The 271,067-nt window shown below is 49.4% G+C and overlaps 10 protein-coding genes and 3 pseudogenes across 14 annotated transcripts; 7 read left to right on the top strand and 6 right to left on the bottom strand.

Moving 5' to 3' along the window:
* Nucleotides 1–1,469: 1,469 nt before the first annotated feature.
* Prr36 (proline rich 36) lies at nt 1,470–5,858 on the bottom strand. Its single transcript, XM_048342114.1, is given in 7 exon segments — nt 1,470–2,299; nt 2,470–3,022; nt 3,025–3,762; nt 3,796–4,754; nt 4,848–4,960; nt 5,168–5,267; nt 5,415–5,858. Coding segments are annotated over 7 exon segments (3,237 nt in total). The 5' UTR covers nt 5,686–5,858; the 3' UTR covers nt 1,470–1,796.
* Nucleotides 5,859–13,336: 7,478 nt separating this feature from the next.
* Lrrc8e (leucine rich repeat containing 8 VRAC subunit E) lies at nt 13,337–22,103 on the top strand. Of its 2 annotated transcripts, XM_048342111.1 has the most exons (3): nt 13,337–13,435; nt 17,898–18,041; nt 18,844–22,103. In XM_048342111.1, exons 2-3 carry the CDS (start codon nt 18,006–18,008, stop codon nt 21,091–21,093), a joined length of 2,286 nt encoding a protein of 761 aa, XP_048198068.1. In that variant the 5' UTR covers nt 13,337–13,435; nt 17,898–18,005; the 3' UTR covers nt 21,094–22,103. The 2 variants fall into 2 exon arrangements, with proteins under 2 accessions (XP_048198068.1, XP_048198069.1); XM_048342112.1 differs by lacking the exon at nt 13,337–13,435 and having other exon boundaries at nt 17,865–17,957.
* Nucleotides 22,104–25,048: 2,945 nt separating this feature from the next.
* Map2k7 (mitogen-activated protein kinase kinase 7) lies at nt 25,049–34,482 on the top strand. Of its 3 annotated transcripts, none has more exons than XM_048342106.1 (12): nt 25,049–25,351; nt 27,254–27,301; nt 29,925–30,066; nt 30,200–30,266; nt 30,380–30,493; nt 30,577–30,696; nt 30,788–30,895; nt 30,984–31,163; nt 31,323–31,403; nt 31,528–31,670; nt 32,099–32,144; nt 32,246–34,482. In XM_048342106.1, exons 1-12 carry the CDS (start codon nt 25,228–25,230, stop codon nt 32,378–32,380), a joined length of 1,308 nt encoding a protein of 435 aa, XP_048198063.1. In that variant the 5' UTR covers nt 25,049–25,227; the 3' UTR covers nt 32,381–34,482. The 3 variants fall into 3 exon arrangements, with proteins under 3 accessions (XP_048198063.1, XP_048198065.1, XP_048198064.1); XM_048342107.1 differs by having other exon boundaries at nt 25,123–25,351; nt 30,984–31,157; nt 31,240–31,403; XM_048342108.1 differs by lacking the exon at nt 27,254–27,301.
* Timm44 (translocase of inner mitochondrial membrane 44) lies at nt 25,920–61,600 on the bottom strand. Of its 2 annotated transcripts, XM_048342105.1 has the most exons (15): nt 61,526–61,600; nt 58,580–58,675; nt 55,073–55,243; nt 53,935–54,015; nt 53,344–53,493; nt 53,118–53,257; nt 52,833–52,918; nt 52,187–52,279; nt 51,970–52,094; nt 50,846–50,896; nt 48,608–48,697; nt 47,291–47,401; nt 46,989–47,115; nt 40,761–40,767; nt 25,920–25,930 (listed from the first exon to the last, which is right to left on the bottom strand). In XM_048342105.1, exons 1-13 carry the CDS (start codon nt 61,571–61,573, stop codon nt 46,996–46,998), a joined length of 1,362 nt encoding a protein of 453 aa, XP_048198062.1. In that variant the 5' UTR covers nt 61,574–61,600; the 3' UTR covers nt 25,920–25,930; nt 40,761–40,767; nt 46,989–46,995. The 2 variants fall into 2 exon arrangements, with proteins under 2 accessions (XP_048198062.1, XP_048198061.1); XM_048342104.1 differs by lacking the exons at nt 25,920–25,930; nt 40,761–40,767 and having other exon boundaries at nt 46,624–47,115.
* Nucleotides 35,615–37,240, top strand: Tgfbr3l (transforming growth factor beta receptor 3 like). Its single transcript, XM_048340646.1, is given in 7 exon segments — nt 35,615–35,753; nt 35,756–35,784; nt 35,869–36,136; nt 36,433–36,591; nt 36,692–36,796; nt 36,799–36,831; nt 37,029–37,240. Coding segments are annotated over 7 exon segments (801 nt in total). The 3' UTR covers nt 37,097–37,240.
* Snapc2 (small nuclear RNA activating complex polypeptide 2) lies at nt 39,501–42,441 on the top strand. Its single transcript, XM_048342109.1, has 5 exons — nt 39,501–39,767; nt 40,504–40,614; nt 40,732–40,800; nt 41,089–41,551; nt 41,658–42,441. Exons 1-5 carry the CDS (start codon nt 39,585–39,587, stop codon nt 41,984–41,986), a joined length of 1,155 nt encoding a protein of 384 aa, XP_048198066.1. The 5' UTR covers nt 39,501–39,584; the 3' UTR covers nt 41,987–42,441.
* On the bottom strand, nt 44,478–45,978 carry Ctxn1 (cortexin 1). Its single transcript, XM_048342110.1, has 2 exons — nt 45,881–45,978; nt 44,478–45,456 (listed from the first exon to the last, which is right to left on the bottom strand). The coding sequence occupies exon 2, from the start codon at nt 45,429–45,431 to the stop codon at nt 45,183–45,185; it is 249 nt and encodes an 82-aa protein (XP_048198067.1). The 5' UTR covers nt 45,432–45,456; nt 45,881–45,978; the 3' UTR covers nt 44,478–45,182.
* Nucleotides 61,601–70,518: 8,918 nt separating the features above from the next.
* Nucleotides 70,519–113,508, bottom strand: Elavl1 (ELAV like RNA binding protein 1). Its single transcript, XM_048342103.1, has 6 exons — nt 113,354–113,508; nt 97,667–97,854; nt 88,872–88,975; nt 83,012–83,165; nt 78,646–78,871; nt 70,519–72,850 (listed from the first exon to the last, which is right to left on the bottom strand). Exons 2-6 carry the CDS (start codon nt 97,836–97,838, stop codon nt 72,526–72,528), a joined length of 981 nt encoding a protein of 326 aa, XP_048198060.1. The 5' UTR covers nt 97,839–97,854; nt 113,354–113,508; the 3' UTR covers nt 70,519–72,525.
* A 1,386-nt stretch (nt 113,509–114,894) lies between these two features.
* On the top strand, nt 114,895–115,731 carry LOC125347661 (annotated as a pseudogene).
* A 20,267-nt stretch (nt 115,732–135,998) lies between these two features.
* Nucleotides 135,999–142,674, top strand: Ccl25 (C-C motif chemokine ligand 25). Its single transcript, XM_048340869.1, has 6 exons — nt 135,999–136,071; nt 138,832–138,949; nt 139,301–139,425; nt 140,283–140,367; nt 141,839–141,894; nt 142,619–142,674. Exons 1-6 carry the CDS (start codon nt 135,999–136,001, stop codon nt 142,651–142,653), a joined length of 492 nt encoding a protein of 163 aa, XP_048196826.1. The 3' UTR covers nt 142,654–142,674.
* Nucleotides 142,675–144,414: 1,740 nt separating this feature from the next.
* Fbn3 (fibrillin 3) lies at nt 144,415–253,272 on the bottom strand. Its single transcript, XM_048340645.1, is given in 61 exon segments — nt 144,415–144,741; nt 146,172–146,319; nt 146,960–147,202; nt 148,819–148,942; nt 149,028–149,156; nt 151,470–151,586; nt 151,731–151,857; nt 153,799–153,920; nt 155,134–155,340; nt 156,249–156,278; nt 156,281–156,373; nt 156,530–156,664; nt 158,635–158,760; nt 160,287–160,406; nt 160,888–161,016; nt 161,346–161,455; nt 161,808–161,940; nt 162,256–162,381; nt 162,676–162,801; nt 163,152–163,223; nt 167,760–167,912; nt 168,293–168,418; nt 169,236–169,363; nt 170,520–170,574; nt 170,922–170,926; nt 171,643–171,811; nt 172,236–172,358; nt 172,970–173,092; nt 173,127–173,252; nt 173,373–173,495; nt 173,675–173,797; nt 176,059–176,184; nt 185,446–185,488; nt 185,490–185,572; nt 186,046–186,102; nt 186,105–186,167; nt 186,282–186,405; nt 198,459–198,598; nt 199,507–199,616; nt 199,618–199,648; nt 206,587–206,713; nt 206,914–207,137; nt 210,242–210,367; nt 210,897–210,947; nt 211,064–211,137; nt 211,139–211,199; nt 211,309–211,428; nt 213,038–213,076; nt 213,079–213,162; nt 213,249–213,256; nt 213,258–213,369; nt 213,448–213,510; nt 213,709–213,726; nt 213,729–213,813; nt 220,389–220,582; nt 220,692–220,820; nt 220,823–220,888; nt 221,073–221,079; nt 224,576–224,664; nt 224,822–224,917; nt 253,179–253,272. Coding segments are annotated over 61 exon segments (6,642 nt in total).
* On the top strand, nt 192,271–192,884 carry LOC125347937 (annotated as a pseudogene).
* Nucleotides 253,273–257,132: 3,860 nt separating the features above from the next.
* Nucleotides 257,133–257,627, bottom strand: LOC125347936 (annotated as a pseudogene).
* Between the last annotated feature and the right edge of the window lie 13,440 nt (nt 257,628–271,067).

Genomic DNA, 271,067 nt, shown 5'->3' with positions numbered 1-271,067 from the left:
TGTGATTTGCCACAAATTAGCACTGGCGTGAATCCTGCTGCCTGTCTCCCATCTGGCTCCCCACAGTTGATGCCCCTTTGATACAGGACCCTGTTTTTCTTTGTAGCACAGAGGGAGGTGGCTGTGTTTCAGGATGGAGATGCACACAATTAGGGGAGGAGGAGGCCAAGGAGCTAGTGATGCTAAGACCATGGACCAAGGCCAAAATAACCAGCAACCAGCAAGAAAAGCAATGCTGGAGGCTTGGCTAAAGTAGAGTACCAGCTGAACAAGTATCAGACCCTGAATTCAAGCCTCAGCATTAACAACAACAATATTTTTTAAAAACTGGAAGAAGAGTAAGGGCAGGCCTTGGTGGCTCATGCCTGTAATCTAGCTGAGATCTGAGGGTCGGGGTTTGAAACCAGCTTGGGCAGACAAATCCAAGACACTCATCTCCAATCACACACACACACACACACACACACACACACACACACACACACACACAGCGCTAGAATAGGAAGGTCTAGGCTAGGACTTAAGGGACTCCAGGGTTTGGGTGACTGGGCTGGGGGCGGGATAAGGAGGCTATCAGGGATGTCAGGGAAGTGGGAGACAGAACAGTGCCCATGGGGGCGGGATGCAGGCACAGAGTCACACATCTAGGATGGGTGTTCCAACCCTGGGAGAGGCCACTCTGCATTGCTCCAGGCTCCAAGCAGGTCCATCCATCCTGCCCCCACACCAGTGGAGGACACTTCTAAGGAGCGCCTGGGGACAGGCTGCTGGCCTGTCCTCTGAATACTGCAACATCTTGGGTAAACAGATAGCCCAGGGGTGGAGAAGGAGACAGGGAAGCCAGATGAAGCTGTGGACCCCTCCACCTCTCTTACTCAGAGGTCACGTTAGGTAAGGGGGTGTGTCAGGGGAGGAGACTATGGAAAGGGATCCACCCTCAGTCCCAGTCCAGGCCAAACCCTTTCTCTATTTCCCTTGCCAGTGGGAAGAGCTTTGAGGGCTCCCCACCTTGACCATGCAGGCCCTCCCGAAGCCTCAGTTTGCATCAGAAGTGGAACCCAGCTCGGTGTTGATGACTCACACCTGTAATCTTAGCTATCCAGGAGATCTGAGGATTGTGGTTTGAAGCCAGCCAGGGCAGGAAAATCCATGAGACTCCTATCTCTAATTCACCACACAAAAAAACGAAGTTGAGCTGTAGCTCAAGTGGTAGAGCGCTGACCAAGAAGCTCATGGACAGCATCCAGGCCCAGAAATCAGGCCCTGGGACGGCCAAAAAAGAACTCAAAAAAAGCAAGCACATGATTATACACTTAACCAGAGAGTTGAGATTTGGTAGGGCCTGGACCCAGACCCACCTCACCCACCCTTTTATTTTCCATAGGAGAAAAGCTGCAAGGTTTCACCAGACTTCGACCTCAGATGGCCCCCAGGTCCCAACCCGAGGGCGACATGGAGGGCGTGCAGGCTCCAGTGTCCGGGTTTTATTGCAAACTGGGGCAGCGATGGGTGTACAATGCACTGAACTTGGGATTCTGGTAGGAGCAGGGATTCCAGCGAGAGCAAGAGTGTGTACTGACCAAAGGGCAGGGCTGGAGGGAAGGGTCCTCGAGGATCAGCTAAAGGCAGGGGTGGAACCTGGGCCCAAAGACTAGGTAGAGCTCTAAGGAATCAAAAATAAACTCAAGGAAAGGGGGAGGAGGGAGCCTAAGAGTGGGGAAGAGGATCTAAGACAAAAGCGTATCCGAGGGGCAGATCCTAAAGTGGAGGGTGGGCACGGCGGGCAGGCGGTAGGCTCAATGGAATGTCTCCACCTCCACCACAGTCCAGTCACCCTGTGGGGAGGCCACATCGTCTGGGGAGAAGCTGGTGACCGACGTGATGCTGGCACGCGACTCATCCAAGGGAGACAGCAATTCCGCCCAGCGGCCCAGTTCGGCATCGCTGAGCGGTGCCCGGGTGGCCCCGGAGACGCCACCACCCACCGGGCCATCACCGCTGCCTCCCGCCGCACCTTCGGCCGCAGCCAGCAGCAGCGTCCGGCTCAGCAGGTGCTGCACGACGCTGGCCTGCAGCGCGCCCAGCGGTAGCTCGCCCAGGCGCGAGGACTTCGGGCTCCGCGAGGACGCCCCGGGCCCCGCCCCACTCGCCCCTTTCACACCGCCCACGCAGGACCCTGGTCCCGGATTCAACGAGCCTGGGGTAGGGGTGGCCGACTCGGGTCCTTCAGCCTCGTAAATGGTGCACAAGCCATCTGCGGAGCCCGGGCCAGCAGTAGGAGGCCAAGGGGGAGGAACATCTGCAAATACAGACTCAGGGCAGAGGTGGGAAGCTCCGCCCCCGCCACAACACCACGCCCCTTGCACCTGCCTCGCCCAGAGACACCGCCCCTTCGGTCGGCCACGCCCCCCGAGGAACCCCGCCCTTCCCGTCAGCCCCGCCCTCAGCCATTCCCGAAGTTCCTCTCACCTGGAGCACTGCAGACAGCCAGCGGTGGAACCGGACGTCGGCTCCAGGAGGCCGGGTGGCAGGCCGCGAGCTCAGCGTCGGCGGGCGGGGACGCTGCAGCGCCGACCTCGGGCCCGCTGTCGTACCCACGCAGCTCCTCCGGCGTGCTCGTGGCGCTGCTGCTGTGGCCGGCCAAGTCCGGGCCGCTCAGCGTACTGGATGGACTGCGAGAAGGTGGTGGTGGCGGGGCCGGGGCCAGCGCCAGCGTCAGCCGTGGACCTGAGATGGAGGCATCTGGACCTGGGGTTGGGGGTCGGCATGGAGCCTGTAGTGGAGACGAAGCAGGGGGAGAGAGAGGGGGCTCCACAAGGGGTGAGCCCAAGCGAGGCAGGACCAGCAGAGGGGGCGTGGTCGTCGGAGAGACCTGTAGAGGAGGCAAAGCCAGAGGGGGGACCTGCTCAGGGGGCTCTGTTGTCTTCTGAGAAGGGGAAGCCTGCAGAGGGGGCAAGGCCAGCGACGGTGGGGCTTCTGGAGGGGGCGTGGCCAGAGGAGAGTGAGGGGGTGAGGGCAAAGAATGTGGGACCTCCGGAGGGGTGTGGCAAGGGGAGAATGAATGAGTGAGGCCAAGGAAAGTGGGGCCTCTTGAGGGGGTGTCCCCAAGGGACAGTGAGAGATCAAAGAAGGTGGGGCCGCTGGAGGGGGCGTGGTCAGGAGAGTGTGAGGGGGTGAGGCCAGAGAAGGCAGGGGCTCCGGAGGGGGCGTGGTCAGGGGAGAGTGAGGTGGTGAGGCCAAAGAAAGTGGGGCCTTCGGAGGGGATGTAGGTAATGGAGTCCGAATAGGTGAAGCTAAGTGAGAAAGAGGTACCTGCAGAGAGGGTGAAGCAGGAAGGGAAAAAAGAGCCTGCAGAGGAGGTGAGGCAGGTGAAGAAGGAAGGGACATAGGGTATGTGGCCGAGAGAGAAGGGATCTGTAAAGGAGACGAAGTCAGGGAAGGTTGGGCTTGCGTAGGTGTAGGCAGGAGAGAAGGCGTGGCCTGCAAGGGGGATAAGCCCAAAGGAGGTGGGGCCTGCAGTGGGGGAGAGACCAAAAGAGGCGAGACCTGCTGAGGCGATGAGGCCAGTAAATGTGGCAGGGTAGGAAGACAGGTATCCAGAGAAGGTGGGGCCTGCAGAGTAGGCGTGACCAGAGAAGAGGGAGGAGCCTGCGGAGGGGGCGAAGCTGGAAGAGGGGAAGAAACTAGTGGACCCTGTAGAGGGGAAATGGCCAGAAAAAGAGGGTCTTGGGAAGGAGATGTTGTCAGATTAGAGGGCGTGGCCTGCCGTGGGGGCTGAGCCAGGGAAGAACTGGCCTGCTGTGGGGGCGTGGTCACAGAGAAAAGAGCTGGCGGGGTGGGCGTGGCAAGGGGAGAAGACAGATTATTCAGAGAGATTGGCAGAGAGACAGAGACTGCGTCTAGAGGTAAAGGAGCAGATGAAGGTGTGAATAAGGAAGTCAGAAGGGATGGCAAAGCTGGAGAAGCCTGGGTGGGGGGCAAATTCTGTGCAGTGGATGAAACTGATGGAGAAAATGCTGCTGTAGACAGGGGAGAGACTCTCTCTACCTCCGGAAAGGGCGGGGCTTGCAAAGGGGGCGTGGCAGGTGGAGAGGGGAGGGTCTCCAGGCAGAGTGGAGTGGAAGGGGGCACTGGAAATGTAGTGGCCAATGGACACGTTAGGTCCCGGGAGTGGAGGGAGGCCTGAGGGGAAGGCGGGTCTTGAAGATGGAGGGTGGCAGGTGGAGGAGGCGTGGTTGGTGGAGAGGGAGGGAGGGTAGCCTGGAGAGGAGCCCTTGAACGGTGGGGAGATGGTGTCCCCTGGGTGGCCCCTCTAAATGGAGAGGGCTTGGCCAAAGGAGAATCTGAAAGCTGGCCTAGCACTGAAACTGCGTTCTTCCTTGGGATTGTGTTCTGCGGGGGACGCAGAGCCGACTGTCCTTTGGACTTGGGCTGTGAGGTAAGTGCAGTAGCCTGCGATGCTCCACGGGATGAGGCTCCAGAGCGGGCGGGGGATGACACAGGGGTAGCACTGGAGCCCGGGGGACGTGAGGCTGGCTTCTGGAGGCCACCACCAGTGCTGGGCCGCCTCCTGGCAGCTGGACTTGGTTCTGTGGCATTTTGGTCTCCAGTAGTCACTGATTTCCTGGGTGTCTCAGTCAAGGGCCGTGGCCGGGCACTCGGAGCTGGTCGGAGGAGTCCTGCTTCTGCAGCCGTAGTCCGGGAGCGACGGCCAATGGCTGGTGAGGGGGCCCCTGCAGTGGGCCCTGGAGAGTCTAGAGGCAAAGCAGAATCCCAAAATGGCCACGGATACCTCCAGGTTGGACCCACTGGGGGGCTAGGAAAGCCCTCACCCCAAAAGTACCTACCTCTTCGTGTCCCAGAGCTCAAAGCAGCCCTTTTGGGTATCTCTGGAGCTTTTCCTCTGGCCACAGGTTCCTCAGCTGAGAGACGGGATCCCTTCTGACCAACAGGGCCTGGCCTGGAGAAAGGCGGGACCAGCTCTTATTGGACCTTCCAAATTCACATTTTCCCATCTATGAAATGGGGCATATACCCTTCTCTACAGACCAATGACTTTCAATTTGACACAAGATCCACAAGTGTCCCCCAGCCCCTGTGTGTAATATTAAAGGGTTTCAGAAAATGACACTCATCCTTGCTTAGGAAATGAGAAGGAGCATGTTACCTGGTGGTCCCACTAACTCGTCCTGGGGTACAGACAGAACCCTGGCTGGGGGTCTTAGCAGGGGTCCTCTCCCCTCTCCCAGCAGCTGAGGGCCTGGAAGCTTCAGAGAAAAGATCAAATCAATCTTCTGAGAGAGAAAGAGACAGAGAGAGAGGGAGAGGGGGAGAGAGAGAGAAGAGAGAGATGTATCTGAAAAGGAAGGAAGGAGGTAGGGAGAAAACATGGGGTCCGAACTGACGCCGGGTACCTGGACTTCGAGGACCTGCCACAGCGCCTCGAGTTGGTCCCGCGAGGACAGCAGCAGCCTCCGGAAGAGCGGCTCCACTGACGCCTCCTGATCGTTCTGCCAGGGGCTTTCGCCCCATGACCCCCGCTGCTCCCAGAACCCGAAGGGCTGCGGCGGTTACTGGGGGAGGGGGCCGAGGAGACCCTGGGGGCCTAGGGGTGGGAAGGCCAGGGGGACGAGAAGCTGGTGTCCTCGTGGCGGGCCCTCCCTTGGCTTTATCCCTCTTGTCCATTCCGCACCTGATGGGCAAACAGGAATCAGCACCCCAGGTTCTGGACCACTACACCGCTGCTACGGGAGATCTTGGCTCCTGGTACCGTACTGGTTCTTCTCCAGGCATCGCCACCCATGGATGCCCATAATTCAGCCTTGGCTAGATCCGCTTTGCTCTTTCATCCACCCACACCCGCCCACCAGCCTGGCTGCTCAGCCCTGTCCTCAAGTCCCACCCCCATCGCCTGAGATGCCTTGCTTGTCCCCCTCCCCTCTCCTCCATCCCTTTCGGGAACAACGTCACGCCCCTACCCCTCGCCCCTCAGGGACCTTAGATGACCAGCCTCTGGCTCTCGACGCTAGGGACAGGAGCGCACACCAGGGTATCTTCGCCACTCCTGCCCAGGTTCCTGCATCAGCCTCCCCGAGGGATGCCAGCACCTGCCAGGAGGACGAGTCCGCCCCGCTGCCCGCGAACGGGTTCCGGGAGACAAAGAGCCGGGAGCCGGGCCCGGCTCCTCCCCCAGCCCGGCCTCAGACCGGGCCCCGGCCCCCGCCTCGACCCCAGCCCACCACCTCCACCTGCTCGCTCCCCGCGGCTCACCTTCGGCTCCGGCCTCCCGCCGCTCCACGCACGCACGGTCGCCTGGGGTGGGGTGCGTTCCGAGCACGGCGGCAGCGGTGGGAAGGCGAGGGGAGGGGGCTGCAGGCGGCGGCGCTGGGGGGAGCCCGGCGGGCCCCGCCCCTCCGCCGCGGGCGGGGAAGCCCGGGACGCGCGCGCGCGCTCGGCGGGGACTCGAGAGTGCGGCCCGCGGGAGCGCGCCAAAGGGTGGGGGAGCCGCGCGCGTCGGAGCGAGGGGCGGCTTCGCCGAGATCCCGAGGAGGCGTGTTTCCACGCTTCCAAAAGCCAAGGAACGGGGCTTGGAGAGGGACACCCCCCCCCCCGGGAACCCTCACACCCTCCTTAACACAAGCTCACGCACCTGCTCCGACCCCCACCCGAACTACTCAGAAACCAAGGCCCGCCTGGACTTGGATAGGCTGGGTCCTGGCAACCAGGGGGCGGGACCACAGCGCCCCTGGCCCACCGACCAATCCCGACGCTCTCTGCCCCGAAGCCAGGTCTTGGCCTTCTCCTCGATTGAGGCCAGACCACTAGCGGGGAGACCTGACTTGGGAGGAGTCCATCTCGATCAGTCATCCTGATCATCCCCAAGGAAATCTCTTACCTGGATCGGACTAGGGGCCAGAGCAGGGGAAATGCAGCCCTGGTCTGGGGACTTGGGTGATGCCAGACTGATTCGAGATTGGGGGGGGGGAGGGGGGAGAGGAAAATCAGTACATTGAAAGGAGACCCAGCCTGCAGAGCAGAGAGATCCACCGAGCTTACAGGAGGTCCTGGCAGCAAAGAGTTGGTGGGGGAACTTGGGGGGGGGGGGGAGGTAAGATTATGAGGGTTTGGGATGTCAAAACAAATGCTTACAGAGGGTAATTCGAATATCCTATCTGAAGGTATCAGCCCAGCCTGAACAAGTGAGGGCATGTCACTTTGCTGACTTCATCTGCCAGCGCTAGAAATCTCATGGGAGAACCATACAGGGAACCCTACCCTTTAGAGGATCTTACACTGAAACATCTATTAGCACCGAGACATCTATGTTGTGTTCCTTTCCTCTCACATACCCTGTTGTGGTCCTGCACAGTGAGGAACTAAGTTCTAGGTCCACAACCACTCCTTCCTTTTTTAAAAAATAATTTTAATTGTGTATATGCTCGTGTGTGTGTGTGTGTGTGTGTGTGTGTGTGTGTGTGTGTGTGTGTGTTGAACTCAGAGCCTGGGCTCTTTTCCTTAGCTTTTTCCCTCAAGGTTGGCACTTTACCACTTGAGCCATGGCTCCACTTGCAGTTTTTTTTCTTTTTCTGGGTTAATTGGAAATAAGAATCTCAGGGACTTTGCTGACTGGGTTGGTTTCAAACCTAAACTTCAATCCTCAGATTTCAGGCTCCTGAGTATCTAGGATTACAGGTGTGAGCCACTAGGACTCAGGCTCAGCTGCTCCTTTGGAGGGCACAATGCAAGTCTGAGCAAGTCTTTGAAAGCAAAAAGACCTCAACAGCCACCGGCATTCTGTGAATTGGACAAAGGCCTCAATCACTGAGAACTCCTGCAGATAATCTGATCTGATCAGCTTCGAGGTGCCCTACAAGTTTCCGGGGTTTGTTTTTCTCTTAGGCAAGAAACAATCAGCAAGCTCTGACATCGGGGACCATGGGAAGGATGACAGTACTGGTCAGAGCTATCTCCAAAGCCCTGTGGCCTATTACAAGCATGTAGCTGAGCTTGCTTGCTTGCATTCTCTCTCTCTCTCACACACACACACTCTCTCTCTCTCTCTCACACACACACACACACACACACACACACATTGGGGCTGACCCTGGGGCTGAACTCAGGACCTAAGCTGAGTGCTCAAGGCTGCACTCTACCACTAGGGCCACAGCACCACTTCCAGTTTGTTTTTGTTTGGTTTTTTTGTTTGGTTTTTTTATGATTCACTAGGGATAAGAGTCTCACAGACAGGGCTGGGATATGGCCTAGTGGCAAGAGTGCTTGCCTCCTATACATGAGGCCCTGGGTTCAATTCCCCAGCACCACATATACAGATTTAAAATGGCCAGAAGTGGCACTGTGGCTCAAGTGGCAGAGTGCTAGTCTTGAGCAAAAAGAAGCCAGGGACAGTGCTCAGGCCCTGAGTCCAAACCCCAGGACTGGCCAAAAAAAAGAGTCTTACAGACTTTCCTGCCCAAGCTGGCTTTGAAACAGTCCTCAGATCTCAGCCTCCAGAGTAGCTAGGGTTACAGGAATGAAACATAGGCACCCAGCTTGTAGCTGAGATAGATTTCTAAGGAGATCAAAAGCATCTTTATCTGGTAATACCAGTCCCTATTGGAAGCTGGCTGTGTTCAGCTGCCACTGTAAAACATTTAGAGGCCCTGGTGCCTATGCTGGCTACAATAAAACCTACAAGACAGCCTATCATGAGGATCAGGGTTCACCTTTGTAATACACCTTGTGGTATTTTAAGATTTCAAGTAATAAATAAATGGATTGAGTCATTTTAGGCGTTAGCCATGAAAAGAACCAAGTTCTGAGACAGATCTCTACAATTTTCAAGAACAAGGCTAAGCCAGGTGCCAATGGATTGTGCCTGTAATCCTAGCTACTCAACAGGCTGAGATCTGAGGATCATGACTTGAAGCCAACTGTGTAAAGAAATCTGTGAGATTTATTTCCAGTTAACCACCAAAAGACTGCAAGTAGAGGTGTGACTCAAGTGACAAAATACCAGCCTTAAGCAAGGAAATTAAAGAAAGCACAAGGTTCAGAGTCCAAGCACTAGAACCAGCATACACACACACACACACACACACACACACACACACACACACACACAGGAAAAAGCAGAAGAATTGAAGGAAGGAACGAAAGGAGGGAGGGAAGAAGGGAAGGAGGGAAGATGGGAGGGAGGGAGGGAGGGAAAAAGAAAGACAGAAAGAGAAAGAAAGAAAGGAGGGAGCAAAGGAGGGAGCGAGGGAGGGAGGGAGGAAGAAGTGGCAGATGCTAGGGGATGGGAGGAAAATGAGGAGTTAGCATTGAGTGGGAGTTAGCATTTAAAAAAATTAAAAAACAAGCATTCTGGAGATGAATGATAGTGATGGTAAAACAACACTGCATATACTACTAATGATGTAAATCAAGTGCTCAAACTAATTTTTACAGAAAAACACCAACTAAAACTGGGAGAAAATAGCTCATGCCTGTAATTCTAGCTACTTAGGAGGCTGAGATATCTGAGAATTGTGATTTGAAACCATCTGGAGCTGTGAGACTCTTATCTTCAATTAACTACCCAAAAGCCAGAAGTGGAGCTGTGGCTCAAGTAGTAAAGCTCAGGGACAGCACCCATTTCCCAGCACAAGCACACACACACACACACACACACACACACACACACACAGAGAGAGACAGAGAGAAAGAGAGAGGAGATACACTTCATTCTTCATCTCTCTTTTCCTCTGAACCATTTTTTCCTGCAAACACTTCAGAGCCATATTAGAATGCAGGAAGGAGTACATAGGACAGAGCCACAGGCCTGGTGTCAATGACGTGCACTCATGCACACACACACACACTCATATGCACAGGTACTGTCAGTACTGCAACTTGAACTCAGGGCCTGGGTACTGTCTCTAAGCTTTTTCAATCAAGACTGGTGCTCTACCAGGTCCACTTCCAGCTTTATGGAAGTTAATTGGAATAAATTGAAGTAAATTATCATGGATTTATTTTTTTGACCTTTTGACCCTTGATCCTCAGATCTCAGCCTCCTGAACAGCTAGGATGACAGACGGGAGCCACCAGCATCCAGCCTCATGTGACCAGCCTGAAACAATGGGCTGTCAGATCCCCTGCTGGCCCCCCTGACCACCTCAACAGACCTGGGGCTGGGACTTTTTAACTACACATACTCCTCTCCCTCTGCCCTCAGTTCTTTGTCTATTTAAACCTATAGCTCATGTTTGTAGCCAAAAATGGCTGAAGATGAACAGAAATGCCTCCTTCCCTAGGCTGCCAGTGCCATGTACGAAATCTCTTATCTGATGCTCACTATGTCTCTTTATTTGGCCCATAGAGATGAGTCACCAGACCTGACCTATGGGCCTGGGGCCAAAAACCACTGAGCTGCACACTTAAAAATGGTTTAAATCAGCTGGGCATCAGTGGCTCATACTTGTAACCTGAGCTACTCTGGAGGCTGAGTTATGAAGACCTAAATTCAGGCCAGTAAAGACAGAAAAGTCCAAGACTCCATCTTCAATCAACCAGCAAAAAAAAAATGAAAGAGAGAGAGCAGGCAAGGCTGGAAGCTTGACTCAGTGGTAGCTCACTAGCTGTGACAAGAACACCCAAAGTTTGCAGGACATTGACACACACACACAAAAAAGTTAAAAGGATACATTGTATATGCCATTTGTTGTTTTAGCATACTTATTTGCTTGCTGGAGGGGGTCTTGTGGTTGACAGGTAGACACTCTACCCCTTGAGGCTTGCATTGGGTTTTTTGCTGGTTGGCTTTGTTTTTGTGGGGTGTTTTTTTGTGTGTGTGCCAGTCCTGGAGCTTGAACTCAGGGCCTGGGCACTGTTGCTGAGCTCTTTTTGCACAAAGCTAGCACTCTACCACTTGAGCTGGGGCTGACTTTGAAACATGATTCTTAGAGCTCAGCCTCCTGAGTAGCTAGGATTACAGGTGTGAGCCACCAGTGTCTGGCTTCTTCTTTTTCCTCTTCTTCTTCTTATTATTATTAGGGTCTCTATACAAAAAATGTCCAGGGCTGACTTGTAACATCTATCTTCCTTATGCCTCTTCTGTATCTGGAATTATAATTTTTTTGAGATGGGGACAGTCTCCCTCACTTTTGTTTTGTCTGTCATGGAGCTTGAACTCAGGACCTGGCAACTGTCTCTGAGAGCTCTCTTGCTCAAAGCTAGCACTCTGCCACTTGAGCCACAGCTCTACTTCCTTCCAACCCACCCCCACCCCCGGTTAATTGGAGATAAACCTAAGATTCTTATCTTCAATTGCCCAGTAAAAAACTGGAAGTGGAGATGTGTCAGCCATGAGTGAGAAAAGCTGAGTGAGAGCTTGAGGCCCCAAGTTCAAGACCCAGTACCAGCACACACACACACACACACACACACACACACACACACACACACACACACACACACACGCAAATTGTGCTAAAGCTGAATGCAGTGGCTTTATTACATCTACAATCCTAGCTACTCAGGAGGTAGAAATCAAGAAGATTGCAGTTTGAAGCCATCTTGGACAAAGGATTTGAAAAGTCCTAATCTCAATCAATAAAAATTTTAAGTTTTGTGCCAGGTACCAGTGGCTCACTCCTGTAATCCTAGCTACTCAGAAGACAGAGATCTGAGGATCACAGTTTAAAGCCAGCAGGGACTGAAAAGTTCTTATGAGACTCTTATCTCCATTAACAACCAGAAAACCCTAAGTAGCCCTGTGGCTCAAAGTGGTAGAGCGCTAACCTTGAACAAGAGTTCAGGGACAGCACTCAGGCCCAGAGTTCAAGCCTCACAACAGATAAAAAATTATTATTAATAAATAACAGGGATTAATAATAATAATAGTAATAGTAGGACTGGCAATGTGGCTTAGTGGTAGAATGCTTGCCTAGCATACATGAATCCTTGACTTCAATTCTTCAGTACCACATACACAGAAAAAGCTGGAATTGGTGCTGTAGCTCAAATGGTAGAGTGCTGGCCTAGAGCAAAAGCAGCTCAGGGATAGTGCCCAGCTCCTCAGTTCAAGCTCAGGATTGGCAACAATAATAATGATAATGATAATAGAAGAAGAAGAAGAAGCAAAAAATTAAAATGCACTGGGGACTTGGCTCAAGGGGTGGGGGCGTGGCTCAAGGGGTGGGTCGCAGCTAGAGTGGTAGGGGCAGTGGCTAGCGCAATAAGGGCTGTGACTCAAGTATTAGAATTTCTTCCTACCTAGCTCTTTCAAGCTGCAGTATTTCAAGAACAAAAAAAGGAGCAGAAAAGAAAGCAAGAATAGGGAGTATTCTTCTAAGGACTATAAATTCAGAAGCTGGTGAATACCAAAGTCTCCTTAAGATCTGCTAGAGAGAAGGGAAGTAAAGGGAAGACTGTGACTTAGTTAAGTGGGTTGCAGGTGCCTCATTTGCAGAATGCTCTGAATTTGATCCACAGCACCAGGGGGGAAAAATAACTTATTCTTGGACTGCCTGCAGAACAGCCCCTAGTTTAAGGGGTTCTGGTCCTAATTCTAACGGTTTCCAGTGGCAGAATTGGGACACTTTTCCCTGTGGGGGAAAGGCTCACTCCACTATCTCTTCCAGGTGAGGAAGTTTACTGTGGGGTGGGGGGTTCAAACCCAGGTTCAACTGGGTTATATGCTAGGTTGGCTGGGCCTGTGTGGGCGGACTAGAGGTCGGAGTGTCAGAAAGAAGGCCCCTTTGTGGTTTTAGAAGTGGGGTTCCCCGGCTGAAATTCCATCCCGGATCCCAGAGCCCTCAAGGTCCTAAGTCCATGGAACAACTTGTTCTACTTCCTCTCTAGGGCAGCATTGAACCCAAGGCAGGGGCAACCAGCTAGCAGACCACCACAGGGCTGGCTTCCTCTGGCTAGAACCGACCTGGCCTGAGAAACCTCTCCCACTCCTCAGCAGGAACTGGGGTCACCTGTGCGTTGGGTGGGTTTGGATGGCCAGGTGTTGGGGTTGCCTTGCCACCGACTCCTGACACCTATCCCCAAGGCAGCCACAGGGCTGCTTGCTTGGAGATCCCAGGACCTGGGCTTCCCCAGTTTCCCCCACAGCCGGACTGATTTTTGAGGCTCCCCCTCTTACCACCACCCCCGCCCCCCGCAAATTCTGAGTGGTCCCAGTGTCCGCCTGGGGCTGAATAGGGTGAGGATCCCTCTCCAGCCAGCCATCACCTGACGCCCCGGGCGTAGAATCCACTTGGGGAGCTGGCAGAGAGGCGGGGCCCGGCGGGCCCAGGGGCGGGGAGAGCAGGGAGGAGCGGCTCCTGGGCTACTGGCGAACCAGTGTGCCCTGACTCACCCTCACCCTGTCCGGGAACTCTGCGGGAGTCCCAGCAGCTCCACTTCCAGGGACCTCAGAGCTGGGCCCAGGGTCCAGCCCGCCGCGGTGAGTTGGGTGGGGAGGCGGGGGCTCTGCTCCTTGGGGAGCAGATGAGCAGGGGAGGGTCGGGCCTTAGGTCTGGACCTGGGGGAGGAGCCCTCAGGTGAGGTTGGCACGGTGGCCTGGGCGGGCTCCACCACGAGCTGGGGGTGGGGTAGAGCCAGGAACAGGGTGCGCAGAGGCCTTGGCCCTAGGGGTGCCTGCTCTGGGAGCCAGACAGCCACCCCTCTAAACCCCCAAGTGAGGAATGAAGAACAGGTGGGACTCAACCTTATGGAAGTCTTGACTTTTATAGTCTGTCCTTGGGCAACACAGTGACACCTCAAGCACAGGTGTCCCCCCAAAGCCCTCAGAACTCTACTCCTTGGTATCCCCCCCCCCCCAACTTGTATTCTCCCTCTCCCCCGAGGTATTTGAACTTCAAGATTTCCCAAACCCACCCCCTATCCTAAGTCCCAGCAGGAAAAGCTAGTCTGACCCCAAGATCTGCTACTAAAGAGTAACCCTCCCCTACCCCAGACCTCAGTTTCCCCCTTGTGGAAGAAGCAGGAATTGTACTCCTCTACAAGAGTTAAAAACCAAAAACTGATTTGTGTTTGGTGTTTCTTCCTGGCTGACAAGATCTAGTCTGGCTAGTCCTCTAGGAGTGAGTGTATGTGTGCATGTGTGTATGTGTACATCTTGCCAGTACTGGGGCTTCAACGCGAAGCCTCCCACTCTCATTTGGCTTTTTTTGCCCAAGACTAGTGCTCCACCACTTGAGCCACAGCTCCACTTCAGGTTTTTTGCTGGTTAATTGGAGATGAGTCTCATAGACTTCTTCACCCAAGCTGGCTTTGAACCATGATCCTCAAAGCCCAGCCTCCTAAGTAGCTAGGATTACAGGTGTGAGCCACCAACACCCAGTACTTCTAGCATTCTTAAAAGAATAAAGTTTTGTTTTTGCCAATGGCTTATGTCTATAATTCTAGCTACTCTGAAGGCTAAGATCTGATGACTGTTGTTTGAAACCAGCGGCAGCAGAGAAGTCTGTAGACTTGTATCTCCAATTAGCCAGTAAAAAGCTGGAAGAGATGTGGCTAAAATGGTAGAGCACCAACCTTGAATAAATTATCTAAGGGACATCACCCAGGCCCTGAGCCAAGCCCTAGGACTGGCACAAGAAATTTCTTCATTAAAAATAAGAAGATTTTGCAACTGGGTGCAGGTGGCTCACACCTATAATCTTAGTTACCCAGGAGGCTGAGATCTGAGGATCATAGTTCAAAACCAGCCTGGGCAGGAAAGTCCGTGAGATTCTTATCTCCAATTAGCCACCAGAAGTTCGGAAGAGGAGTGGTGGCTCAAATTCTAGAGCATGGGGCCCTCCAAGTCTAGACAACAAGCCTAACATTTGTGCCCCCAAAGTTGAGAGCAGATTCAGCATGAAGAACATCAGATAGCCTAGCTTGTGCTCCCCGCTCCCAGTGTGTGAGTTCTATCTCCTGAGCCCTCCCCTCAGCTCTGTTCAAACACTAAGGGTTGGGAGGGGGGGCAGCCTTGTGTCTGGAGGAATGTAATGGCAGGTTCTGGAAGATCAAGTTTGAGTCATAGAGACAGATAATAATAATCCCTTGTACCCACCTCCAATTCTCTTTTTGTATATACACTTTGTCTCCTGGGAGCTACTGGCCCCATCCTTAAAGGTTTCTGTCTTCTAGCCTATGATTGTGTAGCATGGAGGGCAGGTAGGCAAGTGGTTGAACTTACACCATTGGAAGATAGGTCTTGAAAAGTGGCAGGACAGAGCTGGTCCCTGCCTCTGTGCACGCGCGTGCACGTGTGTGTGTGTGTGTGTGTGTGTGTGTGTGTGTGTGTGTGTCTGTCTGTCTGTCTTTCTGTCTGAGATTTGAGCTCAGAACTGCCCACCTGGAGACAGGCGCGCTACTGCTGAGCCATACCTTCAAGACCTGTTTTGTTGTTGGTTTTGTTTTGCACTGGTTATTTCTGAGATAGAATCTTGTTTCCTGCCTGTATGTACTCCTGGACCTCAATCCATCTTGATCCACCTTGATCCGGTGGGATGATAGATGGCCACTACCATGCCTGGCTCTAAATTGAGAAGAAATTTCATGAACTGTTTTGCTTGCACTTGCCTTGAACCTTGATTCTCAAAATCTCAGCCTCCCAAGTAGCTGGGGTTACAGGTGTGAGCTACCAGCACCCAGTTTCTGTGGGTTCATTTCTATAGGATTTGATGCTGATGGTGGAGCCTGGAAGATTTTTTTTTTAAACAAAAAATAGGGACACATGTGAGTGTGGAGGACAGGCCCAGGGGGGGGAGGCTGTGCTCTGAGACCCCTTGTATATACCTAGTACTGGATGAATAAGTAGTCCAAGACCTGTTCCCCACATGTAGGAATATTTGTGCCAGATCCTTGGCCAGCACATCTCACATTTGAAAATGGGAAGCCGCAGATGAAGGGGTTTGGCTTGAATCAAGTGTCAGTGGCTCCCACCTGTAATTCTAGCTTCTCAAGAGGCTGAGATGTGAGGATCACAGTTCAAAGCCAGCTCTGGCAGGAAAGTCTGTGAAGCTCTCATCTCCAATTCACCACCTAAAAGCTGGAAGTGGAGCTGTGCCTCAAGCTTTGAGTATACAAGCTGTGCACAAGCTTTGAGTGAAAAAAAAATTAAGGACAGTACCCAGGCTCTAAATTCAAGCCCCACTACCGGCACAGGAAAAAAAGGGCAGCACAGGCTGGGTACCAGTGGCTCACACTTGTAAACCTAGCTACTCATGAGGCTGAGATCTGAGGATTGCAGTTCAAAGTCAGCCAGCAGGAAAGTCTGTGAGACTCTAATCTCCAATTAACCACTAGAAAACTGGACGTAGTACTGTGGCTCGAGTGGTTGAGCTCTGGCCTTGAGCTGAAGACCTCAGGTACAGTGCCCAGGCCCAGAGTTCAAGTTCCATGACTGACCAAATAAAGGCAGGGGGTGGGAGGTTGGGGGGAGGCATGGGAGGACTTGATTGTTGTGAACTGCCTGACTCTTGCCTGGCGAGTGAGATGCAGGCAGGCCTCATGTACCTCTACCTTGCTCTCACTCAGGAATCACCCTCCAAAGATGTGACAATTGAGACCAAAAGAGACAGAAAGTATCAGAGACACTGGCTGAGGTATAAAACAGGGGACCAGGGTTTCCCTGCCCTTCCCCAGAAGATTGGTACTGCCTGGTGGCCCAGATGTTCCCTTCCTGGTCTAGCCACCCTTGATCTCCTAGGAGATAGCCAGCTGGGCACTGGCAACTCATATCTATAATCCTAGCAACTCAGGAGGCTGAGATCTGAGGATCAAGGGAGCTTGCATAGGAAAGTCCATGATACTCTCATCTCTAATTAACCAATAGAGTGGAGTTGTGGCTCAAGTGGTCAACCCAGCCTTGAGTGAAAAAAGTGAAAGCACCTAGGCCCTGAGTTCAAGCCTCAGTACTGGTGTACACACATGCGTGCACACACACACACACACACACACACACGCATGTTGTCAGAAGAAGCTTGGATCTTGAATAAACTGGACCACAGAGAGACCCTCTGTTCTTTCCACCCCCTTCTAGCCTCAGGAAGTGGCAGCCTAGTTTCAGCTTGTGCCCCACGCCCACGTGTGACTTGGGCCTGGCCCATCTTTATCTTCGATAATAATACCTTGGTTGAAAAGGAAACCAGGCATAGACAGAGTGGGACAGCAGCCCAGGAGTCTGGCAGCCCAGCCCTGTGCCAGTCATCAACAAGTCTTAGGTGTCAGCCTGAGAGTTTTCCACCAGGGCAGGGCAGTCTTTCAGACATTCCAACACTCCCCCTCCTCTCTCCAGCCCAGGTCTCCCACTAGTACCTCTAGCCCCCTTAGAAACTAGGGTGTCCTGGTTGCTCTTTCACACATGCCCCCAGGGTTTACTGGCCTTCACTTGGCCACTCCCTAACCCTTGGGGCCCAGTAACCAGAGCAGAGCCAGACTCCAGCCGGCTTTTCCGGTTGGAGGCAGTGCCCTGAGCACCCCTGGAGGGGGTGGGGACCTACACCCTCAAAGTCCTGGACCTTGAGACACTCTGGTCAGATGCAGGTGAGCATTGGACTCAGGACATACTGGAGAGGGTGCTTTGGGGTGTCTCTTCTCAAGGATAGGCAAGGCAACACCTGGCCTATGGGGAGAGAGCTGCATAGGGAGGCTGGGGACCTGTGTTCTGTCCCTCCTGAATTCTGAAAGGCCAGGCAAAGTCCCAGCATGGTTTGGGGTAGCAGGAGAAGCATTGTGGCTCTGGGAAGGAGGTGAATTTTAGGAAAGGGGTCAAACCCAGGCTAAAGGGAGAAAGGGGGCTCTGCTAGATTGCAGAGGATCTGGAGCAAGGCCTGTGTCTGGAATCCCTGACAATCCTTCCAGAAGGGACTCCTGCCTCACAATCTCTTTCCCCGTCTCTCCGCTTTCTGCAGGCAGGATGATTCCCCGTGGCAGAGTTCAAGCAGTTCACGGAACAGCAGCCGGCATTCAAGGTGCTCAAGCCCTGGTGGGATGTGTTGGCTGAGTACCTCACGGTGGCCATGCTCATGATTGGGGTCTTCGGCTGCACCCTTCAGGTGAGAGGCGTGGCCACAAAGGGGCTGGACCTCAACATGGGGATGCTTGTGATTGGTTCCTCAGCTGCACCCTTCAAGTGGGGGGCGGGACTTTACAGTGGCCTTATTCATAATTGATTCCTTGGCCTCACCCTCTAGGTGAGGGGTGGGGCTGCAAGTGGGCAGGACTTCACCCTGGATATGCTCACGATTGGTTTTGGCTGTACCTGTAGGGGAGGGAAAGGGCCACAAAGGAACTGGACCCTCACCGGCCTTCCTGTCACCCAAAAACTGAATCCAGAGTCCACTTTCAGACCAATTCTGACCCCCTTACTAAACCTGACTAAACATCCCTTTTTTATAAGGGCACAGCCCTTCTGGATTAGGTCTACCCTAGTGGACTCATCTTGATTATCTCTGCAAAGATCCTATTTACAAATGAGATTTATGCATAGGGATTTATTTTTTACTTTAATTTTCAAATACTATCTTGTGTTTTTGCTTGGGTGAGTCTGGACTAAGATCCTCCTACTTATGCTTCCTGATTATCTAGGATGATAGGCACCTGGCACCACACCCAGCAGTTGGTGGAGATGGTGGAGTCTCACTAGCATTTTGCCCCCGGTGGCCTCAAATGGCAGTCCTCCCAACCTCTGCCTCCCAAGTAGCTGGGATCACAGGCATGAACCACTACATCCAGCAACCCAAGTCTTTTCTTCAATGACTTCTTAGCAACTCCTCCAAAGTCAGCCAGGTGGCAGTAGTCCAAGATCAAGGTTTCCCTAACCTTCAGCTTCACTTTCCTCCCACATTTTATTCCCAGGTAACACAGGACAAGATCATCTGCCTGCCCAGCCACGAACCTCGGGAGAACTTATCAGAGGCCCCATGCCAACAACTGCTGCCACGGGGGGTTTCTGAGCAGATGGGGGACCTCCGGGAACTGACTGGCCTCAAGAACAACTTGGACCTTCAGCAGTACAGCTTCATTAACCAGCTGTGCTATGAGACAGCCCTCCACTGGTATGCTAAATATTTCCCCTACCTGGTTGTCATTCACACACTTATCTTCATGGTCTGTACCAGCTTTTGGTTTAAGTTTCCAGGCACCAGCTCCAAGATTGAACACTTCATCTCCATCTTGGGCAAGTGTTTTGATTCCCCATGGACAACTCGGGCTTTATCTGAAGTCTCAGGAGAGAACAATAAGGGTCCCTCTGCTGGACGGGCCACAGCGATTGTGGTAGCCTCAGCAGGGACAGGGACAGGGAAGACTAGTGAGGGTGAGAAGGAGAAGGTGCTGGCAGAACCTGAGAAGGTGGTGACTGAGCCTCCAACTGTCACTTTGCTGGACAAGAAGGAGGGTGAGCAGGCCAAAGCCTTGTTTGAGAAAGTCAAGAAGTTCCGGGTCCACGTGGAAGAAGGAGACATCTTGTACACCATGTACATCCGGCAGACAGTGCTCAAAGTGTTCAAGTTCTTTGCCATACTCGTTTACAACTTGGTGTATGTGGAAAAGATCAGCTTCCTGGTGGCCTGTAGGGTGGAGACCTCAGAAGTGACTGGGTATGCCAGCTTCTGCTGTAACCATACCAAGGCTCACCTCTTCTCCAAGCTGGCCTTCTGCTACATCTCCTTCGTGTGTGTGTATGGCATCACCTGCCTGTACACACTCTACTGGCTCTTTCACCGACCCCTCAAAGAATACTCCTTCCGGTCTGTACGGGAGGATACAGGAATGAATGACATCCCTGACGTGAAGAATGACTTCGCCTTCATGCTGCATCTCATTGATGAGTATGACTCACTCTATTCCAAGCGTTTTGCTGTTTTCCTCTCTGAGGTCAGTGAAAGCCGTCTAAAGCAACTTAACCTTAACCACGAGTGGACCCCGGAGAAGCTTCGGCAGAAGCTGCAGAGGAATGCCCGGGGTCGCCTGGAGCTGGCTCTGTGCATGCTCCCTGGGCTTCCTGACACGGTCTTTGAGCTCAGTGAGATAGAGGCACTCCGGCTAGAAGCCATCTGTGATATCTCCTTTCCCCCGGGGTTCTCCCAGCTGGTGAACCTCCAGGAACTCAGTTTGCTCCATTCACCCGCCAAGCTGCCCTTCTCCTCGCAGATCTTCCTGCGCGATCGCCTGAAAGTGATGTGCGTGAAATGTGAGGAACTCCGTGAAGTGCCCCTCTGGGTGTTTGGGTTGCGTGGCTTAGAAGAACTCCATCTGGAGGGACTCTTTGCTCCAGAGCTGGCTCGAGGAGCTACTCTTGAGAGTCTCCGGGACTTAAAGCAGCTCAAGGTGTTGTCCCTGCGTAGCAATGCTGGGAAGGTGCCAGCCAGCGTCACTGATGTAGCAGGACACCTGCAACGATTGAGTTTACATAATGATGGAGCCCGGTTACTTGCCCTCAACAGCCTCAAGAAGCTGGCAGCATTACGGGAGCTCGAACTGGTGGCCTGCGGACTGGAACGCATTCCCCATGCCATCTTCAGCTTAGGTGCCCTGCAGGAACTTGATCTCAAGGACAACCACCTGCGATCCATCGAGGAGATTCTGAGTTTCCAGCATTGTCGGAAACTGGTCACACTTAAGCTGTGGCATAACCAGATCGCTTATGTCCCTGAGCACGTGAGAAAGCTCAGGGTACTGGAACAGCTCTACCTCAGCCACAACAAACTTGAGACACTGCCCACCCAACTCGGCCTGTGTTCCAGCCTCCGTTTACTGGACGTGTCCCATAATGGCCTGCATTCCTTACCACCAGACCTGGGCCTCCTCCAGAATCTGCAACACCTAGCTCTCTCCTACAATGCCCTTGAGGCCTTGCCGGAAGAGTTGTTCTTCTGTCGAAAGCTCCGGGTATTGCTTTTGGGCTACAACCATCTGAACCAGCTCTCCCCACACGTGGCAGCCCTCAGGGCCCTCAGCCGCCTAGAACTCAAGGGCAACCGGTTGGAGGCACTGCCTGAAGAGCTTGGCAATTGCACAGGACTCAAGAAAGGGGGATTGCTGGTAGAGGACACCCTGTATGAGGGCCTGCCCCCCGAGGTACGAGAGAGGATGGAGGAGGAATGAAGCTAGCTGGGGTAGGTTCAAGTGGAGGCCTATTCAATTCCTCTGCCCCACCGATATCTTCCAAGAGAGATGGCTAATGGGCCCAGCCAGAAGATGATGGACAGATGTGTCAGCTCTGTGGAGCCCAGGCAAGATCCTAGGACTGGTTCATCTGGGGAGAGGCAGGAAGTTGTGGATTTGGGGTGGAACCTCATTTGGAAGGATTAATTCAGTCACAGGATTCTCAAGCTCAAAACCACAACCTGTGTGTCTTCTACCAGCCAGTCTGCTCTCTCTCTGGACAGCTCAGTGTCACAGATGGGAGTGGGGACACATCCCAATGGGATTTTCCAATCTTCTCCCCTCCCCCAAACACAAACAATATGGCTTACATCTGGGGTTCCCTACAAGGAGGGGACACAGACACAAAGGACAATCTCCCCCTCCCCATATCCCAACTTTGATGTCAATTTCTTATTTATGAGTACAATGGATTTCACATTTGGCCATGCGTCAAAACCAACTGAATAGCTAGGATAAAAGAAAACATCCCAAGCCCCACCCCTGAAACACTGATTCAGAAGTTTTGGGTGGTGACCAGGAAGCTGCTTGTAAATAAGCATACCAGGTAGTACTAAAGCAGGTGGTCCTGGAGCTGTATAATGGAAATGCTGATCTATGATGGAAAGAGATATCAAAGCATGGTACTGTGGCTCACACCTGTAATCCTACCTAGTTGGGAGGCTGAGATCAAGAGAATCATGGTTCAAGGACAGCTGGGGCAAAGATATTCACAATATCCCATCTCAACAAATAAAAAGTTGGGCATAGTGGTATGCCTGGCATCCTAGAAGGCAGAAAGCATAAACAGGTAGATCACAGTTCCAAGGGGCTTAAGCAAAAAGTGAAACCCTATTTGAAGAGTATATAAGTTAAAAGGCAGGGTGGGGAATGTGGCTTAGTGGTAGAATACTTGCCTAGCATGCCTGAAGCCCTGGATTCGATTCATCAGCACCACATAAACAGAAAAGACTGGAAGTGGTGTTGTGGCTCAAGTGGTAGAATGTTAGCCTTGAGCAAAAGGAAACCATGGACAGTGCTTAGGCCCTGAGTTCAAGCCCCAAGACTGGAAAAAAAAGTTAAAAAGCCTGGGGGTCGGGGAGGAGTGTGACTCCAATGTTATAGCACCTGCCTAGCAAGCAGGCCCTAAGTTCAAACCTCAGCACAGCTAAAAGAGAGGGAGAGAATAGATTTTGGTATATCTGGGTTCCGAGGCCAATTTTCAGCTCTAGACCTTTTGAGAATCTCATGACACTGAGAACTTCTTTCCTCTGGAAATGCTTAATGCAACATAAACTGCAAACAGAACTTCCAGAGGGTTTCTCATGTATTTCTTCCAAGGTAAGAACACCTGCTATGAAGGGTATACTAATCTGAGGACATGCAAGGACTCTGTCTTTGGGATGTTGCTTGTATGGAGACATAGACCAAGAAATACTAATTATGAGAGCTCTAATTCTATCTGCATTCCTAAAATCATTTAAGCCTTCTGTATCACATGGCTCAGTTTCAACACCTGCTTCTCAGAATCAAAACTGAGAGTCTTCTGAGGAGAGGCACCAAAGGCAGCCTGAAAGTGCAGCAAAGTAGACATGTCATTAAGTCTGCCTTATTACTAGAGAATCCCTTTTATTCCTGTGCTTTTTTTTTTCGGGGGGGGGGGGAGATGCCAGTTCTGGGGCTTGAACTCAGGGTCTGGGCACTGTCCCTAAGCTTTATTTTTGCACAAGGCTAGTGCTCTACCACTTGAGCCACAGCTTCACTTCCAGCTTTTTGGTTGTTAATTGGAGATAAGAGTCTCAAGGAGGGGCTGGGAATGTGGCTTAGTGGTAAAGTGCTTGCCTAGCAAGCCCTGGGTTCGATTCCTCAACACCCCATAAATAGAAAAGGCCACAAGTGGCGCTGTGGCTCAAATGATAAAGTGCTAGCCTTGAGCAAAAGAGGTTCAGGAACAGTGCCCAGGCCCTGAGTTCAAGCCCTAGGACTGGCAAAAAAATAAATAAATAAATAAATAAATCTCTCAAGGACTTTCTGCCTAGTCTGGCTTCATACTGTGATCCCTCAGCCTCATGAGCAGCTTAGGATGACAGGCATGAATCACTGGCACCTGGCCCTCTTGGTTTTGTGTGTGTGTGTGTGTGTGTGCATGGGTGTGTGCATTTGTGTGCCAGTCCAGGGGCTTGAACTCAGGACCTGGGTACATTCCCTGAGCATTTTCACTCAAGGTGAATCACAGTTACAGTTCTGGATTGATTTTTGTTGGTCATAGGACTTGAATTCAGAGCTTGAGCACTGTCCCTGAGCTTTATCACTCAAGGTCAGTGCTCTACCACTTTGAGCCACAGCACCACTTCTGGTTGTCTGGGGGCTAATCGGAGATAACAGTCTCACAGACTTTCCTGCCCAGGCTGGCTTTGAACCTTGATCCTCAGATCTCAGCTTCTGGAGTAGCTATGATTACAGGTGTGAACCACTGGCCCCTGGCTACTTTTTGGTGTTTGACTAGAGGTAAGTCTCGTGGATTCATGCCTAGGCTGGCTTCAAATATCAATCCTCAGATCCTAGCCTCCTAAATAGCTAAGATAACAGACATGAGCCTCGCTATCCTTTTAACTCCATACTGTGTCAGCTCCACCTAAGTCACTGGAGGAGTCCCCATAAGCCTTCAAAGGCCAATCCAAGGTGTTCCTATGTTGGTCCCCTGGATGGTCAGAGCACCTGGAACAGCCTGATTTTTGGGGGCTTGGCCACCTGTTGGCACCTTAGGGCAAAGACAAGCTACTCTTGAGGGACCCAGGTTCCAGATGGAGACATCTGCCCTGGCACTTTTTAGAAAAGTTGCTGTTTAGGCTGTCTGGCACCAGGTAAAAGTATTAACTCTAAGCCCCAACTTCAAGACACTGATTCAGCAGGGCACCAGTAGCTTACAACTGTAATCCAAGCTACTCAAGAGGCTGAGATCTAAGGATCATGGTTCAAAGCCAGCCTGGAGAGGAAAGTCTGTGAGACATCACCAACACCAAAAAGCCGGAAGTGGGGCCATGGCTAGAGTGGTGGAGAGCTATTCTTGGGCACAAAAGAGACAGCGCCTAGGTCCCAGAACCAACACATACACACACACACAAAGACATGGAAGGCTGGGAATGTGGCTTAGTGGTAGAGTGCTTGCTTAGCATACATGAGGCCGTGGGTTCAATTCCTCAGCACCACATAGACAGAAAAAACTGGAAGTGGAGCTGTGGCTCAAGTGGTAGAGTGCTAGCCTTTAACAAATAGAAGCCAGGGACAGTGCCCAGGCCCTGAGTTCAAGCCCCAGGCCTGGGGGAAGAAAAAAAAAAGACATGGATTCTGCATATCCAAGAGACGAGCTCACATTCTCACCGTGGAACAAGTCCACATATAGGTCTGGTCTTGACCTTGACACCGAAGTCCGGGTCAACACAGATGGACTGCTCCCCCCAGGCCTCCCCTAGGTCAGCTTGCTGGGCCCTGGCCAAAATGGAAAGGGATTCCCAGGGTTGCCTAATTATGATAAGGAGGCGCCAGCGAGAATCAGGCAGCAATTAAGCATAGCAGAGATCCTAGTGAGGCACCCTCAGAGACCAGAAAGGAAGTACCAGGCAGGGAGGACCAACAAGGAAACTTCAAAATACTCCCGCAATGGAGAGGACTCAGGCAATCTCGACACCGCACGCCCGCGGCGTGGAGAGTGCGCAGACGCAGTAAAAGCCGCGCCTTCGCACGTATGCGCGCCGTTGTCCCGACGATTCTCTAAAGACTAGTGGATTTCCACGCAGCGCCTCCTTCCTCCGTTAGGGATATTGCGCACATGCGCACCACCGTGTTCGTGGTGGGTGGAGGCGTTGCACATTGCCAGCCAAGAGCTCTAGGTGGCGTCATCTCTCAGCCTGGGACCAAGTACGCACGCGTACAGAGATCGCTCGCCGGCGGGGCGGGTGGGCGCCGCGGGCATGCGTGGTGGAGGGGGAGACGGCGGCTCGGCGGGGTCATCCGAGCGCAGGCGCAGTGCGGTGTTTGTCTGCCGACTGACGGACGGCCCGGCGGTGCGCGGCGGCGGCGGCGGCGGCGGGGAAGATGGCGGCGTCTTCCCTGGAGCAAAAGCTGTCCCGCCTAGAAGCAAAACTGAAGCAGGAGAATCGGGAGGCCCGGCGGAGGATTGACCTCAACCTGGATATCAGTCCCCAGCGGCCCAGGCCCAGTAAGCACGGCGGCGTGGGGGAGGGGCGGGCGGGGCGGGCCCCGGGAGGCCCCGCCCCCGCCTCAGGCCCCGCCCCCGCTTCCGGGGCGCTCGCACTCCTCCTCCCCGTCTCCTCTCCCGCTGTGGGTTCGCGGGAAAGAGGGTCACGGTGACCCAGGGGGCGTGGGCCCAGTGAGCCCTCGGACGAGCTTTCTGAGCCTTGGAGTCTGGGGGCCTAGTTACTAGGCTGCAAGCGAGACCTCCCCCCCCCCACCTGATCACCCGCCCCCATCGCAGCGATCCCAAGATCCTCCGCCGCCTGCACTGAACCGGGCTTTCTGGCCCTGCAAGACCGTGACCGCCACCAGCTCTTACTGGCAAACACAGGCACACATCCTCCTTGACCAAGTGATTCCACTTAAACCAGATCAGAACAGGTCAAGAATCCCCCTGGCCTAGCCTGGGTGCGTCTCATCCAGTGTAGGGGCGGGGGGAGTGGGGAGGACACCTGGGGTCACCTAACTATATGCCGTCTGCACCCATATATACAATTCCTTGAGGATTCTCCCATTTGATTCCTGTGACCATTTCTGGTGATCCCTTCTCCCCAGCCTGCAATGACCTTGTCGTTAGGCTCAGCAGGACACCCCCACCTCCCACTATGTACCAGGCCCTTGATATTCTGTGACTACCTTCAGCTCCTCGGTATGGCTAGCTCTCTAGAAACACACCCCAATATTCCCTGGCATGGGGATTTTGTCTTCTGGACTCCAGTGAATTTTCCCTCCTCTCAAACCCAACTGGCCTGGGAATCACTGAGGCCAGTGTGATGGTATCTGAGTCCAATCAGCAAACATAAACTTCTTTTCTGGTCCTATCATCTTTGTGCCTGTTTTCCTGTACACACACGTATACACACACTCCTGGCCAAGAACTTTGTGACCCATTCTATCCATGACCCTCCCACCTCCCCACCTCTCTCCCTGTCCCTCTCTCCCCTCTCCTCTCTCCTCTCTTTTTCTTCTCTCCTCTCTCCCCCTTCTCCTCTCTCTGTAGTACTGGAGCTTGAACTCAGGGCCTGGGCATTCTAAAGCTTTTGTGCTCAAGGCTGGTGCTCTGCCACTCAAGCCACAGCTCTACTTCCAGCTTTTTTTGCTGTCTAATTGAAGATAATAGTCTTTCCTGTCCAGGCTGGCTTCCAACCATGATCCTCAGATCTCAGCTTCCTGAGCAGCTAGGGTTACAAGCATGAGTCACCATGACCCTCTCTTGGCCTAGAAAAACACTGTCCAGTGTCTCCTGTGATACAGCCCTTGGAGTTTGTATAGTTTAGTGTGAAGCCATCTGAACAGAAGGAGGAAGGCAACCCCTATGCCCCTAGCCTGACTTTCACAGCTTTCCTCCCATCACTATTTGAGTTCACTCCCATACCTCCTTCTGAACTGAGTCTGCTCATATTCCTCTCTGGGAAGACCTTAGCAGAGGCAGGGGTCCCAGAGAGATTCCAGAGGTGACAGTGCTATCATTTGAATATTGGTTGGAATAGAAGCCTGGAGAAAACTTGGAGAGTCCTTGCTGGGCTCTGCAGGGCTCCTCTTTCCTGTCCCGCATGGATGGTTCAGGGAGTGGGATCTGGGTGTCTTAGCGGGCAGCAGTCCCCAGTGCAGAGCAAGGCCTGGTGAGGCCCAAGGTGGGCAGGTCCTAGGAGCCCCCCTCCAGGCATCTGTGTCTGTCAGCTCCATTCCATCCTCCCGCCCTCCCATTTCTGCCAGTTTCCTACCCATCTCTGCCGTTTGGAGCCTTGCATATCCCCCCTCCTCCTCATTATGATTTGATTTCTTTTCTTTTGGACAAATCAGTCGTTTCTGTTGTGATTTATCGTGCTGTTGTTGTTGTTTTTTTTTCTTCCTTTTCCCCATCCAGTTATTGTGATCACTCTAAGCCCTGCTCCTGCCCCGTCCCAGCGAGCAGGTACCAGCCTTTTTATCATCGCCCGCTTGGACATGACATCTGCACTGTTGACCTAACCGCTGCCCGGCCGGCCGCAGAATGCCATCCCCACCCCATGCTCTGTGTGTGTGCTGTCTTCCTCCTCCCTTCCTGTCACTCCTTCCCGTAGCCAGTGGCAGAGGCCAGCCCTCTTGTTCCCCCTTTCCTCTCTGGCTCACTTTGGACACCCAAGAGGAGAAAATGGGCTCCTCCAGTGAGTGGGAGTCTGGTGTGTGTCTCACTGGTATGTGCCTGTGTGTGTGATGAGAGGGAGGGAGGTTGGGGGAGGAAGTAAGGCCAGACAGGTGTACCGGGCCTGCCACCAATTTCAGCCATGGGGTGAATGAGCATCACCCCCACGTTGCATGGCAGGGGCGCAGTGAGGTCACACTGAGCTCCATCCTGTGGGACTGAGGCTGCACTGGGAGTACCCAGCACATCTTACCAGCAGGGGGAGGGGCTCCTAAGGGGCTCACTTCAGGAAGTCTGGAAGAGCTGGGATTTGAGCATAGTGACCTGGATGTGGAGGAAAGGACTGCCCCTGTGCTGAGGGGGTGTGAGAGCAGACAGGTTGGGCAGTGAGGCCATGCAGCTTCCAGGTGGACAGTGCACTAGGCATGTGGGACAGAGGGGATGTTTTGGCAGAGCTGAGGTTGACCCAGTGGGTGGTTGTGTGTGTGTGGCTAGGTAGGGCTGTTGTGTGTTTCCATGCTGTGTGAGAGAGAGAAGTGCTGGTTTTGTGTGTGTACATATGCATGCATGCGCATGGGTGTGCCAGAGAGATTGGTGAACAGCAGAGAGATGGTGCTGCCTCTGCCCATATGTGTGTCTGCATGTTTGCACAAGTGAGTGTGCATGTGTGTTGGGCTGGCAGCCTGTACATCCATGACTCCTGTCACTGGGCCCATGCCCACCCACCCCTGCCCTCTCATTCATTGTCACCCCTTTCTCTCTTGCTATCACTTGCCCTGTGATGCACCTCCTCTGTGGCTCCTGTTCTCAGGGACTTCCCTGCTCCAGTATTCCTGAGATCACTGTGCTCCTGGGTCTGGCCCCAGCAGCCTTTTCCCAGAAGGATCTGGTGGACTGTGCAGGGAAGGGGACTCATGGGGCACCTCAAGATGGAGAGGATGGGAGTGTGGTCCTCAGCCCCGAGAGCAGAGTGTGCTGAGTTCAGTAATCTTGTGGCAGGACCCAAGCATTTCCTAGAGACAGACAGGCCAGGTATTTGGGGGGAGGAGGGGCACAGAGTCCCTCAGAAACCAGTGAGTGGTCAGGACTGTAGCTGGGGAGATGGCCAGAGCAGACAGAGATACAACTTGTCCAGGAACAGCAGGGGAGGATGTGGTTGGTGAAGCCAACAAGTTCTCTGCTGAGCACTGGGCCCTGAGCCTCTGCCAGACTCCAGCTTCCCCCCAATTTCAGACTTCAGGTCAGCCCTTTGCCTTCCTCCCCTCCCCTTCTGAGGTCGGGGTCCCAGCCAGCAGCTGCCATCAGCTTGCTTGCTACTCACCTTCACAAGGCCCAAGTCGCCATGAGTTGGCAGGCCTGTGGGAAGAGTAGGACATGGGAAGAGGGAATAGCCTCATGTGGGCTGTGGGACTGGACCAGCCCCAGCCCCCTGGGAAGGTGGTCCTTGGAGGGGGCTTGTCATCACTCTTTTGACAGGCAGAATCCCAGGCAGGAGGACCTCCTGGAAGGCAGGAACCACACTAGACTCCCGAGCCCCCGCTTCTTCACCCCTTTGAGCCAGACCAGGAAACCCCCTAGAGCCTTGGGGCACCTGTTTTGCTCTCTCATCTTCTCTCTGGCCTGTCTGAAGTGCTTCTTCTGGGCAGCTGGCCCCCAAAGTCTTGGCTTCTGTCTGTCTTCTGCCCCTTCCCCTTTCTAACACTGCCTACTGTCCCGGGGTGCCCGCTGCCTGCCCGCCTGCCTACCCACCTGCCTGCCTGTAGCATGCCCGAGCTGTCTGCATGCAGGCTGCTGGGAAGTACCACCCCCCTCCTGGCCCAGTGCCCACCCCCTGCCCAGGCCCACCAGCCCCTGGAAGAACTGTACCCCTCCAGTCCTTTCACCCCGAGGATGCAGGCACAGATCAGTTTGCTTGGCCCTCCCTGATGCTGGAGCAGAATAGGTCAGGAGGTGGGGGACATGGCTGCTAGAAGCCAGGGTCCAGGACCCATCTGCTCTTGCTTAGACATCAGGTTTGCTGCTGGTGGCAAGATGAGGGCCCAGGCTGACCCTGGTGGGCATTCGAAGCCCAAATGGTCCAGTGTGGCCCTGGGCTTGCCTTCTGGCACAGAGGTGGAAAGAAAAGGGACATGCCAGAGAGGCCACCCACCTTGTGTCCCTGCAGGCATAGGTTAGGGGATAGCCTTGTCCCAGTGAGGCCCCTCATCTTTCAATCAGAGGGTCAAGAGAAGGCACTGAGGATAGCCCAGGATGGGGGGGGGGGGAAGCCTGAGCCAGTGGGAGAGGGGCCATGCCTGCTCAGCTGAGAGACACCAGGGAATAGAGGCTGAGGGCCCTGACCCAGAATGCCCAGTCCGGGGCTTGGAGCAGCTGAGTCTAATGCTTTCCCTGTCCCTGGTTCTCAACTCCCCAGCCCTTCAGCTCCCGCTTGCCAATGATGGGGGCAGCCGCTCACCGTCCTCAGAGAGCTCCCCACAGCACCCCACACCCCCCGCCCGGCCCCGCCACATGCTGGGGCTCCCGTCAACCTTGTTCACACCCCGAAGCATGGAGAGGTGAGCCTGTCAAGAGGGATCCAGTGCCTGAAGGGAGGGAGGATGGTGAAGTCTGGGGACCCCTGGTGTATGGGGTTGGGGACCCTTCATGTTGGTCAGGATCCCCTCCACCAGCCCCTGCTCTGTCTCCTAGCATCGAGATTGACCAGAAGCTACAGGAGATCATGAAGCAGACCGGCTACTTGACCATCGGGGGCCAGGTACCTCCCTTCAACCTGCTGGGCAAGGGCTGGAAATGGATGGGTTGTGGGAGCAGAGGGGAATGGGAGCCCAGAGGATGCTCCAGCCCCTCACATCCTGCTGTCCACCCCAGCGCTACCAGGCAGAAATCAATGACCTGGAGAACCTGGGTGAAATGGGCAGTGGCACCTGTGGCCAGGTGTGGAAGATGCGCTTCCGGAAGACAGGCCATGTCATTGCTGTCAAGGTGAGCCCTGGGCCCCCCCTTCTAGGCTGGTCCCCACCTCTGCAGCCCAGCACTGAGGCCTTCCTGGCTATCCCTCCTCACAGCAAATGCGGCGCTCGGGGAACAAAGAGGAAAACAAGCGCATCCTCATGGACCTGGATGTGGTGCTCAAGAGCCACGACTGCCCCTATATTGTGCAGTGCTTTGGCACTTTCATCACCAATGTAAGCTGTCCGTGCCCCTGGGACCCAGTGGGACAGGGTGGGTGAAGGGCACTGCTGCCCCAGCCCCACCTGTGCTACCCCCCCTCTGCAGACAGATGTCTTCATTGCCATGGAGCTCATGGGCACCTGTGCAGAGAAGCTGAAGAAGCGGATGCAGGGCCCCATTCCTGAGCGCATCCTGGGCAAGATGACTGTCGCGGTGAGCAGCCAATCTGGATCCTCAGGGCGTAGTAGGCAGCCCCAGGGCCTGCCCTGACAGGCGTCTCCCCATTGTGTGGGCACTGTAGATTGTAAAGGCGCTGTACTATCTGAAGGAGAAGCATGGTGTCATCCACCGGGACGTGAAGCCCTCCAACATCCTGCTGGACGAGCGGGGCCAGATCAAGCTGTGTGACTTCGGCATCAGTGGCCGCCTTGTGGACTCCAAGGCCAAGACCAGGAGCGCGGGCTGTGCTGCCTACATGGCAGTGAGTAGACCCTGTGGGCCTGCCTGGGGGTGGGGTCTGGCTGGGGTGGGGCCTGCCTGGGGGCTTCACCTTCTACATGGCAGTGAGTAGGCCCCACAAGGCCTGGCTGGGGGCTGGTCTTTCTCTCGGGGTACATCCATCTCTTGTCCCGCCCTGCAGCCCGAGCGCATTGACCCCCCAGACCCTACCAAGCCTGACTATGACATACGAGCCGACGTGTGGAGCCTGGGCATCTCGTTGGTGAGCTGGGGTCCTGCCTCTGCCCTTGGCCTTCTGGGGGTGCAAAGAGGGAATGAGGAGGCAGGGCGGAACTCCTCTTCTGCCACTACAGCCCTGCCTGTCTCCTCACTCTACTCCCCCCCAGGTGGAGCTTGCCACGGGACAGTTTCCCTATAAGAACTGCAAGACGGACTTTGAGGTCCTCACCAAAGTCCTCCAGGAAGAGCCCCCACTCCTGCCCGGCCACATGGGCTTTTCAGGGGACTTCCAGTCCTTCGTCAAAGACTGGTAAGCACTGGCCTCTCCACTGTGGGAGGCCCTGTGAGTTTGTGGGGTTGCCGGGCAGGAGAGGGATGGCACTGCTCTGGGATGGAGTGCGGGCAGCTGTGGTCAGACCCATGGCCAGGAGTGATTGCTGGAACTGGTATGCTGGGAGCCATGATCGGGTTTGGAACTGGCCCTGTGGGTATCTGCTCCCCTGGGGAGGGGGGTGTAGTGCACCCACATGCACTCATGTCTTTGGAGGAGCCCCATTTACCCCAGTTCCAGCTCCCTAGGCCGTCCTCACTGCTCTGGGCCAGGCATCCTTGGGACACACACGTGACAGGGCCCAGCATGCAGGGGACCGAGGGTGTCGGCGGTCACCTCCACACATGGGGAAGATGCTGGGGGCCATGCTCTCACTTCTCCCCTCTGCTCTCCTTCCTCTCCCTCAGCCTTACTAAAGATCACAGGAAGAGACCAAAGTATAATAAGCTACTTGTGAGTACTTGCCCCTCTCTCCAGCCCTCGGGAAGCTTCTGGGCCTGAGCACGAGGCTGGGAGGGAAGACCTTTTGTCCTGAGCCCCCTTTTGGCCTGCAGGAACACAGCTTCATCAAACGCTATGAGATGCTCGAGGTAGACGTGGCGTCCTGGTTCAAGGATGCCATGGCGAAGACTGAGTCGCCGCGGACTAGTAGCGTCCTGAGCCAGCACCACCTGCCTTTGTTCAGGTAGCCATGTGGTGTTGGCCAGCCCTGCAAGGGCCCAGGGGCATGGCCACAGGCCCCCTTCCCCACCTGGCCATCCAGCTGCCCACCAGGGCAGACCTAGGACCTGGACAGCTGCTGAGGGCCAAGGACAGAAAGTAGGGGGCACCCACCTACCCCTGACTCCCTGCCCACCAGCTGTGGACAGAAGCGCCTGCTGGGCCCCAGCCCTTCCCACCCCAGGGTCAGCCAGCCTTGTGCATCCCCCTGACAGACACTGTGAACGGAAGATGGCAGGCCGAGAGCAGACTCACTATTTATTCATTATAACCTCTGGGCTGGGGTGGCCGCAGGGGCATGGAGAGAGCCCCCTTGCCCACCCCACGCTCCTGGCATCTGTCCATGCACACGCTTGCTCTCCATCCCCCTCTGTCCTCTCTCTGTCTCTGTCTGGTGTTCCCCATCTCCCTCCCTGGGCGCTGACACCCATGGCCCGGTCCACCAAGACCTCCTGCAGTCCTTGCCCTGGGAAGGCCATGGGGGCATTGTGACTGCATCTGGGGCTAGGATGGTCTCTCTCTCTCTCTCTCTCTCTCTCTCTCTCTCTCTCTCTCTCTCTCTCTCTCTCTCTCTCTCTCTCTCCCCCCCTCTCTCTCTCTCTTTGATCTCAGGGGGTCCTTTTTGGAGTTTATTGTATTTTATTGTACTTGGTGGGGTATTGGGGGGAGGGGGGAGGAGAGCTTGTCCTCATGGGGTGTCGGTACCTTCAGAAACTTTTACCAAAGTCATGTTTAGCTGCTTGTGGTGAGGCCCCCTGCCTTGGCTGCTGGGGTCTTAAGGCAGGGCAAGCTGGAGGGTTCCCGGGGCTCCTCTCCAGAGGCTGGCCACTGGCCACAGCTGGGAGGTGAGTTGAAAGAGCTCAGGCGGCCCAGTGGGAGCCCAGAGGCTGTGGCCACACAGGATGGCCTTCAGGGAAGCTGATGAGGGGCACAGCACAGAGCAGCAAGCGGCAGGGACGCAGTTGGAGAGAGCTTATGACAGGAGGGGGCCCTCGAGAGGGGGGTCCGGAGGGAATCAGGGACTGGGGGTGAGGAGAGTGGGTGCGAAGGTTGGAGGATGTGTGAGAGGGATGAGGGGAGACAGGCTTGAGTGCAGGGGGAGGCCGTGGGGGAGGGAGAGTGGGTGACCATACCATGCCCCTGAACAGACTTCAGCTCGCCTGGAGCTGGCCAAACCTCAGCCCACCTTGAGGCCTGGGATGGGGAAGAGCCAGGCGCCCATCCTGGAACCCCAGTGCCCACCATGGGACCCCAGCACCCACCACAGTGTTCAAGGGCAAGATGGGGAGTGTTTCCTTTTTGTTGGTGATGCATGCAAATCAAAGTGAACAAGAGTACACAATAATAAATCATATATATACATATATGTATGTATATACATACATATATACATATATATATATATATATCCACAAAATGCAACGCCAAAGGTGAGGAAGCTGGCTGGCTAGTGATGTGGAGCTGGCTCAGCCAGTGCTGCGGCCTGTGCCTCTCCATCAACTTATATTCACACCACGGAATGCCGCATGTTTAAACGGGAGATGTCTCCCCCCTCTTCCCAGGGGGGACAGCCACCTTCTTATGCCCCTTGCCCCCTTTGTGGGGGTGGAGGGGGGGCTAGTAGGCCTGGGCCCTACACCCTCTCACCTAGGCTAGCCCCAGGGCCTTTGTAGGCAGCTTGGAAGGTCATTTGGCTGGTCCCAGGGGCCAGCACAGGTCTGAGACTAAGCTGCCTGTTTTTGTTTTTTTTTAATTTTTATTTAACTTTATTTTCTGTTTTGTGAGCGTGTGTCTACCCCACCTCTCCCTTCAGTGTTACGTGGGAGCCCTAGGGGAGTCTCCTACCTCCTCCTCCTCTCCCAAGATGGCCCCTCCGTCACCAGCCTCCCCTCTGGACCAGTCAGAGGGGTGGACAGGGCGGGCCAAGGCCTGGGATGGCCTGTCTGGTCCAGCCTGCTGGCCCAAGGACTCCTCAGGCCACTAGGGTTGCCCTGTCCCTTTTTAAAATAAAATGCCCTGTTTGTAAACCCTTAGATGCTTGAGAATAAAGCCCCCCTCCCTTTTCTTCTGAGTCTGCTTTGTCCCTCGCCCACCACAACCTGCTGTGCAGAGGGGAGGGGCTGGGCCACCACAACCTGCTGTGCAGAGGGGAGGGGCTGGGCCACCATTCTGGTGAGTGAGAATTCTGCATTGAGGGGAAACTGAAGCAGAGCTGGGTAGGTAAGTGGTGCGCAGTGATTTCCCTGACATCTGGCTGCTTGTGTGAGGGACCCCTTGTCCCCAGTCATCTCAGGCACAGCAGGAGAGGAGCCCTTAATCCCTGCAGGCCTTGGGCTCCACCTCCAATGTCATCCCCTTGGTCTTACACACACACCCCACTTCCCAGGGCTACCTGCCTGCCAAGGCCAGGGCTCTTGCCCACCTTCAGGGCTTGTGTGAGCCCAGTGGGGTGCCTCCACCATCCAGTGTGCTTGACACCATGCTTCTGTTGCTGGCCCTGCTCCCAGCAGCCATCTCCTTGCCTACTGGGCCACTTGGTAGGTAGAGGCTGGAGGTCCCTGGGCTGCAGCTGCCTCCCCTGGCGATGGGAGGGGGTGGGGGTGCCTCTGCTGCCAGGTTGCCCTTATCCCAGCTCCCTTAGGGTCTCCCAAGTGAGGACAATGGTTATGGGACTGGGGCCTGCACATGCTCAGATCCTTTGTGACTAGTCTCCCATTGGAGTTCTATTGGGAGGCCTGGCTAATGAGTGCTGTGTGTGCATCTGGGAGAGGGGGAGACACTCAGAAGGGAAGACCTTGGCCCTGTCCTGCTGCCACCTGCTTTGGTCTGCAATTATGAGATGTCTACAAATGGAAAGCCCAGACCCTCGAGGTCTGGCTGGACTGGCAGCTATGGCTAGACAAGTGTCTGGGGCGGGCACTTTCCTGCCCCGAGTTTGCTGATGACAGCCCAGCCTCCCCTCCTCCATCCAACGCCCTGGGGGAAGGGAGGGAGGGTCTTAAGCCCACAGCCTGGGCCTGGGCTGCTAGGTTATGGTGTCATGGGGTCACCAGGGGCCCAGAGCATTCACTACCACTGCCCAGACTAGTGTGGGCGAGGTGGCCACCAGAAGCCCATACTTGTCCAAAAGACGTGGCGGGGGGGGGGGGGGGGCGGGGAGGGCTCTGCTGCAGGACCTGGAGGGAGGGTCGGGGTCCCCATCCATGGTACTTCCCCCGCCCTCCGCCAGCGCCCCCGATCCAGGGGCCACTGGGCCCTATCTGCGCGGCCCCCTGTTCAGTCTGGAACTGTTGGACGCAGAGGATGCCATCCCGTACGAACCGCGCCGCGCAGGGCCACTCGAGGTCCCGCCGGCAGCCGCGTGTTCTTGCAGGTGCGGGGCGCTGGGAGTACCAGGGGCAGCCAGGGGGCCGGTGGGGACATAGAGGCAACTCTTATGGCACCTCCATCACCCCAGGCGGCCCTGGCCCGGCCTTCGCGGCGTTGGGGCCTGGCCCTGCACAGCTGCTCCGTGACCCTGTCCTTCCACCCGGACCCGGGGCCCGCCCTGCTGCTACTGAGTGGGGGCTGCGCGGCCGACCCCTCGGTCGCCTTCCCGCCACGGCCGTCCCCCGACGCCCCCCAACCCCCGGCTCGCTTCAGCTTCCGCCTGCACCCGGTCTTCAACGCCTCCGTCCAGTTCCTGCACTGCCAGCTGAGCCGCTGCCGCCGCCTCCGGAACACCCGCCAGACACTGAGGCTGCTAACCCCGCAGCCGCCGCCGCCATAGCCAGTGCGCGAGCCCGGGCACCGGGGAGCCGGGGCCCTGGGGACCCCGCCGGCCGGACTCCGGTGGCTCCAGGGCACCTTGCACACTGGGTCCCTCCTTGGGCACCGAGACCCCCAGAGCGGCACTTGGGGCTCTGTGCCCCAAGTTCGGTTCTTTAATGAACCGAAAGCAGACGCTAGGTTCCCTAGTGATTGGGGGCTCAGGGACCACCAGGAGTCCTAGGGTGGTCTCCTGCCTGGACGTCGGTCTGAGGCCGGTGTCTCTTGCCCACCCCCCCCCCACCCCCGTCTCCCCCGCAGTGTCTGCCTCCCGACGAGGCGTGCGCGGGCGGCGGGAACTTCAGCACGGACAATCCGCAACTGCACACGCTCACGCAGCCCATTGTGGTCACCGTGCCGCGGCCGCCTCTTAGTAAGCTCGCAGCCCCACCCCACCCCCACCCCCAAAGGAGAAGAGGACAAATATATCCTGGGCCCAATCTCAGCGGTGCACTCCTTACAGGGCCGCCAAGATCCTCCCCGGCCCAGCTGTGCGCCCGAGCCGCCCGCTCCCGCCCCGGTGGCCCTGGAGCCCGCGCCGGTTGTGGTGCTGGTGGTGGCAGCCTTTGTGCTGGGCGCAGCGCTGGCCTTGGCCTTGTCTGCGCGCACTCAGGTATCGCCTTCTCCCCGGTGCCCCCAACCCGTTCCCACGCGTGCAGACCCCAAAGGTCGCCGGAATCCCCGCGCCCGCCTATGTTATGACGCCGCTTAGACCCGCCGTGGCTATGCTGGCCGCAGCCCCCAGGGGGCGCGCTGACCTTGGCTTGGCGGACCACCCCCTCCCCCAGTACAGCCAACCTCTCCTTCTAGCACCCCTGGCCCCCAGCCAGCCAGCAACAGCCTCGAACTCCTGCCCCCAGACCGCCAGGCTCCAGTGAGGTAGGTAAGTAAGGCTGGTTGGGGGAAGGTCTGAAGCCAGAGCTGAAGAAGGGAAGGGGAGGGACTTATTCTTGCTAAGCAAGCTTCCAAAGTGTTTTACCCATATTAATTTAATTCTCCTAACAGCCATATAGACACTATTATAATCCACATGAGAGACAAGAAAAATGAGACACACTCTGAGGTTAAGTGACTTAATTTGGGGTGGAATTCGAATTCAGGAATGCGGTGTGTGTGTGTGTGTGTGTGTGTGTGTGTGTGTGTGTGTGTGTAGTCACCCGTGGCAGACTGCTGATTCTGGACAGAAAAGTCCCCAAGCTGGGCAACAGCTTTTCATGCCTCTAATCTTAGCTATTCAAGAAGATGAGATCTGGGCTGGGGATATAGCCTAGTGGCAAGAGTGCCTGCCTCGGATACACGAGGCCCTAGGTTCGATTCCCCAGCACCACATATACAGAAAACGGCCAGAAGCAGCGCTGTGGCTCAAGTGGCAGAGTGCTAGCCTTGAGCGGGAAGAAGCCAGGGACGGTGCTCGGGCCCTGAGTCCAAGGCCCAGGACTGGCCAAAAAAAAAAAAAAGAAGATGAGATCTGCGAATCAGGGTTCAAAGCCAGCCTGGGCAGGTAAGTCTGTGAGACTCTTTTCTCCAAAGAACCACCAAAAAGCCAGAAGTTGAGGTGTGGCTCAAGTGGTAGAGTGCTAGCCTTGAGCAAAAGAAGCGCAGGGACAGTATCCAGGCTCAATAAGTTCAAGCCCCAGGACTGGAAAAAAAAAAAAGCCAAGTGAGGGCGTGAGGTCCTGAGTTCAGGTCCCAGTACCAGCACAAAGAAAAACAAAAGTACTCAAACACTGGTCAGATGGAGAGAGAGGAGTTGCCCAGTGGAAGAAGCCAATGTCTGCGGGAGAGGGGTTGGGCTAGGTTGTGTTCCCACCCTCATTAACTCTGCCAACCTTCCCAAGGTTGCCAAGGTCCCCTGCCTGACCCAGCAGGGGACCAGAGATGCAACCAACTGTGGCTTTTGGACTCTAGATCTGAAAGAATCAGACCCACCCCTCTGGACACCACCCTTGAGGATCACTCCCCCCAGCATCTCCTTCCCCCACTCTTGTCCTCCCACCTCAAAATAAATTCTGTTCTGACTTGCTTAATTCTAGTGGAGTCAGGCTGTGGGCAAAAAGCCAGGCACAGAAAGGATAGGCTGGGGCAGGTTGTCCCTGGGATCATAATCTGGGGGGGGGGGGAGATTCTGGACTGTGTAAGGATTAGAGGGGCAGGGCTCCTTTGCCCACACGTGCCAAGGGAAATTTAAGGGCGTTTTGTTCCAAAGAGACACCCAATCCTTCCAGTTTAAGTTTAGAGTAAGCTCTACCTTCTGCCTCCTCTCCTTTTCCCATCCTTCCGCTGGTGTGGTCTCCTCTTCTAGACTCCTCTTAAGAGTGTTCATTTCTGCCAGGTGCTGGTGGTTCAAGCCTATAATCCTAGCTTCCCAGGAGGCTAAGATCTGAGGATTGTGGTTCAAAGCCAGCCCAGGCAGAGAAGTCCCTAAGACTCATCTCTAACCACTGGAAAACCAGAAGTGGCGCTGTGGCTCGAAGTAGTAGAACACTAGCCTTGAGTGACAACCTTGCGTTCAAGCCTCACGGCTGATTTTGTTTGTTTTTTTGTTTTGTTTTGTTTTGTTTTTTGGCCAGTCCTGGGCCTTGGACTCAGGGCCTGAGTACTGTTCCTGGCTTCTTTTTGCTCAAGGCTAGCACTCTGCCACTTGAGCCACAGTGCCCCTTCTGGCCGTTTTCTATATATGTGGTGCTGGGGAATCGAACCCAGGACTTCAAGTATACGAGCATATTCCCAGCCCACACACGACTGATTTTTTTTTTAAGTATTCATTTAGTCAGGAGTTCCTTAAATCCCTGCTACCCAAGCTCCTCCCTCCACATAAACAAGGCTGCTATTAGGCAAGCTTAAATCACTTGCCCAAAGTCCCCAAGCCTGTCTGAACGCATAGACCAGCCTCTCATCTCCTGTTTAAAAAAAAAAAAAATCGACCTAGGATATTGCTACGAAATCCAGCCTGGCCTGTAACTCGCGATCCTTTCAGCCTTGGCAGCCCACGAGCTAGATTACGGGTGTGCACCAGCATGCCGGACACGCGGCCTACAGTCTTGGCCACGCCTCTGCAAGATGCAAAGCAGTCTTAAGAGTTAGCTCAGAATAGAGGGAGGGCATGTGAACCGAAGTGTGGGCTCCAGGCACGCGAGTGAGGGCTACAAAGGGCGGATCGAGCGTCTGCTTTCTGATTCCACCCAATTCTTGTTCCGGAGACCCCCGTGAGTGCCGAGGCGGAGCCCTCCAGTCAGCTAATGCGAGCCACGCCTCCGCCACAACGCCTCCGCGCGAAGTTTTCTGGCCTCCGTGGCCCCCGTAGCCCCGCCTTGGACGTGGAGCGTTTAAAGACGGCCGGAGAGCGCCGGCTCCGCTCGCAGCAGCATGAAGCCACCGCAGCGGCGGCGGGCGGCCCCCGCGCGATATCGGGGAGAGCTCACCGGCCCTACGCCCTGGAACCCTCGCGAAAAGCGGCAGCTGCTGCGACTACTACAGGCCCGACGGGCTCAGCCGGAGCCCGACGCCGCCGAGCTAGCCCGGGAGCTGCCGGGCCGGACCGAGGCTGAGGTGAGGCGCTGGCCACTGGATGCAGTGAGCCCAAGAGTGGGGTGTCACCGGGGAAAGAGGTGGGGTGCGGGCCGAGCTCAGGACCGGGGCCGCAGGGGGACGCCACGGAAAGCTGCAGGTCCCCCGCTGTGTGACCGCGCTGCGGACGTGAATGCTTTAGCCGGGGATGGGGTAGGGCAATCCCAGGAGCAGGGATGATTGGATGATCCTCGTGGGCGGGGTATTAAGGGCGGGGCGAGAGTGAGTGAGTCTGAGGGTGGTGCGTCGGGGACGGGGCTATCCCAAGAGTAGAACGTGATTGGGTGATCATGAGGGGCGGGGCCCTGCGTAGGGACATGGGCGTAGCACTCTTTTCTAACGCTTTGGAGAGGTGAAAGGCTGAAGGAGGACGGGGCGGAGTAAGCTGGGTCTTGACCGAAGGCGATTTAGGATGGGAAAGGAATGAACGAGCATGAGGTGAGAGTAGAATGGAGTGGAATGGTAAATAGGTTAATTCCCAGCATAGAGACGGGCCCTGGCTGCAGGGAAGAGGCGAAATGGACTGGAAATCCTGTCTTCATTAGATAGCTGGTCACACTCTGAGGCCCTGGTTCGAGTCCCGGCAGTGTCTCAGATTTGTGACAGGCTAGCACAGACAGGCTGAGGGAACAAGCAAGGCCACGAGCATTGGCATCTCTCCTGCATTCTTGTACTCATAGAAGGCCCCATCCGACCTCTTCCCCTCTCTATTCCCCAGATACGCGACTTCCTCCAGCAGCTCAAAGGCAGAGTGATCCGAGAGGCGTTCCGTAGGGAGTGTCCACAGAAGCCAAGGCATCGAGAGGCACAGCCCCCAGCTCCCATAGAGGTGAGGCAGGTTTCCAGGGCTGGCCCCTCGGGAATGTGGGGGCTCCAAAGAGGGCTCTCCTAAGCCCGGCCGGGGGATGATCTCTGGGCTGACCACATGGGTACTGGCTTCACTCAGGTATGGATGGATCTCGCTGAGAAGATCACAGGCCCACTGGAAGAAGCCCTGACAGCAGCTTTCTCCCAGGTACAGCCACCCCAGGCAGGGGATAGTCCAAGGGACAAGCACTTGCCTAACATGCCCAGGGTCCTGCAGTCCATCCTAGTCTTGGGCTTTTTCTCTTGCCAGCTCAATAACCCCAATACTTTAAGCCTCAGTGTCCCAGCTGTGAGGTCATCTCCTGTCCATGACACTTGCTTCAGCGTGGCAGGGAGGATTTGGTGAGTGGGTGTAGGCAGAGGGACTCAGCTTAGGTCCTGAGCTGTGGAAGATGGAAGACTTATCCAGTTCCTTTCTGGATGGTTCTGCTTCTAGGTGCTGACTATCGCAGCCACAGAACCCCTCAGCCTCCTGCACTCCAAACCCCCAAAGCCTACAAAAACTCGTGGAAAGCTGCTGTTCTTGAGCTCCACCAGAGGGCAGGAGGACCCTAAACCTAGGGATCCTGGCGGCGCCCCTGAAGCCTGTGGCCCCACCCCTGGAGCTCCTGGAACTCCTGGTCCCGCCCTTGAAGCGTGTGGTCCCACCCCTGGAACTCATGGGGCCGCCCCTGAGGCCTCTGGTCCCACCCCTGGAGCTTCTGGAACTCCTGTCCCCACCCCTGAGACCTCTGGTCCCACCCCTGGAGCTCCTGGAACTCCTTGCCCCGCCCCTGAAGCTTCTGACCCAGACCCTGTGGCTTCCACTGAGGGAGACTTCACTGTGGACTTTGAAAAAATCTACAAGTACCTATCATTCTCCTGCCGAAGTGCCCGAAGCCCTGAGCTGTCAGCAGCAGGTGAGAGGGCTGGGGAAAGGTGGGGGTTGGGAGGGAAGATGAAGGGTCCCAGACTCAGACTCAGCTCCTGCCTTCCCCTTACATGATCCCTTTTTCTCCATCACAGAGTCAGCTGTGGTCCTTGACCTGCTCTTGTCACTTCCTGAGGAGCTGTCCTGTCTGCCCTGCACAGCCCTGATGAAGCACATGGAGGAAACATATGCTCGGCTGACAGCCCCAGCCCCACAACCCAATCCCAATGGTGGGACCCCTGGGCCTGGGGCTCAAGATTCTGGAACTGGTCCTAGCAGGCCAGAGGAACCTGGCCAAGTCACCTCACAAGTTCCCGAACCTAGAGAACTGAGATCAGCCTGGCAAGCAGCTGGGATGTGCCCTCTGAACCCATTCCTGGTGCCCCTGGAGCTCCTGGGCCAGGTGGCCACTCCTGCAGAGTAAGGGACACGGAAGATGGCAGGTAGCCCTGACCTCCTGGAGGCTGGCATTGGATGATCATGAGGATTGTGCGGAAGGCTGCTGAGATGGGGCTGGGACCTGGGCCAAGCCTTCAGATGCTTCATCCATCAGGGAACTCAACACAACCTGATTGTACAGGGGTTCCCTGGAGGTTGCCAGGCAGCTGTGTTTATGGCACAAAGTTGCAGCACACACACACACACACACACACACACACAGTCTGAATTCCTGCATGGATGATGCAGTTGACTTCATTCTGTTTGGAGGGCCATAGCTGGTACTCACCATAGCTCCTCATGTGCTCTCCCTTGTCTAAGCTTCCATTATACCCCCCCAGGCACCAGCCAATTACTATCTCACGCTCCCCACCACTGGCTCTTTACCTCTTCCTGCTGTGTCCTGTGACCTTGAATAAAACTTTTGGCCACCTGTTTGGCTCTCTTCTTTGTCAAAAGATGGGACCCAGCACCTGTGACTCACACCTGTAATCCTAGCTAACCAGGAAGTTGAAATCTGAGGGTCCAAGTGGGAAGCCAGTCAGGATAAGAAAGTCTACGAGGGGGGCTGGGGATATAGCCTAGTGGCAAGAGTGCCTGCCTTGGATACACGAGGCCCTAGGTTCGATTCCCCAGCACCACATATACAGAAAACGGCCAGAAGCGGCGCTGTGGCTCAAGTGGCAGAGTGCTAGCCTTGAGCGGGAAGAAGCCAGGGACAGTGCTCAGGCCCTGAGTCCAAGGCCCAGGACTGGCAAAAAAAAAAAAAAAAAAAAAGAAAGTCTACGAGACTCTTATCCCCAATGAACCAGCAAAAAGCCAGAATGGAGGTGTGGCTCAAGTGGTAGAGCACCAGCCTTGAGTGAAAAAGCCAAGGAAGAGCACCTGGGCCCTGAGTTCAAATTCCAAGCCAGGCACACACTCAAGACATACAAAAAGGGAATGGGGAGCCTGGAATACCACAGGCTGAGGCTCAGGATTATGCAGAAATGCTAGGGAGGAGGGGCAGTACTGGCCTGGAGTGACCTTGGTCTGACCAAGTAGCTCTTTGACAAGTGTGGATGGGAAGAGGGAAGCCAGGCAGGGCTCGAGGGATAGGTGACAGGGACAGGTTTGCAGAGTGGGGCAAAGTCATATACAGATGGAAGGTAGAAGCTAGCAGACAGCCACCAGATGGAAGAAGCAAGACTCAGGCTCCAAGGAGGATGAGGGGTGTGCTCCTGCAAGCAGCAGGAGGCTGCGGGGGGGGGGGGGGCTCTGTCCCTGTAGTCTTGGTGTCTCAACAACCCTAGAAATACAGGGAGGAGGAGGGAAAGGTGGAGGGGGCCAGGGCATTGCATGAGGTGTTAGTGTCCCACACCTTGATCCCAGCTAACCAGGAGGCTGAGATGTGAGGGTCATCATTTGAAAGTCCATGAGACTCTTCTCCCCAGTGAACCAGCAAAAAGCCAGAAATCGGGCTGGGATGTAGCTCTGTGGCAGAGCCCTTGCCTAGCAAGTGCAACATCCTGAGTTCGATCCCCAGTAACAAAAAATACCAAAAAAAAAAAAAAAAAGCCAGAAGTGGACGTGTGGTTCAAGTGGTAGAGCACCAGCCTTTAGCAAAAAAATTCAGGGGCAAAGCGCTCAGGACCGAGGTTCAAGCTCCAAGATTGGCACAAAGAAATGGCATTGGAAGTAGAGTTGGGAGGAAAGGGGCCAGAATTCTGGCTGATCCCCTCCTCTGTTGTGGGGGTGGGGCAGAGGGTAGGGGGATAGTTCCTGGCAGTGGCTCCATTGCTCTATGGACATGGAGGGAGGGGGGGTGGTGATTCCACCGTTCTTGGAAAATGAGGTGTCCTCCCCCAAGCCTAACTAGTTGTCTGAGTGGTGAAATTTCTGCTCACAGAGCTGTACCTCCTCATAGCTTTTTATGGAAACGCTAGTTTCTCCTCTCCCCCCCACCCCCCACGCTGCACACGGCTCCCCCGGGGCGCACAACACGCCTCCCAGGCAGGCTGTGGAAAGGGGCCAGCTCACTCACGGTCACAGCCCCGCAGGACCGGCTTCCAAGGAGCTCCTTGCTGATGGAGGCAGGATGGGGCTCAGGAATTTGGGGCTGCAGATACCATTCTTGGTACCTCCAGTACCTCCTTGGATCAAGGGGAAGAGTATGTGTGTGGGGGTGGGTGGAGGTTTCTGCTGTAGGGAGAATGGATTACAAGGTTATACATGGAAGTCAGTTAAAGTTGAGGGCAGACAGAGTGTCTTTCGCAGGCCTGCAAAAGCCAGACCCGAGTTGCATTTGGGGCTGAACACGACTTATGGCGAAGGGCAAGCGGCTGCAGCTGCATCACTTTACTTCCCTGGCAGGTAGAGTGGGGGTACTGACACTCACCCTGAAGAGTAAACAGGCTGAAACAGGAGGCGCTAACTCAGCACACTGCTTGCCACGCAGTAAGCGCGCAAGAACAGCTTTTATTATCATCTTAGTCGCTCAGAGGCAGGGAGAGGTGAAAAGACATGGGAAAGGGGAGCGTGGGGTGTGGCACCGAAGGGCAGGGAGAGGTGGCAGAAAGACAGCTGGGGTTGGGTGTAGAGGTGGGCAAGAGAGCGGGGTGCTGATCTGTGCTGGGGTCTGGGGTGAGGTGGGGGTGGGAGTGAGTCCAACCCACGCTCTTCCTCTATGCAAGGTGCCACACATCCAGGACTCAGCAACCATGGTGGACGTTCAGGTCTGTCTTCGGGGGGGGTCAGTATGTGCTGGGCATTACTGGTAGGCGGTGTTCACCCCACAAGGTTGGAGTGAGCCTGCCCGCAGGGCCGTAGCTCAAGGAGGGGCCTCAATACTCAATCTTCTTGAAGATAGGGTGGGCGCGGGATAGGGAGGGAGGGAATAAGAGGGTTCTCACTCTCATGATAGGACATTTCTGGTGGATTTCAGGGGACCAGCTGGTTGGTCAGGATGCTGGGAGGAAGGGAGAGGGCAGATAAAAGGCATCAGGTGGGGGGCATCTGCCCTTGCCCTTGCCAGGAGGGGGGATATGGGCGGGGCCAGGGGGTGGAGCTAGGCCTGTCCTGCGCCCCCCCCCCCCAGCCCGGGGCTAGGGGCTCTGAGCGGGATCCTGAGCACACTCCAGGCTGGCGGCGACCCCGCCAGGCCGACCCTCCTCGGGGTCTCCGGGGAGGGGCCGCGGCGACCCTCACACCAACGCGTAGTCGAACTGCCCGCGCTCGAGCGCCTCCTTGTGGTCAGTCCAGGACGAGGCGGGCATACGGCTGTAGGGGTCGAGCAGGATGCGCACGCAGCGCACCATCAGCAGCACCAGCACCACGAGCAGGCACAGCACGAAGGCGAACACTGTGCGCTGCTCGGCGTCCAGGCCCGCGCCCACCGGGGGCCCCGTCGAAGACGGCAGCGGCTCCGGGGACAGCGTCCACGTCGCGCTCATGGCTCACATCGCCGCGTGCCCTGACCTGAGGAGCGGCGGGCCCGCCCGGGGCGCAGGGGTGAGGCTGCGCCCTCCTGCACCTCCGCATCGCCCCCTCCACCCCGGTCGTTATTGTGTCCTACTACGTGCCTCCCTTCCCCACCCTCCCTGCCCGCTCGCCCAGCTGCCTCCCCGGCTACGCCCAAGCCCAGTCCCAGGGCTTCACCACCTCCGCCACGCGGGGACCCAACTCCAGCCGTGCGCGCAGGTGGGCGCTGAGCGCAGACGGGGAGCCTGATCGCCGGATTGCCCCAGCTCGCGCACAACAGGTGCGAGCGCGCGGCCGGAGACCCGGACGGCGTGGCACGATGAGGCCCGCTCCCTCCGCCCCGCTCGCTCCCTTTGTTCTTGGCGGCCCGGGACCCCCTCCCCCACTGCTGCCCTTGCCCCCGCCTCGGCGCGCCCCTCACCCTGGCCTCCACCGGACGGGAGCAGGTGACCCGGCGACAGGACTCCCTCCTGAGACCCGCGCAGGTTTGTCTCGTCTCTCTCCCGCGGTGGTGGCAGCGGCAGCCCCAGATCAGCCCAACCCACCCGTCTGCCCGCCCGCCCCTAGAGCGACGGAGACCGAGGCCGCCAAGCAGCGCGCCGGGCCGCCGCGGCTGTTCCCATGGAGACAGGGGCGGGGCCGCTGCGGGGGCTGGACTAAGGGGCGGAGGCTGTGCTGGGAGCGGCCAGGACCTGCGCGTGGACCCAAGAACCATGGACCCGAGACCCGGTCGTGTCACAGGGGGCTCAGAGCTCGGGCTGATGGGGCCACGAAGACACCTCTGGGGCCAGGAGCCCCACGAGCATTCAGGGTCTCCCTTGGGGCGTGGGCAGCTTCCAGCCCCACCCACAGGACCCTCGGGCACCCCAGGTCTCACCCTAGACTCTGTGTAGGGGCTCCTCATGGACCCCCACATCACTCAAGGATATTTTAAGCCGCCTTAAGAGCCCTGGGGACCCAACCCAGCAAAGACCCCAGTCAGATTCCGTGTGTGCGTTAATTCTCCCTAGTGTTTATGTCCCTGAAACCAGAGGTCCTGGCCAGGCCAGGTGACCCTGCGGACTGCAAGCTCCTTCACTGATCTTGACCGCCTCCAAAGGCCAGCTGGCTGCTCTGTCCCAGGCCCCCTATCCAGTGACACACACTTCACACCACACAAGCTGCTCTTCTGCACTTTGGTGTTTTATTACTTCCAAATCTCAGGCTTATGTACAGGAAGTAAAAGCACTGATAAAATAAAAAAATGGACCTAAAAGGGCCTGGCTGGCGTAGCCAGTGGCCACTCGGAGTTGCTGATGGAGATCCACCACCTGGAGTCCCTGGGTTGGAGGTCTCTTGGCACTGTGGCTGGTGTGGCCCTGGTGACAAGCCACTAGCAGCCATGTGGCATGGTGGAGAGCGTCTTCCCCTTAGGCTTCCTCAGAAGCCTGCTGCCCCTTCGTCATCCAGCTGGTTTTGCAGCTGCCCTGGCAGAGCCCACAGTCTCATCTGTCCCCAAAGGTCTATAGCTGTGTGTTGCTCCGCCACACAGTGCGCTCAGAGGATCTGCTCCGTGCTGGAGGCTGAGATATCCAGAAGGCGCCAGGCAGCATAGGGGTTGAGCTCTTCCTGGTCCCGGCAGAGCGCCCACACATAGAGCATGCGCAGCACCTTGTCCTGTGGAAACAGGCAGGGTGAGCAGCCAGGGCCCAAGAAGAGGGGTTACTGAGGGATGTATGGGGGACCAGGAAGGTTTCCTGGGCACAGACTGGAGGGGCCTCTGACCCCAGGCCACAGACAGGGTCTTAGGTGAGAGGGGTTATCCCCACTCCAGCCCAGCTTCATCACTCACCGGGTCCCCCTCAACCACCTCGCCTTTGGGATTCTTGATCACCATCACCAACTGGGCCTGGAAAGTGATGATCAGCACGGGGCCCTGCTCCATTATCTTGCCCATGGCCAGCTGTGGGAGGGGAAGGGAAGAGGGCCCGTGAGTCTCTGACTGGCACAGCAACCCCTATACACCCCTAAAGGTGAGACCTTGGTGCCTTCCCTCTCACTGGGAGACCTGGGCACTTGGTCCTGCTGAGGACACCTGTGCCCGTCCCTCTAGGCTCTGCATCTCACACTAAAGCCAGCCCACTTCCAACTCAGTGGACTTCTCTGAACTCAGACTGGAGACTGAGCTGCATAAAGATCACAGGGTGAAAGGGGCAAGAGCCTCCAGCTCTCCATGGGAAGACGAGAGGGGTTCAAGGCACAGCTGTCCGTGGGGTGTCCACAAGGTCATGACAAGGGCCGTGCCCTTTGGATGCAGGGCTATTACCATCCATGGGGTCCACAGCAGCCTGAGATTTGGGGAATGTCCACCTCCTGCCCAAGACTGTGTGTTCCTGGGCCTCTGATGGAACTATATCCAATAAACCCATTCAAAGTGTCTCTACAAAGCATCCAATAACTCCAGCCTACTAAGTGCAGAGCTACACTGACTTCACGTGTGTTCAGAACATGTACACAAGAGTATCTAACACAAAGGCTGTTTTTTTACTTTAAGATAGGGGTTTTTACTTGGTAGCCCAAACTGGCCTCTACCTCTCCAGCCATCCCAGTGTTGGGATTATAGGTGTGTACCACCACACCCAGCTTATACATAAAATTTTGAATCAAAACTCAACTTGATGTCCTGAGTGTGTATTGCATTTGTGCCACTATGAAGTTATACACACACACACACACACACACACACACACACACACACAATGTCATGTCAAATAACTATTAACCTGCAGATGGCCCAAATAACAACCACAGGGCTATGTCAGTACTGAGCGCAAGAAAATGCTGCTGAGCTGGGTGTTGGTGGCTCACTCCTGTAATCCTAGCTACTCAGGGGGCTGAGATCTGAGGATTGCAGCTTGAAGCCAGTACAGGCAGGAAAATCCATGAGACTCATCTCCAGTTAATTAACCACCAGAAAACTGGAAGTGGCCCTGTGGCTCAAGGAGTTAAGAGTGTTAGCCTTGAGCGAAAAGAATCTCAGAAACAACAGTGCCCAGGCCCAGTTAGCCCCATGATCGACCAAAAGGAAAGAAAGGAGAGAAGATGCTGCTGGAGGAGCACTGGTGAGCAGTGCGCTGGCCTCACCCCGGGGTCACCCAGAAGCACTCACGTCCACATTGTCGATGTCCAGGATGTGAGAGTGGAACTGGAGGCCCATGGCCTTGGCCTGTTGGATCGGGTGGGCCAGCTGGCTGTAGGTCTGCAACAAGAGGCCCAGGTCCCTGTAGATGGCCACCAAGGGCAGGTCCCTGCCCCAACCCGACCTAAGGCCCAGCACCCAGTGTGTGTACCAACTGATGCCAGGAGTGGCTGTGCCAGGAGCACAGGTCCCAGTGGGAGGCAGGTGCTGCCCCCACTGGCCAGCAGCACAGCTTGTCTCCCATTATGGAAAGATCAAGACTCCTAAGTGAAAGCATTATCAGCCAAGTGGGGAATTCTGAACAGGAGCCAAAATACACGCCTGGGGTGTGTGTGTGTGTGTGGAGATCCTTCACACCCCACTTCCACTTCATTTGGCTGATGCTTAAGCTGGCTGGGATGAAGTGGTTTTTGTTATTTTTCTAGGATTTGTCCTAAATCTGTGGGATGCTCAGGGGCAGTTGTGCAGCCCAGCCCCAAGAGCAGCCTATCCTGCTCCACGATCTAGAAGATGCTCTCCAATGCCAACGCTGTTTGAGTCGGTCTCTTATTAAATTTAGATGCCTTTATAAAACACCTCAGCAGCTGTGCTTCAGGGATATCAGCAACTCTGACAAAGACATCAGCCCAGGCTTCATGGTAGCAAAGTAAAAAAACAACAACAACAAAAACAAAAAACAACACCACCACAACAAAACAATACAAAAAACCCCACCCTCATAAGTGCCTAATGCCTGCGGGATTAGTCATCATGCAGAGGAGTATTTAAAAAAGAAAATCTGACAGAATCTTCTCCTCTGCTTTTTGCAAGTTGTTTGTGAGCTGGGTGCAGAATAGAATGAGCCAAAAAAGTGTCTGGATGGCTTCCTAGGGAAGCATGGGGAGGAGAGGAAGACAGCGCCTGAGAGGCCAGTGAGGGAGGTGGCAGGGTGAGCTGAGGTGGCTGGAGCAGACAGGAGGCTGACAGGAGCCGGGCGGGTGCAGACAGCGTGTGCTTCTGGGGACATCGGCAGGCCTCCCTTGCATCGTGGATCTGGTGATGACCCTGGACCCTGAGCCCTGACTCTGGGAAGCCGCTGGGCCCAGTCAGGAAATACGGCTCCTCCCCAGGCGGGAAGTCTACCCACACTGTTTTGATCTGGGTTTCGGGATCTGGTGCTAATGGATTTGCTGGGCATGTCTCACTCCTGACTTCAGTTTGCCCTCATGACCCACTCAGGATGAGCCAGAGGATGGGGGTTGGGGGGGGGGGGATGGCACGGGGAGAGGGTAGAACTAGCAGAGTGCCTATAATCACCATGCACAGGCAAGACTCGGGGCCAAGGCAACAGCGTGCATTCACTGGCCTTTCTGTCCTCTCTCTGCCTCAGACCCAGCCTGCATGCCCAGTATGCCACCCTGGAACCCCATCTTACCCTATGGCTTGGGTGGCCCTTCTGTGACTCTCCTTACCCAAAATCAGTTTAACCTGAGGTACAAGGGAAGGCCTGGGAAAACGGGCACATCTGTGTCTATCAAATGGAAAAGGGATCCCTCCCTCCCTTCCTTCCTTGTCCTGGGGCTTGAACTCAGGGCCTGAGCACTGTCCCTCGCTTCTTTTTTGCTCAAGGCAAACTTGAGCGACAACACTACTTCTGGCCTTTTCTATATATGTAGTGTTGAGGAATCGAACCCAGGGCTTCATGTATACAAGGCAAGCACTCTACCACTAGGCCATATTCCCAGCCCCAATCATTTCTTTTTTTAAGGTACTAAGATTTAACTCAGGGCTCTCCACTTGCTAAGCAGGCCATCTACCACATTAGCCACAGCTTGGCCTTTCTGTTTTAGTTATTTTTCCAATAGGGTCTCATCCTGTTGTCTGAGCTGAGCTGGACCACAGTGCTCCTATTTATACTTCCAACACAGCTGGCTGACAGGCATGTGCCCTGCTGGCATGGGATTTCTGACAGGCTGGAAGCAGGGGTGTCAGTACTGAGGAAGGGTCAGGCTGGTTTAGGGCCTCCCCCATCAGAAACCATGACTCCTCTTTCTGCCAGAGACAAGCCCTTGTCCAGCTCCTGGTTCTGACACTGAGGTAGACAGAACCCGGGCCCTATGCTTACCAGACAAGTGCACTATGCTGAGCCGAGCGGAGCCACACCCCCAAGCCCTTCTGTGATTTTTTTTTTTTTTGCAGTGAAAGAGATAGGAAAAAGCCAAGACTCACAGCTTCATAGCACCAGTCTTTGAGAATATCAAGTTCTCCAGAAATCATTGCCTAAAAAGGGAAAGGGAAAAAATAAGCACAAGAAGGCGAGTGGGCTTCTGAGGCAAAACTCTTGAAAACGTTCTGAGGAAAGCTTTCTAGAGAACCCTGGGCCCCAGGTCTGCAGGCAAGGCTCCACTCAGGCATCACAAGTGATCAGCCAGCCCTCCCCAGGGTCCCTGTGGGTGTGTGCATGGGGTTCTGGCTGGATACAGACAGGAAAGGAGGGGACACTGCACGGGAGACCCACAATGGGTCCCCAAGGCCTGTGGAAAGAAGGTGGCTTTGCGTCCAGCCTCAGACTGCAATGAGGCTGGCAAGCCAGGCCCACCTCTGGGACAGGAAGTCTCCTAAAAAGGAGAGATGGCTGGAAAGCAGGCTGCAGAGGTGGCTCCTGGGTGGGGGGACACTCCCAGGGAACCTACAGTCCAGGCTGGATCTGTAGAGCATGAGAGAGTTGCCAGAGAGAAGGGCAGGAGGAAGCCAGGAGCATGTGGGGAGAAGCATGGCCAGTGGTGTGGGGAACAACACACCATGAGGAGCCGCCCCCGCTCCAGATGCTGCCTGTTTCTCCCCACCCTACTTCCTCCCAGCCCTGCTCCAGGTGACAAGCATTGGAGACATTGGGGGACGAGACCATGTGGACATGGCAGGTATAGGCAATAGGAGGAAGGCAAGGGGGAGGGTGGCTACACAGAATCATGCCACATGCTGGGGGGTTCGGAGAGGCAGAGACGAGGGAGTAGCCTCGAGGTGGAAAGGCCATCACACCTCATGGGTAGAGCAAGAAACCACCACCATCTCTGAAGCTAATACAGACAGTCCTAAGGCAAGGACCAATGCCCCTTTCTGAGACCCCTACTGTCATGGGTGGGGCATAGTCAGGCTTCTAAAGCCTGGGAAAGGCAAGGAACATAACCTATGGGACAGCTGAAGCCAGGTAGGAGCCCAGAGTTGTTTATCAGCTCAGAAAACAGCCCCAGCAGCCAAAGTCCCTGGGGTAACCACAGGCTTGAACCCAGGGAAGCCTGTGGGAAAGGGAGCAGGTGGTACAGGTTGGGGTCCCATTGGGTTTCTCCACGAACCTCCAGGATGTTGGGGATGATGTCATTCTCACACTGGCGCAAAAACCGGTCCTTGTCAAAGGACGGGTCCACCCGCAGGATCTCAGTGAGCACCTCCGACATTTCCGTCTTTGAGAACAGGCCCCCTGCAGGGAGCAGAGCCCTGCTAAGTCCAGGGCCTGGGGTCCCTTCCTGCTGCCAGCCGGGCAGATAGGCGGTCCTAGGGCTGTGCACTCACCCAGCACATCTGTAACCTTGTCCGTCAAGGCCCGTGATGCCCGGATGAGCACGTTGTCACTCTCATCATATTTCATCTTCATCTCAAAAAACCCTATAGGAGATGAGGGGCAGGGACTAAAGGAGGGATCCCTTTTGGAATGATGCCCCAACTCCATGGCTTTCAGGTTCCCTGGATGCCAACCAGGTCCAAGAGGTAATGTTGGAGATTATCTCCAACCTCATCTGTGTGGGGACTGCTATCTGGCCACCTACCTGGTGAGGCTGCAGATACCTTCAGCCAGGGCTTAGGGGGGCTGTGCAAATTACGGAGTGCCACCCCCACTGGCTGGTGCTTCCACTACAAAGGAAGAATAGGCCTCTAGTGGTCCTCACATGACAAGAGACAAGGGCATGTAGCTGGTAGCTTCCTGCTTAGCCCTTAACAAACCAATTCCATGCCCTGAGCCCAGCAGGACACACCTGCCATGGGGTCCTAGGCTGGCCATGGCTTCCAGTGCCCTGATGGTCCATGAGGGAGCTCTTCCTTAGCATCTCAGAGACAGAATCCAAATGGCTGGCCCTGAGCGGGGAACGGCCCTGTTGGGGCTGCTCTGTACAGGGTCTGCCACCACCCCCAACCCGGGAGCCACAGCAGAGCCACTCACGGTTGAACACCACATTGTTGTCTTTGAAGTCCTTCCACTGCTGGTACCACTTGGAGTCCTTGTGCAGCACGACCCCCAGGGCCTCCCTGAGGGTGCAGGAGGCAGCTGCCTGAGCCTGGCACCTCCCGTCACCATGCAGACAGTAGAGGAGCCACCCCAGCCAGACCCAGGGCCTGTGACAACCTGGTCCTCCCCACCTTGCTCTTGAATCAAGGGAGTCCTAGGCAAGGAAACAGACGCTGGGAGGGTGGGGAGGAGGGTGGCATGGGGCAGTGGAAGACTTACTCATTGGGCTCGAACACTTTCTCCTCCTTGAACTTCTCTCCTGCAAACTCAGTCCTCTTCCTGAGGCGCTCTGGCCTGCGGTAGGGCCCCGACTGTCCCAGCACAGTCTCATCGATCTCCTTCTTCACAGATTCTACCCCCTGCCAGGAAAGCAATTTGCAGAGTGGATGCCAACCCAGGCGAGCCCTGCATCTGCCCCCTCACCACTGGACTGGGCTCCACTCACCTGGGAGAGGGCTTTGAAGGCGGCACTCCTGCCCAGCTTCTCCCCACCCCTGGACATGGACTCAGCTGACTGCTTAGCTGTCTTGGCGGCCTCCTCCATGCCCTCCTTGATCTTCCGGCCCAGGTCGCTCTTAGTCACTTCATCAAGACTCTACTAAGACAGACACAGAGGGAGTGCTCGCACAGAACCCCTCACGGTCACCACATTCAGTTTCTGGGGTGCTGCACCACAGGACTTGGATCACCAGACTTTGGGTCCAGTGGCCTCCCCTGTCAGGGCAAGGGGGACTCAGAACCACCCAGTGACCAGGAGTCCAAGGGAGCAGCAATGAAGGACAAGACTATGGAGAGGCGCACAACATTGGGCCTGCCTGAAGGCCTGCCCCAAGTCCTGCCGTCTCCTGCCACTGCTGCCACTCCCCAATCCCTGTCCTGCAAGTGGCCATAGTGTGACCTCTTGAGGCTCCCTGGAGGCGCCAGGGCCACCACCCATAAGCCTTGTTCCCCCCCTCAGCCTAGGCTCCCCATTGCTTGTAGCCTGGTCCCCTGTGGATGGCAATCCCAGAGGACTGCAAGCCAGATCCTCCATTACCTCCTTCACCGTCCCGGTCAGTTCCCCCAGCTTCTTCCGTATCGCCTCACTGGTGCGCACTGTCTCAGACTCAATGGTTTTCTAGGGTAAAGAACATTGCTTCTTCATTCCCACATAGCAGTAACAATCATCTAACCACCAAAGGTCCTGAAGCCCAAGCTCCTCACAGAGCTCCTACCCCATAACCACCCACCCCCTAGGGCCTCCTGGGCCCAAGCAAGATCTGGGCTTTGGCTTCAGCAGAAGGACTGACTGCCCAGCAGCCACTTCCCAAGTACTGGTCTAGCCTAGGCCTTTCTCCCACTGGTCCTAGCATCAATCATCTGCTGTGTTTGTCTTAGAAGAGGTATTTTCCACATGATCCTGCCCTCACTTTGCCTGACTCTTGGCCTCCTGCTGCTCTACCTTGAGTCCCTTCCTTACTCTGCTCTCAAACAGCCCCTTCCTGAATGGCAGAGTGAGACACTCATTCAGCAGATGGAACCTACACAAGGCGTGCCACCCAAGTGAGCAATTTGGATCCTCAGAGGGAAAGGCCTTGCTCAGGGTCTGCTTGAAGCCAATGGACCAAAGCACTGAGGGCTTGGAGCAGGTGTGCACCGAGGTTCACCTGCCTGTTGGCAAACAGGAGACTATACCTCCCTGCCGGCACTTCTGTGGAGTAAAAAGGCTTGGCAGATGCTCAAGAAGAGACGACAGTAGTAATTAATGCTGACACTGGCCACATGACCCAGTTTCTACCACCATAACCAGGAGTGGTATGGCTCAAAGTCTATGTGCCATCGGTCACCTGATGCAGATGCTCCCCCTGCAGGTCACAAAGATGATTGGGGATGTCTCGTAGCTTCCAGAGAAGTGACCCTGCTGGTCTGTGGCCACACCTTTTTCTTTCTTTCATTGGAAGTGCTGAGAATGGAACCCAGTCTCTCTTGCATCCTATGCACATACTCTACCACTGAGCTTCACCACCAGCTCTGCCTTTTCTGAGCAGCAGAGGGGACTGGGTGGCCCCTCCCATGCCCTGGCTCCTTCCCCTCATCTATGCCATGACCCCACATCCTCACACAGGCTGCTGGCTTAGCCTGGGCAGCTCAGCTCAGGGAACAAATGTGTGGTGGGAAGGGTGAGCAAGACTCACGTATTTCCTTCTGGCCTCCTGCAGTGCATCAGACTCTTCTAGCTTCTTGGCCTCATCTCGGAACTTTTTTATACTTTCTTTCATCTCTTTGTTTTTAGCTAACTCTTGTTTGATGTTATCTAGTAAGCCGGACAAAAATCCTTTCCTGTTTCCAGAGGAATACGATTTGGACTAGAAAGAATGTAAAAGAAAAAGTGTTAAAGAAGAGACTAGAAGAACACATGTCTGGTGACTACAAAGGACCTAGGAAGGACTCTAAGGTTTTCTCCTTTCTGTAGGTTTCACAATCAACTATTTATTTTATTAGCTAGATGTGGTGATTCACACTTGTAATCCTAGCTATTCAGAGGCTGAGATCTGAAGATTGTGGTGCAAAGACAGCCTGGGCAGGAAAATCTATGAGGACTCTTTTCTCCAATTAACCACCAAGCCTGAAGTGGAGCTGTGGTTCAAGTGGTAGAGTGCCAGCATTGATTGAAAAGCTATGGGATCAAAAAGCTAAGCCTTGGGTTCAAGACCCAGACCCAGTACATGCACACACACATGCACATACATGTGCATACACACAAAATACAACAACAACAATAATAACAATAGTATCAGAGCCATGGCTGAAGTGGTAGAGCGCTTGTTCAGCATGAAGAAGTTCCCGGGTTCAATGCCCAACACTATAGCTACAGCATACAGGAGGATGTGTGTCCTAGGCACATATTACTCCACTGTGTACAAGAAACATGTGTACCCAACAGAAGTCCTCGAATCAAGCACCACAAATGAGGGTTGACTTATACCTAGACTACAGAATATTTACTCAGCCATAAGCAAGAAGTGTCCTCTCAAGCCATGGCACCCTCAAGGCACAAGACTAGTGAAAGAAGTGAATGTGAAAAGGCTACATGTCACAAGAGTCCACTCTATGAAACTGTGTGACAAACAAAATGATGGCGGCAGTGAGATCCATGACTATCAGGGTGAGGGAGAAGGGAACAGAGGAGCTTCGGGCCAGTGAAGCATCTGTTTGAGTTGGGAATGCCCTTGTCTATGTCAAGGGAATCCACAGGACAGAAAGCACATACCAAACCTGAAGCTAGCGCAGATTTCAGTAACAGTGTATCAGTCCTTACTCGCCCACTGTAACAAATGTACTTCAAAATGGGAGAAGTGAACCCAGACCAAGCCTGCCCCGACAAGACAGAGGAATGGACACAGAAACTCTCTGTGCTTTGTTGGATTTTCCTTTTAACGGAAAACTGCTTGATCACACAAAGTCTATTATTAAAAGGAAAGCAAGACTGGGCATAGGTGATTCTTGTCTGTAATCCTAGCTATTCAGGAGGCTAAAATCTGGAGGATTGAGGTTCAAGGCCAGCTCATGCAGAAAAGCACATCTATAATTAGCCAGCAAAAAGCTATGCTGGAGGTATGCCTCAAGTGCTAGAGTACCAGCTAAGCAAATAAGAGTTCTTGAGTTCAGACCCCAGTACTAGGCGGGGGAGAGGCAGAAGTAAAACAAGACATAACTCCTCCAAGAAGGAATGAAGAGGACAAGTAATGGGCTGAATGCTGCATTCTCAGTTATGTTTCTGGGAATCCAAGGTAAAGGTCAGCAAGGACCCTCACGGCAGAGCTAGACTCAGCACAGTGTGGTTCTCACTGGGCTCCAGAAACTGGGCTCACCACCTTTTGGCCCTTCTCTTTTTCTTTTCTTTTTTCTTTTCCAGTCCTGGGGCTTGAACTCAGGGCTGGAGCACTGTCCCTCCCTGGCTTCTTTTTGCTCAAGGTTAACACTCTACCACTTGAATCACAGCACTACTTCCAGCCTTTTCTGTTAATGCGGTGCTGAGCCTTGAGAAAAAGAGCTCAGAGACAGGCCCTGAGTTCAAGCCCTAGCACCAGGACCAAATAAAAAAAAAAGAAAGGAAAAATATCATTTGAGGTGAGGGATATGCCAATGACATTGATCTGACCTTTAAACATTGTGTATACATTGTACACTGTACCCCATAAACATGTACAATTATGTCTCAACTAAAAATAATACATTAGCTGAGTATAGTTATACACAATTATAATCCCAACATTTGGAAGGCTAAGGTAGGAAGAAAAGTTCAAGCCTAGGCTACAAAAAAACCTCAATGGCTAGGGTATAGTGCAGTGGTAGAATGCTTGCCTAACATGTACAAGGCACTGTACTGATCCCATCCCCAGCCCAGGAACAATACAGGCTTCAGAGTGAGATTGAGCTGGATTTAAATCCCTATTTTGACCTGAATGTAGCTGTGAGTAGTGGGCTGAAAAGAAAATAAAGACAGAGCTTAGGGAACAACCAAGAGTCACCTCACAGGAAGAGGCCATGCATGACCAATGCGTGACATGTGCTGGGTGCAGATCTCAGGAGAGCCGGCCAGGCCTCCTGCCAGATCCTAACCCTTCCCTAGGAGAAGGTCCATCAAAGATTCTGCCACCTTCCACCAGTGCTCACACACTTGGGCTGCAAACCATGGGGGCTGCGGGGCTGGACAACTAAGGAGAAGAATCCATAGGGTCTGTCTCACACCTAGGACCAATCCAGGACAGGAATGGAGGTAATTAGGTGCTTTCAAGGAAGGAGCTGAAGTTGGGCACCAGGGGCTCACATCTGTCATCCTAACTACTTAGGAAGCTGAGATCTGAGGATTACAGTTTGAAGCCACCCCAGGCAGAAACTCCTATCTCCAGTTAACCACTCAACTGGAAGTGGTGTTCAAGTGATAGAGTGCCAGCCTTGAGCATAAAGAGGCTCAGGGACAGTGTACAGGGCCTGAGTTCAAGCCCCACAATCAACAACAACAACAAAAGGAAGGAGCTGAGTGGAGAAGCACAAAGTGCAGGAAGAGAAGCTGCAGGTAGTCCCAGAGCACAGGTTTGGGGCTTCCCACATCACTCAGCCATAAGATATCATCAGAAACATGGCTGGACAGAACAGAGAATGATGGAATGACTCTCTCCCAATACCTAAAGGGCTTTCTCCCAGAAAGGGGGTAGCCATGTTTGTCAGGGTCCATAGACGAAGCCAGAGGAAGAAGGAGGCTCAGTACAGGGCTGCTACTTGCAGCCATCAGAGCCCACTAGATGTGCTGCCCTGTAAGCTAAGAGCACCTCATTACATCAAGCTGACCTGGACAGTGGCCAGAGGCAGCTCAAGCCACTTTCACAGCGACTCCCCATCCCCCTGCCAATAACGGTGGGCTTTTCTTTTCTTTTTTTTTTTGGCCAGTCCTGGGCCTTGGACTCAGGGCCTGAGCACTGTCCCTGGCTTCTTCCCGCTCAAGGCTAGCACTCTGCCACTTGAGCCACAGCGCCGCTTCTGGCCGTTTTCTGTATATGTGGTGCTGGGGAATCGAACCTAGGGCCTCGTGTATCCGAGGCAGGCACTCTTGCCACTAGGCTATATCCCCAGCCCCAACGGTGGGCTTTTCAAACAGTCCCCCTCCCCATGCTCATTGTCTGGCATCCCAGGTCACTCACCAATGGCAGTTGTCCACCTGGCCGACGTATCTGGTAGGTTGAACCATGGGGCAAGCTGTGGCTGGAAAGAAATGAGATTCCGCTGCCCAGGCATCTCTAATTGGTGGGGAAAAGAGAAAGATCCACTGAAACAATGGTGACTGGGAAGGACATGGACTGCTCAAAGAAGGCAGGAGCCACTTGCCACACATTTGCTGACTTCAATTACAGGTCTGCTGTGTGCCAGACAATCTAATCTTTGCAAAGCCTGAAAGCCACTGGAACATGTGGAAAGGGAATATGTAGCATCTGCACTTCCAAGAGCTATTCTGAAACCAGGGGAATCAGATGGATCCCAGGAAATGCCAGCCTGCAGGGGAAGAAGGCTAAATGTAATCTGCATAACAAAATGCTTCGTTTAGAGAGGGCAAACTAAGTTTCCAAGCTGGTGGCAAGCAGTCTTCTATCCCAGACTCCAAAGACCAGAGACCTAGTTGTATGTGCATGTACGTGTGTGCGTGCACACAGGTGTGCTAGTACTAGAACTTGAACTCAGAGCCCGGGTGCTGTCCTTTTCCTTTTTTGTTGTTGTTGTTGTTGGTGGTCTTGGGGCTTGAACTTGGGGTCTGGGTATTATCCCTGAGCTCTTTTCATTCAAGGCTAGCATACTACCACTTTGAGCTACAGTGCCACTTCAGGCTTTCTGGTGGTTAATTGGAGATAAGAGTCTCACAGACTTTCCTACCTGTGCTAGCTTTGAACCATAATGCTCTGATCTCAGCCTCCTGAGTATCTATCCCTTAGCTTTTTCACCCTAGGCTGGTGTTCTACCACTTGAGCCATGGCTCCAATTCTGGCTTTTTGCTGGTTAATTACAGATTATAGCCTCACCGTATTTCCTATCCAGGCTGGCTCTGAACTGGGATCCTCAGATTTCAGATTCCTGACTAGGTAGGATTACAGGCATAAGACACCAGTGCCCAGCCTAGAGGCCTGCCTCTTTGAGGCAAACCACCAAAACTGTCCCAATGACAACCCTGGAATAAACTTATAATGTCCTGATCAAGGCAAGGGTTGGGCTTAAAGCAAAGGACTTTACTAGAGTCCCTCTGGGCAAAGATCCAGCTAGGACTGGTAACATGGCTGGAGTATAAAACGTTTGCCTAGCAAGCATGAGGTCCTAAGTCAATTTCCAGTACCATGTAAAGACACAGGTAGCCTCAAGTGAAAAGCTCTTTCTTCCTTCTTCTTCTTTTTTTTTTTTGATGCTGGTACTGGAATTTGTGCTCTTGCTTGGCTTTTGCTGTTCAAAATGATGTTTAATCACTTAAGCCAGTTCTCTAATTCCAGCTTTGTGCTAGTGAAATGGAGATAATCTCTCAGATCGGCCTGTCTGCCCAGGATGGCTCTGAACCTTGATCCTCAAATCTTAGTCACCTAAGTTGAGTAGGACTATAGGAATGAGCCTGGTCTTAAAAGGCCCTTTCTTCCTTATTAAATGGTGACCTTTAAGCACCCAGCATGGAAGCTTGGAATGTTGATGCTGATATACTAGAACCACTCATTTTTCTGGGCATTTTCTCTCTCCCAGTCCCCATTCTCCCAGCTCTAAAACCACATCAACACCCTAAACTTATACACAGGCATAACCACCACCTATAGTTACAGGTTGTTACAGGGGAGTGTAAACAACTACTTTTTCTTCTCTCTATGCTGACACCCACTGATGCCAGAAACACAGACCCATCTGAAGTAGGCATCTGTCTAGTCTGGGAGACAGGATGAAAGCTGAATGAAGCTGGTTCTGTCTCAGTCTCCAATCCAAATCCAAATCTAAACCTGAGTGTATTCAGCCCCTATACCAGGACTCAAAAGGCAAGGAAGAAAAACAAAAACAAAAACATCAGTCCTAATTCAAAAAGCCAAATCTCTCTCCATATTTAGACTCTGTGGCATATTGTCCATCTTCTTAACAGTTGGGTTCCAGAATCAGACTTATAGTGTTTTGGACCAGATAGGGGACTGTGGGCAGGTTGCTTAACCTTTGTTCCTTAATTTGAAGAAATAAGAGTCACTGGGAGCCAGTGGCTCAAACCTGTAATCTTAGCTTCTGAGGACATTCGAAGAACTCAGTTTGAAGCCAGTCAAGGCAGGAAGGGAGAGAAGGAGGGAGGGAAGGAGAAAGAAAAAAGGGAGAGAGGAAGGGTCTAGCCGCAATATGAAATACTGTATTTCTTTTCTTTTTTTTTTTTTTCCCAGTCCTGGGGCTTGAACTCAGGGACTGGGCACAATCTCTGAGCTTCTTTTGTTCAAGAGCTAGCATCCTATCACTTGAGCCACAGCACCACTTCCGGACTTTTCTGTTTATGTGGTACTGAGGAATCGAATCTAGGGCTTCATGAATGCTAGGAAAGCACTCTACCACTAGGCCATATTCCCAGGCGAAATATTATTTTCTCAATGCGCATTACAGGCTCTGCCTCCACTCCTCCTACTCAATCAACCAAGAGTTCTTGATGCTTAGCGGGTTCGAGATTGACCTTCCTGTCTTCCAGGCTGATGCAGGAAATGCCCTCGACTGAGCACTTACATTTAAATGCGTGAATGTCAAGGTGTTGGGGTGGAGGTGGGGAGTGAGGCTCCCCCCCCCCACACTACATTCGGGCACCACCTCCTCAACCACCACTCACTCCTTCCTTTACGTGGGGCCTGATGTGAAGGGTAAAGTGTCGAAAGTCCCTGCCAAGTTCGGTGCAGGGCTGCCGCAGGCCCCGACGATGGCCTCGGCCTCGGGCCTCCCAACGTGCTGCGGGTCCCGGCCTCAACTGACCCAATGACCCCGCCCCCAAGCCTCTCGTGGGGCCCACAGGAAGGGCTAGAGCCAAGGGACCGAGGAGAAGGGGACCCAGGAGGCTGCTCTTTTAAAGCGCAGCAAACCCGCCCCTCTCGCCCCGAACGTCCGCTCACCCGCGGGCAGCGGCACCAGCCGGCCCGCAGCGCCGCCGCCGCCGCCATGTTAGAGAAGCCCGTGCGACCTTCTGGCGTCGCGCGCCGAGTGCGTCATCCTCCGCGCCAGCCTGGGAAAGGCCAGGAAGAGGTGTCGCCTTGTGAGTGGGCGGGCAACTCAGAAGAGTTCAGCTTTTGATAGGTCCTGGGTTTTGGCACAATGGGATTTATGATTGGATGCGGTACTTCTGTGAAGTTTGTGGTTGGGTGAGATTACGAAGAGGCGGGCCTGAGTCGGAATTCGGTAGCTCTGGTGATTCCGCGGAAGAGAGCGTTGTGTCCCGGTAGCTAGTGGGGTGTGCGCGTGGTTTGACTCACTTCAAGAATAGAGTCAGTTGGATTCTGACCAGCTGGACTAAACCAAAGCGGGATTGACTTTGCTCTACTGACACTGACATTGATGATTGACAAGTCGATTTGCTCCAAGAAGCAAGACTGCCTAGCGCTTTCGGAAGAAGCTTGTTTCTATCCCAGGACGATAGGGGAAAGCTGAGACCACGCTAATTTGGGTCCAGTTCTCCCTCGGTTCAGTGTGTGGATATGTCTGGCTCCTAAGCCCGCCCCACGCCTTTATTTTTCAGCTGTTTCGTAGTTGGAGGATGCCGCCATCTAGTGGCAGTACTTTGACGTGGCCGTGCAATCTGGGGCTAGGAGGGGGAGGTGGGCTGGTCCCGTGGGTGCTTGTGTGTTACCCTTTGCCCTGTTGAATCTGTGGCCTGAGCTTATGGGACTTCATTCCTTGAAACGCAAGGAGGTTGCACTATAGAGTATTGAAGACAGGAACAGCAGCCCACCCGTGAGGACGGTCAGTCCCAGCGATGCTAAGGCTTCAGTCAACATGTTGGCCATGTGTTATCTAAGAGACCATTGTTCTCAACAGAGCCAAGGGATGTATCTGAAAAATCACTGGGGAGTGTGTTCAGAGTTCTAGTCTGACTTCTAGTCTGATAAGATCTTCCCCCTACCGGGCGCTGGTGGCTCATGCCTGTAATCCTAGCTACTCAGGAGGCTGAGATTTGAGAATCAGCGTTCAAAGCTAGCACCTGCAGGAAAGTCCGTGAGACTCTTTAAGTAACCACCAGAAGACCTGAAGTGGAGCTGTGATTCAAAGTGCTAGCGTGCTAGCTTTGAACAAAATAGCCCAAAGACAAGGCCTAGGTCCCAAGTTCAAGGCCCATGACTGCTGCCCCCCCCCAAAAAAAAAAGAGGTTGAAAGGCTGGGAATATGGCCTAGTGGCAAGAGTGCTTGACTCGTATACATGAAACCCTGGGTTCGATTCCCCAGCACCACATATATAGAAAAGGCCAGAAGTGGTGCTGTGGCTCAAGTGGCAGAGTGCTGGCCTCGAGCAAAGAGAAGCCAGGGACAGTGCTCAGGCCCTGAGTCCAAGGCCCAAGACTGGCAAAATAAATAAATAAATAAATAAATTTTTTTAAAAAGAGGTTGAAATCCAAAGAATCCTTCCTCTCCCCCACCCCCATCCCCCAGTCCTAGAGACTAAACTCAGGGCCTGGACACTGTTCCTGAATTTCTTGTGCTCAAGGCTAAGAATCTACCACTTGAGCCACAGAGCTACTTCTGGCTTTTTTCTGTTTATATGGTACTTAGGCATTGAACCCAGGGCTTCATGCTGGGCAAACATTCAACCACTAAGCCTCATTCTCAGCCTCTCCTCCCCATTTATTTATTTGTTTATTGTACCAATCCTATGGCTTGAACTCAGGCCTTGGGCACTGTCCCTGAGTTTTTTGCTCAAGGTTAGTGCTGTACTGCTTGAGCCAAAGTTTCACTTTTGGCTTTTTGGTGATTAATTAGAGATAAGAGTCTCACTGACTTTCCAACTTGGGCTGGCTCAAACATCAATCCTCTGATCTCAGCTTCCTGCATAACTAGGATTACAGTTGTGAGCCACAGAGGCCAGCTAAGTGTATACCATTCTGAGACCAGCCTGGACAGAAAAGTCTGTGAGACTCCATCTCCAAAATAATCTGGGCTGGGAATATGGCCTAGTGGCAAGAGTGCTTGCCTCCTATACATGAAGCCCTGGGTTCAATTCCTTAGCACCACATATATAGAAAATGGCCAGAAGTGGTGCCGTGGCTCAAGTGGCAGACTGTTAGCCTTGAGCAAAAAGAAGCCATGGACAGTGCTCAGGCCCTGAGTTCAAGGCCCAGGACTGGCAAAAAAAAAAAAAAGCAACCCCAAAACAAACAAAATAACCAACAAAAGCAGGGCTGGAAAGATGGCTGAAGTGGTGGAGCATCTATCAAGTGAGTAAGCTAAGCAAGCACAAGGCCTTGAGTTCAAACCCCAGTACCAGAAAAACAAAGAAAGGAAAGTCTCTGTGGAGATAAGCCCGCAGTGGTTTTTTGTTTGTTTTGTTTGTTGGTGGTAGGGCTTGAACTCTGGACCTGGGTACTGTCCCTTAGCTCTTCAGCTCAAGGCTAGTGCTCTACCACTTAAGCCACAATTCTACTTCCAGTGTTCTGGTGGTTCATTGGAGATAAGAGTCTCACAAACTTTCTTGCTGGGGCCACTGGCATCGTTTTATTTATTTATTTATTTTGCCAGTCCTGGGGCTTGAACTCAGGGCCTGAGCACTGTCCCTGGCTTCTTTTTGCTCAAGGCTAGCACTCTACCACTTGAGCCATAGCACCCTTTCTGTATGTGTGGTGCTGAGGAATGGAACCCAAAGCTTCATGTATACAGGGCAAGCACTCTACCACTAGGCCATATTCCCAGCCCCCCAACTTGACTTTTATACAGCATCTTCTCAGGCTTGCTTCCCATAGGCCTGGGCTATCTGTCTGTCCTGTCTTGTCTTTCAGTTTGATACCATTCTCTTTTGTCACCAACTCAGCTTGTCAGCAATTGCAAGCTACACTTACTTGTGAAGTGCCAGACTTTGAAGTCAGGTCCCACTTTACCACGTGAACCCCACTTTACCATGTGAACCTGAGATAAGCAGGCCCTGTGAGCAGACCCAGGACAAGCCCATTAGGGCCCAGTTGGTCTAGAACTCTAACTGCTGGGAATGCTTAACTCTGACCACCCCTAGAATGCCTCGAACCCTGAGCCAATCAGATTTGTACCTGTGTCCTAATCTTGCTTGCTTCAACACCTGATTGTTGTAACTTTGTTTTTTGCCTTTATAAGCCCTGTGTAATCGTAGCTCGAGGCTCCCTCCTAACCTCCGCTGTGTCGGTGGGTAGGATGAGGCCCGAGTTGCAGCTCACTTGAATAAAGCCTTGGGCCTTGCTTTTGCATTTCGGAATGTCTGAATCTCGGTGGCCTTCTTGGTGGTCGTCTTGCGACTTGGCACAACACTTGCAGAGTGTGTGTTTGGCTTGGCCCTGGGAGGCTTGATCCTTTTGTAGGCTTGGCTTCCCCAGCCTGGTAAATTAAATCAATAGTCTCCCACAAGGTGACTGATGTAAGGCTCATACTATCCCAACACCAGGCTAGGCAGCTCTTGCTGCTCCATGGGGCGGGGCCTTGCTCCAAGGATGGGCAGGATTGGACAGGGTTGGCTGGAGGATCCTCAGTTGGGAGTTCCTGCTCTCCATGCTGTGTAGCAGCTGGACGATCAGTAGGCTCAGGAAGATGAAGCTGGGATGGGACTGGCTCCACTCAGAGTTTGTGTGAGCCAGGCACTGATGGACAAGCCTGTGTCAGCTCAAGCATTGGTCTTTCTTTACCCCTGGAGTCACACTGGCAAATGAGGGCTCCCATCTTCCTCAACCCATGAACTTTCACACCCCACTATGCCCTCAAAGCTGGTGTTCCCTACTTTCAGAGCATCTGCCCCTGAGATGTTAGTGGTTTTGGAGACAAGGTCTTGCTGTATAGTCCAGGCTGGCATTGAACAGTTTCCCCAATGTGCTGGGATTATAGATGTATGCTACTACATTTACCTACAACTTTTGTTCAGGACTTCTTTTTTTGGTAGTATTGTGGTTTGAACTCAGGCTCTCACACTTAGTAGGTTGGCCCTCTGCCACACAGCCACACTTCCCAGCCTAGTTTTCACTGGTTATTTTTAGGATAAAGTCTAGCTTTCCTCCCGGGTGGCAAGCCACCTTTTAGGTTTCCTGTTTCTGGGATATCAGACACATCCCACCTCCTCCAGCTTCCCTCCTTAGAGACAATCCAGATGTGAGCCCCTGCTGGCCTGGCACCACATATCCTCCATTCCCAACCTTCCAGACAGCTAGGATTATAGGCATGTGCCTCCAGTGTCTAGCTTCAAGGCTCTGTTTTTAAAAATCACTCTGTGTACACAGGGTCCATGGGTTTAGGGTTAGCACTCCTCCCTACCTCACTCCCTAGGCAGGACTGAGGGGCCCTGATGTGATTTTTTTTTGAGCCACAACTCCACTTCCAGTTTTTTGGTGTTTTTTTTTTTTTGTATTTTATTGAAGAGTCTCATGGACTTTCTTGCTGGGCTGATGTTGAACCACAATCCTCAAATCTCTGCCTCCTAAATAGGATTACAGGGAATGAGCCACCAGCACCTAGTATCTTTTGTGTGCGTGCAAGTCCTGGGGCTTGAACTCAGGGCCTGGGTACTGTCCCTGAACATTTTGCTCAAGGATAGCAATACCACATAAACAAGAGCTCCATTTCTGGCTTTTTTGATGGTTAACTAGAGATGAGTTTCAGGGACTTTCCTGCCTGGACTGGCTTCAAACCTCAATCTTCAGATCTCAGCCTCCTGAGTAGCTAAGATTACAAGCACAAACCACTATCACCTGGCTCTGATGTGAATTTCTTGACTGTAATAACCAGACTGTCAACCTATCATGCATCCATATTTGGCAAGGAGCCATTGAGCTGTCTTCTTGGATATAGAAATATCATCTTTGTGGGTACAGGAGAAAACATGATCATCTGTAGGTAAAAGCAGCCATCATTACTGGGCACTGGTGGCTCAAGTTTATAATCTTAGCTACTCAGGAGGCTGAGGTCTGAAAATCTTGGTTCAGAGATGGCATGGGCTAATAAGTCCGTGAGACTCTTATCTCCACTTAACTAGCAAAAAAATCGGAAATAGAGGTATGGCTCAAGTGATAGAGCACCAGCCTTGGACAGAAAAAAAACCAAGTGAGGACTGGGAATGTGGCTTAGTGGTAGAGTAATTGCTTAGCATGCATGAAATCCTCAGTTCGATTCCTCAGTACCACATAAACACAAAAGCCAGAAGTGGTGCTGTGGCTCAAATGGCAGAGTGCTAGCCTTGAACAAAAGCTCAGGGACAGTGCTCAGGCCCTGAGTTCAAGCCCCAAGACTGGCAAAAAGAAAAAGGAAAAAAACCCCACCAGGCATGCTTCCCACCTGGTTCTCACACTCCTGAGGTCCCTCAGCCCTTGGTGGTGTGGTGGTTCTGGCATTTTCTGTAGGTACTCCAGGGCACTCATAGATTATTTCTGGGCCTCACCCTCCCCAGCCCTTGTGCATTCCCCTGTGGCTGCCCCTTGGGTTCATGCTGGGTGTAGCTTACACTGCTAACCCACAAGGTCTTTGCAGGAGCCCTGACACCCGTGTGTGCTCCACCAAACTAGCTGCTCCTGTCCTCTCTCCACTCCAATGCCCACCAGCTCAACTCGATTGGGGAGGGAGGGCCTGTGAGCACCCAGTCCTAAAGCCTGGTCTACCTCCCTCTCTCCTTCTCCTCCCACCACACAGTGCCCCTGTGGCTTGTAATTCTTCTGCAGACTCAGGCTCTCATTCCTAGAAGCCTTTCTCCCTTTTCACTTCCTCTCAGGGGCCTACAACAAAACCCTCCAGCTTGAGAAAACCTATTTGACATGGACTGGATGGGATGAGGGGTAAAAGACAGATTTTGTAAAGACAACCTGAAAACCCCTGGGGAGATGAGGGTGCATGTCTCAGGGGAGGCCACCAACAGCTGTGGGAGGGACCTTGTGGGAAAGAAGCTGGCAGGAGGTCCAAGGAAACAGGCTGGTGTCCCCAGGCCTAGGGCTCTGCCATCGAGACCACTGGCCATCCTGCCTCTGGGGAGAGGAGAGGGATGATTACACTCTTTTCCTGTCACCAGAGGAGGTGAGTGCCAGTCCCTCTGTCTGGCCTCAGGTTTTGGACTGGCCCTATTATGGCCCAACCTGGGGTAAGAAAGAGGTAGATCCCCATGAGGGGAAGGGAAGTCCAACTATGGGGAACAGAACTAAGGGGAAACAGTTGGCTAGTGAGCTCCTCCCATGTAGAGGAAACTTCCAGGCAGGAGCAGGAGGGCCAGAAAAGAGGCCACGACAGCATGTGCCCAGTTGTCCAAAGCCAAGGCTGGGGCCTAGCCCAGGCTGTCACGTGATGCTTCACTGGGCGGTAGGCTACTCCCAAGTCACAGAGGATCGATCACCCTACACCGACGCATCTGTTATCCCACTTCATTTATTACCAAAATAGCACAGATTTCCAGTCATAGGTAACATACAGCAGTTGACACAAAGCCAGTACCTGAAGAAAGGGACTGAGTACTCAGACAGGTGACTCAGGTGGAGCCATCAGTAACACCCAAACCATACCACTCTACTTCAAAAATACGCTTTTGAGAGCTTTGGAAACTGAATTAAAATGTCTACACAGCTAGGAACAATTGTTTAATAAAACTTTTTTTCATGTTTCCATTACATGTAAATATATCAATTTGGCATCTCTATAAAAACTCTGAAAATGGTGCAAAAGTTTCATTCTCTTTGAGAAAGCCATTGACAAAAAAATATCCACTTCACTAAAATTTTGAAAAATGGTCTTCTTTCAAAGCTTCTTTTATTAATCTGAAATCTTCTGAATTATCAAAATCTAGGTTTGCTGTTTTTTTCCTTCTAAAACACTCAAGAACATTTATTCACAAGGATTCTACGAGAGAGGGAAAAAAGGCAATGGGGAGATGGAAAACTGATAAGGGCTCCCCCTCCCACTTTTTTCTGGAAAATTAATACTGATTTTTTAAAAACTAGTTACATCAACATCTTCCAAAGAACACAATGGCATTCATTTTATTGTTGACTTTTGGACAGCAGTGTCAGACTTTATTGAAAACAAACCCATGTAAAAACAAAGTTAAAATGAAAAAAATGGTACCTGAAAAATAAATTATTTCATATAAAACAAATCAATAACTTAAAAGCACACTAATATACAAAAGGTCTAGCCATCTACTGTACAACATGGGGATCAGCTGGTTATCTGCACCCCTCCCCCCAAAGCAAATCACTGACAAGGGAACAGCATGTGGGAAAAGGGGGCCCCCAGCCAGCGGACCTGCCACGTCTCATCTGGGGAGGAAAACAGTCTGCTCAGAGTCTCCTGCAGTATAACTGAAGATGCTTATGGCTGGTGACTTATAAGAAATAAATCAAATTATTTCCTTCTTTGAATAACCAAGAAAAAAATCCTCAACCCTATCACCAAAGATTCTTGGGAATATAATACAATCATTAGAAGTAATGGGGGGAAAAGAATCTCCCTGTTAGAGATCAAGATTCAAATTCTGCTCTAAGAATGTGTCAATCATCAATGCCACTTAACAGAAAGCACTTGTGACTTCACTGTGGCTCAGAAAGCTTGGGGGACAAGACCTCCCACCTCCCATCAGTGAAGTGAACCCTGGAGGTCTCTCCTGGGGAGATGGAGGAAGGGTAAAGATCTTTCAGGGGCCCTTGTCAGCTCTCTCTCTCGTCCAGTGCTGAAAAAGCTGGCTGCACAAAGCATGCAGAAATAAAATCAGCTGAATCTAACCTGAGACTGAACAGATGAGTGATGGAATCTGCATTTACAAATCTTGACACTACACAGGGAGAAGTCCTGTCTTTTTAACACCTTATAGTCTACCCACTGTCACCTGGAAGCAAACTGGAGACGGTAATTAACTGCCACTATCTTGGGGCTCATCTGCGGCTTGTACATGATTCAGCCCCTGAAACTCCTGGGATTTTCCTGAACTAATGCCAAGTACAGACTTTCAGAGGTTAAGGCAAGCTGCCTTGGCCAAGGAGACTCACTCGCCAGGAGGAAGCAGATCCCACCCAGCACCATTCTTCACAGAGCCTCAAAGAAGCCTGACTTCCAGGCAAGTCAGAAAATGTGGCTGTGGCTGCGGGGGAAACTAGTCAGTGAGCAGCCCCCCTCCCCGCCCCAGAATCCCACAATTTGGCACATTACACAGAAAAGCTGAATCAGCAAATAGCAAAATGAGAACAGATTCATGAGTTTAGAGCTGCCTAAGCAAGGCAGAATAAGTACCAAGGGGAAATGACATGGGCCAAAAAAAGAATTCAACCAAAATCTCTTTGGTGTTTGCCAAACCACATTTTTTTTTTTTTTTATCAACCACCATTATCTACTCTTTATTCCTTTCCTTCAAATTCCCAAATGACTTTTTCCCCCTCAATACAAGTCTGATAAATTTATGCCTGAAGTTTTTAAGAAAGTTTCTTTTGGGTTGTGACTTTCTTTCTGATCCTTTCCCTCACTTCCAGTGCTGGGGATGGAATCCAGGGCCTTGCATGTGAAAGGAAGCAAATGCTCACCCTCTAAGCCATGCTTCCAACCTGGGTTTTGAGGATGGTCCCTCTGCCCAGAAATACATACTGAACTCGATGCCCAGGATCAAGCCTAGTCTTTGATGGAGTGGAGACTGCTCAGAAGTGCCATTTCAAAAGCCAAGTCCTTCCATTCATTGTCAAATTCAAGGTCCCATAAAATGCACTGGAATTTGTAGCTAGAAAGCTGTTGGAGTGGTGGACCACCACATAAAGTGGAAGTTTGAGGGATGTGAAAAACTTCTGGAGGGCTCCCACATCAATGGCATCTAACAGGAGGAAGGAAAGGCACAGCTGAGGCACTGGCCATCAGACAGAACCCCCTTGTGGGAGGGACTGAGCTACGGCTGCAGGAAGGTACAGGAGCTAGGGGAGCTCTGGACTGGGAATCCCACATCCACTCAGATGTCAGTCCGAGGAACCAGAAAAACATTCTGGCTTGGGGTGAGGAGCCCTTTGGGGCATCAGAAGGACCCTTTGGTGTGAGAACTGGGGCATATGGGCCTTGATTTCGGTTCCAAAGGAGGCCTCATGGGCTGGCTGAGTGATGACCTGGAATTTCTGGGGAGGAGTCTGCACAGCACTTGGTCCACTTTTCTAAGACAAAACCTGGGGACTTGTGGCTACCTCTTTTGGGTCAGGGCTGGGGGGAAGGGGAGAAGGCAGCCTCAAACTGTCCAAGGGCTTCTCAATATGCTGACCTGCTCTGGAGGCTCTGTGCTTATCTTACCGCCCAGGTTTCCACATAAATAAATATATAAATAGAGCTAGATAAATAAATAGAGCTAGATAAATAAATAGATAAATAACTGCTATCATCCTATGATATGAAGAACTATGAAACAGCCTGCCTTTACACCTTTTAGTCTTGTGTTAAGGCTAAGAGCTGCTGGTACTGAGTTTTCCTGGTTTGGATTTTTTCTGTGCAGTAGTTATTTTTCCAAAAGAGCTGTTGGGGCGCAGGCCCCCACTCCTGCACAGGCTTCCCCTCTGAGCCTGCCTACAGCTCCCAGATGAAGAACCACCAATCAATCCATGAGGGAGTGTTTCTATGCCATGGATTAACAAATGGTTTCTCTTCCAGGCAAGTGTTTGCTTCTTACTGTCTTATGACTCCTCCCTGAACACTGGGCTTTTCTGTGTCTTCCCTAGCCAAAAAGAAAGAAAAGAATAAAACAAAAAACAAAACAAAACTCGAGCAAAACAAAATCAAATTTAATGGTATTAAATGCAAAAGTAAAAACAAACAAAAAACACAAAAAAGCAAAAGAAAATTAACAGAACAGAACAACCCCAAATGTCAAGGCAGTTATGAAGAGAACTTTTGAGGGTTAATCTTTAAAACTACAAATCAAAGGTTTTTTTTGTTAATAGATAACTGGCAAGAAGTACTTTTCTGCTGAGTGTCCATACGAAAGCAAAATTCCAAAACAAAATCCGAGATAGAAAAAAGTCTAGCGCTCACAAGGAGGGATGCGAAAAATACAATGCTCAAATGTTCACATGTTGTTAACAATCAGTTATCTTGCGCATTCGAGCTGTGTTAAATGCTCTTGGAAACAGGAGAAATGGTGAACAACAGTATCCAATGTGTGGGGCACTTGTGCATGCAATGTGGGGACAGAAAGTGGGGATGTCAGAGGAGCGACACATCTTCAGGTGTGCCTGGAGCTCAGGTCTGACTCTGGAATATACTGGAGTTTCCTTGAAACTCTTTGGTCCATTCCCATTGGTGCTCAGGCCTGGGGAACACCTTTGTGTCCTCAGGAGGGGCTGGCCTGGCCCAGTGGGGGCACCCTCTGTGGCGATGGCCCACCCAGAACAGGTCTATTACCACCTCTAGGACCTTGGCAGAGCCCAGAACTGAGTGAGCAGGAGGTGGCAGTGGGACCCCTTGAGTAATCAATTTCCTGTCAACCAAAGCATAAATCATTAAAAAAAGAGAAAAAGAAAAAAAATTAAAAAAAGAAAAAAACAAAACAAAACAAAACCGCATACTTGGAATCTGTCTACATCTTTAGATGAAAAACTAAAACTAAAGGATCGTTGGTTAAAATCCAGTTTGTGGAGACAGCGAGTGACGAGTGTTAAAACATGCTTAAGTTCCACCACCATCCAGAGGGACTGGTTAGTCAATGCAGTCTACTTAGGTTTTGTTTAATATAGATTTTAAAGGAAATAACTTAAGAAACTTAAAATTGGTCTAACATTGTGGGATTTCAAACATTTGAACATGTCAGTTGCATCCCAGAGTATAAAAACCTTTTCACGTTTCATTTAGGCTAAGACAAACACTTGTGAAAATTGGCGCAAAATGAGTTGTACACTAACAAAAAAGTTTCAACTTCTTCACTCTTAATTATCTATTCCGTACAAAAAAAAAAAAAAGCATGAACGAGTTATTTGTGGGACTTGTTGGTTTTGAAGGAAACCTGTAAGATTTTGTCCCCCAGGCGGTAGCCATTCAGACTTGCTATGGCCATTGCAGCTTCTTCATAGTTTGTCATGGTCACAAAACCAAACCCTTTGCACTTGTTGGTGTTGAAATCACGAATCACTTTCACATTGGTGACAGCGCCAAAGGGGCCAAACATCTGCCAGAGGATGCCCTCATCCGCGTCTTGCCCCAGGTTGTAGATGAAGATGCACCAGCCCGAAGACGCGTTTCCGGGGACATTGACACCAGAAATCCCGCTCATGTGATCTACACCCATAGGGGAGAACCTAGCAAACAGAAAGCACACATTTAGTGATGTTGGGCGCAGGAAGGATGGGACCTTCCCTGTCTCTGCTGCAGGCTCTGCCTCGCTGGAGCCACTCAAGACTGGGGTACCACACACAGGTCAAGAAGGACTTGAAAAACAAAAGCTATACTAGCTGTACAAAGGACATACATTTGTCATCTTTTTGCCATCTTCACTCCCCATTACCTTCTAATTTCCCCTCGCTATGGTCCTCCTCCTACTTTTATGTCTTAAAAAAAGTACAAAACTTAGGTTCTACAGATGAGAACACACTGAGTCAGAAATGATTGGAGAGGAAATGAACACAGCAGTGAAAGCGTGGGCTCCCTGCTGTGTGGGCAACAGACTGGGGACCCAGTCAGAGCCACCTGACAGAGCCACCTCCACTCCTCCAGTTGTGTGTTTGTGGCAGAGGGAAAGAATTGTTTCTGTATTTCCCCCCATTTTAATTTTTTTGTGGTGCTGGGCCTGGAACCCCAGGCCTTATATATGCAAGGAAAGCACACCACCATCAAGCTACATACCCAGCCCCACTTTCCACGTTTTAAATGATAAGGGCTTCTTCTACATCTTCCTATGTAGCTAAAAGCATCCTGGCCAGGCACTGATGGCTCATGCCTATAACCCCAGCTACCCAAGAGGCTTGGATTTAAGAGGATTGTGGCTCAAAGGCAGCCTGGGCAGAAAAATCCATGGAATCCTATCTCCAATTAATTGACAAAAAGTTGGACTAGAGTTGTGGACCACATGGTAGAGCACCAGCTATGAATGAAAAAAGCTGAGTAAGAACACAAGGCCTGGGGCTGGGGGATATGGCCTAGTGGCATGAGACCTTACCTCGTATACATGAGGCCCTGGGTTCGATTCCCCAGCACCACATATACAGAAAACGGCCAGAAGTGGTGCTGTGGCTCAAGTGGCAGAGTGCTAGCCTTGAGCAAAAAGGAAGCCAGGGACAGTGCTCAGGCCCTGAGTCCAAGGCCCAGGACTGGCCAAAAAAAAAAAAAAAAAAAAAAGAACACAAGGCCTGAATTCAAGCTCCAGTTTCAGCATGCACACAAAGTTACTCTAAGTGTCTTATGTTGTCAGCCTCCCTGGGGGGAACTTTTCACACTCTGTGTGTGTGCACAAACATGTGCATGTTTTTCTAAGCCTAGTTACTCCTCCTTGTGATCCTTTCTCAGAGGGATCCAGTCAGTCTGGGGATCTAGTAGAACACAGCTTTGCACAGGACCAAAGGACACAAGGGAATCTCTTCCCACAGCTCTGGGCTGGCTCAAACCACCCACCAGAACCAGGGCCCAAGCCAGTAATCCTAGATACTCAAGAGGCTGAGATCTGAGGATCACAGTCTGAAACCAGCCCAGGCAGGAAAGTCCATGAGACTCTCATCTATAATGAACCACCAGAAAACCAGAAGTAGAGCTGTGGCTCAAGATGGTAGAGAATTAGCTTTGAGCCCAAAAGCTCAGGGACAGTGCCCCAGGCTCTGAGTTCAAGCCCCATGACAAGACCCCCCCCCCAAAAAAAAAAGACCAGGGCCAAACCACTGATGATCCTTTCATTTACATAAACAAAAAACCCAGGGGGGCCAGGAATATGGCTTAGCGGTAGAGTGCTTGCCTTGTATGCATGAAGCCCTGGATTCAATTCCTCAGTACCACATAAATGGAAAAGGTTGGAAGTATCACCGTGGCTCAAAGTGGTAGAGCACTAGCCTTCAGCAAAGAGCTCAAGGACAGTGTCCAGGCTCTGAGTTCAAGCTCCGTGACTGACGGGGATCGGGGGAGGAATTCTGGAGGAAGAATATTCAGGACAGAACATCTGGAGCTGCAAGATGTAGCTGGGGAAGTATTACCTTCTCCAACATGATACTGGGCTTCAGCCAACAGACCCTGCAGGCCCCCTGGGGTAAGGGGGTACCTTCAGATGCCATTAAACACACACCCCCTCTGGACAGACAGGCAAGAGCACCTGGCCCCAAAGTGTGGCTCACTGTTGAGTTCTTTTTAACAGAATGAAAAGGAAACCAAGATATAATATTGGCAATTGTTTTAAAATCACACAAAAAAATGTAAGTTTAAGTAGCCCCACTAAGGATGTGCAAGCTGGTTAAAATTCTCAGCCCACAGTTAGCACTGACACAGATGGGAAAAGATACCCCAGTGTCTGTGGTAACTAAGCCAATGGTTTTCCTAAAAGATTAGAAGGAAAGCTGGGCACTGGTAATTCATGCCTATAATTGTAGCTGAGATCTGAGGATTGGGGTTCAAAGCCAGCCCAGGCAGGAAAGGTTGTGAGATTCTGATCTCCAATTGACTACCAGAAAACCAGAAGTAGAGCTGGGGCTCAAAGAGCTAGACTGCTAGGGGCTGGGGATATGGCCTAGTGGCAAGAGTGCCTGCCTCGTATACATGAGGCCCTGGGTTCAATTTCCCAGCACCACATATACAGAAAATGGCCAGAAGGGGCGCTGTGGCTCAAGTGGCAGAGTGCTAGCCTTGAGCAAAGAGAAGCCAGGGACAGTGCTCAGGCCCTGAGTCCAAGCCCCAGGACTGGCAAAAAAAAAAAAAAAAAAAAAAAAAAGGGGTAGACTGCTAGCCTTGAGCAAAAGAGTTCAGGAATAGTGCCCAGGCCTTGACTTCAAGCCCCACAACTGACAAAATAAATAAATGACTAGAGTGAGGTGCCAATACTGAAGTCCTAATCAGTCATTCTAATTTTCACATAGATATTGCAGTCAGCCTGTCCCATCCACCTGCTCCAAATCTGCAGTTCAACAGACTTCAGATCTAAGAAGATACATGCAAAACATAAAGCGTGTCGTGCCTGTCCTGAATGTGTTCAAACTTTTCTCCTTAAGCAATACAGAGTACTAACCATCTCTGTGGCACCTATGTGGTATCAAGAACTATAAGCCATCTAGGGATGATGGAAAGTCTATAGGAGGACGTGTGCAGGTTCTAAGCAAACACTACATTCTACATTTGGTACTTGAGCACTCGTGGATTTGGTACCTAAGGGAGCCCTGGATCCCAAGGGTCAATGGATAGTGAAAATAATCTGGGATATTGATTTGCCATCTTCCTCCCCATGTGCTGGACTTACAGGTGTGAACTACCATACCCCAATCCCTGAAAATGGCTCTCATTAAGGAATCTTGCCAGCAGGTTAATCTGCTGTTGACAGTTGATTTCTTGGACCACACCAGCAATGATTCTTTTTTTTTTTGCCAGTCCTGGGCCTTGGACTCAGGGCCTGAGCACTGTCCCTGGCTTCTTCCCGCTCAAGGCTAGCACTCTGCCACCTGAGCCACAGTGCCCCTTCTGGCCGTTTTCCATATATGTGGTGCTGGGGAATTGAACCGAGAACTTCATGTGTAGGAGGCAAGCACTCTTGCCACTAGGCCATATTCCCAGCCCCCACACCAGCAATGAATGCCAACCTCTCATTTTCATTTCTTTTTTTTTTTTTTTGCCAGTCCTGGGCCTTGGGCTCAGGGCCTGAGCACTGTCCCTGGCTTCTTCCCGCTCAAGGCTAGCACTCTGCCACTTGAGCCACAGCACCGCTTCTGGCCGTTTTCTGTATATGTGGTGCTGGGGAATTGAACCTAGGGCCTCGTGTATCCGAGGCAGGCACTCTTGCCGCTAGGCTATATCCCCAGCCCTCATTTTCATTTCTGATGGAACAGAAAGAATCCTGTCTTGTTTCTAATTTTTTCTGGATGTGACTGGAGCTTCCTGCTCTTCTGGGCCTTTCTTATCTCTGTCTGTCTCAGAGAGGCCTTCCCCCTTTCCCAGCTGACTCCCCCCTGCTCATCCCCTCTTCCTTCCTTATCACTGTGTCCTCTGGCTACTGTCCCTCTCCTGAAGGAAGAAATGCCACCTCCTTGGTTTTCTTCATTTTCACTTCTGTGACTATGACTCAAGTTCCCCCCACCCCCACCTCCATTATTCTCCCCTGGTTCTCCAGCTCCTGGGTAGCTGGAGAATGCTGCCATTCACCCTTCCCCCACCCCAGAAAGGTGCCAGTCACACTACCTGACTCTGCCAGCTGGATTTTAAAATCCAGCTCAATTCTGTCCCAACACCTTCCCCAGCCTCTGTCCTTAAAGCAGGCGGCTATAGCAGGCCAGCTTTGGAACTGGAGCCAGCCTGAGACTCTACAGGACTCCATAGCAAAATTAACATTGTCCAAGACAGCACCAGTGGAAGTGAGCAGGATCTACCCAACCCACTGCCTAGCACCAAGATGGGAAATCTTCATTCACCAGAAACCAGCCCTTGCCACTGCTTGGTGTTCTGACAAAACCAGTCTAAACCAGGCTAAAACAGCTCTTCAGTAGTGATCTCCACGACTCCCAAGGCTACAAGACCCCAGATCCTGGCATCCAAGTTTTGACTCTATTGTCTCTACAGCAGCCTAGCAACTAGGGCTACTTACAGTATGAAAAGACAAAGAAAGCTACTCCCCTCTGAACGGGGCCTTCAAGCAACAGGCAGGTAACATTCAGGTATAAAATGGAAGATGTGACAAGAAAACCAGCTATGTAGAAAGAGCTGGTGTGGGGCACTGGCTTGCAGCTTTAAGAGGCGGTTCTAGCTGGCCCCGCCTATTTTCCCAGCCCTGGAGCCTGGGGCTGTTAGCCCTGCCTGCCTTCTGGGTCAGGCTCTCACCAGCCCCGCCTCCCAGCCTCGGGACCACGTGTAAGCCAAGATGGCCGCTGGTGGCGAACCCGGAGGCGTAGATTTACGCCCCCCCCCTTAGGGAGGTCCCTCGGCTCCACCCTTGACGGACATCCCAGGCAGCCAATCATAGCGCCTAGCTAGGTACGCCACACCCCTCCTCTTCCTGCCGCCATTTGGCCTTTATAAATGTGGTTCCCCCTAAAAAAAAAACAGAGACTGCGTGACATCCCCCGGATCCTATGAGTGTCCTTCCTTTTTACGTAAGGGGGCTGGGAGCGGGCGGTTCGCGACTCTTACCTCATCTTGGCTCGCCCCACGGGGTACGCTCCCCGGCTCTCCCACTGGCCAAGAGAGCGCTGGGGGCGAAGGACCCCGGCAAGCTGGTGCTACAAACCACTGATGAAATGTCCAAAACTTGTTTAAAAACTCTAGACAAGGAACAGCTCTCACCTAATCACAAGTCAGGGAACAGCTTTTCCTGCAGACATGAGGAACCTTTAACTTCGCAGCTTCATTGCCCTTACTAGGAACGAATGCTGCAGTGCAGTGCAGTGCACTCCCGTCCCTGGAGTCCGTGGGAGCTGGTGGCACCTTCTCAACTCCAATGGAGATTGGACCTCTGTATTCATGGGTTCTGTGTCCAGATTCAACCAACCACAGATCGAAATGTTTGGGGGAAAAATTGTGCCTGTACTGTCCTGCCTGTATTGGATGGGTACACCTTTTTTTCCTTGACGTTGTTGAAACAACTGTTCTGGTAGCAAGTCCCCTGTACTCGGTATTAAGTCATCCTGAGATGATTCTGAGCCTGCAGGAGGATATGTGTGGGCCACAGGACAGCACGATGTACTGGATCTGTAGGGGTGCTGGCACCAGTCTCCCAGGGATACCAAGGGACAAATGTAAATGGTGAGGGCATAGATTTTTCTGTGATGGTGGGGGCAGAGCAGGGGAACAATCCTGAGGTACATCAGGACTAGCCTAGCACCCCCAGGGTTTTCCAGCATGGGTAGCCACTGCCCAACAGGCCTCCATGTAGTGTGGCTGGCCAGGAACAGACCGGCAACATGCCAACCTTTGGACCCACCTGAATCTCTGTGCCTGGTGGTGCACGGGGCCTCCAAACCGCCTTGCAGGCGAGTGGTACAGCTGGGAGAGGAGCGCCATGTTTTTGTTCTGGTTGGGATTGGCTGCAAACTTCACTGTGATGGGCTCGGAGGAACCTGGGGGTTTATGACCATTGAAACTGGTAATTGCCTCTTCCGCTTCCGACCGTTTGTCAAACCGGATAAACGCAACCCCTCTGGACAAACCTTTTTAACAAACCAACAAAAATGGAATTAGGGGGAAAAAAAACCCAAAAGGACTCATAAAAACTGAAAAGCAAAAGTCAAGTCAGTCTACTGTGGTTCAAACTGAACACCTGGTTAATGAAATTAAGAGGGAAAAAAATCAAACCTAAAAATGAAAACAAATAAGCAGGTTAAAGAAAACCAATTGACTAGCTTCAGACTCTTTCAAGCTGAAGGAAGGATTCCAGTGTCTCACTACCAGAAGACACTTTGGTGACAGTCATGCCCTGAACTGGTTTCTAACAAGAAAGCCACCCCAGGACTGTGTCCTGCCACTAGTTAGCTCTCAGGAGCATGGCTCAGCATAGGAGCACAGATGAGCTAGTGTGGACCCAATTCAGGGACTTTGGGCCTCTGTCCCAGCTGCCTTCAAGCACCCACAGTGATGGAGTGAGGGGCAGGTGGAGGGCACCACAGACCTTCAGTGTCACCCTTATCCTGTACCTCTTCCTTTACCCCAACCCTCTCCTGAGCTTTTTCCTACCCCATTATGTCATCTGTCTCTGGAACCTCCTTACTGAGGCCTCAGGACCCCAGTCAGTGCCCCCTAGCATCCTTAGAAACTAATTAGGCCACTTGCCTTCTCTGCAGACAACTGCCCAGGTGTGGACGACAGAGCAGGAACCCAGGCTGAGTCAGGAGCCCTGAGTTTTGGCCCCTGTGTGGGAAGGGTCAGTACACCTCAAGGGGTTGGGTGTTCCTTCTGCACACTGAAGGCAAGCTCTGGTCCCTCACGAACCCATTCCCTTAACAGAGCAGCCTGACACCTGAGGCTGGACCACTGAAGGCAGCATCTGGTCAGCCCAGGGGAAGAGCCCAGCCATTCTTCATCCACTGCCCATCCATATTCTAGACCCCTGGAGGGGGGTTATTTTATCCTTTGAAGAACTTGAAGAATGGGGCAAAAGTGTATATACTGACAGTGGCAGGGGCTGACTTGTTCTTCTGGGAAGAAAGCTGTTGGGAGTCAGGGGAAGAGGTGACAGTGAGGGGGACCCATTTGAGTGACATCTCCGGGCTGGACTCATGTGTGTGACCTGGCAGTAGAGGCTGCCCTAACTTCAGTTAAACACCTTCTTTTTCAAGACCAGGCCAAGGCTTTGTGTGTCTGGTGAATGACAACAAGCAAAGCAGGACGGGGCCTAGACGGGGCCTCAGGGATCCACTTTATAAAGATGGCTCTGGGTAGCTGTTCTCAAGTCTCTTCCTCATTACTTCTCATGCCCCATGAACTGAGACACAGTGCACCTCACATGACCACACAAACAGTAGGAGCCCTGACACTCACATTCCAACTCTCGAGCTGTGATTCTCCTGATCACAGGCTACCCCCAAAAGTCCAGTTGAAGCTGCCTCGACCTCTCCATGAGTGCTAAAATATACCTGCTTAACATGCATGAGGCGTTGGGTTTGACTTGCAGTAATGCAAAACAAAATACCTTCCTTCCTTTTTTTTTTTTACAAGTCCTGGGGCTTAAGCTAAGGGCCTGAGCACTGTCTCTGGATTCTTTTGCTCAAGGTTAGCACTCTAACTCTTGTGTCACAGAGCCACTTCTGGCTTTCTTTTTTCTTTTCTTTTTTTTTTTTTTTTTTTTGCCAGTCCTGGGGCTTGGACTCAGGGCCTGAGCACTGTCCCTGGCTGCGTTTTGCTCAAGGCTAGCACTCTACCACTTGAGCCATAGCACCACATCTGGCTTTTTCTGTATATGTGGTGCTGAGGAATCGAATCCATGGCTTCATGTGTATGAGGCAAGCACTCTTGCCACTAGGCCATATTCCCAGCCCTGGCTTTTTCTATATATATATATGTGGTGCTAAGGAATCAAACCCAGGGCTTCATGTATATGAGGCAAGCACTCTACCACTAGGCCATATTTCCAGCCCCAAACAGAACATTTCAAAGGTTTCCAACAGGGGTAACCACTGAATCAGTAAGGTCAGACCTAGGCATATGCCATGTGCAAGGAGGGTTCTCGTGCCTTGAGCTCATCTTCACATTTCAAGTCCAAAGGGAAACCTGAAATCATACACGTGGCCAGCACGTCTTATTCATTCCTATATGGCATGAATGATAGTTTAGTCAGCTATGGAAAGCTAAACCAGAACTAACATCAGATCAGTTGGGGCAAAATCTGTGCTCTTGATCTCAAAGCCGCCGTTACTCCTCAAGACCTGAGGCTGTATGCATGCACGCAGAGCGAATATGTGTGCAAATGCGGGTTGCTTGTCTGCTTTTACACAGCAATGTCCAATGAAAACTGCCTAAAGGAAATGAACAGAACCCAGGAAAGAAAAAGAGTGGGCTGGGCATCAGTGGAACATGCCTGTAATCCTTAGCTACTCAGAAGGCTGAGATCTGAGAATTCTGGTTTGAAGCCAATCTGGGCAGGCAAGTCTGTGAGACACATCTTCAGTTATTTACCAAAAAGCCCAAAGTAGAGCTGTGGCTCAAAGTGGTAGGGCATTAACTAGCCTTGAGCAAAAAAAAGCTCAGGGACAGCACCCAGGCCCAGAGTTCAAGCTGCAGGACCAGCACAAAATAAGTAAAAGGGCTAGGATGTAGCTCAGTGGCAAAGTATTCCCCTAGCAAGTGCAAAGTCCTGGGTTTACTCCCCAGTACCAAAAAAGAAAAGAAAGAAAGAAAAATTAAATGGTATTTGATGCAGTGGCTAGGAATATATTATTTGATGAACTGATACTTTTGGAAGATGGCTGTGTATTTTTAGTTTTTCTAATGCTTTCTGGATTAAGAGCAGACACCAAGAAATAGCACAATCTCCACACACACGAACAACCAAGTTCACAATGAAGGATAAAACAAAGCCAAAAAAAAAAGTGTCAAGTGCTGTTGGCTAAGGATGTAAGATTTTTAAAGACTATTCCAGTTTCTTTTACCTCAAACACACATCATCTGAGTGTAAACACATGTCTACCTGTCTCACCGCCCCCCTTCCTGTGATCCTGGGGTCTCACAGGGCAGCTGGCTTCCCACAAAGGCCTCGGTCCTGGGTCCTGGGGCAGGGTAAGTTTAGAGGGGGAGTCCTGAGATAATCTTCTCGCGAGGCAGGGAGGGGGAGAGGGAGTGAGATTTTGGATGGAGTTCCACTTAAGAGCTCTCCACACTCAACAGCACTAGGCCTTGGCTGGACGGACAGGCCATGGTGGAGCGGGCTGAGTGGGATCCGGCAAAAAAGGGGTCTACAGCCCAGCGCCCCATAGCCAATGTGGATACACAGTGTGGGAAGAATGTAAAAAAACAACTACAGAATACCCAGTGGGAGAACTGGAGTCATGACTCAAGTAGTAGAGTGCCATGAGCAAAAAAGTTGAAAAATGCCAGACTCTTGCTCTTGACCCAGTACTGGTACACACACACACACACACACACACACACACACACACACACACACACACACACACACACACACACACACACACACACACACACACACACACACACACACACACACACACACCCCGCCCCCCCCCCCCATAGGCTTCAGGGAGCCTATAAAGCAGGCTCCTTTCTGGGTTGTCACAAGTCCTATTCCTTCTGGGACAGGGCTACACAGGGTTTGGCCCAGGACATCCTGGTCCCTCCATTGCAGGGTAGACAGGGAACAGAGCCTGAGCATATGCATGGGGGTTGCTGGCTTCCTGGACAGCCCAGAGCCCAAGTCCTGTACTAGAGGGGCACAGCGACCATGAAGACTGAGTAAGGGTACATGGGACAGAGCCAACAACAGGCAGAAGCAAAATGGAGACTCAGGACCGAGAGTAGAGATAGACACATCATCCACCTGCAGCAAGAACTGTTTGGACTAGTCAGCAGCAGTCTTTCAATCCACTCGTGGGTCATGCCAGGGCATTCGAGTACCTAAGAAATAGTGCCAGGATTCCTTGATGTTCTCATTATACCATGTTGGCCTTCTTTTAATGCCACCATTTTACTTCCTTAGCCAGTATCTTCTCGTTTCTCTGCTGCCCTCATCTGAAGAACAGCTAACACTGAAAAAGCAGACAACCACGGGCCCTCTCTAGAAGGTCTGTCCCCTGGCCTGAAGGCCAGCCCTCACTGCCCATCCTGGCCGCCTGCCATACCTGTGGTCTGATCCACAAGGACCCGGGAGTTGATGATTCGCCCAAACCGAGAGAACATGTCCTCCACATCCTTCTGGGTCATGGTCCTTGGGAGCCCGCTGATGTACAAATTGGCATCTTTGATGACCTCTGAGCTTGGACGAGCATAGGACACCTTCAAAACACAAACAGTTTCCTAGGATTAGGGCAGGTAGGTGGCCAAAGCCCTAAAAATTGGAGTTAAGAAAGGCCAATGCTGTGTAGAAAGCACATGAAGGACTTTTCAGTGAAGCACAGGAACTAGACATTGGACAGTGTGTTCTCATCTGGTCCTCACCAGTCTCAACAAGGTGGACATCGCTCCTAGCTCACAAAGGGGAGACTGTGCACCCACAGTGTGAGTGGCAGAGCTAGGATCCTGGACTTTCTATTGTTCTACCCCAGTCTTACACCTTTTTTAGTGTGCAACACAGTAAGGTAGCACTGGGAAAGGCCCTCTGAGCGAACACAGTGTCCTCTGCCAGCAGGGAGCTTGCCTTAGAAGCCCAGGGGGGCTTCTCCTGGTCCTGCTCTCTAGGGGTGCCCGTGCTGGAAGCCCCAGAGGTAATGTGGTAAGGAAAGGAGTTTGGAGCTTTCCCACACTGAGGCTGTGCTCCTCACAGACCAAGAGGGATGGGACCAAGGCCACTGCGGATAAGAAAGCATGGCGGGCAAGAGGCCTTCTGCCTGCAGAGGGGTGACCTGGTAGGATGGGACTCAAAACCAAGACAGGAGGCTGGGTATAGGAAGGAGGGAGGGGTGTGCAGTAGACAGGTGGGGCTTGGAACTGCTGAGACCACACTGCAAAGAAAAACAGCCTTTCAGGTAAAACTGGACAGGAAGGATACAAAGGGGCACTGGGTCCCGCTGGGGGCCTGAACAAACACAGCTGAGCTCCCTGGACATTTTGTGGAAGCTTCCCTATTTGCTTATAGGCCTGGGATACATGGGTTTAGCCCAATGGGCAGGCACAGAGGACACTAGGTCACTTTGAGCCTTGACTAAGTTTTCTCCACAAAGGTCTCAAGATTCCTAGCCTCCCATCAGCCAGCCACTCTACTCACCCTTGTCTGAGGGCAGCACCTCCAACCATGTGCCTTACCAGAAACCATGGTGAGAGCATGGTATTTGGGACAGGATGGCTCACACCCCCCAGGGACTTTCCTTTCCCATTTCCTTTTCTTTGTCATGGAGCTTGAACTCTGGGCCTGGGTACTGTCCCTGAGCTTTTTTGCTCAAGACTAGCATTCTACCACTTTGAACCACAGCTCCATTTACAGTTCCCTGGTGATTAACTGACGTTAAGAGTCTCCATCCAGAAGTGGCTGCTGTGGCTCAAGTGGCAGAGTGCTAGCCTTGAGCAAAAAGAAACCAGGGACAGTGCTCAGGCCCTGAGTTCAAGGCCCAGGACTGGCCAAAAAAACAAAACAACAAAAAGAGTCTCATAGACTTTCCGGCCCAGGCTGGCTTCAAACCATCCTCAAATCTCAGCTTCCTGAGTAGCTAGGATTTCAGGTGTGAGCCACCAGTGCCCAGCCCCTCAGGGACTTTCTCAACTTCTAGCAGGGCTAGCAGGGGCTGCTGCCTTGGACCACACCACCCTAGGAGTTGGCTTCTGCAGATGGTCCCACTCAGGCCTACTGGAGGATCAGTCACTCCTCAATTCCCAAGCTGTGAAGCACAGGTACCAGTGCAGCAGAGATCAGGCAGGCACTGCTGGCACTTGTCACTGTGCCCCAGACAGTGCTCCAGAGGAGAAGTGTTTATTGGAGACAAATGCTGAGAACTTCTATGCCAAAGGGTAAATGATGTCTTAAGGAACAAAACTGCTTTCATCTTCTCTCCAGCCACTGTCAAGGCCAGAATTGAACCAGAACCACATTGGGCTATGCTCTAGCAGCTGGCATTAGCAGGTATGTGGGGATCCCACAGGCAACCTCACAATGCTGCTTGTTGACCCCTGAGAACTCTTTCCTAAGCTCCCAGCAACACTTGTTCCATGCCTTCAATCTGGTCCTTTCTTGTGCTTAGGAACTCTTCCTCAATCCAGATTCTGGTCACTGGGGCTGGGAATATGGCCTAGTGGCAAGAGCACTTGCCTCCTACACATGAAGCTCTGGGTTCGATTCCCCAGCACCACATATATGGAAAACGGCCAGAAGGGGCGCTGTGGCGCAGGTGGCAAAGTGCTAGCCTTGAGCGGGAAGAAGCCAGGGACAGTGCTCAGGCCCTGAGTCCAAGGCCCAGGACTGGCCAAAAAAAAAAAAAAAATCAGATTCTGGTCACTAATCCACAGTGACTGCATCCTTATAAAAAGGGGAAATTTGGTTAGGCACTTGTGGCACAGGCTTGTAATCTTAGCTACTCAGGAGGCTGCAATCGGAGGATGGCTTTATTTTGTCATTACAGTCACTGCTTTATCATAACCTAATATATCCCATGAGGACAAACTGCAGTTATCATTGCTGTATCCCTAGTACCCAGATTCAGAGGAAATGCCTCAATGCCCAAATGTAGGCATTTAGTAAATATGGTTGCTGGTGCTAATGTTACCTGACTGAGTGTGGTAGTACACATCTGTAATTCATCCTAGCAATCAGGAGACTACAGAAAGAATATGGACTATGAGGCCAGCTTAGGCTACATATTGAGACCTTGTCCCCAAACCAAAAAAAGAACGCCAGCTCTGTGCATCCCCCCCACCCTTGCTCCTTTCCATGGTAGAAGTTACAGCGTACTGGTGGCTGGTGCTTGCTCTCTCAAGCTGTGCTGGGGGCAGATGCTGGACACGTGTTGAGCATGCAGTGTCAGAGCCTGGCTTTGTGCCTCCCCCTCTGAGGCCTTGGAGAAGCCATTGGGGCACTGACTCAGTGGCTTTTGTCAGAATAGAACTGTGGGATACTGCTTGATGTCAAGACTACTACTGAATAATCTGGGCATGACAAGGACCCCCAACTCTGATGGCCTTTATTTATTTATTTATTTATTTATTTTTTTGGCCAGTCGTGGGCCTTGGACTCAGGGCCTGAGCACTGTCCCTGGCTTCTTCCCGCTCAAGGCTAGCACTCTGCCACTTGAGCCACAGCGCCGCTTCTGGCCGTTTTCTGTATATGTGGTGCTGGGGAATCGAACCTAGGGCCTCGTGTATCCGAGGCAGGCACTCTTGCCACTAGGCTATATCCCCAGCCCTCTGATGGCCTTTATTACACTGCATGAATGAGCTGCCCTTAAATAGAGGGCACTCAAGGCAGTGTGGGGCACTCTACCTGCCAGCACTGGGATTTCTGGCACTCAAGGCAGTGTCGGGCACTCTACCTGCCAGTACTGGGATTGCTGGCACTCAAGGCAGTGTCAGGCACTCTACCTGCCAGCACTGGGGTTGCTGCCAAGGATCAAGGGCAAATACCCAGAGACAGCTTGAGACAATGATGGAGGATCATCATATCCACGAGGGATTAGTATGTTTCTACAGGACCAGGACAGTTGTAGGAAACCACAGAGAGCTAGACACTGCTGGCCCAAGGCAAGGCTGCAAGCCGCACAGCAAGCTTCCACATGTACTCAGCCGGGTAACAGGGAGGCCTGCTCACCTGTGATCTCATGTGAGCTTCTAACTCTTGACTTGGGAACATCAACCCGCCAACATCAGCCCCAACCAGGTCAAAGGAAACAGGCTGACATAGTGATATGTGCTTTTTACAGTTAAGTAAACAAAAGTCCAGACTCATGAATTACTATGCTATTTTCTACCTCTCCCTGCTGCCTCAACAAACAAGAACTCAAGTGCCTCTGCAAATCAAGTGTGACAATTCCTTAGAGGTAAGAAATACAATTAGGACTAGCCAGGGCACATGGGTGCCATCACTAGCCTTCATTGTAGAAGGGGCCTTGGGGAGCCTGCACTAGAAAGGATGCATAAGCCATGTGTCTGCCAGGGGACAACTCCACACACTGCACAGGGCAGGTGGAAGGACCTGCCATGGGTTTGATCCAGGGAGGGTTGGGCCACAAGATCACAGAACAGTGTACTGGCAGGGAAAGAAGGCTACCCTCCCACCCACCCATGTCAGCAGGTTTACCTGGTGGGCTGGCAAAGACTAATGTTCCAGGGGTCACCCTACAGAGTTGCTCTAGAATCAAGTATAGACCTGGACATCTGGACTTTACATTTCCTCAGGTGGTTCTGGTATCATGGAAGCCCAGGAAGCACGGCCTAGTGCCAGTCCTAAGAGGATCCTTTACCACCTTCCCTCACAAGAAAGGATAATTTTGTACAGAACAATCTCCTTCCTCCTTCTCAGTGCTTCAGATGAAGATAAATGATCCCTGCAGGTGTACGTGTCAGGAACAAGACATGACAAGCCAGGTCTGTGGGTACCTTGTGAAGGATTGTCCCAAAGGGCACTGTGCCCAGCAAAGTGGCTAGCTGTGGCACAAAGCCAGGGAATGGAGCCACGGCACAGGGGAGGCCCATCAGACTGGTCTAAACAGACAGTGGACAAGGGGACAAAGTTTGGGAAACACAAAACTGGTTCCAGGCAGTAGGTCCTACCACAATTAGGGGAGCCAGCAGGCAGACCTTGAAGTCAGGGAGGAGGGTGGGGGGCTCTAGGCTGAAAATTGTTTTTTTTTTTGTTTGTTTTTTTGGCCAGTCCTGGGGCTTGGACTCAGGGCCTGAGCACTGTCCCTGGCTTCTTTTTGCTCAAGGCTAGCACTCTGCCACTTGAGCCACAGCGCCACTTCTGGCCATTTTCTGTATATGTGGTGCTGGGGAATCGAACCCAGGGCCTCATGTATATGAGGCAGGCACTCTTGCCACTAGGCCATATCCCCGGCCCTCTAGGCTGAAAATTGGATGACTGTCCAAAGAGAGGGAAGGCAAGGGCAGCTGGTTCAGAAGGACAGAGGCAGAGGAAACTGGTCTCTTGGAGGAGGACCATCTGACTCTATGAGGAGGCCACCAGAGCCCTGCCTGGGGCCCCACCCCCAGGGTACAGCATGGGTAGCTCTCTTCCCACCTGTCATGCTGAAGCCTCCCTCCACACTGCCTGCCTGTGTCATAGGTGGCCTTTCTATCTCTTGTTTACTGTCTGCAGCCTTTACCCCCCATCCCTGGCTCTATGAGTATGACTCTTTTTTTTTTTTTTTTTTTTTTTTGCCATTCCTGGCCTTGGACTCAGGGCTTGAGCACTGTCCCTGGCTTCTTTTTGCTCAAGGCTAGCACTCTGCCACTTGAGTCACAGCGCCACTTCTGGCCATTTTCTGTATATGTGGTGCTGGGGAATCGAACCCAGGGCTTCATGTATACGAGGCAAGCGCTCTTGCCACTAGGCTATATCCCCAGCCCCTGACTATGACTCTTGTTTTAGTCACCGTGTGGAAAGTTTATTGAGTAGGTGTTCAGAGAATACATGCTAAATGGATATTAAATGAACTGGTGAGAAAAAGCTTCTGATTGGCCTGAGGAGGCAGGAAGGGATGCTGGGAAAGGTGAGATGCTGCCACAAGCCAGGAACTCAAGGAGCAGAGCTGGTACCAGGCTTAGGGGATGGGATTCATCTTGGAATAGGAAAACGGCAATACAGGCAGGAGAAACAGGCAGAGGAGGCTTATGGAGGAATCTGCTTGTGTATCCATGTATGTGAAGACTGACCTAGTATACAATCCCTCCATGGATCTTTTATGGTAGGACCAAGAAGGTCCATGAGCCACCTGGGAAACACCTACAATTGTGCATCGAATGCAGAATGGTCCCCTAGACAGTGACAGAGAGGCCAGGTCAGAACATGGCAGGACTCCTGCTAGAGACAGGAACGGACAGGGTCTGATCTGATCTTTTTACCTTAATGGTTTTTGACTGGAGCCTCAGTCCATTCAGCGTGCTGATCGCTCTCTCCGCATCCTTCGCAGTAACGTAGTTCACAAAGCCATAGCCCAAGCTGTGTCCTGCATGGAAGAACATGAGGACATTGGTAAACTGGCTGCCAGCAAGCAGGTGGATGAGAGGAATGGGGGGAGCAACAGGTGTCTACCCTACCAGGCTCAGAGAAAGGTCAGAAAAAGAGAAAACAAAGGTAACAATGTAAAAGTCAAGAGAAGTGGCCTCTGGGGAAGCAAATCCAAGATGGTGGCAAGCTTTCTTTTTTCAGCAAACCGAGATATATTTACAATAAGCAAAGGTAGCTTTACAATTCAAAGTTATTTTACAAAGCAATAACCCAGCTCCTGGTTGCTAGCTGCCCTGTGGGGCTGGGTGGGTGAGGACCAGGAGGGTTGAAATGGGCCAGGCCAGTGGCCAGTGGCCAATGGCTATCTCACGTTCCTACTGCTTCTCTGCTACCTCATTCCCCACAGTGGGAAGGGTTGCTGGGCTCTGATATCAGCAAGCACTCATTCCACTCGCTTTCCGAACCTGATGCCAACTGGACCCAGCCAAAGGGAAGAAGGTGCTGAGAACTCAAGGAGAAGCCGGAACCGAGGGAATCCTCAGGTCTGGCCCAGCCCCAAGCTTCCAGGACCTCTCTTCACAGCAAACATTGTAACCTCACCTGCTCAAGTTCAAGGAAGTGATCAGGGCTGTAAAAAGGTGAGATCTTCACAAAGAAAGCAAGGTGTCCCCCTATCTTTTTTTTTTTTTTTTTTTTTGGCCAGTCCTGGGGCTTGGACTCAGGGCCTGAGCACTGTCCTTGACTTCTTTGCACAAGACCAGCACTCTACCCCTTGAGCCACAGCGCCACTTCCAGCTTTTTGTTTGTGTGGTGCTGAGGAATCGAACCCAGGGCTTCGTGCATGCTAGGCAAGCACTCTACCACTAAGCCACATTCTCAGCACCCCCCCACCCCACTCCACACCCCCATCATCTTTGTGAAATACTTGGGACAGAGTAACCACCTACTAGATACTGCAGGAGGAGAGCACATTAGCAAAAAACTCAGGGCTAGGTACTGTGGCTTAAGCCCATAACCCTAGCTATTCAGGAGGCTGAGATCTGAGGATCACAGTTTGAAGCCAGCCCTGACAGGAAAGTCAAAGAGATTCTTATCTCCAATTAATCACCAGAAAACTGGAAGTGAAGCTGTGGTTCAAAGTGGTAGAGAGCTAGCCTTGAGCACAAAAGCTCTGGAACAGTGCCCAGGCTGAGTTCAAGCCCTACAACTGACAAAAACAAACAATATGGAAAGAACCTCAGAAGATACCATGTCGTTTTTCTGAAGGAGAAGCAAGTGTAAGCCACATTATCCCAGCTTGTCACCCCATCGTTGGCAACCACTTTATTCTGCTCTTGGCCTCAGGCAGGACAGCTACGTGATGCTGAGGCCACACAGCAGCAGAGATCCTTGAGGCAGGTGCAAATGGAACCCAGATCCTACCCATAACAAGAGGAGGGCCTAACTTACTTTGCCATTTTCTTTTAATTTTATTTCCACTTTGTCTAATAAGTTTCTGGATAGTTTTATATTGACAGAAAAAGTAAACTAATATCCACACTTAGGTTTTCCTTTAAGCCTTTTTCTATCCCAAGACCCCACCCTACATTTAGTTCTCATGTCTCCTTAGGGCTCTGAGACTGTCTTTGACAATCTGGAGGAGGTCTCATAGGTGTCAGTTAGAGCAGGATAATGGGTGGTAGAGAGGAAGATCCTAACTGTAAAGTGCCCCTCCTTCCAACATCTGAGCAGGGGCCAAGGACATATGCTGTCAATATGATGTATTACTGACTCCAACCCCAATTACCTGGCCTGGGGAAGTGAGTTTGTTGAACTCTTCTCCACCCATTTCCACATGGACTTCCTTTCACTGTAGGAAGTCTTAAGGTACAGCTGACTCAAGATACAGCCTGGAAATTCTATTCCTCCTTTTTCAGCAACAGGTATTATTTACAATTTTGCACAGGGGGCTGGGAATATGGCCTAGTGGTAAAGTGTTCACCTCGTATATATGAAAGCCCTGGGTTCGATTCCTCAGCACCAAATATATAGAAAAAGCCGGAAGTGGTGCTGTGGCTCAAGTGGTAAAGTGCTAGCCTTGAGCAAAAAGAAGCCAGGGACAGTGCTCAGGCCCTGAGTTCAAGCCCCAGGACTGGCAACAAAAACAAAACCAAACAATTCTGCACATGCCATCTTCTTTTTAAAAGAAACAAAAACCTGGCACTCTAGATGATTTTTATTGGTGCCAGTCCTGGGGCTTGCTTGAACTCAAAGCCTAGGCACTGTCCTGAGTCTTTTTTGCCCAAAGCTTGCTTCCCACCACTTCCAGCTTTCTGTGGTTAAATGGAGATAAAGAGTTTCATGGGAGCTGGGAATGTGGCTTAGCAGTACAGTGCTTGCCTAGCACGCATGAAGCACCCCCCCCCCCCCCCCGCCTCGGGTTCAATTCCTCAGTACCACATAAACAGAAAAAGCTGGAAGTGTGCTGTGGCTCAAGTGGTAGAGTACTTGCCTTGAGTAAAAAGAAGCCAGGGACAGTGCTCAGGCCCTAAGTTCAAGCCCCAGGACTGGGGGGGGGGGGGGGGGGAAGAGTCTCATGGACTTTCCTGCCCAGGCTGGCTTTGAATCTTGATCCTCAGATCTCAGCCTCCTGAGCTAGGATTATAGGCAAGAGCCACCAGTGCCTGGCTTATATCTATACTTTTAACAAAAACTCCCCAAGGACTGAGGACTGGAGGCATGGCTTAACTGGTAGAGTACCTGCCTAATAAGCATGAGGTCCTCAATTCAAACCTTAGTACTGTTGACAAACCAGCCAATCAACCAAAATACACCGCAGCTCCACAGCCCTGAACAAAGTGAGATGCTACAACAGTGATGCAGAGCCAGAGCCCAGGTAGCCCTGTCAGTTCAGAAAACTACTAACAGCTTCTTGTCAGGAATTTCAGGGTCTTCATAAAAAGTCCAGAACACAGACCAGGTACAATGGTTCACACCTATAATCCCAACTATGCTTGGGAAATGGAAGTATGAGGATTATAGTTCAAAATGGGTTAATCAGGGCTGGGGATATATATGGCCTAGTGGCGAGAGAGTTTGCCTTGTATACATGAGGCTCTGGGTTCAATTCCCCAGCACCACATATACAGAAAACGGCCAGAAGTGGCGCTGTGGCTCAAGTGGCAGAGTGCTAGCCTTGAGCAAAAAGGAAGCCAGGGAGAGTACTCAGGCCCTGAGTCCAAGGCCCAGGACTGGCCAAAAAAAAAAAAGAGTTAATCAGACTCCTATCTCAACCAACAAGCCAGGTATGTTGCTGACAATGTGATCCCAGCCCTGTGGAAGATGTAAATAGGAGGATCAGGGTCCAGGCTAGCCCAGGCAAAAATGTAAGACCCTATCCGATGGATAACTATGCCTTCAGCCCCCCACACAGCTGCTTGGCAGCCTTGGCTAGTCCTGCCATGTTGGCCACTGCTGACATGGAAGTACTGCCCTGTGGCCTTTTGGGAAATGACTGTATGAGCTCTTGTTCCTGAGATCTCTTTCAGGATACACAAATACCACCAGGTTCTCCTCCTGCTCCTGTTCCTCCTCAGGTTCCTCCACCATCACTCCTCCTAAATACAGGCACTAGTGTGTCTGTCACCAAGGAAACCACTGCAGCTCAGCTAGCCACTGCTTCCTTCCTTGTCCCAGCTAACATGTCAGCTTAGCATTCCTTGAGTGCCAGGCCCGGGGGATGAGTGATATTCACAACAGGACAGGTGCTGCAGTAATGAAGTTGTCATGTCCCTGGGGACAACCAGTGAGGAACAATGGGCCAAGCCCGGGGAGCTAGCCTGAGGATGACTTTATGATTTAGACAGGCAACTCTGTCAGGAAAGCTGTTGGTGACAAGAGGTGACCTTGAGCCAAACTGCCTGAACAGTCCAGACAGAGGGCAAACGCCAAGTCCCGGAGTGGAGGGGCTGTGGTTTGTCTTGGGAAAGGAGGCAGCTGGCCTAGCTGAGCATGCTTGCCCAGGGAAATGTGCCAAGAGGTGGTCAGCAGTGGGGTGGAAGCTCAAGGACTGAGTGTGGCAGGAGAGGCAGTACCAGAGGCCATGAGAGGGAGCAACTCTACAGGCTGGGAGTTCCAGGGTATGCCTAAGGACAGTGGGGTTTCCTAGGTGACCAAGGGGAACCCTGGCTTAGAGAGCCAGAACTCAGGGTAGGGGCCTGGTGGGAGGCTTCAGGAAGCTGAGAAGCAGCCCCCAGCATGCCAGGCCCACAAGCTGCCAGTGCCAGGGAGGGATGTGCATCACTGCTCCTCCTGTCCACTAGAAGCAAGGTGCCCTTAGTTAAAGCTCTGCCTTTAGAAGAGATAGGCTCAACCCTAAGCTGGGGAGCATCAGGGGTGGGGGTGAGCCAGGCTGAGCAAGATGTTAGCACAGGCTACTGTGGTCTTGGGCAGCAGGGTTTTCCTAGAGTCAGGACCAACCAAGGCCTAGAAGTGAATGATATGGTAGAGATGAGGTAGGGAGAGAGGGGAAAAAAAATAGATGGAGACAGGGAGGAACTGACAAAGAATGGATAAACCCTGGGCCTGGGATAAGAGGATGTCCCAGAGGGCAGTGTGCTCCAAGTTGTCACTTCACCGAATTGTAGGGATACAATTCTGGCCACAGGGTAGGGCTGTGGGGCATCAGCATTACCCTCCAGATGATCCAACATACTACAACTGACTCTGTGTGTCTGGGTGGGGCTATAGACCTGCCTTTCCCAGAAGCTGCTGGTGATTAGATGAGATAGTCCAAGGACAGCTGCTGTCCTGGCTTCTCTGCATGAAGGCCCCTGGAGACTCTGCATTTCCAAGTGTCTCTCTTTCAACAAGGGTTAAGCACAGAGTCTCACTCTGCCACACATGATCCTTTATCCTTTGGTGTTTGGATGTAGGAGCCTCGGAGCAGCCTGGGGTGTGCAGCTGGGAGAGGACAGGCCCCCACCACGAGGGATAGGAACCGGGAGCTCTTTCTTTAAAGGCCTATGCATCTCAGGGTAGGGAGAAGAAGGGAGCGAATTAACCAGGCCAAAGAAAAGAAGTAGACAAAGGACAAAGGTATTTTCCAGAAGAAGAAACAAAGCCAGTAAACAGATGAAAACCATGATTAACTTTACTAGGAATGTGAATGGGCACCAGAATCGAATGGCATTTGTCATCTATCAGGCTGGTGGAGGAGAAATCCTACCAGGCCCAGGAACAAGCAGCAAGGCCAGGTGGAAGAGAGGGCAAGATGGCAATGGGAACCAAGAGTTCTTAAGAGGCACAATGCCATCTGCTGCTTCACTTCCAGGAAAACTCTGTATGGAAACAAACAGGGAACAAACTTATGCAGGACAGTAAGCTCATTGGGAAACAATAAATATTACATCACTGTGATACTATGACAGGGTGACACTTGGTGACAAGCAAACATGTATAGACACAGCCTGTGGGTAACAGCTCATAATGAATACACAAATCAGTCTGGAAGGACAGACACCCAAAGGCTAGAGCATGGATAACTTACACTTCTTTCCCTGCTTGTATCATGCTTACATTTTTCTGTAAGGAATAAAGATGACTCCAGTCAAGGAAAAAAGTGATCAGGCTGGACCAAAGTATGGAAGGGCATTCCTTTAGCACAGCATTTAGGAAACCCAGAACCCAAGAGCAAGGCACATCTGGGAAGTGATAAGTAGATCATCAGTCCAGCTCGATGGACAGAAGCCTGATCTCCAGCCAGGGGAAAATAGATGGCTTGGGTTTGGGTAATGAAATTCTCACAGGCTGATGATAAGAGGGAAAAACCGAGGGGACAAGTTTGTTTCAGAAAGCTCCACTGGTTGAATCCAAATCCATTAATCAATTGGCTGGTGAGATGTTGAGCTAAGTCCTCAACCCCAGCACACTATCTACTACCCAAAGGAAAGAGAAACCTTATCTACTTGAACTCTCTTCACCTGAATGGCACTTGGCCTGTGCTGCAAACCAAAAGGCAACAGACAATCAGGTAATAAGGATCAAGACTCCAAGCTAGGAATTATCTATAAGCTGAAGACTCTTCTGCCACAAGGTTTTTTAGAGGCACTGAAGAATTCATAGCCCATTGGAAAGGATTCACATTCAAAACAGCTATAGAACAGTCTACCTGCTTGGATCTATATATTATCTAAAGTTCCTCGGTAAAAAGGGTTTTTTTGTTTTGTTTTTATTGAGCTTGATAAGGGCCTGGGTTCTACCTCTGAGCTCTTTTGCTTGAGGCTATCACTCTACCACTTTGAGCCACAGCTTTACTTCCAGATTTTGAGTAGAGTCTCAAGGGGTCTTTTTTTGCCTGGGCTGGCTTCAAATTGTGATCCTTAGATCTCAACCTCCTGAGTAGCTAGGATTACAACCGTGAGCCACTAGCACCTGGCACTGTAAGAGGTATTTATTAAATCACAGGTTTTGAAAGCTTTGGACCCGACAACCTGAGGAGTTAATTTTCTGGACAGACATCAGACAGGCTGTAAGCATTTCTTATTCCTGGGCCAGGTGTCTTCAGGTTACTGGAAAAACATGAAGGGTTGATTAAGCAGGACATTGGGTACATTGGGTACACTGGGCTCTCTTTGTTCATGAGTATTTGAGATTTCCCATAATGAAAGTGGTTGTTTTTTTTTAACTTTTAAATTAGTTTCCAAGATAAGGAATCAAAGTATCCACAACCCAGTGGAGTACAGCTTGTTCTGCAGATAGTGGAGGAGAGGAAGGAGAGGGGGAAGGGTAGGAAGAGGGGGAAAAAGAAGAAGAGGAAGGCAAAGGAAGAGGATAGGGATGGCAGGAAGAAAATGGAAGCTCCTCAGAACATCTTCCTTCAGGGGAGAAAAGGAAAGAAGCAACATTTTATTTTGCTGCTGGTACTGGGGCTAAACTCACAGTCTCACATTGACGGCTTTTTTGCTCAAGGCTAATGCTCTACAACTTGAGCCACAGTGCCACTTCTGGCCTTTTCTGTTTATGTGGTACTAAGGAATTGAACCCAGGGCTTCGTGCATGCTAGGCGAGCACTCCACCATTAAGCCACATTCCTAGCCCATCTATTTCTGGGTTTTTGATGGTTAATTAGAGATAAGAGTCTCATGGACTTTCCCACCCAGGCTGGCTTTACACTTCCATCCTCAGATCTCAGTCTCTTGAATAGCTAGGATTACAGACATGAGCCAGCAGTGCCAGGCTAAGCAGCAGTGTTTTTATTTTTTGTTTGTTTGCTCCTCCTGGGTCATGTTCTGGGGTTTGAATTCAGGACCTGGGCTCTTGTGCTCAAGGCTAGTACTCACCACAGCTCCACTTCTGGCTTCTTTGTTGCTTAACTGAAGGTAACAGTCTCATGGACTTTCCTGCCCAGGCTGGCTTCAAACCGTGATCCTCAGATTTCAGCCTCCTGAGCAACTAGGATTTCTGGTGTGAGCCACCATACCCATCTTTATAAGGAGTGTTTTTTTGTGACACCTGCTTTTGCCTTTGCTCTATAGTCATATTGTCAGAATTGAGGTCATCCCACATAAGCAAGGCCTTAACAGAAGCTGGGTCTTCTGCAAACACCTATAGGACCTACGTGCTGCCATCCTACTTCATGATTGAGGACACAGAGGCCTTAGAAGTCTCACTGTAAGGAAGCTGCCCTGCTCCTGCCCCCTATTCGGGTTCAAGCTCAGTCAGGGACAGGTCTGGCTATGCCCTTCGACATGTAGGACTTGATCAATCCATACAGACTTAGCTGAGTCAGGCCAATGGTCCTGGCCCTCTTCCAGCTCACAGAGCATTCCCTCATTCTGATGGCTCCTAATTTCCTAATTTTCCTCTCCTCCCATGTCTTATTTTGTACATGATGTGCACTGTCTTAAAAAAGAACATTTCTTTCTTTCTTTTTTAATCTTATGTCTAATGTTACATTGAGGCAGTAGACAATAAGAGTTTTATATAGGGGCTGGGGATATGGCCTAGTGGCAAGAGTGCCTGCCTCATATACATGAGGCCCTGGGTTCAATTCCCCAGCACCACATATACAGAAAATGGCCAGAAGTGGCGCTGTGGCTAAAGTGGTAGAGTGCTAGCCTTGAGCAAAAGGGAGCCAGGGACACTGCTCAGGCCCTGAGTCCAAGCCCTAGGACTGGCCAAAAAAAAAAAAGAGTTTTATATAAACGAAAACAAACCTTTAGTCATGGCTTCCAGGCTGTAACTATTCTGAGTTGTTGTTGTTTTTTGTTTTTGCTTTTTTTTTTTTTTTTAAAGCATTGGTCCTGGGACTTCAACTCAGGGCCTAGGTGCTGTCTCTGGGCTTTTTTGCACTTTACCATTTGAGCCAAAACTCTAGTTCCAGCTTTTTTGGTGGTTAGTTGGAGATTAAAAGTCTACAACCTTTCCTGCCTGGGCTGGCTCAGATCTCAGCCTACTGAGTAGCTAGGATTAGAGGCATGAGCCATCAGTGCCTGGTGCTTTTTGTTGATGTTGTTATTGTAGCCCAGTCTGGAACTTGTGATCCTCTTGCCTTAAACTCAACTTGCTAGGATTACAGGCATGTATCACCATACCCAGCACAGGCTACAACTACTGTACACTGAGGAACATGATAGTCACAGGACAGGGAAGAGAGAGTTTAACACGATGATGACCTACACCCTTGCATATATCCCTTGGGGCTCTCTACCTGCTACTTTATCCCGAATGAGTTTTGCAGATTCAACTTCACCAATGCTGCTAAACAGACTCCGTAGCTCCTCCTGAGTCATGTTCTGGGGGAGGTAGTTGACAATTAGATTTGTTCTCCCAATGTCGTCCCTGCAGTCTTCGGCCATGTGGTCTTCATAACCATTAGACATTGTATTTTGTAAAAATCTGAAAAGAGAAACAGTATCCAGTAAGTTTCAAATGCTTAAACTATGGTATGTGAAAACCACACTGATGACTATGATTGTGCTTAATGATTTTCTTTTCTTTCTTCTTCTTCTTCTTCTTTTTTTTTTTTTGTCGGTTGTGTGGCTTGAACTCAGGGCCTAGGCACTGTCCCTGAGCCACTGCTTTGAGCCACAGCTCCACTTCTGGTCTTCTGGTGGTTAATTGGAGATAAGAGTCTCCTGGACTTTCTTGCCCAGGATGGTTTTGAACTGAGATTCTCAGCTCTCAGTCTCCTGAGGAGTTAGGATTACAGGTGTGAGCCACTAGTGTCCAGCTGAGATTTTCTTTTCACCACTCTGGGTATGGTCAACTATGACTACACAAAAACCTACCCCTGGGTGACCATAGCTGCTTTATTTGCAACTGCCAAAACATGAAACAACCAAATATCCTTCAGTAAGTGAATGGATAAATTCTATTTCTATAGTATAACCCATAAAAGGGAGTACTATTCAGAGCTTTAAAAAATGATAACTGTGAGACTCTTATTTCTAATAAATGAATCAGAAAAAGCCAGAAGTGGTGCTCAAGTGGTAGAGTGCTAGCATTGAGCACAAAGAGGTTCAGGAACAACATCTAGGCCCACAGTTCAAGCCCCAGGATTGGCAGGACCAGCAAAAAACAAAACAAAACAAAGCAAAAAAACAAGGAAATTAGTTATTAAATTATAAGAAAGACAAGACAGGGGCTGGGAAGGTGGCTTAGCAGTAGAGTGCTTGCCTAGCATGCATGAAACCCTGAGTTTGATTCCTCAGCACCACATACACAGAAAAAGCCAGAAGTACCACTGTGGCTCAAGTGGTAGAGTGCTAGCCTTGAGCAAAAAGAAGCTGAGGGACAGTGCCCAGGCCCTGAGTTCAAGCCCCAGGACTGGCAAAAGGAAGGGAAGAAAGGAAGAAAGGAAGAAAGGAAGGAAGGAAGGAAGGGAGGGAGGGAGGCAGGCAGGAAGGCAGGCAAAAAAAGAAACTTTTACTTTCACTTTCCTAATTAAAAAAATATTTTTGCCAGGCATTAGTATCACCCACAGGAGGAACAAGTTTGAAGCTAGCTGAGCAAAAAGCTGGGAGGCCAGAAAAGGCTGGGTATGGTGGCTCCTGTCACCCCAGCTACAGTTGGAAGAGTAAATAGGAAGCGCACAATCCAGGCCTGCCCAGGCAAAAAGCCACTCCTTATTTTAAAACTCCTCGAAGCAAAAAGGGTAGGGATGTGGCTCCAGCTGCAGAACACCTGCCTAACAAGTGCAAAGCCCTGGGTTTAAACCCCAGTACCACCAAACAAATTTTGTTTGGGATTTGTTTGCACATGCCAGGCAAATACTCTACCACTATGCTACATCCTCCTCCCCAGCCAAGCAAAGTAGAATTTTAAATGTATATTATTAAATGAAAGACAATAGTGTGAAAGGCCACATACTATATGATTCTAACTATATATAAGCTTTCAGGGAAAAAAGCAAAACTAGAGATAGTGAAAAAAAAAAGGTCAATGAAAAATAAAGTATTTTTGAAGGTAGTTATGACTCCCTGTTCTTTATAAGTAGGTTAGCATTGAAAAAGAAAAGTCTGGGGAGTTAGCCTTCATAAAATTTTAAAAGATGTATAATAAAGATGTGTGATAAAGCTGAACACCAGTGACTCATGCCTGCAATCCTAGCTACTCAGGAGGCTGAGATCTGAGGACCGTGGTTCAAAGCCAGCCTAGGCAAGAAAGTCTGTGAGACTAATCTCCAATTAACCACTAGAAAACCAAAAGTGGAGGTGTGGCTCGAAGTGGTTGAGTACTAGTCTTGACAAAAGGCTCAGAGACAGTGTCTAGGCCCTGAGTTCAAGCCCCATGACCAACAATAACAAAAAAGGTCAATGAATGTTGAGCAAGACAAGTCTAGAACACAGAAAACAAAGGGGCATGATCTCCCTGATATATGACTGTTAACAAAGGGAGATGGAGAGACAGTAGAGACCAAGTCTGTGAATACTATATATGTTCTTGATACATTGTATATTGTATATATGTCTACCTGACCTAGAGAAGGGATAGAAAAACAGGACGTAAGATATCACAAGAAATGTACACACTGCCCTACTATGTAACTGTACCCTTTTTGCACAACACCTTGTAAAAAAATTTGTGTTCAATTAATAAACAAATAAAAAAAAAAGGTCAATGGCTGCCAGGCATAGATAGGCATAGGGAAGAATAAACAAGCAGATCTCAGAGGAGTTTTACAGCTACAAAAAAGTATTGTCTAAAAAAAAAAAAAGTATTGTCTCAAAGCTCACAGAACATACCACACTAAGAATGAATCCTAATGAGAATCACAGGCTTCAATTAGTAGCACATCAATATAGGTTCATTTATTATATAACAGATGTTCCATGCTAATGCAAGATTTAAATAAGAGAGGCAGGGAATGTGACTTAGAGGTAGAGTGCTTGCTTAGCAAGCATGAAGCCCTAGGTTTGATTCCTCCAGTACCAGATAAACAGAAAAGGCCAGAAGTGGCGCTGTGGCTCAAGTGGTACAGTGCTAGCTTTGAGCAAAAAGAAGCTCAGGGAGGGACTTGAGTCCAAGTCCCAGGACACACACACACACACAAAAAAAAAGATTTAAGTAAGAGGGGAGATATATATGGGAACTCATTCCAGTTTCTTCCCCAAAGTCTCTGCAAACATATAAATACCTTTTAAGAACTAGAGGCCAATTAAAAGAAAACAATTCCAAGAGCTGGGAAGTAGCTCAGTGAAAGAGCACTTGTCTAACATGTGAGTCCTTGAGCCTATCCCCAGCATCTAGACATTCTGGCACCACAGCTCAAGCTCCTGTGATAAAAGTTTGTGCTAAGGCAGGCATCCGAGGCTCACGCCTGTAATCCTAGCTACTCAGGAGGATGAGATCTGAGGATCACAGTTTGAAACCAGCCCAGGCAGAAAGGTCCCCATGATACTCTTATCTCCAATTAACTACTCAAAAATCAGAAGTGGTGCTATGGCTCAAAGTGGTAGAGTACTAGCCTTGAGCAAAAGAGCTCAGGAACAGAGCCTAGGTCCTGAGTTCAAGCCCCATAGCAACAACAACAACAAAAAGTCCAAGCCTCACAGCAACAACAACAACAACAAAAAGTCCAAGCCTCACAGCAACAACAACAAAAAAGTCCAAGCCCCACAGCAACAACAACAAAAAAGTCTGTGCTAAGGGCTTGCCACACATTCTCCACTGCTTTTTCCCTGATTGCAGCTAGATCCTGAGTAGCCCACCCAAACACCTGCTTGTGGTTGAGCTAGCAGGCGATGCTCCTTTGTATCCTCTATTCCAAAAGACAGAGGGATGGATCTGGAAAGAGGTTAGGATGTCTCTCCCAATCACAGGGGCGTGGTCTTCATAGGTGCAGCCCATACTTTGGGAAGTATGTACAAGATACAGCTGAGGGCCTACGATGGCTCTGGAGTGCAGCCCATACCAGGAAGTGGTCTAGCCTAAGATCCCACACCTCTACCTGTAAACACATCATCTCATGAGTACCCCCCACCCCTTCCTCCAGCCTTTGTATTATGTTTGAAAACCTAAGGTCCATGGTCCTAAGTCTGTGACTTCTTTAAGTTTTTCAGGGCTCGGGAAATAGCTCAGTAGTAGGGTACTTGCCTAGCATGCATAAGGTCCTGAGTTCTATCACTAGCATCAAACAAATAAAACAAACAAAAACTGTTTTCAATAGTTACACAAAACTTTCAACAGCCCTCTTACAAAGAGATTTCTCCCCTACCCCATGAACTGATGCTGAGAGGACTTAGGCCTGATTTCTTTATTAAGGATTCCCCTATCTTCCTACTCTCAGATAAACACATAAAATTAGTATCATTTCCTAGCATTTCTGCTACTTGAAGTGTTTTGTTTGTTTGTTTTGATCAGTTGTGAGGCTTGAATTCAGGGCCTGGGCACTGTTCCTGAGCTCATTTACTAAAGGCTAGAACTCTGCCACTTTGAGCCACAGTTCCAGACTTTCCTGCCTGTGCTGGCTTTGAACCAAAATCCTCAGATATCAACCTCCTGAGTAGTTAGGATTACCATAGGTGCCCGGCTACTTGAAGGTATTTTTGAAGGTATCTATGTTCCCTGCTCTTTATAAGTAGGTTAGCATTGAAAAAGAGAAATCTGGAAAGTTAGACCATAAAATTAGAAAAGATCTATGATTAACAAGTATCATAAAGCCAGGCACTGGTGGCTCACACCTGTAATTCTAGCTATTCAGGAAGCTGAGATCCTAGGATGGCAGTTCAAAGCCAGCCCACACAAGAAAGTTCATGAGACTCTTTATCTCTGATTAAGCACCAAAAAAGCCAGAAGTGGGACTGTGTGATTCAAGAGGTAGAGCATTGGCCTTGAACAAAGAAAGCTAAGGGACTGCACCCAGACCCCAGAGGTCAAGCCCCAGGACTGGCACCAAAAAAAAGGGGAGAGGGATAAAAATTATCATAAACAAAGAGAAACAGCAAAAGACTGGGAGAAAATATTTGCTCTGTACTATATAGTGCAGTGCTTCTCATGTTGGTCAATTCTGCCCCCTAGGGGACACTAGGCAATGTCTGCAGACAGTTTTGGTTAGCACCACTGGACAGCACCCACAGCCAAACACTATGCAGCTTACAGGTCAATAGTGCAGAGGTTGGGAATACTTCATTCAGAGAATCTACTGACAAACAAAATAATATTACCAACAGAAAACAAAGGCTCTAAACTATAATTTAAAGATGCAAGCAATTCAAATGGGTACTAAAGGCCTGAAAAGAAATTCAACTTCATGAATAATGAAAAAAAAAAAAGCAGAATCAAATGTTACTTTCTGCCAGTCAAATGAAATAGAAACTGGGAAATATAAAATCTAGTGTAAGAGTAAAAGGGAGAGAGGCTCATAGACCACAAGAGCACAAGATGGTACCCCATTTCTGGAATGATACCACATTAAATATGAGTGCTACCCTGCCACTCAGAACTGCCAAAATCTCCTCTAGAAATAACCATCCCAGGTACTAGTGGCTCATGCCTGTAATACTGGCTACTCAGGAGGCTGGAATTTGAGGATCAAGGGTCAAAGCCAAACTGGGCCAAAAAGACTCCATGAGACTCTTATCTCCAATTAACAACTCAAAACTGGAAGTGGTGCTGTCAAGTAGTAGAGCACTAACTTTGAGCACCAAGAGGCTCAAGGACTGCGCCCCCAGGTCCTGAGTTCAAAACCCCATAACTGACAAAAAAAAAAAAAGGACCAGAGCTAGCCAAGCAAGAAAGTCTGGGAGACTCATCTCCAATTAACCAGCAAAAAGCTAGCAGTGGGGGCTGGGAATGTGGCTTAGGGGTAGAGTGATTGCCTAGCATGCATGAAGTTTGACTCCTCAGAACCACATAAACAGAAAAAGCCAGCACTGTGGCTCAAATGGTAGAATGCTAGCCTTGAGAAAAAAAAAAAAAAGAAGCCAGGGACAGTGTTCAGTCTGAGTTCAAGCCCCAGGGGAAAAAAAGCTAGCAGAGCATTAGTCTTGAGCAAAACAAACCCTCAGGGACAGCACCTAAGCTCTGAGTTTAAGCCTCAGTACTGATAGGCACACATATGCTCATGTACACAAAGAGTATCATTGGCTTTCCTGCTTGAGCTGGCTTTGATCCTTAGATCTCAGCCTCTTGAACAACCAACATATATGAGCCACCTGTTCCCTAAATTGTTTTGCTATAAAATCTATCCTTAATATATAGGCAGCAAAGATTTTATAGTTGTTTTGGTAGTAGTAGGACTTGTGCTCAGGGTCTTGAGCTTGCTAGGCAGGTGCAGGTGCTCTACCACCAAGCCATGCCTCCAGCCCTTCATCATTAGCTGCCAAAAAAACTGGAAATAGTACTGTTGCTCAAGTAGTAGAGCACTAGCCTTGAGCAGAAATGCTCAGGGACAGCACCCAGGCCCTGAGTTTAAGCCCCAGGAATAACACACACACACACACACACACACACACACACACACGCTTTATTGGAAAATTTATTTATGTAGTCTATGGCTTTCTTTCTTTTTATTTCTTTTTAAACCACAATGACAGAGCTGAGTAGTAACAACCTATTAATAACCGTATAGCCCACAGAGCCAAAAACATTCACCATCTGGCATTTTACAAAAAAAAAAGTTTGCCAACCTCCAAAATATAAAATTCCTTTAAAAAATCTTTGTAACTTTGGACTAAGCAAAGATTTCTTAGATTTAACACCACATGTACATTCCATTCAAAAACTTAACTGGAGCAGAGCACAAGTGGCTCACACCTATTATCTTAGCTACTTGGGAGGCTGTGATCCGAGGATCATGGTTCAAAGGCAACAAAGTTGGACATAGTTCAAGTGGTAGAGCACCTGACATAAACAAGGAAGCCAAATGAGAGTGAGAGGCCTTGAGTTCAAGTTCCAGTACTAAAAACAAAACCAAACAAAATACTCTCATACACAAATAAATACTTATAGTATATTTAGTCATGTACCAGTGGCTCACAAATGTAATCCTAGCTACTCAGGAGGCTGAGATCTGAGGTCTGAGAATCATAGTTCAAAGCCAGCATGGGCAGGAAAGTCCATGGGACTCTTATATCCAATTAACCACAAAAAGCCAGAAATGGACCTGTGGCTCAAGTAGTAGAGCACTAGCCTTGAGTACAAAAGCTGAGGGACAGTGCCCAAGCCTAGAAATCAAGCCCCTGGACCAACCAAAAACAAAATAAATCAAAGAAGACCCCTGAACAATCCAAGTAAGTTGCTTATGGATAAGCTATGATAATATACAATAAAACTATTACTCAGTAATAAAGACACTACTGACTCATACTACATGCATGAATTTCAAATATTCTGCCAAATTGGAGGAAGGGAAGGAGAGAAGGAGGGAGAGAGGGAGCAGAAAGAAAGAAAGAGACTCAAAAGTCTACTACCTTCTGTGATTCCATTGTAGGACATTCTAGAAAGGGTTAAACTACAGCTACTCCCTAACAAAGAATGATTTAAATGATTAAAACTATGATTTAATGACTTAAAACTACCTTCCTTCCTTCCTTCTCAATTTTGGGACTTGAACTCAGGTCTGGGGGCTGTCCCCGAGCTTTGTTGGCTGATGGCTAGTGCTTTATCGCTGGAGGCACCATTAACTGGAGATAAGAGTCTCTTGGATTTTCCTGTCTGGGCAGGCTTTCAACCACAACCTTCATTCAGCTCTCAGCCTCCTGAGTAGCTAGGATTACAAGTATGAGCCATCAGCGCCTGGCACAACTTTTCAACAGTGCAAAAGTGGTAACACTTTCTGTAGAAACTGTACTTTGAATTTCAATCTGATTGTTAAAAGATTTCTTTTCTTTCTTTTTTTTTTTGGCCAGTCCTGGGCCGTGAACTCAGGGTCTGAGCACTGTCCCTGGCTGCTTTTTTGCTCAAGGCTAGCACTCTGCTACTTGAGCCTCAGCGCCACTTCTGGTCATTTTCTGTATATGTGGTGCTGAGGAATCGAACCCAGGGCCTCATGTATATGAGGCCAGCACACTTGCCACTAGGCCATATTCCCAGCCCTGTGATTGTTAAAAGATTTCAAATTTCAAAAAGATTTCCATCTTTCCCTGGGGGTGGTAACATGGTACAACACTCTCCAGTGAAGCAGGATACTTTGAAGGTGAAGCACAGCATGCTGTAGGCAGGGACACCCTACTCCACACAGGCTAGGTATTGAGGTCTTACTTAATACTGTGTGGAATTTGGATGTGTTTATCAGAATGGATCCCATCGTTTAAGTAAAGGGACATCCACATGGGGACACATCTGTAGTGGCCAGAGATAGGGAGTGAGGGGATGAATTGACTACCCAGGGCAGCAAGATGGAATGATTTTAGTTTTGGATGATGGAATTTTCTGGTATCTTGATGGTAATAGTAGTCCCAAATCAAAGAACTTTACATCAAAAATTGAATTTACTTGTAATGTAAAATTTTAAATTATTTTATTTTAAAAATATTTGCCAAGCATGGTGGCTCACACCTGTAATCCTAGGTACTCAGGAGGCTGAGATCAGAGGATCATAGTATAAATAAAGCTAGCCCAGACAGAAAGTCTGTGAGACTCTTAGCTTCAGTAAACCACCAAAAAGCAGAAAATGGAGCTGTGGCTCAAGTGGTAGAGTACTAACCTTGATTTAAAAAACTCAAGAGACAGCGCCCAGGCCCTGAGTTCAAGCCCTAGGACTGGCACATGCACCCAACCCATACATGCATATACACATTCTCATTCTCCCCCCCCGCCCAAGTAAAATAAAAGAGAACTGCTTTGCCACTTTTCCCCTCAGCACAGGGTCCCTCCTGGCACCCACCCAAGGCTGGGCAGCCCCCTCTGAGCCAAGACTCTGGTCAACTGGCAACAATGGCGCCAGTTTCATGGGGCTACTCCACCCTGCTCTCCAGGGTCCTGACCTTGATCCTTTCCAAATCTCTATCAAGCCTGGGTCCATCACAGTGTGCCCACAAGCTTGAACCACAACTAGGCCCTGTCACCACCCAATTAAGGACTCCCAAGGCACAATTTCCTCCTTCCTGTGTCCCTCATTCGCCCTGTCAGCAGGGTCACCACCTAGTGTAAGGCTTGGAGGTCACACTGGTTATTTCGCTCTTGAGCAGTCATGCCGTTAATGAGAGGCAGGACTTGCCTTTAGCTGTCACTACAAAATGGTTTCCCAAGCATGGATTCCAAGGCCTTGGCAACGGGGTTCCTACTGTGTTCTCTCACCTCAGGGTCCCCCAGTTCCAGCTTCTTCCTAATATGCTACAGACCTTCATTTCTCAGGCCTTTTGTTTTGGCTGCTCCTTTTGGAAGGCACCACCTCCTCCTTCATCACCCCTCTGTTCATCTCTTAAGAAGTCCCCCAAGGATTAGAGTGCTGCAATTCTCAGTTCTCCTATGCCACAGCTCCCCTACACCACTACCAGCCTTGTCACCATCACGTGTAACTATTTGCTTTTCACAATGTCAAGGGTGAGAGCCTTGAGGGCCATGGTCACTTAAGGGTTCCCAACGTGCTTAGTAAACCCAGAATAGTGCTTAGTAAACCCAGAATAGAGTAGGAGAAAGTCACTGGTTCTTAGACACCTCTCGTTCCCTCAGTCATGTGGATCTGGAATATTTTTTTCTATTAAACAAAGGCAGCTAAACATTGTCCTGATATTCATTCTATTAACAAAGAATCTTCCTTTTTTTTTTTTTTTTTTGTCAGTCATGAGGTTTGAACTCAAGGCCTGGTGCTGTCACTGACCTTTCCCCCCCCCGCCCCACAAGGCTAGTGTTCTACCACTTTGAACCAGAGTCCCACTTCAGTTTTTTCTGTGGTTAATTGGAGATAAAGGGTCTCACTGACTTTCCTGCCTTGGCTGGCTTTAAACTTTAATCCTCAAATCTCAGGATTACAGGTGTGAGCCACCAGCACCCAGGTACTCAGTGTCTTCCTTTTTTAAGATCATCAGTAAGCACTATCTCAAAGAGTCAAAGTCAATGGCAGGGAGCAAAGAGGGACCATCTGAGTTTTCATGATTCTTGCTGATCTGGAGACATTTTGAGTTTCTCATTATTTCTCAAGTATTCCTTGGAGGTATCATGAAGAAGTTCTGTTTGGATGATTTTTTTTTTAAATTCCATCACACAATTTCAAACAATCCTGGTTGTGCCTGAGTGACACGAGTGATAGTGCTTTCATCTGTGGCTCATGCACACGCACGTGCGCGCGCACCTACACAGGACAGACATGGATGTCTTTATATATGACACAAAAAATGTGCACAGGTGGTACACCAGGAAGCCTGGTTTCCATTTGGCAGATGTGAGAATCTGTTCAACTTTATAATGATGGAGGCAAGCTTTCAAAGGCCTGAGCCAGAACAAAACCAATACAGTCAAATTTATCTTCAGGTTCAACTTTAATACTTCATCAATGGGGCTTGGCCTCTATTTTTGTATGATCCTTTCCAGATGTAAAATTTTGAGTCTTCAAGGTAAAAGTGTCAAATCACCCAGAAAATGCACTGGTGCCAGAAAACAGAGAAACAGAAAGAACCTGACCCAATGATGACTGCCACTTGGGAAGGGTTCAGGTATACACAGTTCCTTCCTGGCTGGTATCTATGGCCCACAGAGGGAGAGGCCACTGACTGGGGCAGCCCAGGTAAGTGGCAGTAATTCTGTCTCTGCCAGGCTGAGAAGCTGGAGAAGCAGGACGGGCACAGGTCCAAGTGCTCCTGGGCCTTAACCAGCTCCTGAGCCCTGCCAACAGTTTCGGCTCATTCTAGCTCTACTACAGATTTACAAAGCCACATGACACAACAGGAAAAACCTTTAGGCTCCCAAGTCTGACAAGACTGAGCCCCAAACGAACCCTGCCCTGAGCCTGTTGCCTTGCTTCGGACAGGACTCACCACCTGCTCCACAGCACCTAGCACCTGGTAAGCGTGCATTCCTTTAACTCCTTCTTGTATGTGTCCCCAAATTCCCATTTCCAGAGGCAAATGCCCTCCCCTCTCCTCTTTCTGTCCTTACCCTCTCTTCAACCCCCCAACCTGAATTACTTCCTGAGGTGGCCACCTCCATACCTGTCCTCTAAGTCACCTCTCTCCATTCCTGTACCTAACTAACCCAGAACCAAGTTTTGCCAGTTTGATATCTGTGATGTCTCTAACTCTCCCCATCTCTGCCATTGTCCCTTATCAGATCCCTGTCACCTCTCACCTAGATTGAGTCCTATGAGTATTTCTAAAGTCAATTTCATCTTTTCCCTCCACACAACTCCTCTTCCTTGTCTCCTAGCTTCTGTTCATGACAACATCAGCCTTGCCATTAAGTTCCTCTGCAGTGTCCCTCTCCTGTGACCCCTTCCTTCCTCCGGGATAAAGGTCTCTTTGGTAGAGAGCTGGATCCAAGCATGTCTGAGCTTCCTAACCCTTACTTCACAGAGTGTCGATCACATGCCAGGATTTGGCATTCTGTAGAACTTATGTGCATGAATGCCCTGGGCAAAGCATGGAGCACACAACACACAGATGCAATTCCAGTTCTGACCCTGGGAGTAGAAGTAGGCTCAGGTTGTAGAGCCCACCTGTACTGGTTGGTCCTTGCCTTTCCCTCACCAAGCAGTCTTCTAGGAACCAGCTACCACTGACACCAGCATACCTTTCTAGATTTATTTCCAAGTTCACCTTCCTGACCCTCTGTCCCTCAAGCCTCCACATCCTATGCATACCTTCTTTTTCTCATTCAGTGGAGCTATAGATGCCTTTCCATCACCTCTTTAGCACAATTGCTTGGACACAAAACTAATTCTTAACACCAGATAATCATTTCTTCCAACATATTGCCCAGTTGGGCCTGTTCATCTTTTTGTTATGAAGTCATGCATGTAGAAGTTAATTCTCCCCAACTTAGCAGGTTCTAAGTTCTTCAAGGAGGTTAATTTCTTCCTCTTCCCTTCTTCTTCATGGCAAAGATCAAGCAATCACATTTTGTAACAATCTAGGCAGTATGAGTCCTGGCTCTGTCAATTCCCATGGAGTTTCCAGTGGGCCAACAACAGCCCACTGCACATGAGTGAGTTCCCAGGCACTTGTGGATATTCTTTATCCACTTTCCCTTTCCTCACATAGGCTCCAGGGTGTATTTTCTAATCTCCAGCCCCACAATGAACTGCTCCTTTTGCCTTGTCAGTTTCTTTTATTCTTTTCATTTTTTAAAGTTGGTTGCAGGGCTTGAACTCAGGACCTAGGCACTGTCCATGAACCTCTTAGTGCTCAAGGCTAACACTCTACCTCTTGAGCCATAGCGCCATTTCCATTTTGTGTGGTTAAATGGAGATGAATCTCACAGGGGGATTGTTCTGCCTGGGCTGACTTCCAACCGGGGTCCTAGATCTCAGCCTTCTGAGTAGCTAGGATTACAGGTGTGAGCCACCAGTGCCTGGCTCTCAGTTTCTTAATGACCACCAACTTTCAGTCATGCAAGCTCTGGCAGTGTCAGTCATTGTTGTTCTTTCTGATTCCCCTCAAGCATCCAAATACCCTAGAGTCTTGTGTTTGTTTTGTTGTTGTTTTCTTTGTTGGTTGGTCGTGGGGCCTGAACTCGGGTCCTGGGTGCTACCCCTGAGTTCTTTTTTATTTTTTGGCCAGTCCTGGGCCTTGGACTCAGGGCCTGAGCACTGTCCCTGGCTTCTTCCCGCTCAAGGCTAGCACTCTGCCACTTGAGCCACAGCGCCGCTTCTGGCCGTTTTCTGTATATGTGGTGCTGGGGAATCGAACCTAGGGCCTCGTGTATCCGAGGCAGGCACTCTTGCCACTAGGCTATATCCCCAGCCCCCCTGAGTTCTTTTGCTCAATACTAACACTCTTACCATTTGAGCCACAGCTCTACTTCAAGCCTTCCGGTGGTTAAATGGAGATAAGAGTCTCACGGACTTTTCTGACCAGGCTGGCTTCAAACCACGGTCCTCAGATCTCAGTTTCCTGAGTAGTTAGGATTACAAGCGTGAGTCATCAGCACCTGTGGTTCTGACAACTATATCTCAACCATCACCCCTTGGCCTACCACTGATGTGAAGGAAAGCAATTTCCTAACTGGTTTTCTGGCTCTGCCACTCTCCTGCACTTCCTGTGCACACCTGACACTCTCTTTGTGAACTAGCACTACTCAGGAGCTGCCTCTGATAGCACCCAAGCTCTCTGCACAGCAGACACTGAGTTCTATCACTACCTACTTCTCTTTTCTTTCCCTGGAAGTACGGTGCCACACATGCCTTCCTGACCAAGCTGAGATGATTCTACCTTCATGGCTTGGCCCTTGTGATTTCTGCAGACTCCTTCTCACTGGTCTTGGCCTAGCTCCTATTCCCACCCCTCCTGCTTAGTTCCTTCAGAAGACAGTCTGGGCCCACGTAGGCTTGGCTAACTAACAGTTCTTTTCTCTGTGCTGCCACATCAGCCAGTGCAGAATAATTACTGAACTCACCAGAGGAGCTAAATAATCCACACACATAAATACCATTGCTTCCCCACAGCCCAACTCAGGGCCCAAGACACAACTTAGAGCAGGGAGAGTCCTTCAAACAAGGAAAGCTGGGCTCAGTTTCCTCCTATGGGCTGGTTTCCCTGGGTTTTCCCCTGACCCACAGAGACCAGCTCTGTTGCACTACTGCCACCTAGGGGCAAAATGCTGCTACTATGTTGCTCTCACCATTCAGCATTTAACTAGATACAATAAATTGAATGGGATGGGAACACAAATAAGGGAACAGTAGATTTGGGTGGGAATGGAGGAAGGGAGGCAGCTGGAGGCAACTTCAAGTGGAATGAGCTCTGAGCTACAGCATGCAGCATGAGAAATTGACAAATGGATCTCTGGATGGAAGAGAAGGAGTATTCTAGGCAGGGAGGGTCAGTGGGGGAAGGGGAGGATGTGCAAAATAAGTCAGAAAGGAAGTAAGTAACTGGCATCCCAGGCTGAGGGTTTCTGACTTTATCTTTCAAGCTGCTCAAACAAACCAAGATTTACTTTCACCCACTCCAAGACTTTTTGTTATTAGGGAGATAGTCATATCTGCATCTGCAAAAGTCAAAGAGGAAGATGAGAAGCCAGCACCAAGAAGACAGCACTTTCCTAATTCTCTCCCTTTCCTTTTTTTTGGCTGCCCCGTGACCTACCACTCAAGATGTGCAGACAGATTCTGCCCCCTTCAACCTGAGCTTCAACACAAACATTATTTCTCACCCCATCTGGCATATTTATCTATCCTCAGCCTCTTCGCGGATGTCAAAGTCATCACACTTTAAAACAGATTCCAGCTCTGAGTGTGGCACACACATGTTCAATGACAAGATAATGAGCTTCCTTGAAATAACTGCTTCTTGGGATGCCAGCCCTTTTACAGAAGTCCAGTGGTTCAAAGAAGGGCTTTGAATCACAGTGCCTGACTTCAAATTCTAGCTCAACCACTCAGCATGAGACTGGCCGTATCAAGTGACCAATCTAAGCCTCCCTTGCTTCATCTCTAAAACGGAATTCTAACAGCATCTACCTTAAAGGCTGGAGACAAAGGTCTGTGAAGTGTCAAGCACAGGGTCAATGGCTACCATGCACTGACCATGTATGATGCAAGGACTTTCCTACATCCTTGAATCTGCTTAAAACTTTCTTCCTTACTATATTACAGAGAAGACTACAGTTCAACACTGTGTTGGTTAAAAACCTGGAGTGCAAGTCCTAGAGAACCAGGATGAGGCCAATCTTTAGTACAGTGGCGGCTCTGGCCCGCCTGGTTTTGGGGGTTAGGGAAAGGCAGAAAAGAACATCCCCCCCCCCCCCAGGTGACATCAATCTGGAATCACTTTTGGTCTTCACAACTGGGGGCATAAGCCAGGGACACTGTAAAACTTCTTACAATGCACAAGGTGACATAACCAAAAATTATCTGATAATGCCCGCCCCTCCCCCCCCCAGCTATAACGTCCAGGTTGAGAATCTTTTTCCAGTTTGAACATCTTACCTATTTTCCTTTTCTGGGGAACTGACCATCAAGATTCACAAAACAAAACAAAACAAAACAAAACAAAACACCACTTTCCACTAATAGGGTTTCCATCGCTCCAGGGGGACACCCCGTGCAAAAAGTTCATCTCCATCCACCCCTATGTCCCCAGTAAGTACCAGAATCCACATCTGTAAACCTAACAGTCCTAGACACCGGAAAAGGAAGACCGTCAGTCCGTCCCTCCATTGTTCAAGTGCGTGCACTCTGTATTTTCCACCTCTAAACACATTTACAAATCCAAACACCCCCACGCCCCACTAACAGCTTTGTTAAGAGATGGCGATCAAAAAAAAAAAAAAAGATCTTTTTTTTCCTTCTTCTATAGGAGTCGCACACGTACCGAAGGGTCTGCACACTTCTAAAAGGCGCTCAGACCCCGCAGCGCTGCCCTGACAACCATCACAAAAGAATCTGTAGGGCTTCCCGAGGGAGCCAGCCCGTGGGCAGTGACCTCTGAGCGCTCCAGGAGCCCCCCCCCGCTCCCCCGCCCCCAGCGCTCAGTCCCCGCCCCCGGATCCCGGGCCTCCGAGGCTACCGGGGCTCCCGGACATGGAGTCCGGCCCCCAGCCGCGTGCCCACGCCGGGTCCACCTCGCCCGCCCCTCACGTCGTCAAGAGGAATCCGGCTCGGGGCCTGTCGCCATACACCCCCTCCTCCCGCGACGGGCCAGCTCCCGCCCGTCGTGGTCCGCGCGCGTCCTCTCCCGGCCAGGCAAGGCCTGGGCCTCAGCCGGTGCAGGCCCGCGGGCGCCCGCGGCCCGGCTAGGCGAGCGCAGGCCTGCCGCGGCCTACTCCGTCGGGTGCGGCCGAAGGCTCCTCGCCTCACCTGGACACGGGCGGGAGGGCCCGGGACTGCTCCGGGGCAGGCGGGCGGTGGGTAGCGGGGCAGCGATAACGGCTCCGCTCGGCCTCGGTAGCGGTGGCGGCGGCGGCGACGGCGGCGGCGGCGGCGGCGGCGGCTCCTCCTTAGCGCGCACGACCCGCTCCGGCCCGCGGCCCGGACACGCCCCCCCTTAGCGAGAGCGCCCATTGGCGGACGTTCTCTACCGCGAGCTGCCAATTGGTCGGTGTGGCTGTCGCGGTACCCTGGGGCGCGGGGGGAAGGTGGGACTTCCTTTCGGCGCTGCCTGCGAAGGGCCAGGCTGCCGGCGAAGACGCGGGTGGCCAACGATGGCCGCGGAGAGGGCGAGCTGGGGCTTGGCCTGCAGAGGCCGAGTGGAGGCAGCGGATCTCGGAGCTCTCGGTCGAACGAGTGTGTTCTACACCTGTCCATCGCGCCACTGCTCTCACCACCGCTGCTGCCCAGTAAGGTAGGGGGGGAGCGGTCAGCGAACCAACGCTAGGACAGAACCTGAGTTCGAATCCCGACCCAGACATCTGCACTCTACTTAGGGTTGGATACGGGCTGACGTCACGTACCCAGGCCTCAATTTCTTTATCTGATGCGGTAAGTAAGGAGTCTGATAACTGTTGGTGGTCAGTGCTCCCTCTGTGGTGGCTGTTAGAACCGGGGAGTTTGCAGAGGCAAACTCATTCATTCATCCCGAATTTTATTTTTTATTTTTTGGCTTGGTGCCTGCTCTAGGGCTTGAACTTGGGGACTAGGAACTCTCCCTAAAACTTTTTTATTCAAGGCTACTGCTCGGGCTGGGAATATGGCCTAGTGGCAAGAGTGCTTGCTTCGTATACATGACGCCCTGGGTTCGACTCCTCAACACCACATATATACAAAAGCCAGAAGTAGCGCTGTGGCTCAAGTGGCAGAGTGCTAGCCTTGAGCAAAAAGAAACCAGGGACAGTGCTCAGGCCCTGAGCTCAAGCCCCAGGACTGGCAAAAAAAAAAAAAAAAAAAAAGCTAGTGCTCTATCACTTGAGCTACAGCTCCACTGCTTCTAGCTTTTTAGTGCTTGGATTGGAGATAAAAATCTCATGAACTTTCACGCCGGGGCAGGATTTGAACCACAATCCTCATATCTCAGTCTCCTGAGTCTTAGGATTACAAGCATGAGCCACCAGCGCCCAGGTTATTAAGATTTTATTTTCTAAGTGCTAGTGGCTCACGCCTGTGATCCTACCTACCCACGAGGCTGAGATCTGAGGATCAGGGTTCAAAGCCAGCCCCGGTAAGAAAGTCCGTGAGACCCTTACCTCCAATGAACCACCAGGAAACCAGAAGTAGCACTGTGGTTGAAAGCCATAGAGCCCTAGATTTGAGCAAAGGAGCTCAGAGACAATGCCCAAGTCCTCAGTTCAAGCCCCACAACTGACCAAAAACAGTTTTTTTTTTTTCAATTTTTCTGTATAGTTGTGTGTTTGGGAGGGGGGGGGCGGGATGAGGGAATATGTGGGGGCGAAACAGAACTGGACATGGCAGCTACAGAAGAGGAGGATGGGGACCCTGAAGGGCCAAACCGCAAGTGGGGCGGGCAGGCGCAACCTTCGAACATATTATGTTTGGAGACCGCTCTGGAGGCTGTGGTCGGTGTGTGTGGCCACCTGTATTGTTGGCCCTGTCTTCATCAGTGGCTGGAGACATGACCAGACTGGCAATAATGCCCAGTCTGCATGTAAGGTCCATTCCCAGAGGGCTCCATGCAGATGCCCCCCACCTTGTTAAGTCTCCACCCACTTACCTGGGTAACCAGCAGACCTGGAGGCACTTACCTCCCTGAGGTCACATCCTAATCCACCTGGCCACATCCTCCTGCCCCTGCCCTAGATAAGGCAGGGCCAGGCTGGGGTGGCCCCTTCTCTCTGGCCATGCATCATCTTGGCCACTGGCCAGCAGTTCCGTAATAAACTTTTCTCTTCTGCCTGAATACCTAGTGGCATTCTCCTTTACCGGCTACCTACCTTAAAAACCTAACACTGCAAAGCTGGCATCAGCAGAGATAATGTCCCTCTTTATGGGCGAGGGAGCCAGAAGCCCCAGGATGATAGATTGAAAACTCCACCGCATCCTCAGGGCCAGAGACCAGTCCTGAGAGCAGAGGGGGATTTCAGCCATTTGGTGATACTGGGGGCTTTCACTTCTCATTTGGTGTTGGTGCTTTTCCCTTTGGCTTTTTTACCACCGTCTTCAATACCCATGAACCTTTTCACAGGGGCGCAGGTGTGGATTTGGGACAGGGTCATGCAGTCTCTGGTTGGCAGGATTCCCTCTTCCTGTTTCTTGCCATCTTCTTTTTCTGGCTGCTCATTTGAGCTGTGTCTTCATCCTGCCCACCACCAGCCAGAGGAGAATCAGTATTGGGGTTCCCTACTGACCTCTCCTTATTTCTGGATACCTCTCCTTCTTGTGTCCGCCCCTCCCCATTTCTTTTTTCTTTTTTCTTTTTTTTTTGGCCAGTCCTGGGGCTTGGACTCAGGGCCTGAGCACTGTCCCTGGCTTCTTTTTGCTCAAGGCTAGCACCCTACCACTTGAGCCACAGCGCCACTTCTGGCCATTTTCTATATATGTGGTGCTGGGGAATTGAACCCAGGGCCTCATGTATACGAGACAAGCACTCTTGCCACTAGGCCATGTCCCCAGCCCCCCCTTTTTTTTTTTTTTTTTTTTTGGCCAGTCCTGGGCCTTGGACTCAGGGCCTGAGCACTGTCCCTGGCTTCTTTTTGCTCAAGGCTAGCACCCTACCACTTGAGCCAAAGCGCCACTTCTGGCCGTTTTCTGTATATGTGGTGCTGGGGAATCGAACCCAGGGCCTCATGTATACGAGGCAAGCTCTCTTGCCCCGCCCCTCCCCATTTCTGCTGGCTAAGGCCAACTCTGGCCACTCTCCAGGAGGTCATGGAGAGGAGTCACATTTGTGCATAGGAAGGGAAAGCCAGCTGTTCTGAGCTGCTCTGAATTCTTGATGGAATTCTCTGAGTTCTTGCATGGAAACTCAAAGTCCTGGGGGAGGAGGAGAGACTGTAGGCAACATTCATTTCTCCTCTCCCCTAATCTTTTATTTCCCTCCACATTTCATGAATTGATGTTGAAAGGTGGTGGGCAAGGCTCCCTCTGACTCTCCCACTCTTCCTCATGTTCATTTAATTTTCCCTTCCCAGTGTTTAATGTGAGTTCCAACTCTTTATTGCTCACCCCCCCACTACCATCTTTATGACAAATTCAATAAAAAAGATGAAATGTAAAAAAAAAAAAAATTCTGTCTGTACCAGATGCCAGTGGCTCACACCTGTAATCCTAGCTACTCAGGAGGCTGAGATCTGAGAATTGTGGTTCTAAATTCAAACCCCAATGTCACAAAAATAAAATAAAACAAAATGCAACTGCTCTTTTTGGGCTGACATGATATGCCAGTGCTGGCCTGGAGAAATATATGCAAGCCTTATATATAATTTAAAATTAACCTTCTAAAATTTCAGCGGGCCACAAATTTCTGCTTTACATATATAACAGATTTATTAAATTATGTCCTAGTGTTGCGGCCCAGTGGTAGAGTGCTTGCCTAGCATACCCAAGGAGATTTTTAAAAAGAAGAAAAAAATAAATTTAAGTTATTAGATGTGCTTAAAAGAGAGTAAGCCAGTGCCAGTGGCTCATGCCTGCAATCCTAGCTACTCAGGAGGCTGGGATCTGAGAATGGAAGTTCAAAGCCAGCCTGGGCAGGAAAGTCAGTGAGACTCTTATCTTCAATTAACCACCAAAAACAGAAGTGGCCCTGTGGCTCAAGTGGTAGAGTGCTAGCCTTGAGCTGAAGAGCTTAGTTAGGGACAGCACCCAGGCCCATAGTTCAAGCCCTACGACCACCACCACCACCACCAAAAAAGAATCTCACAGGGACTTATCTGCCTGGGTTGGCTTCCAACCCAGTCCTCAGATCTCATCCTCCTGAGTAGCTAAGATTAAAGGTGTGAGCCACAAGTGCCTGGCTAGTAATGTTTTCTTTAACCCAATATGTCCAAAATATTTCAACATGATTAAAATTAGAAATTGAAGTGTTGCTTTTTTTCTCCTGTGTTTGAATTTTTTTTTAATTTTTTATTTTGCCAGTCCTGGGGCTTGGACTCAGGGCCTGAGCACTGTCCCTGGCTTCTTTTTGCTCAAGGCTAGCACTCTACCATTGAGCCACAGCGCCACTTCCAGCTTTTCCTGTTTATGTGGTGCTGAGGAATTGAACCCAGGGCTTCAAGCACACAAGGCAAGCACTCTACCACTAAGCCATATTCCCAGCCCCTGTGTTTGAAATGGAATGTGTATTTTACATCTCAAATTGGATTGACCACATTTCTAGGCCTCAGCAGGCACATCTTGCTACTGCATTGAATCATGCACTGCTCTATGATAGGAAGACAATAGAGAAATCAAGGGATTCTTCCTGGAGGTCTTGAAACAGCTAAGAAAAGTGAATTCTAATTTAAAGAAGCACACAAAGAGGTTGAGAGCAAACAACTAATTATATTACTAATTCATTTTGTATGCATGCTGTTACTATTACTTATTGTTTTATTATTTGTTTGTTTGCATATTTTTTGCTCCAGTTCTGGGGCTTAAGTTCAGGGCTTTGTGTTCTCACCTCTCCTATTTTGCACGTGGTTGCCATTTTATCACTTGAGACACAGCATTTTTGTGGTTAATTAGAGATAGAGTCTCCAGGATTTATCTGCTTTAAACCTCAATCTGGCTTTAAACCTCAATCTTCTGTATCTCAGCCTCCTGAGTTACACAAGTATGAGTCACCAGAATCCGACTATACTGGCTGTTTTTTAAATAGAATCTCACTTTCTGCCTAGTAATCTTCCCATTGTTTTGATTTCTACTGTACCTAGATGACAGACACACACTACTACATCTTGCTTTGAAGAACTGAATCTTCTTTTTATTGTATTTAATTTTTAAATTATCTTGTGTGTGTGTGTGTGTGTGTGTGAGATAGTGTGATATTGGGGCTTGAACTCAGGGCCTGGGTCCTGTCCTTTAGCTTTTTCAATCAAGATTACTGGCATTCTACCACTTTCCTGCCAGGGCTGGTTTTGAACTTTGATCCTCAGATCTCTGCTTTCTGAGTAGCTAAGTATGAGCAACCAGCATCTAGACATACTTTATTTTTTAGAACAGTTTTAGATTTATAGGAATATTGCCAAGATAATGCAGTTATCAAGCCGGGTGTTGGTGGCTCATGCCTGTAATCCTAGCTACTCAGGAGTCTGAGATCTGAGGATTGAGGCTCAAAGCCATTCCAAGTAAGAGAGGCTGTGAGACTCTTATCTCCAATTGGTCACCTGAAAACCAGAATTGGAGCTGTGGTAGAGTACTATCCTTGAGCAAAAAAGTTCAGGGACAATGCCCAGGCCCTGAGTTCAAGACCCACGACTCACACACAAAAAAAAGTTAAAAAAATACAATTATCATTATTCTCCATATCTGGTCTTTTATTAATGTATTTTTGCTGTGATTAATGAATCAATAGGGATCTTTTGCTGTTAACTAAAGTTAATTGCAAATAAAGTTAATAGCTTATGTAAGGCTTTGCTTTTTCTCTTCCAGAATCCCATCCAGGGTCCCCTGTGCATGCCAAGGTGCTGGGCTGATGCAGCCTCTGCCCCCGACCCCCACCCCCTTGTTGGCTGTGACCTTCACAGTTATTTTAGGATGCTGATTTTTTTTTTTTTTTTCCCAGTCCTGGGGCCGGGACTCAGGGCCTGAGCACTGTCCCTGGCTTCTTCTTGCTCAAGGCTAGCTAGCACTCTACCACTTGAGCCACAACACCACTCTGGCTTTTTCTGTATATATGGTACTGAGGGATGGAACCCAGGGCTGCTTCATGCATGTTAGTCAAGCACTCTACACTAAGCTACATTCCCAGCCTCACCCCAACCTCCTTTTTTTTTTTTTTTAAGCACTTCTGTACTTTGGCATTGTGAAATGCTACAGGCCCTGCCACAGTCCTGGAGAATCAGCCATTTCTCCAGGGAACCTTAGTTTTTTTCTGGGTTTTTGTTGTTGTTGTTGTTGTTATTTTTTATTTATTTATTTTGGCCAGTCCTGGGCCTTGGACTCAGGGCCTGAGCACCATCCCTGGCTTCTTCCCGCTCAAGGCTAGCACTCTGCCACCTGAGCCACAGCGCCCCTTCTGGCCGTTTTCCATATATGTGGTGCTGGGGAATCGAACCCGAGAGCTTCTTGTGTAGGAGGCAAGCACTCTTGCCACTAGGCCATATTCCCAGCCCTGTTGTTATTTTTTATATCAGAGTATGGTAGAAATTGAGATCTGGGCTCCAGGAACACTAGTGCTAAAGGGTATTGTTAAATCACTAATACTTTTTTTTTTTTTTTGGCTAGGGACAGAGCCCAGAGTCCAAATAATTACAATCTACAAAGGTTCAGAGTGCCAGAAAAGCATGGAATGCAAACACCCAACCTCATTTTGGAGTGAGCAAGGAAGCCTTCCCATGTGTATTCAGTGTTTCAGCTTGAGATACAAAGGAGAGCCTATTTCACGCAGAAAGAATAGCAAGTAAAAAGTTTCTGAGACGGAGCCCAGCAGAATTTGGCACTGAGAATAGCACAACTGTGGAGCCATGGGCCATAGAGGGGACTCTGGGATTGATAGGGGACATCATACAGGACCTGGTTCACTGTAATGACTTGAGAACAGGTCCTGAGAGCAGCGGAAGTGACTTATCAAAGTGCATGTGTCTAATAGGGACAATGTGGTGATTTGAACTCAGATATGATTAATCTCAGAGACTTTTTATGTTTTTTTTCTTCAGGAGTAAGGGTTAAAGGACTGTCCAGCCACATCTGTGTCTCCAAGTTCTAATCCCTTCTTTCTTTTTCTTTTTTTGGGTTGGTTGTCGGGCTTAAACTCAGGGCCTGGGTACTGTCCCTGAGCTCTTTTTCTCAAAGCTAGCACTCTACCACTTTGAACCACAGCTCCACTTCTGGTTTTCTGGTGGTTAATTGGAGATGAGTCTCACAGACTTTCCTGCTGGTGCTGGCTTCAAACCATGATCTTCAGATCTCATCCTCCTAAGTGGCTAAGATTACAGGCATGAACTTTTGGGGGATTTCAAATCCAAACCATGACACCACTGTTAAGAGGCAGAATAATGGCTCTCCAAAACATCTCCATCTTTGTCTCCTGGAATGTGACTTTCTAACCTCAAGTGGCGAAGGGGCTGTGCAGAGCAATTGGTTAAAGATGTTAAGATGGGGGAACAAGGGCTGGGAATATGACCTAGTGGTAAAGTGCTTGTCTCATATACATGAAGCCCTGGATTCGACTCCTCAGCACCGCATATATAGAAAAAGCCGGAAGTGGCGCTGTGGCTCAAGTGGCAGAGTGCTAGCTTTGAGCAAAAAGCAGCTAGGGACAGTGCTCAGACCCTGAGTTCAAGCCCCAGGACTGGCAAAAAAACAAAACCAAACAAAAAGATGGGGGAACAATCCAGCCACTGGTGACTCATGCCTGTATCCTAGTTACAGAGTTCAGTTGCAAGACAGATGCACGCGTGCGCATGCACACAAACACACACAGTGGAGGGTCATCCAGTGCCTAGTGTCACCACAGGGTTATCATAAGAAGGGGGGCAGGAGGTCAGAGGCAGAGAGAGAAAGGGAGACATTGATGCTGCTCTAAAGAGGGAGGGAAGGGGCAGAGAGCCCAGGGCTGTGGGTCTTCTCCATTTCTGTCTGTGCACAGTTCTGACCTGAAGGCTGGCCCTACAGCTTACTGAAAAGCCAGCATTCCACCAGGTACTGGTGGCTTATGACTATAATGCTAACTACTCAGGAAACTGAGATCTGAGGCTCACAGGTTAAAAGTCAGTCCAGGCAGGAAAGTCTGTCTTTGAGATTCTTATCTCCAATTAATTACCAGGAAATCGAAGTGGTATTTTGGCTCAGAGTGGTAGAGCACTAGCCTTGAGTGAAAGAGACAGCGCCCAAGCCCTGAGGTCAAGCTCCACAAGTGGCAAAAATAATAATCTCTCTCTCCAAGCCTCAGATTGTTTGTGTATAGGCAGTAGTAGATCATAGGCTACCTCCAGAGACAAACCTGCTAGCTCCAGCAGTCTTATTCTAGACAGGTAAGACAAATTTCATATTTGTGCCATATATTAATGTATTTGAGGCAATAAATACATGGTGTTTTAAGTCAGCAAGGTTGTAGTAATTGATTGTAACAGCCATGTAAAAATTACCTGAAATACAGATTATAGCATCCATAAGCTAAATAAAGTGAGCTGGTGAAGTCATCTTTTAATTGAGAGAACTTAAAAATAAAAGATTTCGGGCTGGGAATGTGGCTTAGTGGTAGAGTGCTTGCCTACCACATGAAGCACCCTTGGTTCAACTCCCCAGCACCACATAAACAGAAAAAGCCAGAAGTAGTGCTATGTCTAGACTATCACCATGCACCTAGATCAACTCAAAATGGATCAAAGACCTCAACATCAGACCTGAAACCCTGAAACTACTGACGGACAGAGTAGGAGAGACACTAGAACTTATAGGCATAGGCAAGAACTTCTTGAACAGAGTCCCAGGGGCACAACAGATAAGGGAGAAACTCGACAAAATGGGACTACTATAAAATAAAAGTTTCTGCACAGCTAAAGACATAGCTACTAAACGAGAAAGACAGCCAACTATATGACCAGCACAGCAACAAAGGCCTAATACCCGTCATCTACAGAGAACTCAAGAAACTAATCCCCTCCAAACCCAGTAAACCAATTATTAATTGGGCAAAGGAGCTAAAGAGAGACTTCACAGGAGAAGAAATAAAAATGGCAAAGAAACATGAGAAATGTTCAACATCCCTGGTAGTAAAGGTAAATGCAAATAAAAACAACCCTGAGATACCACCTCACTTCAGTTGAATGGTGTATACTCTGAACTCAGGCAACAACAAATGCTGGAGGGGATGTAGAGAAAGAGGAACCCTTCTCCACTGTTGGTGGGAGTGTAAACTAGTACAACGCTCTGGAGAACAGTATGGAGGTTCCTCAAAAAACTCATCATAGGCATACCCTATGACCCAGCCATACCACTCCTAGGCATCTATCCTGAACAATAGGATCCAGGATACCACAAAGACACCTGCACATCCATGTTTATCACTGCACAATTCACAATAGCCAAAATATGGAAACAACCCAGATGCCCCACTATAGATGAATGGATCCAAAAAAAATGTGGTACCTGTACACAATGGAATACTACATAGCGATTAGAAATGATAAAATAATGGCATTCACAGGGAAATGGTCAGATCTTGAACAAATAATGTTGAGTGAGACAAGCCTAGAACACAGAGAACAAAGGCACATGGTCTCCCTGATAAGTGGTTGTTGGGAGCATGGGGAGAACAGTAGAGATCATGTCTGTAAAATGACAAACTTCTTTTCAAATGGTATTTCCACATGTTTTGGTCAGCAACTTTACAGTATGTCTCCAAAACCAAACAATTACTAAATAAACAGAAAGAGGTCTAGGATAGACCTATCAGAGGTTCACAATAGCTCAACAACTACGTACATGATTATATAAGATGAGGCTAAGCAAAATGAACTCCAAGAGATGGAAACAGGAGGATTTTATTGTCGTTATATTTAATGTACTAGATGAATTTCCCCCTGTGGTCACTGTATATGATTTTGGTACACTGGATATTGCACATATGCCTATCTGAACTAGGGAAGGGAAAGAAAAATGAGTGGGAGGGCGTAACAATTAAGACAAGAAATGTACTCACTACCTTATTATGTAACTGCACCCTCTCTGTACATCACCTTGTCAATAAAATTTAATTTAAAAAATGCAAAAAAAGAGAAGTGGCACTGTGGATCAAGAGGTGCTAGTGTTACGGGGTCTAAGGGAGAGGAGTCCCCATCCATCCAAGAGTCCACCACTCAGAGACAGTCTCAAGCAAAAAGATGGATTTATTGGGGAAGCATAAAGTGAATTGACCGGCCAAGGACTCAGCACAGACTGGGGAGCTGAATTGCAGCAGTGAAAGGCAGGCTGACCAGCGAGGGATGCAGTACAGACTTGGGAGCTGCCACCGTGACCCCAAGCAGTTCTCAAATTGGGGTTTATAAAGGTAAAAGCATAGCACAAATGTAGGGGGTTGACACAGGGGCTACAGCAAACAAACAACCAAGCATGGCACAAATGTAGGAGTTTGACATGGGATAGAGCAAGCAACCAACAAGCCATTTACAGAAGCAGAATTTTGGGGTCAGGTTGACCTAATCTACTTCCCCCAACATTTCCTACCATGTTTCCCTCCTCAAGATGGAGTCAGCTGTACTCTCTATAACACTATCCTTGAGCAAAAAGAAGCCGGGGGCCGGGAATATGGCCTAGTGGCAAGAGTGCTTGTCTCGTATACATGAAGCCCTGGGTTCGATTCCCCAGCACCACATATATAGAAAATGGCCAGAAGTGGTGCTGTGGCTCAAGTGGCAGAGTGCTAGCCTTGAGCAAAAAGAAGCCAGGGACAGTGCTCAGGCCCTGAGTCCAAGGTCCAGGACTGGCAAAAAAAAAAAAAAGCCAGGGACAGTGCTCAGGCCCAAAGTCCAAGCTCCAGAACTGGCAAAATAAATAAATAAAATAAAAGACCTAAATGAGTACATGTTTTCTTTCTTTCTTTTTTTTCTTCTGTGTCATTACTGGGGCTTGAACTTAGGGCCTGGGTGTTATTCCTGAGATCTCTTGCTCAAGGCTAGTGCTCTACCACTTGAGCCAAAGCTCCACTTCTGGCTTATTGGTGGTTAGTTGGACATAAGAGTCTCTCAGGCTTTTTCTGCCTGGCTGGCTTCAAACCCATTCCTCAGATCTCAGCCTCCTGAATAGCTAGGATTACATGCATAAACCACTGGCCCTTAACTTAGGTCACTGAGTTATTTTCAGGTTAGCAACAGTTTGGAGTTTCCTGAATAAGGTCACTTCCAGAGAAACAAACAGCCTAACAGTCCCAACTTCTGGGCCCCTCTCCATTCTTATCCTGTACACAGTACTCACATCAAGGCTGGCCCTGGAACACCCAGAAATGCCAGCTTTCCATAGGAATTGCTATATTAACCCACTTAGCCAAGCACTGGTGGCTCACACTTGTAAATCTAGCTATTCAGGAGGCTGAGATCTGAGGACCATGGTTCAAAGCCAACCTGAGCAGGGAAGTCCATGAGACTCCAAATAAACAACCAAAAAAGCCAGAAGTAGAGGTTGGTCTCAAGTAATAGAGCACTAACCTTGAGCAAAAGAAGCTCAAGGATAGCACCCAGGCCCTGGGTTCAAGCCCCAGGCTGGCAATAAACCCACTTCTCTGATTGTCAGTTTGCTTGAGTGTGGCACATAGTCACCTCTGGAGCCCCTGTGCCACAGCTCTGGGCACAGCACATACCACACCATCCTGATGCCCATCCAGTAAACAACACTGAGGTCAATGTCCCCAAGGGCTGTCTAACAGCATGTTGTCATTGACCTGAACCAACCTGGGAACTTTTTCCCAGGACTCACTCTGGATCTGACCCTAAGGCTTCCATTCCCAGGAGTACATCACTAGGCATTTCAAACTTCTAAAGTCCCCATAGGGAAAGCCACACCACTCTGCATCCCTCAGGTCATATAGCATGTTCCAGTGGTCTCTTGTCCCAGAATAATATTGACAGTGGCCCTGTCCACTCCCAGGCACCTTTCTGAATGAACCATAAACCAATAAATCGTGTGTGTGTGTGTGTGTGTGTGTGTGTGTGTGTGTGTGTGTGTGTTGGCCTAGGGCTTGAACTCGGCCTAGGTGCTGTGGATGAGCCTTTTTGCTCAAGGCTAGTGCTCTGCCACTTGAGCCACAGCCCTGCTTCCAGCTTTTTTTCAGGTTAATGGAAGATAAGAATCTCAGACTTTCCTGCCCAGGCTGGCTTTGAACCACAATCCTCAGTTCTCAGCCTCCTGGGTAGTAAGGATTACAGGTGTGAGCCACAGGTGCACAGCCAATAAATCCATTTTTACCACCTAGTTTCTAAAAATTCAGTAGGGGCCACTATAGCTTTTGTTGTTGTTGTTTTGTTTTTTTTGCCAGTCCTGGGCCTTGGACTCAGGGCCTGAGCACTGTCCCTGGCTTCTTTTTGCTCAAGGCTAGCACTCTGCCACTTGAGTCACAGCGCCACTTCTGGCCATTTTCTGTATATGTGGTGCTGGGGAATCGAACCCAGGGCTTCAAGTATACTAGGCAATCGCTCTTACCACTAGGCCATATCCCCAGCCCCTTGTTTTTTGTTTTTTTTAAGTAAGAGTTTTGTTTTCTTATCCAGTTGTCACAACTTCTCTTTCTAGCCATGCCTTTCTTGTGTCTCTTGTGTCTGTTGCATTTTTGTTTTGTTTTTTACTATGTTTGTCTGATTTTTCAGGGAAACAATAGTGGTTTCTAATAGTCCCAAAGCTGTACAACTAGAACCACTATCTCATCCAGAACTTTCTCACTGCCATGGGAAGAAGAAACCCTGTCATTCCCTCTATCCCCTCTCCCATCCAAGTCCCTAACAGCCTCTGATCCACTTTATTCTGACTGGATTTCCTCTTCTAGATACTGTGAGGGTGGACTCACAGGTAGCCAATTTGGGGGGAGATTTTCCCTTTCTGGGGTTCACACAGACTGGAATGATCCAAGGACAATGTCACAGAAAAGCCCTGCTGTCAAGTGAATGAGCCTCTCTTTCCCCACCCACGGGGTGATTTCCAGTGTTATTTTCTGGGGATCCCTAAACTGCCTCCCAGACTATCAACTGGTCAGAGGGGATACACTGACCTTCTGGCATGTCTGTCTATCCTGCTGTGGGGATCTGTCACCTCAGTTTTCCAAAACGAGACAAAAAAAATTTTTTTTTAATCTTCAAGGGACAGTCCACTGTGCCATCTCCTCCAAAACTTTCAGACTCTGGATCTCATAGAGACCATTAAACTGAATTGACAAATCTTTTACTACAACAGTTTGGCCACAATTTAAATAGGACAATGATAGTGGTTGGTCCAAACAGGTCACTTTTGGCTCCTAAATCCTTTTTTTTTTTTTTTTTTTTTTTTGCCAGTCCTGGGGCTTGGACTCAGGGCCTGAGCACTGTCCCTGGCTTCTTTTTTGCTCAAGGCTAGCACTCCACCACATCAGCCACAGTGCCACTTCTGGCTGTTTTCTATATATGTGGTGCTGGGGTACTGAACCCAGGGCTTCATGTATACGAGGCAAGCACTCTTGCCACTAAGCCATATTCCCAGCCCTCCTAAATCCTTTTTTTCTTGTTGGTCATGGGGCTTGAACTCAGGGCCTAGGCACTGTCCCTGAGCTTTTTCACTCAAGGCGAGCACTCTACCACTTTGAGCCACAGTGCTACTTCCAGTTTTCTGGTGGTTAATTGGAGATAAAGAGTCTCACTGTTTCCTGCCTGGGCTGCCTGCAAACTGCAGTACTCAGATCTCAGCCTCCTGAGTAGCTAGGATTACAGGCAGGAGCCACCAATGCCCAACCCAAATTCTTTTTTTTTTTTTTTTTTGCCAGTCCTGGGGCTTGGACTCAGGGCCTGAGCACTGTCCCTGGCTTCTTTTTGCTCAAGGCTAGCACTCTGCCACTTGAGCCACAGTGCCACTTCTGGCCATTTTCTATATATGTGGTGCTGGGGAATTGAACCCAGGGCCTCATGTATAGGAGACAAGCACTCTTGCCACTAGGCCATATCCCCAGCCCTCGACCCAAATTCTTAAAAACTTTCTTAAAAACTTTCTCCAACACTTGGAAAATGGTCCAAAGTCCCCATATGAAGACCTAGCCTTGTCTCCACTCATGTCAGCCTCATGATTACATACAGATCCTCCTCCAAAAATTGCACCACCCCTCCTCTTACCCTGATTTTAAACTATGAAGGAGGCCTGCTCTTCCCCCAGGCCCCATCATCCGTCCTTTCACCTTCCTCCCATGATCTCATATTCCTCACCTCTCTACCTTCACCTCCTTCAGATCCAACTTCAGCTCTCCCACTCTGTGAGGTGGCCAGAGCAGAGGGCCTGATCCCTATCTATGTTCCATTTTCTCTCTGTAGCTTCTGGAGAATTGGAAAACATCATGGCTTCTTTGTGTCTGACCCCACTACCCACCACAAAGGATTCCTGTGATCTCACCTGGCAGGACATATATGTCATTCTATTCTTTGTCCCCTGAAGAGAGGGACTGTATCTGGGTGGCAGCACATGTGCATGCAGACATGCTCCATCAGCAAGTGCCACCCCATTCACAGGGATGGTGGTCCCCAGGGAAAAACCCAGTGGGAATGCCCAGACTGGATCTCAAGATGAATGATAACTCACCTCCTGGCCTTAAAGGCCTTCACCTATGAAAAGATCACAAGATTACTCAAGAGGAAGAAATTCCATCTCTCCTTTATAACCACTTAGCAGAAGCAGTGACCCAGAGCCTAATGAGGGCTGTTTTTACCTCTACCTTTATTGCCCGTCAACTCTGGATACCTGGGGGGAGGAAGGAAGAACCTCCAAAAAACTAGAGGATGGCCCAGAAACAGCTGAGCAGACCTTACCTTATAAAGGCTGCCACAAAAATCTTTAACAATACAGAAGAGGAACAACAACCCAAAAAAATAATTCAAAAGAGCCAGGCACCAGTAGCTCACACCTAGAATCCTAGCTAAGGAGGCTGAGATCTGAGGATTGTGGTTCAAAGCCAGCTCGGGCAGGGAAGTCTGTGAGACTCCAATTAACTGCCAGAAAACTGGAAGTGGTGCGGTGGCTCAGAGTGGTAAAGAACTAGCTTTGAGCAAAAGAAGCTCAGGGACAGTGCTCAAGCCTGGAGTTCAAGCTCCACAACCAAGCAAAAAATAAAGAAAGATAGAAAGAAAGAAAGATCCAGCAAATCCCTGATGTGAGCAAAGGCTATTCAAAGGGTTAAAAAAAATCCCATATAATGCACCCCATACTCACACAAATGAGGGGCAAAAGGTTCCCCAGGGGCTCTGTTCCAAACATGGCCAGCAACAGAAGATTGAAGGGACTAGGAACTGCTACCTCTTAGAACATCGTCACCCCTCGGAACCGGGGAAAGCTCTCAAAGTCAGGTGGATTTTGTTCCTTTTCCACACAGGGTTCTCCTATTAGGTCTTACCAGAATTTTCTGGACCCCTGTTCCCTTCCTCTTGCTCAGCTGAAGTTAGGAGGGAGCCATATGGAGCTCCTTTGTACAGTTTGACACCCAGTTCTCTCCTGTTCAGGTAGCCCAATGTCCCACTCCATTTAGCAGCAGCTATGTCCTCCACAAGTTCAAGGCCTCCTTATAGTCTCACACAAACATGCTTGACGTTTGCTGCCCATATGCTATACCTCCCTCTACAGACCCCCATATTCCTGCTCCCTCTTCTCAGTCCCTGAGAATAGGATGCCTCTCTTTCCACCACACTCCTAAAAAGATACCCCTAAAGACCCCAGACCTATTATACACGGACAAACTCAATATTCCTTGGAGATGTGGGATGCAAAACCCATCATCTCCACCTCAGGGGAAGGAGGGATCCTCAGCCCCTCCTAGACCCCACATGACACTCCATCTTAGACAGACACCAGTGGCCCATGCCTATAATCTTAGCTACTCAAGGAGGTTGAGATTGAAGGACCACCGTTCAAAGCCAACCCAGGCAGAAAGAAAGTCTGTGAGACTATTTATCTCCAATTAACCACCCAAAAACCCTATAGCACAAGTGGTAGAGTGTTAACCTTGAGGGGAAAAACAAAAAGCTCGGGGACAGCTCCCTGGTCTTGAGTTCAAGCCCCAGGACTGGCACACAGAGTTATTGATACAAAAGTCTCCTTGGCTTCTGACTGTTGGATCTGCACTTCATACAACCCAACACTCCAAGCATGAACCATGATACTCTAGATCACATATTCTGCATCTGTATCTCTTGTCCCCAACCCTCTCCCCTCACCTGTTTAATTCTTACCCTCTTCCCATAGCTGTGGGGCCTCTGGCACTGGTACCATCACCTGCCGCATCCTTACCCCTTTCCACACCATACGACGTCTCCATTATCCATCTCCAAACAAGATCAGCCAATACTAACCACCCCTCATGCTCAACATCCTTCTCAGCCTCCTCCCAGGAGTGGGAAAAGCAACACCCCTACTGGCCAAAACCATGTTCTCCTGGCTGGCTACTTCCACTGACAACTTCTGTCTGTCCATGCCAGGCATCTTTTTTGGGAGAGCCTAGCGGGGCTGGGAATATGGCCTAGAGGCAAGAGTGCTTGCCTCATATACATGAAGCCTCTGCACCATATATATAGAAAAAGCCAGAAGTGGTGCTGTGGCTCAAGTTGGCAGAGTGCTAGCCTTGAGCAAAAGAAGCCAGGGACAGTTCTCAGGCCCTGAGTTCAAGCCCCAGGACTGGCAAAAAAAAAAAAAAATGAGAAGAAAAAGAAAGAAACCACCTAGCTACTCAGGAGGCTGAGATCTGAGAATCACCATTTGAAGCCAGCCTGGGCAGAAACATCCATGACTCTCTTATCTCTAATTAATCATACCCAAAAGCTGGAATTAGAGCTGTGGCTCAAGTGGTAGAGCACTAACCTTGAGCAAAATTACTGAAGCACAGCACCTAGGCCCTGAGTTCAAGCCTCAGGACCAACAAAAAAATAAACCACCCAACTTTTTCTCCATTTTTTTTTGCCAGTTCTGGGGCTTGAACTTAGGGCCTGGGCACTGTCCTTGAGCTGTTTTTGCTCAAGGCTAGCACTCTACCACTTGAGCTACACCACCACTTCCAGTTTTTCCTTTGTATGTGGTACTGAGGATTCAAACCCAGGGCTTCGTGCATGCTAGGCAAGCACTCTACCACTCGGCCAAACTCCTGGCCCCCCTCCATCTTTTTTTTAAAAGTATATTGAGGATATTTCCATTCATGCATTTAATATACTTTGATTGAATTCCTCCTACTAGTGCTCTTTGTTGTCCTCTGTCCCCTTTTTAATCAATTTTGATGGCTTTCATCCCATTTGTATACATGCACATAGAATACTTTGATTATAATTCCTGTCCTACCCCCAATCTTTTCTTATAAACTTTCAGACATTGGCAGTTTACCATTTCCCATCCTCCTGCTCAAAGGTTCCATCCCTAACAGCACAGAACAACAATAACAAAAAAAATCAATTCATCCAGCCTTGTTCCTTATGCTGGGATGTGGGGGTTTGCCAGTCTACTTGCAAGGTGGTTCTAACCTGCAAAATAGTGGTAAGAGCCGAGGGGTAGGATAGGCACTGGGAATACCAAGTTTTGCCTCACCCTGGCAACTTCCACACTGGAGTATCACAGGATCCTCCCTTCACCCCTGACAAGAGATGAAAAGGTGCAGCCAACAGGGTGAGTCTGGACGCACTCCACACATGAGCCTCTAAGTGTGCACAAGAGAAAGCCAGATGTTATCAGTCTATTAAAGGTCACACAAATGGAGAGGAACTCAGGGAGCAAAGATCAGAAACAGATGACTGAGAGGTGAAGGCAATCAGCCAACCTGAGACACTGTGGTGAGTTTTCAGGGGAGGGCCATGGCAAGGGTGGCTCAGGTGTAAGGCACAGCCATGCTGGGAGGACCCCGGTGTTCACTTCCCTGAGGGGTAATGCCTACATTAGTCAGAAAGACCCTTTGGTGGACACAGCAAGGGGTCATGATCTGTCCTTGTAGCTGGACCTCTGAAGCTGATCCCAGGCTACCCATGAAGGGGTCTGCAGGCAGGTGTCTCTCACTGTCTTTAATAAGTTATCTGCAAGCTGGGTGCCAGTGGCTCACACTATAATCCTAGCTACTCAGGAGGCTAAGATAGGCAGATCATGGTTCTAAGCCAACCTGGGCAGAAAAGTCCATGAGACTCTTATCTCCAATAAACTATTCATAAAAGCCAGAAGTAGTGCTGTAGCTCAAGCAGTAAGAGTGCTAGCCTTGAGTCAAAGAAGCTCAGGAATAGTACCCTGAGTTCAAGCCCCAGGACCAGGAAAATAATTATTATTATTATCTGCAATACCAAGTGCCTATGGCTCACACCTGTAATCCCAGCTACTCAGGAGGCTGATACCTGAGGATCACTGTTCAAAACCGGTTCTCACAGGAAAGCCTTGTGAGATTTTTTATCTCCAACTAACCACCAAAAAAGTCAGAAGCAGAGCTGTAGCTCAAAGTAATGGAGCATCAGTCATGAGCAAAAAAACTAAGTACCCAGGTCCTGAGTTCAAGTCCCCTTAAATGAGAATGCCTCTTAAATGAACTAGCTCATGCCCACATCCATTCAGTGAGCAGCACAGGTTAACACAGGTTTCCAAGGATGCCTTCCTCCAGCAACCCAGAAGCCTGAGGTGCTCAGGTCCCCAGGATGGAGAGAAAAATCCTAATAGTTTTAGAGCATCTTTCCATTCCAGAGGTCTTCAACCTCCAAATGCTTTTCTTTCCCAGGACAGGCCAAGGTCACAGGAACCAGAAAATACTTTTCTCAAGAAAGACAATTGTGCCAAATGTCTTACACCTATAGTCCTAGCTACTCAGATGAATTAGAATTACAGTTCAAAAGCCAGCCCAGACAAGAAAGGTTGCGAGACTGTTATCTCTGCCACCTCTATGCCATGAGTTCATCCTGTTGACTTCCCATCTTCCACACGACCTTGACCGAGCTCAGACTCAGGCTGGACCACAGCTGCCCCTCCACCTCCAGCTGAATAAATTCCTTCAGCAGCTATCTGGTGCCTTATTGGTGAAGGTCACCTTTTCTTGGCTTGGCATGTGAGGCCTTAAATAGCCTGTCCCCTCCCACCTCATCTTCCGCTGTCCACCCCATCCCTCTCTTCCAACCCAGCTGTACTGCACTTGGCAGCTTCCCCTTAACATCCTGCTCAGCTGATCTCCAGTAAACACCTGCTAGTCCTTCAGATCCCCACATACCTGATGAGGGCACTGTGGGTATCTCCTCCCCCTTCTTCCCTCAGCATGGGACCATCTCCTCACTAGCTAGCTACAAGTGCTCTCCAGGGAGTTCTATAACTGTCATCGGTCCTCTATCCCCAATTCTCTACATAGCACTTGGCATCTGCTTATTTATTACCTTTTTCCTCCCACACAGTATTTTGTTAAGAGTGCATTACTTAGCCAGGTGCCGGTGTCTCATGCCTGTAATCTTCACTACTCAGGAGGTTGAGAATTGAAGTTCAAAGCCAGCCCAGGCAGGAAAGTCCATGAGATTCTTATCTCCAATAAACTACTCAGAAAAAGCCAGAAATGGGGCTCTGGCTTAAGTGGTAGAGTGATGTCCTTGAACAAAAGAAGCTCAGGGACAGCACCCAGGCCCTGAGTTCAAGCCCCAAGGCTGGCAAAAAAAAGAAAAAGTACATTACTTGTTCTCCCTGACCCTCAGTCTCTATCTCAGAATGGCTGGGCCCAACTGTAAGCATCTGGATGGATCCATATCTATGTGCTCACTCAAGGTGCCCTCCACTGAGTGTAGAGAGTACTTCCCAGAGTTAAGTCCAACACTTGTCCATCCCCTGCCACAGGCAGCTGGCTTATTTTGTGGAAAGAAGAGGTCCCTGCTTGCCCATCCAAACCTAGGGTGTAGTCATTCCTTGTGATCTGGCATGTAGAGCTGCCCAAAAGATCACCTCCAACCAACCCCATCAGATCTGGCGACTAGAAGCCGGATTTTGGTCCCCTACTCTTCAGCTGTGCTCATTTCACACTTGGCAAGGAGCTGAAGAAGCATGGGCTCCCCCAATTCAACCCAGGTTCCCACTCAGCCTTAATTCAGGGCCTTGCCTCCATGAAGCATTCTGTCTCCCTCCTGGGTCCTCCTAATGAAGGTTGCCTGTGAGACAAACCCTGGGCAGGAAGGATGGGGAGATGGGCTCACATGCCAAGGGCTGGGCCTCCTGCTAACTCTGGGTAGCTAGCCTCTGCCCGACAAAGGTGCAGGTGAGCCATAACGGGCAGGCTGGCCCTGACCCACCACGCCGCGTCCCCAAGCCGGCAGCCACGCGAAGCGGAGTCCCCACCCAGCCTCACCCACCCGGAATTGGAGGCAGAGAAACATAAGCCTCCAAGCAAAAAGGAAAAAGCCGGCTGTTCCGAGTCTGAGCAACCGGACTGAAAAGGCAAACCCCGTCCCGAGCTTGAGCCCCGCCCACAAGCAGCAACCAAGCAAGCCCCGCCCGCCCACGCACCCGCTTTCAGTGCAATAACCAATCCCCCATCCTCTAAGCCCCGCCCCCGCGACAAGCCACGCCCACACAGCCTCAGTGCCACCCGTCAAGCCCCGCCCTAGGCACCCCTCAAGTTCCGTCCCAGTTATAATTCCTAGCCACAGCGACTGACCAGAGCCCCTAAATAGCATTCATCAAGCCCCGCCTCCGTTCTAAGCCCCACCTACCTTCGGAATTGTGGGGAGAAGATAGGCGAGGGAGGGTGACCTCTTGCTAAGAGCCTGAGAAGTGAGAAAGGTTCAGTGTGATAAATACTCAAGAGAGGTCAGACGTAGCTGCTGACCTGGGCAATAAACAGTTAAAAGCAATCAAGCCCTGTGCTGGTGGCTCAAGCCTGAGATCTAAGGATGGTAGTTCAAAGCCAGACTAGGCAGGAGTTTCCCTAGCTACAATTAGCCACCCCAAAAAGCTGTGGTTCTCCTGGTAGAGCTCTAGTCTTGAGTGAAAAAGCTCAAGGATAGCTCCCAGGCCTTGAGTTTAAGCCCCAGGCCTAGCGCAAGCAGGCACCCACGCACACACCAAGTTCGGGAAGGGGAGACACTGTTCAAAAAGAAATGTACTCATTGCCTAACTTATGTAACTGTAACCCGTTTACACCACCTTTACAATAACAATTTTTAAAGGTTTAAAAGGTTAAAAAGCAAAGAGCACCTAGGTCCTGAGTTCAAGCCCCATGACCAACAAAAAGAAAAAAAGCAATCAGCAATCCTGAGTCCCCTCCCCTCCCCTCACTCACTGCCATTGTCATTTTGCTTTGCTTTTCGTGGATGTGGCTAGTTACCTGAAGCTCCTGTTGTTAGGTTTTTAAAGTAGGTAGCCGATAAAGGAGAACGTCATGCAGTATTCAAACAGGAGAGAAAAGTTTATTACCAAACTGCTGGCCTGTGGCAGAGATGATGCATGGCTGGAGAGAAGGGGCGACCCCTGCCCAGCCCTGCACATCTACACGGAGCCCTTTGGGGCAGACCTGACACCTGCCTTTGCTTCCAAAACCAGAACTTTTCTTGTTGTTGTGAATAATTGTTGTTTTTGTAAGGGTTTCTGACGTTTGAATTCAGGGCCTGGGCATTGCCCCTGAGCTTTTGCTCAAGGCTAGTGATCTACCACTTTGAGCTACAGCTCTCCACTTGCTGTTTTCTGATGGTTCACTGGAGATAAGAGTCTCCTGGACTTTCTGGCCTGGGCTGGCTTTGAACTGAGATGCTTAGGTCTCAACCTCCTGAGTAGCTAGAATTACAGGTGTGAGAGCCACCAGCACCCAGCTTAATACCGTGTATTTTATATTGTGGTTATTCTCAATATAGTCTTGGAGAAAATTGGTGTCTTGGGCTGGGAATATGGCCTAGTGGCAAGAGTGTTTGCCTCGTATACATGAGGCCCTGGGTTCGATTCCTCAGCACCACATATACAGAAAATGGCCAGAAGTGGCGCTGTGGCTCAAGTGGCAGAGTGCTAGCCTTGAGCAAAAAAGAAGCCAGGGACAGTGCTCAGACCCTGAGTTCACGGCCCAAGACTGGCCAAAAAAAAAAGAAAATTGGTGTCTTAACACTTGACCATTGATTGTAGACTATTCTGGGTGTTTGCTAGGCTTAGCAACTATCACCACTCTCTGATGTCAGAATGAAAAAAAAAAATACATCTCCTGTAATGCCTGTCCTTCCTGCACCCTTCCCTTTGTCTGTCCAGAGCATGGGGGTGAAGGTAGAGGGGAGGTGAAGGATCTTGGAGCAGAGATTGCAGGGGTTCTGGCCTGAGAGGCCTGGGTTGGAGTGGAGGAGACTAGACACTCATTGGACAGCTAGTCTTTGAGATCCAAGTGGAGTTCAAACCTTGTTCTATGCAGGTGCAGGAAGCCTGGAATTACACAGCACAGGTGGGGAGGAGGAAAGGGAATCAAAGGAGAGAGCAAGGAGGGAGGGAAGATTGCAGGGTGGGGCTCCATCTATAAAAGGTGAAGCCAGCCTGCTGATCCCACAGACTGTAAGGTACACCTCAACAGCACCATTTCCCAGGGCCCCACAGGAATTGGTGAGTCTTCTTTCTAACCCTAGCTCAGAAAAGCTAGATCTTCATTTTCTCTAGTGACCCCTTGTCTGGGCCACCTCAAGACCCGGATGAGCTAGGAGAGGGGTATTCCCAGTGCTGGTTGCTATCTTCATCACCTCTTTCCACCTCCCCAAGGGGGACACTCATTCTTTTCTGAGGTACCTAAAGAGGAGACCCAACCTGCATCATGCATTTATGGCTCCTGGTCTGCCTGCTAGCCAGCTTCATGGGGTCCTGGATCCCCACTATCCACGCACAAGGTATTGTTTTCAGCCATATTGACCCTATTCCCCTTGAACCCTCTCTCTACCCATCTTCCCTGCCACTCTGTCCCTCCTCGTGTCAAGAATTCTCCCCTGTCTCATCTCTACTGAATTCTACAGTGGTGACTGTCCTGGGCACCACCGGAATTCCTAGCATTTGTTCAGCCCCTGGGGTGAAAGGAAATGGAGAAAGTGCCTAATTCCTTGATCCAGAGCTCCCCCAGTCCTTGGCAGGACTCCAGAGAGTTAGGGACTGTGGAGAGCAGAGGGTGGACGGCTTCCAGCTGTGGGCAAAGCTTCCTACCCCTTGCAGTGCCTTGGCCCTGCAGAGCCTTCCTGGGTGGATTCCTCTCCAGACTCTGCACTGCCTTTCTTTCCTGTGCAGTCCCACCACTCAACCCTTGTGAGCCTCAGTTTCCTCATCTTCAAAGTGAGAATCTCCAATTCCTACTGCATGAAGCAGACATAAAAATCCAACATGGCTGAGTGCCAGTGGCTCATGCCTGTCACCCTAGCTCCTCAGGAGGCTGATATCTGAGGATTGTGACTGGAAGCCAGCCTGAGCAGAAAAGTCTGTGAGGTTCTTATCTCCAATTAATGACCAAAAAGCCAGAAGTGGAGTTCTGACTTAAGTAGTAGAATGCTAGCCTGGAGAGAAAAAGCTAAGAGACAATGCCCAGGCTCTGAATTTAAGCCATAATGCTGGCAGGCGCGCATGCGTGCACACACGTGCGTGCACACACACAACACAACACAGCAACAACCATCATTATTTACAGGGGACCCTTTGAGTGGTCCTCCCCACCCCTACCCCAGAGCAGGTGCTTGATTTCTCCCACCAAAGGCCAGTTCTAGGCATGTAGTGTCCCCCAGGAACCCTGACACCAGGCGCTAGGAGACCATACAGAGGCTGCTGGGTCCCAGAAGATGGCCAAGCAAATCACCTGGCCAGGTTGAAACCTAATGGCCCAACTTCCCTGCCCTGCCTGCCCCTGTATAGCTTCTGATGGGTCCAAGTTCCAAGCCCCCACAGAAACTACCCTTTGCCCAGGAGATCTGCGCTTTGTTCCCATTGTTGGCTATCAGAGCCTGGCCCAACCCCTGCCCTTTGATCTTGGGGTGGGGGGAAAGGGCCCCCAGCCTTGGAAACTACCTGCCAGGAACCCTGGAGCCCTAGATCCCTGTCCTCAAGGGCCAAGGTTGGGAAATGGAAAGAGGCCTGAGTCCTCTGCCTGCTCCACTATGGCTGGGCTTGGCTAGGACTTAGACCTGATCCCTGGAGGCAGCTCTACTGTCAACTGTGCACCCCTTCCCCCAGCAGCTGTGTACCCCTCCTCAGAGCTCCCCTAAGACACTAGGTCCAGTTTCTCTCTTTGCTGTCTGTACATTTGGCACCTAATGATAGCTCTTTATATGTCCTTCCCCTCCCCACCCCAGGATCAAATCCAGGGCCTCAAGCATATTTACTTGCAGTACCAGGGTTTGAACTCAAGAGACTTATATTTGTGAGGCAGGCACTCTACCATCTAAGCCACACCCTTTTAATTTTAGGTAGTATAGGGTGGGGTGGGGTGGACAGACTTGAACTCAAGTCCTGGGCACTGACTCTGAGCTTTTTGGCTCAAGGCTAGTTCTCTACCACTTTGAGTCATAGCTCCACTTCCAACTTTTTGGGTGGTTAATTGGAGATAAGAGTCTCATACAGGCTTTCCTGCCTGGGCTGACTTTGAACCATAATCCACACATCTCACTCTCCTGAGTAGCTAGGATTACAGGCATGAGCCACCAGCACCTGACTATGTATTTTTAAAGCACACTGGGATTTTGGCTTCGTGCTTCCGAGGCAGGTGTCATACAGCTTGAACTTTATCTCTAGCCCCAGCCTTGTTCTTTATAATTTATTATATATATATATATATATATATATATATATTTTGGCCAGTCCTGGGCCTTGGACTCAGGGCCTTAGCACCATCCCTGGCTTCTTCCCACTCAAGGCTAGCACTCTGCCACCTGAGCCACAGCGCCCCTTCTGGCCATTTTCCATATATGTGGTGCTGGGGAATCGAACCCAGAGCTTCATGTGTAGGAGGCAAGTGCTCTTGCCACTAGGCCATATTCCCAGCCCTATAATTTGTTTTTGAGATGAGACTCTAAGTGCCTCAGGATGTTCTGAACCTTGTGATTCTCCTACCTCAGCTTCCCAAATGCTGAGGTTACTACAGTACCACCACACTCAACCTGAAGCATCATTAAATGCTTTTGTTAGACCAAGTAAACAGAAAAGTCCATTTCTGGCTGGGTCAACTGAAGGATCCTGTGATGGGAACAGAGAAAGATTTGAGCTGGTCCTGGTCCCACGGTGGGTGTGTGGTTAGGGGGTGGGGGTGGCAGGAGGGGACACCAACCTGCAAGATGGATGAGAAGACTTTAGAATCAGCAAGTTGTTAGTTTTTAGGCAAGTGTGGCCCCACCCTCCTAGGATGTGCACCCGCCCTCCGTGGTCCTGTGCCCCAGAAAGGAGTGGGGACGACGATGACTCTGTTTTGTTCTTTGGTCATAAGCCTCTCCAGCTCCTGTCATTAAGATCAAAGAGCGAGCTAGACAGCTTCTTCATGTCCCACATGGTGAGCTGACCTCTACCCATATAGAAGCATTGTGTGTGTGTGTATGTGTATCTCCATGTGTGCACAGCTGCCCAGGGCTGTAACTAAGCATACACCAGGACTCAAGTGTGAAGGCAGTCTGTGGTTGCAGGGAGCTTCGAGGACTGCTGCCTGCGTTACCATTCTAACATCGGCTGGCGTGTTCTCCGGCACTCCAGGCATTACCTGCGCCAGGATGTGAGCGGAAGCTGCAATCTACCTGCTGTAATGTGAGTAGGGCTGTGTATGTCAGGACCCACATACAGCTTTGCTCCCCCCTTATTTATATATTTAAATGTTGGTACCCATCCTGGGGCTTAGACAGGGCCTGGGAGCTATTCCTTAGTTTTATTTATTTCCACTCAAAGCTGGCACTCTACCACTTGAATCACAACTCCACTGTGGCTCTTTGCTGGTTCATTAGAGATACATGTCTCATGGATTTTTTTTCCTTGCCTGGGCTGGTTTTGAACCAGGATCTTTAGATGTCAGCCTCTTGAGCTAGGATTACAGGTGTGAGCCACCAGTGCCTGGCTTTTTGTTCCCCATTCACATATACCCCTCCTTTCCACCCACCATAGATTCTACCTCCCCCGGAAAGGCCAGATAGTGTGTGGGAACCCACAGGACAGGGAGGTGCAGAAAGCCATGAGGATCCTGAATACTTGGGTGAAGCCTGGCCACATCTCCCAGACGGTCTTGCAAGGTGGGTGAGAACCCCAGTCTATCATCAACAGGGGGCCGGAGGTGGGGATGGGGAATCTTCTCTGTCAGCTGATATGCTGTGCTTCTTAATCTCTGGAGACCGAGTGAATGACCAGCCACCTGAAGCATCATCTGTGGTGTGATGTGTGGGTGTGCACATACTAGAGCTTGAACTCAGGGCTTAGGTGCTGTCCCTTAGCTTTTCTGCTCAAGGCTGGTGCTCTACTACTTGAGTCATACCTCCACTTCCATCTCAACACTTTTTTTTTTTTTGGCCAGTCCTGGGCCTTGGACTCAGGGCCTGAGCACTGTCCCTGGCTTCTTCCCGCTCAAGGCTAGCACTCTGCCACTTGAGCCACAGCGCCGCTTCTGGCCATTTTCTGTATATGTGGTGCTGGGGAATCGAACCTAGGGCCTCGTGTATCCGAGGAAGGCACTCTTGCCACTAGGCTATATCCCCAGCCCCCATCTCAACACTTTTAATCAAAGCACCTTCAGTTGCTTACAGATGGAAGGTTCAAACTCAGGCAAAACTCACCAGCTTAAATCATCAACCAGTGGCTGGCTTCAGGTTTGGCTGGACCCAGGGATTCAAAGTGTATGAGTGGAGATTTTTTTTTTTGTCCAGTCCTGGGGCCTGGACTCAGGGCCTGAGCACTGTCCCTGGCTTCTTTTTGCTCAAGGCTAGCACTCTGCCAACTTGCGCCACAGCGCCACTTCTGGCCATTTTCTGTATATGTGGTGCTGGGGAATTGAACCCAGGGCCTCATGTATACAAGGCAAGCACTCTTGCCACTAGGCCATATCCCCAGCCCCGAGTGGAGATTTTTATTGGTTTCTCTCTCCATATGCTGACAGGCCTTCAGGTTGGGAGGAAGAAGATGAATTCTGAAAAGTTCAAGGATTCCAGCCACAAGAGGAAAGCCTCCCCCAGCAACTCCAGGTAAGGACTCTTCCTCTATCCATCACCTTTGATGGTTGAGGACTCAGGAGGAGTCTAACTGGCTTAGAGCATTCACCTCTAAGGCTCAGGAGAGGTGGCTGTGTTCAGCCAACCTAGCAGGTCCCAGGGGGTGGCAGCTCATGGGTCAGACCTACCAGGTCTTTTGTTAGAGCTAGATATTGCCTTTTTACTTCAGTTATTTTAAGGACAGGGTCTCATTTTCTGTCAAGGCAGGCTTGAACTGTGAACCTCCTATTTGTGCTTTTCTGGGTCGTTGGAGATGACAGGTGTAAGCTACTCCATTTGGTTATTATAACTCTCCCATAGTGGGGAGGAGAGGTATACATTACAGTGATTGGCTACTAAATGAGATGGAGTCTCAAGAACTATTTCTCTAGACTGGCCTCAAACCTTGATCCCACATCACTGTCTCCCAAGTAGCTCATTACAGGCTTGAGCCTCTGTACCTAGCAGCACATTTTTGTTTTGCTTTGTGTAGGTGTGTGTTATACTGGAGATTGAACTCAAGGCCCTCTCTCTTGAGAGAAAGGTGCTATTAAGCCACACCCTGAAACTTAGGCCACACTCCTACTGCTTGAGCCAGTTTCCCTTCTGCTCAGCCATACTCCTAACACTTGATTTTGTAGTGTGGGCACACCCACATGCTTCTGACCTGGCAGGTGAAGCCAAGTCCCACACTTCTGACATCTCCCCACATACCAAGACACAGGAAGGGGGTCCTACACCACAGCTGAGTTCAGTTCCTTATCAGGAGGTCGCACCCTATCTCACAGGTTAGAGACTTAGTCCCACAATACCATGCTCATTTGTTTGATGTCTCACACTTGTAATTTCAGTTACTCAGGAGGCAGAGATGGGAAAGATCACATTCAAGGCTAATCCTAGCCAGAACAAAACAAAAAACCACAGCATGATTCCTCCACCTCAACCAATAAGCTGGGCATGCTTATTGGGCAGCCTGTCATCTCGGTTATATAGGCATAAATAGGATAGATGACCAGGAGATCTTGGGCCCCAAAACAAACAACAACAAAACGAGGCAGTATTCAAGAAACAAGAAGTCTGGGGATGTGGATCAAGCCCAGTAAGCATGAAACCCTGAGTTTGAACTCCAATAACTGCAGGAGGAAAAAAAAATGTAATCAGTCTCTCTGAGTTTGTTTCCCCATCTGTATATTATAGTAACACCTTTTTGTTGTTGGTGGTCATGGAGCTTGAGCTCAGGGACCTGGGTGCTGTCCCCGAGCTGTTTTGCTCAAGTCTAGTGCTCTACCACTTTGAGTCACAGTACCACTTCTGGTTTTCTGGTGGTTCATTAGAGATGGTTCACTGAAGATTAGTTTCATGGACCTTCCTATTTGGGCTGGCTCAGAGCTCAGCCTCCTGAGTAGCTAGGATTACAGGTGAGAGCCTCAAATGCCCACCTAGTAATATTGTCTTTATTCTACAGGGTTGTAATGGCGGCCAAAAAGACCCACAATCATAAACTACTTAGAACCATGTCTGGTATGTAGCACATGGCCAGTAGGCTGTCATACTTTGGACTGACTAGCTGTTTATGGGGACTCCTGTGACCACATTCCAACGGGAGAAATCTGTGTCTCCTATTTTGTGCGTGTGTGTGTGTGTGTGTGTGTGTGTGTGTGTGTGTGTGTGCTGTGGATTAAACTCAGGGCCTGGGCACTGTCCATGAGCTTCTTTGCTCAAGGCTAGTGCTCTACCACTTGAGCTATAGCTCCACTTCCAGCTTTTTGGTGGTTAACTGGAGACAGAGTCTTATTGACTTTCCTGCCCTATCTGCTTTGAACATTGATCCTCCTATCTCAGCCTCCTGAGTAGCTAGGATTACAGGCATGAACCTCTAGTGCCCAAGTTCCTCCAAGCTTTTTATTGCTGGAGATGGGGGTCTTGCTAAATTCTTACCTAGGCTGGCTTGGAACTATAATACTTCTGATCCTCCTGGGTAGCTAGGATTATAGGCAGGAGCCACCACTGCCCAGCTCCAACATGTACATTTCTTATTTCACAGTGCCCCATGCAAATGGAACTCGAATTCTCTGATCCTGCCTGCAAGACTCTGGGATCTCAGCCCAAGAGGCCTAGAATTTTCTCCGCCATAGCTGTTGCCCTGAAGCCTCACCTTCAGCCCAAATATCTGCTCTTACTGTCCCCAACCCTGGGGCTGCTGAAAATAAAAGTCGGTCTTATTTTAAACTCCTCGCTGCTGCAGGGGCCAGGGACAAGTTTGGTATCAAATCCTTCTAGAGAGCCTTGCCTGAGGGCTTCATCATCCACCCACTGCTTCTTATCCTTCAGCCCAGTCTACCTGCCTGCATCCCACCAGGTGCTGGGTCAATGATAAACCCCCATCTGTACTTAAAATTATTTTTTATAACTTTGAAATAAAACTTTAGAAAAGATGTCATTCCTTCCCCTGTCATGTTTTACTAGGGGGGTTCCCCATCCTTGGGGGTCAATCCCACAGTGGTTCTTCCATCCTAAGATCTGTGTTATCCAGGTGACCTTGAACCAAAGCAACCTCTTGGCTTGTGAGACTGGTAGTGTGGTTTAAGTGGCAGAGTCCCTGCCTAATAAGACTGAGGCCTTGAGTTCAAACCCCAATACCACAAAAAAAGAAAGAAAGAAAGAAAGAAAAGAGTCATTTTCTGCTGGTTTGGGAGCTGTGTGTGCATGGGGTTGGGGGAGTGCATGGGATTGGGGGAAGGGGTTCTAGCAGATGGATGGAAAAGCCAGTCAGTTCTAATTAGCTGCTCAGAAGTCACTGGTAAATCGATTGGCCAGGACCAGACCAAGGACAGCACCCTGTGGCCAGGCTCTAGGGTCAGCTCTGCAGTTGGAAATGGAGTCTTTGGCAGCTCCAATCTAAATCACAACAGAGAATGTTTTGGATGAAAACCAAACATGCTTTTCTAGAACACACCCTAGGGTCTTGGGGCAGGATGTAGGTATGAGTGGGATGTTACCAGGCAGATTCAGAACAAACTCAGGTTTCACCCTGTGGGTGACCTAGGTAGGCTTCCATATCTTGTTTCCCCTCCTGTAAAATGGGAGCAATGATACTGCTGCCTTGAAGGAGTTTGCCTGGGGACTGCAACAAGGTTGAGCATGAGCCACAGCCCATTCATTACCACATGAGTGTCATGACTGTCCTGCCTGTCCTGACCCCAGACAACTTGCCTAACCTCTCTGGGCCTCAGTTTTCCCATCTGTAAAATGGGTGGATGTTACCTCTCTATTCACACCAGGCTATGGTGGTCCCTGAAGGGGTCACTTAATTACAGAGTAAGTGGAATGGGGTCAGGAACAGGAACCACTGTTATCATGACTGGCTCTGGTTTGTATCAAATGCATAGCAGATGTGTTGGGGAAACAGAGCCTATTGGTATGCTGGGCATTGCTTGCAGGAGGAGCAGGGCAGTTTGCTCACACTTTTTCTCTCCAGAACACAAGAATGAAATCCATTTTCCCTCAGCTCTGGGCCCTGCTGGGTGGTCCTGGCTCCCATATGTGAAGGGCAAAACCAACTTCTCTGAGAACTTACTAATAAGGCAGATTAAACCCAAAATAACTTTACTGTTTTCTCCACTTTTGATAGAAAAGCATCCTTGGAACCCTAAACCTAGGTTTTCCTCCCCCCAGTGGGAGGGGTAAACATGGCAGCTAGGGCTACAGGGTTGGATGAGTCCCCCAACTGACCCCTTACTCCCAAAGGGTGAACCACAGTGCAGCACAGAAGTTTAAGCCTAAGGTTGACCAGAAACTGACCACCAGCACCCCACTGACTCTAAATGTTGGGGTTCCTCTCTCCCCAGGCTGGAAGAGAGGGGTACAGTCATGGGCTGGTCTCATCTGAGGTAAGAGTGTAGCATCCTACCCTTCCTGAGTTTGGGGGTATTGACTTGATCAGCCACTGCTGTCAGGGATTAGTATGAGTTCTTTCCGGTTCTAGAATTAACACTTGTTGGGCAGCCTCAGAGCTCTGGGGCCCACTGAGGCTCCTCCCAACTAGAGCAGCTGCAACCGCACCTTGAGCTGCAATGCCTGGCCCACTGGACCTGGCCAGGCACCCTGGGGTTCGGGCATGCTCACTACCTCCAGCTGGTACATCCCAGGCCGGGGCCTCCGGCACCCCACTCGCAGAAAGCTAAGGCTGCCCTGGTGCTGCATGCGGAAGAAACCTTGCTGGTTGCCGTGGGAGATGACATAGTGAACCCGACCTGCCAGGCCCTCCAGGGCTGGCTGCAGCCCCAGAATATGCTGGGCCTGGCCCAGTCGGGAGAGGTTCAGGCTCAAAGTCAGGTGTACTTCTGTGTCAAAGGTGGTGAGGCTGACCTGTGGGAGAAAGACCAGTTGGGTAAACGGGCAAGTAGTGAGGACCAGGGTTTGTGGCCTAAGTGGAGATCTGTAGCCCATCTCTAAGGCACAGGAAGGGTCTCTCACAAAGTCCCTTCTTAACGTCTTTTGCCTAGCACTCTATCCACAAGGCCAATATTAACTTAGGCTGATGAGATAAGGATACAAGGTTTAGGCCAGTTCTCAAGTCAGTAGGTTTGGGCCCCAGCCCCCTGCCAGCCTGCACTCAGACTCAAAGTTTTGCCCTAAGTGACCCAGATGAGAGGTCAGGGAGATAGCATGGGGCCCCAGAGCCTAGCATAGCTGGCGTTAGGACTAGAAACCTTTCTGCAAACCCTCCTTTCCCAAAGAATGCCAGCACAGACAGAAAGATTAAACAGGTCACCCAGCTGGGCCACACACCAGAAGAGCCACCCGCTCACTAGCATCCGCTGCTTTATGTGGCTTCCTGTATTTGGCTCTCTTTGAGAACCCCCTGTGTTTGGATGACAAACCCTCCTTTATCTGAACAGCCTTCATGGTCCTGGCAGCCGGACAATGCCCTTAGTAAGCCAGTGGAGGCTCAATCAATGGCAGGCTACCCTGAGTTGAGTGACATATCCCATCCTACAGAAGGTTATCTGTGTTTTCTTCTCTACTCTGTACTGTTTGTTCCCCTCATTTACATGCAGTGGAGGATTGTGCTGTTGTATTAAAGCAAAACTAGTTCTGTCTCCTGGCTCCTGGCTCTGGGAATCACACTCCTCTTCCTGAAGTGTGGCTCAGACACATATGCTCCAACTGACACCTCCTGGTTGAAATGGATATTGCAGGTAAAGGCAAAAAATAAAGGAGTTTTGTCCCAGCAAGGGGCAGGAGAGACAACTAGAGAATAAAATGCATTCACATTTATTAAACACTGAAAGTCATTTTGGGTACAGAATGCTGTTTTACTCTGACTTTATTTTTCCCTATAATACTTATCATGGATCAAATTTGTCATGTATTATAAATGTGATATTTGTGTGTCCCCCTGTCAAAATATCACCCCCAGGAAGGCAGAGACATTTTCCTTGTTTTCCTACACATCAGCCTGGCCAGCATATGCTTGAATCAGCACAGGAGTGAGATTAGATGCCAGAGTCAGTCACCAAAGGGACATACCAGGGATGAGAAGTACAAGACCAGGATAAGAACCATGACATGAGGGACCAACTGGGATGTGATTTAGTGCCTGGCTGCCCTCCCTCCTTCCTTCCCTCCTTCCCTCCTTCCCTCCCTCTCTCCCTCCCTCCCTCCTCCCTCCCTTCCTTCCTTCCTTCATTTTCCTCCCTCTCCCTTTTTTTTCTTCTTTTGAAGACCACAGCCTCTTTCCCACCCTTGTGCAGTCCCCTGGCTGCCTCCCCCTCCCTCCCCACAACCCATTGTACCTGGTAGTCATGAGGGCTATGCCGTGGCCGGTCCTGAGGGGAGAGGCTGTTGATGTTGCATTCATAGCAAGCCTCAGATGAAAATGCCTTGTTCTCATCTGAGGTGTCCTGGGGTTCATGGCTAAAGCCCAGGCTAGAGATACAATGCCTGAGCAGGAGGGTGGAGAGGGGCTCCAGGGGCAGGTTGGTTATACCTCCTCAGCTATCCCATACCAGCCCTCTCTCCTCATTCTGAGCCGAAGGCAAATGTGCCTTTATGTGCTAGCATGGCTCTGCATGCATAAGTATAGAGGGTGTGTGTGTGTGTGTGTGTGTGTGTGTGTGTGTGTGTGTGTGTGTGTGTGTGTGGTGTGTGTGTGTCCCTTGTAGATAGAGGACTGTGCCTAGGGGTGGGTGCACACCTGGAAGACTTTGTGTTGGCCTACATATGCTCTCTGGGATGTATGACAGACAGTCATGTTAACTCATGGATTCCACCTCTTACTCAGCCATCCAGGCCTTGGGAATGTGGCTAGTGTGTGCTATGTAGTTAAGACCTCCAATGGTTTCAAGTGTACTGAATACTGAACTGTTTATAAACATGTGTGTTTACCTTGGGATCTATAAGTGTCTGAATCTGGGTATGTACCAATATTAGTGCCCCATGGTTCCTGCTCACCATGCACACTTGTTAACACTTGTATGCACAATCAGAGGGAGATCATCTGGTGGATTCTCAACCCACATGTGTGCCTATCACTTGAAGGGCATGAAGTCTATGCCTGTCCCACCTCACTCAAACCTCTTACCCCTGATGAGCCCGGAAGTATCCTTGGGGTCAGCTACACAGGAAGCCACCAGGTGTGTTGACACAGCCATAGATGCAGGGGCTGTCCTGTCCAGCACACTCGTCCACATCCTGGCAGCCACATCCACATCCAAGGGCCTGATTGAAGTTGAAGCCAGAAGGGCAGACACAATAGAAGCCACCAAGTGTGTTGTGGCAGGAAGCACTGCCACAGGCCATAGGTAACAATGCACACTCATTTCATCTGTGGACAGGGAGGACAGAAAGATCATGGGGTATGGGGGGGGGGCGCGTTGTACTCCCAGTACCTTCCATCTGGCCCACACATGACTCTGCTGCACCCAGGGAAGACAATACTAATTGATAACAGCATTCTTTTGCTGTGTAAATCAGGAGCTCTCCAACTGTATAAGTCTTCCTTCATCCCCTGCCTATTATTTATTCTCCCTCACATCTCACAGCCCCTGCTCTAACACACTTCCTCCAATTGTGACTCCAAGGTATTTTGAAATGCTCACTAAAGGGCCAAATGGTCCTTAGTTGAGAATACAACATTGTCTGGCTACCATGGACACCCTCTGGGCAGGGGTATGTCTGTCAGTATCTGGTATAAGACAAGTCTTTGTCAAAGGGCTGGGAAGGAAGAAGTGAGCAAGTACGCTATGGAGAAAAGGTGAGAGTGAGGCACTGCCAGCAAAGGCTGATGACTTGTGCATCCCTGAGATCCTGGGGACAAATGCCTTCAGGATGGCATGAAGTGGCCAGACAGAGAACACAGCTGGAGATATACCACAAAAGACAGGAAGAGCGGACAAGGAAGGCAGTGTCTGGAAAAAGCAAGACTGTGGGGACATCCATGCCACAGGGGAGTGTCCAGTGCTCAAAATGGTGGGGACTGAGAGCTGAGAAGAGAAAGGTGACAAGGAGGTCTCAGCAATGGGTTACTCTAAAGGTTGAGGCTGTTAGGCTAGGGGAGGGCTGTTGGGAGGTTGTTGTTAGGGAGTCCTGGGGAAGCAAAAATATTGGAAACTTGGGGGACAGAAGACAACAGAACCCTCTGCAATAGTTACGGTAAAGATGAAGCATGCATACATTAACTGCCATTGCTGTACTCATGACAGACATCATTAATCAACCATATCATTCTTCCTTCTATACCTGAGGCAGATATCACTAATCAACCATACTGTTCTACTGCACTAGTTGTAGACATCTCTGATAAACTACACTATTCTTTCCACATTAGGAAATCAATCATAACATTCTTTTAAAAAACACCTTGGTAGACATCATCCATCAACCATGCCATTCTTTCCACTGCATCCATGGCAGACATTAGGAATCAACCACATTGTTCTACTAAATTCACAGCAGATATTCTTCATAATCAACCACATCATTCTTTCCTCTCCATCCATGGGAAATATCAGGAAACCCACCAGACCATTCTTTATGCCACAATCATAGCAGACATCACCATTCAACCACAGCACCTTTCTGCTATATCATCAGCAGACATCACTAATCACAACACTTTTGCTGCACCCATGTCAAACATCATTAATCAACTACAGCATTCTACTTATGCTGTACCCATGTGGCACTCTTACCAATAATCCTAGGTATAGGCTCAGAATCTCAATGGAGCCCTGCAGCCACCACTCCTGAGGGAATGGGTATGAACCCTAGGCTATGTAGGCTCAGCTACCCATGACTTCCCTACTGTGGGAGACCTTCTAGGCCGGTCTATATGACTTTTAGAAAATCCAACTTGTTACAACCTTTGAATGAGAGACAGTTCCTAGGTGCCTACTCTAGGAAGATTTGGGTGGTATCCCACTTCCTCTCAGCCCCTGCCACTCACCCACACACTGGGCCCACTGGGAATGCTGGGTAAAGCCCTGGGGACAGTTGCAGCAATAGCCTCCTAGCTCATTCTGACAGCCATGCCGACAGCGATGGGGCCCATCACATTCATTTATATCTGAGACACAGAGAGGGAGAGAGGCTGGGTTGGTGACCCTCATGATTGCCCCCTAGCCCTAGGTCCTACTCAAGTCCAGCACTACCTTCGAAGCTGCAGCCAGAGCTGTCCAGGGTGAAGCCTTGGTAGCACTCACAGTGATAGCTGCCTGGAGTGTTGTGGCAGCAGCCTTGGCTGCCACATGGGCCAGGCTGGGACGAGCACTCGTCATTGTCTGTAGAGAACAGATGGATAGGTTGCCTGGTGGTTAGGGGATGAGTATGGAGCTTCATGCCAGTGCTGACACCTGACCCACTACACTGCTTCAGGCAAGTCATTCACCCCTGAACTCAGCTTTCAATTCAAGATTTTCCTCCTACCTTAGCCTCCTGAGTACTAGGATTACAGGCATGAAACATCACCTTGCACTTATTCCCAGGATTGATAGTAAGACTCTACAAAAATGTTTCTATGGAGCTAGGAATATGGCCTAGTGGTAGAGTGCTTGCCTCGTATATATGAAGCCCTGGGTTCAATTCCCCAGCACCACATATATACAAAAAGGCCAGAAGTGGTGCTGTCGCTCAAGTGGCAGAGTGCTAGCCTTGTGCAAAAAGAAGTCAGGGACAGTGCTCAGGCCCTGAGTCCAAGCCTCAGGACTGGCAAAAAACAAAACAAAACAAAAATGTTCTTATGATGAACCAGAGAGTGAACTTTTTTGTGTGTGCCAGTACTGGGTTTGAACTCAGGTTAGGGGCCTGGGTGCTGTCCCTTGCTTTTCTGCTGTCCTTGGCTGATGCTCTACTACTTGGGCCACAGCTCCATTTCTGGATTTTTGCTGGTTAACTGGAGATAAGAGTCTTTTTTTTGGCCAGTCCTAGGCGGTGAACTCAGGGCCTGAGTACTGTCCCTGGCTTCTTCCCGCTCAAGGCTAGCACTCTGCCACATGAGCCACAGCGCCACTTCTGGCCATTTTCTGTATATGTGGTGCTGAGGAATCGAACCCAGGGCCTCATGTATATGAGGCAAGCACTCTTGCCATTAGGCCATATTCCCAGCCCTGAGATAAGAGTCTTATAGACTTTCTTGTTTAGACTATCTTCAGGTCTCAGGCTCCTAAGTAGCTAGGATTATAGGCATGAGCCATCTGCACTCAGGTGAGAGTAAACATCTTGGCTCTCTTGTGAGACATAGGACTCTCACTGCAGTGCAAAAGCAGCCACAGATAATAGGCAAAGTAAACAAGGCTGTGTACAAATAAAACTATGTTAACAAAATTAACCAGGGAACTTGTGGGCTGCAACTTGTCATATTTTGGTCAGAAACACTGTCTGGTACACACTAGATGCTGGGTAGGCTCTGGTGAAGTGGATTAGTGGGAGCCTGGATAATGGCGACCCCCTGCCCTGGTTTCCTTCAGGTCTTAAGACATGAAGAAGCAATGGTGGCTGTGTCTCACACGTGTAATCCTAGCTACCCAGGAGACCGATCTGAGGATCTTGGTTCAAAGCCAGTCTGGACAGTAACATCCCTTGAGACTCATCTCCAATCAATCAACTACCAAAAAGCCAGAAGTGGAGCTGTGACTCAAGTGGTACAGTACTAGCTTTGAGAAAAAAAATGAAAAGCAACATCAGCAATGGCAAGCTGAGTATGGTGACACACAGCTATAATCTCAGTACTAAGGAAGCTGAGGAAGGAGGTCTTCAGTTTGAGGTCAATACATAGTAAATTCCAGGCAAGCTTGGACTAGAGACTCTGTCTCAAAAAAAGAAAAAATGAAGGGAAGGGTAAAATGATGGGAGAGGTGACTTTGATCAAGATGCATTGTATTCAAATTGGCATATTGAATTGAGACTCTTTTATTTATTTAAGTCCTGGGGCTTGATCTCAGGGTCTGGGCACTGTCCTTGAGCTTTACTCAAGGCTAACATTCTACCACTTGAGCCACAGTGACACTTCTGGCTTTTTCTGTTTTTATGTGGTGCTGAGGAATCTAACCTAGGGCTTCAGGCATACTAGACAAGCACTCTACTGCTAAGCCACAGTCCCAGTCCCAAACTGAAACTCCTTTACACAGCTAAAGATAATAAAGTTGTGAGAATTAAAAAATAAAATTACCAGCTTAGCCATTTAAAAAAATGAAGGGAGGGAAAGATGGAGAGAGAGAGAAGGAAGAGGAAGGAAGGAAGCAGCCTTGGTGGTGGCTCTGGCTAATGAACAGGGACATGCTTGAGGGTTGGGGAGCTCTGAGGAGGCTCTAGGAGGAAAACCTAGCAGGGATTGGTCAAGGGCAAGGGGATCTAACCTGAACCCTGGCCATACTTCTGAGGTTGGGCCTCCCACTTCTCTGGAATATGGAAGGATATAGAAGGTTCTAGAAGCTACCAGATGTGAGCATTAAGAAAGCAGGCACTTTGCTCCAATCTCCCCTGAATTCCTGAAAGCTAGCACCCAAAGGGATACTTGATACTTAATTTTACAAACAAATGTGTGAAGGCTGGGGTTGGGTGCCAACCTACTCTTGTGCATGGGTTCAGGGACTCACCGAAGCAAGCCAGGTAGTGCTGGGTAAAGCCAGGAGGACAGCGACAGGAGAAGGCACGGATGGTGTTGACACAGACAAACTGGCAGTTGTGGTACCTGGAGGAGCACTCGTCCATATCTGTGACACAAAGACCCAGAAGCTCAGGGGATGGCTCAGGTGGCTTTCCTGCAGCCAGACGGGGTTGGCAGAGGTGGTGAGAAGTGCATGGGGTAGAAGGGAGCAGGGATGGAAGATTGGCATGTGGGGGAGGAAGGATGTTACCTCTGCAGGTCCTGCCATCTTCCTCCAGGCAGTAGCCACGGGGACAGGCACACAGGTAACTGACTTCTGTGTTTTTGCAGAGGAAGGGGAAGAGCTTGGGGTCCTGGCTGCATTCATCCACATCTAGGTGCAGGAGGAGTTGGTTAGATGGGTGTGAGGCAGTAAATACTGCCAGGGAGGGGGAAGGGTACTCAGGCTGGGTCCACTTCTCAGGGGACTCTGGCTATCCAAAAATCTGTGTACCCCTGAGAGCTGATGTTCCACGCCTATAATCCTAGATACTCAGGAAACTCAGACCTGAGGATTGAAGTTTGAAGCCAACCTAGGCAAAAAAGTCCATCTGTAAGACTCTTCTCTCCACTAAACTACTCAGAAAAAGCCAGAAAAGGTGCTGCAGCTCAAATGATAGAACGCAAGCCTTGAGTGCAAAGAGACTCAGGAACAGCGCCAAAGTCCAGAGTTCAAGCCCCAAGACCAGCACAAAAAAGAAAAAAAAAATCTGTGTACCTACCTACCTAGGAAATGACTTTTTTTCTATAAAATAAATACACAGAGCTGGCCTTCCCTTAATAGCTACAGACTCAACCGATGGAAAATATTTGGAAAAAAATACAGATTTTTTTTCTTCTTGTTATAATTCCCTAAGCAATATAGTGTAATAACTATGAACACTGAGTTAGTCATTATGTCATGGTAAGCTAATTTAAAGAATATAGGAGGGGGCTGGGAATATGGCCTAGAGGTAGAGTGCTTGCCTCGCATACATGAAGCCCTGGGTTTGATTCCTCAGCACCACGTAAGAAAAAGCCAGAAGTGGCGCTGTGGCTCAAGTGGTAGAATGCTAGCCTTGAACAAAAAGAAGCCAGGGACAGTGCTCAGGCCCTGAGTTCAAGCCCCAGGACTGGCAAAAATAAATTTAAAAAAAAATATATATATATGGGCCAGGTTCTGGTGGCTCATGCCTGTAAATCCTAGCTACTCAGTAAGCTGGGATCTGAGGATTGTGGTTCCAAGCCAGCCTGGGCAGGAAAGTCCCTGAGACTCTCTTCTCCAAATTAACCATGAGAAAACAGGAAGTGGCGCTGGTAGAGTACTAGTCTTGAACTAAAGAGCTCAAGGCCCAGAGTTCAAGGCCCACAACTGACAAAAAAAAAAAAGAATATAGGATGGGGAATTGGGGGTGTGGCCTAAGCAATGGAGTGGGCCTTAATTCAAGTTCCAGTAGTATCCACACACAAAAAAATATTTTTTAGGGGGAAGGGGGAGGGGGGAATGAGGGAGGAGGGAACAAACAGTACAAGAAATGTACCCAAGGCCTAATGTATGAAACTGTAACCTCTCTGTACATCACTTTGACAATAAATAAATAAATAAATAAATAATCTAAAAGATAAAAAAAAATAAAAGCAGAGCAGAAGAGAGCTCAAGGGGACAGTGCTGGAGTAGCAAGTTTGCTGAGTTCAAACTCCAGGACTGCCTAAATCAAAATATTAAAACCAAGCAAATCAAGACTACATGAAAGTATATAGGAAGAGTCTGGCATAACAAATACAGTACCATTTTTATAGAAAGGGTTTGGGCAGCCTCAGATTTCAATGAGGTAGGATGCCAAGGCAGCCTTCCTATCACAAAAGTAGCCCCTTCACCACTACTGTGAGTGAAAAATAGGTGTGTCAACAAAGTGAAACCTTTTATCAATAAAACTTTATTTTAAACAAGAGCCAACTTATGCCTGGGGTTGGATAAACCCGGTTTAAATAAACATTTGCTCCACAATGTAACTGAAAAAAAGAAATCACAGGAGCTGAAAATAATAGGGAGAAATGAGAACAGGGATATGGCTCAAGAGGGAAAAGCCAAGAAAGCTTTGCTTCTGTCCCCCTCTCCCCCACTCCAGTTTTCTGTCACCTTAGGTTTCAGGCCTACTTTGCTCACAGCTGCTGCTCTACCACTTAAGCCATGCCTCTAGCAAGAGCACCATTATATAAATGAAAACCATGGTTTGCAAACCTGGAAGGCTCCTGGGAGGAGGGGGCGAGAGCTATTTGTAGGGATCTGACTCATCCATGCAGGCAGTGGCAGCAGCACCTGGTGTGTACCCAGTTTGGCAGTGGCAGTGGAAAGAGCCAATGGTGTTAATGCACTCACCATGGAAACACAGGTAGGTAAGCACATGGCACTCATCCACATCTGGGAACAAGCAGAGCAGGACTGGTTGGCCATGCTATGTCCCCTGGCCATACCTCCTTCCTTCTGCCCTCCAGCCTTTTCCCCATCTCCCTTTTCCTTCCTGTGGCCTGTCTATGTAGACTCTCAAACTCAGGCTGCAAGTTGAGCTAACTGGAGCTCCTTCTACTGCACACACAGATGCCTTACTCACAACACCTCTGGAGCCCAGATTAATATGTATGCAACAATAGCTGGGGACACATAAACATACGCAACATGTCATATGACAACCCCATCCACCCACAGGGCTGCGGGATTGCACCCAGGATTCCTTTCTCCCCAGGCCTTGCTATGTCACTGCTGGCCACTTATGATAACCTGTCACTCTCACGGACACATTCAGTGCTACTGATGGATACATACACAGTCTCACACCTACCCTTCCATGCTGGCTAGAATCCAGAACACACTGGCCAGCTCACTTTCACATAGGCCATGGACAGGTGCTGCTAATCCAACCCACATATTCAGAATGCAATCCAGTCTGTGCTCTCTAGCACACATAAACAAGCACACACAGACAAATGCATGCCAGCTCCCAGAAGACACACACTACCTCACATGAACTCATTAACATTGCCAGTGCCTCTGGCTCATGCCTGTAATCCCAGCTACTCAAGAGGCTGAGATCTGAGGATCATGATTTGCCACCAACATAGGCGGGAAAGTCCACGAGACTTATCTCCAATGAAATTACCAAGAAAGCTGGAATTAGAGCTGTGTCTGAAGTGGTAGAGTGCTAGCTTTGAGCAAAAGAAGCTTGGGGACAGTGCCTAGGCCCTGAATTCAAGTCCCCATAAAAGCACCAAAACCCAAACAAGTGTATATAGAGGACACAAAATCACCTCTCAAACACACACCTGCACACACAGAGAATGAACACTGGCTCAGTGCTTTCATGTGCTCACAGACACACAGGTTTATGAGTTATTGTGTACAAAAGGGATACACCCCACCTCCTGTGCTCACTAGCACACACACACCCATTAACAAGTTTGCACAGAGAGAGCACAGGAACTCACACTAGCAGCCTGCACACATAAGCACACTCACTAGCTCACAGAGTTGCTCATCCCACCAGAATATGTGCATGTGTGCAGACATAGCATATTAGCACACATGTATAAGGGCAACATTGCCACATGATATCATACATGGTACCAAAGATACCCACCTCGTCCCTCGGTGGTGTAGCCTGAGCTGTGGGGACACAGTTTCCAGAAGGTGGAGGTGCCAGGCAGAGGGCAGGGCTCGCACTGAGGCCCCCAGCCCCGATCTCCACCACAGCAACATGCTGCCTGGGGCACAGTCTCATTGCTGCCGGACTCAACCTGGCACACAGCCTGCAGCACCTCAGTGAAGCAAAGCCCTTGCCGGGTGTCTGCAAGGACAGGTGAGAATGGTGGGTGGAGACCTGTGCAGACCTGGACCCTGTCCTGGAGGACTGGGCAGCTAGCATGTCTGCACAGGGTGATCTTCCAAGTCACTGTTACTGGCTGGACAGAAGCCACAGACTTACCCAGGTATCAGTAATTCCCTTGGGGCCAAAAGTCAGCATCCTTTGGCCAAAATGAGAACAGACAAATCCAAGGGGCAGAAGGGGAATGTTAGGGTGGGGGCAAGAGGTAGTGATGAGCTGGATAGAACAGCAGACAGAGCAAAAAAACGATCCAGCTAAATGCTAGTGGCTCACACCTGTGATCCTAGCTATTTAGGAGGCTGAGATCTGAGGATGAATATTCAAAGGCAGCCTGGCAGGTAAATCTGTGAGACTTTTATCTCCAACTAATGACCAAAAAGCCAGAAGTAGGGCTGTGGCTCAAGACATAAAGCACCACCCTCGAACTAAAAAGCTCAGGCTGAGTTCAAGCTGACACACACACACAAAGAACAATGACATCCAGACATGCAGACAATGTAGAGGGCCAAAAGAAGACTGAATGTTGGAGCAAGTGAGAGGAAGCTGGCTTGGGCACCCCATCACTGAGCAGGGAACTTGCTGATGGGTGAGTTACACCACGGGGCTGGGATCAGGGTGGACACTGTACTCAGGGAAGAGAGGAGAATGTGGGGCAGGGACAGACAGGTGACCAGGACAGTGGTACCTGCAGCACATTGGCAGGGCTCAGCCACCCAGAAGTGTGTGTGTCGTATTGGGACACAGGACCTCCACTGCATGCTTTCTGATGTTCCCAACCCTGGTCCTGTCCCTGCCTCATGGATCACCCAAGTGTCAGGGGCAGGCAGTGGGAGGTAGCACCTAGCTGACATGCATGTGCCCACATTTACCTTGGCACTCAGTGAGGGCAGGACTGGGTGGAAGCCTTGGTCACATTCACAGTGGATGCTGCCCATTGTGTTAATGCAGCAGCCAGAGGCACAGAGGTTGGGCTGCTCCTGGCATTCATCCTCATCTGAGGTGGGAGGGATGAAGCAGGTCAGAAGAGGAAGCAGAGCCCCTTGCCACCCTCTCTAAACCCTGAACACTCCCCTTAGGTCTGCCCATAGCATCTTTCTTTGACTTCACTCCCCTAACGGGAGCTCCCTGCCACCTCAGGAGCCCCTCATACCTGTGCAGCCATCTCTAGATCCAGACTGGGGCCGCATTCCTGGGGGACAGACACATACAAAGGTGCCAATGGCATTCTTGCACAGCATGCTTCGAGCATGGCAATCCTGCAGCCCCTCTGCACACTCATCTATATCTTTGGATGACCAGAGAAAAGTGTCAGTCGAGGCATGGTGTCCTATAACCTAATCCCAGGGGAGGAGGGCCTAGACCATTTACACCCCCCCCCCCCCCGCCACCATCTCCCTGTCACTGACACCTCAGTGGGACTACAGGGAGGTCCCTGTTGTGATGCATGGAACTGTCCCTGTGGGAAGAAGTTGCCAGTCCCTGGCTATCCTGAGGCAGTAAGGACTGCACCCCAAACCTACCTTCCCTGACCACACCAGGATCTGTGACTCTGTTAAGTCTTCCCCTTGGTCTCTAGAACAGCTCTTGGGTGTGGGGCGGGGGGGGGGGGGTACGACAAGTCCAACCCTGAGGGTCTTTTGTCCTGACACTAAGGGAAAAAGTCAGTAGTGACCTACCTTCTCTATTGTAACAGTTAAAAAAAGTCACAGATATGATCACATGTTTTCCAAGAGGTGTGTCCTGAATCTGCTGTCCTGCTGGACTCTGGGCCCAGGAGGATGTTGGGCCCATGTGCATACAATACAGTTAATAAAAGAATGTAGTCGGGCATCCATGGCTCACTCCTGTAATACTAGCTACTTGGGAGGCTGAAATCTGAGGATTGAGGTTTGAAGCCAGTCTAGGGAGGAAAGTCTATGACACTCACCGTCTCTAATTAAATACCAAAACAAAAGAGCCAGAAGGAAGCTTCAGCTCACTTGGTAGAGCAAGCTGTAGGCAAAAAATGCTCAGGGGCAGTACCCAGGCTCAGAGTTCAGGCCCCAAGACTGACCAAAAAAAAAAATCTGTCGCTCAAAAAACTCATGTGTTATAAATCAAATCCCTAGAGCTTCTGGTGGCTCATGCCTGTAATCCTAGCTACTTAGGAGGCTGAGATCTGAGGATCAAAGTTCAAAGCCAACCTCGGGCAGAAAAGTCCCATGAGACTCTTATTTCCAATATACTACCCCAAAGCTGGGGTAGCTGTTGCTCAAGTGCTAGAGCCCTAGCCTTGAGCACAAGAGGCTCAGGGACAGCACCCAGGCCCTGAGTTTAAGCCCCAGGACCAGGAGGAAAAAAAAAAATCCCCGGAGCACATGGTAATGGTGGAGGTGATTAGGACTACGTGAGGTCAAGAGTTTGGGGCCCCACTTTAGTAGTTTGTTTTGTTTTTGTGTTTTTTTTTTGTCAGTCATGGGCTTGAACTCTGGGCCTGGGCATCATCCCTGAGCTCTTCAGCTCCAAGCTAGCCCTCTACCACGTTGAGCCACAGCACCACTTCCAGTTCTGATGGTTACCTGGAAATAAGAGTCTCATGGACTTTCTTACCCAGGCTGGTTTTGAACCATGATCCTCAGATCTCAGCCTCCTGAGTAGCTAGGATTACAGGTATGAGTCCCCTTGTGCCAGGGATAATGACCCAACTCAGCCAGTTACTCTTTAATCAGAAAAGCCCCCATCTAGAAAGACAAAATAAAGCCACTGATCCCAGAGACTAGAGGACTCAGGATTTCAGACCTCAAACTTCAGGTCCACTTGGATTCTCATGAGACTGAAAGTGCTCATGGGCAGAATGGATGTGGCTTCCACAGAGCCCAGATACCCCATAAAGATGTTGGTTGAGTAGAACTGCAAGCTGTATTTTAACCCTTCTTACGCCTCGCCTGTGAGAGAAGGCTGGTTCAAGTTGGTTGAGGCTAGCCCATGCTAGCCAAGGCTAGCCCAACAGAAATGAAGCTACCCATAGGGCCTCAGCTAGCTTGGACTAGACAAAACCTGCTCAATGAGGGCAGCCATAGTTATTACAGGACAACCTAAGCCCAAGAGACCAGGCTAGCCCAAAACAAACCAAGCTAGCCCTTTGTAGAGGTGGCCTGTCTGGACAGAGCTTCAAGAAAACACAGCTGCCATTTCTGGGTGATCTGCTCCTTCCTAACAATACCCTGCTACCCCCTTCCCTAAGCCAAGCATATATATGCTGGGTGCCTGGTTCACCAAAGCAAAGGTGCCCATTGTCAGAAGGGACAAAACCAGGTGGGCAGAAGCACATGAAGCTCCCAGGACTGTTGGTACAGGTACCAAAGGGGCAGATGTTGGGCTCTTCCAAGAATTCACTGATGTCTGGAGGGGCAAGAACAGAGCTGGGACTAAGTTAGGCACAGGTGGCTCACGTCTCTAATCATAGCTACAAGGAGGCCAAGTTCCAAGGACCAAGGTTCAAAGCCAGCTTGGGCAGGAAAGTTCATAAGACTCTTATCTCCAACTCACTACCAAAAAGTCAAAAGTGGAGCTGTGGTGGGCTGGGGATATGGCCTAGTGGCAAGAGTGCTTGCCTCGTATACATGAGGCCCTGGGTTCAATTTCTCAGCCTTGAGCAAAAAAGAAGCCAGGGACAGTGCTCAGGCCCTGAGTTCACGGCCTAGGACTGGCCAAAAAAAAAAAAAAGTGGAGCTGTGGCTCAAGTGCTAGAGTACTAGCCTTGAGCAAAACAGTTCACAGATAGCACCCAAGCCATGAGTTCAAGCACCAGTACCAGCATATGTGTGTGAACTCACATGTGTGGGACAGGAGCTGGGATTGTGCAAGAGGAAGGATTGTGCAAGAGGATTGTGCTAGAGGAAGGGTCTGGCTATGGGGAGGTATAGATGGAGTGGAGGTTCAACCCTCACATACCTAGGGGCTGAAGTAGGGTAGAGTATCTGAGGATTTAACATGAGCCCAAACTCCCATTTGGGAGGGGGGGTAGTACTAGGGTTTGAACTCAGAGCCTTGTACTTGCTGGGCAGATGCTCAACCACTGGACCCACACCTCCAGCCCATCCTGCTTTGTTTTTTGAATATGGTCAAAATGGGTCAATCAGACTGCAATCCTCCTAGTTACTATTCTTACATAGCTGTGTACCACCTCCTCTCCCAGCTTTTTTATTGGTTGAGAGGGGGTTTTGTGAACTTTCTGCCTAGGCTAGCCTCAAACTTAAGTTTATCCCAATCTCAACCTCCCAATTAGCTGTAATTAGAAGATCATCTTTAGAAATTTAAAATTATGCAAGGCTAATATTACTGGGTAAATTTATCAATTACTATACAAGAGTCCATTCATGTTGTACCAGTCTATTCTAGATAGAATAAGCCAAAAAGGCACCAACCTAACTGGTCCAAACTAGTTCTACCCAAGATAGCCCATCTGTTCAAACCAGACTGATCCAGAGTAGCACAGATCAAGGCTAGCTCAAATGAAAGATTGGACTAGAGGTCATTGGTTAGATCACTCCAGGTTAGTCCAGACTGTATGAGGCTAGTCCATCTGCTTAGATCAGACTGGTCCAAGTTAGCCCATTCTGTACAAGGTTAGCCCAATGAAAGAACTAGTGAAGTTACCCCTGTGGGTGACTATACCAGTGAAGATCATGGCCAGGTACTAACTGAGAAGAGCCTGTGTCCATTTTATAGGGTCCACTGGGCCCTACAAAGTCTGTAGTCAAGAATCCCAAAGCATCCCTAACAGTTCCAGCATATGGAGCCATGCTTAGTGCTGGGTTTAGAGCATGTGTTACTACCTCACTGTCATCCCAGCTTATACATGAGGAGACAGAGGCCCAGAGGTACCTCCCTGCTCCCAAGGCTAGGATACAAAACTGGACACTCACCCACACAGTGCTCCCTCTGCATCTGGAACCCCAGAGGGCAGAGGCAGTGAAAGGAGCCCTGGAGGTTCTGGCAGGTGCCTGGCAGGCAGGATTCTGCATGGTTCATACATTCATTGGTGTCTGTTGGGGACAAGGAGGGCACCCCAGTGTGGGAGAGGAGGTGGAGAGCTCACCAGGGTCTGGGGCCAATGTCTGGCAGTCACTCCATGATGGCCAAGCATCCTGTTATAAGCCCTCCCTCCAAGTACCAGTTTTGGGTCCAGTTTGGACAGCAGGAGAGTGATTATCTAGCCCTGGTGAAATAGGATGGGATACAGGGAGCAGGGGGAGCCAGAAGCCTTTCAAGATTTCTGTGGTATCCACTTAGCAAATCTAGTCTTTGTTTCAGAAGACTTACATTTCTAAGACAGCCTGTCCCTAAACCATACACCCTATGAAACTGTGATGTGCTAGGGCTGTTTTTTTGTTTTGCTTTTTAAATTATTATACCTTAAAATGCACAGGTATCAGATAAAACCATGTCCATTCAAAAGTGCCACCTGCAGGTGACTGTGGCCTGTGGTCTGGCTGAGATGACTCAAAACACCATGGGGAGACTTACCCATACAATTCCTCCCATCAGCTGTAAGCTCAAAGCCATCCTGGCAGATACAGAGGAAAGAGCCGGCTATATTGACACATTGGCCAAACTGGCACACCTGACCCATCAAGGTGGTACACTCGTCAGTATCTGCAGTGGGGAAATGGGAAGATAGGGTCAGTCATGGAGCCTGAGAACATTGAGATTCCCATGAACTAATGGTACTGACTTTAGCAAGCACTCCTGTACGACTTATTATTTTCTAACATAAAACTATGTGGTGCTATGAATATGCCATTAAGTGCTAGAGATAAGAATCTCAAGGATTTTTCCTTCCAGAGCTGGCTTCAAACCTCAGGTCCTCAGAGCTCAGACTCCTAAGTGGCTAGGATTACAGGTGTGAGACACTAGTGCTCAGCAGATGGATCTGCTTTTCAATAGGACACACAGAGGCCTGGCCCCTACCCCTGCCAGCTCACCCACACAGTCTCCACTGTGTGAGGCTTTGAAGCCCAGGAAGCAGTGGCAGCTGTAGGAGCCAATGGTATTTTTACAGGTTCCATTCCCACATGGCAACCGGTCACATTCAAGGTCTGACAGAGCCAAATACACCAACCCACTCAATGCACTCAAGAGAAGTGCACTGAAGGCTCGGGGAGAGGGCCTGACCAACCCAACTGGTCTCCCTGGCACCATACCCCATGCAGATAGATGGCTGGGCAGTCAGTGAGTCACCTTGAGAGGGGGTGTCTGGCTCAATTTATCACTCATTTTACAGGTGGGGAAATGAGTCATGAGAAGACAAGAGTCATTTACCCAAGATTTTAGAGCCAGGATTCAAATCTGAGTCTGTCTGTGAATTAAGATAGATGAAAGGGCCATCCCAACCCAGGGGGAGTTGAAGACCCCAAGCCTGCCCTGAGAGGAGGAAGCATGAGGGCCTCTCATCCATGCACAGGGTCTGGTCCACTGAGGCCTAGAAACCACTGTGACACAGGTACATGTAGCTGCCCTCTGTGTCCATGCAGTCACCATGATCACAGACATTTGGGATCTCCTGGCATTCATTCTGTCCTGGAGTGCAGGCAGCAGGGTATATACTGTTTTCCCAATCCCTCCATGCTGCAATGGGGAAGCCCAAGCCTGCCCTAAAGCACCCATGTTTAAGATCCCACCAGGGTCCCTGGGTTGCTAGCACCATGGCCAGCACTATCTCACATCACCTCAAAACTGTGCTATCATGGGGTGCTGTGTTCCTTCAACCCCTGCAACAGTGCACACGGGGAGCCAGTCCCTACACAAGTCACCGGGAGCTACCTGGGTTCCATACGTCCCTTCCCAGCCTTGCTCTGTTAGAGTCTGGCCCATCATCCTGGACATCCCACTCACCCATGCAGGCTCCTCTGGGTGTCTGTTTGAATCCTTGGGCACACTCGCAGTAGTAGCTGCCAGGGATGTTGACACAGGATTTCTTCCTCCCACAAGGACTCTCTGTGGAGCCACGCTCGTCCACATCTGGGGCCAAGCCAGTGAACCAAGTGGGTAAGTAAAGAGAAGCCCACTTGACAGAACCAGACCTTGAGCCCAGCCCTGGAGCAGGAGATCTCTCTGGAAACATCCAGAACCAGAGCAAGAGGGGTTAGAGGGGATGGAGGACCCCAGGAAGATGCTTGCTCCATCACTCAGATGGGAAAACTGAGGTTCACAGTGTTTTGCATGGTTCTCCTCAATTGCATAATGGGTGACCCATGTAGGGGGCTAACATCCCCCCACCAAGCTCCCAGGTCTGGGTATAGAACAGGTGGGCACCTTCACAGGCCAACAAGTCGCTGTGGTACTTGAAGCCCATAGAGCACTCGCAGTGGAATTTCCCAGCCTGGTTGACACAGATGCCATGGGTACAGATGTCTGGGATCTCCCTGCATTCATCAATATCTGGGGAAGGCATAAGAGGTCAGGGAGGCCAGCCCTGGGGACCTGCTGGTCCTACAGTGTGGTAGAGAGGGCTGTGGCTGCAAGCAAGCACTTGCTCCATCCACAAAAACTACTGGGGCAGAAAACATACATTTCAGGGTAGGGATATAGCATGCATGAGGCTGTGGGGTCCACTTCCAGCATGGGAGGAAAGGAGGAAGGGTGGACTTTGGGGGTAGAATCTTGGGGCGCTAGAACAGAGGGAGGCTGGGGAGACAGGGTGGAAAGGAAGGAGGGGGTGGGATTAGGGAGGACAGCCAAGCTGGGGAACTCAGAAACAATGTGTAATGTATGTGAGGGGCAGTACTCACCACAAGGCCTCCCAGTGCGCAGGTCAGTGACAAAGCCAGGGGCTTGGCTCCCACACAGGACCTGGTAGTCAGCTGTGCCAAGGACAACAGTACTTCAGAGCAGGCCCTGCCCACTGCTAGGAGAGTCCTCACCCCTGTCACCCCATAGCCCAGCCCCAAGTAGTCTACTCTAGCCGGCTTGGCCACCCTCTCACTCCAGCCTTGCTTGAGCATCCCTGGGTTCAACGTTGCCCCAGACCTGTACAATGTGGTGGTTCCCAACACACAGAAGGGAGACCCCACCCTAAGCTTTTTGCTGCTCAGGCTACAACCAAGCATACTTGATGGCATCATCAGAGAAACACAGACTGTTCTGTTACCATCTGAACACAATCATCTCTGCCCTCACCATTCTTCCTGCAGAGATTCTGAGCTCTTCCCCTACTTGTCTTTCCAGTGTGGATTCAATTCCCCCATCTCCAAAGTTTATACATTAGAAACTTCAACCCCAAAGTCCTATGCTTCACAATGTCTGATAATGGGACCCTGAGGAGATCATCAGCATTAGAGGAGGTCTCTTTTAAAAAAGAGAAAGAGAACCAGGAGTGGTCACTCATGCCTGTCATCTTGGCTACTTTGGAGGAAAAGATTGGGGAATTCTGATTCAAGGCCAATCTGAGCAAAAAGTTGTGATTCTATTTCAACCAATACATGATTGTGGTAGTGTATGCCTATAGTCCCAGCTACCTGGAAAAAAAATTGGAAGACTGTGTTCCAGATAGTCCAAGGCAAAAAGTGAGGCCCTATTTGAAAAAGAAAGAAAATAAAAAAAGGCTGGGAACGTGGTTCAAGTGGTAGAGAACCTGAAGCTGCCTCCCAAATGCAGTACAGGGTGAATAACTGAATCTCCTTTATTCTTATTTCCTAGAGCTCAACACCCAGAGCCCAGATATGCTCAACAGTGACTCTTCCTATGGGGCTGTACACTGGGTTGCACAACATTTCCTCAGAATCAGAATGTGATATTATTTGGAAACTCTTGTCTTTGCAGATGTTATTAAGTTAAAAAGAAATGGGACTGGAATAAGGTGACCCCTGAAGTTCAATGAATAGTGGAGTCATAAAAAGAGACTTGGAGAGGGTAGAGAGTAGTAGTTCATGCCTGTAGTCTTGGCTATGTGGGAGGTAAAGATAGGAGGATCAAGGTCCAAGGTTAGCCCAGGAAAAAAACAAGAGACCCTATCTAAAAGATAACAAAAGCAAAAAAAAAAAAAAAAAAGAAAGAAAAAAAAAAGAAAGAAAGATGAGGCTGGGAATATGGCCTAGTAGTAAAGTGCTCACCTCGTATACCTGAACTCAGCACCACATATGTAGAAAAAAGATGGAAATAGCATTGTGGCTCAAGAGATAGAGTGCTAGCCTAGAGCAAAAAGAAGCCAGGGACAGTGCTCAGGCCCTGAGTCCATGCCTCAGGACTGGCGACAAAAACAAAACAAGTAAACAAAAATCAAATAAACTTTGCCCCTATTCCCACAAAAAAAAGAAAGAAAGAAAAATAAAAGAAAAAAAAGGGAAGGGGCTGGGAGCATGTCCTCTGTGGCAGAGTACCTAGCAAGTGAGAAAGAGGTCCTGAGTTCAAAACCTAGTACTGCCAGTAGAAAAAAGAAAAAGGAAGAGAGGGAGAAGGAGGGACAGAAAGAATGAAGCAGAGACTAGAGTGATCTAACTACACACCAAAGACCATCAAAAAGCTCATCAGAGCTGGGCACTGGTTGCTCACACCTGTAATCTTTGTTACTCAGAAGGCTAAGATCTGGGGATTGTGGTTCAAAGTCAGCCTGGGCAGGAAAGTCCCCATAAGACTTTTATCTCCAAGTAAAACCAGAAGTGGTGCTGCAGCTCAAGTGGTAGGAGAGCTAGCCTTGAACACAAAGAGTTCCTGAGTTCAAGTCCCAGGACTGGCCAAAAAGAACATCAGAAAGGAGCTTCTGAGGCTGGGAATGTGGCTCAGTGGTAGAGTGCTTGCCTAGCATGCATGAGGCCCTGGGTCCAATTCCTCAGTACCACATACACAGAAAAAGCCAGAAGTGGCTCTGTGGCTCAAGTGGTGGAGCACATGCCTTAGGCAAAACAAGCTCAGGGATAGTGCCCAGGTCCTGAGTTCAGGCCCCAGGACTGGCAAAAAAAAAAGAAAGAAAAGAAAGGAGCTTCCACTGGAGTCCTCAGAGCCCAGCTTTGCCAATACCTTGACTCTGAGCTTCTAGCCTCCAGAATTGCATTTCCTAGAGTCACCAGGTTGCTGGCAATGGGAAATAGCAGCCCCAGGAATGCTATCGCTTTGACCTGGCCCCATTCCTGATGTTCTTTCTGGATCTTGTTCTGTCTACTAACAGGTTGTTTGTGAGAGAGACTGGCTATGTAGCCCAAACTGGCCTCGAACTCCTCCCACCTCTGCCTCCTAAGTGCTGTGATTACAGGTGTGCACACCACGCCTGACTTCTAACAGGCTGTATCCCAGCTGTCAACAAGGTTAGCTCCATCCTACCAGCAGCTCTGTCCTTCCTACCTCAACTTCTCTCTGTTAGGTCCTCTCCCCAGTGTAGGCTAACACAGGAGATGTCTTCTGCATCCTTTAGCAAAGTCTGTGTCAATGAAGAGCTGTGAGTCTTTGTTTCAGTCCAGTCATTCCTGTCAAGTCGGTCTTGCAGATAGAGAGATTTCTGCACTGACGGTGTCACGTTGACCTTACGGCCATCTTTGCCATGTGGAATGGAAATGCCGGGGTCACCATCATCCCAAGATAGTGCTCCTCTAGGCTTTCACTCCCAAGCAGTCCCAGAGCTATGGTGAAAGAAGCCTGGAGGGAGAAAGAAGCCAGAAGCTGCCTTGTTTTAATTGGAAATCAAAAAGGGCTTTTGTGGCAAATGTTAGGTTTTTAAAGTAGGTAGCTGGTAAAGGAGAACGCCACGCGGTATTCAGGCAGGAAAGAAAGTTTATTACCGAACTGCTGGCCTGTGGCCAAGATGATCCATGGCCCGAGAGAAAGGAGAGAGAGAGAGAGGGACTCCCACTCGGCCCTGCCTTATATCTAGGGCAGGGGCAAGGGGTGTGGCCAGGTGGATTAGGATGTGACCTCAGGGAAAGAGGAGGTAACTGCCTCCAGGTCTGCTGGTTACCAGGTAACTGGGTGGAGACTTAATGAGGTGGGGGCATCTACATGGAGCCTTCCAGGGACAGACCTTACAGCAAAGACTCCTTGGATTGCAGTTCGAAGCCAGCCAGGGTAGAAAATCTCTTAAACTCCATCTCCCAATTAAGCAGCGAAGAGCCAGGCTGGAAGCATGGCTGAAGAGACTTATCTCTTACCAGCCAAATGCTGGAAGTGGAGCTCAAGTGGTAGAGTACTAGCCTTGAGCACAAGTGCTCAGGGACAGTGCCCAGGCCTGAGTTCAAATCCTGTGAATGCCAACAGGGGCAAGCCATCCCAGCAACAAGCACCTAGACCACTGGGACTCAGCCAGTTCCGGGAACAAGTATCATGGAGTGGAGTAAGAGGAAAATGATCGCATCCAAAATGGAGTCACTTTGTCTCACCCTTTCAAAATTAATCAGAGCCGGGGGATCAAGAGATAGTAGCTTTTCCATCTAATGTCCATAACTGAGTACAAGAACTAGCCAAGTCACCCCAATTTTTAATTTTGTGCCCTAAACCCTTCCTTTTGCCTTAATATTTTTTTTTGTCCAGCCCCTACCTCATGAGACTTCTTCCAGGCTTCATTCAAGGACTGGCATCTACCACCAAGGGACCCTGCTGCTCGCCTTCTCCAGGAGTGGCCACATTTCTGCCTTTTACCCCTAATGCCGATGCCCCTTGCCAGCAGGAAGCAGCCAGAGAGTCTTCGCCCTTTTTCATAACTATTAAAAGGCTGGAATGTTAGGTCCTCTCCCTGAGGGCTCCATGTAGATGCCCCCACCTCATTAAGTCTCCACCCTGCAGACCTGCAGACCTGGAGGCAGTTACCTCCCCTTTCCCTGAGGTCACATCCTAATCCACCTGGCCACACCCCTTGCCCCTGCCCTAGATATAAGGCAGGGCTGGGTGGGGGTCGCTTCTTCTCTCCCTCCTCTCCCTTCACTCTCTCTCTCCCTTCTCTCCGGCCATGGATCATCTTGGCCACAGGCCAGCAGTTCGGTAATAAACTTTCTCTCTTGCCTGAATACTGCGTGGTGTTCTCCTTTACCGGCTACCTACTTTAAAAACCTAACACTCTCCCTCATCTGACAAGCCAAGCATTCTCCTTTAGAGCCCAATGTTCCTCTGAGTTTCCCTAGGACTGCCTCTTCTCCAGCCTTGGTGGAGGGGGAAGGGAAGAGGGGCATGTGTCCCAGGTTTCTCTGTGTTTCCTCCCCAACCCCTGACAGACACATGGTGAGCCTCACAGAGTAATTGTGCATGTCACCAAGGGCTTTTCCCACCACCAATTCATCCTGAGTTTGCAAAGCCTGCAAATTGGAAGAAAGGCTGCTTTTCTTATCCATGTGGGGAACATAATCTTGACTCTAGCTGTCACCAGTGCAAGGCTGTCCAGTTGCCCAAAGAACAAGGGAGGGGAAGGGAAGGGCACTCACAGCTGGTAGTTATGGGGCAGGCTTTGCAAGGTCTGTTCCATGCCTGGCCAATGTTGTAGGAGCAGATGCACATCTTCTGAGTGATGTTGAAGGCCAGCTTGTGCCTACAGGTGCCATTATTATAATAGCGAAAGCACATGCTTTTTCTCATATCTGTCCTTGGCACTGGGAGAGAAGAATAGGGGAATGGGTGTTCCAAGACACAGGAAGACAGAAACACACAGATGAAATCACTCCTGGATTCATTTGAACATTAGGAACTTGCTCTATCTCCCCCAACACACTTGTGGGAGTGAGAGCCTTTCATGATTTAGCCTTTGTTGGGCAGTCCACAACCTGAGTCCATGGCAGCCCTGGGCTTTTGAATTTTCCAATATTGTTCATGGATGCATAATCAGCACTTCAAATATGTTCACCCTTCCTTTCCCCTATCAAATACATGTCTTTGTGTATTACCAAGGCTTAAAGATTCTCAGCAGTTCCTCCCATACCACATGCTGTTGCAGGTGCCCGCCCCCCATCACAATTCCTACCCATACAGTTGTTGCCGCCATTGACTTGCAGGTACTCTGCAGGGCAGATGCAGGAGTAGTTTCCCAGGGTGTTGTAGCATGTTTCCGGGCCACAGACACCCAACTGTGTGGCACACTCATCAATATCTGTAGGGGGAGGGTGGTGTGGGGGCAGAGGGGACAGGCAGTGTATCCAGTGATTGTCTAGGCAACTGTAAACCCTAGATTCAGTGGAACAACTTCCTTCTAGGTTTCAGTCTATTTACAAAATCAGCTTGAAATTATACAGACACTTTAGAGATGTGGAAAGATGCAATCAGAGTATTAAGTGGAAAAGTGTAGTATAACAAGTGTTTAACAAAAAAAATCTAGCCAGGCACTGGTGGCTAACATCTGTAATCCTAGCTACTCAGGAGGCTGAGATTTAAGGATCTTGGTCCAAAGATAGCTTGGGCAGGAAAAGCCCATGAGATTCTTATCTCTCAACCACCAAAACTGGGGCTACAGGTGTGACTCTAGTGGTAGGATACCAGCTGTGAGCAAGCAAGATGAGTAAGATGAGTCCCTGAATTCAATCCACAGTACTACCAAATAAATATGCCCTCCCCCCAACTCTTGGTAGATAATGCTAAAAATGATAATCACAAAAAAGCTCAGAGCAGGTGAGTCTAGGCTCCACCTCTCCATAAAAGCAACTATTAAGGAGACAAAAAGTTAAACAATGGTGACTCACACCTCTAATTCCAGCTACTTGGGAAGCTGAAATAAAAAAGGATCACATTTCTGGGCCAGCAAAGGCAAAAGTTCTTAAGATCCCCAACTCAAGCATCAATTCAGGTGTGGTGGCCTGTGTCTACCACCCCAACAAACCAACAATGTAGGAAGTGTAAACAGGAGGATTATAGTCCAGGTAGAATATCAGAAAAGGAGAGCCTGACTCAGCACAGGGAGAGTCCACACTCACCCTTGCAAACACAGGTGTCTTCACTGAGGTGGTACCCGCGTGGGTATTCACACTTGAAGCTGCCGAAGGTGTTGGCACAGTTACCTCCCTGACATAGCCCAGGCAGTTCCTAGCATTCATCAATGTCTGTGTGGAAACAAGAGCAAGCTAAACCCCAGCTGAGGACTTAAGGGACACTCACGGGCTGCCCTTCAACAACCCCCAAGGGTTATCTGTGACTGTTGGACCTTTGGAGGATCTGCCTCAAAGGCTGGACCTAGACTCCTTTGAGTCAGAATTGGCTCCTTTCCATCCATTTGTGAGTCAGTCCTGTCCATTCTCCCATCTATGTCTCTCCAGCCTCATTACTCCCCATAGAGGGCTGATGGGAAGCTAAGTGAATGGCTATGAAAAGCTGCCAGCAATGTGTGGAGAAATAGGATCAGTGGAGGAGGAAGTGAAGGATAGAATTGGGGGGATAGATAGATAGGTGGATGAGAAGTGGATGAGTGGGTGGATAGGGGGTTGGTAGATGGACAGAGCAGATGGAGGTTGAGGGACACAGGAATGAGGATAAGCAAATGGATGGGTAGATAGGTAGATGGATAGATGGATGATGAATAGATGGGTGGATAGAGGTTTGTAAAGGTGGTTGGGTGACTAGATATACCAATAGAAATGGATGATGTACAGATGAATGGGCGAATAGCCAACAGATGCTAGACAGATGAGGAATCAGTGGATAGCTGGATGGCAAGAAGGATGGATGGTAAATGATGGATGGTGGTTAGGTAAATGAAAAGATGGATGAATAAGTTAATGGATGGATAGTGAGCAGGTAGATAGATGGATGGGTAGACAAAAGAAATGAAAAAAAAAAAGAAATGAGGAGCTGGGGATATGGCCTAGTGGCAAGAGTGCTTGCCTCGTATACATGAGGCCCTGGGTTCGATTCCCCAGCACCACATATACAGAAGATGGCCAGAAGTGGCACTGTGGCTCAAGTGGCAGAGTGCTAGCCTTGAGCAAAAAGAAGCCAGGGACAGTGCTCAAGCCCTGAGTCCAAGGCCCAGTACTGGCCAAAAACAAACAAACAAAAAGAAATGACTGAAGACTATTTTTAAACCAATGCCAACTAAAAGCATGGTTTGGCTCTGCTGCTTGGCCTCCAGGTGGGTGAAAAAAATGTTCCCAGGGCCACTCAACAAGGTACTTTGGTGCAGTGATGATAAGAGAAAGGTTCCCAAGGGAGTCAAAGGACAAAGAAATGGACAGATGGGCAGAGGGGCTTCTGGGAACTCAACTTCCAGAATGAGAGTATTGGGGTTGGGCCGGAAGCCCTTACCGCCCGGGCACAGGGCTCTGTACTCACCTGCAAAGGAAATGGACTCTAGTGAAGGGCCATGGGGAAGGACACTTGGGCAACAAGAAATGGGAGAGGGAGATCCCCCAAAGGTGCTCAGGATTGGGAGCCTCCATCCCACTGATTCATCCTCCCATTTACTTACATCCTGGGCCTCTTGCAGGCCAAGAGATGTTGACAAATCCTGGGAATGCCTAGGATCCAGTGTCTATAAGTGCAGAAGTATCTGGGTATGTGTAAGGTGGTGCCCATATTCAATTTGTGAGCAGGCAGATCATGAGGCAGCAGCTTTGCATATGTTGTTCCTGCACTGTAGACCCTTCCCTTTTTTCTGCTAGGAAAACTCTTACTCGTCCTTCAAAAGCTCTCAATTCTTCTGTGTAAAGCCTTCCTTTGGCCCTTTTCTCTCCCTAGCTTTCTCCTGGGACATAAACCTCAAACAGATCCGTGGCTCTCAGATTTCCAGGTGAGGGGCAAGGTACCACAACAGTGGTTTGTCCTTCTCTGGGTCCTCAGCCCCCAGCAAAAGGTCCCAAAGAATTTTCAATGTATGTTCACTGTGATAGACTATTAAAAAAAAAAAAAAACCAACAACTTGAGGCTGGGAATATGGCCTAGTGGCAAGAGTGCTTGCCTCGTATACATGAAGCCCTGGGTTTGATTCCCCAGCACCACATATATAGAAAATGGCCAGAAGTGGAGCTGTGGCTCAAGTGGCAAAGGGCTAGCCTTGAGCAAAAAAAGCCAGGGACACTGCTCAGGCCCTGAGCCCAAGGCCCAGGACTGGCCAAAAAAAAAAAAAAAAAAAGAAAAAGCCAGGGACAGTGCTCAGGCCCTGAGTCCAAGGCCCAGGACTGGCAAAAAACAACAACAACAAAAAAAACCTTAAATTTTCCAAAAGCAATCTTGAGGAAGGCCTGGCTCATAAAGGCCAAGGGCAGAATGTATGACCCAAGATTATGCCTCCCTCACCAGTTCTCATTTTCCCTCTATGAGTAGAGATGTCCCCTAGGCTCCCCAGTCTCTATGGCTGAACCCCAGCAGTGGCCCCCACTCTGTAGGAACTATTCATTTGTGTTTCCCATTGGACACAGTTCACAGGGGTTGCCCCAGGCTCGGCACAGGGAGCAACAGCAGAAGGCTCGGGTGACCCTAACTCCAACCTCAGCACTACAGGAGACACCACCATCCCCTCGGCTGTGCCTGTCCATAAAACAGTTCCCAGCCCGGGTGTCTGCACAGTCAGAAAGGGATAGTTAGCAGGAAGTAGAGGAAAAACTGAGTGTGTGTGTGTGTATGTGTGTATCTGAGGCAATGTATTTTTAATTGTTATCTCCATGGACCCTGTGCACATGCATGTGCTTCTGTGTGGTTCTTTGTGTAACTTTCTCTGTAACTGTTGTGTGGGTACCTGTATGCCTTTGTGTACCTCTCCATTTAGTTCTGTGTATGTGTGCATGTGTATGAAACTGTGCATGTATGTGGTTGGGTGTCTAGACCAGATGGCTAGAACTCCCCAGATGAGAAAAGCCTCATGTCAGCAAATGTGCCAACTGTCTGAGGAGCAGGTAGACACGCACAGATAGACATCCATGGAAACCCAGGTCCTAGCTACATGGACCCCAGGGCCTTTTGGTTGGAGCCAAGTATTAACTCACCCACACAGGCCACTCCACTGGGGTTCAGCTTGAAATCCTGGGGGCAGTTGCAGAGATAGCTGCTGGGAGTGTTGATGCAATGTCCATTGATGCAATTCTCAGGATCTGCACACTCGTTGACATCTGGGGGGACATGCACTGTCATTGGCTGGGAGCCCTTACCCCATCCCTTCCTCTCCATTGTTTAGAGTCTGCTGCTCTTGAGAGCCAGATGGAAGGGGACAGAGCCTCCAGAGTGTGCCTACCCTGCTCTGTCTGATTCAGCATAGGTTTGCCCCCTGCAAACTCTCCATCCTAGGCTCCCCACAGGTAATACACAAAACCCAGATTTAGAAAATGCTTTCAAACCAAGGGCTGGCAAACTTCAACTTATGGGTGAAATCTGGCCACAGCTTGGCTGTGTCAATAAGGTTTTATTGACAACTGGCCATACCTGCTCATTCACATATTGTCTATGACTGCATTGGAGACACGGTGGTGGAGCTGAGCAGTGACAACTGAAATAATATGGCTTGCAAGGGGAAAATAACTACCATCTGCTCATTTTCAAAGACACATAACTGGAGGAGCACTTGGGCAGCTGTAGGGGAGGACACACTTATTCATTCACTGCTGATTCAGGGGATGGTACTAGGCCAACAAAACAAGATGACATAAACAGGGAGTGATGAGAGACTACACTAGAAGGAGCAGGCTGCATCTTGCAGCCCATTCCTCTGTTCACTAACACATACTTGTGCAGTGACTGCCACCACAGTCTAGCTCATAGCCATCCTCAGAGAGGCAGTGGAACGTGCCTGGCAGGTTCCCACAGCTCCCAGGCACACACAGTATCTCAAGTGTGCATTCATCCACATCTGACCCCCATACCCTGGCAGGCCCAGGACTCACCCTGGCAAGCTCTATGGTCCTCAATAGGACTGAAGCCCATCTCACATTCACAGCAGTACCCACCCAGGACATTGAGGCAGTGGCCATTCTCAAAGAGATCCATGTCCTTTGCGTATTTGTCCCTGTCTGAGAGGCCCAGAGGCATAGACATCTGGAGGCCAGTTGGGCTGGGACCCACTCAGGGTGGGGGAAGAAAGTCCTAGGGCCCCAGGCTACTACCTGGTGGCTGCCTGGCCCTATACTCACCTGCAGAGGAGACTCCATCCCCAGCCAATCCTGGGAAGCAGCCACAGCGATAACTCCCAGGGATACTAAGGCAGTCAGCTCTGGGGCTGCAGTGATGCTCTAGGGTGGTGCATTCATCCATGTCTGTATGAAATCGGAATACAGAACCCTCAAGCATGTGCATTAGGGGGCTGTGAGGAGGCACACCCTGCACCCCAGCTATGTGTGGCCCTTAGAGACACCCCTGAGTCCAAGAAGCCCCACCTGTCTCCACCAGCCTCTTCCATTTTATAGGGATCCCCTCCTTTCCCCCAGGTACTCACCATGGCATTCAAAGCCATCCCCCACCCAGCCTGGATGGCACCTGCAGCTGAAACTCCCAGGGATGTTGAGGCAGGAGGCATGGCTGTCACAACTGTGCTGGCCCAGCTCACATTCATCCAGGTCTGAAAGGAGAGAGAGCCAAGTGAAACCTAGGCTCAGAAGGGAAGAAGCAGGACAAGAGCAAGGTATATGAGCTAGCCCTTCTACCCAAGGAGCTTCCATGTTCCTTCAGAACCCAAGAGAGGAGCTCCCAAGCCCTTAGGGAAATACTTGAGCAGCATTCAGAAATGGTCTAAAATGGCTAGAGGTATGGCTTAAGTGTTAGGGCATGAAAGTGTGACCCAGCACTAATGCGTGGCTCAAGTGGTAGGGTGACTAAAGCATCAGGGGGAATAACTCAAGCAATAGGGCTCAGCCTAAAGCAGTTGGGGCATGGCCCAAATGCTAGAAAGCATGGCTCAAGTGGCAGTGGTGGGCTTAAGCATCAACACAGAGTTGATTCTTTTATGTAATATTTGTGTCAGTACACATAAAAAGAACAATGGAGCCCAAGTGTGGGGAATTGTGGCCTTTAAAAAGGTATATTCAAAGTGCCAACTCCTCCAATATTTGAATTGATCTCATCTGGACATGGCATTTCTGTAGACTGTTGTAGGGGTCTTTGCCCACCCCCCCCCACCTGCGGGAGAGATGGGGAAGCACGCCCGACTGGGGCGGGTCAAGAAAGGAGAAGGGTCGATGGACCGCCGGCACCCAGTGCCCCCCCTCACCGGAGGACAATCAGACAGAGTCCGGGAGAATGTCTGCACATGTCTAGCTTTATTGAGGTAGATCCTTCTATTAAACAAGGCACAGGAGCCAATCAGGTCAAAGATCGGCAGGAAGGCTGGGAATATGGCCTAGTGGTAGAGTGCTTGCCTCGCATACATGAGGCCCTGGGTTCAATTCCCCAGCACCACATATATAGAAAAAGCCAGAAGTGGTACTGTGGCTTAAATCTAGAGTTTATCCTTGAGCAAAAAGAAGCCAGGGACAGTGCTCAGGCCCTGAGTCTCAAGTGCCAGGACTGGCAAAAAAAAAGAATAAATCTAATAAATATTACAAAAAAAAAGATCGGCAGGAAGGAGAGGGGTATACGTGCACCTATCTAGGGACTGTGAAAGGAGGCCTGAGCTGTCCGTCAAGGGTGGAGGGCCGAGGGACCAATCCTAAGAGGCAGCCCTCCAGGTTCACCACCAGGCGCCATCTTGGCCACACATGGTCCCAAGGCTGGGAGGCGGGGCCAGCTAGAACCGCCTTTCCAGGTTCTGCTTAATAGCCACACGTGACCCCGGGGCGGAAGACAGGCGGGGCAAACTAGGACCTGCTTTCCAGGTTGCGGAGTAACAGCCACGCAGCCCCAGGGCTGGGAAACAGGCAGGCCAGCTAACTGCCTCCGGGCATTGCCCCACAGACTGTCACTAAATTGAGATTATCTTGGTTTAGTGATTCCTGATCCAACAACTACTCCTTTTAAGAGTGAAAGTTAGACACAGGCAGAGAAAAGAATACCACTTGAGGCCAGGTGTAGTGGTATATGCCTGAAATCTCAGCCACTCAGGAAGGGAGGATCACGATACACAAAAGCCCAAGGCCCTATCTGGAAAATAAACAAAAAGCAAAAGGGTTGTGGATGTGGCTCAAGTGGTAATGTGTCTGCCTGGCAAGTGTGAAGCCCTGGGTTCCATCCCCAGTGCAGAGAGAGGAGACAGAGGGGAGAGAGGGAGAAGAGAGAGAGAAGAGAGCAGAGAGGAGATGGAGAGAGGAAGAAGATGGGAGAGGAGAGCAGAGAAGAGATAGAGATGGAGGGGGGGAAGGGGAGGGAGTGAGAGAGAAAGAGAATTCAAGAGGGAAGGAACAAAAAAGGGAAAGCGGGAGGGACATGACAAAATAGACACACCTCATATACATACAAGGCAGCAGTTAGCGCGCTGTTACTCCAAACCAAAGAACGGCAAAGAAGCTGGAGAGATGTGTGAGACAGATGCTCCCTCTAAATCCCCTCCTACACGCCTCATGGAGACAGACTAAATCTCTGGGGTTTTAAGCCAGCAGGCATGTGTTCATTTGTTGTTGCAGCCCTGGAAAGCTAATTCTATAACTATACAAATATTTAAATGTTCATCCTTGTATCATGCAAAATTATCAGGCTTGGCTGATAATGTGGGAAAGTTCCAATGTACCACTGGGGCCCCATATAGCTGTTTAAGGGGAGCCCCAGGCCAATTTATTCTCAAGAGGACTCATTAGTGGAAATCTCTAAGAATGAATTCTGACTGGGCTCTGCCCTGAGGCACAGACACAGTCCTGATCCTCCCACCCCTATGGCTGACTGCTGGCTCACCAGAGCAGCCTGTGGCCCCCTTCCTGATGATATAGCCCAGCTGGCAGTGGCAGACAAAAGATCCCTTTGTATTCTCACAGTTCCCGTGGAGATAGAGGTGAGGGTTCAGGTTGCACTCCTTCACATCTGTGAAGGAGAGGGCATGAGGCCTGAGGACCAAATGCTGAGGTGATGGGAGAAAAGTGAAAGGGGTAGGAGACTACAATATTCCTAAATGTGCTGCCACTCTAGGTAGGGGTCCCAAGGGTGGGAAGCTTCCTCTAGTACTAAGACTGGGCATGTCACAGTGCTTATTCATGGAACATATCAGGCAAACACTCCCAAAGGGATTTGGGAAACACTAGGTTTCATAAAGCTTACTAGGAACTGAGTGCTAGAAGCTCATACTGTAATCCTAGATTCTGAGAAGGCTGAGACATGGGCTGGGGATATGGCCTAGTGGCAAGAGTGCTTGCCTCCTATACATGAGGCCCTGGGTTCGATTCCTCAGCACCACATATACAGAAAATGGCCAGAAGTGGCGCTGTGGCTCAAGTGGCAGAGTGCTAGCCTTGAGCAAAAAAGAAGCCAGGGACAGTGCTCAGGCCCTGAGTTCACGGCCTAGGACTGGCCAAAGAAAAGAAAAAAGAAGGCTGAGACATGAGGACTGAGGTTTTTTCTTTTTCTTTTCTTTCTTTTTTTTTTTTTTTTGCCAGTCCAGGGGCTTGGACTCAAGGCCTGAACGCTGTCCCTGGCTTCTTTTTTGCTCAAGGCTAGCACTCTGGCCGTTTTCTGCATATGTGGTGCTGGGAAATTGAACCCAGGGCTTCACATATACGAGGCAAGCACTCTTGCCACTAGGCCATATTCCTAGCCCAGGATCGAGGTTTGAAGCCAGCCTGAGCAGGAAAGTCCATGAGACATTTATCTCCAATTAACCAACAAAAAGCTAGAAGTGGAGTTGTGGCTCAAGTGGCAGAGTGCTAGCCTTGAGCAAAAAGGTTCAGTGCCCAGGCCTTGAGTTCAAGCCCTAGGATGGATAAGCATATTCACAAAACGTTTTTTGCAAGACTAACTCCAAAATAATAATCAAAAGCCAGTCTAGGCAGGCACTGGTGGCTCACGTCTGTAATCCTAACTACTACAGGCTGAGAGCTGAGGATCACAGTTCAAAGTTGGCCTAGACAGTTAAGTCCATGACATTCTTACCTTCAACAAACTACCAAAAAAAGCCAGAAGTGGAGCTGTGGCTCAAGTGGTAGAGCACTATCTTTGAGCAAAAGCAGCTCAAGTATAGTACCCAAACCCTGAGTTCAAGCCCCAAGACCAGGGGAAAAAAAAGCCAAGCATATAAACCACTTTGAATTAAAATTCCAGTATTAGACAGGTGCTGGTGCTCATGCCTGTAACCCTAGCTGCTCAGGAAGCTCAGATCTGAGGATCATGGTTTGAAGCCTGCCAAGGCAGGAAAGGCTATGAGACTCTTATCTCCAATTAACCACCAGAAAAAAGGAAGTGGCACTGTGGGCTCAAAGTGGTAGAGTGTTAGCTTTGAGCAAAAGAGCTCAGGGACAGGGCCCAGTCCTGTTCGAGACTCAAGACCAACAAAAATAAGTAATTAAACAAACAAATGAGTTACATTGGTATGTCTTGGAATTACCTCAGCTCTGCCTTGCCAGGGGACCCAGCAACACACCTAATCCCCAGATCCAAGGACCACCTATGGCTAGGTGAGGCCAGGGATTGTGCCACCCAAACAGCCCAAGGGACTCTCAAACCAGGACTAAGAGAATACAGTTCTGAGTCTCTTTTTTCACTGGCCTCCTTTCCATGCAAAAAACAGCCAGGTGCTTGTGGCTCATGCCTGTAATCCTAGTTACTCAGGAGGCTGAGACCTGAGGATCATGGTTTGATGCCAGCCTGAGGAAGGTAAGTCTATGAGACACTTATTCCAATGAACTATCTTTAAAAAGAAAAAAAAGCTGGAGGCTGGGAATATGGCTTAGCGGTAAAGTGCTTGCTCTACATAAAGCCCTGTGTTCGATTCCTCAGCATCATAGGAACAGAAAAAGCCCGAAGTGGCGCTGTGGCTCAAATGGTAGAGTGAGCCTTGAGCAAAAAGAAGCCAGGGATGGTGCTCAGGCCCTGAGTCCAAGCCCCAGGACTGGCAAAAAAAAAAAAAAAAAAAAAAAAAGCTGGAAGTGAGAGCTGGGAATACAGCTTAGTGGTAGAGTGCTTAACTAGCATACACGAGGCCCTGGGTTTGATTCTCAGTACCACATAAACAGAAAAGGCCAGAAGTGGCGCTGTGGCTCAAGTAGCAGAATTCTAGCCTTGAGCAAAAGATGCTTGGGGGCAGTGCCCAGGCCCTGAGTTCAAGCCCCAGGACTGACAAAATAATAATAATAATAAAACTGGAAATGGAGCTGTGGCTCAAATGGTAAAGGGCTAGGCTGGAGCAGCACTCAGTGACAGCACCCAGGTCCCAAGTTCTAGCTCTAATGCTAGCATATTAGAAAAAAAAAAAAAAAGCCAGCTATAGGCACACCTGTAATCCTACCTAACCATGGAGTCTAAGAACTGCAAGAAAGTCCTGTGACACTCTAATCTCCAATAAATTACCAAAAAAGCCAGAAATGGCACTGTTGCTCAAGTGGTAGCACACTAGCCTTAGGGAAAAAGCAGCTCTGGGAGAGTGCCCAGGCCCTAAATTCAAGCCCTGGGACGGGTACAAAAATGAGAAAAGAAAGAAAGAAAGAAATGGGGCTGGGAATATGGCCTAGTGGCAAGAGTTCTTGACTCATATATATGAAGCCCTGGGTTCGATTCCCCAGCACCACATATATAGAAAATGGCCAGAGGTGACGCTGTAGCTCAAGTGGTAGAGTGCTAGCCTTGAGCAAAAAAGAAGCCAGGGACAGTGCTCAGGTCCTGAATTCAAGGCGAGGACTGGCAAAAAAAAAAAGAAAGAAAGAAATGGAAACCCTTTGTTGGCAAAACTTTTTTTTTTTCAAAAACAATTTTGGCTTATTTTATTTTAAAAAGTCAACCTTATACATAAATATGATAAAACCAATCACAAATGTCTCTACAAAATAATAAATATGGAAATTAAACAAACATATAAATGGTACCATTAACTCTTCTGTATTTCCTATGTGTGTATGTTTATACCTTGCTCCCCAATTTTCTCAAACCTAATGTTAACTCTGCTGTTACTATGACACCCTAAACACACAATTCTGTGTATTCCTCCATTGCAATAAAACATTGCTAGGAAGGGCACTTCTGTGATTCACATTCTGGTTCAGTTTGGACCAAATTTGTAACTGTTGTAATAAACAGCAGAAAGGCTACCCCTCAATCTACAAGAACTAAGAAATCTCTTTGGGTTATGGTACCTGTGCTAAATGTAAAAGATATTAATACTTGTAGTTTAAGTTAGCTCCTGGCCTATGCCAGTACTAAGTACTCTTAATACCTTTCACCAAAGTCAGAGAAGTAACTACACAATATTAAATCCTAAAAGGAGACCCTTCACAAAGCAAAACCCAAAAGAAATAACACAAAGCCAGTTACCCTACATCCAAGGTCTACAAGTATTAAAATATACACAAATGTCTATGATAAAAAGGACACTAAGAAGTTCTAGGTTTAATTTTTTTTTATTAATTGGACATAAATTTTTTTACAAGGTGTTGTGCAAAGAGGGTGCAGTTACATAGTAGGGCAGTGTGTACATTTCTTGTGATATCTTACGTCCTGTTTTTCTATCCCTTGTCTAGGTCAGGTTGACATATATGCAATATACAATGTATCAAGAACATATACAGTATTCACAGACTTGGTCTCTACTGTCTCTCCGTCTCCCTTTGTTAACAGTCATATATCAGGGAGATCATGCCCCTTTGTTTTCTGTGTTCTAGGCTTGTCTCACTCAACATTATTTGTTCAAGTTCTGACCATTTCCCTGCGAATAACAATATTTCACCATTCCTAATCGCTATGTAGTATTCCATTGTGTATAAGTACCATATTTTTTGGATCCATTCGTCTGTGGAGGGGCATCTGGGTTGTTTCCATATTTTGGCTATTGTGAATTGTGCCGCGATAAACATGGAAGTACAAATGCCTTTTTGATATTTTGGATTTTGCTGTTTAGGATAGATGCCTAGGAGTGGTATGGCTGGGTCATAGGGTAGGTCTATATTGAGCTTTTTGAGAAACCTCCATACTGTTCTCCAAAGTGGTTGTACTAATTTGCACTCCCACCAACAATGGAGAAGGGTTCCTCTTTCCCCACAGCCCCTCCAGCATTTGTTGTTTCCTGAGTTCAGAGTATAGGCCATTCTAACTGGGGTGAGGTGGTATCTCAGGGTTGTTTTTATTTGCATTTCCTTTACTAGCAGGGATGTTGAGCATTTCCTCATATGTTTCTTTGCCATTTTTATATCTTCTCTTGTGAAGTCTCTCTTTAGCTCTTTTGCTCATTTCCTAATAGGTTTATTGGGCTTGGAGGGGCTTAGTTTTTTGAGTTCTCTGTAGATGACCGATATCAGGCCTTTGTCTGTTGCTGTGCTGGTAAATATCCTTTCCCATATCGTTGGCTGTCTTTCTATTTTGGTGGCTATGTCCTTAGCTGTGCAGAAACTTTTTAATTTGTAGTAGTCCCATTTGTCGAGTCTTTCCCCTATTTGTTGTGCCCCTGGGACTCTATTCAGGAAGTTCCTTCCTGTGCCTATAAGTTCTAGTGTCTTTCCTACTCTGTCCTTCAGTAGTTTCAAGGATTCAGGTCTGATGTTGAGGTCCTTGATCCATTTTGAGTTGATCTTGGTGCATGGTGATAGGCTTGGGTCTACTTTGAGTTTTCTGCATATGGCTGCCCAGTTCTCCCAGCACCAGTAGTTAAAGAGGCTATGTTTATTCCATTGTATGTCTTTAGCTCCTTTGTCGAGTATCAGTTGGCTGTAAGAGTGCGGTTTTATTTCTGGATCTTCAGTTCTAATCCATTGGTCTTCCGATCTGTTTTTATACCAATACCAGGCTGTTTTTGTTATGATGGCCTTGTAGTAGAGCTTGAAGTCTGGTATTGTGATACCTCCTGCACTGCTTTTTTTTTTGCCTAGAATTGCTTTGGCTATTCTAGGTTTTTTGCTGTTCCATATGAATTTATGGATTGCTTTCTCTATTTCAGTGAAGAATGTGGCTGGGATTTTGATAGGTATTGCATTGAATTTGTATAACAATTTGGGCAATATGGCCATTTTCACTATATTGATTCTACCTACCCATGAGCATGGGAGGTCTTTCCATCTCCTTGTGTATTCTTTGATTTCCCTTATTAGATTTTTGTAGTTTTCATTGAATAGGTCCGTCACGTCCTTGGTTAACTTGATCCCTAGGTACTTTATTCTTTTTTTGGCTACTGTAAATGGAATTGTTTCCATAATTTCCTTTTCTGTTTGTCTATTGCTGGTGTACAGAAAAGCTGCTGACTTTTGTGGGTTGATTTTGTATCCTGCTACTTTGCCAAATTGGTTTATTAGGTGTAGGAGTTTGGGTACTGAGTTTTTTGGGTCCTTCAGATATAAGATCATGTCGTCTGCGAATAGGGATAACTTGATTTCTTCCTTGCCGATGTGGATCCCTTTGATGTCCTCCTCTTGCCTTATTGCTATGGCTAGGGATTCCAGCACTATGTTGAACAGAAGTGGGGAGAGTGGGCATCCTTGTCTTGTTCCTGAGTTTAGGGGGAATGATTTAAGTTTCTCTCCATTTAATATGATATCAGCAGTTGGTCTGTTGTATATGGCTTTTATTGTTTTGAGGAATGTTCCATCTATTCCTGTTCTCTCCAAAGCTTTTAATAGGTATGGATGTTGTATTTTGTCAAAGGCTTTTTGGGCATCGACTGAGATAACAATGTGATTCTTGATTTTAGTTCTGTTTATGTGGTGAATTACGTTGATTGATTTATGGATGTTGAACCATCCTTGTGACTGAGGGATGAAGCCTACTTGGTCATGATATATGATATTCTTGATCAGTTTCTGGATCCTATTAGCTAATATTTTATTGAGGAGCTTTGCATCTGTGTTCATTAGTGATATTGGTCTGTAGTTCTCTTTTTTTGTTGGATCTTTGCCTGCTTTGGGAATGAGTATGATATTAGCTTCATAGAATGAGTTTGGGATTTCTCCCTCCGTTTCTATTTCGCGGAAGAGTTTGAGGAGTATTGGAATTAGCTCCTCACTAAAGGTTTTGTAGAATTCGTTGGTGAATCCATCTGGGCCTGGGCTTTTCTTAGTAGGGAGGTTCTTGATTACCTCCTGTATCTCACCATAAGTTATTGGTTTATTTAGTTGATTTATTTCTTCTTGGTTCAGTTTGGGCAGTTTGTACTTCTCTAAGAATTGATCCATTTCTGTAAAATTATTGTTTTTTGCTGAGTAGAGGTTTTGGAAATAGCTCCTTATGATTGTTTGAATATCGTGTGTACTTGTTGTAATTTTTCTGGTGGAGTCCCTGATTTTACGAATATGAGTCTCTTCTCTTCTTTTTTTTGTAAGTCTTGCAAGGGGTCTGTCAATTTTATTTATTTTCTCAAAGAACCAGCTTTTAGTCTTATTTATTTGTTGAATGGCCTTTCTATTTTCAATCAGATTTATCTCTTCTTTAATCTTTGTGATCTCTCCCCTCCTAGTCGTTTTAGATTCTGTCATTTCTTGTTTCTCCAGTTGTTTTAGTTTCATCGTGAGGGTATTCACCTGCTCTGCTTCCATTCTTTTAATGTGGGTGCTGAGTGAAATGATCTTGCCCCTCAGTACTGCCGTAGCTGTGTCCCATAGGTTTCTTTGTGATGTGTTTTCTTTGTCATTGTGGCTTATGAATTCATTGATTTCATCTTTAATTTGATCTGTGGCCCAAGTGTTGGATAGCAGCGTGGGGTTTAGCCTCCAAGAGTGTGTATAGGCTCTGTGGTATCCTTTGTTGTTGAGGGTTACCTTTAATCCACTGTGATCAGATATAATACATGGGATGACGTCAATACTTTTGTATTTGCTGAGGTTCTTTGTGTGGGCTATGACGTGGTCTATTTTGGAATATGATCCATGGGCTGCTGAAAAGAAGGAGTATTGGGTCTCTGTAGGGTGAAAGGTTCTATATAGGTCTGTTAGATCCATTTGGGAAATGGTGTTATTTAGGTCCTCAGCTCCCTTACTAATCCTCTGGGTGTTGGATCTGTCTCTTGGAGAGAGAGGAGTATTAAAGTCACCCACTATGATTGTGTTTGCATCTATCTTGCTCTGTAATTCTTTGAGAATTTGCTTGACATATGTCGGGCCTCTTTTGTTTGGTGAGTATACATTTATCACCGTGATTTCTTGATTCTGGATTTTTCCTTGTATTAATATGTAGTGTCCTTCTTTGTCTTTTTGAGTGGACTTTAAAGAGAAGTCCAGCTTGTCTGAGATCAGAATGGCTACACCTGCTGTTTTGGTGGGTGCATTTGCTTGGTAGATCTTGCTCCATCCTTTCACTCGAAGCCTGTTTTTGTCCCTTGCTGTAAGGTGGGTCTCTTGTAGACAGCATATGTCAACTTTTTGTTTGCGAATCCATTCTGCCAGTCTGCTCCTCTTTATCGGGGAGTTTAAACCATTTATATTTAAAGAAATCAAGGATAAGGGTGTTTTTTCTCCTTCCATTTTCTTGGTGGACTGTTTTTTCCTCTTTTTTTTTTTTCTTGTCTTTAGTGAGCTGGTGTTTCTGCTGGACTTTGGCTATTGAAGTTTCTTTCTGATTCTGTCTGTGTGTCTTTTACGATCTCTGTTGGGTGGGGTTCCCCTCTTAATATTCGCTGTAGGGCTGGTTTTTTATTCACATACTCCTTTAGCTCCTCTTTGGTGTGGAAAGATCTGGTTCTCCCTTCGAATGTGAACTCCAATTTCGCTGGATATTTGATCCGAGGTTGTAAATTGTTATTCTGGAGTACTTGGATGGTGTTCTTCCACTCACTTCGAGCTTGGTAAGTTTGTGTGGATAAGTCGGATGTTATTCGAATCCTCTTCCCATTGAAAAAAGTTTCCTTCTTCGCTTTGGCTGAATTCAGAATTTGCTCTTTAATCTTGAGGTCTGTAGTCTTGAATATTATGTGCCTTGGGGTGGCTTTCCTGGGGTCTGGCCTGCCAGGTGTCCTATAGGCTTCGGTTACCTGGATGGGGTACCCCGTGAGATTGGGGAAGTTTTCTGCAATAACTTTATTGAGAACATGATTAAGCCCTCTGCTCTGGTATTCGGCTCCTTCTTCTATTCCAATTATGCGCTGATTATATCTCTTGTCTTTGTCCATTAGTTCCTGGATTAGTCTTTCCTGAAGCTTCACCTTTTCTTGGAGTATGGTCATTTTCTGGTTGTTGTCAGCTGCTTCATCGTCCAGGCGAGAGATTCTGGATTCTATATGGTCCACTCTTTGTGTTATGGTTTCAATTGCGGAGTTTATGGATGTCAGAGAGCTATTTATGGTTGTCATATCAGCTCTGATCGTGGAGATTTCTTCCTTTAAAGAGTTGTATTTTAAATCTATTTTTTCATGCATTTCAATTCTCAGGATGTGGAGATTTTCTTTAAAGGCAGCTTGCATTGTATCCATTTTTGCTTCCATTTCTTTAAAGCAGGCTTGCATTGTAACCAGTTTTGCTTCCATTTCTTTCTTGGCTTCCTGGGTGTCCTTCCAGATTTCCGCTCTAAATTCCTGGAATTGTTTTCTGATTTCATTTCTGACGCTTTCGATCATTCCTGTTAACATGGCCTCATTTGCTTTTTTAGTCTCCATCTCCTCTTCAGTCGTGCTGCTTTTTGGAGCTGGCGAGTTGGCTTGCCCTTTGATGAACTGAGTTATGTTTCTTTGTGATTTGCGCATCTGGAGATCTGTATGGCTTCTCAGGTTTGGTTTGTAGCTCTTCTCTCCCTCCTGTGTAGACGTGTCTACAGCAGCAGGTGCTGCCGCTGTGGCCCTGCCCACCAGTGCAGGGTACACCTACCAGAGAGGGCGCTGTCGCCAGGGGCCCCGCCCTCCTGTGCGCTGTGCGTCCACTGCAACAGGCACTGGCAAAACTTTTGCCAGTGGTGATTTTAAAGCATAGCTCTCTGAGCAGAGCATGGCTCTCTGGTTAGTGCATGTTCCACAAATGCAATTCAGAAAAGCAAAAGGTTTCTTGGAAACAGATACCACAGACCTTGAAGAGTGGGTCCCCAGGTGCTGGAGGACCTGAAGAGACCTTGAGGCCTGCCTGGAGCCCTATGGGTCTACAGGGATGGGTCCTGGGGTTTGTGGTGCTCAGGTACCGCCTCAGAAAAGCTGTGGGGTTTGCATGCGGCCTCCCCCACCCTTTGGCCCCAGCCTCTCACCAACACAGGTCTCTGGGTCAGGTGTGGCTGTGAAGCCCTCGTTAGCACAGGCAGCCGTGTCTGCCAGGCTTGTTGATGCACTGGCCTTAGCCACAGACGACCGCGTTTTCCACACACTCGTCCACATCTGTGGGAGTGGGGACAGAGGGTGGGCTGCCGACGGACAGGGACATGGTGGGAGCCCCAGAATTCCTTCCGAGAGCACCAGAAGCCCACAGGCCAGGCCCGGGGATGCTTCAGCTCTGACTGGATGCAGTCTGGAATGAGCCCTGCAGGATTCCGAGACAGGATGGTGCCAGTAGCTCCACATCTGGCGCCAGAAGAAAAGAGGGAAAGAGACCTCGTGCACACACATGTGCACACGCAAACTACATCCACTATGCGCATTTACCCGCACATGCTTATGGCCTGCCGAAGCACAGCCATCAGATTTTGCGCATGCCCATCCACCTACACATGCGCACAAGCACCTTGCTGTACATCCTCACACCTACATCTACTTGCGCGTGCGCATCTGCCCACCCAGTGTGTCCACTCATACATGCATACCTGTCCACCAACACACAACCCTCCCCACCCAGCACATGCACTCTCACCCACCCACGCATGCCCTCCCATTGGGCATCAGTGTGTAGCCCTGTCCACAAATGCACCGAAGCTGCCCTCAGTGTTCGCGCACTGCACCTCGCAGTCAACATTTCCCACCTGGCACTCATCGATATCTGTGGAAGGTGGGATTGGCGGCAGGGGTCGGGCATAAGTAGGGGCTGGTCTAGGGACCACCCGGAAGCGAGGTGGGGGCGGGGCTCAGGACCGGCCTGGTGGCTCAGTCTCACCCTGGCAGCCCTGAGACTCAGTTGCGTCCTGAAAGCCTGCGTGGCAAATGCAGCGGAAGGCGCCTATGAGGTTGACGCACTGGCCGTGGGGACACAAGCCGTCCCGCAGGGTACACTCGTCGACCTCTGTAGGGGTACCCACAGCTGGTGGGGATCCCTGGTGAGGTAGGGACCTGCACCCCACCTGCGGTATTCACAGCCGAGTGAGACACTCAGGCACACACAGAAGGGTGCCTGTGCTACTTAACAAGCATGTCCTCATGCCACAAGCTGGGGCACATACACAACCCGCCCAGATTCACACCCAGATGGAGGGCCACAAACACCCGCATGTGTGTGAGCACAAGCACTTGTGCACAGGCGCAAATGTACAAATAAATATACACACAAAAAAAACCAGAACGCATGACTCATGCCTATAATCCTAGCTTTATAAGAAGTTGAGATCTGGAGGATCACAGTTCAAAGCCAACCTGAGCAGGAAAGTCCATGAGACCTAGTGCCAAAATAACTAGCAAAAAGCAGGGCTGGAGGTTTGGCTTAGGTAGTAAAAAACGCCTCTGAGCAAGCAAGCCAACCTAGCAGGAGGCCCTGAGTTAAGGCTCTCTTACCAAAAATCAAAACAGGGACGAGGAAGATGGTGCTGCCACAGTAGGGAGGCACCCCGACTCGCTCCAACTGAATAGCGAGCTGGGAACTCCAGCACCCAACACCCCATAAGAACCCAACAAAACCAGCAGCCAGAAGCAGTGGAGAAATGCAGGAAACAAAAAGGAGCAAAAAAAGAAGAGCCTATATAACCTGCACGGAGCAGGAGAATCTCTGGGGTACCCTCCCCCCACCAGCCGACCCTGGCCCGACCAGGGCCAGGCTGGGAAAGGGGACCCGGCGAACGGCAGACCGACTGCCGAGAACTCACACCAGGAGCGCAGAGTCCAGACAGCAGGACTCAACGGACCCCAGGGCGATGGCGGACCAAGACACACGGCGGCTACGGGAAGTTCGGGTCCACACGGCCAGGAACGGATGTGAGCGGCGGGGGAACCAAGTGGTGCAGAAGGGGAGAGCCAGGGATGCCACCACGACCTTTCACCATACCCCAGCACTCCACCCCCGAAGGACCAACTGCGGCGCGGGACACACACGCAATCCAGGACCAGTGAGTCCCCCATTGCCCCCTCCTCCAACAGGAGACCAGCTATCAGAGACCCAAACCCTACAAAGAAGCTAGAACTCCCTCCCCCCCTCCCCACCCTGAGGGAACAAAGAACCCCCATATCAGGCAGGAAGGTCCCATAAGGCTCTGGGAAGACACAGGAGCTAACAGGGGAAGGGCGGAGCAGCGCCAAGGCAGCAGTGGAGCCTGAACCAGCTGCACTGGCCCCACCCCCTTCCCTACAGGGGCACAGGGATGGCAGGCATTGCAAGCCCCACCTGAGGCACCTGGGCCTGGCAGACTTTTTCAACTAAAATCACAGACACTGGTGGGCAATACCAGCACAGCAGGGACACCTGGGCCTGATCACGCACCCTCCTCACAGTGGAGGCGCAGTCTGAGGGCGCTAACCCGCGCCTGGACAGTTGATCCCACTGGGCCCCACACATACCCCCCTCCCACAGCGGACTCGAGGGAGGGTACAAGCACAACCCAACAACCCAGGGATCGTTCTGGTAGGCGTACTCCGCTCAGGTGGGCAGGGCCACAGCGGCAGCACCCGTTGTAGTGGGCGCACAGCCCACAGGTGGGCGGGGCCCCCAGGGACAGCGCCGCTCAGGTAGGCGTAACCCACTCAGGTGGGCAGGGCCACAGCAGCAGCGCTTGCTATGGTAGGTGCACCTACACAGGAGGGCTGAGCTCTCCATCGGCCCGGGCCCACTCAGTTTGGCGCATTTCGCACAAGTGGGTGGGCCGCCCCTCAACAACACCGGTCCAGGAGCAGTCCACACAGGAAGGCCAACTGCCTGAGAGGTGAGCTCCACTGACCAAGATACAGAGTGGAAAAAAGAACCAAAGAAGAGATAAGCCTCCACACCACGCTGAATCAGCAACCAGCAAACCCGCAACAGGGGCACGCTAGGGTAAGCACAACACAGTGGCAGGAAACTGTCCCGCAGAGAAAGACACAGAACCTACCAGCCCCCACGTGCAGGGAGAGTGACTGCCTCAGCAACAACCGAGAAGGTCACGCTCACCCATTGGGCAACAAGGTTCAACAGCCAAACCCAAACCCAGAGCCAGGACACAAGTCTCCCACTGATGGACCAGCGGGAACCAGCACAAAGCCAAACCAGGGAAGCTACCCACAGATCTCCAGATGTGCAAATCACAAAGAAATATAACACATTTCATCAAAGGGCAAGCCAACTCGCCAGCTCCAAAAAGAGCACGACTGAAGAGGATATGGGGAATAAAAAATTAACTGAGGCTATGTTAGCAGAAATGATGGAAAACCTCAGAAACGAAATCAGAAAACAATTCCAGGAGTTCAGAGTGGAAGTCTCGAAGGACATCCAGGAAGCCAAGAAAGAAATGGAAGCAAAAATGGATACAGTGCAAACCTCCGTTAAAGAAGACCTTAACATTCTGAGAAGTGAAATGCATGAAAAAATAGATTTAAAATACAACTCTTTAAAGGAAGAAATTTCCACAATCAGAGCTGATCTGACAACCATAAATAGCTCTCTGACATCCATAAACTCCGCAATTGAATCCACAGCACAAAGAATTGACCATATGGAATCCAGAATCTCTCTTGGACGATGAAGCAGCCGGCAACAACCAGAAAATGACCACACTCCAAGAAACGGAGAAGCTTCAGGGCAGACTAATCCAGGAGCTAGTGGACAAAGACAAGAGATATAATCTGCGCATAATTGGACTAGAAGAAGGAGCCGAGTACCAGAGCAGCGGGCTTCATCATATTTTCAATAAAGTTATTGCAGAAAACTTCCCCAATCTCACAAGGGACCCCATCCAGGTAACTGAAGCCTATAGGACACCTGGCAGGCCAGACCCCAGAAAAGCCACCCCAAGGCACATAATATTCAAGACTTCAGATCTCAGGAATAAAGAGCAAATTCTGAATGCAGCCAAAACGAAGAAAGAAATTTTCTACAATGGGAAGAGGATTCGAATAACAGCAGACCTCTCCACACAAACCTACCAAGTGCTAAGTGAGTGGAAGAACACCATTAAAGTTCTACAGGCCAACAATATGCAACCTAGGATTAAATATCCAGTGAAACTGGACTTCACATTCGAAGGGAAAACCAGATCTTTCCATAGCAAAGAGGATCTAAAGGAGTATGTGAATAAAAAACCAGCCCTACAGCGAATTCTAAGAGAGGAATCCCACCCAACAGAGATTGTACAGGACACACAGACAGAAACAGAAACAGAAAGAGCAGCTCACTAAAGATAAGAAAAAAAAAAAAGAGGAAAAAACAGCCCAACAAGAAAATGGAAGGAGGGGCTGGGGATATGGCCTAGTGGCAAGAGTGCCTGCTTCATATACATGAGGCCCTGGGTTCGATTCCCCAGCACCACATATACAGAAAATGGCCAGAAGTGATGCTGTGGCTCAAGTGGCAGAGTGCTAGCCTTAAGCAAAAAAAAAAAGAAGCCAGGGACTGTGCTCAGGCCCTGAATCCAAGCCCCAGGACTGGCCAAAAAAAAAAAATGGAAGGAGAAAAAAGACTCTTATCCTTGATCTCCTTGAATATAAATGGTATAAACTCTCCGATAAAGAGGAGCAGACTGGCAGAATGGATCCACAAACAAAAAGTTGCCATCTGTTGTCTACAAGAGACCCACCTTACAGCAAGGGACAAAAACAGGCTCCAAATGAAAGGATGGAGCAAGATCTTCCAAGCAAACGCACCTACCAAAACGGCAGGTGTAGCCATCCTGATCTCAGACAAGCTGGACTTTTCATTAAAATCAACTCAAAAAGACAAAGAAGGACACTACATTTTAATACAAGGAAAAATCCAGAATCAAGACATCACGGTGATAAATGTATACTCACCGAACAAAAGAGGCCCCACATATGTCAAGCAAATTCTCACAGAACTACAGAACAAGATAGACGCAAACACAATCATAGTGGGAGACCTAAATACCCCACTCTCCCCAAGAGACAGATCCAACACCCAGAGGATCAGCAAGGGAGCTGAGGACCTAAGTAACACCATATCCCAAATGGATCTGACAGATCTATACAGAATATTCCATCCTACAGAGACCCAATACACCTTCTTCTCAGCAGCCCATGGATCATACTCCAAAATAGACCATGTCATAGCCCACACAAAGAACCTCAGCAAATATAAAAGTATTGACATCATCCCATGTATTATATCTAACCACAGTGGATTAAAGGTAACCCTCAATAACAACGGTTACCACAGAGGCTATACACATTATTGGAGGCTAAACCCCACACTGTTATAAAACACATGGGCCACAGACCAAATTAAAGATGAAATCAACGAATTCATAAGCCACAATGACAATGAAAACACATCACAAAGAAAGCTATGGGACACAACTAAGGCAGTACTGAGGGGCAAGATCATTGCCCTCAGCACTCACATTAAAAGAATGGAAGCAGAGCAGGTGAATAACCTCACGATGAAACTAAAACAACTGGAGAAACAAGAAATGACAGAATCTAAAATGACTAGGAGGAGAGAGATCACAAAGATTAAAGAAGAGATAAGTCTGATTGAAAATAGCAAGACCATTCAACAAATAAATAAGACTAAAAGCTGGTTCTTTGAGAAAATAAACAAAATTGACAGACCCCTCGCAAGACTTACAAAAAAACGAAGAGAAGAGACTCATATACGTAAAATCAGGGACTCCACCGGAAAAATTACAAGTACACACGATATTCAAACAATCATAAGGAACTATTTCCAGAACCTCTATTCAATAAAAAACAATAATTTTACAGAAATGGATCAATTCTTAGAGAAGTATAAACTGCCCAAACTGAACCAAGAAGAAATAAATCAACTAAATAAACCAATAACTTACAGTGAGATTCAGGGGGTAATCAAGAACCTCCCAACAAAGAAAAGCCCAGGCCCAGATGGATTCACCAACGAATTCTATAAAACTTTTAGTGAGGAGCTAATACCAATACTCCTCAAACTCTTCCGCGAAATAGAAACAGAGGGAGAAATCCCAAACTCATTCTATGAAGCTAATATCATACTCATTCCCAAACCAGGCAAAGACCCAACAAAAAAAGAGAACTACAGACCAATATCACTCATGAACACAGACACAAAGCTCCTCAATAAAATATTAGCTAACAGGATCCAGAAACTGATCAAGAAAATTATTCATCATTGTTGGGGGTTTGGACAACCCCTTTCTCCCCCCACGGGGAGAATGGTAACCACAAACTCTGTGAAAGAGCACTCAGCCTGGCCCCCCGCCAGCGGAAGGCCAAAGGCGTGCTCACATGGGCAAGCGCTAAGTTGAGGAAAGGTTGCTGAAGCCTCCCCTCCCCCCAGTCCCCTCACATGTTACCAAGGGCAGAGGCGAAAAGGAAGGCATCAGGGACACGCTGCGGTGGTGGGAAGCGTCTCAAAGACTTTAATATGGAAGGGCACTTATATAGAAGTAATGGCGGGAAAGAAAGGGGGCTGGCCAAAGGGCCAGTCATAGGCTAAGGATCACGTTCATCAAGTGACATCACGAAACTTCCCTTTGTGGGCGGGACAACTCCATCATGGTGGCACGCACGTGTTCACCTCCCAAGGGGTGGAGGCCAGAAGGTGGGAGGGACTTCCATTGTCCCAAAGCTGGCGGAAGGGCAGCCTTCCCAAGGCCATAATAATCCCCAACACATCATGACCAAGTAGGCTTCATCCCACAGTCACAAGGATGGTTCAACATCTGTAAATCAATCAATGTAATTTACCACATAAACAGAACTAAAATCAAGAATCACATTGTTCTTCCTCGGCCTTGGCCATGGCGAGAGGCAGTGGTGCCGGGGCGGCAGCAGCGGTGAACCTGAACGCAGTGAGGGATACCATGTACGTTCTTCTTGGGATTTGAAGAATTTTGAATACTGGCTTAGATATGGAAACCTCGTCTATTTGTGTACGGCTTTGTGAACAAGGAATTAACCCAGAAGCCTTATCATCGGTTATTCAAGAACTTCGCAAGCACTCAAGGCTACTGAAAATATGACAAGCTGATTTTCTGGAGAAATTCTGATGAGATTTCAGTTCTTGAAGATAATTTGAAGATTACAATGTAGTCAAGAATGTCCAGTTAGATTACTACATGAAGCTGTGTAGCAATTTTTTTCCTTCTTAAAGGAATTATAGAACCATAGCTTTATAAATCATTGGAAAGTTGCTTACATGATGAACTATCATATGTGTTCATATCACATCTTATTAACTTGTTTTAATGGTCTCTCTGCTTTGGCATTGCTATGTTCATATTTATGTATTCCTTATTTATAGCTCTGATAGATTTAATTTTCTAAGCAATCTGTCTATCAGATGTGCACATCTGCTGTGCCTGTTTGAAGTATAGTGGAACCCATCTCTAGTAATGTGTAGTAGTTACGACTTGTTGACGTTTCCATTATAAACTTTAATGTTGAATTGTTTATGCATAATAACTGGGTTTATGTTTTGTCAAGCTGAAAGGTGACATGATTTCAGCCACCTCTTGTGAGTTTTGATTTAGACTCTTTTTTTTTTTTTTTTTTTTTTTTGCCAGTCCTGGGCCTTGGACTCAGGGCCTGAGCACTGTCCCTGGCTTCCTTTTGCTCAAGGCTAGCACTCTGCCACTTGAGCCACAGCGCCACTTCTGGCCGTTGTCTGTATAAGTGGTGCTGGGGAATTAAACCTAGGGCCTCAGGTATACGAGGCAAGCTCTCTTGCCACTAGGCCATATCCCCAGCCCCTTGATTTAGACGCTTTATGTGTTAGCCAGTCTTGTTTTTAAAAAACAGAGCATAGAAGACATTTCTTATCATCTGTAATTAAACAGAGAGTATTTAGTTTTATAAACAGTTGATAATAGTGTGAATCAGATCATTTTTGCATTGAGCAAAGTATAAAACGTCTAGACACTTAGATTTTTAGAAGCAATATAAGTGTTTCACTTAGTATTTGCAATTTGAATCATTTAAAATGAATGAGAAGGGCTGGGGATATGGCCTAGTGGCAAGAGTGCTTGCCTCGTATACATGAGGCCCTGGGTTCGATTCCTCAGCACCACACATACAGAAAATGGCCAGAAGTGGCGCTGTGGCTCAAGTGGCAGAGTGCTAGCCTTGAGCAAAAAAGAAGCCAGGGACAGTGCTCAGGCCCTGAGTTCACGGCCTAGGACTGGCCAAAAAAATATATAAATATATAAATTAAATAAAATGAATGAGAATATTAGTTGGAGATATTTTTCTTTCCAAGTTTTATACTCTACAAAGGCCTACAGAATTATGTATTAAGTAAAAAATATCCAATATGCAAAATTCCTTTTATTTTTATTGTTAGAAAGGTAATTGGAATGTTTACCTAATAAATCTTGAGTAGTTATTTAACAAATCACTATATAGGTGATATGTTTAGCAGTTATATGATATTTCCTAAAGGAAGTTTGAAGTCATTAAAAAAATAATAAAGTGTGTATCAGGAATTTAAGTATGGTTTTCTAGAATAATTTTCTGTGTTGTCATTTTTACCCTTTAAGTTTAAATTCAGCAGAGGATGGTTTAAATTTTTTTTCTTTTTTTTTTTTTTTTTGGCCAGTCCTGGGCCTTGGACTCAGGGCCTGAGCACTGTCCCTGGCTTTCCCCTCCCCCCCCCCCCCCCCCCCCCCCCCGCTCAAGGCTAGCACTCTGCCACCTGAGCCACAGCACCCCTTATGGCCGTTTTCCATATATGTGGTGCTGGGGAATCGAACCCGAGAGCTTCATGTGTAGGAGGCAAGCACTCTTGCCACTAGGCCATATTCCGAGCCCCCTGCCAAAAAATTTTTTTCTAGGAAATTGAAGATATTATTGGTTCTGCTCCTGTAGCAGAATCTCAGTGGAATTGTTTTGCAAAGTTAACATGGATTTCATATGATTATTATTTTTTTTATTTATTTTTTTGGCCAGTCCTGGGCCTTGGATTCAGGGCCTGAGCACTGTCCCTGGCTTCTTCCTGCTCAAGGCCAGTGCTCTGCCACCTGAGCCACAACGCCCCTTCTGGCCGTTTTCCATATATGTGGTGCTGGGGAATTGAACCTAGAGCTTCATGTGTAGGAGGCAAGCACTCTTGCTACTAGGCCATATTCCCAGCCCCATGATTATTATTTTTTATTTAGCTTTTTTAGCTACCATTTAAATGATGGTACAAGTATTGCTTCTTCCATGGCATGTTTCTTTGTTCAAATACATGGAAGTGGTTTTAGTAAGCTTTATTGATTTCACCTTTTTTTTTTTGGCCAGTTCAAGGCCTTGAACTCAGGGCCTGACCACTGTCCCTGGCTTATTTTTGCTCAAGGCTAGCACTCTGCCACTTGAGCCACAGCGCCACTTCTGGCCATTTTCTATATATGTGGTGCTGAGGAATCGAACCCAGGGCTTCGTGTGTATGAAGCAATCACTCTTGCCACTAGGCCATATTCCCAGCCCAGATCTATTGATTTTTAAATAACTTTTTTCTGTTTTTAAAAACAGAAATCCTATTTTGTCTGGGCACAGTGGTACAAGCCTGTAGTTCCATTTACTCAGCAGGCTGAGATACAAAAATCACAAGTCTGAAGCTGCCTTCACTACATAGTGAGAACCTACCTGAAAAATAACAAATAATCTCAGCTTTTAACCATTCTTTTTTTTTGCCAAACAAGATGGAAAATCATAGAACTTGTGATATGTTTTATTGATAATAACCATTTCAAATACTGCACTACATGTGCATGATACAATCAAAGAGAATACTTTTCTCAAACTCCTAAATTTGTTTGTACTTGTAGGCCATGAGAATTGATGGTCATATTTATGATTTTGTAGATTAAGTTATTTCTGTATGAAACAAAGTAGGAAAATATATTGAGAATTAATTGTTTATAGAAGACTTTTTATATTGTGTCACATTTCTTAAATGTAAACATATATTTTTAATGCATACCTAAGTAATATTTAAGAAACCAACAAAACCATATAATTGAAATGTCATGCATGTTGTCAGTGACAAAAATAAAATCCTTTTGGTAGTAAAAAAAAAAAAAGAATCACATTGTTATCTCAGTCGATGCCCAAAAAGCCTTTGACAAAATACAACATCCATACTTACTAAAAGCTCTGGAGAGAACAGGAATAGATGGAACATTCCTCAGAACAATAAAAGCCATATACAACAGACCAACTGCTAACATCATATTAAATGGAGAGAAACTTAAATCATTCCCCCTAAACTCAGGAACAAGACAAGGATGCCCACTCTCCCCACTTCTTTTCAACATAGTGCTGGAATCCCTAGACATAGCAATAAGACAAGAGGAGAACATCAAAGGGATCCACATCAGTAAGGAAGAAATCAAACTATCCCTATTCGCAGACGACATGATCTTATATCTGAAGGACCCAAAAAACTCAGTACCCAAACTCCTACACCTAATAAACCATTTTGGCAAAGTAGCAGGATACAAAAATCAATCCACAAAAGTCAGCAGCTTTTCTGTACACCAGCAATGTACAAGCAGAAAAGGAAATTATGGAAACAATTCCATTTACAGTAGCCAAAAAAAGAATAAAGTACCTAGGGATCAACCTAACCAAGGACATGACAGACCTATTTAATGAAAACTATAAAAATCTAATAAGGGAAATCAAAGAAGACACAAGGAGATGGAAAGACCTCCCATGCTCATGGGTAGGCAGAATCAATATAGTGAAAATGGCCATATTGCCCAAATTGTTATACAAATCCAATGCAATCCCTATCAAAATCCCAGTCACATTCTTCACTGAAATAGAGAAAGCAATCCATAAATTCATATGGAACAGCAAGAGACCTAGAATAGCCAAAGCAATTCTAGGCAAAAAAAAAATCAGTGCAGGAGGTATCACAATACCAGACTTCAAGCTCTACTACAAGGCCATCATAACAAAAACAGCCTGGTATTGGTATAAAAACAGATCGGAAGACCAATGGATTAGAACTGAAGATCCAGAAATAAAACCGCACTCTTACAGCCAACTGATACTCGACAAAGGAGCTAAAGACATACAATGGAATAAACATAGTCTCTTTAACTACTGGTGCTGGGAGAACTGGGCAGCCATAGGCAGAAAACTCAAAGTAGACCCAAGCCTATCACCACGCACCAAGATCAACTCAAAATGGATCCCTGAATCCTTGAAACTACTGAAGGACAGAGTAGGAAAGATGCTAGAACTTATAGGCACAGGAAGGAACTTCCTGAATAGAGTCCCAGGGGCACAACAAATAGGGGAGAGACTCGACAAATGGGACTACTACAAATTAAAAAGTTTCTGCACAGCTAAGGACATAGCCACCAAACTAGAAAGACAGCCAACCATTTGGGAAAGGATCTTTACCAGCACAGCAACAGACAAAGGCCTAATATCTGTCATCTACAGAGAACTCAAAAAACTAAGCCCCTCCAAGCCCAATAAACCAATTAGGAAATGGGCAAAGGAGCTAAAGAGAGACTTCACAAGAGAAGATATAAAAATGGCAAAGAAACATATGAGGAAATGCTCAACATCCCTGCTAGTAAAGGAAATGCAAATAAAAACACCCTGAGATACCACCTCACTCCAGTTAGAATGGCCTATACTCTGAACTCAGGCAACAACAAATGCTGGAGGGGGTGCAGGGAAAGAGGAACCCTTCTCCATTGTTGGTGGGAGTGAAAATTAGTACAACTAATTTGGAGAACAGTATGGAGGTTTCTCAAAAAGTTCAATATAGACCTACCCTATGACCCAGCCATACCACTCCTAGGCATCTATCCTGAACAGCAGGTCCCAAGATATCAAAAAGACATTTGTACTTCCATGTTTATCGTGGCACAATTCACAATAGCCAAAATATGGAAACAACCCAGATGCCCCTCCACAAATGAATGGATTCAAAAAATATGGTACCTATACACAATGGAATACTACATAGCGATTAGGAATGGTGAAATATTGTTATTTGCAGGGAAATGGTCAGAACTTGAACAAATAATGTTGAGTGAGACAAGCCTAGAACACAGAAATCTAAAGGGCATGATCTCCTTGATATGACTGTTAAGAAAGGGAGACGGAGAGACAGTTTAGACCAGGTCTGTGAAACCAAAAACTGCTTGTCAAATGGTATTTCCCACAGGATTGGGTCAGCGACCCAACATTATGTAACTAAAACCAAACAACTACTCAACATATAAAGGTCAAAAATTGACCTCTCAGTGGAATACAATAGCTCAAAAGCTATGTATGTACGTTCATATAAGACTACTGTCGACATATTGTCTAATGTCGACATTACATTTAAAGCCCTAGGCGAATTTTCTTGGGCATAGACCATGTGGATACTGTATATGTTCTTGATACATTGTGTATTGTATATATGTCTACTTGACCTAGGGAAGGGAAAGAAAAACAGGGTGTAAGATATCATAAGAAATGTACACATTGCCCTACTATGTAACCTTTTTGCACAACACCTTGTCAAAAAATTTGTGTTAAATTAATAAATAATTTTTTAAGTTAAAAAAAATCAAAACAAAAACCCAAGCAACACACACAAACATCTCCCTTCTGTAAGCACATAAACACACTGACAAATGCATACACCAACACACTCACTCCATGCAAGCACACCTTCCCCTACAGATAGTCACCCAAACACACTCATCCCCGTACATGCTCACCGACATGCACATACTCATACCAACTCACATGTAAACACCCTTGTGTAGACACACATGCTCCCACAGACTCACAATGCACGAGTATATAGATACCCTCTCACAGAACACAAACTCACATTAGGGCATGTTCACATGCACCCTCTATGTCCTATGCAAATATACTCACTCCTGCTTGCACACTTTTCAATTGCACACACAGGCTTATCCCCAGGGAGAACCATAGACACACCAGCCCACCATCTTGCTCAGACAACAGACATCCCGACAGGCACATGGTCACACTAACACACATACCTTCGCAGGTGGTGCCCTGGGCTGTCAGCCTAGGGGACACCAGCATTCGAAGCTCCCCTCGTGTTGGTGCAGCTGCCTTTGTGGCACAGCAGTGGCTCCCTCACACACTCATCTAGGTCTGGTTTTGGAGAAAAGATGGTACATTGGACATGCAGACCAAGGATGGGGTAAAATGGCTCCTGGAAACTTCTCTCAGCTGCTCTCCACCCATAATCCTGCTAAAGTCAGAGCAGCTGGGAGACTCTGTGTGCTACCACACCTGGCTCGATGTTTGCTTATTTATGGTGCTAATACTGGAGCTTGAACTCAGGGCCTGGGTACAGTCCCTTAGCTTTTTAGCTGAAGGCTGGTACTCTACCACTTGAACCACAGTTGTTATTTGTTTTTTATAGCTATTTTTTATAGCTAATTTAAGATAAGAATCTCACAGACTTTGCTCTTCTGGCTAGCTTCAAAGAGCAATTCTTAGATCTCAGCTGGAGTAGCTGTGATTACAGGCATGAATGAGCTACCTGCACATGGCCAGATGTTTCCTCCTCCTCCTCCTCCTCCTCCTCCTCCTCCTCCTCCTTTTCTTCTTCTCTTGGTGGCAGTATTGGGGGTGGAACTTGGAGCCTCTAGGTACTATCCCTGAGCTTTTTGGTTCAAGGATACCAGTTGAGCTACAGCTCTGCTTCCAGCTGTTGGGTTGTTAATTGGAGATGAGGCTCACAAACTTTCCTGCCCTGGCTGGTTTCAAACCTAAATCTTCAGATCTCAGCCTCCTTAGTAGCTAGGATTATTACTGTGAGTCACCAACACCTGGACAGATGTTTCTTTAATGGCAGCATGTCCCAGACTTCTGTGCTCTCTAGGAGACATGCCCCATACCCACTATGCAGGCTGCTCCAAGCATGCAGCCCCCTCCCAGGCCTCTTTCCTAACGGGAGTGCACTGAGGCACCCAGAGTCACTGTGCCCCTTCTAGAGGGCAGTTCAACATGCCCCCCTCCTCTGTATGCCCATCCCTCCCACCCAGGGCTCCCACCAGGAGGCCACTCTCCCATGTAGTTCTTCATGAGCATGAAGCCACTTGTGTAGCCTGGAAAACACTTGCACTCAAAGCTGCCAGGGGTGTTGATGCAGATGCCTTGGCCAGAGATTAGGGGAGATGACACACTCATCCATGTCTGTGGGGACATGGGGCATGACCTGGGGGTTTGTGTGTGCAGTATGAGGAAGCAAAGGCCAAGGGGGCTTCAGATAAGAGGAGCTATGGGACAGGGTCTCCATAGACATGATGTCTGGCAAAGAAGACACAGATACTGACCCTAGCCAGAGGTTTCTGGGTGTGGAGGCCCCCAGAGGTCATCATTGCCAGTTCCTCCATAGAGACAGTGGGATCCCTGCTGCCCAGAGAGTGTGATGATCTGTCCTAGGTCACATAGAGCACAGGAGGATAGGACAAGAGGTGCCTAACGAATAGACTTCACTGGGCCAGTGGCTCATGCCTGTAATCTTAGCAATTCAGGAGGCAGAGATCAGGAAGATCTCAATTCCAGGTCAATGGGAGAGGAGGAACGGTCTGCAAGATTCCCAAGTCATTGTTCATGCCTGTCGGGCTCGGGTCGCCTCTCCCGGCGTGGGGTTCAAGGCTCAGCTACGTTTCTCGCCACCCCCTTTTCTCACCCTCTCTCCTGGTCACCCGACCGGCAGGTAGGCAGGATGGGGCGGAGGAGTCAGTACTGAACTCACGTGCGCGCAGCCTAACAAGAACGCTTACCCACCTCCTTACCGGTAAAGAAAGCCAGGCATACGAGTCTCGGAGAAGCTTCAAGAGCAATCTGATTTATTAAGGCGGGGGTAAAGGGAAATGATAGCGAGAGAAGGCGATCGGCCAGGACGCCGATAGGCTGAGAGCTATCACCTGATCCCCTCTTGAGCTAACGTCACTCGAAAGCGCCAAGCCAGGGCGAGACAGGGAGGCGCCTGGGCTGGCGAGAGAGTTGGGGGCTGGGTGCAAAGCCGGTTCTTCTGGTTCCAGACCCAGAGAACCATAGCCTGCTTCTGCATTCCCCTAGGGCTTGGGGGCAGGGCGTCAAGTCCCCTGTCAATTCCAAAGGCTGGATCCCAACATCTGCCCCTTTTACATTTATTTTTTTTTCTTTGATCAGCAGGAGGCGCCCTACTTGAGAGCGCGTCGTGTCTTAGGTTGCACCCCCCCCCATGGGGTGTCGTACCCGTCTTGAGCTAACGCCCTAGCTCTTCAGGCTGACCTTCCTGCCGGGCTGGCGGGCCCGATGAGAGGACTCGGGGGGAGTGGGATTGACACTTGAAAGAAAGCCCTGATAATTTTCTCTCATGCCAGCGGACCTCAGTGAGCAGCAGGTCCCAGGGGTCGAGTGACGAGCCTCATGGGGTTCCTATATGGCTAAAAGGCCAAAGGCCACTTGGTACCTAGACAGTTCTGGCCTATCGCTTACAATATAAGAGACCCATGTGTCTAGCACAGGGCAATGTAAACATAATGTAAATGGGAGCATAAAGCAGAAATGAGCATAAGCAATCGTAATACAAGGCAAATGCAAACATGAGCAACTGTAACACATGAGCAATTACAACACAGGCACAAAGCAATGGAGGGTCTCTTATAAGGCTCAGTCCATAGGAAATAGAGGAATCCTGGTCCATTCTGGTGTCACTCAAGGTAGCGCAGATGGCTCTTCCTTCCCTCGATGGTGAGGTAGAGGCAGGTTCAGGTCCTGGCGATTTGGCAGCCAAGGTGCTGGTAACTTAACAACTGAGGTTAGTAAACACTTTATAGTAAACATTGCAGAAAGGTGCCAATCCCTTGCTTATTGTAAACATTTATCATAAAACATTAAGGTGTCCGAGTCCTTTAGCTCCTATTTCCCTCCAATGGGGACCCCTAAGATAAGCAGCAAAGGGGGGAGCGAAGGGAGGAACAACAGTGTGCAAAATTTCCCTTTGGTCCTTGTGCAAGGCTGTGGGCCATGCTGCCACAGCAAACATTACTCCAAAGGGCGCCAGGCAAGGTCCAGGGAAGAACCAGGGCCGACACTGGGTCCACCGCTGGTACAGGCAGGCTTTCCCATTTCTCCATGGAAAATTCCACCACGGTCTTTGCTTTCCTGAGAGGAAACAAGGGGAGACATCCCTCAAGGGCAAGTGCCCTTGGGTGGTCATTCTGATGAACAATATTTTACGTCTCTAGCAGGTATCCAGATTGGATTCGGTTCCCCAGTTGGGAAAACGCAAGCGAAGCCCCTTCCGGCACTGATAAGTGGGTCTGGACGTCGCCATGCCCCTGTAAGGGGATCCTTCCAACGGACTTCCACCTCTAAGTAGGGTGTTTGGCTTGACCAGTGTCTCTGGAAAGCCGACAGAGGTTGGTCCTTAGAGAAATTTAAAATATTTAATGTAAACATCGCTGTCCTCAGCTGGTCATGGGGGCTTTCCCCCCCTTTTTGTTTTAATAATTGATCCTTCAGGGTCTTATTATGCCTCTCAATTATGGCTTGACCCTTTGGGTTGTATGGTATTCCAGTGGTATGTTTAATATTCCACATTTGGAAAAATGCCTGTAAAGGCTTACTGGTGAAGCAAGGTCCATTATCTGTTTTCACCTGTAAAGGCAGCCCTAGGATAGCAAAACATTGTAAGAAGTGGCTTTCAGCATGCCGTGCTCTTTCCCCCATATGCAGAGAGGCTCAACACGCGCCAGAGCATGTGTCAATAGACATAAATATATATTTTAGCCTTCCAAAAGGAGCGTAGTGGGTTACATCAGTCTGCTAAATTATGTTAGGTTTCAAACCTCTTGGGTTCACCCCTGGAGGTTGCAGGGGAGGGACCTGCACGAAAGGCATACACGATTTGCAAGTCCTTATAATCTTTTTTAAGTCTTTTATAGGAATTGAAGGAAATCTCTGATGTAACCCTCTCCAATTTAAGTGAGTACGCTCATGGAGTCCTTTGGCCATTTGAAGGTTTTGAGGTTGTACAATGGCCAGAGCTATAACGGTTCCATTAGTGGCCAGCTGGTCAGCCATACGATTACCTTGTGCCAGGTCCCCAGGCAATCCTTGGTGTCCACGAAGGTGCTGTAAAAATATAGGCTCACCCCGCTCTTTTAACAAAGACCTGACTTGGATCATCAGAGGCGTGATTGGGTTTTCATCTAATTTAATGTATGAACATACGAGGTTGGGTAGCAAATTAACCACATACAGACTATCAGAAAACAAGTTCATTGGCTGTTTGACATGGGTCAGTGCCAGGGAGACTGCGTACAATTCTTTAAATTGTGCAGAGCCAGTGACGGCTTCAAAGTAATGGGTGTTTTCTTTCCCACCGGCAGGGGGCGAGGCAGAGCGCACCACTACGGCAGAGCTGGCTCGTCCCCCATCTGTAAACACATTGGCAGCCTTGACAAGAGGCTTGGTAGAGAAAAACATGGGAGGTGTCCATTGTAGCCTGGAAAATGAGGTCACCCACCTCGAGGTGCCATAGTGGCAATCTACCTTGCCCATAAAGCCCTCCAGGGCACTGGACACACGTGCATTATTCCTTCTGACCCATTCAAAATCTGACAACCGGTAGGGAATAGTTAGCACATCGGGATCTCGCCCATAATGTCTCAGGAAAGTATCCCTGCCCTTAATTACCAAGTCAGCTAGCTGGTCTAGCTGGGAATAAACTCTGGGAGCTCCTCCTACTGATGTGTGCACCCATTGAAGGGGCTCGCCTGACTAATAGCAGCTGAGGAAAGTTCAGACCCGGGGAGGATCCAAAGGCAAAATGGGCACTCAGGCTGGTAGTGTGCCAGCTGTGCCTTATTTAGGGCCAATTGGATTTTCTGGAAGGCTGTTTGAAGTGATGGAGTTATTGTAATAACATCAGTGGGCGCTTTGCCCTTCAAAGAGTCATGGAGCAGAAGCAGCTCCTCTGTAGGCAGGTAAAGCCAGGGTCTTAGCCAATTAATTTCCCCTAACAGTCTTTGCATCTCCACCAGAGTATAAGATGGCTGGAAGGATAACTGGGGCTTAAGGGAGCACACAGAGTCTAGTTTAAGCTCTGCCCCCAAGATCTTAAAGGGGTATACTTTCTGAACCTTGTCACTGGCTATACGCAGCCCTCCTCTTTGTAGGAGTGTTTGTACTTTGCTATAGGCCAAGTCTAGCACTTGAACATCTGCTGATCCAATAATAATATCGTCCATGTAAACGAACAAAACAATATCTGACTGGTTCTGAAGGGGTTGGAGAACTTGTGACACATAATGTTGGCAGAAGGCAGGACTATTAACCATGCCCTGAGGTAATACTACCTACTCATACCTCTGATCAGGCCCCTGGTAGTTAACCGAGGGCACAGAGAAAGCAAACTTCTCGCAATCCTGGGGGTCGAGGGGAATGGAAAAGAAATAGTCCTTGATGTCAAGTATAATAAGATTAAGATCCCGAAGAATAGAGGGGATCCATGGCAGCCCCCTTAAGGGGGTGCCTGCGGGGACTTTCTTAGGTGCTGTACCATCCTCCATTTACCTGAGGCCTTTTGTACAACAAATACAGGGCTATTCCAAGGGCTCAGCGAGGGTCTAATATGCCCAAGGGACAGTTGTTCTAAAACTATTTCCTTTAACTTTTCTAATTTGTTTGAGGGAATAGGCCACTGTTCCAACCAAATCGGGGCGCCCGGGTGCCATCGAATGGCAGGGACAGTAGGAACAGTGGCCCTTAGGATTGGGGGTGAGGCCCTGTAGGAGAATTAGGAGCCTCCAGCCCCAAGGCCTCAGAGGGAGGCGCTTTTTAGTAGCCACTAGGGCTACCTGGCAGGTCCTGGCCTGTGATGACCACAGCCTTAATCTTTCCCAAGATATCTCGTCCCAACAAGTTATCTGGTGAGTTGGTGATTAAGGGATGCACTACTCCCTTGCCACCATTCATATCATCCCAAGGGAGCCAGTCTCTGGTTGTTTCACTTTCAGCTGTGCCTCCCACCCCCGACATCTGGGGGCCAGGGATTAGGTCCCACCACGGAGGCACTAGCTCCTTTAATATGGTCCGATCTGCTCCTGTATCAATTAAGAATCGGAACTTCTTTCCAAATATCATGATTACTGTATCTGGCCTCATCTCGGGGACAATGGGGATTGCCCAGCAGAGGGCCTCAGGCTGTTTATTGCCTTGGTCGGTGGGGAATCTGAAAGTCAGGCCCTAAAGCAGATGTTCTGCCCAGGGTGCGTTCGGCCCGCCTCTCAAGAACCATCCTCCTGAACTCATGGAAATCTGTAGTTTCCTGCAACTCCCACGAAGGGGTAAGGGCTCTTGAATTTAAAATCTGCCAGGCCGGGGCTGGGGATATGGCCTAGTGGCAAGAGAGCTTGCCTCGTATACATGAGACCCTGGGTTCGATTCCCCAGCACCGCATATACAGAAAATGGCCAGAAGTGGCGCTGTGGCTCAAGTGGCAGAGTGCTAGCCTTGAGCAAAAGGAAGCCAGGGACAGTGCTCAGGCCCTGAGTCCAAGGCCCAGGACTGGCCAAAAAAAAAAAAAAAAAAAATCCGCCAGGCCGTTTGTGCTTGATGGCGGCGTGCCGCCGCCGCAGCGGCATCTGGATTGGGGTCCCGGGGAGCAAGCGTGCGTTCGTCCCTGGGCCACTCGGAGTGGGGCGTTAGGGCCCCCCTGGATCAAAATTCCCTCCGGCTGCCCTCTCCTGAATCCAGGGACTCCCCCCGGGTCCCAGGAGAAGCAAGCCTTGAGAGTTTTAATGGCTCGCAGTGGGAGTTCTCCTCCCCATTCTGCCTCTTGTAATTCCCGCTCTAGTCAGTCCCAAGTTTCCTACGAGAGTGGGTTGGCTCCAGTTAGCCACGGGACCCTGAGATTTAGCTCCTGCCAAATAAGCATGGCACATGGTTTTGAGATATTCATCCCCGCGTTTTGGAGGGTGAACTTCAGGATTTCAAGGGGCGAATTACTTCGCCTACTTTGAACTTGTCCCATCCTCTTTCTGACCTGGGTGGGAGGACCGCGCGTCCCAGGGTTTCCACCCTAATTCCGTGAGGGTCTGTCGGGAGCCGGACTTCCTCGCGTGGGTTACAAACCCACGTGGGCTTGGGCTCGGGTCGCCTTCCCTGGCGTGGGGTTCAAGGCTCAGCTACGTTTCTCACCCCTCCCTTTCTCACCCTCTCTCGTGGTCACCCATCCGGCAGGTAGCCAGGATGGGGCGGGGGAGTCAGCACTGACCTCACGTGCGCGCGGCCTAACGAGAACGCTTACCCACCTCCTTACCGGTAAAGAAAGCCAGGCATACGAGTCTCGGAGAAGCTTCAAGAGCAATCTGATTTATTAAGGCGGGGGTAAAGGGAAATGATAGCAAGAGAAGGCGATCGGCCAGGACGCCGATAGGCTGAGAGCTATCACCTGATCCCCTCTTGAGCTAACGTCACTCGAAAGCGCCAAGCCAGGGCGAGACAGGGAGGCTCCTGGGCTGGCGAGAGTTGGGGGCTGGGTGCAAAGCCGGTTCTTCTGGTTCCGGACCCAGAGAACCGTAGCCTGCTTCTGCATTCCCCTAGGGCTTGGGGGCAGGGCGTCAAGTCCCCTGTCAATTCCAAAGGCTGGATCCCAACACATGCCTATCATCCCAGCTATGGCAAGGGCAAATAGGATTATAGTCCAGGCAAGCCTGGGCAAAAAATGAGGTGCTCACTAGGTGTAGGAGGCTCAGGCCTATAATCTAGCTAATCAGGAGGCTGGGATCTGAGGATTGTGGTTCAAAGCCACAGCCAAAGCAGGAAAGTGTGATACTCTTATCTCCAATTAAGCACCAGAAAACCAGAAATGGCGCTGTGGCTCAAGTGGCAGAGTGCTAGCCTTGAGCACAGAGAGGCCCCCCAAGCCCCACAACCAACAAAAATAAAATAAAATAACTAGAACAAAAGAGGCAGGCCAGGGTGTCGTTCATTGGGAGAGCACCTGCCTAGCAAGCATAAAGTCCTGAATTCAAATCCTGCCAAAGAGAATAGGCTATGCCTCTGCATCTGACTCAGGGCCCCTTTCCTGGCAGGCTTGACCCAGGCTCCAAGTGGCAGAGGTGGGCACCTACCTGTGCAGTTCCTCTTCTGAGGGTCCAGGGCAAAGCCCTCAGCACAGGAGCAGTGGAAGCTGCCCACAGAGTTGTGGCAGGTGCCATGCACACAGAGCCCTAGGAAGGCCTTACACTCGTTCATGGTGGTGGGGTATAAAACACAGTCAGATAAACCACAGCCTAATGTCCCTAATCCCAGCCCTCCCTGAGACTTTGTACATTTCTCCAAATTCACTGTCCACCTACAGGCCTTTGCCTGCATCCTGTGCCCTCCCCACTCCCATCCCTTCCCAACCCCCTTTCCCACGCAAGGCCCTCTCCAGCCTCCCCTTCCCCAGCCCAACCTTTATAGAAGGGCCGGCCAGGTAGGAAGTCCTGGCTGGCAAAGCCTGGCCCTCCAGGACACAGGCTGGCAAACTCTGGGGAGTTGGGCTCGGGGCAGGCTTCACACTCAGCTCCCCACGATGCCCCAATGGAGCAGCAGCAAACATACATCTGGTACTTGCCAGGCAGGGGAACCCCACAGTCATCTTTGTCCCACTGCAGGAAACATGGCTCCAGCCTCATGTCTGCAAGAAGGAGCGGTGGCTGGGGCAGGCCCCTGGCACACTGCGGCAGGTTTGTCACTCAGCACCCTTTGCCCCTGAACTTGTCTCCAATGAGTGAAAAGAAATGACTTTCTCTGTTGAGATCTGAGGTCATCCCCCAGTGCCACCCAATAGTAGTAGTAATAGTGGTAGAATGGTAATAGTAATGTTATAACAACAACACATTGCCTGGGTACTTAACTAAGTCCTGGGCATGGTTCTAAGCCCCTCAATCATTAAATCTCAAAATGATGCTCAGGGTAGAATGTTTGCCAGGCACTAAGAAGACCCTGGGTTTAATTCCCAATACAGCAAAACACATGCACACTAACTCCAAACACCAAAAATCTACCAGAATGGCTCATGTCTATAATCCTAGCTGAAATTGGGAAGATTACTGTCCAAGACCAGACTAGGCAAAAAAAGTTCACACCTCATATTAGCCAAAAAAAAAAAAAAAGCTGGGCATATGATGTTTGCTTGTCATTCTTGTTATGCAGAAAGCCTAAATAGCAAGATTGTGGTTCATGCCAACCTGGGGGAAAAGGCGAGACCCTATTTTTTTATTTAGTTAGTTTTGTTCTTTTTTTGCCAGTCCTGGGGATTAAATTCAGGGCCTGAGCATTATCCCTGGCTTCTTTTTTTCTTTTTTTTTCAGGCAGGAAAGAAAGTTTATTACCAAACTGCTGGCCTGTGGCCAAGATGATCCATGGCCTGAGAGAAAGGAGAGAGAGAGGTCCCTGGCTTCTTTTTACTCAAGGCTAGAACTCTACTCACTTGAGCCACAGTGCCACCTCTGGCTTTTTCTGTATTTGTGGTGCTGAGGAATCAAACCCAGGGCTTCATGCATGTTAGGCAAGCACTCTACCACTAGGCCACATTCCCAGCTCCTTATTTTTTATTTTTTGCAAGTCCTTAAGCTTGAACTCAGGGCCTGGGCACTGCCCCTGAGCTTCTTTTACTCAAGCCACAGGACCACTTCCTGCTACTGAGGAATCAAATCCAGGTCTTAAATCCAGGTCTTTGTGTATGCTAGGCAAGCCACTCTACCACTAAGCCACATTCCAAGCTCCCCCCCCCCCCCACCTTTTTTATTTTAGTCCTGGGGCTCAGGGCCTGAGGCACTGTCCCTGACTTCTTTTTGCTCAAGGCTAGCACTCAACCTTTTGAGCCACAGCACTACTTCTAGCTTTTTCTGCTTATGTGGTGCTGAGGAATCAAACCCAGGGCTTCATACATGGTAGGCAAGCATGCCACAGCTAAGCCACATTCCCAACTCCCTGTATTTTTTTTAAATAGATCAAAAAGGTCATGGGGGCATGGCTCAAGTGGTGAGCTCCTACTTAGTAAGTTCTTGCGTTCAAGTACCAGCCAAACAAAACACAGAACAACCTGAGAGCAGCCACATCTTCATCTTCCCCAACCCCAACTCCAGAGTTTCATCCAGTTATAGCATTGGGGCTGGAGACCTGTTTTTGTTTTGTTAAATGAAGTTTCACCAAAGGGGCATGATCCCTGATATATGACTGTTAAGATGGGGTGATGGGGAGACAGTAGAGACCAGGTCTGTGAAACCAAAAACTGCTGTCAAATAGTATTCCCCACAGGATTGGGGCAGCGACCCAACAGTATGTAACTAAAACCAAACAATTACTCAACATATAAAGGTCGAAAATTGACCTCTCAGGGGAATACAATAGCTCAAAAGCTAGGTATGTACGTTCATATAAGACTACTGTCGACATATGGTCTAATATTGACATTACATTTAAAGCCCTAGGTGAACTTTCTTGGGCGTGGCCACGTGGCTACTGTATATGTTCTTGATACACTGTATATTGTATATATGTCTACCTGACCTAGAGGAGAGATAGAAAAACAGGACGTAAGATATCACAAGAAATGTACGCATTGCCCTACTATGTAATGGTACCCTTTTTGCACAACACTTTGTCAAAAAAATTGTGTTCAATTAATAAACAAATAAATTAAAAAAAAAAAAGATGGGGTGACGGGGAGACAGTAGAGACCAGGTCTGTGAAACCAAAAACTTCTTGTCAAATGGTATTTTCCACAGGATTGGGTCAGCGACCCAACATTATGTAACTAAAACCAAACAACTACTCAACATATAAAGATCAAAAATTGACCTCTCAGTGGAATACAATATCTCAAAAGCTATGTATGTACATTCATATAAGACTATTGTCGACATATTGCCTAATGTCGACATTACATTTAAAGCCCTAGGCAAATTTTCTTGGGCGTAGGCCACGTGGATACTGTATATGTTCTTGATACATTGTGTATTGTACATATGTCTACCTGACCTAGGGAAGGGAAAGAAAAACAGGGTGTAAGATATCACAAGAAATGTACTGCCCTATGTAACTGTACCCTTTTTGCACAACACCTTGTCAAAAAAAATTTGTTTAATTAATAAATAAATTATTTTTAAAAATGAAGTTTCACTGGCACACAGCCACATCTGCTGGTGTTCATAAATTGTTTGCCCAGACAGTATGGCCCCCAGAGCCAAAATATCTACTCACTCAGCCTTTACAGGTGATGTTTGCTAGGTTCATTATGTAGGTCAGATGGACCTCAAACCTGCCATCCTCCTGCCTCAGCCTCCAATGTGCTGGGATTACAGGTGTGCACTACTGTGCTTGGTTAAAGTACTTCTTTTTCAAAAGTAGCAATCTTATCCCTGAAAAATTACTTCAGAGCCCTGGAACTTGAGTGTGAACCATTTCAGCGAAATATCTATGCCCTGAGATGAAAGCACTTGCTCTCTGTGCCCCCTCAGCCTTGGTACCATGGCTACAGGGTGCCCATGTGAACCCTGGGTGCACCCGGCAGGTGACAAGAGCAGGAACTAGCTCAGTAGCTAGGTTGGCACAAAGTGGCACCCTTTGCTTTGAGCCTCAGAAAGGGGGAAGTTAGACTCTCAGGGTGCCCTGAAGGGGGTGGGTTTTGACACAAGATCAGGAGGAGGTGGACAAGGAATAAAGGTTTCTGGGGTGCCCCTCCCACCTCCCTCCTGTGTGTGGGGATCCATCCCTGGAAGACTCTCCAGGACTCACCCACACACAGCCAGCCAAAGGCATCCAGCATCAAGCCCTGGGGACACTGGCAGCAGAAGGAGCCTTTGGTGTTAAGGCACTACCCCTTAGAACACACCCTGGGGAAGGAGTCACATTCGTTCACATCTGGGCATGGGAGGAAAGGAGAGGGAGAGGAATGCTGGCCATTCCCCTGGGGTTTGGCTGTCTTGGAGAAGGGCCTAGGATGGGTGCTGAGGAGCCTTGGCAAGTCTTGAATTCTGGGGCTAGGGAAACAGTTTCAACCTCAGATACACCCTGGAAGGGACTCAGGCATCATACACTTATGACCAGCCCTGCCTATGGGTAGAATTTTTTTTTTTTTATGTTTTTAGGCAGTTGTGGGTTTTGAACTCAGGGCCTGGGCACTGTCCCTGAGCCTCTTTGTGTTCAAGGCTAGTGCTGTACCACTTGATTCACAGCACCACTTCTGTTTTTGAGTGGTTACATGGAGATAAGAGTCTAATGAGGACTTCTCTGCCTGGGGTTGGTTTTGAACCGCAATCCTCAGATCTCAACCTCCTGAGAAGCTAGGATTACAGGTATGAGCCACTGGCGCCTGGCTGGGACAGAATATTTGGGGGGGAGGGGGATGTTAGTAGTGGGAATAACTGGAGTCTGGGGGGATGGGAGTTACCTTCACAGGTGAGATCCTTCACGTGGGCAAAGCCATGTGCACAGGTGGGGTCTATGGTGGGGAGAACAGGAATGAAGAGAGGTTTCACTCTACCCGGCACTACTAATGGGCCGGGGTATAGATGTAGGGTTGGGATACCTCCCTCCAGGTCCCGTGGGGGTTGGTACCGGTCTCACAGCGCTCACAGGGGCTCCCCCAGGCGACCCCCAGGGTGGCACAGCATTCAGATCGCAGTTAGGCTTGGTAGGTTCACCTCGCAGTGGCCATCCTGGGTGTGCAGCCAGCACGTGCCTTTAGTGCTGTCTGTTGGGGGAGGGGGGGACAGAAAGGGACAAGCCTCCTGTCTCCCCGGCTGGGCCCGCACCTGTGCCCACCCCATTTGCAGGTGCCCAGGCCCCACCACGTCTCTCACCTACACACACCATTCCAGAGAGCCCCAGCTGTCTGCCAGGGGCACATTCGCACACATAGGAGCCCTCCAGGTTTCGGCACATGCTATGCACACATAGACTGGACAGGCACTCATCTATGTCTGTAGGAGACAGATGCCACTTGGTACAGAGCAGCAGGACTTGAGGCCCACCTGGCCAGGGCCCTTCCTCCACAGAGGACCATGGTGCAAGCAAGCCAAAGGCTCAGGAAGAGCCAGGGCGGCCAATGGCTCACACCTGTAATCCTAGCTACTTGGGCAGCTGAGATCAGGACGATCATCATTCTAAGCCAGCTCAGACAGAAAAACCCAAGACTATATCTCCAAAATAACCAGCAAAAAGCTGGGCTGACATTGTGGCTCAAGTGGTAGAGCACTGCAGCCAGTGAGTAGGAGGGCTTGGGCTCAAACCCAGGTACTGGACAACTAGATGCAGGTATAGGACTTGTATGCAAAGGTCAGGGTTCATCAGCCATGTGTACATGTGTATACAGATGTATGGGTATCATGTGCTGAAAATGGCAGGGGAAAAAATTCCTTCCCCCCACATCTCCATGAGCAGAGATGACAAGCAAAGCAACCTTTAACTCAGTTCCTTTTTTTGGCTAGTCCTGGGGCTTGAACTCAGGGCTTAGGCACTGTCCCTGAACTTCTTTTTGCTCAAGGCCAGCACTCTACCACTTGAGCCACAGCACCACCTCTGGCTTTCTCTGTTTATGTGGTACTATGCATGCTAGGCAAGCACTCTACCACTAAGCCACATTCCTTGCCTTTAACTCAGTTCTAATGCTGTCTTCCCAGATTGGATGTGTCATCTCCCCCAGGTGACAGCTCAGTCCCATCAGACTGCCCAGATGCCCATCTCAGCCCTGGCCTTCTGGAACTCCCAGTGGATGGACCAGCCATGAATCCAGGCTCCCACAATGCCCTGGGTCAGGTCAGAGCAGCTAGCAGAGCTCCCAAGAAGCACTGAGCTCTAATATTCACTAGCTTATTTCCCAAAGGACAAAATGACAATGGGCAGATGCAGAGGGGGACTGTGGGATGGGGATTCCCAAGGATGACTTCTTGGAGGCGCCCCACAGCTCTAGGGTTTTCTTTTGGAGGTTTCATCATGTGGGCTTGGTCAACCACTGACTCCACCTCCAGCACAGCTGTCATCCCCAAAGTCTGGAAGGTGGACCCCAGTTTGGTCTTGCTGGTGACCAGCACCCCTTCAGAAGCGCAGCTAGAGTCACCTGTCAGATCAAAGATGTTCCACCACCCAGGAAATCCCAGAGGGCTGGGACTCAACACCACCATGCTGCCCAGATCATGAGCATGTTTTACCAAAAGCAGAGATGAAGAGCAAATACGGCTTGCTTTTTTGTGCATACTGATCCTGGACATGACATGGACATTATCCTTTCTTTTTTTTTTCATTCCAGGCTTGGGCTCTACCACTTGAGCCACAGCTCCACTTCAAGCTTTATGGTAATTAAGAGATATGAGCCTCATAGGCTAGCCTCAAACTGTGATCCACAGAGCTCAGGCTCCTGAGTAGCTAGGATTACAGGCATGAGTCACCAGTGCCTGGCCAGACTTCTTATAAACCACATGAAACCACAGGCATGCTCAGTGTACAACAGCAACCTTCAGGAAGGTCAAGGGACAAGCCGGCTGCAGAGGGAGACACAAAACAGGTGTGCTCAGACCACAGGGACCCCAAAACCTTCACAGGTCTTTGTGTATGGCCAGAAGCTGAAGCCCTGGGCCAGGAACAGCTGTAGCTGCCCAGGCTATTCTGGTACTGCCCATTGTCACACAGGAGGGGGTTGAGGGCACACTCATTCACATCTGCAGGGGATGGGAGACAGGGGTAAGGGGTCTGCTGTGGCCTGGCCCAACCTAGCAACCTTGCCTCCACTGGCACCTGCATTCACCCGTGCAGGCCAGAGGTGCCTGCCTGGTAATCCAGGTTGCAGATGCACCTGTAGCTGCCAGGAAGGTCCTCGTACACTCCATTGCTGCAGACCTCTGGGTCCAGAGCGCACTCATTGATGTCTGTGGAGATGGGAGACAGTGCAGCTGCCCTTGTTTCTGGGGGTTTGGGATCTCCAAGCCTGGAAGGGAAGGGGAGGCCCCACTCATCTAGCCCATCCGCCAAGATGCCAGGTCCGCTGGGGCACAGGGCCTGGAACTCCGCTAGGGGAGACCAGTGATGAAGGTTGGCCCTTTGGGGTAGGGTCTGAGGATGGACTGACCACAAGCCCTTGGCCTTGGGTAAGAATCCCCTCTCTACCTCCTTCCCGGGTTTCTTCTTGGGGAGACCCCTCCCAGGGATGGACTCAGATAGGGCCAAGGAGGTGGGTGGGGCCTGGCCCTGGGCTCCAGGAAGCTCACCAGAGTTCTTGGCAGGAAGAGCAGACAGGGGTCCCCGAACCTGTGGTCGGGGCTGGCACAGCAGCACTCAGCCTTGGTGATGGTGCCTGGCAAGCGCCGGGCACAGGGTCAGGCCACATGGCCCTGAAGCACCTGCTGTGCACCTGGGCATCCACGCATGCGGGTAGGAGGAAGATTATCTTCATGGGCTTTATTGATTGATTTTGACAGCACTGGGGTTTGAACTCAGGCTCTTGTGCTTGCTAAGCAGGCACTATCATTTGAGTAGCTAGCATTACAGGAATGAGCCACAACATGGCCACAGGCAGCCCACAGAATGAGACCCGAGCCAGGAAGGGACCCAGGCTCAGATGGAGTGAAGCCCTAGAGACAAAGCTGGGGATTTCTGGCCTGGAGGTGGCTCAAGGGAGGGACTGCCGGTGCTGACAGGTTTCCCCTGTCCCTTTGCCTGCAAACAGGCACAGCCACACTGAACCAGACCATTGACATCTGCCACCACTTATTTTTTCAGGTCGGGTCCAGCATCTTTACTCAGGGAAGGCTTCATGCTGCGTTCAGTCTTCTTGCACCTCCCATGTAACTGGTATTACCGATATGAAGCACCACACCTGGCTCACTGTTGGGGGTCGGGGTTGTTGTTTTACTGTTTCTTCAGGCTGATCTTGAACCACAATTTTGTCTATCTCTGCCTTCTGAGCACCTGGATTTATAGGCATAAACTATCATTCTTGGATATATTTTTTTTCTGTTTCTTTTTTTGCCAGTCCTGGGGCTTGAACTCAGGGCCTGGGCACTGTCCCTGGCTTCTTTTTCTCAAGGCTAGAACTCTTACCTCTTGAGCCACAACACCACTTCTGGCACTTTTGTCAGGAACTTCTGTTTATGCGGTGCTGAGGAATTGAACCCAGGGCTTCATGCATGCTAGGCAATCATTCTACTGCTAAGCCACATTCCCAGCCCCTCATTCTTGGCTATATTTTGTAGATAATAAAAATGTTTTAAATTTAAGACTGTGGTAATACTTGTATCAATCTTTGTACATGCTAAAACACACTGAATTGTACACTTTAAGTTGTTGATTTTATGGTAGATGATTTAAACATCAGTAAGAATGTTCAAAAGCTGGGCATCAGTGGCTCACACCTATAATCCTAGTGACTCAGGAGACTGAGATCTGAGGATTGTGGCTTGAAGCCAGCCAGGGCAGGGAAGTCCATGAGACTCATCTCTAATTAACCATCAAAAAACTGAAAGTGGAACTGTTGCTCAAATGGGAGAGCACTAGCCTTGAGTGAAAAAGCCTAGGCCCTGAGTTCAAGTCCCACGACTGACAAAAAAAAAGGGGGGAGTATTTTAATTTTTAGACCAATGACTGCAGGAGTGATCAATTCCTTCCCCATGAGAGACTTGAAGGACAATCTCAGAGACAGCTCATGGGACAGCCATGAGCTGGGATCCCCACCCCACCAGTATTTCTCAAGGAACAAGGAGTGGGCACTCTCCAAGGTACTGATCCTGCCCTCTCTGTGACCAGGCTGTCAGGAGCTGTCATGGGACTGGGAAAGGACCTTAATTTCAGACCAGAATCAGGCCAACTAGACTCATAGTCTCCCAAGATTCCTCTTTTAATTTAATTTAATTTACTTTTGGGGGAGGGGCGATATTGGAACTTGAACTCAGTACCTGGGCACTGTCCCTGAGATTTTGTACTCAAGACTCCCAGCCTTTTTTCTAGTTAATTGGAGATAAGAGTCTCATGGACTTCCTGCCTGGGGTTGGCTTCAACCCTTGATCCTCAGATCTCAGCCTTATGAGTTGCTGAGATTACAGATATGAGCCATCGCACCTGGCAAAAGTCCCCATCCTTGCAATTCATGGTATGAGCGTGGGAAAGAGGGAATGAAGGAGTGTGTGGGCTCAAGGCAGTGAGCTGAGACAGCAGAGGGGTAGAGATTCGAGATGGTTTCCAGGGCCCAGGCTGGGGACCCCATGCCTATTGGAGCTACGTGGGCTGTGCTGTGCTGGCCCTATGCCACTGAATCTGAAGCCTGGGAGGCCGGGGAAGAGGCTAAGGTAGGAAGGCAGCCTTGGATCTCCCTGAGCACACAGTCTCCAGAAGTCACCTGCAAGGAACAGACTGCAAGCTGGGCCCTTGGCCTTCCTTGGCCCCGGGGCCCTGGCCTGGAAAAGTTGAAGCTCACTCACCAGATACAGGAGAAGGACACAGCTCCAGAGCCGGGTGGCAGCCCAGCATCGTCCCAAACCACAGCAGCACTGCCTGTGTGTGTAGCAGCCCCCCACAGCTGCGGCACAGTGGCCCCCGATCATGACTGAGAAGCAAGTGCCCAGACAACAAGCTACAACAGGCCTGAGAGTAGGGTCTGGAAGCACAGGGTTGAGAATAGGGGGATACAAGTCATAAGACCTGGGTTCAAACCCTGCACCCATGCCACCTGTGCTACATGGTCCTACCTCTCTGTGACTTGGTTTCCCCATTTAAAGTGAGGGTATGCAGAAGTATGATTTGGGTAAAAATTTTAAAAATCTGGAATGCAGCTGGGCACAGGTGGCTCACGCCTATAATCCAAGCTACTCAGGAGGTTGAGACCTGAGGATCACTGTTTGAGGCCAGCCCAAGCTGGAGTCTGTGAGTCCAATTAACCACCAGAAAACCAGAAGTGGCACTGTGGCTCAAAGTAGTAGAGCACTAGCCTTGCACAAAAAAAGCTTAGACACAGCACCCAGGTCCTGAGTTCAAGCCCCATGACCAAACACACACACACACACACACACACACACACACACACACACACACACACTAATCTGGAATGCTGCCCACCCTTTACTCAGCAAGATGGTTTTTAAAGCCAGGTGCCTATAATCCTAGCTACTTGGGAGGCTGGGACAGAAAGATCTCAAATCCAAGCCTAGTCTGGGCTCCATAATTAAATCTTTTTTTTTTTTTCTGGCCAGTCCTAGGGCTTGGAACTCAGGGCCTGAGCACTGTCCCTGGCTTCTTTTTGCTCAAGGCTAACACCCTACCACTTGAGCCACAGCACTACTTCTGGCTTTTTCTGTTTGTGGTGCTGAAGAATCGAACCCAGGGCTTCATGCATGCTAGGCAAGCAATCTACCACTAAGCCACATTCCCAGCCCTAATTATATCTTTTGTTCAAACAAAAAAAGAAAACAATAAAAGTACCTGGGCACTGGTGGCTCACCCCTGTAATCTTAATTGCTTTCTTTCTTTCTTTCTTTTTTTTTTTTTTGGCCAGTCCTGGGCCTTGGACTCAGGGCCTGAGCACTATCCCTGGCTTCCTTTTGCTCAAGGCTAGCACTCTGCCACTTGAGCCACAGTGCCACTTCTGGCCGTTTTCTGTATATGTGGTGCTGGGGAATCGAACCCAGGGCCTCATGTATACGAGGCAAGCTCTCTTGCCACTAGGCCATATCCCCAGCCCCAGTCTTAATTGCTTTCAAGGCTGAGATCTAAGGATTGTGGTTCAAAGCCATCCTGTGGCAAGGACATCCATGAAAAAACTGTAAGTGGAGTGGCTCAAGTGGTAGAGCATTAACCTTAACTTGAGCATTAACCTTAATCCAAAACAGCTCAGGCACAGCATCCAAGCCCTGAGTTCAAGCCTCAGGACAAACATGGACACACGGGAGACACAGACACACACACACACACACAGACACACACACACACACACACACACGCAAAACAACAACAACAACAAAAAAAACAGTTTTAGGTGTGATTTGTAAATGGCTGGACCATGTGTGGGACTTTATACACATTCACTGGGGCACAGAGAACTTTTGGGAGCTTGACGCAGGACCTGTTTTTATTTGAGCATGTTCAAGCCTGATTTTGAAGTTGAGAATCATTCCCCAGGGAGCAGTGAGATGGACAGGAAGGATGGACAGCCTTAGCCCCCAGGGGAGACTGAGGCAGAGGATCCCCAGATGACCACTATAGACCTCTACTGCTTCCTACCCAATCCTCACAGGGCTTTTCCCGGGCAATCAGGCTTTGATTCCAAACACACATTATGATGATGCCAGTCCTGGGGCTTGAACTCAGGGCCTGGGCACGGTCCCTGAACTTCTTTTGATCAAGGCTAGCACTGTACCACTTGAGCCACAGCACCACTTCCGGCTTTTTCTGTTTATGTGGTACTGAGGGGATTAAACCCAGGGCTTCATGCATGCAAGGCAAGCACTCTACCACTAAGCCACCCTCTCCAACCACATTATTTTTAGGTTTAAAAACCCCGCAAGGGGCTGGGGATATAGCCTGAATCCAAGGCCCAGGACTGGCCCAAAAAAATAAACAAAAAAAAAAAAAACCCGCAAATCTTGGCTGGTGGCCCATGTTTGAAAAATCCCTCCACCCAGACTGGGAGGGCTGCTGGTAGCTGCCCCTAACTTCCTCCCCACCCCCGCCATAACCTGGGAGAATACCCAAATGTTTCTACCTCTCTCTCATCCTGGCACACTTGGAGGGCCCCAGGTGAACCTGTGGGTGTCAGGGCTCTTCACATCACAGCTCTTTCAAGGGCAAAGGGGCACTTGGGCCTGCCCAGACCTGAAGAGTTCAACAGACTCCTTCAAGGTCATCCAGCTGTTAAATCTAGAGGTGGGACCCAGATTCCCCAGTCCCAGGGGATGAGCAGCTGCTTCTCAAGGAGGGAAGAAGGAGAGAGAATGAAAATTCTGAAGGAAAGGATGGCTGCCTGTTCTCTAAGTAGCCACAAGGATTAGGCCCTGCTCAGCGCTACTTCCCCCTCCCCTCCCCTGGGGGGATCATGTTTCCCTATGATTGTAGATCAAATACCACCTACAAATCACCCCTACAACTTTCTGGTATGTATGCTGATGCTGGGGCTTGAAGTCAAGGCCTGGGCACAGTCCCTTAACTTTTGTACTCAGGGATGGCATTCCACCACTGGAGCTATAGCTCTACTTTTAGCTTCGTGGTGATTCATGGGAGGTGAGAGTCTCATGGCCTTTCCTGCCCAGTAGGCTTTGAACTGCAATGCTCAGATCTCAGATCCTGAGTAGTCCCAAATTCTTCCTTGACCCTCAGGGTCGCTCCTTTCACAGATGAGGAAAGGAAGGCAGAGAGCAAGGCAGCTGCCCGAGGTCACACAGTGTCTGGGAGACGCTCAGCTGGCAGTCAGACCCAGGGGACTGAAACCAAAGTTCAGGGGTTCAGAAGCATCCAGATTTGACTCCAATGCATGCTCCACTACTGAGGAGGTAGGAGAGGCCCAGTCAGTGTGGGGGATATTCCCAGAGCCTCTCCACCCCCCACCCCAGTGCTAGCCAAGATGGTGCCTAGAGGCAGAGAACTAAAAAATCTGGGATTGACCACAGAAAACTGGCTAACCTCCAAACACAATATCCTCAGCCCTGCCTGGTGTGGGCGCAGCCAAGGGGCCTGAGATGCTGCTAGGGAGACATCATCTCCTTTCCCCAAATTGGGACTTCAGCCTAAGAGGTTCCAGGCAACTTCTGGGGCCTGATGACCATAAGAACGTGGGTGATGGCAATGGGACACCCCACTTCCTGCCAAACAGGCTGACATGGGGGACATCAGAAGGGGACACAGCCAGAGACACACCCTCCCCACTTTGGCTGTGGTTCCAGGGAGCTGGATATGAGCAGTCCTCCATTCTGCACTTGTTGCATCCTCACAATGAAGCTTGTCTTCTCTGAGTCTCAGTTTCCCCATCTCAAAGATGGTACATGAGAGGGAAACAAGAGGAGGAGAGGAGAGAGAGACAGGTGCAGAAGAACCAATGGTCAGAAGAGCACAGAAATGGAAAGGAAGGAGTAATAAAGATGAAAACTAAGCCGGGCACAGGTGGCTCACATCTGCCATCCTAACTACTCAGGAGGCTGATAATTTGAGGATTGCAGTTCAAAGCTAGCCTGGGCAAGATCCGTGAGATTCTAATCTCCAATGAACCACCAGAAAACCATAAATGGAGTGGTGGCTCCAAGCAGTAGAATGCTAGCCTTGAGTGAAAGAGCTCAGGGACAGTGCCCAGGCCCTGAGTTCAAGCCCCACAAATGACATACATACATACATACATACATACATACATACATACATACATACATACTAGAGGGCCAGTGGAGGGCATAGAGAGGGAGGCTAGAGGGTTAATGTGGAGGTATGAGATGAAAGCTAGAGAGACACCAGGGGCATAGAGAGGGAGGCCAAAGGTTCTGTGGGAGTGATGAAGATGGAGACCTTAAAGTCAGCAGGGGGCACGGGGATGAAAGCTGCTAGAAAGTTGCAGGACACAGAGGCTTAGAAGGGGATGTAGAGCTCAAAGCTACAGGGCCAGAGAGGTCATAGAAAGGGAGGCTAGAGGGCCAGAGGACAGGGTGGAGGGCCACTGAGCCAAAATCTGAGGGGGCAGAGAGGCAGTGGAAGGGGTGGCTGGGCTGCCAGTAGGCTGAGCCCACCATAGTGTTAAAGGGGCCACAGGGGGTCCCAAACCCCAGCTCAGGGGAGGAAACTGGGGTTCATGAAGGTAGAAGGAGGTAGAGATCAGTGGGCCAGAGGGGCTGGGGGGTCCACACGGATGCAGGGAGTGGTGAAGGAGGGGCCCTGTCTCCCACCCACTCTCTCCCACTCCTCCAGCCTCCTGGGCCCGCCTCACCCATGCATTGGGCCCTGTCAGGGCTGCTGACCAGGCCAGGGGGACAGATGCACACGTAGCCCCCTGCTCTGTGCTTGCAGGTGCCCACGAGCAGCGGGCTGGCACACTGAGGCAGTGCTCCACACCTGCATGGACAGAGTTGATGCAGCTCCCACCCTGGCACAGCCCTGGGATGGCCTGGCACTCATCCACATCTAAAAGGACAGAATCCAGCAAGGCAGTGACAGGCTGGTCAGAGGGAGAAACCAAGACACTCGGGGTCCCCACTCAGCCAGGTTCCCTGTGGCTCCCACCAGGATGCACCTTGACAGGCTCCTGTGTAGACATTGGGATTGAAGCCTCGGCGGCAGGGGTGGGGCTGTGTGGGGCAGGGCTCACACGGAAGGCCCCAGGCCTGGCCCATCGTGGCACAACAGAGTGCCTTGGTGAACCCAGGCCCACTGGCCAGTGGTAGCACTCCTTAGGGCCCACCTGGCTGAAGCAGGGCCCTGTCCAGTAGTCTGTGGACCAGACAGATGTAGGTGCTGGCCTTAGGCCCCTTCTCAGAGCCTTCAGCATCTGCAAGCCCTTCCTAGCCTCTCTGGCCCAACCCACCAGGCTTTCTCTCCACTATACTCTGTTCTCCTCCCTGAATATCCTGCTTTCTCAGCTTTACCTAACTGACTTCTATTCACCTTTCAAAACCTTTTTCCTGGGCCGGGAATGTGGCTTAGTGGTAGAGTGCTTGCCTAATATGCATGAAGCCGGGGCTAGGAATATGGCCTAGTGGCAAGAGTGCTTCGATTCCCCAGCACCACATATATGGAAAACGGCCAGAAGGGGCGCTGTGGCTCAGGTGGCAGAGTGCTAGCCTTGAGCAGGAAGAAGCCAGGGACAGTGCTCAGGCCCTGAGTCCAAGGCCCAGGACTGGCCAAAAAAATAAAAAATATATGCATGAAGCCCTGGGTTCGATTCCTCAGTACCACATACACAGAAAAAGCTGGAAGTGGCACTGTGACTCAAGTGGTAGAGTACTAGCCTTGAGAAAAAGAAACTCAGGGACAGTGCCCAGGCCCTGAGTTCAAACCCCATGACTTGGAAAACAACAGCAACACCTTTTGCCTTCAGTACATTCCCCCAACTAACCTCCAGTTGGGAAGCCATGATCTCCAAGCTTAGAAAGTACATGATATTATTGGGCAATGGTGGTGCCCGCTTGTAATCTAGCTTCTCAGGAAGCTGAAATCTGAGGATCAAGGACCAAAGCCAGGCTGGGCAGGAAAATCTGGGAGACTCTTATCTCCAACTAATCATCAAAAGGCCAGAAGTAAGCTATAGCTCAAGTGGTAGAGTGCTAGCCTTCGGCACAAAAATCTCAGGGCCTGAGCTGTTCAAGCCCCAGAAATGGCACACACACACACACACACACACACACACACACACACACACACACAAAAGTACACGGTATGTCTGCTCACTCCTGTCCTTCCTTCAAGCAGGGACTTGAGAAGCCTGGTTGAGAAGCCTCTCTTATTCCTATATACTTCAGACCCTCTGAGAAATCTCCCCAGTTTTGAAGGAAGCCACCACCTGCCCCCATGCTCCAGGTTGACCCTGCCATATCCCTGAACCCTAAGACCCAAGATGGTAGCATCTGTTTTCCAATGGTGGCACAGGGACTCAGATTCACTTCCTATTCCCACCCTTCACATGTTCCCAGTCAGAAGATCTGGCACCCCACCCAGAGTAGCTCCTCACAGGGAGAGAGAGCCAGAGCTACCCTCCACCCACTAAAGGAGTTCAGAGACAGCCCCCACTCCTGCAGTACCAACTTCCCAAGCTAAAGCAGTTTCTAGAACCTCAGTACTAATTCTCTGGGGGCTTTGGCATCCACCTCACCTCACACCCTGGGCTCTCCTGTCTACCTTCTTACCATTTACCCTCATCCCATCCGCCATCCTGAGTTTGCCTCAACCCTTATTCCCATTCCCTTTTTATTTTTTTCAGTCCAAGTCTGTTTCTGATCTTAGCTTGCTCCCACTCCTCTGTAAACAACTCCCCCAAATTATCATTATGTGTGTGTGTGTGTGTGTGTGTGTGTGTGTGTGTATGTGTACACTGGTACTGGGGTTTGAACTCAAGGACTTTGCACTCTTGCTCGGCTAGTTTCACTCAAGGCTAGTGTTCTATCCCTTAAGCCACAGTTCTACTGGCTTTTTGGTGGTTCACTGGAGATAAGAGTTACACAGACTTCCCTGCCCAGGCTGGCTTTCAACCAGGAACCTCAGATCTCAACCTCTTGAGTCGTTAAGATTACAGGCCTGAGCCCCCTCAACCTAGCTCCTGGGATGGTTTTAAGAGTCAGGGTTTAGGGCTGGGAATATGGCTTAGTGGTAAAGTGCTCACCTCCTCTACATGAAGCCCTGGGTTAAATTCCTCAGCACCACATATATAGAAAAAGCCAGGAGTGGCGCTGTGGCTCAAGTGGTTAAAGTGTTAGCCTTGAGCAAAGAAGAAGCCAGGGACAGTGCTCAGGCGCTGAGTTCAAGCACCAGGACTGGCAAAAACCAGAACAGAACAAAACAAGAGTCAGGGTTTAGGCTGGCAGTATGGCCCAGGGGTAGAGTACTTGCTTAAAATGTTCAAGACCCTGGGTTCCATCCCAGCAGCACCAAAAAGAAAAAGAAAAGAAGTCAGGTGCTAGTGGCTCATGCCTGCAAGTCAAGCCACTCAAAAGGCTGAGATCTGAGGATCAGGGTTCAAAGCCATCCTGGGCAGGAAAGTCTGTGAGATTCTTACCTCCAGGAAACTACTCAGAAAAAGGCAGAAGTGGCCCTGTGGCTCAAGTAGTAGTGTGCTCACCTTGAGCAAAAGAAGCTCAGGGACAACAGCACCCAGGCCCTGAGTTCAAGCTCAGGACCAGCTTGAATCAATTAAAAAAAAAAAAAAGAACAGAGGGCTAGGAATATGGCCTAGTGGTAAATGCTTGCCTCATATATATGAAGCCCTGGGTTTGATTCCTCAGCACCACATATATAGAAAAAGCCGGAAGTAGCACTGTGGCTCAAGTGGCAGAGTGCTAGCCTTGAGCAAAAAGAAGCCAGGGACAGTGCTCAGGCCCTGAGTTCAAGTGCTAGGACTGGTAAAAAAAAAAAAAAAAAAAAAAAAAAAGAACAGAAAGGAGCCAGGATGTAGCAAGGGGCAGAGGGAGGGGATAGGGAGACTGCTCATCTCGTGCACTCTACCTATTTATTCTGCAAGATCCAGCTTGGGGAGTCTCTTCCTCCAGGAAGCCCTCCCTGACTTCACTTCCCTCCCTGAGAGCTCAGGGATCCAATGCCCTTCACATCCTCTTCATTGTTAGAGCAATGAACACTGAGTTAGAGCTTTCTGACTGCAGGTTGGGCAGATTTTCCCCTCTGATGAGTGTAGCCTCTCTCTTTCCTAGCACGCTCTGACTGAGGTCCTCACTTAGGGCCAGGAAAAAGCAGATATTTTCAAGAACAAATAAGCAAATGAGAGGAATGTCCTCAGACAGCCCCACAGCTGGAAAGCAACATGGCTGGACCCTCTCAGGGACCAGCCATCTCTCTATCATCACCAGGCACCCCCTTCTCTTCCCATCTCCCAAGTTCCCCCATACCTGTGTCACAGTGGTGTTGGGGATTCAGTTTCGGCCTTAAAGGGGGAAGGGCATAGAGCTCCCAAGATGCTGCCCTTCCCCCCCAGCTCTGGGGTAGTGTGGGAGGAAGTCCCTCCCACCTTCTGGCCTCAACAGGAAAAGAAAGCCCCTGGGAGGCAAACACATGCGTGCCACCATGATGGGGTTGTCCCGCCCACAAAGGAAGTTTCGTGATATCACTTGATGGACATGGTCCTTAGCCTATGACTGGCCCTTTGGCCAGCCCCCTTTCATTCCCGCCATTACCTCTATATAAGTGCCTTTCCCTATTAAAGTTTTTGAGACGCATCCCACCATAGCAGCGTGTCCCTGATGCCTTCTTTTCCACCTCCGCTCCTGGTAACATGTGAGGGGACTGAGGGGAGGGGAGGCTTCAGCAACCTTTCCTCGACTTAGCGCAAGTCCATGAGAGTACGCCTTTGGCCTTCTGCCAGCAGAAGGCAAGGCCGAGTGCTCTTTCATAGATTTTGGGGTTCAGGCATTCTCCCCGGGAGATCAGGGAGAAAGGGATCGTTCAGATCCCGACACAGTGGGACTCCAAGAAGCCATACACACATGCACAGAGGTTGGGCCCAATACAGCAACCCCCATTTTGACAGCCAGGGTTGCAGATGGCTGTGGAGAGAGAAGGAGGAGGAGGATGGGGGGGGCCCCTAGGGTCTCCTCGACAGAGGGGCCGAGAGCTTTCTGCACCCAAGAATCCTGCACTGGTCACCCTGCCATTTGGGGTTTCAGGCCAGAGGGTAAGGGGGCAGGCCTGAGAGATACTCATGCTGCCCACACACAGTGCCCGTGTAGCCTCTCTGGCACAGACAGGACACCCCTCGGCAGCTGCCGCCATTCATACAGCTCATACTGCACTCTAACTCTGCGAATCAAGAAAGGGAGGCCCATCCAAAAAATATGGTACCTATACACAATGGAATACTACATAGCGATTAGAAATGGTGAAATATTGTTATTTGCAGGGAAATGGTCAGAACTTGAACAAATAATGTTGAGCAAGGGGCTGGAGATATAGCCTAGTGGCAAGAGTGCCTGCCTCGGATACACGAGGCCCTAGGTTCGATTCCCCAGCACCACATATATGGAAAACGGCCAGAAGAGGCGCTGTGGCTCAGGTGGCAGAGTGCTAGCCTTGAGCGGGAAGAAGCCAGGGATGGTGCTCAGGCCCTGAGTCCAAGGCCCAGGACTGGCCAAAAAAAAAATAATAATAATGTTGAGCGAGACAAGCCTAGAATACAGAAAACAAAGGGGCATGATCTCCCTGATATATGACTGTTAAGATGGGGTGATGGGACCGGAGAAAGATGGCGCCGAGACAATAGGGAGGCACCCCGACTCGCACCAACTGAATAGCGAGCTGGGAACTCCAACACCCAACACTCCACCAAGAACCCAGCAAAACCAGCATCCAGAAGCAGTGGAGAAACGCAGGAAAACAAAAAGGAGCAAAAAAGAAGAACCGAAAACCTACACGGAGCCGGAGATTAATCGGGGCACCCTCCCCCCACCAGCCGGCCCTGGCCCAAACAGGGTCAGGCTGGGAAAGGGAAACCCGGCGATCGGCAGACAGGTTGCCAGGAGCGCAGAATCCATATAGCGGGAGACCCCACGGACACAAAACAGGGTGCGGACCAAGACACACCCAGCAGCGACGAGAAGTTCGGGTCCACACCGGATTCGGACAAGGGAACCCAGCGCGGCAGAAAGAGGGAAAGGGGGAGCCACCACGACACTTCGCCAACCCCTGAAGGGCCAACGGCGGTGCGGGACACACACACAAAGCAGCAAAAGTGAGTCCCCCATAATCCCTTCCCCCAACGGGAGACCCAAGCCCGACAAAGACGATATATCTCCCTCCCTCCCCCTCCCCACTCCCGTGGGAACAAAGATTCCCCAAATCAGGCGGGAAGCTCCCAGCAGGCACTGGGAAGCCAGTCTAGCAGGGGAAGGGCGGAACAGCCCCAAGCCCCCAAAGGTTCCTGAACTGGCAGAACCGGCCCCGTCCCCTTCCCAACAGGGGCCAGGGACGGCCGGCAGGGCAAGCCCCACCCGAGGCGCCTAGACCTTGCGGACTCTTACAACTAAAATCACAGGCGCTGGTGGGCAATACCAGCCCAGCAGGGTCACCTGAGCCTGATCTCGTTCCCCCTCCTCGAAGCGGAGGCGAGGTCTGAGGGTGCCAAGCCACACCCGGACAGTCGATCCCACTGGGCCCCACACATACTGCTTCCCCCACCCAACGGACTCGCGGGAGGGCGCAAGCACAACCCAACAACCCAGGGCTCGCTCTGGGAGACAGACCCCACTTAAGTGCCTGTTGTAGGGGACTCACAGTGCACAGGAGGGCGGGGCCCCGGCGAAAGGGCCCGCTCTGATAGGCGTGCCCTGCACCGGTGGGCGGGGCCACAGCGACAGCACCTGCTGACGCAGACACGCCTACACAGAAGGGAGGGAAGATCTACACAGACTTCCAGATGCGCAAATCACAAAGAAACATAACTCAGTTCATCAAAGGACAAGCCAACACGCCAGCTCCAAAAAGCAGCACGACTGGAGAGGAGATGGAGAATAAAAAAGCAAATGAGGACATGTTAACAGGAATGATCGAAACCGTCAGAAATGAAATCAGAAAACAATTCCAGGAGTTTAGAGCGGAAATCTGGAAGGACACCCAGGAAGCCAAGAAAGAAATGGAAGCAAAACTGGATACAATGCAAGCCTCGTTTAAAGAAATGGAAGCAAAAATGGATACAATGCAAGCCGCCTTTAAAGAAAATCTCCACACCCTGAGAATTGAAATGCATGAAAAAATAGATTTAAAATACAACTCTTTAAAGGAAGAAATTTCCACGATCAGAGCTGATATGACAACCATGAATAGCTCTCTGACATCCATAAATGTTGGGGTCCATCTTCCCCTAGATGGAAGGGGCCTGAGGCACCTCCCCCAGCTGGGGAATGCAGCCCTTCCATCCTCCCTACATTGGAATCTGGAGAAACCGGTCCGATAAGAGACCCCCCACCTAGCTGGCAGCCAGCCCCGCCTTGGAGGTCAAGTGACATAGCCCCTTGGAGGTCAAGTGACATAGCCCCTTGGAGGTCAAGTGACCAGCCCCTTGGAGGTCACCTGACAGCTCATGGCCTATGGGAATCCTGGCCAACCCCCTTTCCCCCGATCATCTACTCTTGCCCCTCTCTCAATAAAGTTAGTTCGCTCTCAGAGGCTAACCCGTGGTCTATGTCCGTTGCTTCCAGAGTAGGATAGCGGTCACATTACCACGCGGGTCGCGCGCCCGCCAGGACGGAGACATCCCCACGTCTCACCCCGACAAAACCTGCAGGCCGAGGGTCGGGGAGAAGGCGATGAGAGGATAATAAGAGAGAAAGAAGTGAGCACTTGAGCCGGAGCAGAGAGAGCAGTCCCCACAGAGTGGCGCCCCACGTGGTTTGCACGAATCCACGCAAGAAAGCCCGGCTCCCGACCGGCCCTGACGGAAACAGGTTGGAAATCCTGAGACGCGCGATCCTCCCACCCCAGGTAAGAGGATGGGACAAGTCCAGAGTCGGCGAAACAATTCGCCCCCTAAGATCCTAAAGTTCACCCTCCAAAACGCGGGGATTAATATCTCAGAGCCCTGCGCCATACAAATTTGGGAGGAATTGACCCACAGGGTCCCGTGGCCAACTGGAGCCAACCCACTCTCATGGGAAATTTGGGACCGACTAGAGTGGGAATTACAAACAACAAAACGTGGAGGAGAACCCCCACTGCGAGCCATTAAGACTCTCAAGGCTTGCCTCTCTTGGGACCCGGGCGGGGAACCCCTGGATTCAGGAGAAGGAAGCCGGAGTTAATTTTGATCTGGAGTGGGCCCCGATGCCTACTCCAAAAAGCCCTGGGACCAAATCTCGTTCGGTACCCAGGAATCCAAAGCCGCGGCTGGCAGGAGTTGAGCAGAGCAGCCGCAGGCTTGCTACCCCTCCCCCATGTGAGGCTCAGCTTGACTCTATACATATGCAGATTTCGGCAACCCTGAGCCGCTTTTCTGCGGCGGCGGTGCCCCGCAGCAAAAAAAAAAAAAAAGACCGGCCTGGCCACTTTTAAATTCAGAGGCCTTGAAACTACAGATTTTCATGAGTGCAGGAGGACGGTTCTTGAGAAAGGCAGGCCGAACGCGTCCTGGACAAAATATCAACTTTACAGCCTGGCTTTAAGATTTCCCACCAACCAAGGCAATAAACAGCCTAAAGCCCCTTGCTGGGCAGTCCCTATTCCCAGAGACAGTAATCATGATATTTGGAAAAAAGTTCCGATTCTTAATTAATACAGGAGCAGATCGGACCATATGCATTTAATTGGACAACATTATTATTGGATCAGCAGACGCCCATGTGCTAGATTTGGCCTATAGCAAGGCCCAAACACTCCTTCAAAGAGGAGGGCTGCGTATAGCCAGTGACAAGGTTCAGAAAGTATACCCCTTCAAGATCTTGGGGGCAGAGCTTAAACTAGACTCTGTGTGCCCACTCAAGCCCCAGTTATCCTTCCAGGCAACTTATACCCTGGTAGAGATGCAAAGACTGTTAGGTGAAATTAATTGACTAAGATCCTGGCTTCAACTGCCTACAGAGGAGCTGTTACCACTCCATGACTCTTTAAAGGGCAAGGCGCCCACTGATGTTATTACAATAACTCCATCACTCCAAACAGCCTTCCAGAAAATCCAATTGGCCTTAAATAAGGCACAGCTGGCACGCTACAAGCCTAAGTGCCCACTCTGCCTTTGGATCCTCCCCGGATCCGAACTTTCTTCAGCTGCAATTACCCAATCAGGCGAGCCCCTTCAGTGGGTGCACGCATCAGTGGGAGGAGCTCCCAGAGTTTATTCCCAGATGGACCAGCTAGCTGACTTGGTAATTAAGGGCAGGGATACTTCCCTGAGACATTATGGAAGAGATCCTGACGTGCTAACTATTCCCTACCGGTTGTCAGATTTTGAATGGGTCAGGAGAAATAATTCACGTGTGGCTAGTGCCCTGGAGGGCTTTATGGGTAAGATAGATTGCCACTATGGCACTTCAAGATGGGTGACCTCATTTTCCAGGCTACAATGGACACCCCCTGTGCTTTTCTCTACCAAGCCTCTTGTCAAGGCTGCCAATGTCTTTACAGATGGTGGGCGAGCCGGCTCTGCCGTAGTGGTGCGCTCCGCCTCGCCCCCTGCCGGTGGGAAAGATAACACCCATTACTTTGAAGCCGTCACTGGCTCTGCACAGTTTAAAGAGCTGTACGCAGTCGCCTTGGCATTGACCCATGTTAAACAGCCAATGAACTTGTTCTCTGATAGTCTATATGTGGTTAACTTGCTACCCAACCTGGTATGTTCACATATCAAGTTGGATGGAAACCCAATCACTCCTCTGATGATCCAAGTCAGGTCTCTGTTAAAAGAGCGGAGTGAGCCTATTTTTTTACAGCACCTTCGTGGACACCAAGGACTGCCTGGGGACCTGGCACAAGGTAATCGTAGGGCCGACCAGCTGGCCACTGATGGAACCATCATAGCTCTAGCCATTGTACAACCTCAAAACCTCCAAATGGCCAAAGGGCTTCATGAGCGTACTCACTTAAATTGGAGAGGGTTACATCAGAGATTTCCTTCAATTCCTATAAAAGACTTAAAAAAGATTATAAGGACTTGCAAATCATGTATGCCCTTCGTGCAAGTCCCTCCCTTACAATCTCCAGGTGTAAATTTAAGAGGTTTAAGACCCAATTTAATTTGGCAGACTGATGTGACCCATTACGCCCCCTTTGGAAGGCTAAAATATATATTTATGTCCATTGACACCTGCTCTGGTGCATGTTGGGCCTCTCTGCATACCGGTGAAAGAGCACGGCATGCTGAAAGCCACTTCTTACAATGTTTTGCTATCCTAGGACTGCCTTTACAGGTTAAAACAGATAATGGACCTTGTTTCACCAGTAAGCCTTTACAGGCATTTTTCCAAATGTGGAATATTAAACATACCACTGGAATACCTTATAACCCAAAGGGTCAAGCCATAATTGAGAGGCATAATAGGACCCTGAAGGATCAATTATTAAAACAAAAAAGGGGGGGAAGCCCCCAGGACCAACTGAGGACAGCGATGTTTACATTGAACATTTTAAATTTCTCTAAGGACCAACCTCTGTCGGCTTTCCAGAGACACTGGTCAAGCCAAACACCCTACTTAAAAGTGGAGGCCCGGTGGAAGGATTCTCTGACAGGGGCGTGGCGTGGACCCGACCCAATTATCAGCGCAGGAAGGGGATTTGCCTGCGTCTTCCCTACTGGGGAACCGAATCCAATCTGGATACCAGCTAGAGATGTAAAATATTGTCCAACAGAATGACCACCCAAGGGCACCTGCCCTTGAGGGATGTCTCCCCTTGTTTCCTCTCAGGAAAGCAAAGACCGAGGTGGAATTTTCTAAGGAGAAACGGGAAAGCCTGCCTGCACCAGCGATGGACCTGGACCCAGTGTCGGCTCTGTTTCTTCCCTGGACCCTGCCTGACGCCCTTTGGAGTACCGTTTGCTGTGGCAGCCTGACCCACAGCCTTGCACAAGGACCAAAGGGAAATTTTGCACGGTTGTCCCTCTCTTTCGCTCCCCCCTTTGCTGCTTATCTCAGGGGTCCCCATTGGAGGGAAATAGGAGCTAAAGGACTTGGACACTTTAATGTTTTATTATAAATGTTTATAATAAGTAAGGTATTGGCACCTTGCTGCAATGTTTATTATGAAGTGTTTTACTAACCTCAGTTGTTAAGTTACCAGCATCCTGGCTGCCACATCACCAGGACCTGAACCTGCCCCTCTACCTCACCAGCGGGGGAAGGAAGAGCCATCTGTGCTGCCTTGAGCGACACCAGACTGGACCAGAATTCCTGTTTTCCGTGGACTGACCCCGATAAGAGACACTCTATTGCCTTGTGCCTTGTTGTAATTACTCATGTGTTACAATTGCTCATGTGTTACAGTTGCTCATGTTTGCATTTGCCTTGTATTACGATTGCTCATGCTTATGTCTGCTTTATGCTCCCATTTACCTTATATTTACATTGAGTCTCTTGTTGTAAGCGATGGGCCAGAGCTGTCTAGGTACCAAGTGGCCTTTAGCCTTTTAGCCATATAAGAACCCCAGGAGGCTCGTCACTCGAACCCTAGGCCCTGCTGCTCAGTAAGGTCCGCCGGCACCGGAAAAAAAAAATTATCAGGCTCTCTTTCGAGTGCCAATCCTACTCTCCCCAAGGCCTCTCATCGGGCCCGCCAGCCCGGCAGGAAGGTCAGCCTGAAGAGCTAGGGCGTTAGCCCAAGACGGGTAAGACTCCCCTTGGGGGGGGGGCAACCTAAGACATGGCGCGCTCTCGAGTAGGGCGCCTCCTGCTGTTCGAAAAAAAAAAAAATATAAAAGAGGCAGATGTTGGGGTCCATCTTCCCCCTAGATGGAAGGGGCCTGAGGCACCTCCCCCAGCTGGGGAATGCAGCCCTTCCATCCTCCCTACATTGGAATCTGGAGAAACCGGTCCGATAAGAGACCCCCCACCTAGCTGGCAGCCAGCCCCGCCTTGGAGGTCAAGTGACATAGCCCCTTGGAGGTCAAGTGACATAGCCCCTTGGAGGTCAAGTGACCAGCCCCTTGGAGGTCACCTGACAGCTCATGGCCTATGGGAATCCTGGCCAACCCCCTTTCCCCCGATCATCTACTCTTGCCCCTCTCTCAATAAAGTTAGTTCGCTCTCAGAGGCTAACCCGTGGTCTATGTCCGTTGCTTCCAGAGTAGGATAGCGGTCACATTACCACGCGGGTCGCGCGCCCGCCAGGACGGAGACATCCCCACGTCTCACCCCGACAAAACCTGCAGGCCGAGGGTCGGGGGAGAAGGCGATGAGAGGATAATAAGAGAGAAAGAAGTGAGCACTTGAGCCGGAGCAGAGAGAGCAGTCCCCACAATAAACTCCGCAATTGAAACCATAACACAAAGAGTGGACCATATGGAATCCAGAATCTCTCGCCTGGACGATGAAGCAGCTGACAACAACCAGAAAATGACCACACTCCAAGAAAAGGTGAAGCTTCAGGGAAGATTACTCCAGGAACTAATGGACAAAGACAAGAGATATAATCTGCGTATAATTGGAATAGAAGAAGGAGCCGAATATCAGAGCAGAGGGCTTAATCATGTTCTCAATAAAGTTATTGCAGAAAACTTCCCCAATCTCACAGGGGACCCCATCCAGGTAACCGAAGCCTATAGGACACCTGGCAGGCCAGACCCCAGGAAAACCACCCCAAGGCACATAATATTCAAGACTACAGACCTCAAGATTAAAGAGCAAATTCTGAATTCAGCCAAAGCGAAGAAGGAAACTTTTTTCAATGGGAAGAGGATTCGAATAACATCCGACTTATCCACACAAACTTACCAAGCTCGAAGTGAGTGGAAGAACACCATCCAAGTACTTCAGAATAACAATTTACAACCTCGGATCAAATATCCAGCGAAACTGGAGTTCACATTCGAAGGGAGAACCAGATCTTTCCACACCAAAGAGGAGCTAAAGGAGTATGTGAATAAAAAACCAGCCCTACAGCGAATATTAAGAGGGGAAGCCCACCCAACAGAGATCGTAAAAGACACACAGACAGATTCAGAAAGAAACTTCAATAGCCAAAGTCCAGCAGAAACACAAGCTCACTAAAGACAAGAAGAAAAAAAAAAAAAAAACAACAGGAAAAAACAGCCCAACAAGAAAATGGAAGGAGAAAAAACACCCTTATCCTTGATCTCTTTAAATATAAATGGCTTAAACTCCCCGATCAAGAGGAGCAGACTGGCAGAATGGATCCGCAAGCAAAAAGTTGACATCTGTTGTCTACAAGAGACCCACCTTACAGCAAGGGACAAAAACAGGCTTCGAATGAAAGGATGGAGCAAGATCTACCAAGCAAATGCACCCACCAAAACGGCAGGTGTAGCCATCCTGATCTCAGACAAGCTGGATTTCTCTTTAAAGTCCACTCAAAAAGACAAAGAAGGACACTACATATTGATACAAGGAAAAATCCAGAATCAAGACATCACGGTGATAAATGTATACTCACCGAACAAAAGAGGCCCGACATATGTCAAGCAAATTCTCACAGAATTACAGAGCAAGATAGATGCAAACACAATCATAGTGGGTGACTTTAATACTCCTCTCTCTCCAAGAGACAGATCCAACACCCAGAGGATTAGTAAGGGAGCTGAGGACCTAAATAACACCATTGCCCAAATGGATCTAACAGACCTATATAGAACCTTCCACCCTACAGAGACCCAATACACCTTCTTTTCAGCAGCCCATGGATCATATTCCAAAATAGACCACGTCATAGCCCACACAAAGAACCTCAGCAAATACAAAAGAATTGACATCATCCCATGTATTATATCTGATCACAGTGGATTAAAGGTAACCCTCAACAACAAAGGATACCACAGAGCCTATACACACTCTTGGAGGCTAAACCCCACGCTGCTATCCAACACTTGGGCCACAGATCAAATTAAAGATGAAATCAACGAATTCATAAGCCACAATGACAAAGAAAACACATCACAAAGAAACCTATGGGACACAGCTAAGGCAGTACTGAGGGGCAAGATCATTGCACTCAGTACCCACATTAAAAGAATGGAAGCAGAGCAGGTGAATACCCTCACGATGAAACTAAAACAACTGGAGAAACAAGAAATGACAGAATCTAAAACGACTAGGAGGGGAGAGATCACAAAGATTAAAGAAGAGATAAATCTGATTGAAAATAGAAAGGCCATTCAACAAATAAATAAGACTAAAAGCTGGTTCTTTGAGAAAATAAACAAAATTGACAGACCCCTTGCAAGACTCACAAAAAAAGAAGAGAAGAGACTCATATTCGTAAAATCAGGGACTCCACAGGAAAAATTACAACAAATACACACGATATTCAAACAATCATAAGGAGCTATTTCCAAAACCTCTACTCAACAAAAAACAATAATTTTACAGAAATGGATCAATTCTTAGAGAAGTACAAACTGCCCAAACTGAACCAAGAAGAAATAAATCAACTAAATAAACCAATAACTTACGGTGAGATACAGGAGGTAATCAAGAACCTCCCTACTAAGAAAAGCCCAGGCCCAGATGGATTCACCAATGAATTCTACAAAACCTTTAGTGAGGAGCTAATTCCAATACTCCTCAAACTCTTCCGCGAAATAGAAACGGAGGGAAAAATCCCGAACTCATTCTACGAAGCTAATATCATACTCATCCCCAAACCAGGCAAAGATCCAACAAAAAAAGAGAACTACAGACCAATATCACTAATGAACACAGATGCAAAGCTCCTCAATAAAATATTAGCTAACAGGATCCAGAAAGTGATCAAGAATATCATACATCATGACCAAGTAGGCTTCATCCCTCAGTCACAAGGATGGTTCAACATCCGTAAATCAATCAATGTAATTCACCACATAAACAGAACTAAAATCAAGAATCACATTGTTATCTCAGTCGATGCCCAAAAAGCCTTTGACAAAATACAACATCCATACCTATTAAAAGCTTTGGAGAGAACAGGAATAGATGGAACATTCCTCAAAACAATAAAAGCCATATACAACAGACCAACTGCTAATATCATATTAAATGGAGAGAAACTTAAATCATTCCCCCTAAACACAGGAACAAGACAAGGATGCCCACTCTCCCCACTTCTGTTCAACATAGTACTGGAATCCCTAGCCATAGCAATAAGGCAAGAGGAGGACATCAAAGGGATCCACATCGGCAAGGAAGAAATCAAGTTATCCCTATTCGCAGACGACATGATCTTATATCTCAAGGACCCAAAAAACTCAGTACCCAAACTCCTACATCTAATAAACCAATTTGGCAAAGTAGCAGGATACAAAATCAACCCACAAAAGTCAGCAGCTTTTCTGTACACCAGCAATAGACAAACAGAAAAGGAAATTATGGAAACGATTCCATTTACAGTAGCCAAAAAAAGAATAAAGTACCTAGGGATCAACTTAACCAAGGACGTGACGGACCTATTCAATGAAAACTACAAAAATCTAATAAGGGAAATCAAAGAAGACACAAGGAGATGGAAAGACCTCCCATGCTCATGGGTAGGCAGAATCAATATAGTGAAAATGGCCATACTGCCCAAATTGTTATACAAATTCAATGCAATACCTATCAAAATCCCAGCCACATTCTTCACTGAAATAGAGAAACCAATCCATAAATTCATATGGAACAGCAAAAAACCTAGAATAGCCAAAGCAATTCTAGGCAAAAAACATAGTGCAGGAGGTATCACCATACCAGACTTCAAGCTCTACTACAAGGCCATCATAACAAAAACAGCATGGTATTGGTATAAAAACAGATCGGAAGACCAGTGGATTAGAATTGAAGACCCAGAAATAAAACCGCACTCTTACAGCCAACTGATATTCGACAAAGGAGCTAAAGACATACAATGGAATAAACATAGCCTCTTCAACTACTGGTGCTGGGAGAACTGGGCAGCCATATGCAGAAAACTCAAAGTAGACCCAAGCCTATCACCATGCACCAAGATCAACTCAAAATGGATCAAGGACCTCAACATCAGACCTGAATCCTTGAAACTACTGAAGGACAGAGTAGGAAAGACACTAGAACTTATAGGCACAGGAAGGAACTTCCTGAATAGAGTCCCAGGCGCACAACAAATAGGGGAAAGACTCAACAAATGGGACTACTACAAATTAAAAAGTTTCTGCACAGCTAAGGTCATAGCCACCAAAATAGAAAGACAGCCAACGATATGGGAAAGGATATTTACCAGCACAGCAACAGACAAAGGCCTGATATCTGTCATCTACAGAGAACTCAAAAAACTAAGCCCCTCCAAGCCCAATAAACCTATTAGGAAATGGGCAAAAGAGCTAAAGAGAGACTTCACAAGAGAAGATATAAAAATGGCAAAGAAACACATGAGGAAATGCTCAACATCCCTGCTAGTAAAGGAAATGCAAATAAAAACAACCCTGAGATACCACCTCACCCCAGTTAGAATGGCCTATACTCTGAACTCAGGAAACAACAAATGCTGGAGGGGCTGTGGGGAAAGAGGAACCCTTCTCCATTGTTGGTGGGAGTGCAAATTAGTACAGCCACTTTGGAGAACAGTATGGAGGTTTCTCAAAAAGCTCAATATAGACCTACCCTATGACCCAGCCATACCACTCCTAGGCATCTATCCTAAACAGCAAAACCCAAGATATCAAAAGGACATTTGTACTTCCATGTTTATCGCAGCACAATTCACAATAGCCAAAATTTGGAAACAACCCAGATGCCCCTCCACAGATGAATGGATCCAAAAAATATGGTACTTATACACAATGGAATACTACATAGCGATTAGGAATGGTGAAATATTGTTATTTGCAGGGAAATGGTCAGAACTCGAACAAATAATGTTGAGTGAGACAAGCCTAGAACACAGAAAACAAAGGGGCATGATCTCCCTGATATATGACTGTTAACAAAGGGAGATGGAGAGACAGTAGAGACCAAGTCTGTGAACACTGTATATGTGCTTGATACATTGTATACTGCATATGGGTCTACCTGACCTAGACAAGGGATGGGAAAACAGGTTGTAAGATATCACAAGAAATGTACACAATGCCCTACTATGTAACTGCACCCTCTTTGCACAGCACCTTGTAAAAAAAAAAAATTTATGTTCAATTGATAATAAAAAAAAAAATTAAAAAAAAAAAAAAGATGGGGTGATGGAGAGACAGTAGAGACCAGGTCTGTGAAACCAAAAACTGCTTGTCAAATGGTATTTCCCACAGGATTGGGTCAGCGACCCAACATTATGTAACTAAAACCAAACAACTACTCAACATATATATAAAGGTCAAAAATTGACCTCTCAGTGGAATACAATAGCTCAAAAGCTATGTATGTATGTTCATATAAGACTACTGTCAAGGGGCTGGGGATATGGCCTAAAGGCAAGAGTGCCTGCCTCGTATACATGAGACCCTGGGTTCGATTCCCCAGCACCACATATACAGAAAACGGCCAGAAGTGGCGCTGTGGCTCAAGTGGCAGAATGATATCTCTCTCTCTCTCTCTCTCTCTCTCTCTCTCTCTCTCTCTCTCTCTCTCTCTCTCTCTCTCCTGGGGATAGGGCCTCGTATACATGAGGCCCTGGGTTCGATTCCCCAGTACCACATATACAGAAAACGGCCAGAAGTGGCGCTATGGCTCAAGTGGCAGAGTGCTAGCCTTGAGCAAAAGGAAGCCAGGGACAGTGCTCAGGCCCTGAGTCCAAGGCCCAGGACTGGCCAAAAAACAAAAACAAAAAAAAACTAACAATAGCCAGGCAGAAAAGAGGAGGCTGAAGGGCAAAGGGTGGGGTGTCCTGGAAATCTTGGGGTGGGGGTGCTTCCCATGGTTCATGAAGGGGCCAAATTCTCTTGTAACTGGGGTGGTCAGGAGGCGGGGGGCCATAGGAGGTACCTGCCGGAGCCAGCTGGCAGCAAAAGGGAATCCTGAATGAGGGGGCGAGGATTAAAGAAAAAGAAAGATACAAGACAAGAGAAAAAAGACAAGAGACAAAGATGGGGTCCAGGAGGTCTGCAGCTCAAGACTGTAACTCAAGACTGCAGCACCATTTATTCTTAACTTCTAGCTTATATACAGTTTAGGAACCAGGGAATGGAATAGGATTAACTAAGGTTTAAGAAAACAGGAAGGCCGTGAAGTTGGTAAATAACAAGAGGCAGTAAAACAAGATAAGGTTGAATGGTTTACATAAAACAGACTCTTGTGAACATAATAAAACATCTCCGGATTAGTGCTGTCCTTCAAGTAAGCCCTGTCCTTGCACATCCTTGAGATAACATAGCCAGAGGTCAGGATGACTTTGCTGTTGGTTCCCTATATTGACTAAGCCATGTCCTTGCACATCCTTGAGATCATAGCCAGAAGTCAGGATGAACTTCGCTGTTGGCTCCCTACAGGTACCCCACCTCTGTAAGGGAACAGAACTCATGCATGACACAGCGGCTGCCTCTAGGCAGCATCCTCCAGCCAGGGAAGCAGTAGGCATGGAAGTGGGAACCACACACACTGGGCCTTTCAGGACATGACAGGCTGGTGAGGCCCCTGCCTGGCGGAGGGACCCTCACCCACTCACCCCAGGACAGTCCTTCCCTGCCCAGACCCTAGAGGGCTTTCAGCATCCCCCATACTACACACCCCTGCAGGAGAAAGCCAGGGCCACCACGTCTCCACACACGTCCCAGACCCACAGGCTCCACGGCCCCATGACAGTGACCTTGGCCATGTGTCACACACAACAGGACCACACAGACCAGCAGGAGTTGAGATGGGGGTCCCTAAGCCATGGGGAAGGCTCTGGACTCTCTCCTTGCCAGACACAGACCCTCTGGAATCATAACGTGCTCCCTGGAAGCTACAATGGAGGAAGCACCATCAGCTTCCAGTAAAACCCCAGGCTAAAAGAGGCTCCCACAGAACCAGAAGCAGTGGCTACGATGGGTCAGCTCTGAGGGGCTGGAGGGGGTGTAGGAACTGCGGTAGCTATGGCCCTGACTTTTAGGAGCAGGTAGACAATCCGGACAGGCTTCCTGGAAGGGGTGTGATACATCACAGTGAAGAGTTAAAACCCATTTTCAGGCAGCTCCTGTTTTGTTGTCTGTTTAAACTTTGAGTAACCCAGGCCACCAATTATCCCGGCTAGCAGGACAAGCTTATTAGGGCCCAGCCGGTCAGGAAATTCCCTGCTTAACTCTAACTGCCTGGGAATGCGGTTAACTCCTACAGCCCGGAATGCCTCGAGCCCTGAGCCAATCAGATTTGTACCCATATCCTAATCTTCCTTGAACACCTGATTGCTGTAACTTGGTGTTTTGCCTTTATAAGCTCTATGAAATCTCAGCTCCGGGTCTTCCTCCTAACCTCCGCTGTGTCAGTGGGTAGGACGAGGTCCGATCTGCAGCTCGCCTGAAGAAAGCCTTGCTTTTGCATTTTGGAATGTCTTCTCGGTGGTCTTCTTGGTGGTCTTCTCGCGACTTGGGCATAACAACAGAAGTCAGCCCAGACAAGAATTCTGGGGCAAAGGGTGTACAAGCAAAAGCAAGAATCTAAGGGTATGGAACAGGGAGGGGAGAGGAGTGGCAGCCAAGTTGGGGGGCGGGGTGGGGGGGAATCTGGGGCAGTGAAACTTTTTTTTTTTTTCTTTATTGGTCATGGGGCTTAAATCAGGGCCTGGGCACTGTCCTTGAGCTTTTGAGCTCAAAGCTAGCTCTCTACCACTTTCAGCCACAGTACCACTTCCAGTTTTCTAGTGGTTCATTGGAGATAAAAGTCTTATGGACTTTCCTCCCCAAGCTCCCTTTGAATCACCATCCTCTCAGATCTTAGCCTCCTGTACCGATAGGATTGATTACAGGCATGGGCCACGGCACCCAGCACAGTGGACACTCTTGTTGCCCATCTTGGATAATGACAAGCTTTCAGCAGGAAGGACAAGGTGTTAGATGGTGTTAGATGGAGCGGGAGAGGGCTGTAAGGACCCCAGGATCCAGGTCTAGATGAGGGAGGGGAGGACAACCAGGGAGTTGGTTGGTGACTGATTTCATAGAGAATGGGGAACATTGAAGAGACTCAAGAATTTTGCGTGCGGGCTAGTGGTAGAGTTCTTACATTGCATACATGAAGCCCTGAGTTGATTCCTCAGCACCACATATATATAGAAAACCCCAGAAGTGGCATTGTGGCTCAAGGGGTAGAGTGCTAGCCTTGAGCAAAAAGCAGCCAGGGACAGTGCTCAGGTCCTGAGTCCAAGCCTCAGGACTGGCAAAAAAAAAAAAAAAGGCTGTCTGGGGCCAGACATGTTCACGTCTGTAATCTTAGCTACTCGGGAGTCTGAGATCTGAAGATCTCAATTTGAAGCCAGCCTAGGCAGGAAAGTCTTGTGAGACTCTTATCTCCAATCAACCACCAGAAAACCAAAAGTGGAGCTGTGGCTCAAAGTGGTGGAGCACTAGCCATGAGCAAAACAGGGACAGTGCCCAGGCCCTAAGTTCAAGCCCCACCACTAAATAAATAAATATAAATAAAGCAGCTTTTGGGTCCTCTCACAGATGCACAAACTAAGACCATCACCTGACTAGTGTGGGGCTGAGCAGGAGCCAGCAAGAGTCCAGGCTGAGAGAAGAAGGCTGGCTGTTGTCTTAGCTATCAAGAATGAAGATGGGAGGGGAACGAAGCTGGAGACTGGATAGCTCCTGATGGAGGGGCTGATGACTCAAAACTACTCAAGAGGTTGAGATCTGAGGAACAAAGTTCAAAACCAGCCCAGGCAAGAAAGTCCATGAGACTCTTAAATTCCAACTAACCACAAAAAGCTGGAAGTGGAGCTGTGGCTCAAGTGGTAGAACGACAATGTTGAGCAAAAGACTCAAGAGACAGCACCCAGGCCTTGAGTTCAAACCCTAGTACTAGCAAACACACACACACACACACACACACACACACACACTCAAAAAAAAAAAAAAAAAAAAGCTTGAAATAAGCCAGACCAGGTGGCCAGGGTACTTGGCACCTTTCTCAAGGTCCAGTTTACAAACGGGGGAGGAGAGGAGACTCCTGGGTGAATGGGCTAGGAGAGCGCCCTGAGCCCTTGGGGTGCGGAAAAATCCCACCAGGTGATCCCCAACTTTGGTCAGTTTAGGGACTCCAGTTCTCCAGGCACCCTCGAGGGCTGCGATTCCTCCCCTCCCCTCTGGCCTACCTGGAAGGATCTCCAGCCTGCCCCTCTCCCCCAGCCCAGGCCTCTAGTTTTGTTGATGAATGAGGGCGCGCGCCTAGGAAGCCGGGTGGGGGGTGGAGGATCCAGGAGTCCTGGGCTCCATGGAAAGGGAGGGGGCGCCCGCGGAGTCTGCAGGGGACCCAGACAGGTGCACGGCCCTTAGGCCTCCGCATGCTCGGATCCGCCCTCACCTGCGGATCTCATCAGGAATCCACGCGGGAGCCTGGCATCTTCCTGCCCGGCGGCGCAGGGTCCCCTGCGCCCCACTGCAGCGCCGAGGGTAGGTGGGGCTGGGCCCGGGGCTTCCGGGCTGCAAACAAAGGAATCCCCTCCCCCTGCCCCCGCTGGTCCCCCCTTTCCACCGCCCCCGCCCTCCCCCGGCTCCGCGCCTCCGGGAGTCGCCCCGCCGCTGGCGCTGCGCTCCCCTTACCTGGCGGGCTGCGCGCGTGGACGGGGCGCGCGGGGAGGGGGTGCTCCGCGCTGCGCGATCGGCTCCCACCTCGGCGTGGGGGGGGGGCCGGGGGCGGGGAGGCGAGGCCTAGAGTGCGACTCTGCGCCGCGCTCTCAGCCCAGAGTAGGGGGCGGGAGAAGATGGGGGGAGGGCGGCTCCGATCTGGGGCGGGGAGAGAGGCTGCGGCCGAAGGAGAGCCTGGGGCTCCCGGTGAAGCTCAGGGGAGCTGGAGAGATGGCAAGGGGCCAGAGACACCTCCAGAGTGAGGGGGGTGATTGCGTTCAGGATGCGCCTGGATGACAGCCAGGGGAGGGGAGGCACCGGGATTCACCTGGGAGCCCCTCCCAGGTCCTCCCAAGACGCCTTCCTCTCCGCCCCACCCCCACCCCGGGACTAGGCGAATTCCTGAGGTGACTTGGTAACTCATCTGACACCTGGCGTCTGCGTTCCTAATGAGACTGGGATGAGGCCCCTAAAATGCTGGCAGAGCAAGACCAAAAGGAAAGTTTCTTGGGGAGAAAGTACCCAGTTTTTTATCTTTAATCTGTCTCAAAATTAAGACTTAAGACTTAGAAGGATCTAAACTTTCGAATCTCGGAGTCTCCAGAACCAACTCGGGTGCTGGTGGCTCACACCGGTCATCCTAGCTACTCAGATCTACTGAGATCTGAGGATACCAGTTCGAAGCCAGCCTGAGCAGGAAAGTCTGGGAGACTCTTACCTCCAATGAACTATTACTTAAAAAAAAAAAAAAAAAAAAAAAAGCAGAAATGGAGCTCTGGTTCAAGTGATGTGGCAGTAGCTTTGAGCAAGAGAAGCTCAAGGACATTGCCAGGGCCCTGAGTTCAAGCCATAGGTCCAGCACAAAAGAAAAAAGAAAAATAAAGGGGGGAGTGGGAACTAGACCAGCAATGCACCAGTGGCTCACACCTGTAATCCTAGCTATTCAAGAGGCTGAGATCTGAGGCTTGTGGTTCAAAGCCAGCAAGAGGCTGAGATCTGAGGCTTGTGGTTCAAAGCCAGCCTTGGCAGGAAAGTCTATGGAACTCTTATAGGCAATTAACCAGCAAAAAACTGGAAATGGAACTGTGACTGAACTGGTAGAGCACCAACCTTGAGGGGAGAAAAAACAAGAGAGAGCATGAGTTCCTGAGTTCAGCCCCAGTACCACCCCCTCGCATGCGCGCACTTGTACACATGCACACACACTAATAATAGCAGTAGTAACCATTTGAATTATTATGTATTGGGTACTTACAGTGTGTGTCAGGCTTCATGCTTTCATACACCTATTTCATAATTTAATTACCAGCAAAGCCTGTGTGGGAGTTTGTTCTCACAGTCCCCACTTTATAGGTGAATAGACAGGTGTACAGAGGTTAAGTAGCTTAACGAACCTCACAAAGTTTGGTTGACTGTGGAGCTGGAATCCAGTCCTGGGTCTATAGGGCCACTCTGGTCCTCCTCAGTCTGAGAATTCACAGGCCCCTTTGCTTTTCAGGGAGGGAGGTGGGTCCCTGAGAAACAGTACAGTGGGAGAAAGGTCACAGGAGTTTGTGGGGTCTTTGAAGAGGTATTTGAGGAAGGTGTGTTGGGAGGGGACAGAGATACTGAAAGATTTCCCTCACCCAGGTCTGGCCCAGCCCTCAGATCCCAGCAGGGGGTGAGGTGAATGCTTGGGCCTTTGGTCGAGGGTGGTGTCACAGGTCAGGGATGGATGAGCCTGGAATGGTGGCCCCTGCCTGTAATCCTAGCTACATGGGAGGCAAAAATAGGAGGATCTTAGTTTAAGGTTGGCTGGACAAAAAGTGGGAGACTCTATCTGAAAAATAAAACAAGAGCTGGGCTAGGGGTGTGACACAAGCTGTAGTGGAGTGGTATAAAGTGGTAAGCCACACTTAAAGGTGGGTGGGGCTTTGTGTTGGGTAGGGCGTGGCTTAAATGCTAGGGTGTGGCTCTGTGGTAGGGGCAGTGTTTGTGGGTAGGGGGCATGGCTCAAGCTGTAGAGTGCCTTCCTAGCAAGCACTAGGCAGTGAGTTCAAACCCCAGTAGTGGTGAGAGTGGGAAAGAGGAGTTCAAGCCCTCAGAAGAAGAAAGCTGGTGGAAGACAACATAGGGGAAAAGGCCTGGAGACCCGAGGTTGTAGAACATGCCAGAATTTAGTGTGGTTGGAGCTTTGGGGGAAAGCAAGGGACAAAAGAGGTGAGAAGGGGCCAGGGAGTCACCCCTTCCCCATGAGGGCAGGGGCAGCTGCAAAGGAGTGCTACAGGGCCTGGAGAGCAGCCTGGGACCTGGGGCTGGCATGGGGAGCAGGAGGCAGGAGGGAATTCAGGACTTTCTGAGGCCTTTGTAAAAGATCAAGAGAATCTGGTGCCAGTGGCTCACACCTGCCATCCTAGCTCCTCAGGAAGCTGAGATCTGAGGGCCAAGGTTCAAAGCCAGTCTAGGCAGGAAAGTCCATGAGATTTTTTTTTTTTTTTTGCCACTCCTGGGCCTTGGACTCAGGGCCCTAGCACTGTCCTTGGCTTCTTCTTGCTCAAGGCTAGCACTCTGCCACTTGAGCCACAGCGCCACTTCTGGCCATTTTTCATATATGTGGTGCTGGGGAATTGAACCCAGGGCTTCATGTATACAAGGCAAGCACTTTTGCCACTAGGCCATATTCCCAGCCCCAGTCCATGAGATTCTTATCTCCAAAGAACCACCAAAAAAACCAAAGTGGAGCTGTGGTTCAAGAGGTAGAGCTCTAGTCTTGAGCAGAAAAAGCTCAGGGACAGCACCCAGGCCCTGAGTTCAGGCCCTAGTCCTGGTGCCAAAAATAAATAAATACATAAAGTCATGAGTGGAAGGGTGGGATGGAGTAGGGGAGGAGTGGGAAGAGGAGGCTTAAAACAGAACAAGCACAGAATGTTGGTTCAGCAGTTTGCTTGCTCACAGATCGTGTTCAATCACTTGAGCCACACCTCCAGCCCTGCTTTTTGCTGGTTAGTTGGAGATAAGAATCTTGTGGGGGCTGGGAATATGGCCTAGAGGCAAGAGCGCTTGTCTCTTCTATATGAAGCCCTGGGTTCGATTCCCCAGCACCACATATATAGAAAATGGCCAGAAGTGGCGCTGTGGCTCAAGTGGCAGAGTGCTAGCCTTGAGCAAAAAGAAGCCAGGGACAGTGCTCAGGCCCTGAGTCCAAGGTCCAGGACTGGCAAAAAAAAAAAAAAAAAAAAAAGAATCTTGTGAACTTTTCTGCCCAGGCTGACTTTGAACTGCGATCCTCAGATCTCAGCCTCCTGAGTAGCTAGGATTATAGGCGTGAGCCCCTGGCACCCAGCTCAGTAACATCTTTATGTTCAGGGACTGAAACTATCCTTAAATAACAGCATAACCTGGCAGAACACATAACCTCCAAATGAGATAATTACCCATAATAGAGAGGCTGCACCATAAAGCAAGATAAGTCAGAATGTGGAGACCTGATTGCTCCCCACAAGTGACAACAGTGATCAATTCTCTTAAACCAAGAAAATCAGGTGGGTCACTGGTGGTTCATGCCTACAATCCTAGCTACTCAGGGGGCTGATATCTGAAGATCGTGGTCCAAAGCCAGCTGGGGCAGGAAAGTCTATGAGACTCTTATCTCCAATTAACCACCAGAAAAACAGAAGTGGGGCTGTGGCTCAAAGTATTAGAGCCCTAGTCTTGAGCAAAAGAGCTCTGGGACAGCACTCAGGCCCTGAGTTCAAGCCCCACAACCACAAACAAACAAAGAAACAAATAAATTAATAAAACAGAACTGAGAAAATGATCAGCCAGGCCACACCTATAACCAGGAATCAAGTATGAATACTGAATACCCATGTCCCTTGCCCCTGATTCTATCCCTGTTTAAACTTAACATTCATCTCACAACCCCAAAGACTGCTGAGTCCTAGCCCTGCCTCTTCTGGCTCCATTCTCTGCTCTTTGCCATATAGTTCACCTTTATCTAGATGTTAGGGTGAGTTGGGGGCGGGGGGGACAGAGAACTAACATGAGGTACCTCTGGAGTTTGGCTTGTGGCCCTGCCACAAGCTGGTTATACTGCTTTGACATCCTGTGCCATCCCAGAGCCCTTCTCAGAGTCAGGACTTAGCAGTGTGCCAAACCAAGAGCCAGGAGAGCCCCAAAATGGCTCATTTCCATGGATTTGAGAGAGAGATGGAGAAAAGGCTGCATGGTTTGCCAGGGAGCCCAGGGCTGGGGACAAGGAGACATGGTGGGGAGGGGGAGATAGATGTGGTGTGGTATGGAGGCATTCTGTCTGCCTAGGCTGGGGTGGCTTGAGGACAGAGCCTAATTTGTGTGAGCTCAGGAAACAGCTGGTGGAGGGAGGATTTCACACCATGGCCTCAGCTTGGCCATATGCATGGGAAGGAGGCTGGGGAAGGCCCAGGGGAGGCCTCAGAGGAGGTGAGGCAGAAGAAGGGAGGGAGGGAGACAAGATGACCCCCACGGACACAAAATTTCTTGTGAAGTGACATTCTGGGAGGGTGGGATAGCCCCCACTGATCACAGAGTACATGTGCCATGTAATGGTCACAATGAACCTCCCCTGTCATGCCATAACCCAGTGGGGAAACTGAGGTTCAGAACCACCAGGGCATTCAGTTGGGTCCCACAGCCAGCAGAGGGCAGGGGCAGATCTGAACCCAAGCCACAACACTGGACACCTTCCTGCTGAAAATGACAGGTCCCCCCAAAGCATCTGTGCAGGAAGCTTAGTCCTCCAATTCCTACTGGATGGTGCTAAGAGAGGGTCAGGAGTCAGGTTAAGAGGGTGAAACTCCCACAAGGACATTAGTTCCTTTTCATTTCCCTCCTTTTAAAAGTTCTCCTCTTCCTCCTCTTTCTCTCTCTTCACCTCCTAGATTGCTTGCTCCCAGCTGGCACTCTACCACTTGAGCCATGCCTACAGCTCTGCTATCTTTTTCTGCTTAATTGGAGTCTTGAAGCCTTTTCTGCCTATGCTGACTTTAAACAAACCTACAGATCTCAGCCTTTTGAATAGCTAAGATTATAGGCATGAACCACTGGTACTCGACTGATTTTTTTTCCCAGTCATGGGGCTTGAACTCAGGGCCTGGGCACTGTCCCTGAGCATTTTGCTCAAAGCTAGTTAGTGCTTCATCACTTGAGCCACAGCTCTACTTCCATCTTTCTGGTGGTTCATTGGAGTTGAGTCTCATGGCCTTTCCTGCCAGGGCTAGCTTTGAACTATGACCCCCAGATTTCATCCTCCTGAGTAAATAGGATTACAGGTGTGAGCAGCTTTACTGCTGTAACAAAGCACCTTTAGTGGCTGACTCATGGGAGGTGAAAAGTCTGAAATCCAGGGATCCACAGGATTGGTTTTTCTTTGTGATATGGAGAAAGAGCAGTTTCCAGCCTCTCTTGTACCTTCCATAACCACTGGCCTTCCCTGGTTGCACATGGCTTTCTCGCCCTGTGTCTCTCCTGGGCCACTCTCTCTGAATATGTCTGTCTGTCTTTATGTAAAACATGTCTTTCTTGTTGTTTGCATTTTCTGAGGCTTGACTGACATGGACAGCTGCTCCATCTCCAGGCTGGCTGATTCCTAGAAATAACCAACAACTTCAGTTCCTGCTCTTCATGGGCTCTGTTAGAGCACAGGGCAGCCATTGAGGACTTTACACAGGGAGTGACTGCAGGTGGGTTATTCAAAGACTGGAGCCTCTGGACTGGGTGTGGATGAACACTGCTGGCTGGCTGGAGGATGCTGGTACTCACTTATCTTTAATGTTTTCTGCATGAATGAATGGTGTGGCTGAGGGAAAGGATTGGAAATTGCTTGGGGACAGCTGAGTGAGCTTGGGGTGGAGAGGGGTTATGAGAGCCCAGAGAGTGGATGTGACCTGAAGTGGGCAGGGTAGCCCCTGGAGCCTCAGGATCAAGTCTTAGGTCCCAGCCACCCAGCACAGTGGAGTTCACTGAGTCTGTCACCAGGGGGCACTCATGTTCTCATATAGAATTTGTTCAGCGCTACAAGTCTGCACTCCTAAGCCATGACCTACCGGATTTTGGGTTTTGGTGTTTTTTGTTTTTGTTTTTTTAATTTTATGCCAGTCCTGGAACTTAAACTCCAGGCCTGAGAACTGTCTCTGAGCCTCTTTGTTCTCAAGGCTAGCACTGTACCACTTGAGCCACAGGACCATTAATGGCTTTTTCTGAGTCGCTTATTGAAGATGAGTCTCATAAACTTTCCTACCCCAGCTAGCTTCAAACCATGATCCTCATATGTCAGCCTCCTGAGTAGCTAGAATTACAAGCATGAGCCTCTGCACCTAGCTACCTTCCTTTTTGTGTGTGCTGGTACTGGAGCTTCAACTCAGGGCTTGGGCCCTGTCCCTGATACTTTTGTTGTTACTCAAGACTGGAACATTTGAGCCACAGCTCCATTTCTGGCTTTTTACTGGTTAGTTGGAGATAAAAGTCTCATGGATTTTCTTGCCCAGGCTAGGTTTGAACCGTAATCCTTAGATCTCAGCCTCCTGAGTCGTTTGGCTTGAACTATTTTCTTTTTTTTTTTTTTTTGAACTTTAGTAACATGTTTTAATTTCCTCATCTCTCAAGTGGGATGCTACCATTTCCATTCAAAAATCCGTACTGTCAGGATTAAATGAGAAAGCATTTATCATGTTTCCTTTTCCTTTTTTCTTTTTTGGTGCTGATACTAGAACTTGAATTTAGAGCCTTATCTTCTCACTTGGCTTTTTTACTCAAGGCTGGCATTTTACCACTTGAGCAATATTGAGTTCATATTCTGGCTTTTTGTTGGCTAGTTGGCGATAACAGTCTAAGGATATGCTTGACCTGGTTAGCTTCAAGCCATGATCCTCAGAACTCAGCCCTCTTAAGTAGATAGGATTATAGGTGTGAGTCACGAGCACCCAACTAAATCAGGGTTGATTTGCCTCCACAGAGCATTTGGTGAAGTCTAGAGGCATTTGTGATTGTCACACTTGTGGGTGCCACTAGATTTAAGTGAGGAATAGCCAGAGACATGCTTACCATCTACCATCTAACACAGGAAGCTGTCCCCCAAAGTTCCTATGTTGACAGATCTTGACTTAATTAAATATGCACATGATGTGTTCAATATACCTGCTATGTACTAACTGCTTGGTAAATCAAGAAGAAATAGACTTTTGGGGGGGGCGGGCTGGGGATATGGCCTAGTGGCTAGAGTGCTTGCCTCCTATACATGAAGCCCTGGGCTCGATTCCCCAGCACCACATATACAGAAAAAAATGGCCAGAAGTGGCACTGTGGCTCAAGTGGCAGAGTGCTAGCCTTGAGCAAAAAGAAGCCAGGGACAGTGCTCAGGCCCTGAGTCCAAGCCCCAGGACTGGCAAAAAAAAAAAAAAAAGAAAGAAAGAAATAGACTTTTTTGTAATTTATTTATTAATTAAACAAAATTTTTTTGACAAGGTGTTGTAGAAAAAGGATACAGTTACATAGTAGGGCAGTGTGTACATTTCTTGTGATATCTTACACCCTGTTTTTCTTTCCCTTCCCTAGGTCAGGTAGACATATATACAATACCCAATGTACCAAGAACATATACAGTAGCCACGTAGCCTACGCACAAGAAAATTCGCCTAGGGCTTTAAATGTAATGTCGACATTAGACAATATGTCGACAGTAGTCTTATATGAACGTACATACATAGCTTTTGAGCTATTGTATTCCACTGAGAGGTCAATTTTTGACCTTTATATGTTGAGTAGTTGTTTGGTTTTAGTTACATAATGTTGGGTCGCTGACCCAATCCTGTGGGAAATACCATTTGACAAGCAGTTTTTGGTTTCACAGACCTGGTCTCTACTGTCTCTCCATCACCCCATCTTAACAGTCATATATCAGGGAGATCATGCCCCTTTGTTTTCTGTGTTCTAGGCTTGTCTCGCTCAACATTATTTGTTCAAGTTCTGACCATTTCCCTGCAAATAACAATATTTCACCATTCCTAATCGCTATGTAGTATTCCATTGTGTATAGGTACCGTATTTTTTGGATCCATTCATTTGTGGAGGGGCATCTGGGTTGTTTCCATATTTTGGCTATTGTGAATTGTGCCGCGATAAACATGGAAGTACAAATGTCTTTTTTATATCTTGGTGCCGGGCTTGGGTCGCCTCCCCTGGCGCAGGGGGTCAGGCTTTACTCTACTCTAATCGCTCCCTTTCTCACCCTCTCCCCTGGTCACCCAAACCGCAGGTAAGGCCAGAGTGGAGTGGGGGGCTCAGGAAAGACCTCAGGTGCACACGGCCGAACGAGATCGCTTTACCTCCCTCCTTACCCGTGAAGAAAGCCAGGTGTACGCGGATCTCGGAGACGCTTCAAGAGGAAATCTGATTTAATAAGGGCTAGCAGCTGATATAGTAGGGGGCGATGAGAGAAGGGGTGATCGACCAAAGAGCTGGCGATAGGCTGGCAAGCTTGTCATAGGACCCCCTCATGAGCTAACGTCACTTGCTTAGCACCACCCCAGGGGGAAAGCCCGCGAGAATGGGGGGCACATGGGCTGGCGAGAAAGTTGGGGGGCTGTTCGCAAAGCCAGTTCTTCTGGTTCCCGACCCAGAGAATTGTGGCCTGCTTCCACTCAGGATAGATGCCTAGGAGTGGTATGGCTGGGTCATAGGGTAGGTCTATATTGAGCTTTTTGAAAAACCTCCATACTGATCTCCAAAGTGGTTGTACTAATTTGCACTCCCACCAACAATGGAGAAGGGTTCCTCTTTCCCCGCACCCCCTCCAGCATTTGTTGTTGCCTGAGTTCAGAGTATAGGCCATTCTAACTGGAGTGAGGTGGTATCTCAGGGTTGTTTTTATTTGCATTTCCTTTACTACCAGGGATGTTGAACATTTCCTCATATGTTTCTTTGCCATTTTTATATCTTCTCTTGTGAAGTCTCTCTTTAGCTCCTTTGCCCATTTCCTAATTGGTTTATTGGGCTTAGAGGGGTTTAGTTTTTTGAGTTCTCTGTAGATGACAGATATTAGGCCTTTGTCTGTTGCTGTGCTGGTAAAGATCCTTTCCCAAATGGTTGGCTGTCTTTCTAGTTTGGTGGCTATGTCCTTAGCTGTGCAGAAACTTTTTAATTTGTAGTAGTCCCATTTGTCAAGTCTCTCCCCTATTTGTTGTGCCCCTGGGACTCTATTCAGGAAGTTCCTTCCTGTGCCTATAAGTTCTAGCGTCTTTCCTACTCTGTCATTGAGTAGTTTCAAGGATTCAGGGATCCATATTGAGTTGATCTTGGTGCATGGTGATAGGCTTGGGTCTACTTTGAGTTTTCTGCCTATAGCTGCCCAGTTCTCCCAGCACCAGTAGTTAAAGAGGCTATGTTTATTCCATAGTATGTCTTTAGCTCCTTTGTCGAATATCAGCTGACTGTAAGAGTATGGTTTTATTTCTGGATCTTCAATTCTAATCCATTGGTCTTGCTGATCCTCTGGGTGTTGGATCTGTCTCTTGGGGAGAGTGGGGTATTTAGGTCTCCCACTATGATTGTGTTTGCGTCTATCTTGTTCTGTAGTTCTGTGAGAATTTGCTTGACATATGTGGGGCCTCTTTTGTTCGGTGAGTATACATTTATCACCGTGATGTCTTGATTCTGGATTTTTCCTTGTATTAAAATGTAGTGTCGGGCTGGGGATATAGCCTAGTGGCAAGAGTGCCTGCCTCGGATACACGAGGCCCTAGGTTCGATTCCCCAGCACCACATATACGGAAAACGGCCAGAAGCGGCGCTGTGGCTCAAGTGGCGGAGTGCTAGCCTTGAGCGGGAAGAAGCCAGGGACGGTGCTCAGGCCCTGAGTCCAAGGCCCAGGACTGGCCAAAAAAAAAAAAAAAAAAAAAAAAAGAATAAAATGTAGTGTCCTTCTTTGTCTTTTTGAATTGATTTTAATGAAAAGTCCAGCTTGTCTGAGATCAGGATGGCTACACCTGCCGTTTTGGTAGGTGCGTTTGCTTGGAAGATCTTGCTCCATCCTTTCATTCGGAGCCTGTTTTTGTCCCTTGCTGTAAGGTAGGTCTCTTGTAAACAACAGATGGCAACTTTTTGTTTGCGGATCCATTCTGCCAGTCTGCTCCTCTTTATCGGAGAGTTTATACCATTTATATTCAAAGGGATCAAGGATATGAGTGTTTTTTCTCCTTCCATTTTCTTGTTGGGCTGTTTTTCCTCTTTTTTTTTTTCTTGTCTTTAGTGAGCTGCTCTTTCTGTTGGGCTCTGGCTATTGTAGTTTCTTTCTGTTTCTGTCTGTGTGTCCTGTACGATTTCTGTTGGATGGGATTCCCCTCTTAAAATTTGCCGTAGGGCTGGTTTTTTATTCACATACTCCTTTAGATCCTCTTTGCTATGGAAAGATCTGGTTTTCCCCTCGAATATGAACTCCAGCTTCGCTGGATATTTTATTCTAGGTTGGCACTTGTTGGCCTGTAGAACTTGGATGGTGTTCTTCCACTCTCTTCGCACGTGGTAGGTTTGTGTGGAGAGGTCTGCTGTTATTCGAATCCTCTTCCCATTGTAGAAAATTTCTTTCTTCGTTTTGGCTGCATTCAGAATTTGCTCTTTATTCCTGAGATCTGAAGTCTTGAATATTATGTGCCTTGGGGTGGCTTTTCTGGGGTCTGGCCTGCCAGGTGTCCTATAGGCTTCAGTTACCTGGATGGGGTCCCTTGTGAGATTGGGGAAGTTTTCTGCAATAACTTTATTGAAAATATGATGAAGCCCGCTGCTCTGGTACTCGGCTCCTTCTTCTACTCCAATTATACGCAGATTATATCTCTTGTCTTTGTCCACTAGCTCCTGGATTAGTCTGCCCTGAAGCTTCTCCGTTTCTTGGAGTGTGGTCATTTTCTGGTTGTTGTCGGCTGCTTCATCGTCCAAGAGAGATTCTGGATTCCATATGGTCAATTCTTTGTGCTGTGGATTCAATTGCGGAGTTTATGGATGTCAGAGAGCTATTTATGGTTGTCAGATCAGCTCTGATTGTGGAAATTTCTTCCTTTAAAGAGTTGTATTTTAAATCTATTTTTTCATGCATTTCACTTCTCAGAATGTTAAGGTCTTCTTTAACGGAGGTTTGCACTGTATCCATTTTTGCTTCCATTTCTTTCTTGGCTTCCTGGATGTCCTTCGAGACTTCCACTCTAAACTCCTGGAATTGTTTTCTGATTTCGTTTCTGAGGTTTTCCATCATTTCTGCTAACATAGCCTCAGTTAATTTTTTATTCCCCATATCCTCTTCAGTCGTGCTCTTTTTGGAGCTGGCGAGTTGGCTTGCCCTTTGATGAAATGTGTTATATTTCTTTGTGATTTGCACATCTGGAGATCTGTGGGTAGCTTCCCTGGTTTGGCTTTGTGCTGGTTCCCGCTGGTCCATCAGTGGGAGACTTGTGTCCTGGCTCTGGGTTTGGGTTTGGCTGTTGAACCTTGCTGCCCAATGGGTGAGCGTGACCTTCTCGGTTGTTGCAGGGGTGGTCACCCTCCCTGCACTTGGGGGTGGGTAGGTTCTGTGTCTTTCTCTGCAGGATAGTGTCCTGCCACTGTGTTGTGCTTACCCTAGCGTGCCCCTGGTGGAGGTTTGCTGGTCACTGATTCAGCGTGGCATGAAGGCTTTTCTCTTCTTTGGTTCTTTTTTCCCCAGTGTGTATCTTGGTCAGAGGAGCTCACCTCTCAGGCGGTTCACCCTCCTGTCTGGATTGCTCCGGGGCGGGTGTTGTTGAGGGTCGGCCCACCCACTTATGCGAAATGTGCCAAACTGCATGGGCACTGCTGCTGGGGGGCTCTGCCCTCTTGTGCGGGTGCGCCTATCAGAGCAGGCGCTGCCGCTGGGGGGTGGGGGGAGCTGCCCACCTGTGGGACGTGCGCCTACCACAACGGGCACTGCCGCTGGGGTCCCTGTCCACCTTTGTGAGGTATGCCTACCAGAGCGAGCCCCGGGTTGTTCGGGTGTGCTTGTGCCCTCCCGCGAGTTTGCTGTGGGGGGGCGGTATGTGTGGGCCCCAGTGGGATCAAGTGTCCGGGCACAGGTTAGCGCCCACAGACTGCGCCTCTGCTGTGAGGGAGGGGCATGTGATCGGGTCCAGGTGTCCCTGCTGGGCTGGTATTGCCCACCAGCGCACCTGTGACTTTTGTTGAAAAAGTCCGAGAGGCCCAGGCACCTCAGGTGGGGCTTCCAATGTCTACTATTCTCCGGGCCCCTGTTGGGAAGAGGGGCATGGCCAGTGCGGCCGGTTCAGGCTCCTCTGCTGCCTTGGCGCTGCTCCACCCCTCCCCTGCTAGCTCCTGTGTCCTCCCAGAGTCTGAAGGGACCTTTTGCGGCCTGATTTGGGGGTTCTTTGTTCCCTCGGGGTGGGGAGGGGGAGGGAGGGTGTTCTAGCTTCTTTGTAGGGTTTGGGTCTCTGATATCTGGTCTCCTGTTGGGGGAGGGGGTAATGGGGAACTTACTGGCTCTGGATTTTGTGTGTGTGTCCCGCGCTGCTGTTGGCCCTTCGGGTTGGGGTGCTGGGCGGTCGTTTGATGGTGGCGGCCCCGGCTTTCCCCTTCTGCACCACTCGGTTCCCCCGCCGCTCACGACCGATCCTGGCTTGCGGTCCCGAACTTCCCATCGCCTCCATCTGTCTCGATTGGTCCGCGCTCCCCTGGGTTCTGTGGAGTCCTGTTGTCTGGACTCTGCGCTCCTGGCATGACTTTTCAGCAGTCAGTTTGTTGTTCACCGGGTCCCCTTTCCCAGCCTGGCCCTGTTTGGGCCAGGGTCAGCGGGTGGGGGGAGGGTACCCCGGAGATTTTTTGGCTCCATGCAGGTTATAGGCTCTTCTTTTTTTGTTCTTTTTCGCTTCCTGCATTTCTCTGTTGCTTCTGGCTGCTGGTTTTGCTGGGTTCTTGATGGGGTGTTGGGTGCTGGAGTTCCCAGATCGCTATTCAGTTTGAGCGAGTTGGGGTGCCTCCCTACTGTGGCAGCGCCATCTTCCTCCTCTTGAACTATTTTCTTAAGATCAAACCCAAGAAGTAGAATATCTGGATCCCAATGCCACTTACTAAAAAAAACAATTTGTTATTGTTGGCAGTACTGAGATTTGAACTCAGGGCCTGGCAACTTTCCAGGCAGGTGCTCTTACCACTGAGCCACACCCACAGCCACTTATTCAAATGATTAATACACATTGTCACTTGCCATCCAGAAATGCCCATCCAATACGTACAAAGCAGGAGTCGAGCAAGGGACCCTGCCCCTAGCCCATGGACTCAACAGACAGAAGAGAAAACCAGTAGAAGTCATGGGCAGGGCTGGGGGTGTGGCTACCTGACAGGAGAGGTTCTTTGTTGTGGGCATGGTTAGAGGAAGACAAGATTCTGCTGTGAGCAAGGCTACGTGATGTGGTTGAGTGGGCGTGGCTAAATTGTGGGGGCGTGGCTCAAGCGATAGAGCATTCTAAGCCCAAATCCCAGAGCTCAAACCCCAGAACTACCAAACGCATATGTGAGAAATAAATATATAATAAACACGCAAACTGCATGCAGGGATGCTAAAACAAATTTAGGAAAAGAAAAGAAATTTGTTCTGGATCCAGATAAAATGAAGCAAGCAACAGGAGCATATGTCTCCCTGGGACCTTGAACCTGGGTCTTGGAAATTGCTCCAGAGGGATCATTCCCCTTAGCCCCTGCTCTCCTCTGGCAGTGCCTCCCTCCCCATTTCCGGGGAAGGAGGGGGGGCATTGCATCCCTGCCTGTCACTCCAAGTTCAGGTTTGATTTCCCCAGTCTAAATTTTCTATTTGGGAAAGGGGAAAAAATAAAAGTCCTGCCTTCTCAGCAAGCCAAAGGGATTCAAGCAAACAGATTGGGGTACCACTCAATGGCAATAACCACCATCAAATGATGCCTAATATTCAGAAAGAGAATCCCTGTGCCAGAACCCACGTTTTTCCTCTTCAGTACTAGGCTGAAACACAGGGCCTTACACCAGCTCATTGAGCTACAGCCCTCTGTGTGTGTGTGTGTGTGTGTGTGTGTGTGTGTGTGTGTGTGTGTTACTTGGGTTTTAACTCAGGGCTTTCCACTTATTTTTCTGGTGCTGTACCAATTGAGCCACATCACGGGCCCGTTGGGTCCTAACTTCACCTCCCAAGAAGCTGGCATTATAAGTACCCACTATGCCTGGCTCCAAGCTTGATTATTTTCTGATCTCTGAGGATCTGAGGTACAAGAAGTTCTTCCTCCTACTCCGCATGTCCTGCCAAATACACCTGTCCGTGCTTTAGCGGTTTGTCCTAATTTCATACCAGATGTCATTTCCAGAACGAAAAGAAAGGCTAGGATTGAAGGGAGGAGCCCTTTCAGGCTAAGTCTGCCAGTTCCCAGCCTGGATCCTAACCCTAGCTGTACCCTTTTACCTGTTTACCTTTACAGCTCATCTTGGGTTGGGCACGGTGCTGTGCCTTTTCTTCTCTTGCCTCTGTTCTCACCTTGCCAGACAGTGAGATCAGTGTGTGTGTGTGTGTGTGTGTGTGTGTGTGTGTGTTGTTGTTGTTGTTGTTGTTGTTGTTGTTGTTGTTGTTGTTAAGAAACTGGTCCTGGTGCCTCTTCCCACCCGCAGTCTCCAAAGACAAGAGTCCCCACAGCCTGGGCCAACATGCCTCCTCTGAGGACCTAGTATGCTTGCCATTGCCAAATATTGACTGCTATGCAGAGGCACTGGGGCATGAAGCGAGACCAGATAGATATTCTAGGACAGGATGGGGCAACCTGCCCAGTGGGCAGCCCCAGAGGTCATCTAGTGGGTACCTCTTTCTCATGCACCTGCTGCTCAGAACAGACTTGCCGTTCCCATGTTAAACCTTGTCCTACAGACCCACAACACCATAGGGCCCTGCCAGCCTTCCTAGATCTTGCTCATTGCTATATCTCCAAGCTGTGCCCTTCACCAGCCCAGATCCCCATTCATTGCCTACCAATCAACCATTCTGATTGGCCTTTTCCTCAATCCCATTGTCCATGTGATATCCCAGCCTGAGTTAAGAGGGGAGAGAAGCAGCTAAGCACCTATAATCCCAGCTACTGAGGAAGCTGAGATCTGAGGATCCCAGTTCAAAGCCAACCCAGGCAAGAAAGGCTGTGAGATTCTAAATCTCCAATTAAAATACCAAAAAGTCTGAAATGGAGCTGTGGCTCAAGTGGTAGAGTGCCAGCCTAGCAGCCTAGCCTGGGATACTGTGGAAGGAAGGAAAGAAAGAAGGAAGGAAGGTAGGAAGGAAGGAAGGCAGGCAGGCTGAGACAGGGAGCCAGGTACCCAGGTACAGAAAAACAGGTAAGTAGAGTCACCAGGATAAACACATCCATTTATCATGTCTTCTTATTTTCCCACTTTTCTGTGGTTTTTGTTTGTTGGTTAGCTGTTTTCCTGCAGGGCTTGGTAAAGAACTCAGGGCCTTTTGCATGCTAGGCAAGTACCACTGAGCTACACCCCAAACGCCATTTTCTGACAATCTGATACTTACTTGACTTTGATAACTCTGAAGCAATAGCTAGTTAGCTAATTTCTAGAGAGAGCAAAGACTGGTTTGCCTAGGAGCAAAACTTGCACAAGTAAACTAATTGGTTCAAAGTTCACATCTTTTTTTTATTGAAGATTTCTTGAATTTTTATTTTATGTACAAATATGGTCTTTCATTGGGCTTGATATCTTAGATAATCCATTCAAGAAAGATCACTTATATTCTGTGGATATTATGTGGATCTCAGACCCAATCAGTAAAAGAGCCTTATATTTGTCATTAACATTTATATTTCCATTCAAAATCTGTATTCAATGTTGTATTTCTTCAAAACAAACTTTGTTAATTTAGGAAATATCTCCAAGGGGAAACATGCTAACTTTCTGTTAATCTTAAATAAAAGGTGCTGTTCCTTCCTCTGGAAAAGAAAAAGAAAAAGAAAAGAAAGATCACTTAGTCCAATTTAATGAAGCCAATGTCCTTCGCCAGTAGTGGAAACACTACCAGCACATGTTGAGCCCGTACTTCTTGATCAGACTGTGGCAGTTTGAGCACACATGGAAAGATGGAGATCCCTGGCCAAATTTTCAGGGATGACTCCAGCAGACCTACTTGTGACCCATCTTGCTTCCACACGTCCAATGAGGAAAAAGGCTTTTTAAGAATATATATGTATACACACACACACACACACACACACACACACACACACACACACACATATTTAGTGCCAGTTCTGGGGCTTGAGCTTTTTTTTTTTTTTTTTTGCTCAAGGCTAGTGCTCTACCACTTGAGCCACACTTCTACTTCTGGTGTTTTGGGGTGCTTAACTGGAACTAAGAGTCTCACAGACTTCCTGCTGGGCTGGCTTTGAACTGTGATTGTCAGATCTCAGACTCCTGAGTAATTAGGATTACAGGCATGAGCCACCAGTGCCTGTTAAGCTCACACATTTTTGTTGTTGATGTTGGTCTTGGGGGCCTGAACTCAGGGCCTAGGTATAGTCCCTGAGCTCTTTTCACTCAAGGCTAGCACTCTACCTCTTGAGCCACAGCAACACTTCTGGCTTTTTCTGTTTGTGTGGTCCTGAGGAATCAAACCCAGAGCTTCATGCATGCTTGCTAAGGTAAGCACTCTACCACTAAACCACATTCCCAGCCTTCAAGCCACTATTTCTCTGTCCTTATTACCTTAGGCCCAGAACCAGGTGTCAGGAAAGTAGGTGATTCCAGAACCTGCTGGAAATGTTCAAACTAGCCACTCTAGCACTCGCTTCCTCTGCTTTGCCTTTCTCCTTGCAAATCAGGAGAAAATGCTTGCCCATGTCTTCCCTTTGTTCCTTCTGTCCCTGACTGACACCACTGATTTCCTGTGTGGCCCTGCAAGATTACTGAGATTTTAACTCAGAGCCCTGTGCTTACTTAGCTTGTTTCCTTGGGCTTCTAGCACTTAAGACATGCGCCCAGTCCGCTCATGTACATTTTTTTTTTGACCAGTCACTCAGAGCACTGTCCTGAGCACTGTTCCTGGCCCTGGCTTCCTTTTGCTCAAGGCTAGCACTCTACCTCTTGAGCCACAGCACCACTTCTTGCTTTTTCTGTTTATGTAGCACTGATGAATCAAACCCATGGCTTCATGCATGCTAGGCAAACACTCTACCACTAAGCCACATTCTCAGCCCCTCTTGTACATTTAAACCAAAAAACTGCCAGGCACCAATGTTTCAAGCCTGTACTCAGGAGGCTGAGATCTGAGGATTACAGTCCAAAACCAACTTGGGCAGGAATGTCCACGAGACTCTTATCTCCAATTAACCAGTGAAAAATAAGCAGAAGTAGAGCTGTGGCTCCAGTGGTAAAACACCAGCCTTGAGTGAAAAAAAATCAAAAACAAAATCTAAGGAGTAGTGCTCAGGCCCTTAGTTTAAGCCCCAGCATGTGTGTATCCATATGTGTGCATGCACATACGCACGCGCACACACACACGCACGCACGCACACACACACACAATTAAAACAAGAAGCCTTCTAATAACATGGATGCTTCCTAGATGGCACCTGTAATCCCAGCACTTGGGAGACAGAGGTAGGAAGATTACAAGTCTAAGGCCAACCTGGATGGCGCACCTAGATTCTACCCCTCAAAGAAAAATAAACAAACGACAGGGTGAACAATGCCAGCTGGTCTGAGAATGACCAGGACAACAGCCGCCTCCATGTTGGCCTTGTAAGAACACAACCATGTGGTTCTATAGGCCTGTTCTGGGCATCTAGCCTATAATAGCAAGTTCAACAATTACAATGCTGTGCCACAAGTTCACACCTCTTGTAAACCTCTGAGTCTCCCTGGCGCCCAACCCCAAACCATACATTCCACCACCTGGTTCTGTAGCTTTATTTCATGCTGGGCTCCATGGCTGAGTTTGGTGGCTTTCCGTGGTTGGGTTGTATCTGGGTTTCTGTGGTTGGTTGTGGCTTTGTCTCAACTAGCCACAGCCCCATCCACTGGGTTTTTTTCTAAACTAGTTTTGGTGGCTAGTTCAGTGGCTGATTTTATGACTTTGTTTTTATGCCTTGATTTCATGGTTGCATGTTTCCATGGCTGTATGCCTGGTTTTATGGCTGAATCTTTGTGGTTAGGTTTCATGCCATGTTCTATGGTTGCTTTTTGTGGTCATGACTTGCCACAGGTATATGCCTAGTTTTGTGGCTGCACTCAATGGATGGGTTAAGAGGATTGTGTTTTGTGGGTGGTTTTCATTGGCTGATTCAGCATCTGTTTTTTTGGTGTGTGTGCCTGGGTCCCATATTGTGCTCTGTGGCTACACTCCATGGTTGGGTCTATACTTGAGGTTCATGTCTAGCTTTGTGGCATGGTCTTATGACTGTGTTCTGTGGTTGGGTTTTGTGGCATGGCTGGATGGCATTGGCTGATTTTTCTTATTGTGGGGACAGGACATTGCCTGGAAGCTTCCAGCTTGCTGCTCCAGGCCAAAATCGCAACACAGGACCACACTTCACATAGTTTGTTAGCCTGTAAAAAAGAATTAAAGTTCAAAGTACACTTTCTGCCTGAGTGCCTATCACTCTCACACAACCATAAAGTAAAAAAAAAAAAATTGTTAGGTGAAAATATTCTAAAGCTGTAGTTAATAATTATAGAGAAAAATAGACCTTTACCTTGACTGCAAGAACTACTTTGGGATTTGATTTGGCTGTGTATAGCCAAAAGCAATCAAATAGCTGGGTGCCAGGAGCTCATGTAATCCTAGCTGCTCCAGAGGCTGAGGGAGCCCTTGTATGATCAAAGTTTGGGGCCAGTCCAGGTAGTAAAGTCCATAAAATCCATCTCCAAAATAATCGGCAAAGAGCCTGACTAAAGACATGGCTCAAGTATCAAGAGCACCAGCTGAGCAAGCACCAAGCCCTGAGTTCAAACCCTGGTATCAAAAAAAAAAAAAAAAAAAGCAGCATTTCTCTACTTTTTTCTCTCTCTCTCTCTCTCCTTCTGTGTAGATGTGTGGATGTGCATGTATCAGTACTGGGGCTTGAACTCAGGGCCTGAGCATTATTTCTTAAGTCCTTTCACTCAGGAATGGTGCTTTGCCACTAGATCCACAGCTCCAAAATTCAACTTTTTGGTGGTTAATTGAAGATGAAAGCCTCATGGACTTTGCTGCCTGGGATGGCTTCAAAACTTCAAACCACCATTCTCAGATCTCAACTAGGACTGCAGGTTTGAGCCACCAGTGCTTCGCTAATGGCAACTTTTTTTCAGGGCAGAATCTGGCTGCTTGTAGTATAAACAGCAGCCTTCCACATTTGGCCACACATTCCAAGAATCCTAGCACGCTTGCCTTTTCAAGCAGGTCCTTCCACTTCCAAGAATCCCTTCTGAAGAAGCAGAAGGAGGGGGGCTGGGGATATGGCCTAGTGGCAAAGAGTGCTTGTCTCATATACATGAGGCCCTGGGTTCAATTCCCCAGCACCACATATGCAGAAAATGGCCAGAAGTGGCGCTGTGGCTCAAGTGGCAGAGTGCTAGCCTTGAGCAAAAAGAAGCCAGGGACAGTGCCTGCCCAGGACTGGCCAAAAAAAAAAGAAAGAAAGAAAAAAAGAAAATGCAAAAAAAAAAAAAAAAAAAAAAAAGAAGCAGAAGGAGGCAAATATTTCCCCATAACAAGACTGATAGGAGCCTCCCATTCAAATCCATCCGGCAGAAGGTCTACGGTGTCTGCTGAAGCAAAACCATAAGAACAGGATCACCATAAAATCCACTGTATGCTTTTGAAATTGTTCTTACATTTTTAACAATATGGAAACTGTTTTTTCACATTTTTTTAGTAAGAAACAGAATATCTTTTCTTCTTTTTCTTTGCAGCACTAGGCATTGAATTTACTAGGCCAGTTGCTCTACCATTAAAGCCACACCCAAGTGAGCCACGCCTTACAACCTGAGCCACCCCCCTATTTCTTTTTTTTTGGCCAGTCCTGGGTTTTGGACTCAGGGTCTGAGCACTGTCCCTGGCTTCCTTTTTGCTCAAGGCTAGAACTCTGCCACTTGAGCCACAGCGCCACTTCTGGCCGTTTTCTGTATATGTGGTGCTGGGGAATCGAACCCAGGGCCTCATGTATACGAGGCAAGCTCTCTCGCCACTAGGCCATATCCCCAGCCCCTCTTTTTTTTTTTTAACCCCCCTATTTCTTGTTCCATGCCCCTACCACTTGAGTCTGCCTCTGTTACTTGAGCCACGCCCCCTGATGCCTATGCCATGCCCTTACAACTTGAGGCATGCCCCCAACCTCTTTTTGTTTGTTTGTTTTGGTTTTTTGCCATTCCTGGGGCTTAAACTCAGGGCCTGAGAACTGTCCTTGGCTTCTTTTTTTTTTTTTTGGCCAGTCCTGGGCTGTGAACTCAGGGCCTGAGCACTGTCCCTGGCTTCTTTTTTTTTTTTTTTTTTTTTTTTGGCCAGTCCTGGGCCTTGGACTCAGGGCCTAAGCACTGTCCCTGGCTTCTTCCCGCTCAAGGCTAGCACTCTGCCCCTTGAGCCACAGCGCCGCTTCTGGCCATTTTCTGTATATGTGGTGCTGGGGAATCGAACCTAGGGCCTCGTGTATCCAAGGCAGGCACTCTTGCCACTAGGCTATATCCCCAGCCCCCCCTGGCTTCTTTTTTGCTCAAGGCTAGCACTCTGCCACTTGAGCCACAGCGCCACTTCTGGCTTTTTCTATATATGTGGTGCTGAGGAATCAAACCCAGGGCTTCATGTATACGAGGCAAGTACTTTACCACTAGGCATATTCCCAGCCCGTCCTTGGCTTCTTTTTGCTCAAGGCTAGCACTCTACCACTTGAGCCACAGTGCCACTTCTGGCTTTTTCTATATATGTGGTGCTGAGGAATCAAACCCAGGGCTTCATGTATACGAGGCAAGTACTTTACCACTAGGCCATATTCCCAGCCCTTAACCTCTTTTTTCATTGATTATTTTCCCAGAAGTCCTGGGCTGCAATCCTCCAATCCTCCTATTTGTGCTTCTTGGTATTGCTAGGGTTCACAGTTGTACACCAGGGCATCCAGCCATTATGCTTTTCCCATAGCTGGGGTAACAGGTGCTTACTACTGTGCTCAGCCACTGGTTGAGATAGGGTCTTTGCAATCTTTAATAGTTGGGCTGGTCTTGAACTGTGATGCCACAGATTTCTGCCTCCAAAGTAGTGAGGATTAAATGTGTGGCCACTTCATCTGGGCTGTTTGCTTGTTATGGAGGTAGGATCTTGCTATGTAGCAAGCTGATCTGTACTCTCTTTTCCTCCGATCACCACCTCCTAGTGCTAGTTTTTTTTGTTTTGTTTTTTTTTTTTTTTTTTTTTGGCCAGTCCTGGGGCTTGGACTCAGGGTCTGAGCACTGTCCCTGGCTTCTTTTTGCTCAAGGCAAAAATTGAACCCAGGGCCTCATGTATACGAGGCAAGCACTCTTGCCACTATCCCCAGCCCCTCCTAGTGCTAGTTTTCAGGTGGCTGCCACACCTGGATTTCCTGGTCCATTCTTATCCTTTGTTACCTCAGGCCCTGTCTTCTGCCCCTGCACAGATATAGGGGGTAGAGGCCTCAGGACTTATAATTTTTATACACACACACACACACACACACACACACACACACACACTAAGCTCTGCAAAATCAATGTAAAGCCTCTGAGCATTGCACAAAAGCTCAGATAAGCCACACACCAGTGGCTCATACCTGCAGTCCTAGCTACTCAGGAAGCTGAGATCTGAGAATTGCAGTTCAAAGGCAGGAAAGTCCATGAGACACTTTTTTTTTTTTTTTGGTCGGCTCTGGGGTTTGAAATCAGGGCCTGGGCACTGTCCCTGAGCCTTTTTGTCCTCAAAAGGAGTGCTCTATTACTTGAGCCACAGCACCACTTGTAGATTTTGAGTGGTTAATTGGAGATTTCTGCCTGGGCTGGCTTTGAACTGTTATCCTCAGATCTCGGCCTGGCCATTAGATTTTTATTTCCAATTAACCATCAGAAAACCAGAAGTAGACCATGTCTCAAAGTGGTTGAACACCAGGCTCAGTGGTTGAGCTCAAGGACAGCACCCCTAGGCCCCAAGTTCAATCCAACCCTATGGCTAACATAAAGAAAGAAAGGTAAGTCACGTAAGGGAAAGAAGACTAAATAGGAAAGAAAAGAAAAGGAAGGGAGTAAAAGTGTTGTTCAAAATGATGAAAAAAGGTGAAAGGTAAGAGAGAGAGAGAGAGAGAGAGAGAGAGAGAGAGAGAGAGAGAGAGAGAGAGAGAGATGGCACAACACCAGTACAGAAATAAGACAGTTTTTAATTTGTTTTCAGGTAACTGGTAGCCCCAAGTAAGCAATCCATACCCCTCTCTCTCTTTGCCAGTCCTGAGGCTTGAACTCAGGGCCTGGTCACTGTCCCTGACCTTCTTTTTCTCAAGGCTAGCACTCTACCACTTGAGCCACAGAGCCACTTCCAGCTTTTTCTGTTTTTGTGGTACTGAGGAATTGAACCTAGTGCTTCATGCGTGCTAGGCAAGCACTCCACCACTGAGCCACATTCCCAGCCTCAATGCATATTTTTAATCAAAGGAATTTCTCACTTTCTAGCTTTTGAGTGGTTAATTGGAGATAAGAGACTAAGGGATTTTCCTGCCTGGGCTGGCTTTGAATGGAGATCCTCAGATCTCTAGCCAGGATGATAGGCATGAGCCACACATGCCCAGCCCACAATAATAATTTAGAAAACTCTTATGTAAATAAGAAAAAGATTAGTAGCTAAAAAAAAAAACCACACAAGATTAGAGATCAGCTTTTTAAACACAGATAAAATCATACCAATGTAAATTAGAACCACTCATTGGAACTTTTCTAATAGCAAAAATTAGCATAGTTTAGTAACAGGGTATTGTAGATAGTAAGCCTTTGGCAATTATTACCAAAGTTACACATGGCCACACCCCTTCCTAAGCAGGAGTTTCTCTGGAAAGAACTGATCTAGGGGATCATCTCCTCCTAATATGCCAGGATATTTAGCCTTCCTTGGTTAATTGCAATCATACAAAGATCCCAACATAGGGAATTCTATAACTATAAAAATGAACAAGGCTAGGTGTGGTGGTACAGGTCTATAATTCCAACACTGGAGAGGCTAAGGCAGGAAGATCTGGAAGCCAGCCTGAATTACACACACACACACACACACACACACACACACACACACACACACACACACACCAGGAAAAGGAAGATCAAAATAAGAAGTGCCCAGCTCAGACAATAGTTTTTTTGCTTTTGTTTTTGTTTTTTTGCCAATCCTGGGGGGCTTGAACTCAGGACCTGGGCATTGTCCCTGAGCCTCTTTGGGCTCAATGCAAATACTCTACCACTTGAGCCACAACACCAATGCCATGCTTTTTGAGTGGTTTATTGGAGATGGGAGGGGGGAGAGAGCTGGGGATGTGCCTTAGTGGTAGAGTGCTTGACTATGAAGCCTGGGTTCAATTCCTCAGTACCACATAAACAGAAAAAGGCAGAAGTGGTGCTATGGCTCTAGTGGTAGTGCTAGCCTTGAGCAGAAAGAAGCTCAGGGACAGGGCCCAGGCCCTGAGTTCAAGACCCAGGACTGGCAAAATAAATAATTTTTTTTTAATTAAGGGTCTGGATCCGTCATCTACAGAGAACTCAAAAAACTAACCCCCTCCAAACCCAGTAAACCAATTATTAAATGGGCAAAGGAGTTAAAGAGAGACTTCACAGGAGAAGAGATAAACATGGCAAAGAAACATATGAGGAAATGTTCAACATCCCTGGTAGTAAAGGAAATGCAAATAAAAACAACCCTGAGATACCACCTCACTCCAGTTAGAATGGCCTATACTCTGAACTCAGGCAACAACAACAAATGCTGGAGGGGATGCGGGGAAAGAGGAACCGTTCTCCACTGTTGGTGGGAGTGCAAATTAGTACAATCAGTTTGGAGAACAGTATGGGGGTTCCTCAAAAAGCTCAGCATAGGGCTGGGGATATAGCCTAGTGGCAAGAGTGCCTGCCTCGGATACACGAGGCCCTAGGTTCGATTCCCCAGTACCACATATACAGAAAATGGCCAGAAGCGGCGCTGTGGCTCAAGTGGCGGAGTGCTAGCCTTGAGCGGGAAGAAGCCAGGGACAGTGCTCAGGCCCGGAGTCCAAGGCCCAGGACTGGCCAAAAAAAAAAAAAGCTCAGCATAAACATACTCTATAACCCAGCCATACCACTCCTAGGCATCTATCCTGAACAACATGTCTCAGGATATAAAAAAGACATCTGCACATCCATGTTTATCACTACACAATTCACAATAGCCAAAATATGGAAACAACCCAGATGCCCCTCTACAGAAGAATGGATCAAAAAAAAATGTGGTACCTATACACAATGGAATACACATAGCAATTAGAAATGCTAAAATATTGGTATTCACAGGGAAATGGTCAGAACTTGAACAAATAATGTTGAGTGAGACAAGCCTAGAACACAGAGAACAAAGGGACATGGTTTCCTTGATATATGACTGTTAGGGGATGGGGGAGGGGGGGAAGACAGTAGAGACCAGGTCTGTGAAACAAAAAACTTCTTGTCGAATGGTATTTCCACAGGTTTGGGTCAGCGACCTCACATTATGTATCTAAAACCAAACAACTACTAAACATAAAAAGGTCTAAAATAGACCTCTCAGTGGATCACAATAGCTCAACAGCTATGTATATATGATCACATAAGACAAGGATAAGCAAACTCTATTGTTGACGTTATATTTAAAGTTCTAGGTGAATTTCCTTTGGCGTACGCCACATGACTACTGTATATGATTTTGGTACAGTGGGTATTGTATATATGCCTACCTGATGTAGGGAAGGGAAAGAAAAACGAGGGTGTAAGATATCACAAGAAATGTATTCACTGCCCTATTATGTAACTGTACCCCTTTTGCACAACACCTTGTTAACAAAATTTAATTAATAAAAAAAATGAAAAAAATTAAGGGTCTGGGAATATGGCCTAGTGGTAGACTGCTTGTCTCACATACTTGAAGCCCTGGGTTCGATTCCTCAGTATCACATATATAGAAAAAGCCAGAAGTGGCGCTGTGGCTCAAGTGTAGAGTGATAGCCTTGAGCAAAAAGAAGCCAGGGACAGTGCTCAGGCCCTGGGTTCAAGCCCCAGGACTGGCAAAAAGAAAGAAAGAAAGAAAGAAAGAAAGAAAGAAAGAAAGAAGAAAGAAAGAAAGAAAGAAAGAAAGAAAGAAAGAAATTTTAAAATGAGTCTCATAGGGACTTTTCTGCTCAGGCTGGCTTTAGAACCACAATCCTCAGATCCTCAGTAGCTATAATTACAGGCGTGAGCCACCAGTGCCCAGCTCAAACAACAGTTTTTAAAATATTGACTAGGACATTTGAAATAGGTGAACTCAATGTTATGTGATATAACTTTAACATGGGGAAAAGGAACTGGGTGCTGATGCCTCACACCTGTAATCCTATCTGTTCAAGAGACTAAGGTCTGAGGATTTCGGTTCAAAGTCAGCTTGGACAGGAAGTCTATGATACCATTATCTCCAAGTAACCACCAAAAAGCCAGAAATGGAACTGCCATTCAAGACATAGAGCACCAGCTGTGAGCAAAAAGAAGCTCAGGGACAGCACCAGATCCTGAGTTCAAACCCAGGACATGCATACAAAAATAAATTTTTGTCAGGTAACAGTGGCTCATGCCTGTAATATTAGCTACTCAGGAGGCTGATATCTGAGGATTGTGGTTCAAAGCCGGCTGGGGCAGGAAAGTCTGTGACACTCTTATCTCCAATTAACCACTAGAAAACCAGAAGTGGCACTGCTGTGGCTCAAAGTAGTAGAGCACTGGTCTTGAGCTTTTGCTCTAAATTCAAGCCCCATGACTGACAGAATATATATATATATATATATATGTATATATATGTATGTATATGTATATGTATATGTGTGTGTATTTACAGGAAATGAAAACAAGAGGTCTTTTCTTTTCTGTTTTCTTTCCTTTTTGTTCTCTTTGTTCATTTCTCTGTCTTTGGGAGGGCAAGAGGAGGGCACAGAAGAAGGAGGGACAAAGGATGAACAAATGCAGCACTGGTACTCCCTAGACACTATATTGAAAATTAACTATACAACTTGTGGGTGGGAACTGGAAGGGAAAACTGGGAGAGAGTGAAGGAAGAGATGGCATTGTCTGAAAAGAAATGTACTCTTTACCTGACTTGTGTAACTGTAACCCCTCTGCACATCACCTTTATAATAACAATAAAAAATTACCAAAAAAATGAGAATAGGGAGGGGAGAGGAGTGGAGGCTGGAGAAGTGGGGGAGAGGAAGGAAGGGGTCAGGCACAAAATATACCCTTCAAGTGCATGTCTCAGTGACCTGTCCCCTGAAACCATCCCCTTCCTCCACCTGCATCCACCCAATATTCCATGATGCCATCAATGGATTTATCCACTGAGGCCCAGCACCCTCAGCACCGACTCACTTCTCACAGGCCCTACCTCTGATCATGACTTTGGAGGGAGCTCAGGGTCTCTTGCTCTCCTTTCTTGGTCACATCTGGTGTTCTACCACTTGAACCACACCTCCAGGCTGACATTTTGCTGGTTGATTGGAGATTAGAGTCTTGTAGACTCCTCTTCTCAGGATGGCTTTGAACAGTGATTATCTCAGGAAGAGAAATCAAGAAACTAAAGCCTCCAAGAGCCTGAACATTCAGGTTTGATTCCTCAGTACCACATAAACAGAAAAAGCCAGAAGTGGTACTGTGGCTCAAGAGGTAGAGTGCTAGCCTTGAGCAAAAAGAAGCCAGGGACAGTGCTCAGGTCCTGAGTCCCAAGCCCTAGGACTGGCCAAAGGGGGAAAAAAAAAGGAACTATATTCCCAAACCTTTGACTGTGTAGCCTTGGCTGCTGGCTGCGCCACTCTGAGCTTATGGAGAGTTGTGTTCCTGCCACTGCATGAGTCCCTTCCTTACCTGGAAGTGAGAACCTGAAGTTAGCATGGGGCTTGGGCTGGCAGAATCTGCACGTACTGGGTGCCAGCTGCCCCTGGGGAAGCTGGACAGGGGCCAAGTGAAGCCATAGGAAGTCCTGGATGGGGCTAGGGACATGAAGAAAGGTGCTTGGGAGGTGGCAAGAAGAAAGGAACAGGAGAGCAAGGCACAGCCAGACCCCCATCAACAAGGAGAGAGAGGGCTGGGGATATAGCCTAGTGGCAAGAGTGCCTGCCTCGGATACACGAGGCCCTAGGTTCGATTCCCCAGCACCACATATACAGAAAACGGCCAGAAGCGGCGCTGTGGCTCAAGTGGCAGAGTGCTAGCCTTGAGCGGGAAGAAGCCAGGGACAGTGCTCAGGCCCTGAGTCCAAGGCCCACGACTGGCCAAAAAAAAAAAAAAAAAAAAAAAAAAAACAAGGAGAGAGAAATGGGGGGTACCCCACTGGCTAAGAAGTAAAAGTCCATACTCTGGGATCCTGTGTTCATGGGTCCTCAGACAGATAGACACATAAACACACAGACAGATACAGGCAGACAAACAAACAGACAGACAGACAGACAGACACACACACACACACACACTACCACAAACGTGGTTTGAAGGAACACAAATTTACTTAAAGTTCTGGAAGTTAGAAATCCAAAATTAAGCTCACAGACTGGACTAAAATCATGATATCCATACGATCAATACTTCCTAGGGGGCAACCAGGGAAAAGTCCATGGCTCACCTATTTCAGCTTCCAGAGGTCCTGCAGCCCTTAGCTTGCAGCCCTTTCCTCCTCTCTACAGAGAAGCAGCAGCCTATTATTGCAGTCTCTTTCTGCCACTCACCTCCCATTCTCCTTTTCTTGATACTTTCCCCTGGGGTGATACTCTATCACTCAGATAAGCCCTAGTCATCTGTCATCATAAAACTATTACTTAACTTTATGTTGTAAAGTCTCTTTGGTAACAGACTTTGAAGGTTAGGATCTGTGTTTCTGATTTCCCCAACAAGAGTTCATTATGCAAGGATTAGCCTGTACCTCTCTGGCAAGGATGGCCTGGGACCTGGAAAAAGCCAATGAAGATCATAGTTCACTCTAAGAACCAATTAACCATCAAAAAGCCTTAAGTTGCCAGGCAGTGGTGGCTCACACCTATAGTGCTAGCTATTCAGGAGGCTGAAATATGAGGATCACAGTTCAAAGTTATCCCAGCAGGAAAGTCTGTGAGATTCTTATCTCCAGTTAACCACCAGAAAACTGGCAGTGACACTGTGAGTGAAAAAGTGCAGGAACAGCCTCCAGGGCCTGAGTTCAATCCCCATGAATGACCAAAGGGGGGGGGGAGCCCAAAGTAGAGCTGTGACTGGCCCTTCCCTGTTGACCTTTGACTCATTTTCATTCTTCCTTATATTTCTCTCTCAATTCTCAAAGTCATCTCCTCCTAGAAGGCTTCACTGAATTTCACCTCCACTCTCAAGCTTGGGTTCAGGACTGGGGCTGCAGGTAAGAAGTTTCTCAACTCCTGCCAAGTGGATTCCCTACTCCCATCTCATTTTTCCTCCACTCACCCCTATCTTGGTCCCCAAAGAGTGTATTCTACCCAAAAATTTCTTCCTGAACCTGACTTGCCCAAAATGTCTGCTTCTCTAGAGACCTGGGTATTCTTCCCTGTCACTTTGGCTCACCCCTACTTCATTTCTCCCTGTTAATATCAGTACAGAGGATTGTCCTGTTCTTTTTCTTTTTGTGTGTATGCTGGTCCAAGTCCTTGAACTCAGGGCCTAGGTGCTGTCCTCTAGCTCTTCCATCTCAAGGCTGGTATTTTACTACTTGAGCCACCGCTCCATTTCTGGCTTTTGGGTGGTCAGTTTGGAGATGAGTCTCATGGACTTTTGGGCCCAGGCTGGTTTCAGATTGTGATCCTCAAAATTTCAACCTCTTTAATAGCTAGGTTTACAGGCATGAGCCTCTCACTCTGCTAAATTTCAGTAAAAGTTAAGCAACTTGCCTAACTTTTCCCAATCAAAAAGATCCTCACTTCCTATGGGAAGCCTTGCTTCTATCATCTGACTCAGAGAGGTTTATTGTCTCCTTTGACAGAAGTTTATTGTGCAAAGGTGACACGTGGTGACAAGTCCCTTCAAAGGCTACTGTCTGGCCATGGATTGTCATCTGTTTGGCATGGAGTGGTTCAGCCTCTTCCTCCAAAGGCCTATGCCAGCGCCCGTGCCCACACAGGCCTCTCTTCTGGACTTCACCTCTCCAGCACCGCAGCCTCACCCCGGCTGCCTTTGCCCGATGGCCTCCTGCCTCCCAGTCCTGCGGTTTGCTTCTGGGTGGTGCCCCGGCCCCGCGGCCCCCAGGACAACCTGCCTGCTGTGGAGGCCTGCGGAAGGGTCCAGGTCTCCCTTGCAAAGCGCACCCCTGCTTCCCGGGATGAAGGCCGATGGACGTGCTCTCTCTCAGAGCATCCCGCCACAAGGAGGCACCTAGCA

Source organism: Perognathus longimembris, chromosome 3, assembly GCF_023159225.1.
Source record: "Perognathus longimembris pacificus isolate PPM17 chromosome 3, ASM2315922v1, whole genome shotgun sequence".
NCBI lineage: Eukaryota > Metazoa > Chordata > Mammalia > Rodentia > Heteromyidae > Perognathus > Perognathus longimembris.
Note: the sequence above shows the minus strand (reverse complement) of the source record. Positions and strands in the feature narration are given on the sequence as shown.

Bases quoted from the DNA above. Each gene is read 5' to 3' on its own strand.
- Lrrc8e (XM_048342111.1), top strand. From the start codon at position 18,006: ATGCTCATGATTGGGGTCTTCGGCTGCACCCTTCAG. The intron at 18,042-18,843 runs GTGAGAGGCGTG...TTTTATTCCCAG, and splicing joins TCTTCGGCTGCACCCTTCAG to GTAACACAGGACAAGATCAT.
- Map2k7 (XM_048342106.1), top strand. From the start codon at position 25,228: ATGGCGGCGTCTTCCCTGGAGCAAAAGCTGTCCCGCCTAGAAGCAAAA. The intron at 30,494-30,576 runs GTGAGCCCTGGG...CCCTCCTCACAG, and splicing joins GCCATGTCATTGCTGTCAAG to CAAATGCGGCGCTCGGGGAA. The intron at 31,164-31,322 runs GTGAGTAGACCC...CCCGCCCTGCAG, and splicing joins GCTGTGCTGCCTACATGGCA to CCCGAGCGCATTGACCCCCC.
- Snapc2 (XM_048342109.1), top strand. From the start codon at position 39,585: ATGAAGCCACCGCAGCGGCGGCGGGCGGCCCCCGCGCGATATCGGGGA. The intron at 39,768-40,503 runs GTGAGGCGCTGG...TCTATTCCCCAG, and splicing joins CGGGCCGGACCGAGGCTGAG to ATACGCGACTTCCTCCAGCA. The intron at 40,801-41,088 runs GTACAGCCACCC...TTCTGCTTCTAG, and splicing joins TGACAGCAGCTTTCTCCCAG to GTGCTGACTATCGCAGCCAC.
- Ctxn1 (XM_048342110.1), bottom strand. From the start codon at position 45,431: ATGAGCGCGACGTGGACGCTGTCCCCGGAGCCGCTGCCGTCTTCGACG.
- Timm44 (XM_048342105.1), bottom strand. From the start codon at position 61,573: ATGGCGGCGGCGGCGGCGCTGCGGGCCGGCTGGTGCCGCTGCCCGCGG. The intron at 52,280-52,832 runs GTGAGTGGCTCT...CATCTCCTATAG, and splicing joins CAACAATGTGGTGTTCAACC to GGTTTTTTGAGATGAAGATG. The intron at 52,095-52,186 runs GTGAGTGCACAG...TGCTCCCTGCAG, and splicing joins CAAGGTTACAGATGTGCTGG to GGGGCCTGTTCTCAAAGACG.
- Elavl1 (XM_048342103.1), bottom strand. From the start codon at position 97,838: ATGTCTAATGGTTATGAAGACCACATGGCCGAAGACTGCAGGGACGAC. The intron at 88,976-97,666 runs GTAGAGAGCCCC...TCTTCCATGCAG, and splicing joins CATTCGGGATAAAGTAGCAG to GACACAGCTTGGGCTATGGC. The intron at 78,872-83,011 runs GTATGGCAGGCG...TTTGTTAAAAAG, and splicing joins CCTTGTGGATCAGACCACAG to GTTTGTCCAGAGGGGTTGCG.
- Ccl25 (XM_048340869.1), top strand. From the start codon at position 135,999: ATGCATTTATGGCTCCTGGTCTGCCTGCTAGCCAGCTTCATGGGGTCC. The intron at 139,426-140,282 runs GTGGGTGAGAAC...ATATGCTGACAG, and splicing joins CTCCCAGACGGTCTTGCAAG to GCCTTCAGGTTGGGAGGAAG. The intron at 141,895-142,618 runs GTATGTAGCACA...TCGCTGCTGCAG, and splicing joins ACTACTTAGAACCATGTCTG to GGGCCAGGGACAAGTTTGGT.